Source organism: Anopheles coluzzii, chromosome 2 (genome assembly GCF_943734685.1).
Source record: "Anopheles coluzzii chromosome 2, AcolN3, whole genome shotgun sequence".
Lineage (NCBI taxonomy): Eukaryota > Metazoa > Arthropoda > Insecta > Diptera > Culicidae > Anopheles > Anopheles coluzzii.
In genome coordinates this window covers 51,119,744-51,406,900 of record NC_064670.1, presented here as the reverse complement: position 1 = coordinate 51,406,900, position 287,157 = coordinate 51,119,744, and the positions used below count along the sequence as shown (strand labels likewise).

Sequence of the window (287,157 nt, the reverse complement as noted above, 5' to 3'; positions counted from 1 at the left end):
ACGTTCCGGTGATTTATTGGTTATTTGCGATAAGAGCTTTTAGTAAGTTTATGCCAGGTGTATTAGCAAAGTAGGGATGGACGATGCGGCAATTTGGTGTGGCAATTTGCTGTAGTGAGGTAAAGCTTAAAAAAATAAAAAGAGCTGTTGTTATTGAGCATTCAAATTTACGGTCTTGCGTAGTAGTACTTCTGATTAGAGAGAGAGAGAGAGGGAGCAGTTTCCGTTTGTATCTATTAAAAGATTTTTATTCAATTAGTTGCAATAATTGCTAAACTTTCACTATAAAATGAAAAACTAACTGAAGCCATATATTTGTTCCAGATATAGAATATTATAATCTTATGGTAATTCGATTCTACTTAATCTCAAAATATACAGTGATATATTCATATCTTAACATTTATATTTCAGTTTTTTGAGTCTGCATTACTGGACATGCACTTCTAGACCTAAAAAGCGTCTGTTTAACAATAACAACAATTGATAACAATTTGTTGATAAGGGTAGGAAGACTGAAAGATTCACAGCCAAAGTAGTATGCGTCGATAAAACCTATTCAGAAGAACCTTTGGATTGCTTAGCTACTTTCAAAATAATGACATAGTTGATTGAACATTCAAGACAAGTTCATTATTGAACAGCTATTCTAGCTAAAGGCGAAATAATCGAGGGTTAAACGGCTGCGATAAAAACTGAAAAATAAGCCTGTCTATGTTAATCAATCGGATTGATTTTCCATACCTATTTGATAATTGCAGTCCCTTTCATTCGCCATAGTGTGTATTGTGATATGCATATAATCCTTGAACAAATTTGACAAAGGCATATTTTGCAAAACAAAAAATATCCACATAGTACCGAATAAATATACGCTATAGTTTTCCTTTTTGCCGCCTTCAAGGATAGTGATCATTGTTAGATTATTCAACCAGACTGCATCACTCCACGCCGACCTGTCCATGGCCTATGGACCGTGTATCGTCGCTACGTGCCATCCCGGACCGAATGTGATTTGTCTTGCTGCCCCTTGGACTAAGCCTAACGATTAGCTTGCTGGTCCTGCGGGTCAAACTTTCCTAACCGGAATGGTGGGTCAGAGTTCCCTGCTTACCAGACAGAGTACAGAGCGAAAACAACGGAATCGGAGAAATCGAGCAGAGAGCGTCATGACACCAGGGAGCATGAATGAACATTGCTCTCAGACGCCATAAATTATTTATGGATACGCTGCGCTAAATATTTATGCGTTTGCAGGTAGCGCCTTTGCTGTGCGCCCTTGTGATGCGTCGGTGTTTGTTAGTGGCCTTGCTGCCATTCGCTGGTAGTGTGAGGGTGGGCACTAAAAGGCTCGATAAAGATGAATTTATGTACCACCATCAATGCTGCTGGATGGACAGGGTTTGATTCGATTCGCTTTGATGAAGGTCGGTTTTTTTATCACCCGCTTCGTGAATCGTTGGTGTGCGTATTCGATTGCACTAATCTGGTTCTACTGACGGAAGGAAGGTGACGGGTATAGTTGATCTTCATAACAATGTTTGAATGTGCGAATGATAACTGGCCGAGACCGGTAGAAATAATTCCTTTAAATCTCCCCGTTTGAGTCCGTGCTCGCGCAACTCATGCGAATTGCGGTGAGTGACAGAGTGTGTTCTTGCAAACAGGGCAAGGTTATTGTCAAATGCTAAAGGTTGGGCAGCGATTCGGCTGATGGGGGGAGAATGGAGAAAATGTCGTCCTAATTTTGACGGCATACAAACATACTGCCGGAATGTTGACATTTGCTGGCGTATGAGGTAATGGTGACGGTTGATGCTGACGACAGCTTAGGCCAGAAAGTCGTGCATGTCAAACGATGACCATAATCCTTTGCATTGCGTGAAATGCTGTCATTGGAAATGGAAATATGGCTCGTTTGTGAACGTAGATTTGGCTTTCCGTTTGGTCCGGCGAAAACGGGATTTGCGTTTCAGATGTTTAGCAGTAGTGCTGAGAGCTCACTTGAAACACAAAATAACTTTTATAAGTATCTTAGAAACGGTTTGATCTTATATTAATTGAAAGCATTGTGGTGCAGATGCAAACCCAATGTTTTATGATACCTATCACGACAATCTATTCAGCTGACACACTAACTAAACAATGTACTAACCACAATGAACAAACCACGATAAACTTGATCATTCATTGTTTGCTGCACAAATCGCAGATAATCATCGCCGTTGTTTTACACCACATAGTCCGCACGCATGCACAAAATAAACACATACATGCTGTGTCAGTGCAATTGCACTGAAGGTGGAACGGCGCTGGTGCCGTAGTTCATTATCTACCAACTCATCACATGGGTATGAGTGTGGACTGGGTTCCACCGATCGCCCCCATTGCCTTGTCACCGTACATTCCATTTAACAATGCTGTAAGCCTGTCATCTGAACATGCACTTCCCTTTATTTGAAACCCGCTTAAAATTAACGCCAAACGCAGATTCGGTGCGTATCGCGGGTTGGTTGCCAGGGCTTACTCGCCTCAAACACTCGATTCATGCAAAGTCGACCCCACAAAACCCCAGGTATAATCGTATAATTCGTGCTAATCCCCGCATATAATTAGGATGAGCGAACCGGTGCGAAAAATGTACCGGTCATCGAAGCACATACAAAGCTATCATAAAAAAATCTACAAAAAGCAGCGGCAACGAAACAAGCCCGGGCGTTTGAAAATGGATGCCGGGCAAACCGAAACGTCCATGGCAATTTTGCGGATGACCAGTTATTTGGGTTCACTGAAAGTGACCGTTATTTACTAACGGTTTCCTGTTGCCGATGGCAAGACTATTGTTTAAACAGTGTGTTCAGGCTCGTAGGAAGAATGCTGTAAATGATTGAATAATTGGCGATTTGTCTACTAGAACAAATTTGATTGATGGAAAAAACCTACTGAGTGGTGTTCATAAAAGGGGATTGAACAAGCGCGTGTGTTAGTGGATAAGTTGTTGTAATAGAATATTAACATCAATAAACTAGCTTATTAAAAATAAAGTTAGTATATAGTATAGAGTAGTATTATAGAGATAGAGAAAATATAACGCTCATGCAAAATCTTATGCAAATTCCGCTTAACCATCATTCGATTAAGGGTCTCAGTGAAATCAGTGCCCCAAATGCTGTGACGTGGCTGTTTGGACGATGTATGGTGTAATTTACTCAAAACAAACAAAAAAGGCAGAATATGTAAATTGTTGAAGATGACGAGGTGCCTCCGCCATCTCTGCACTAGAATGCCACCGCCTGTCCCAGATCCTGTTCTGTAGACTAGCGCCCCTTGTTACAAATTTCGTCGGCAGCTACCAAGCTGGGCTTGTTGGAGGCAAATCCGCAACCGATCAAATTCTTAATTTTCGGCAGATCCTCTATAAGTGCCGAGAGCGACAGATCCCAGCGCACCACCTGTTCGTCTACTTCAAGGCGGCCTTCGACACCATAGACCGGAATGAGCCAAGGAACATCATGTAGCGGTACCACTTCCCTGGGAAGTTGATACGGCTGTTAGAGGCCACCATAAACGGGGTGCAGTGCAAGGTGAGAGTATCAAACTTGACGTCGGAATCGTTCGTATCTCACAGGGGTCTGAGGCAAGGTAACGGACTCTCCTGTCTGCTCTTTAACATCGCCCTGAAAGGTTTCATTCGAAGCGCGAGCCTAGACAACGACATCCGTGACACGATCCTCTACCGGTCTCTCCAATTCTTGGCTTCGAGGATGACATCGACATCATCGGCAGGACAACAGCGAAGGTGTGTGAGGCGTACACCCGACCCAAACGCGAAGCAGCAAGAATCGGATTGAGAATCAATGCGACGAAGACGAAGTACCTGCTTGGCGGAGACTCAGACCATCTGGGAAGCAGTGTATTAGTTGACGGTGACAATCTCGAGGTAATAAAGGAGTTTTGCTATCTTGGACGCTCGTTACTTCTCGGTCGTTGGCGTGCTGCATTTTTCTCAGATAGTGCTCGTCTGCACTCTTCGTCGAATCATTACTTTTTCTCTCTACGTAATAAGCGGCCGATCTTGTGTTCGGCTGCAGTGCTGATGGCTTGTTCCACTTCCACTTCTACCGGTCTGGGTTGAGCCTTGGGGTGGGCTGACTCCGGTGGTTGTTAACCGCGGAGAGTTTTTGGCGTAGCTTTACCATGACCAGGAAACGCCTATATACATCATAACGCCTATATACGTTATGACATCGATAATATCTGAGAAGTGCCTTCCGTTATTTAGAATGTGGTCGATTTAGGACTTTGAACCACCCTTGGGACTTTGAACCAACCTCTATGAACTATGGCGGCGTGTATGCTGGAAGAAGGTGCTGCGGATGGTCATGTGCTTGAAAGAGGCAAAGTTTATCAGCCTAAGGCCGTTGTCGTTTGTCAGTTGGTGGACGCTGAATCTTCTGATCGTTGGTTTATACACCTCCTTCTGTCCGACCTGAGCATTAAAGCCTCCGATGACGATCTTCACGTTTTGGGCTGCGGTCGTATTCTCTCTCCAGTTGCGTATAGAAGGCCTCATTTTCGTCATTGGTACGGACTGTGCACAGGTTGAAGAATCTGCCACGAATCAACAACCTGCACATCTTTTCGTTGACCGGCCAGCACCCGAACACCCTCTGTTACATGGCACCCAGCACCATGAACGCGCATCTCTCCACCGCCCTGGTAGATCGTACAGTTGCTTCCGTACTAGCGTGCCGTCTCGGCTTTACAGCATACCTCCTGGTATGTGCTACTATTTCGAAGCCGCGAGCCCAGACCTCATCGAGCGCAATTCAGGTATTTACATCTGATGAGAGGGTTGTGCAGTTCCATGTTCGGAGCTTCCAATCGTCAGTCATTTTTCTTTGTTTGGGTCTGAATCGTCAGCGCAGCCCTTCGGTAAGAGCCATACGCTGGGGGGAAGCCGTTCATGACATGGGGAACAAACGCTCCCAGGTAGAGTCATGAAGATCAATCATCTACCCCTACCTCTCAATTTAGCCATGCAACCCATCCGCCCAATGGGTTGGCTTTCCTTGTATACTCAAGCTTGGATAATTGAGAGACATGTTTCCGTTATGTACGACGAGGACGTACTGAGTATGAGTAGGAGGTGGAGTTACTATGTTAGCCTTCTAGAGGGTTCGGATCTACCCCGAGTATTGCTATAACATTGCTAACAGAATCGGGGTACATCAAAAGATTCTGATTTTGCACCATTGACGAAAATGAAACTGCTACTGAGAATATTTCAGTTTCATACCAGATTTACAACGAATTTCTAGGGTTAGAAATGATTCCAAATCCGAACCCTATCCTCGATCTAGTTGTTTATGATTCAGCTTGTCTTTTACTGAAGCTTAAATATTTTGTCAAGAAATGTTAAAAACTATTTGAAACGATGTTCTAATAGTTCTTTCAAATGTATTCAATGTACTAAAGCTGAATAGAATAGAAAAAAATGATGACAAAAATATGTTGAGCTTTCCTTTTGTTTGTACACCTTTTATTGTCCTGTTAATTTATTGTACATACAACTCGGGTGATGAGTTTTGCTCCACTGACAGGTTGAAATTTTAGCTTAATCACTCAGCAGTCGACACACTTTGCGACCAAAAGAACCAATTTCTACAAAAATGATAAAGGAATTCCACGTGAAGAGCCAAATAGATAAACCAAGAGTAAAAATGTGTGAATGTTCTATAAAACATATAAATAGTTATGAGAAACCACCTCAAACTTAAAAAAGCCGCATGAGGCTCGCGAACAGTACTTTTTTAATCGCTGTTCTAACTTAAACCATAAATGAATGAAGTAGAAATTGATAAAACACAACAATTTTGTAACAGTTTTTAGCATGTTTCCATTTGTATAATAGCACATTTCACAATCGTCCGTTTCTCTTAGCAAAATGTATATCCTCTTTCACACGCTAGTCAAATATAGTCATTATTTGGTTTAGCTAATGTTCGCTTCTAAATCAACACATTGTTTTCTTTGTTACATAACTAGTTAGTGTTTTTTCTGGCATACGCTTCGAACGGTTTGCACCTTCTAAATTGAGGTTTTTGCAGAGCATTGTTGAGGGTGAAGAATATGTAGTACGGGTGCTGGTGTCGACAGCGACTGTGGTTAGCAGGGTTTTGCGATTTCGCTGCAACAAGCACACCTGCATACCTTCAAACAAACGCCGAACGTTCAGTTGTACTTGTATGTGTGTGGTGATTTTTTTTTTGCTGTACACTTTCAAGCGGATTGCTTATTGCTTTGGGTCAAAGGATGCTGGTGTATGCGCGCTTTTCATGCTAAAAACCTGTGGACCCCCTTTTGTGCGGTTGGGATTGTGTTTTTCAGCATAAAATCACAGACCTAAGCGGGGAGTATCAGGTCCGGGCGCACGCTGTGCTGCGGGATCCACACTGATGTGGTTGTACGGGGTGAGAAAGAAAAACTGAACTGAATTGAAACGGCCTACCTAGAGCGGGTGTGGTGCAAACAAAACGAGGGAAGGAGAGAAAAGGCCAGTGGAAACAGTGGAACCACCAGCTGCGTTGTTGTTGCGCTGCTGATGCTGATGCTGAAAACTGCTGGTGCTGGAGAAGTGGTCAAATAAAACACATGCCGTAAATAAAATCCAACGCTAATTGGTTGTGTTGTTAACCTTATTATAATGTTCACGCTTTTGCGTCCTTCATTGCCTGCAGAATGTAGCCAGTGGAAAGCCACAGCCCTTCGGGACTGGCCCCCCTGCATATTGCTCAGTGTTTTTGCCCGGGAATGCATGAGATGCTCGTGCTCGTACAGCGTCCCAGCCGTACGCTTCCGGGCACGGTGCACCTTATCCGTCAGCATCGAATAGTTGAACAACCGTTTTCCACTGGTAGGAAAATTCTGCCAATGCACCGATGCATGGGATGTAGTTTCACTGCAACCGGATGCAGACTCGTCGAGCAAACGGGTTGAGTGCGATGGATGAAGGACGCCGAAAGTGCCAGCTCTGATTTTCGACCCATCAATATCCCTTCGTTTGCAGCATGGAATGTAGATGTGTGTGTGTGTGTGTGTGTAATGGTGGTGACAGTTGTTTCACAACAAAGCAGTATGCAATGGGATGGAGAGTGGCTGGGATCAGGTCGTTAAGGAGCGACGGATCGGAGCGGCACTGTTCCACCAATGCGGGTAGCACTATGTGTTGTGACATAAAATTCAATTTATATTAAATTTACCGCCGACAATCATCGCGACACTTACCACTGTCAGTGCACAGTGTCCCCTGCTGTAGTTCTCCCCCACCGTTGGCGTGGGCGTCGTTTCCTGTGCAAATATGTTTTTCGAACTGGTCCCGAGAGCACTAGTTTAGTGAGCTAATGGCCGTTAGCATACTACCAGCGAATGATGATGGAAATTCGGTTCCATTTACGAAATGTACTTACGGCGTAAGCTCGCGGTTAGATGTGCGTGAGTATGGGTATGGTATGTGGTATGTGTGCATATATGAGCTTAGCCTACAAAGGTATCGCGTGCGTGTGTGAGTGGGTGGAGATGCTTCAATCCATTTGCCCAATCCCGGCAGGTAATGGAGCTTGGCGGTGGCCTTATTGAGCAATCATGAATATTTTTGCACAAATAAAATGAATGGAATGGGTTAGCGGCGAGTTAAGTTAGGATGGGAGCAAAAACAGTGGAACGAATTTCGCAAATAAAAAAGGGCACAGGTGACAATTGAATGTGTAGCGCGGATGAAACGTGCCCGTAACCGGGAGTGAAACAAAGCGTATAATTTATAATGTGTTTTAGCAGGTTTGTAGAGAATTTGTTAGAATTTGATGCTGTTATTGTTACGTTTTTCCTTCGTCCAGTGAGGTGTTTTTGTTGTTGTTGTTTTAACGGGTGGCAAAGCCTCACGCTTGGTGGAATGTAGAATAAAGTTACTGAGTTGTTTTCATTGCGGAACATTTTGTGGGGGACATTGTGCTGCAATGAGAATTTTTGAGCTGAAGGCTGTTAAATTCTTTATTTTATTTCAAATATATATAAGTCCAAAATATATGTATCGAAAAATGACGCAATAGTCTTGAAAGAGTGAATGAAAGAAAATATGTTTGATTATTATATATTTGATTATTTGACTAGTATATAAATTGATATTTCATCTCAGACTAGATTTCAATAGTTGTTCACACATGAATTTGATATTTGTTTGCCAGTTTGAACAGGGCACACTTTTCTTAAATTTTAAACCATCGTTTTAAACAGTTTAAAATATTACTTTACTTAATATTGTTTATTAATAGAACATTTTCAATGGATTTATACTACACTACAAATAAAAAAAAACAAACAATTGTAAATATTTGTAAGACTGATTAAACTGAGATTTGACCACAAGGTGGTCCCTTGGTACAGTCATCAACTTGAACGACTCAATTACATGCCCGACATGGGTTCAAGCCGCAGACCGTTACTCCGTAGCAAGGACTGATGATCCTGCTACGTGTTACTGAATAAATTTCGCTGGTATGTCTGCTTAGGGCGCCAAATACAAGAAGGAACTATAGCTTAAAATTGCAAAATAGTTTGACACGTGCATCAATCCGACGCGTTTTTACAGCGATCACATATCAAATTCCATGCAAAAAAAAAACATAAAACAATCGGAAAATCCATCAATTCTTTTTCTTGCTGATTCTGTTGTTCGTAATTTTAGCCTAACTGGTACCCACAGCACGTAGATAGATGATTAATAGTTCAAAGACTAAAAATGGAATGTAATACATCATCCTTTGTTACCAGCTAGCAGTAGGTGTTTAGTTTCGCTTGCATAACATCCGCCGTTTTCCTTTATTTTGCGATTGAGAAAATAATACGTAGTTTTACATAGATTGTAGTGAAAATAATTGAGGTAACATGTATAAATAATCCAATCTAACAATTTCGATGTAACTTTATACAGCGTTTGATATTTACAGGCTTTTTTTCCTTAGTTTGTAACTACAAGATCGAACCGAATGAACTAAACTTAACGAACAAACTTCGTGTTTCTTTAATCACGTTCGTTTTAAACAAATTGCATTATTCATGTCGAAGTCTTATAGCACGACCTTGTAGTACAAATATAATAAGAAATATTTTTCCTACAATTATACAAAGAAGTTTATATCTAAATGGGCGAACTAAACTAAATATACGAATAACGATAGCATTTCACCCATTGTTTGGCATTTTAAACATACATTTTACAGTCAACTTAACAGCAAAAATACAAAAATTATGTCTGGATGAAGCTGAGAACAGCTTTGATATGTTTTACGGTTGTTGAGAATCAGAACGATTGTTCATATGTAGATTAAAAAAATCCTTGAAGCTTCAAATATAATGAACCTTAGAGCAACAATCAATTACTAAGCTTTCGAAAAAAAAGTCGTTCGAAAATGTTTAGCTATCAGTACATAACCTTGACTTGACTTGACTTGACTTGACTTGAATTGACAGAGAAAATACGATGGTCAAAATGTGTTCTGAAGCTCCTTTTAAAGGTTATATCACATGAACCCAAGCTTAGTCATTGCTTTGTGTTTTGCTGTAGATTTTCAGACTTTGAGATAAACGAGGGAAAACATATGGATAAAGTTTGATTAGATTGTTTAATGGTATTTGATCGGATTGGGCAAATGTATAACGTTTATATATTGTAACAGTTTTAAAATAAAGTCCTTGGATTGAATAGTTTTAATTTGAATAATTTTATAATTTCCAATAATGTTACTCCTGAATAAAAAATAATTTCCAATACGAAAAGTTACTAATTATTGTTTCCAGGGGGGATGGAGGGGGAGGAGGGAGGGAGGGAGAAACAAGATGGCAAGTTGCCATGATGGTTGGAGAAGAATCAAGTTTTGGACAAAACGTAACAAAAAAACTAACATAATGTAGTACCATGCCATTAGCAGGCCTTTTTTTTAACGCGTCCCCTGTTATTCATTTTATTTTATAATTATGCAAATATGCATCCTCCGCTTATTGCACAATATTGTGGTCGAATCGTGTGCAGGGCTTAGTGTTCACGCGCACGATGCACTATACTCTTTCTCTTTGTTGTGTTTCTCTCTCTCCCTCTCTCTTTAACTGTCTATTCTTCCTTTTCGCCTTCATGTTTTAAAAACATGCTCTCGTAATTTGATTCAGTTTAGCAAGCAAAATAAAGAAGAAAAAAAAAATCGGCCAACGATTTTGTGGAAAGCTAACGCACGAACGAGCGCTCAGCGAAGGAAATAGGCTTCGCTTTAGTTAGTTGGTGAGCCACTTTCGCATGTCAGTAGCAGTCATCAGGGTTAGTTGCATTGTTGGACCACCATCTTAAGAGGGAAGCACAAGCACACAAACTGCACCTCGCAACTCGCCTGGTGGCCGGACCATTACCATTTTCATCGCTCGGAAAAATGCCCGTGTACAGAGCATGTGCCGAGATGAAAACAGGGCCAAAATATGCAAGCATTGTAAAACAATACACCACGATGGTAGTGATGGCGCCTTTCGGTGCGGAAAATTGTGAAATTAAAACATGCATCAGTGTTTCAATCCTGCGCCAACGTTGCTGCCAGCTGTTCGCTGAGAGGAACCGTTTTGTCTTGCTCTTTTTTTTGGCTCCTGGTTGTAAAATGAAGCTTGTATGCTGATATGATGTGGTTTAGGAAATGCTGGCAGCAAAATCTGCTCAGCTACTAGAATTTCTTATAGTTTCGGGGCAGGTTGCTTCGTTATATCCCGCATTGAGAAAGCCACACCATTACGATCGGTGGCAAACGTTCATTGTGTACGGGTGAGCGCATTCACGTTTCTTGCGATTTCTTTAAATTGACCGTTGAACCGTTGTTGCAGAGCTTTTTGCGGTGGTGGATGTTTGGGACACTTGTAGATACAATATTAGGTCTAATTTTTCTCCCGCCTTGCTAGATATTCAAATCAATTTGTGTTTTTGTGAAAGGCATGCCTAGGACAAGCGATTGCAAATGAGATGCATTCTAGAAAGATTCTATTTTCTTCGCTTTTCCTTGAAGGACTATCGGCTTTTTGCCGATAGGATGCATTGAAAGTGGTGATGGGGGTAGATGAACGAGAGGGAATTGAATCCGAAGAGTATCACAAATGCACGAAAGATTCAGCATGCTAATTGTGCTTGATTATTCATAGGCTAGTGCTGTTGCAGTGAGCGCATGGCTTTACGCTTGCATGTGCAATAATTTAGAAGGGAATGCATAAACGTTGCATTGTAAACTGCAACTTTACTGTCAAAATGAATACAATTATAAATAAAACTGATTTGCGTTGAAGAAAGCAATTTCATAAAATTGTAAAACATCTGATACAGTTGTCTAAATTTTATAGACGGATTAAATAACGTATTTATAGTTCGGAAGGTATAATTACCGACTTCCAGATTATCATTTAATTGATAGCATTCCGCCCCTGTTGCTTAAAATTTCGGTTAACATGTCAGGGATTAAATTTTTGTGTGGATCAGTTGTTGACTGCACGAATCCTACAGGCCTCCAAGCCACCGTACCTTTGCAATCAAAATATCATCAGCGCATCGATTTGTCCCATCTCTTTCGTGTGTGCGCGCGAGATTCTTTTTACATTCATTGTATTGTATCGTGTCTACCTCAGCCCAATGTTTCGTAAATTTCGTTTCCACTTCTCATCTTGCGCGCAATGATGCCTTTCTCACTCAAATGAAGTTTAATGGAACAAATTGAATAAATGTTTACCCGCGAGCCACGCTGATGCACGGCGCGCTTGCCCCGCGCGAGGGCAGAGGAGAGCTGTGCGTTACTGTGCCGCGCCGTATATGTGTTCGCTCTCCATCGCGGCAAACGAAGCCCAATTTACATATCATGAATAAAATTGACTGGTTGGTTATATGGAAATCCTCTCGAATTTGTCCTTCTGCCTGCAATGCCGGTTACGGTTATGGGAGCAGGAGAACGGTAACGACGTAGCATCGCTGACGAAAAAGATCTTCCTCCATATCGCTCACACCGTGTGTTTCGTCAGGCATCGAGTGCTCGGGTGTTGTGTATCGCATTTACGCTGGTCTACGGTCCCGTGGATCTACGGCCGATACGAGCCCATGTCGTGAGCAAGAGCATCAGCAACACACTGTTATCCGCGCGCATATGATGAATAAATCGGGTCTAATGAAATAAAAACAACGCACTCGACGGCAAAAGCGTTTGTTTGTCTTTTCTGGCCGTGGTTGCGAATAAAAGGAAAACAAAGGAAAACTTTGCCGCTTTGTAAAACGGAAGCGCAAACAAATCTTTTCTTGTGCAGATAATTTCGTCGTGGAGTGCGGTATCGCATGAGCGAGATATTTTCACCTGCTATGCGATCGTTTGTGCATTTTTTTTCTCATATTGTTTAACCGTGTGTATTAGTGTATGATAAGCATTTTCATGTGGTGTTATTTGTAGGGTACGAAATAGTAGTATCGCACTTGACAATTGTTAGGTGAAATTACATGTTTAACAGTATGTAGTAATATTACATCATGCTTAAAGCACGTTCAATGAGAATGCGGTTATTTCAATCAGTTGCTTTATTTATCGTATAGCAAAGTGCAAAAAAATTGTTCATTGAAATATTGACGTTAAAATTATTTTTGAATCTCCCATGACAAACGTCATAAAAGATAATAAATACCTCGTTGCAGCCAAAACAGCAATTTCAATATAAATCCTATAAATATAACCAAAAGAATGCAAAGGTTAGCGACAACGGGACGATTCTCAGAATCTTTTAACTTTAATTGATGTTGTATGAAACATAAACCAGCAGTATCCATTGTTTAAAAAATGAAAATAATAATAGCTTGGATTTCAATTGTATTCCACTTATTCCTCCGAAGTGAGATATATAAGGCCTAGAATACCAATAAAACCTCATGTTAAATGTTACTATGTCTTTAAAAATACCCCTTTGAAGTGCTCTACCACTCGTTTACTGGTTATATATTGTTATCGTTCTTACAAAAAACACCAGCTTGGTTGACTAATGAAGCCGTCTCTGAAGGCTTGTTTGGCAATTATTGGCACTGCTCTTGATTTTCTTATTTTGAGCATGTTCCACGTAAGTCACTTGCAAACCTCGACAACAGTTATCAGGTAAAAGAGAAGAATGTAATGATTTATTGTCAATTCAAAGTTATGTCAAGGTTACCTTGAAATCCTGGTTCGGTTTCTCACAATTCAACTGAATCTGTGCAGTTAAATTTCTAGCATAGAATACAAAAAAATAGTGCAAAATCGAATCGAGAAGCAAACAACAATACACATACGCAAATAATGCGATTCAATTGAGCGGAAAATACGTTACATTTGCTGAGGAGCTATTAAATTGTTGCGAGCCATGGATGCCGAAAAGCAAGTAAAAATTCTGCAAAGAAGTACATCCTTTGCAGCTCCCTCTGCATGTGCACTGCAAGTGCAGGATGCCCGGTGCTTTAGCGAAGAGGAGTGTATGTTCTTCAGCCCCACTCGGCACGTCACGTGCTCTTGAGTTTAATTGGATAAAAATATTCAAGTGTCGTGCCTGCCGTTACGCTCTTCATCAGCACCACCGGTGGCAGATGGGGTTATGCAAAGTTGCTCGCTGCACGCGGATACGATACGGTTGCTGGGTGGGTGCAGAAGTGTACCAAGTGTATGTAGCAGTAGACGACGAGATGAGTGTGCTAACATTGCATCCATCATGCCGTTATGCTGAACCCCGAATGGTTCCTCGTTCTATTCCGCGAAGTCATCAGCACCACCCCGTTTGGTGGTGGGAACGAAAGCGTCCATGCATGCCTAACTTGCTCAGCAACGTTTGTTTCCCGGCTGGTGTATAGTGCATCCTTTTCAGCTCCCATTTCCCGGAAGTAGGCGCGTTTCGCGATACGTTTGACGCAGCAGTGATGCGTGGCGAATGAATTGGTGGAAGCGATTCGCGCACAATCACCGATCGAGATGCAGCCCGATGGCTGCATATAAAGGTGTCGTTTACAGGACAAAGAGCGCGTTCACACTCATTTATTAATTAACCTGAGCCGCAGTTCATAAATAATGCGTCTCCTTCAAGATGGCTTGAGACGAAACAGTACAACGGATCGTTCACATGCCCGTACCCACGTAAGAAAGCGTGGTGGTGTCTTCCATGCTGCGCTCGTCTAGGTGTGGTTTTTGTTTGGGGGTTAGCAGTGGCACGCACTGATTGCGGACACGCACGAGTGTGTTAAATGCCGGTCACGCAAATGGCCACACAATCGCAAATCAGTGATTTATTCCTCTCAATTGCACAGCACGCCGGGGTAAAGTGGCAAGAAGCGTGTATACAATACGGTAAATCAATTTTCTCACACACGACAGGCGACGTTTTAACCGTCCGACCGTGTTTGGTGCGCAATACTACCGTATTTATACCGCGGTGGTAGTGAACTATTAGCAGCAGTGCCATGCTGCTAATTGACCACAATTGAGAGAATGTTGTATGATTTTATGGTTATTGTGTTTTTTTTTTTTTTGTAGCATTAAACATAATTGTTTTATGATGGCCAATGCGACCTCTGCAGCAGACCACAGTTTTTGTATGTTTCGAGCTACAAAGGCGGCGCTTTAATTTCATGCATCGGATCCATTGGGCACAAAAAAGCAAACGAGAATGCAGAGATTTAAACAAGTGTGGTGCAAAGATAGTATTCTCAATAATGGCACGTCTTACGCTAAATTACTTATTGCTTGTCCAGTTCGTAATTCAATTTCGCTCGTTGTGCGCTTTACCTTCCTTTCAATGATATCCGTGTGGCGGTTACAAAAGCATTCAGCCGATGGCATGATAGTGGCATAGCTTAAATCTTCTGATTAGCACCGATAAATGACTATTTATGATACGGCGCGCATTGTCCATGTGTGGTTGAAGCGGATGTTTGACCCATACTGCGGGTGACATTGTAGGGTTACTATATTGGATTTGTAGGAGACTACTGTTGTCTCGTTAGAGACATTTATGATGCCAATCATGGAGTAAAGGGTCTGCTGTGTCTAGATTATTAAAGACCAAATTTCGAGGAAGTTTTGTCCCGAAGGCATTTACAATGATCCTGTAGGCATTGTTAAGAATTGTGTGAGATAATAGTTTTGTCTCTTTGCTGGATTAAGATAAATGTAAATCTTTGGTAAAATCGTTGCGGAAGTGTTTAATTGTTATTTAACTGAAATAATTGTCCGTAAACTGAAATAAATTCATGTTTTTCTTCTTGAAAGTATTCGTACAAACTTTTGCATACAATTGTTGAACGACATTTGCTTCTTTGGGGACATCCTTTTTCATCCACTGTAGGAAATGACCTTTGCCATTATTGGAGTTGGCTATCAGTAGCTTAAAATTTACCACTTGTTTGTCAGTAGCAAGTAATAGTTCATTGTTATTCCAATTTAGATGGACGATTTGAGTAAGATACTTTTTTTCATTCGATATTCTTTTCCTTACCGAAACATATATCAACGTCAAATATTTTTTTTTTCAAAAAAAAAATTGTTAGTGGAAATTTGAATAATTATCACTGAACATATTACAGCTAAGACAAATGAGCAAACAAAATAAAAAATTCTCGAAAGAATATTTTTAATGGTTGGTTGATATTCAACCATTTTCATTTTCCATGCAAACAGCGTATAATTTTTTTGTAGGTTTAAATAATAAAAAATGTTACGGTTCCTTACTGTTCCCCTCGCAGTCGAGCCTACGCATACTGAAATGATTAAATCGCTTTTGTGTGCGATACGAATTTTGCCGGTTATGAAAAATGGTAAATGTGTAAGTCAAATATAATTACAAACGTAAATAATGACAAAACAGCTCCATGTCGAACATTTTACACAATCCGTACACCAACACTTACCCTAGTCGTGTTCCTGGCAAAAGGCATAGCTCAGGGTAGGCGCTTTATCCGCAAGCAACAATCACAGGCGGGTTGAGTGAAATGGTTGGCCCGGGCCAGTATTAATTGCACAAAAGGTAAAAATTATGATGCTAGACTTTGTGCTGTCTGCTGTTCCGGAAGAGCAGAAAGTGTGAACCGTAGGGTTTCCCGGCCCTCTGGGACATTTCACCAACCGAGTGCCCTAAGCCTTAGGACCCCAAGCAAACCAACAGCTTACTGTCGTGGTTGCCCAACCGATGATGCCGAACCTTTGAGCCGCTTGTGAATAACGCAAGCGTCGCGCTCATGGGGAAAAGTTTTAAAATATAAATCATAGGAATAGATTAGGGAGTTTTCTCAATTATGTGCCCAAAGCTTCGGCAGATCGGCAGGCCATAAATTACTAGTGAGAATATCTTACAAACAGGCGAAGGCATACTCCCAGGGGGCAGCCCAAAAACCAGCTCGGGTTGAATATCCATTCAGAAAACGAGCACGCTTTGAGCTTCACGCTGGTGTAAAGTTTTCATTGTGTTTTAAGAAAATGTCATTGTTAACCGAAGCTATGCTTGATAGAGCTTATTTTAAACAAAATTTCGTACACTTGAGCTTATTAGTAAACCATTTAATGTGTATAGTTTTTTCAGAAAACTCATAATATAAATTTGTATGGAGTACATTATTGTTAATTGTTTGATCATATAGTGGAAATTAAAAAAAAACTTTCCAGAATACCCTTCTCATTATGTATTCATCACCAGAAACCCAATGTTATAGATTTAAGTCTGTTCAATCTGCTCTTAGTGTAGTTTTACTCTCGTGTTCTATTAAAAAAGACAGATAACAGTCTTTTTGGTTCTTTTTTCTAACGTCGTTTGATTCACTCAACGTGCGGGCTTCGCTTACGACGTTAGCTTTGAGTGGAATCGTGACATTCTGTGTAATTTTACCAGACAGCAATGTCAACTTCCAGGTGCCTGACGGTCGCCAGAAACGGTGCAATAGTGCTCTAGAGAGCGAGGAAAATATAGCTGCTAAGGGGAAAAGCTTTTGCTTTGACACCTCATCCTTTATTGCTGGAGAACGGGTGTCTGCGAGATTTCAAGCAGCAGTTGGTTTTCTCGTTTATGAAAGTTCTTTCATTTTGTTCTCGCTTCTACACACGACGCCCGCGGATCGGTTTACCGGTGTACAAATCCGTGTGTCTCTGTTGACCATTTTACTCACGTATTAAATTATCGTTAAACCCTATTAACCCACGGTTACCCCACGGAGTTGATTCGCTCGATGTTTTTACGACCGGCATTACAAACAATAAAATGCAGAATGGATGCCGTGAGATGGCTGTTGTTGTAATGAGTGTGTGTGTATTATATATTGCAGAAGGATTGATATTGAGTTTTCATAGTAAGATAATTTTGAAAACATGATACAAGTTTAGCATCATCGTAATGGGTTTGATAATGAAACTTAAAGTTGAATTTTATGGGATACATGTTGAACTTTTTTATTAAAATTTAAGCTAACTGTAATATTTTCATGTACCGTGCAATTGATATTAAACGACGCACGATAAACAATGCATGTTTAGTTAGAATCATTTATTTTTAATTTGGATATAAACCATCGAAAGATAGTATCCGTAGTTTTTGCTAGAGGACTAATGAATAAAGTTCTAATGTTCTCAATTTAAATTTCTCAGCTTTTCATTAATCCTTGATCAATTCTTCTTCTTCTTTATCTCAACAACCGCTGTCGGTCAAGGCCTGCCTGTACCCACTTGTGAAGTGAGTTTGGCTTTCAGTGACTTATTGTTACCATAGCAGGATAGTCAGTCCTACGTATGGGGGCACGGTCTATTCGGGACTTGAACCCATGACGGGCATGTTGTTAAGTCGTACGAGTTGACGACTGTACCACCAGACCGGCTTGATGAATTATAATTACGAATAAAACAGTACGGACAATGTTATTTCTACTACCGAGTGTTTTGCAACAAATTTGAGAATGTGTGTCTTAGTAAAGAGATTTGTCCTTTATTTGTCATTAATTTTACACAAAGTGTGTAGGAAAATAAATTGACTCGTCAAAAAAAAAAATACTCTGTTAAATGAAGTATAATTTTAAAGAGTTGATGAATGAATAGGACCATCAATTATTTAAAAAGCTAGCAGTTTTTCAGGAGTAAGTTGTATTTTCACCCTACAAAATTTCATACAGTTTGGCCATATTAACAGTGTAAATGGTGATAGCTGGTAAAGGTGAACATATTTAAAAAGCTGACATAAGTTTTTGGCTGTATTACATCAGCGTCAGTTAGCTAAACCTTAAGGCAACGAGCTAAACTCGTTGTTTATAAACGTTATTTTTAAACAGAAACATACAGTTACCCATCTGCACTAGACCATAGCGCCATTGTGGTCAGGGAAAAATGTTATCCGTATACCTTATATTATGTTTATTACACCCTTTGTATCGCAATTGCGCGATCATAAAAGATTCCAACATAGCCGTGAATTGTGGGCGCGCTGTTCAACATGGTTTTGCATGACCGATTTACGATTACATGGTGTTGCCACGACGTGCTGTCGCATTATCGGTGTTAATACAGTGCCCAATCTTCGAACCATTCTAGCGCTCGATTCCACCTCAACGCTGTGAACTTTTCACACACCACCGAAGGGCCAGATTTCGCATACCCCCTTTAGTGGGAATGGCGTTTCGGGCGCTTAAAATTGCATCGCAGCCACGGTGACGTTGATAACACGCTACACCATCGCCTCACCGTAATCACACATCCCGATTCGATCGAAGTCGGACGAAATGTAATTTGTGACAGAACGGACTACCCCGCCAGTACATGCTCATGGGTGGCTCGTGTTGCTGGAGCCTTACACGGATTTATAGTATGATAATTGCTACGGACTGGGATGCACGACGCTGTTGCAGATGGCGGTACACTACAGCATGCTTGTTCCAGCAGCGACGATCTACCCCAGCATTTTCGAGGTGTTCATCGTATTCTCTGGCGTCTCTTGCGTTGCATCCAATGATGCGCCCATTTCCATCCGGTAGCAGTGTGGCCGTATTTCGTTCACTTAAAACCATACGGGACCGTCGCTCACATACCCAAAGGGGAAGAAGCGTGAGTGTGTGTGAGTGTGCACCGGATATTTCTAATCAGTCGCCATATTCATTCGGTCGAATTTATTCCACCACTGGCCAGCGTTTGCCACTGTGATGGGAGATGCATATGTGAGCGCTTGGTCCGTGGGATGTGGATCCGTTTAATTCTGGAATGTTCTACCGTACTGGCTCCATTGAACGCACCATGCTGGGATGTAAGTGTAAAGTGTTATTAGTGCACTGGCGTCAAGGAGCATGCAACCCGGTTCACTGATGGTACAACGACACCAGTGCTGATGAAAGCTAGAACTGGGAAAGGAACCGATTTTTGGGGAACATATTAAATGTAATTTATCATGCATCCTACGCCTTGCCATGGTTGCAGAAGGTGCAAGCACGATGCGATGATTCAGTTGCAAAATTGGTTCCTTACTTAGTTGATACTGTAGTGCGCTGGTCGTATCTCACGCGACCATAGGCCGTGACTTTGTGACACTTTGTATTTTGGATTTGAAGGCTGACAAGACAGAGTTAATGTAAAAACGGAACATCGAGTTTTGTATGAAGACAAGAATTCAGTAAACATGTTTCGTTACTTTTAAAACAATACAAATTTACTTCGAGGTTGAATCTTCATTTTCTATGCAGCGCACGTATTTAGCTGAACTATAAACTTCACGCAGTAAAGAGCAATGGTTTGAAAATTTCTTATAGGCATAATTCATCAATAACGTAACTCCTTGTGAAACAAACTGTAACGTTAGAAGAAACCCTCCCGCCTCTAATAGCTTATTTTATTCAACAAAATCAGATTTTTTGTTATTTTATCTTTTTTTTACCTTTTTGCGATACATCCAAAATTATTAAAAAGAAACTAGTAAAATTATATTGTAATTTACATAAATAAAAGTTATCCCATATAGCAATAAAATTCATGAAGTAAATCAAGTAATCGGATCCTCTACGCCGTTGGCAATATTCTTGCATCATGATCATCAGAAGCGCATTTCATGTAGCCATCTTTCTGATCCTCCATAAATATGTCGATCTTTCAAGAAATGTTTCTTCAGCTTTAGGTCAATTTAATTATTCATTATCAATTTAATTATACTATTTCACACAACATGCGATGTCGAATATGTTACGCATGTCTTACAAATTAAGAATAAAATTGGTACTGTTTACAGAAGTTTTGGCTGCATTTTTTATGTATCCATAAAATTACGACCAATGTTGACCCCTTACGGTAGGCAATGTGCATGGCACAATTAGAATTAGGACAACTAGGGTAATTAGTACAGGATTAGATCGTAATTTTCAAATAAGAAGAATTAGAAGAACAGTGAATTTGATAAGGCATAAACATTATCACTTGAAACCTCGGCGAAACAACAAAAATTATTTACAACGATTGAGAAAGCGTCATCAACCAAGTTAATGATGATCATCTTCATCTCCGGTTTGTTTGAAAAGAATTACGTTTGCAATGAATTGGATTAGTATTACACCTGTTTCCAGTGTTACAGTTGAATCTCGTGCCATTTGCTTCGAATCACGTGCCTTTACAATCGAAAGTGTGCCACTGCGGTCGTCACATTAACGGAAAGCAACGTTAAAAATTCGATCGTGGGTTCAATCCTCGTATTAATCGGTCCCCTAGCAGTGACGAACTATTCGACAGTGTGATACATAAAAAGTAGTGAAATCCTATTTAAGCCGGCATAACGATGTGTCTAGAAGAATAATCTCGTTTATTTCTCATTTGTGTTCACTTGCTTCATATTTTCACATATAAGCAAAATTTTCAGCTAAAAGGCTCCTAAACATAAACAAATAAAAGATATTTTTTTAAGACGATCTTATCCAGAATCATTTAAAACATCAATCGTCCAACTTTTTGAGAAAATGGCTCATTTATAAAGACTACGCAACTTTGAACAATAAATATCAAAATTATAAGTATTATGACGATGTTTTACATTTTTTTAGATACCTTTTATGCCCACATGCGATCCTAGAACCAATTATTTCACATTTCATACAAATTTATGGTAAGGCGTAGTTTTTCATTCGTAGTTTTTCGAAATGGATTAACCTCGTTATGAGAAGTTCCACTTTACTACACTCATTATAACAAACAATTATAGAAAACATATATTCAGCTGTAAATTAACAATTTATTTAGTGGTATGTATTGCCGTATTTAGGTAGAGCAGTGCTCTAGAACCTTTTTAGGATCGCGGACCGCTTGGCTTTTTAAATACATTTGCCGCAGCGTGCATCTATTGAGGGTATACATTGTATAGACTTAGTTCAAAATTTTTCATCAAACATATGATTAAATCTTATTCTAGACGTGTCTATTGAAAATTTAATTTAATTTGTAGGGAAAAAATGTAGGATACGTAAAATAATGAGCTTTTATTTATTAAACATAAATTCTTTCGAGGCTCATGTCTGTTAACGCCACAAACCTCAGATTACAGATCCCTGCAGTAGAGCGTACTAAGGATAATTGTTGCTGTTTTATTTGAGCAGTATAAAGGCCTGGTATTTGCCGGTCTGGTGGTACAGTCTTCAACTCGTACAACTTAACAACATGCCCGTCAAGGGTTCAAGCCCCGAAAAGACCGTGTCCCCATACGTAGGACTGACTATTCTGCTATGGTAACAATAAGTCACTGAAAGCCAAGCTCACTTCACTAGTAGGTACAAGGCAGGCCTTGGCTGACAACAGTTGTTGTGCCAAAGAAAAAAAAGACTTAGTGAACATTATTCTGACCTCTTACTTCGGTTTAAACATAACGTTAGCAATGCAGAATTTAATTATATTAAATAATCTTGCAATTTTTAAATAAAAACTTAATACAGTACAAATACACAGTAATGTTGGTAATCAGTATGCTTGCATGCCTAATGATTGGAAGGAAGGTAGTAGTAAAGTATTTCAAGGATTTGTTTGTGAAACCCTACATTATATCTTTTTAGATTACAATGTATAGTTATATGCTATATGCTTTATTCATCTAACAATTGTATAAACCATTTATTTCAGTATCAATTCTTTAATAGAAGTCGATCGCGTTGGATTGACTGTTCTACATTACAATACTAGAAGATAGTATGGCCCCTAAAAATAAAAGTATAACTGCTACGAGCATTATTCCTTATTCTTAAATTACATTGTCTTTTTTGCACCTTTAATGTTAGTTTGAAATGATCTTTAAAATATGTATTATCGTATGTACTAGATCATGAATTTTAAAGTACGCTGTAAAAGTAGATAATGCTCAGTTTAGTAAAACCAAACATTACTTTTTACCACTTTGCGTTAAAGTACATAGTACATACAACTTTGTACATAGTACAATACTTATGGGATGTAAATTACTCCATAAAAAGCTTCTTCTTCTTCTTCTTCTTCTTATTTGGCGTAACGTTCTACGCGGACATGCCGGCCTATACAGGCTTTCGAGACTTAATTCATTACCACGCAGCCGGATTCTAGGCTTGAACCCATGACGGGCATGTTGTTAAATCGTTATCTAATCTATCTAAATCAGCGGTTTTCAACCGGTGAGGAATTCAAAATTTTGCTAAACACCATGGGTTGACACGCTCTCCCCCGCTCATTAACTTGTGAAGGGTGAATGAAAACCTACATCTATCCTACATGGGTGAATGTCTGCAAAAAGGTTGAAAACCATTGATCTTAATAAAAAGTTTATAGCAATGATAAAAAGCTTTAAACCAATGCAGTCTAATGAACCAAACAAAAATCAAATCATTTGAAAAAAATTAATAATACAAGTATCACCACCTGCTATTGATACAAATGCTACCGCCGGTTGTTGGAGGTTTAATATTAGATGCTTCTGTCAAGCAACCCAGTATTAATCAAACCTACAATTTGCTGGATCAATCATTAGCTGTCAGTTGAATGCATTAAAACATCTTAAATGAATCCTTGTTTTTGATTCCGAAGTCGTTTGAATTTGCTGACAGTGACAAGTCTAATCCTTGAATGAAAGAGATTAAAAGAAAGCATAGGATCGTTGTTTTAATGGCGTCCATGTGTTGGCTCGTGGTGGATGCGGATCGTTGCAAAATTGCTGTGATTAGAAACAGTCACGTATGTGAAGGCGGAAAATCGGTACGGTTTTAAAAATGTGTTACACCTTCCGTTGTTCCGTGTGGCAGCAGGAAAAATTCTTCACAAAACATGGTGTGCCGAACATGTGTGTGAAGTGTGCCCTTTAATGTTCATTTTCTACCTAGCCCGTGGGTGTTACAGCGACGAATTCTCAAAAGCGACGTGCCGCTGTTATTGTGTAACCAATTTACGGGGCGAGCGCTCTGAACACCTGCATCAGATGTTACTTGGTTAGCACGGTAGTCTGTTATGTGTGTCGAACCGTTTTGTTTTAACACGGTGCATTGGTGTACAGAAAGCTGCACATACATTGCGTTGCAAATGTTAAATTGGAGATACAGCGCTGAGCTTGGGGCGAATAATGGAGAATGTGAGAAATTGCTAGGATTATTTTGAAAATCATATCTAGTTATTTTAAATCAAGTTTTGGAGCATGTTCGGGATAGAAAAACTGTTAGATGAATAGAAAATATGCTCAATGTGTAAAAATTTTAAAAAGAATAACATAAACAGAATAAATTTTATGTTTACTTTTTTTACGATTAAAATAAACCATACGCTATGATTAAAGAATCATTTCAGCTTTATTTTGCTAGAGAACTCCACTCTCATCCTTGGGCAAGTGCTTCGAGTATTTTTGTACAAGCGCAACTTATCACGTTCATCGCCTCTTTTGGTTCACGCGATTGTGACGTGGACGGGGGGAGAGGTTTTTTGCTGTTGTCGTCACCATTTCCACCAAGGGTCACCGGATCTATCAGGAGGGAAAAATCAGTGCTCGGTACTACCGCACGGATAATTTATGACCCGCATTCATTAAACATGACACAAGCAATCAAATCCGATGTTTTCTGCACGACCGTGATGCTACGTACCGTTTTTGGGCGGTCTAAGGACGGGTCGGATCGTCAAGTGAGTGTGTAGGTGTGTATGTGTGTGTGTGGTTTCTTGCCCGCACAAGTCCGGTTAAATGGTTCTTGGGTATTTGAACCATGATACGGTGTTACGCATCGCGGCGACACCGCAGCGCGCGCGGTAGTGCTGGTGGCAATGTGCTCAGTGTAACAATGGTAGAAATTGCAAGGAAAAAAGGAAATCCTTTTGCCAGCCCTTCTGCCAGGAAAGCAGAACCGGAATACCGTGGTCTAACGCGGGCGTCAATGAATTAATGAGTGGTAGTCACGCTAACTCGACCAGCAAAGGGGGAAAACAGGTTGTGCATTGGTTGAAACGCGAGCACACTGTTCGTGCCGGCAGCAAACTCTAGACGTTGGAATGCTTGTATCGGTCGGTGGACGATTGCCACACTGGTCTCGAGAAAATGGCGGTCCCGCAGTCGCAGGAATGTGTGTTGCGACGGAAACGCGCTTTAAATGCATCGCTGGACGCATCTTGACTGATTGCTGGAGATGATGTTCGGTCCGTTCGCAAACCGCGTCTGGAATTGGGTCGGAAATGAATAAACGATCCCAAACGAAGACGACACTGACGCGCGCACGGTACGGTGGCGACGGTGATAAACGACCTCAATTTAAGTCTTCCGATGTAGAACTACGGTGACAATGCCGGTCGGAGGTGATCTTAACCGCTTCCACCCGCTCCCGCTTCGGGGCTGATGGCAGGAAATATTAATGAATTGCTAATTCCTGCTGGTCGTTCGTCGGGCGAAGTTAGGCGGGCGAACCCTCCGTACCGAGTCGGTTCCGTCCTGAAGTGCATATTTGACCTCTTTGGTTCGCGTATGCAACACTCAAACCAAACTGTTGCGCCGAATACCGCTCCGGACGGTTGGGCAGGTTCGCCGTAATTCGTCAAGCTTTTATATCCGCCCGTACCAGGGATGAGGAAAAAAGGACGCTCGATTAAGGACACAAGAATGCACCTTTTGTTCGCTACCATCATCCCGATCATGAGGCGATCGTTTGCGTTGGACTCTTTCCATGGGAATGTTAGATGCTGGCGGAGACAGAAACCCCGGAAGAAAAAGTGCGAGAGAGGAAAAGAGAAGAGTGCAAGAATAAACTGGGTAGCTCGGAGTGGCCATTGTGTTCTTTACCACTTGTTGACCAGTCTCATGCTTCCTCCCATCTGCTGGAACCATGATCATCATCTGTCGGACCATCATCAGCATCATCATGCTGCGCCACATAAGTGCACCGCCGGTTGGGCGAGGGACAACCGTCCGAATAGAGTAGAGGCGTCCCGCATGTGCGGTTGGTGTCCACTTGACCGCGTGTCGGTCGTTTCGTGCTCGTTTATTCACTCATTCATGGAATGATTTTATTAAGCTTAATTGAATAATTACATTCATTGTGCATGCGACGCACTGTGCGACACGAATCATGCCGTTACATACGACCATGTGTGTTTATGTGTGTGTGTGTGTGCGATGTGTCAAAGGAGCCAAATGTCCCCGACCTCGAGACCCTCTCAAAACCTCTCCAACCCTTATGCCCGCCTCCACCCAAAGAGACTGCACAACAGGCGAGCGGTAGTAAATCGAGTCGAATGAACTGGAATCATTGCCTCGCGTATGGGAGGAAACGCGCTAATAGGTAGAACGCAGGCACTATATCGTCATCATGCGCTGCAGCGCAATGCCGTCAAATGTGTCGAACAGTGGGTTAATGTGTGCGTGTGTGTGAGTGTGGGTGGAAAGGGCGTGGAGGATTCCAGTGGACGCGCGGTGTACTTTATCATGGTTTATCACAAGCTACTTGAGCTTTGATTTAATTACTGCGCACGCACGCCATCCTGGCATGACGTTTTCGAGCATCAAATGGACCGGAAGCTGGATTATGCTGCTGGTGGCAGTCGTTTGCCGGCGGATTGTCGGCAACGGGAATTGATCCGATTGACTTATTTCCTGTGCATTCGATGTCTTATGACTTTTTGGATGGGGCCGTTTTACAATTGGGATCAAGGTATAGGGGGGACAGGATGGCGTGTATGTGTGGGATGTTGTTTAGATTTATGTTGTTGTCGCCAATGTGTGGCCTCGCCAGCAGCTGTGGGTTGGTAGTAATCGAGTGAATTATTTGATATTTGGTAAATCGTTTCCAAATGAATGGCATATTCGATGTCATCAGGCAACGAGGAACAAGGCACTGATTTCTGGTGTTTTCGAGAGTATATTGTTGAATTTGTAGAGTTGATGAATGTTTGTAAAGTATTGAGGTTTAAAATTTAACATGTTTTAATCTAATAATAAAAAAGGAGGTATTTCAGGTATAGAATTACATTTTAAGTATTGAAAAAAACTGTGACGTATGCATTTTTCATCACCAACATTAACTTTTTTCTGAAATAATTACTATTTTTCCCACCCATTACTTTTAGTTCACACTGATTCACGAGGGAACCAATCAAATGAGTTGCTTTTAACATTACTTGAATTAACCATCAGCACCAATGTTCCTAACATTCCCTTGCGCGCAATCCTGCCACTAAACGTCTGCATTCACCATCAATTTCGCTATTCAAATGCAACGCATCGCTCAATGTGACAATTCACCATCCATCCATCCAATCCATCCAATCCGTTCACATTCCTTCACACGCCGGGCAGATTGTGTGCGTGTGTGTCTGTGAGTGTTTATTATGGCTGACCATCAATTACAGGAACATTTGGGCCAAACGAGTATCTGCGTAATTCATCAGATCGTTTACTACAATCATTCAATTTGCTTTCATTCCGCTTAGCGTGAAGGCGAAGGTATGCAATTTTATGTGTGTCAATTGTTGTTGGTACCGCGAGTTAGGTGTATTTTACGCGCAATGAATAATTTTTAAAGGTAATTTTAGCTAAAAATACTTGTGTTTCATCACATTAGAACACTATTATTCTGTTTACATACATTATACATTATAGTATATTATAATTTAAAAAAAAACATTTAAAAAACAGCTTAAAAGGTGCTAGATTCAACATTAAAAATTACAAGAAACTAAGAAAATCCGGTAAACGTGCCTAATGCAACAAAAATTTCTATTCTACCGGAATGCATGCAAAGTGAATTAATGCAGGCAACACTGTCGTTGTAGCGACGATAAGAGCAAACGGCCAAGATCAGTCAGTATTGGTGCGTAAAAGAATTAAAACTGTTTCCATCGGAGGGTCGGAACAGCGTTCAACCCATACAGCGAGAAGGTTGACCCCGGTCAAAAGATCCAGCATGGTCGTCGTTCATCACCATCACCAGCATCATCATCGGCAATAACGTGCCGCTGCAGGAGGGGGATGTCGTCCACTTTCCGCCAGCATGGCACATCTGTCAAGCTTCCGTTTTGTCCGGGCAATTTGGTACATTGGGTAGAGTGGCCGCGGGCTGGGTTTGGTGTTTGGGATCGGTACGCGCTATAAAAGTCCAATTGAGATGAAATCTACCAAACAGTATTCGTGTATCCGTCGTTCTAGACCAGTGGTCGGTGAGGTCTGGTAGGATCTGGTGATGTTTTCTGCTGAGGCTTTAAATGATTCATGCCGTTGTCGAAGTGTTTGCTTGGGCAGTGAAAACACGGCGTTAGAGTATTCAGTCCAGTGTTGCCAGTGTCACAGTGACTACGATCCTGGCCCAAGAGATACAGCCACGCTCGCTCGTGGCATCGTTTGTGGTGCTGTGCTGCGTACGCGTGATCAGCGATAAAGTGCAGCGAACGATCGAGTGCTCGGGTGGGCATACGAACGCAGCGTTATGGTGACTGGTACGCGAAGCGTTATCAGCTCGGTAGACGTGGTAGTTTGAATGATTGCTAGTACTGGCTCACACCAGCATCCAGGGTAGGCTTACGCCGATGGTTCAGATCGGGTCAGATCGCCGGCGAGTGATGAAATGCCGGAGAGAGGAAGTAGCAACAACTGAACTGTGTCCGGCTCAAGTTTGAGTCGATTTGGAATATATTTGAAGTGGTAAACGTTTTTGCAAAGAAAAAAGTGAAAATACAGTGAGAACAAGCGAAATTACAAGGCATATTTCATGGCATGTGTCGATAGAGAGTGTCTGTGTGTGTGTACCAGAAGGTTTGAAGTTGGCATAGCGATCGTGTTGTCCTTCGTCGTGCTCTCAGCCATATCGATAGCGTCAGCATCATCTTCGTCATCATCGTTCCCTTCCGTTCCAGCTGAATGGTAAAGACATGGTTAATGGTTTGGTCGATGATGATAAAACGAAGATAAATGAAAGCCGTTCCCATTGGTTGTCCAGCGCGATAGCATAGAGTGAAAGTGCAATCATCATTCAAGCACTTGATGAGCGCTGTACACGAGAAGGGAACCACAAGAAGTATCGGGCAGGCATAGTTGGGACGGCTGATAATAACATCCAGAGACAGCATACCAATCCCTGGAGGGGCCCTACCGGCGGTAGCCGAAGTTCGAAGCCAAAGGCCAGAAAAGTGATTGCAAGCAGCGGCATCTCCAGTCAGCGACCGATGTGGATGTGAAAATGCCCGAAACTGATAAGAATTCTTTACTAAGTACTAGTGCCGCAGGAGAGATTCTAACCCCTGCTGCCCAAGTGCTTATCGAAGAGTTCCGCTCTCTCAACTGAAGCGCAAATTGTATTCCTGTCGAGCATACCCCAGCGTGCTTGTCATCCCGTGCGTTCGTATTGAGGTAAAACGGGGCAAAAAAAAACCTAGTGCAAATAATCAGAACACTGTGAATTTGTTTCTGCCAAACTTACCAAACGTTCCGAATTCGTTCTCAATGGATCGATCGATTGAAGCCCGTTAGGGGTAGGGGAATTTTGGAATGCCTTTTTTTCTAGCCAGTTTACAATGCAATGGTAAGTTAGCCGAGCCGTTGAAAGTTCCTAGAGGACGCCCGAGGGAAAATGAGGTACATACAAAAAGACAAGTTGTCCTTACATTGTCAGAAAAGAATTCCTGAAAATCAATCCATCCGCTGGGCATTCAAAGCAGCAAATTGAATGAAGCAGCGAAGTGAAGCGGCCAACGGGATTCACAAATTCGTACTTAATCTCTTCCAGCAGCCAGTTTTTCTGTCGGCACGAAACGCAAACGGGCAATATAGCGATCCGCTTACGCGAAGGCACGCGGGCACTGAGAGTGAACTGATAAGCACGTCCGACTTACGGGCAAGCCGCGTGTACCAATGGCTCGATGGGACGGCGTCCCAAAGAACGGAGATGATAAGGTTGACAAGATTTTCTGCCATTGAAAATGTGTGACTTTTCTTATTTTAGTTTCATACACTTATTGCAGCGATTTTTTGATTTTCAGCTTAAAGGTTGGTGCTTCGCTTCCACATTGGTGATAACGAGTGTTGAAGGTTTTTCCGTTGCCGTATCGAACTGTGATTTTGGTTTTTGCCGTGGATTACCAGTCTCGGGTTCTTGCCGTGGCTGGCTCGTGTGTGAGGTTCGTTTCAGGTTCGGAGGGTTTTATTTGCTGTTGGTAAGCTAGATGAGGTTATTGAAATTTCTGACAGTACGAACTAGAGGAATTTAATTAAACATTTTTTCTGTATTTAGGCTCGACCTTTTCACTGTGGATGGAGGATATTCTTGTCTATTAAATTGTTTAGTATCCGAATATCATAATCGCCACACTGCATCGTTATAGGTAAGTGTATGGCAGAGATCATCAGGGGTGGTCAGATGCTTAGATTCGGTATTTATTTAGTTGCACCGCCCCTCTAAAGCCGAGGTCGTTAAGGTTCGCCAAGAACATCAATTTGGATACTCTGTACGACTGTATTGTTGTAAAAAGAGATTCTGTAGCAAAATTTGCTTCCATTCTTATACATTTATTGATATCGTTATAACAAAAAACCACGTCCTTTTTTGGGTGTAGCTAACATATTTCTTTTCGCTCTATGGAAGCTTTAAGGGAGGGCAAAAATTGTTCCACCAGCAGCTCACTATGCTCCTCACCCCACGCACCACTTTCAATATTGGAGGTGCAGTGATTGGACGTATTTTTTGATAGAGTCATATTTTGGCTTTACTTCGGTGTAACCATTTCATTCGTTGGGGTCTCGGGCGCTCGGGCGGGAGAAAACCATTGCATCCCACACCAAGCTCCATATGTACAAGGCAATCGCGTATTCCAGTGACGACCTGTGTGGCACGGCTTCGTGGTCCTTGGTGTTGGAGGCAGTCGTTTTCCTCGCCGTTGACCTTAACGACACCGACAATGGGTGTTTTTGCCATTGCATCGACCCGTTTTACGATCTCCCCTTGACGTTTCAACCCCTTGTTACGTGCCATCCTGTACCTGGGCTCTCCTGGGAAGCGCTTTACGATCGGACCTACACCTACGCCAGGGAAGGGTGAAACGAATTTGTAGAGCGTTGGGAGTATGAAAAAAGCGGACGTGAAGAAATTTAGCAGCTCATAGTCAATGCAATTCACGCCCGAAAATCTTCTGGTTCGTCGCATCTGGTTCCTTCATGCCAGGGTGTGGAACACTGCTGCAAATTTCTGCTTGATGCAATGGTCAGTGTACACGCTAATGCCTCGTAACGAGTTTACTGGAGTGCTTCTGAGCTTTGTTTTGCTAGTGCTTTTTCCTGCTTTGTTTCGTCGTTACAATAACAATGCTGCGATGGGTGCAAGGACAGTACAGGAACCCATATTATAATGGAAGGTAAATAGACGAAAGGAAATTGTACTCAAATGTTATTTTAAAATGATGCAATAGATGCATGCTATCAGCATAGGATTGCAGTTTTTTTCTGATTGGTTCCTCTTGTTGTTTGGCATCTAGAGATTGGCTAAATTAAGCTCGAAACGAAGCTTACATTATCTAAAAATCGAGAATGTTTTCTTGTATCTAGAATCTTATTTTTTGGTTTTTTTCCTGTTACACACATATTCAAAAATCACACTTTTCCGTACTGTTTGTGCATGTTTAGTAAAATTTTAAAATTTGTATAAATAAAGGGGAAAAATACGCATGAAGGCTTATTTTATTGTATCATAGCTTGTGTGATGTGGAGAGAAACAATAGTTTTAACAACCTCTTTTGGAGCGAAATTTCTTATAAGACATAGTAAGAAAAAGGACCAGTAGGATGCTCAATGTGCTGCTATAAGCCAAATTTATGATTTTAATATGTTATTTGTCGATCACTTCAATAAAATTATATTATCTAGTACATACTTAAATAATTTAAAAACGTGAGTAGTTGAAATGTACCCTAGAAAATAAAAAGTTATTTTTTTAATGCTTCGCTCACCGTTTTCCTTTGAATTGTATTTGGAATTTGACGATTTATGTTCATGAAACAATATTAATTCAGTGTCATAATTTAATTTTATTACTCTGAACCAAAAACTAGCATAACAAATATGTTAATGATAATGTAATAGCTTCGAATGTTTGCATGTTATTTTTCTCCATACAAATATCAGCAATGCTTTATTGTATTGTTTCCTTCATTCGCCCATTTATTCAGAAGGAACGGCTGCGGCTTGTATTGCTAGTACAATGTTTTGTATGTAGTAAATAATGAATATATGTTAAATGATTAACTATAACACAATGAACAAAACATTGCAACAGTGTTACGGATGTGATGTGAAATATTTCTGTCCGTTCCTTTGTCAATGCTCACATGAAATGTCGCTGATAATGAGGTAATTGAATGTAGAGCGTAATTGAAAACATCAACCACGTTCCAAATGTAATCGATTTGAATATTCATAGCCAAACGAAAATCGGCGTTTTCGTACCATTCATTTGAATAATCTGCTACATTCTAAACAAAATTACACTCGCCCCAAACCCCTGGTAGTAGACCGGTTATAACCGATTTATTTCTAAGTCAAAAATTTGCAACTTAATTTACGCTTCGGTTCGTGCAGGAGAGCTTCGGAAAAAATGACTTCTTCCTGTTGGGGTAGCGGCAAGGAGCTGAAATGATTGGGCACGGCTCGCATTTTTTTTCGAGCCAGCCGCCACCACGTCAAGAAAGTTTGCATGCTTCGCATAAAATCAACACCCTCCGGTTTGGCGAAAAATGTAATTAAATCATAAATCCGTGACGGTTTAATGTACACCTTCTCGCCTGTGCACTAATGAACACACATACCCTCCATCGCCCAGACACATCACCACCAGCGGTGGAAGAGGAACCGAACGTAAACACTTTTTACGTTCCGTTTATGCTACGCATCGTGTTCGTGTGCTGGGAGCTGGGAAGAAAACGCCTTGCCCATTAAAAGGCTGTGAGGAAATCGTTCAGCCTTAGGTTTTGTAAGCGGCGAGCAAATCATGCTGCACCCCAGTCTCGTACCCCGCTCATTCACGCACGCAGCTACTCTCAGCCAGTTCTTGAGGGTCGGTTACGTTCACCTAGCATTGCTTCCGGAAATCTTTCCGGCCGGAGCCGTGAGGTTGGCTCCGGTTGAAAACTTTGCCTTTGCCGCACGCGTAGCTACGTTCCCTCCATAGAAGGCAAAACGCCAGTTGCTTCCTTGCGTTTGCGGCCACATACAACATGCGCAAGAGACGCTTGTGTACATGCTGAAAATGTCCTGCGGCGTATGCAAACTACGGAAGTTGATAATTTTCTAAGCAACTTTGACTGTTATTTAATCACCGTATACGATTTTATTATTTCTTCACCATTGCCCCGACTCACATACCCATCCACAGTTCCGACTGATCATTACAAGGCCACATCCGGTTCCGCATGCCGATCCGTGCTTTGCCAGCGGGACGATTCGTATCACTAGGATGAGCAGACGGAAGTACGTGCGAATGAGCGAGCGTGAACGATCTTTTGAAGGTGTAAGGAAGTAGTTAGAGTTCCTCGGGAATGAAAACATTTGAAGCTGCTTCTATTGCTTCTGTATTTTAATGCATGGATTGATTCAAACACCGTTCACCGTTGGCACTTCCGTGAGATGTCCGGCTGCTTCGATCCTCACGCAAAAGACGAATTAATCACAAATGAACCTGATTCTCCGTATATACAAAATAATATGTAGTCGTGCCTCACACATGTCAGGAAAGAATGTGAAACATGATGGCAGTTGCTTTGGTACTGACCCTTCTATGGTTTATGATTGGTCAGTACGGATGACTACCAATCACGCCATCGATATCAGAGCTACAGTAGCGACGGTACGGACCAGCAACAGGAGGTAAATCAACGAGTGAAGTAAATATTGTATTTTTTCCTCTGCATAGCCAGCCCATAATCTATCAGCAATCTCCTTGAAAAGCATGGCAGTGGTTTGAGACAGCAACAAATTAGCATAAATAATTGTAGCCTATGCTTAGCTTCGTGACCAATATTTCCTTAGTAAGAGCATTGTGCATAGGTGAACTACAAACTGCCCATTCATTTGATGGATTGTGAGTTTATGTAAATCCAAAGATATGTGATTATTACACTACGAAGCTGGATTTTTAAAGCTGCTTATTACTCGTATGCTAGTATGCCAATGCAGCTTTAAAGCTATGTTGATGCATCACGCTGTGCAATTACTGCATTGTACTCTTTACTGGTGCATTTAATGTGCTTTTTTTAAAATGACCATTTTTATGCTTTAGGTATTGCGATAATTTCATTTACGAATTATATGGCAACAGCAAGTGAGATATACAACATGGTTTATTTTAAAAATGTGCAAAGGCTGCCTAAACAACTTTCTGCTAATGAAACAGGAACAAACCAATGAAACTCTTATTTGAACAGTTTTCGGTCTTCTGAACTCGTTAAATAATGCATGGTTTGATACCTAACTTTCCATGGAATGTGTTAGCATGTATAACAAAGCGTTTGTTTATTTTTGCTTGCATTTTTTGTAGTTTTGTTGTTGTTGTAGTTGACCATTCATAAAAAAGCTGGTAGTCAGAAAATGCCGGTACCCCATTCCTCAGTGGTGAAATTGAAAGAGGAATTTAATTAGTGCCCCGAACCCCGCAGTGTCTCGTTTGATGTTGCGCAAATTGTGTCATCATGGTTCAAGGTTGTACCACCGTACGAAACAAAAGAGCAGCAGTAGCGGAGGCAAAAATTTGGCGAAAGTACCTTTCACCTTCTTTTGACACTAATTACGCCTTGCACGCACGGTTCCATTGTCTAATGGCTGGTACGTGTGTGTATGTGTCGCTCGAAGGCGAGACTTACCACTTTAAATTTAATTTTCTTTCCTTTTTTGCCTTCTAGGAATCAATTGAAAGTTTTGCTGGGTTAAGGTGGATGCTTCATACCAGTAAAGGGAACCGAAGGCACATACGGAAGATAAAATGAGAGGAAAGTTTGAGCGAGATGAAAGAGTATCACAGCAGATAAACTAATTGCTTTTTTGAAGAGGTCCATACCATGCTGAAGGTATCCTTGTTGGTAGACAAGTATATACAGTTCTACAAAGGATTCAAAATATTTGTTAATTTCTCTGCTACGTAAATATGGCAATACAAAAACCATTTCCTGTGTGCAGGCATTTTTGTCTACTTTTTACCAAATCAATCTTTCTATAGGTCCACAGATTTTGCTTCAGGTGGCTCCACTGGTGGATTCCATTGTTTTCTTAGTTTGACAGACCAGACAATACCTCCTCTGGGTAAATGTGTGAGCGTTATAATGAAGGTCGGAGTGTGTTGTGTGGTTGTCGTTATCCGACTTTCATTGAATTGTGTATCGATGCTACCGTACTGCGCTCCTTTCGTAGGCATCTTTCTGACATTAGCACAATAGATCAAACGAAAAATGCAGTGAATGTAGTGGATGAATGCAACCTGAATGCCTCTGGTACAATTGCTTGGCCTGACTGCTCTCAGTATCACCTTTAAGTGACATTCATTGGTACGCGTTTGCACAGGACAGCCCATGAGTGGACAATAAAGACAGCTGGTGGAACTGCAGTACCGTCAGCAGTATCCGGAGGCTGCACAAGTCTGGTGGGATGTATTAAGCAATAGTTGAGTTTAGCAGGCGGTGCGTCCAATATTCTACAATGGTCTGTACGACGTTGCCCTTGAAGGACGGAGAAATACTGGCTGGAACGAGGTTTCATTGCCAGACAAACCTGCACTTCCTCCCAGCGAAGCCAAACGGTATCGTCTTTCTGTGCAATAGATCATGCTAGTTAATTTAATTCACTTCGCAAAGTGTGAACCCTCGATGATTCCCCCGGTTGGCTGCAGACAGAGACACTTTTCTGTGTTGTTTGTCTTTTATTGGAGGGTTTTACTTGAAGGGTTACGGTGTAGTTTATAGCTAAAAGTACATTAAACAGCAATTTGGCTTGTGCTAGCAGCGTTAGGTAGGTGCTGTCACGATTCTGTAATGAAAAAGTGGTGTGTCAGCAAAAGCGATTGTTCTAAATGCTTGATTTGCAATCAGTTGATGTTTATAATGGGCTATGAATGGCGACGTTGGGTTTTGTTTTGTATAAAATAAAACGTAAACAATCAGAGCAATGTTGACGATGTCATTTTACATCACTCGAACTCGCCCTTACCCGATCTTCTTTTGATTGTTCTCAAACTGTGCTTGTATCTTACCCGCATACGAGTGGTTAAAATTTTGTAGTCTTCATTTGGGTGATGTCACAGTCAATTGAGTGCCAGGGTGAGTCGGGTCAGCAGAAGTCAACCGACTTAGTGAATTTAACATTTAATTCGATTCGACTGTGAAGAAACAGAAGGAATGATTGAATGGCGGTTGTGGTTGTGTCGGGCACCGTTGCGAACGTTGTCTAACCTATTCTGAACTAATCAAACTGATCAGCTCGAACGGAGGAAATAATCATAAGAAAGTGTCACACAAGCAAATAAGATGGATGCCTTTCAACGCTCAACTGAAAGCACGAACAAGGGCCGAGCAACGATCAATCCGTTTCAATTGTGTCCATAGTGACTGTCATTGAGGATTCGCTTCCCAGTACGCTTTTAATGTTATCTACACTACCGAATCTAGACATTTATGAGAAGAATGTTGAAAAACAGAATATTCACTAATTGTTGTTGAAAGAAAGTGTTCACATCAATAGTTTGATTGGTAGTTCAAATTCAAGAGAAGATTATTAAAATGAATGATTAAGATACTTGCCAATCCTGACCTATGTAACAGAATTGATTGTTGGAGTATAACTTCTTTCTTCGTTTCGTTTCGTTATCGTTTCTAATATGAATTAAGTATATTTAGCACAGCACATTACTTCTTCTTCTTCTTCTTTGGCTCAACAACCGATGTCGGTCAAGGCCTGCCTGTACCCACTTGTGGGCTTGGCTTTCAGTGACTAATTGATTTCCCCCCATAGCGGGATAGTCAGTCCTACGTATGTATGGCGGCACGGTCCATTTGGGGATTGAACCCATGACGGGTATGTTCTTAAGTCGTACGAGTTGACGACTGTACTATGAGACCGGCTCACATTACTAGTAACTTTTAAAATATGTTTCAAATCATTCAATTTGTTTGCACGCATACTTCATTGTTAAAAAAACAACTTAAGCTTTAGCATTGCATAAATTTCGGTATGAATACGCTTAAGGAAATACTTACGAATAACAACGGTCGTACATTAATCAATTGAGCTACTCTTTCATGCTTTAAACATGATTATAAATTGTTCTTACAAATTCAATTAAAAATGCAAATAAGCCCTGCCGGACCGTTCTTTCTAAATAATCTTCTTCTTCTTTGGCTCAACAACCGTTGTCGGTCAAGGCCTGCCTGTACCACTAGTGGGATTTGGCTTTCAGTGACTAATTGATTTCCCCCCATAGCAGGATAGTCAATCCTACGTATGGCGGCACGGTCTATTTGGGGATCGAACCCATGACGGGCATGTTGTTAAGTCGTACGAGTTGACGACTGTACTACGAGACGGGTCTTTCTAAATAATAACATTTTTTTATTCCATACGACCATACGAAATTCGTATTCTGAGCAAAGTTAATACATTATACGATCTATTTTTAAAGGATTTCTGCATTTGAATTCGGTTTGTCAAGTGATTGATTGAGAAAATAATGGTACCTCAAAAAAGAATTTGAAATGATCTGAAGTTGTGAAACTTCAATGGAAGTTTTGTTTTCCCGAGTGGTCAAAAGTGAATTGCTCCATGGTAATTGGTTATTTTAAAATTATTTTCCCATTTTACTTTTGTGAGCAATTCGAGTGGTTTTGGTGTGTTTGTTTTGCACAATCAACTTGAAAGACAGTTCAAGATGGAAAAGTTGCCGTTCCCCAATCTGTTTCCAGCTGGCAACAGGTCGTACTATGTTGAATGTACTGTGATAAGCACGAAATGCTTAGGATTCGATGCGAGGACTCTTCCAAAATCGGCAGTTTGACGTTGCGTTGTGGCCGTAGGCAATGAAACACACTTCTCCTCTCTTCTCCTCATCCTTATCCGCCGTTGTGAAGACTAATCCTGGTCGGTATGACGATGGTACGACCTTAGACAGAGCTATCATCGCCTCTGACTGTGAGCTGTGCTGGGTATTGAGTTAAGGAGATTCCTCTCGAGTCGAGTAAGTGAAGCTACCCCGAGGCGTACAAACGATCCACTTGTATCGTCCGATGAAATTAAGCGTCATCTCAGGTCATGCCTGTTGGCAACAGCTATTAGAGGCTTTTCGAAGGATCGCACGGTGCATGACGGACATGGAGAGGGAAGCAATTGGAACCCCAGTCCGCTCAATCTTCGCGGTGACTGATGTTGATTTCGATTAAGGGAACGGCAATCTTTAGCTAAATGGATTAGTTCAAAATCAATTGCTCGTTATTTCGAACAAACTCGACGCGCTTCAGCGATCTGCTGAATCCGGGTGTCGGCAGCAGTTTTCCTTCGATACGAGTTGTTGATAATTTTTTAGAAAGGTGCAAAATGTGTTCTTCGCGATGCAATAGTTTGGCATCATGTGTGACGGTTTAATACATCCTGAAACTTTATTCATGATTCATATTTTTTCAAATAAATTTTCATACAATATAGGTGTTCCATTTCATTATATATTATTATTAAGCATAAAGAGATGACATTTTGCGATGGAAACATGTCTTATTATCAAAAATGTGTAAACTAAAAAGTCTAGTGAAACCGGGGTGTTCCGTACCATTGATCGATTCGTATCTCCTATTTAGCTCCGACATTCCAATCAATTTCCAAAGTGTGGAAAAGTGTCTCTAGTTTTCTTTTTTGTATGTTTTAACAAAACAGCTATCAACAATAATAAGAATAATAATGATAATAATACAAATAATATTAATAATAAAAATAGTAAAAATCATAAAACTCATAAAGGACTGCCCCCTGTGGTACATTTGTCGACTCGTGCGACTCAATAAAATGTCCGCCATGGGCTAAAGCCCAGAAAGAACAGCCCCCTTCTCCCAAAGGAATGACTATCCGGCTGCGTGGTACTGAATAAGTCTCGAAAGTCTGTATGTCGAAGGCCACATGTCTGCGTAGGAAGTTACGCCAAGTAGAATTATAATAATAATGCAAATATTGATAATTATAAAAATAACAAAAGGAGTGAAAAATAACATCAGTTACAATAAATATAAAAAAAACTTATACCGATTTTTATTATTGTTCATAAGAATAAAAAAATAATAATAAATTTATATCAATTAATTATTAAAGTTAAAGAAAAGTTTATTTTTCATCGTTATTTTGTTAAATAAATAATAGATAATAGTAAGGACTAAAGAATACGTATGCATTATGCCTTATTTGTTTTGGAAGCCTAAATAGCCGGGCATGGCTACATAGGTCGTTACATAAGAATCATTATAATATTAAAAGAATCCTACAGTATAAATAAATTGCACCGTCAAGGAACGATTAAAAAACGTTTCTGGGACTCACTCTATTCCGGGAAAATTATAATGTCTTCCAAAAAATTTGTAAGAAGAGCTCAATAATTAATTTTGAGGCTTAAAAACGCTTGTGTAAACGAATGTAAATTAACTCAATTTTATCAATTTTCATTCTAAGAAAAAAAAAACAAACATCATTGGTGAAATAATTGTTGGGTCAATAGCAGTGGTGCACTCGTACGACTTAAGAATATGCCTGTCTTGGGTGTAAGTACCGAGTGGAAACGGGCTCCATATACAGGGCTAACTCTCCTGCTATAAGTATAGCACACAAATAACTAAGTTTATTAGAGACTACGGCCAGCCCAAACTAACACAGGTTGTTACGTCACATAATAATAAGAAAGGAAGTTAAACGTTTAATAATTTATCAAACATAAACTGTGTTCATTTGTTACATCTGGTTTTTGTTTAATTATTTATAATTAAGAAACATTATAGTCATTAATTAACTAAAGACCACTGTATTCTTATTCCCAGGTGCCAAAAACAGAAGTAAAGAAAATGTTTTAGAAGCATCATGCTCATTGTACACAATTTTGCTCACTACTATTTCAACGACTGTACCATGGGACCCCTCGCGATTGTGATGCCTTTATTTCTGTTTTAAGCAACCGATTTTTTTTGACAAATCAGTCGCCAATACGCTTTGTCAGAATGCACTCGTTGCAAAGAGATATTTGATTTTATTCATTACTACTCTCATATTTGAATTAAACCATCAGTGAAAAGGATAACGGCAAAAAAATGGCACAGCAGAGCAAACATTTGTGTTACTTTGGCTGCTGGATATCAACTGTATGTATAATTCGCTTCCCTTCAAATGCACCCGTTGCATCTTGAATGTCAGATGATGTCCCTATTCTTTCATCCTCCATGGTCTTCATCGGCTTGTTGGCGGAAATGGAGCGTTCACGTCTTTCTCGATCTTGCTCGATAATTCATACAGTTTGGTTTAAATTGATTTCCCATCGAAGATAAACTTTCACTATCGAGTTTTTTTTTGTTATAGATTTTCTTTCACTCATTTTGCACCGACCAACCAGGGCGATGTGCTGGCTATCCTGTCCGAGGTTGCACTTTGACGTGGACGCAGAAGTGATAATCGGATTTTGCTTGCACCGGATATTGGAAAAGTTTTGATCCTAAGAAGATTATGATAATGAATTTTTCTAAAAAAGCCCGCAACGTGCAGAAACGAACCACTTTGTTCGAAAGATGTTTCAGAATTGGCTGACTAGTGCACGACGCCGCTTGGACAATAGTGCACCAAAGTAACTACAGAAAAAGTGGTATACCTGGATTTAAAAGTTAACCGTCTGGGATTTAGTGATGGGTTAAATAAGAAACGAGCAAAACCGAATTGGTATGGAAGGTGTGGAAATAAAAGTTCAATCATGCAGAACTGCAAAGTAGACATAGTACGATAATTTCCGGTGTGAAGTAGTGAGGATCATTAAGTTCGTTGCGATGTAGAATGATGATGTAGAAGATTAATTTATCGGATTTTTGAAGCACCTAAAAATAGTAATTATTTTATGCTTCGATTATACCGTTAAGCGAGCAACAACTTAAAAAAAACATTTACCAAAAGGAATATATCAAGGGAATGTTTATGTTTATCTTATGATGTTATGGTGTAAAATAAGAAAGAAAAATAATTTAAAAAAGTAAAAAGAACAGAAAATGTAAAAACAAACTACTTGATGTTGTTATGAACATATTCCTAACTGAGATTTGTTTGAAGACAACATACGTATTGCGTTATGGTAGGGGAAGGTATGTAAAGACGGGCACTGCGGGTAAGACGGACACTTCTCATAAATGCATCAAAATGGTAATTTTCGAAAAAATCTACAATGCAGCATCCTAACTTAAAGTTAAACAACACATTTGAGAAAATTTTTGGCATAATATATGCAAAATTGGTTAAATCCACGAAAAAAAAAATCAATCATATGCACCCTTGTGGATCTAATTTGACTACTACGGAGCTCTTTGACTACTCTTAAGCTCTACAACTGGTATTGTTTATATTTCCGGAAGTTTTATTTCATGTTTTCGTTTCGTAATCATTAATGAAAAAACTGGCGAAAGAACGAGAATGAAAGCAATACAAAATATTGTTTTCTGGTGGTTTAAACATCCTGACACCAGGGCGGGAAAGACGGACACTTTGTTGCGGGGTAAGATGGACACCGAATTTATTGATTTATTTTACTTCTTATATCAATAGGTGATGAATAGATTTCTCCAAATACCTTAAATAAGGGTATTCCGAAGCTATAAACCAATCAGCAACTAGAGAAAGTATTGAAATAAGTGAGAAATGAAACACCGGTCATAATAGTAGCCATTCTTAATGCTATTACTCGCTCGACGCTGATGAGGCGCTTCAAGAAATCCAATATCTTGTCACGACTTGGACAACTTTAAGCAATAAAAAGATGAGGCATTGATACGACATTGTTAAGGAATAGATGAAAAATTCTATGGGATTACAAATATCAAATGTTGAATTTTGACATGGTGGAAAATGGATTAAACTATTAACAAGTCCTTCAAAAAATACTGGGGGTCTTTTAGCGGAGTAATTTCCTTAAAGGAAGTTCTAGACTGTTGTTCTGTAAGCTGGAGCAACGTCAGCTGTAAGTGCGCGATATTTCAATAATGCTTTAGATCAGGGGCCTCCAAACTTTTCAGCTCGCGGGTCGCATTGCTTCAAACATAACTATGTTGAGGGCCTTTTGACGCTACCTTTAACTGATGAGTGAACGTTTAAATCTCGTTTTTATAATAAAATACCAATGATATATGTACAATTTCGTGTTACTAAAGCATGATTTTTGTCTAATAAAAGTAAAAAATACATTTTAATTTTAAAAATTCATAATAACGTAATATTTATATTAACTCTGGCAAAGTAATCGTGGGCCGCATTATAAGCTTTTGAGGGCCGCATGCGGCCCGCGGGCCGTAGTTTGGAGACCCCTGCTTTAGATGCTGCATTCTACGATATATTGCAAGCGCCGCTTACAATTCCTAAAACCAATTCCTAAAATGAATCGTTGTTGCAATAGGTCAAGAATTGGTTTATAAACGTACCAGGACGTGAAAAGCGATAAAATTTGTTGAAATACTGTAAAACTCTTCACTTTCCAACGTTTTCTACAGGTGTCTATCTTACTCTTCATTGTGTCCATCTTTCTCATATCAGGTGTCCGTCTTACCCGAACATTTTAACACTGAACGAAAAAAAACATGTTTTTCATTCATGAAAAAAAAACCCAAAAATTGATGGAAACTTAAAAATTTCAACACATTTTCTGATAAAACATGAGTGTAAGATATTATATGCACATTTTCATGGTCGTTGCACTTATATATCCCTAAATTTTTACCATTTCCCTTAACGTGTCCGTCTTTACCTACCTTTACCTATGCTTTCTGCAGGATCTTCATGTTAATTCATGTTTATGTTAATAAAACTTTAGATTATTTATTCATTAATTTGCCTCTTTTATCTTGTGGCGTTTACTAGTTTCAACGTACAATTTATACATTTAGTGAAAAAAAATCACACTCATACCACTAATTTAATATCTACGATGTACCCAACCAACCCACTTAGATTCTTCAGAAAAGCTTAAACAAAACTGAAAAGTCAGTATGCAAATGAAAGACTGCATCAGCAAAAGTTATTCCGAAAGCCGAAAGTGTTGTACCTGTTTTTCTGACCAGACTGTTTCTTCAAACCGCTATCGCCATGAAACACCCGTCGCTTCATCCCGCAGCTAACAGCGAACCTTAATCCTAAAACGCTCGAACCGGTAGCTGCGCGACCATCAGGAGGGCGAATCCGATTGTCCATCGTTAGCGTCGGTTGCATTTTGTGGTGCATTAGCTTTTAGCTTCTGCTGACATTCAATATCCAGGCTTCGGAGCCATCCGTATCTAAACGTAGCTGGAAGGACTGGCGGGGTTGTAGATCTAGATGTCAACATGATGTGGCGCTTCAGGAGGCAGCAAAATCCTAGCATGAGGAGAACAAAACATCGGAACAAAATTCGTGTGTACATTTCGCGGTGACACCGTTGAGGCGTCGACAGCTGGCTTCTGAGGTGGGAAGGGTTTTCATCCGGCAAATGGTGAGTACAGAGGGAGGGGAATGGGCATTGCAATCCCTGAACCTCTGCTTCGTGCGCGAAACCTCCGGGAGAAGAACACATTTATTTCCTTTAGTCGCCCTCAGAGGGAGGCATTAGCCTTTCATCAGCTGGCTGGCAAAGGTACTGGCTGACGGTTGCTCGATGCCTTTCGAGTAGTCTTGAAAAGCTTACCTCATTGCATTAGCAGAAGACTGGCTGCTGGGAGAGATGGAGTCGGCAACCGAGGCACGTTTCATGTTGCGTGTTATTCGTTTAGTCGCTCCGAAACGTTCGCGGTTCAGGGTTGGCAATGGGATTAAGGTTGACCGAGCGACTCGTACCGTTACGGTATGGATCGGGTGGCCAATCCGATGACATAAGAAAATCCCCTCTAATTGGTCACGCCGTCGACGGTAGCGTCCACGATTCAGATGAAGCATCTTTCTGCACTTCCTGCTCCCGAAACGCATCACAAATAGGTCCTCGGGTGGTCGCACTGGTAAGATTATCGTTATCGTTTGCGCGCAGCAAAACTTCCAAATTACTCCCTATTTTCATACCGTAATCGGTCTAACGATGTAGCGTCCTTTGCACTTTTGCTTTCCTCTGGCTAAAACCGAGTTCTGCCGACCTGAGTTATTACTTCACAGATCCTGAATTGCGAGCTGATGAGGAGTCGCGCATGGATGCTGTGTGTTGTGGTTGTGATGTAAACGTTTTCACTTGAAATCTCCGTATAGTCGGCGAGCTGTCTTCTCTACAACGCTCTGGTCACAACGGTGAAAGACGTAGACGAGTACGTTCATGCAAATTAGCAAGCAGCTGCACTGAGAGGCAGGCAATGTGAAAGAAGTACGGAAATATGAGACACATTTTTCAAAGCGAATACAAAAACTACTACCAAAAGGGGGCTAAGATTCAAAAGAAGAAGAAAAAAAAAGGTAGCAAGTATCTTGAATGAGTTGAAAATGTCTGCACGCTTAGTTAATGTGTGCTTAAATTAGGCGATGCTCCATCTCGTACCGTCTCGACTTTATTGTCCTCGAAGACGATAGTTAAGCTGATGAGGAAAAATATATTAGGCCACTCGAGGCGCAGCACGGATTATGAAAAGTCAGTCGTCCTCGGCTGTTGAGTGTCACATTGCAGCTTTTTTACCAAATCTGGAATTAACTAGGGCCGCTTAAGGTGTGGACTGTATTCAAATGTATATAAAGGCTACTTCTTGATGACTCGCACATGCAGGCAAGGATAATAAAGTATACGGAACCGCTTGATGTCGTTGGGTTGTTTTAAATACCTTCACGTACCTTGCCATACCTTGCCTAGGGATTGATGTAGGGGAGGAAACCATAGTTTATTTTCAAGTCACTATAAGTATCTTTCCACCTCGCCGGCAAATACTGGATTAAACAAATTGCTGGAAGAAAATTATACGCCTATTAAAAGAATCAACAACCGGACGGTGCAATTTCGATTAATTAAAAGAGGTCTTAGTTTAAGACGATGAAAGCTTTTAAGACTAATAGACAACGATTTTATTTTTGAAGGGGTTTATTTCGGTGAACATTACAAATCTTCAATCCACGATATTAAATTTATGTGTAGTTGTAACAGAAAATAAAACAGCGTTAGCCTACGATGTTATTACATTATTCAAAACTTACAAATATTTATTCGTTTTGTTTTTCCGTATCAGTAAATCAACAAGAATCGCTTAAAACCCTGATGGACCGTGCCCCCGACGTAAAACGGATTATCCTGCTATGGGTAATCAATAAGTCAGTGGAACTCAAGCCCACACGCATGCCTTGGTCGACAACGGTTGTTGTGCCAAAGAAGAAGAAGCAGAAGAAGTAAACAATAAGTGTAATCCCGTGTACTTTACAAACATTGCTTTTTTGGTTATGTTTTAATGGACGATTGCATTGTTTTAAAAGAAATCACAAGTTAAACAATAAACGATATAAAATAGATATTTTAGAAAGAAATACTAGCGCATTCCACATAGGCATGATATTTTTTTTTTGATTAAGCGTTGAAAGGACACCTCTTCTCGGGATCATCATACAGGGATAAGCATTTCCGGGTCTGTAGTTCATTTGGTTGATAAATATTCGATATCGAATAAATTTAAAAAGTAAAAAATCAACTCATAAAGGCAGGTTTGAAGACAAAGTTTGAAGCAAAAAAAAACGAATGAAATAATCAAAGAAACTTTCAATTTCTGTATTAAACAATTACAGGTTAAGCAGCCTAACTTACGTCACCATCCAATGTAAAGTGAAATTTAACAGGATTGTGAGTTGAAGAGTGAAATCATGTGCTTTCTATTTTGTAATTGTTTTAGTTTGGATGTTGTTTCAAATATTTGATTTAATTTTTCTTATTTTAACGTAATGATGATGATAATAAGTCCCCCCTTTAACTCCGTCGTTTGAAAGGGATGGAAGCATTTTTAAGATACAGGGTTTACCTAGCGGATCTGGCATTGTCAAAGCGTAATAGGTCTCCGTAAATACTTTTTCGGGCGAATTAAACCCTCAATTGGGCATTGTCATTTCTATTCGGGCCTTGTGAAATATGGAATCGAGCATAGTGCAGAATGAATGCAGCCTACTCTTGAAGGTGTCAAATCGGTAGCTCCGATGTGTTCCATTATATTACGTAGTATGCATGTTGTTTAACTTTGTATGTATTATTTTAAAATGTTCACCATAATTATATCATATAACAATATAACATTATATTATTATATTATTATATTATTTAGACGACATAAAACCATATTGCATTGTTTGAGGTCGACCTAAAGATTTGTAATGATATTTTTAATCCTTTTTATTTGTAGATTCGCTTAAATAGTCAATATTCTTACAGATTAGTCAAACCACAAGCAAAAAAGATTTTATACGGCTTAAATTCAAAAAATCCAGAGAACAATCGAGATTGTTCGCCAATCTACATATCACTCAACACTTAAGAGCTGCTTTAGTGCAGTGCAATGACCCAGAGGGTTGGGTGTGAATTCGTTGGACTTTCGAACAATAATTACTTGCTCTGTACCCATACAGCAAAAATTAATTAAAATTTGCTCAAATAATTGAATGTGTACCTCTGAGCATTAGTAAATGTGCGAATGGTTCTAACTATCAATCGTCATTCAGCAACTGCACTCGAAATCTTCCCGGTGAGCCACTTGTAACAAATGTGTTTTCCAGTTTAATTATCATATTCTTAGAAAATTGCGCTAAAAACTTTCTCAAACAAATTCCCGATGTTAGAAATGATTAATCTTCAGCTTCCGGTGACGCCCCGCAGCTGTCACGCGACAGGTTTAGCGTTCCGGTCGTACCAGCTGTCCCGAGTTTGCCCGGAAACTGCCCCATTCGCGTACAGAGGGGCACTGACTCGGCTTGTCACTCCCCGGGTGGCATTCATTTGGTGGGTGGATGGCGGTTGTGCCGAAGCTGGTTACGATTATGTAAAATAAATTCGTTCAACAACCTGAACCATTACAACAGACATACAGAGTGGGACGAAGAATGGGGGGCGGGGTCATGAGGCAGACCGTGGTTGGCTCATGGTGGTGTTCGAATTATTCATTACACAAAAATAATGAAGCAACATCTCGCGCGAGCGCGCCCGGGAACTAATTCTTTTCGGGCATGGGGTGGTTCTGCTGGTAACCAAACTTTGGAAATCCTTTCCGGACTTTCCAAACTTATGGCCAATGCTCAGCAGCCTGTGCGGAAGGAGCTCGTACCCGTAATCCTTATGGCGCCGTAAATCATGCGCAAACCTCTCACCAACCCATGGTGCAGGCGCGTGGGCTTGTAATGAAGAGGAGAAGAAAGATGCGTCACGCTGTGATTCGGTTTTTGATTGCTCCGATCCTTCTCTGCGGTAGCTTCCAGGTAAATGTTTCCGTTTTCACGTGAATCTCAATTAAAACGCCACCGGTGAAGGTGGTTCCCTCGATTGTACGCGGCTACGGATGGTTGGTCGTACAAGATGAGGCACAATTTTCTAACGGAAAACATTGGACATCAGATCGAGTCTTTGCGGGCAAGGGGAGTTGTGGAAAAACCTTAAAAAAAAAAAAAGAAACATTACCCTGCAATAGGTGATTAGAGTTGGGAAGCATAGCAATCAGACAAGTTTACAAGCTCCTGTAAAAAAGAGTACAAAAATGATAGCATTGCGCTTAAAAAGAACATTACTCTCGCAACATGAAGCAGTTAGAAGGGGCCTATATATTGGAATCTGTTGGGTACAAGTGGGAGACGTCGGAAAACATTTTCCAATCTAACGCTTGCTTCGGTCATTTTGAGTCTCGGACCCTTTTTGCGTGCGGTTGTACTACTACAAGCAACAAAAAAGGAACAAATGCAAAAAAGAAGAGAAAATAAAACAAGCATAAAAAAAGAAATACACAAACTTTGTGGACACTGGACTGAGTGCCGAAAGCTGGGAGAAAAAATGAAGATATAAGTGACGGTAATTAATTCCAACAAACTTGTCCCTTCTTATCTCTCGCCGGCAGACACACGCAACCCGATTCGAGGCGTCCCGTCCACCATCACACGGGGCGAATCGCTGCGGGTAAAGTTTGTTCCACAGGGAATACGCATCTCATCATAGGTTCGGTCAGCTATAGCCAGTTCTAGCCGCGGTTTGTCTTTTCTGCCTCCTCTGCTCTGTTCACGGGGCCATCCAACGAACCGTGCTGGTTTAACGCTTCGAGTTTGACCCTTCCTCATCACATGGTGCAGTAAGTCCGGAATACTTTTCTTTCGCCTTGTTTCCTTTGCTCACTTCCGTTGCTGTCATTCATCTACGTGCAGTCGCTTCTTAGCGTCTTTAGGTAAGCCTTTTACTTCGATTCATAGGATAATGATGAAGAGACGTAGAAATAATTAAGAACTTTTCCTTTCACTTCATATTTTCCGTCATTTCTTTTCTGTATGCATGGTGACTGGTGTGCTCTCTCTTTCTCTCTCTCTCTCTTTCCCTCTCTCTCTCTCTCTCTCTCTCGCTCTCTCTCTCTCTCTCGCTCTCTCTCTATCTCGTTGCGCGTGTGGTGAATGTTTCTTTCGCTGTCGTTTGAGAACATCTTCTCTTCTGTTCGTTTTGTTGTGTTTATGCCGATTGAGCAGAGTAACCTATCAGCACATCTCCATCCAGTGGGTCGTGGTAGCGTTGGTGATGGAAGTAAATCATAACATGGAATGAAAATTTTCTTCTATTGTTTCAGACCTGTAATTTCTTAGCTGGTGCAATAAATCAAACACAGCTTCTTCGTAGACACTGAAATGATATAATAAGTAAAATAAAGGTATTGTTTGCTTAGTTAAGATCAAACACCGCGAACGACAACCATGACAACGTTTAATTAGTGCGCAAACAGAACGGATTCCATTATGTTGCTTGCTGGCAGTGAAAGCGAATGGGGTTTTATGTCGATCCAGCAGTAACTGTACAAGGAAGAAAAAAAAATCATACCGTTTGATGACGCGTCTACAATATTGTATGATGGAATACTCCTTACATAATTTTGTTAAATAGACAATTTTAACGATATCAATTGAGAGTAATTTTTATAATGATATGTTTTAAAAATTACGCATAAAACCAATTAAAGCTGAAACAGTACAACGTTTAGACAATATTATCATTTTAGTCGATATTTATTGAGCCACAAAAGTTCATAAATTTAATTCACTGCAATAATTCATAAAACGACATTGTTAAAAAGCATTACTCACGTTTACTTGTAAAGTTCACGTTAAACATTGCTTGCGGTCGGTACAAAATATTGAAAGAATCATAATTGGGATTAGGGTACATTCCGAAAACCTGCTAATTTTCCTATGTAAATAAATTTTATGGCACTATTTGGAAATGTTCGTCAAAAAATATTGAACAATTTGGACAAGGGTATGCCAAACAGGATTTTCTATGTAATGGAAGGTACAGACAATATAAAAAAAAAATAATTAGAAAAGTTTATGAAATATAAGTAAAATCAGCAGCCGCTCGTAATTTCTACAATTTCGGTTTTAGAAATTATACGGTTTAAATAACGTTAATTAGTTATTTCAAAATATATAAATAATTAAATATGCGCTAAAATCATTTTTCACCATCACAAACGTTTGTTTACTTTTAAACGTTTGTTTGTTTATCAAAAACATCAAAAATTAGCTGAGGGTATGTAAACTAGGCACAGTGTAATAGCATCCCAAATTTTAATAGCATCGTAATACATTTTCGACTTTAGAGAAGATTTTTATCGTTACTATATTTCTGTTTAATTTTTTGTTCAAATGATTGAAACGAACAGCTATGTACAGTGTGCTGCAACAGTTCTGGCGACTATCCGCGTAGTCCGCATTGAAATTCAACCTCAGCAGAAAAAAATAATGAGGTTAAGAACTTTCAAGTTGTCGAGTACATTGGAATGCTCTTCTTTGTTTGGCCGTTGTTGTTTGTTGGTCCCGAGCGGTAGCATGCACCGAAGCAAAGTTCAGACACGACACCGCCAGGGAAATGCGTAAACAAGTCTCACTGCCTGTACTGATGGGAGAATTCAATACTATAAAAAAACACACAAAAAACTCTCGATACCTTAGCCTGAAAAAGGCTGCAAGATAGACGTGGGATGGTGTTAGAGAGAGAGAGAGAGAGAGAGAGAGAGAGAATGAGACCAGTGGATTGAAAGGTAAAGAGTGTTGAAGAGCTTTACACGAAAAGAAAGTCAGGAAAAAATGTAAAAAAATCTTCCGCCAAAAAACGAAAATTGGAGATCCTTATCGCTTTCTTGGAAATGTTTTCCGGGCATTTTGTTATTTTTGCCCAAGTTCTTCACCATACGCTCTGTTCTGCTTCGCTCTTCGTGGGTGTATGTGTGAGAGTGTTTTGGCCAAAGCAGTTGCTGCAAACTTAGAGGATATCAGAGGCGATTCCCGATACCATCGCTTCCCATATTGAGTTGCTATCGAAAGGTTGCTTTTTTCCTCAGCTGATGCTGGTCGCACATGGGCTGCCTGACTGCCTGTTTGCCAAACGGGAACTGGAGTGCGTGGCTGTTTGTCGGTGGCAGACACCTGGTGGTGATTGGGGCGATGTTTGATTCTGCGGTTTTACTGTGGTGGAGATGCTTTGGTTGCTCTTGATCATGTAGCTGCCGGCTGATAAGCCTTGGTGCTTCTTCTCTTCATTAGGTCCATCAGTGTTCGCGTCTTGTGAACCCCTTTTTATCGTCAGTCGCTAGCAAAATAGCTAAATTTCTTTGAATTTGATTGAGAAGGCTGGTGGCTCTGCAGTTTGATCGGCCTGACATGTTGACGCCAACGATGATGAGGATGATGTTGTGTCGGTTAGGTGATACATGGATTATTAAGTGGGTTATTGAAGGTAAAGCTTGCCATGGAATGCCATGTGTTGTTGGGTTGTTTAGCTAAAAAACCATGTTCAACCATGTTAGAAATTGTCGTTGTTTAGTTATCTATTTTTTCACAATCTGGCACATAGTAAAACCAAAGCTTTGGAACCTTTTAAAGACAAACGATATTTGTTTGCTATTTATGTTTTGAACATTCATTTCTGCACACTCCTGTCCATTGAAATTCCAACGCACCGAGAGCAGAACTCATTCATTCGCTGAGTCATTAGTGCCTTCAAATAATTCACGAAATGTAGAAGTCATTGTGGCTGACTGTGCCCAAAAAATTGCACTTTTGGCAGTTCGTTACCGCACCTTCCACAAAAAGGATGAGACAAACTGGCACCGTAATGGTTGAAAACAACATTTTCCTATGCGAAATAGCACCGGAAGGCTTATGAAAAATAATTAACACTTAATCACAAATACAATAATTACTACCATCATAAATCATCATTAATCACAAGAATCACATGCACTTGAGCGCAGGCACCGCGGCTAGGATGGCAGGACCATGCACACGAGGGAGGTTGGGCTATTTTTCCATCTGCCAATAAGACACCGGAACAGTTGTGTGAAACTGGTGGCGGTGGTTTGATGTAAGCCGGGTTGAATGGGATTCGTTAATCCATCCTTCCGGAATCGGCGAGAGAATTCGGCGATGACAGCGAAATCTACCATCGCTATATAAAAAAGGAACACCGGATAGGAAATTGGCCAGGGTCAGAGGGTACATTGTTTTTTTTCCTCCGTTTTACTCCAGCACATTGAAGCCGATACAGAGAGTGAAAAAATTGGCACCCTGTAATGTTTGTGTAGCTTTCCCGCGAGTTTTTACTTTTTGAGTCTCTGTGTGGAGTGTAAAAGCATCGAAACGTGTGTTACAATACATACGCTGGTCATTATTGGAAATAGTATGAAAAAGCCCGTCAGCATTAATGCGTCATCCGCTAATGAAGCCGCTTTATCCTTGATGGGATTGAGCAACGACTTATTTCCAAAGTCACCTTGCTTTTGCAATCTCACAATCTCTATTGATGTTTGGCGTGATTACGTTTCCGGTTGGATCTACTAGAGATGTAAAAAAGAAAATATTTCCTGATTCTCGAATCTGGCAGGTTAATATGTAAGTAGATAAACATTTCCATGACGCCTGACATAACGCCAACACACAAAGAAAAACCTCCCACGGTACACGATTTAAAATAGGATCAAAATTAATCATTCAGCTCTTCAGGCACACAAAGCATACCATGTTGTTTTACACAGTGCGTAACGGAAACTGTGATAATTGAATTTTAATGCAAAACACTAGCAGCCACAGTAATCCCCAAGTATCATTTTGTTGCCAATCAGTTTTCATTTGCAAACCTGAATTGCACAAAATTTAATAAAAGTACCCTAGATTCCCCCTGGCATGAAGTGAGAATTACAACAACAATGAAAAACAACACTTTATACAGGTATATATTACATATTACGTGTTGCCACTGTTCAAAAGTGGAGTTTCAATAATTGTCGTATATTTGTGTAAATATTTATTTTTGTGTATAAGCGTGTCTTCTATTAATATTTATATTTGACATAAAAAAAGATACACTCTGGCCTAGCAGATAACTTGCCGGGTTTGTAGATTTTGCGTATTGGATGGGAAAAAAAAACAAAAATACTTTGAAACAAAAAGTCTACAAAAAGTCTAAAAATTTACTGGAAACTGTGTGAATTGTGACTGTATTGAATGTTTTTAAGTTATTTAAATCAAGAAGATCCTTACAAAGTAAATAGCAAATTCTCGCAATGTTCCATGAATAGTGTGAATTTTTACATTCACATATATGATAAAACAGTTGCTAAAAGAAAATACTACAAAAGAAGTATTTAGTATGATGCAAAACACAGTTTATTACGAAATGACGATACAATTTCTAGAAAGATTACAAACTTTTTATGCTTCAGGCAGAGTGTCCTTGTTGAACCTTGATTCCTTAAAGCTGTGTACCCCATGCGGCCACTTAGTCCAATCTATGAATGATCCGCTGCTGAAATAATGTCATCATGCCAAAAACACCTCCGCTTGCAGTTTGTATTATTCAAACCCGAAAAATGTAAACAAACATCGATTTGTTCCAAGGATGTTGTTGCTCACTTAAGTAAAATTACACAAGTAATTTGTAAAGGAAAAAACCAGCCTCAATAGTTGTTTCATTGTTAATAAGTATTGTAGGATTTCGAGAAACTAATTATTTGCACTCAAATTTTTCATTGATTACACACAATTCTGGTATTATGATTATTGCCTTAAAATTCGACACTTTAACTTTAACCATCAATGGGGCCAATGTAAGGTTTTTATAGATTTGAGAGATGAGACTTTGGAAGAAAATTGACCAAATTTTACAAGGCGAATTTCTATTCATCTAGAGGCAGTAAAAAGTTAGTTTGAGAAACGATATAGTTAAAAATTGGAGAATAGAATGCATCATATTAAATTCATGATGCTACTTAATTGCATTATTAATTACTTATACACATATACAAGTAAAACTAGGATCAAAACATTATCAGAATAGCTCGAAACCGGAAATGCCGATGCTGTTCACCAAAACACACTAATGATGTCTTCATCGTCAGAGCAGCCCTCCGTTGCCGGCCATACATGTACCAGGTGTAGACACAGCGTGGTGTGGTGAGCACAGTTAAGCAGGACCAAGGCTGTGGATGCTTTGTTTATTTTGGGAACAATTATATTGCCATTTATTGCTCGTATCTTTCCCGACCCTCAAGGTCCGTGTGCGATGCCAGTTGACTGTGCTGACACTACTGGCTCGACGACGCGGCCATGTGTTTCATTTTTTTCTCATTTGTCGTACCTTGGCGCCTTTTTTGTTGGTTACTCGTACCTTTTCCTTATACTCGATTACGATGCTATGAGTGGGCTTCTGTTTTAACGGGTTTCAAAACATTTTTTTCATTTTTGCCGTTTTCAAGGTTTTGCCGTGCAGGACGGTCCTGTTTTTTGTCACCTTCCACAACAAAACTTGGATGATACAATTACCCCACCAGTTGTCTCGCATTCTTGATAATCCAGTCGTTTTGCTTCGGGCATTATTTTTTAAAGTTCCCACTGTTTGCGAGAGCAAAGTAGGGCAATCAAGCATTAAAGATTTATGAAATTCGCAGCATCGTTGGGATGAGAAAAGTGAGCCATACACTGACACACTCACTCACAGCAGGCACAGTCTTCTTGCCTACCATCTACTCGGCGTGGGTCACACCTGGGCCATTACGGGATTGGCGTTAATGTTTAAAGCTTTGTTTTAACTTTTCACCTAGCACAAGCAGCGGCCACGCATTTCAGGTTTGGCGCGGGGCGCTAGCATTTCAAAGGATACACGTTCCAAGAATCAGCCCGGGCACCGGTTGGCAGAAAAGCGCTATGAAACCAAGCGCGTGGAGATTTTCATAGTGCAGGGCCGCGAGTAGAGGAAGCGCTTGAGCTTTCAGCGGCAAGTCTTTTGAGTCAACAGACAAAATTATGAATAATGAAGGTAAACAGGACTGAATTAGCACGTTTTACATCCGGTCAGTACGTGGGAACGCGTGGGAATTTTGGGAAGTTCATAGTGGTATCGTTAGTAATGGAAGGTTCAAGTGATGGTAGAAATGTGTTATCTTGTGGAAAAAGCAACCTTAGTATTAAGGAAATATAATACAAAACTCCTTCCAAGACAGCGTATTCGAATAAGACGTTTTGTTGGTGCTAAAGTTCAGACCCAGAGGGCGCTACCCCACAAAGCTGCCAGTTGTGGTCTGGCGCCTCGTCAGACAACCCTTGACAGCCGGTGAGCCGACTAGGTTCTTCGCCCTGACCGGATAGCGCATGCCCGGCCGGTCACTCATGGCGGGCACGGCAGAAAGCCGAGAGTACCGTTTTCAACCAGCAGCCCCTGGTGATCCTGGTGAGCGCCCGGATATGCATATGAATCTCCAGAGAGAATGAAATTGAAGGAGCATTGGGCTGCCAAAACTGCTGCTCCCCAAAAGACGCTTCATTGCATTGGTCACTCAAGGGCAAGGACACACTCAGCGTAGAGCATAAGTACGGCCTGTGGCTCACGTTGCACTACATTGCGCCGTACGGGAGCATCGCTCTCGCGTTGGGCTGATTGGTGTGAGCGTGAGTGCTGCATTTTTCCTGCTCGCTGACTGGTACACCATGGTGCCTGTGCCTGGCCGCTCCGAACGTAAAATGTTTCCCGATGCCTTAGTTTCGGTGTGACGCCTTCGTTCGACAGACGTTGAGTCCGCGAAGCCTACGGTACGACGGTGCGACGACACAGCGCGTTCGAAGCCACTTCCTTTCCCGTTAGGGCGTGTGTGTGTGTGTAGTTCGGTCGGAGTTTAGTGGAACACAATAAGCGGAAGTCGGTCGCCCTTTGCTACCTTCCGTAGTGCGGGCGATGGGTGATTGTGCCAAGGGCCCGTGCCCCGCGAGATGAAGATGACGGTGCGCACAGCTGGCCGCGGGCGAGTGTTGACAGGTGCGGATGTGATCGGAAATCGCCGTCCCTGACCAGCCAGAAGCAGAAGTGTCATGTGGTAAGGCGAAAGTAGGATGTGGGTGCGTGTGCACTAGTGCGTTTGCGTGTAGTCGCAAGGTTAGACGTGCAGTTAGAAAAGTGAAATCGCAACCTCTCTGCTAATAAGTGCAAACGCAACTTTGTTGTAAGGTGAGTAAGTGGAACCCCTCTGTTACGTCGCAGAGGAAAGCGTGTGGTGTGTGGCAAAGCTGTCAGTCAAGTGTGTCCAGTGAGGTAGCGACCAACCTGACCCGCCTGGCATTAGGACGCACGGTCCGAAAACAGATACCAATCTGCAGTGCGTTCGTGCCGGTAACGGTAAGCTCACTGGTCGCGTAAATCGTTGCTTGCGGTGCGGTGTTAGCTTGTACAGGCGCTTCTGTTTGCAAAGCCAGCCTGGCGAGGGAAACGGCCCAACGCAACGACCCGTGTCTAGTGCATCTGGATTACTCAGCTGGTGCCAGGCTGGTGCAGAGTGGTCGTTCAGCAGACAGTCGTCGTTCGGTTGGCTTCTTCTCTCGCCATCGATGCGCGTCCATGATAGGCTAGTGATAGTCGCAGTGGTTAAGTCTGATGCAGCCGACCAGAAGCTACGCTGGAATAACCACTGCGGAAGGATGCAGGCTGGTGCTCTCGAGTGACCGTGCAGCCCTTGAATCCACTCAGTCGTACCCGTTATGGATTAAGCGGAAGGAAGGGTTGATGGCTATGGTTGATCTTACGGTTGAAGTGGAAGTGCCCGCGATGGATTATGTTGAAAGCAACATTAATTTATTATTGCTCCACCCGTACGCTGTTCCGCCGACGAAGCATGCAAAGGGATAATTGGACCCAAAGCTCGGCATCGTAGGGGGAGAAGCAGGTGGTGCCTCGGATGGAGTGGGATAAATCGTTTCACCAAAACAGCACCATTGAAAGTGTTCGTTCGATCGTGCGTAATGGAACTCGGTGGGGGAAAACGGGTGGAAAAATGCAACAACCACAAAAAATAAAAACATAATTCCTCGAGCCACGATATCCCTGGTGATATTGTAAAAGTTTGCATCATGTGTTAGTGTGTGAGGGGTGTTGCTTTTTTGCGGTGTGTTTCTTTATTTGTGGCAATATTCGACCATGGATCGTTTAGCGCAATCATCCCGGAATGCAACCACCAAGCCAGATCCAATAGACCCGTGCCTGAGTTTATGTAGGTGAGGGTTGGCGTTTTTTGTTGCTGTTAGTTCCTTGCTAAGTACGTCCTGCCCATGGTCAGCATTCCAACGCGGTTCGTATCGTTGGTGCGATGGAAACTCACCAGCCTTCACAAACCTTTCGTGGTGGGTCTGTCCGTGGCTAACAAGTGTATCAGTGTATCCGTGGGTATGGTTTATGCTAGCTTCGAGAACCGCTAGTTTGCAAGCAGTCCAGCCCATTGGTTGCCAGTGGGTTTTACAGTGAATAGAGATGCCAAAAAAAACGCAAAACATGTAGCGAAAACACACACAGCTTTTCATCATAACTTTATCATGGTGAAAGTTTATCGAGGCGAATGTTGCTGGGGCGCAAGAAGCCGAGGCAGAAATAAACCTAACCGTTTGTTGTTTTTCCATTTTATTTTTTGTTTCCAGCAACGGAATGTGGAAGTGAGTGTGCCTGCAGTTGGGGTGTTTGTGTTTATATGTTTGTGTCTATGAGTTTGATGTGCTTTTGGGTGAGAATGTGTGTGGGGGAAATATTGAAACGCGTGAGAGCAAAAATAGCTTAATCGAAAGAGTGAGAAGCGCACAGCATCTGGAAAGCGGATCAAAGGGATGGCAAGTGTTTTCAGCAAGTGTAAATGCGTGAAAAAATAGATAGATTTCATAGAAACGGAAACGAAACGGTTGTGTGCATTGCAAATGGGAGCCTGTTCGAAGTGCGAGGTACGAAACAAGAACGAGCGCTTAAATGACTCATCAAAAGAGGTAATAATTTGGGGAATGTGTCTTTTCAACAAGAATGCTGTAGAGGTTCATTTTAAATTTTATGATTTTGTTGTTATTTTCTGTATGTTAAAAAAACTGTAATAGAGGCTTAAAGTTTTCTTCTTGTACTGCATATTCTAAACTAAAAAGAGACAGCTGCGTTTCCTTTTTCTGTTGATACGTGAACCCATTCCAGGCTTTGCAGTATAACAACATTATGTCCCTCCAAGTGATGAAAACCACAAAAATACAACAGTGGTTAAGCGAGTTGGGAAGAGAGGGAGAGACTAAATGAATAAAAAAAATGGAAAAAGAGTAAAAGAAAGCAGTGCTGACCAAATTAAAGCTCGCGCCCTGTTTGCGTTTGCAGCTCGACCACGTGGTGAGATGAAACATGTTGCAACGGTGATGACAGGGTTTAATTAATTTTTAATTGTACATCGGAGTGTCGGTGTAGGAGCCACACGGGCAGCGGGGCTTTGATCCATTGCATACAGTGTGAGGCTTTTTTATCGGTACCAGTCCCTCATTGTCATAAAACATGCTTCCCAAAAAAGCCCCAACTGCAACAGTATGCTACAGCGGATGAGTTCGGAAGAACGGAAAACCAAAATACAAAAGCTGTCCTTGCTCTCGCATAAAAGCGAAACTAATCACACTCATGGTCGAGCTGCTTTTGATAGAGCGTGGGAAAGGGAGTGGTGCAGTAGGAAGAGAAAAATCACGTTCCCTCCCCCTAGCGCTGCTGCGACCATCAAGTGACATCGTGTGGGTGTAAAACAACGCAGCAAAAGTGATAAAAAGTTTGTCTCCATCAAATAACGCCTCCCTTCGCATCTCTTCGCCGTTTGCCGGTGGGGGAGGGCCACAAGCAAAGATAAAGTAATGCTTCAGCACCGGCAACAGCGAACGAACGGGGAGCGAAGGAAAACAACCGCCCAGGCACCCAACAAAACCAAAAGCCAGATGTGGAAAAACCGCGTGCGTTCTTGTCGCCGTTGTTTGCTGGTGTCCAGGAAACCGCGGGCGCCAAAAGAAAACGTGGCAAGAAAATGATGCTTTTAAAATTTACCGCCATCATTACATTCGGTGGTGCAGTGTTTTTGTTGTTTTTTTTTGTTCTTTCGCTTAGGTGCGCCCCTACTCGGTGATGGTGGCGTGCTTTTGCGAGATTGTTTCTGTTTAGCACCAGCAGCTCAAACACCAGTAGCCGCATCCCGCAAGTGAAGGGAAAAGTGTTCCTCTCCAAGGTAATGTGCGTTGATTTTTTGTTTGCCTTTGTAGTTAGTGAGGAATTTCGTTAGAGAAAAGCATCATCAAAAGCGCTTTCCATTTCCTGGCCCAACCCAAATGGATGCTTTGCTGGATACAAACACAAAAACGCACGAAGGAGAAGCGATCTCGCAGAGCGAGGAGCGAAAACTTTCCGGGCTGTCTTTCATAAAGCGCACGAAGCGTCTGTTCGCGGAACAACTGAGCGGTATTTTGGATGGGATGGTTTTCATTTAATTTCCTTCCTCCGAACACAGACCCTCCAACTTGATACGCTGCATGAAGCGGGAGGAATGGAACTGTGGCCAAGGCTAAGATATCCTAGCCGGCTGCCAGCCGTCGCCCAGTTACTGATCTGCACGGATGCCGGACTTGGAATTGGCCAGGTGGCTGTGGCAGGAGCAGTGTGGCGTGCCGTTTTCCCATTTGATTGGCACACTTTTTTGTGTACATTGTTTACGGGCTAAAGAAGGCACCAAAAGAGAGATACATGCGCCGAATGGCACAGGGCATTTTTCGGCTGCTTCATTTCTTTGGGGTGTTGGCGTTATTTTTTGCGCGCGAGATTGGTGTTTAGAGCGATGGACTGTTTGAACATTGCGCACGATACGTTGATGAAATGGAGCATGCCTTTCCGGTGAAGGTTCGTTAGATGAGGCGACAAAAATATGCACGCTTCACGTTGGTTGGGGATGTTTCTTTAAAGTTTGTTGAAAAGAGGAGGTATGGCTCGTCCTTTGTTTGGAGAGATACTTTTCTTCCCATCCTCTCAGTGGGCTTGCAAACATTACACTGAATGATGATATTTTATGCTGAAGCAGCACATCATTTTCGCAGAAATCGTTATCCCCTTGACGTTTTGTTGGCTACTTTTAGTCACTTTAAAATATTCACAATATCTGGTCGTTTATGTGCCGTACGGTCTTCTTCGGAGTTTCTTTGGCTCACCCTTGCTTAATCCTGCACTTCCGTTGATCAGCGCACATTGGCGTGTCTCGTGCGATGCCGGGCTGTATCTGATGACAGTGTCATAAACGACACGTCGTGTTGTGTTGTTGCTGCTAATAAGAAACCACAGCACAAAGTCGGGGAAACCGAAGCCTGTTTATCTTAACGAGCACTTTCTTGCACGATTGTATGCGCCGAGTTGTCACACAAGCTGTGGGGCCGTTCCTCACAAATTAAGCAAACCGTCTTCCGCTAAGACGACTTTGTTACCATTTCCACTCAGAAAAGTCTTCTTTGAGCCTTGCGAGGAGAGTAGGGCTGTTTACATTGGGGCATATTTTCTAATTATCTTCTCCCACCGGGGGTTGTCCCATACGCGAAAGCTCGTGTCCGGGGTTTTAGCATATCAACATCAAAACAGATTAAATGTAATGTTCGCAAGCGATAGAATGAGAGAACGTAGGAGAGTGACTCGTTCATTCTGAGAAGTACCGGTAGCAGGGATGGAAAGCGACCACATTCGTTAAGATAATGAATATGTTTCGTAAAAGACGCCAGAGGTTTTGTCGACAGGGGTGGAGAGAAAAGCTTCAGAATGCAAAAATGAAGACAGAACATTATGATGTTTTGTGTTCGTAGCTACTACATGTGAATGTTTTATTTATATCAATTGGTAGAGTTTATTAGATGATTTTGAGTATTGCTTTTGTCACACGATTTGAGTAACGCAATAATGCAGCAATAATTCTTTTGAATGATAATGCTAAGAGTTCATGTGAAATCGTAGTAAATTTAGCTGGCAAGAAATGATGTTCATTGAAGCAATATGCCCGTAATGCTCATGACATATTTGATCAATAACAATTACTGGGAAACCTGCTGGAAATATGTACACTAATATTTTGTACGAAATATAAGTAAAGACAATGATCGAAATAAACCAATTAGTCTCTTGGAAAGACATTGTTGCTTCAAAATTAATGTACAAACATAATGTTTTAAAACAATTCTATGAAGAAAAGGGTTTTCCGGAAGGATTTGATAACCTGGACTATTCACATGATTAATCAAAATGTTAGTGCTTCAATCCATAACGGACAGGCTTTTATGCATGGATTTGTCTGGAGTTGTCTTTAGAAATAATCATAATGTTTTCTGCCGATAGTCGAGTTTCTCTTGATATGCAACAATGCATCAACCAAGCTTAAGGCTGCATTTTGATTACGATTCACCTATGATTAAATTATGAAGTACCAAGAAAAACGGTATAATTTTTACAAAATAAGATTTTGATTTACACTTCATTATAAGATATCTTAAAAGTTTATGCCACTATCAGGCCTATTATTTTACTCAAATGACATTCGATTCCGTCGGAAGCACTCGAGTCGAATGGGAGAAAAATTGGTATCGTTTTCGCCATTCGAATCGATGAAGGTTTCGTCGACATTTTTGTTCTAGCATCTGTGTGTTTGACAGTTGGTCGAAGCAACCGGCGGTCGGAGTGAGTGTAAACAAACGGATTCAGCACTTCTTTAAAATCATTTTTTTCCATAATTTTGTTGGAAATGAGGTAAATATGAGTGATGAGAGTGTTGATAAACTTATGCTAAACATAATTAAACACGTAGACAGGGCTTAAATTCTTTGTGAGGTTAAATTTGCGCGTTTCCGATAGCTTGAGCTGTCAACAGAAAATCTCTCGAATGCACCTTCCTGTTCGAGCAATACGGTACCGATTTTTACTTCGTCGACTCGAATCTGCCGATGAGTTACTCGAAGCAAAACGTCGCTAGGAAAACGATACGAAAATGAACATAATGAACTTGCGAGTGGATCTTCTCGAATGCCGAACGCAATATAACAGGCCTGTATATGATATAAAATAGGTAACAACCATTTGTGCTGCTAAGGGAGTTCAAATTCACAATGATAGGGACATAAAGAGCAGATAACTTCAATCCATCGAAAACGGTTGTGTACTGTCTCAGATATTTCAATATGGTACAGTTATGGCAAAACTGACACCATGATTTTGGCTTCATGAAGAGAACTGGGGAACGTATAATTTGAACTTTATTATTTTAGACATATATATAGACGGAGTATAAAAATGAAGGGAGGATGAAAGGTCAACAGATTTGATATTAACGAAGATAATGCCCACTCTGAGCGTAGCCTAAAACATATTCCTTCTTTTGACAATGGCTCATTACTTGAAAACAGGCAGCGGACGGAGTAGTTGAAAGTAACACATTTGAAATTATCTGTATCATTTAAATGCAAATCATAGATTGGTTTGAAAAACAAAACAAAACATTAAGTAATAAAAACAATCATGTTGTAATTTATCAAAACTAATCAGCAATACTCATTCCACGTGCGACCATTTCTCTGCTCACAAAAACTTACCATTCGAAATGGCACACCTGCGACACAGTCCATCCACAAAGCGGCAATTCAATTGAAACGCTTGCTTTTTGCCTAGGCCTTATGAAACTACGTGCCTTTGCCCGGCGACGTACCACACGCCTAGCCTCAGCGGACCGAGACCAACAATGACGTCTAGAGTGGTTAACATTCATTTGATTTGATTTTCTACACTCATTTGCACCTCCGCTGCTACCATTTTCATAACTAGCGCGAGTGCCAGTTCTCGAGAACGGCAACGGAAGACCTGCTTGGGCTCCGTAATTAGTTCATTTCAATTTGACCCCTTTTGCTGTCGCGCCACCACGTACCTCTGGTCCTTTCAATCCATCCCAAACGACATCAGTGAAAACGAAAATGAGCAAAGAAAAAAAACACATCCCATTTGAACGTTTGCATCCTTAGCTTACCCGGTCGCTGGCCGGAGTAACCTGCGCTGGGCCATTCGAGGGGCCACGTGTATTTGGCAATTTTCTCACGTTTCACAGCCACTCGACACGGCACGGCATTGTGTGACGGTCCGCTTCGAACCGCCTGATAGACCGAGGGGGATAGCTGGAAGTTGTTACTTGCTCCCAAGAATCCTTAGAACCAATGCTTACAGTTCCCCTGCACGAGCGTCTCGTTCCGATGGCGGTGTTTGTATAATGGGCTAAAGTTTCTTAGCGTCACCTTTACCTCTCGGCAAATGGAACCTTTGGGAGGGAGGGCATCTCTTTTTCTCCTCACCAAAGTGTAGCACAAATAAGGTGCTGAATACATTGTAAGGCACGCCAAGGGGCTTGGCCAGGGTTTCGGTACGGGATGGAAATTAACGAAAACCGACACGACAACACATTCAAGTAATATTCAAATAAATTCCTAATTAAAGCAAAACGCGTTCCGGCATCGGACAAGCGTGTCGTATAAAGCGCTCGTCGACCACCAGCAGCTGCTCGTGGAAGTTCTCATTTCCCGGAAAAAACCAAACAACGGAAACGACGAAAGGCTTCTACGCAAAGGTTGCTGCTGTGTCGCTGTGTGGGTAGCAACTGAGTGGAGAGGAACAGCTAGAAGTTAAGCGACATCCGCACCAGCTTCGCCAACGGATCTAATTGTGCTGAGTGGTGTTCGGTAATGTTTTGCCGCAGAGTGCCATTTTTATTTCAATCAAGCCATCGTCCCAGATAGCGCCGGTTTTGGTGTCGGTGGCGCTCGATGCCCTCGCCCACTGTGCTTGGTTTTCGATGGGATGTGCTTTGGCATTCGGAGTGAAGATGATTCTTTGTAGCAGACAGTAGTCGCTCTGGCAAAGTGGTTCGACGAGCTTTTGTTTTGGTGTTTTTCGTTCGCCTTTGTCGGGCTGGGGCACGTAATGGGGCTTCGTGCAAATGAAAGCGCCGAAGACGGACGCTGCAGTGTCACTTGCTGGATGCTAGAGTACCGTGGGAAAAACGGCCGGCTCCTTCTTGTACGTCCATTTTGTTCGATAAATTTGGTTGGTAAGCAGGGTGGCAGGAGCTTCCATTGCCAGTGTGCGGATGGTTCTGCGAATAGAAATCCTTTCGCTTCGTGTCTGCTTCCTGTCTGTCTAGGTGCAGACGAAGAAAACGTGTCGGTGCCAGGATTTGAATGTCCGCCAGAAAGGAGTCGATGCAAAACGATACCGTGCCGGGGATCGCTTGGGCAGATTCACCACCGAGCATGGCTAGTTGGTGTGGTCTAGTTGAACGAATCTGTCGATTGGATGATCCATTCGATTCAGTGTGGAGCAGCAAACTCTTACCACGGGTAACTGCCACAATGTAGGAAAGGCGAGTGACACGATAAATCGAATTAATCGGTTCTGCTGAAGCTGATTCCATAGCACTGCACATTGTGCCCCGTCGCTTGAATACCGTTGACATTCTCTTTCACCCCGTTTCGATGGCATCAAATTGAGCACAGAGCGTTCTTAGAAGAATTTTGCAATTCGTATTCTACTGCCGTTGGTTCATACTGGTGAGTGGTGTTAAGGTTTGGGTTTCTGTCTTCCCGAAATCAATCAATATTCACCGTCATGCGTTGGTAATCCGGTGTAATTTTGTGTTTGTAAGCAGTTTGTCGTCGTGTTTCAAGTGCAATGTCGCTGCCCCATCGGCATTTAGGATTTTAATAGCCATTTTCCTGTGGAATTGAACAATTGAATTAATTCTACCAATAGCAGGAATCTTATGTATGGATTATAGAAAATAAAATTATACAGAAAGATTACAATTTTTTTAACTAGATACTGAGCTTTGTTTTAAGTTGTGTTTTATAATCATTTATTCATTGATAAAAACCATTTATCAGTTCATGAAATCGTGCTTATAATTAATAGTTTAACAATACTATAAATAATAACAGATAAAATTATTCGAAAAGGACATTTGGCCGCGTTTCAACATAAACACCTTTGCGGTTCAGTCGACCTATGCAAGCTAATACGCTTATTTATACTAAGTAACCTGATAGTCTGTCTTCCCTATCGGTAGGAAGGTCCACATGGAAATTGATCCCGTATGGCCTTGTAGGAGCTGGTGTATCTTTGCAATAGTACACCGTGCCGCCATAATATTTATTATTTCGAGACTGTTGAGTCCCGTACTTTCGAATTATTTTCCGTTGAGTTCGGTTGTGTTTGTCTATTCTGTTGAATAAGACTAAGTGAAGCAGATTTCAGTTGGTTTAACTATTAAGTCAAAGCACTGTATTTTGTGCAGTTTGTTTGAGACCACGATTTTGATGAAAGATGTGAAGTTCTGTCAAAAATATCCATAATTCTAACCTTTATTCTCTTATAAATTACAAAAATATAATTGATGCTGTAACGTTATGTTTAAATAATGATCTTCCTGTGTACTATACTAAATACCGACGTTTTATCAGTTCTCAGTATCAGTTAAATGAGAAAGCTCATTTACTTGGTAAAGATGTTGTATGTCAACATGACTTTATATTGACTTACAAATAATGTTTCATTATCCAGCACCAACACTAATATACAGTGTTTCCGGCTCACATGCAAATTAGGCAAAAGCCATACTCCCTTTCTACGATTTATTTTGATAGCCATACTTTTAGCTTCAATAAATATTTTCCTAGTGCATCTTAAACGACAGTAAAAAAAGTCATGTACGAAAACATTTACATGAGAATTTGCAACAACGCTCCCTTGGGAATGGGATAATCTGATCAAATGTATCGTAGCTTAATGCAAAAGAAAAGAAGTGCCCTAATTAGGCCAGCATAATTGATCTCATCTCGATGGATTTGAGATGCCATCAAAGCGAAACAATTTTCAAGTGGCTTCTTGAAGCATGCCCAAAAGTTGTCTGCTTTAGAGCGCTCTCCAAACTGGATAAGGAAACACTTCTCAAGAGCGCATGAGTTTATGTATGTGTGCTTGTGTTGAATGTTTTTCTATACGCGCACCATTTCCTCGAAAGCCGTAGCGCAACAGCGAGCAGATGCTGATAGCGATGCCCAAACACCTGGGCAGCTGTTTGGAGTGAGACAGAGAACACAAACAAACGAAAAAGTTTGTGCCGACTTCCCCTCCACCTGAAGCAAATGAGCTTCGGGGTGAGGGCAGTATAGCCCGGGCTAGGAAAATGGTGGAATGATAAGGAAGCATTATTTACGCTTAAAATTTCGACAAACAACTGTTGTTTTCTAATGACAGTACATACCGTTTAATTCCAGTCAATTGCTTTTCATTTAATTAGTGCGCCTCCTCATCCGAACATTCGGATGCTGACGAAAGATGTACGAGGTTGCGGCTTAGAGGCGGGTTGTGTTGACTTGCGAAAATTTCCACGTTCAATTGGTGCGAGCAAACGCTGTCGGAAATGTTGGATGTGGTATGGCAAAGCGCTCTAATGAATTCGGCAGCGTCAAAAGTTCGACTGCTTGACTTTATAAGACCGCGCACGGCACTACGATAATGAATCCGGCGTAAAGTAAAACCCCTTTTGTAGCACCGTGCGGTCATGAAAAATTAATACATGTCGCCCTGTATCGAGTGTGCCCGTTCGGCTATTAGCGCGTCAATTGTGTGCTAAGCTTCAACGAGGTGTGAAGTTGGGCGTGTTTAATCTTACACTTTAGGTAAATGTGATACCCGGCGCGTACTCTCGGTGTACGAAGCCGCCTTGGAAGCACCTTAATTATGTAAAACACTACTTTAAGAGCTTCCCGGGCATGAACCAGCCCCCGGGTACAAGGGAAGCCCAACAATTGTTCCTTTGCACTGGGAAGGGGAGCGTTGAAGTGATTGGAAAAGTTCCGGCAACTTTCTGGATCATTTTTACGGTTTTGTTGGATTTTTTTCCCCCATGCGGTCCGTGTCAATCGTTTGTTTTGCCGAAGCGGCTGACGGTTTGTATTCGCATCTGTCTGCATTCCCAGAGCGCCCGGGCGTATGGTTGAAACTCCCAAAATACGATTATAGAAATATAAAGCGACTCCGTTGAGCCTTTTGGGTACTTTCTTTTGTAATGTAACTCAGAAAAAAGAATGCTAAAAAAACTTTACACACACACACAGGCACACATGGCATCATGGCTTTCTCTGGCACACACTGTACGGTGAGTTTCGGATAGGAATAGCACACCCCATACGCGTATTGCTGGTGCTCATTCCGATAAAGAACGCACGCGTAAGAAAATGAAAAAAACATAACCGGTCTTTGACGGGATAGCCGTGCGTACGCCTTGCGCCGGAATCCCTTGCGAGATCCGGGCTCCATGCGAGCGAATCCATTTTCCAATTTTCCCCGGCTTACGGCCCGGCCTGTCCCAGGGCTGCGCAAACAAACATACAAAGTTATAATTTATATTTATCCGCTCGCTGTGTCGCTTTTCCAGCTTGCCGGTGTGCTGCTCAACCGCTACGCCAAAATGCGTACACACGTACACATGGGGCGCATTCAGAGGATGTGACCAGGCTCGCCGCTCCGGGGCCGCAGCCGGGTAGCGTGCTGGTAGGGCCGGGGAGGCAATGCTGGCAAAGCTGTTGACACAATCCAGCCAACGGGAGCGGCCCACCGGTTTGGAAGCTGCAGAATGGTGGGTTGCGAGTGGTGTGTTTGCCCAACGTGTGGTAGGCAAATCGTAGGACGTTACAGCTTTAACCGCCACCAGCCACCAGCCCGGGTCGGTTTGAACTCATTAAAAGAACGACACTGTTTTTGAAATTTTCCTTCTTGATTTGGCGGGGGTCTACTTGTCTTCACGTGCCGAGTTTTTCCCCTCGGTTGCCCCCGAAAACTGTGCTGCTGATCAAGATAAATATTTGTGGTGAAATTTCGGTCCACCGAAAAACTATCGCAACAGGGGGCAACCGGGAACCTTTGCGGTGTCAAATTGATTTATACCGAACGGGACCACGGACCATGGGTCGGCCTCGGGGGGAAATGGTGTTTTGGGGCTCAGCTCAGCTTCGGTTCTTGGGAGAAAGTTGTTTAATGATGCCGGTGTCGGTGCTGAATTAAGAAAGTCAACGAATGGCACGGCAGGACGCAAACGGTCGCAGTGGGCGAGGTACATGGGACGGCGCAACGGGTAGCAAAGCTTACTGCGGCAAATTAACGCTTCTTCCGGCAGGCTCCCCGGATCAAAGGCACCGAATTTATGTGTGGGGGTAGTTTTGAGGGTAGCGGCGTAATTCTTCGATTGCTATCGACGTTGCCCCATGGATTGCTTAAGAGGGTGATTGCTGCTCGGTTTCTTGTGAATCCGTCCTTTCCTGTTCGAAGGAGTATCATGAACAAGATTACACTCGAAATCTTGTAGATGCGTTGCAAAATGCTAATAATTTTCAGCAGAAATGATTACATTCGCTTGTGCTATGTTAACATTTCGTTCGAATCAAACAGTGGCGGCATGGTGAAGCACAAAAAGAAAGTTCGGATTAAATTGGATTTACACTATTCAATGGGGAAAAGATGCCTTTCCTTCCGAGATAGAGAGCTTTCTCATTTCGTTGCTAAGCTACATTGTTAAGTGAAATCGGCAAAGTCATCCCCAAAATAGGACCGTCTGTTGTGTTACATCACGGAAACTGCCGTTGTGAATGGTTTTGTTGTGAAAGAGACACTACTTGGAAAATGTTTCGAAATTTGTGTGTAATCCTGTGGGGCCGAAACAAAACAATAAAAAGTGCTAAAAAAACATCGCTTTTCAATCCCAGTACATTACATGGTACTTTGCAAAGAAAACAATTAGGTGAGCACTTTTTGCTATCGATGTTCGAACACAATCCCACCCAAGTCAGATGGAAAGTAAAGCTTTTAAAACAGTGAGTAGAAAAAAAAAGAAAAGCAAAAAAACTGGAGCAGCTTTGTTGTGTAATGAAATCATGTTCCACTCACCCAGTGAGTCTGTTCGCTGGCGTGTATATTGTTTCCCCTCTCTTACCAAGCGTTGAAACAATGGACTCATGCCATGCTCATGCGAAGGCTTTGCAATGGTTCGAAATTGTAAAGTAAAAAGTGTACCACTGATGTAACGCCCACTCTCACTAATGTTAGATCCTTTTTAATTAATTAAGATTAAGAGCATTGCTTTGCTATTTTTGTTAAGCTTTGTTTGAAGAAATTCTCTTTCGTCATCACGCCCGTAGGCTTATAGGGTTTGCGAATAGGTCTGTTCGGATGGGATCGGGCTTTTTTCGTCTTCGTTGTGCGGTCGTTGGTGTCTGTCTTTGGTTAACGTTTTTTACTAACTACACTAGCTACAACGAACAGTTGGCGAGTAAGAAATAAAAAGAACCATAATCAAAACATTACCAAAGCGTTACCATTTGCGTTGGTGAAGAAAAGTCAATACAGAATGCCAATTGCAAAATGGGTGAAATAACAAAAATATGAATGAAAAGGCAGCAACATACAGTAAAATGGATTAAAAACAATCGAATTTACCAGCAATGTTTTTTTTTGTTTATTTTCAAGTACTTTTTGTCTTTTTGTTAAAGCAAAGGCATGTTCCGGTTTTGCTAGAAATTTATCACACAGTATGTATGTGGCCGTTGCCTGAAGCAGCAATGCTTATCATTCTAACAAATGGAATCGTTGGCTGGTATCTGGTATTGCGTGCGGCCACAGCAAGATAGATGGCTTTATGGTAAAATGGTTGGCAGGGAGTGAGAGAAAAAATAAACGACCTGAAGTTTGAGGTTGACGAAAAAAAAACAAAGAAAAATGGGACTTTTTTCAACCTCACTGTCAACCGTGCTGGAAGTACAAACTGGCAGATGACATGCAGATGCCCAGCCGTTGGGCGTTTTCTGTCGCCAAAGGCGAGGATTGAGTGAGTCAACATATTTCCTGAAATTTGGGTTTTTTGTTGTTAAATATTTGTGCAATTTTCCTTTTCTTTTGTTGCTTGGGTTTGCATGGTCTCTGTATGTTTCTGTGCGCATGCATTATAATATCACCCCACGTCGAGGGTGACCTTTGGGGATTTTTTTTCTGGAGGAAAGCAAAAAGAAACACTTACTTCTGTATCGACCATAGCCGGCAGGTTGGCCTTCGTCAAATTCCCAGCATCAAAAAGCAATGGGTAGCAACTGGCAACTATGAAGGAGGCTACCGGGTGGGAAAAAAGTATCACCACCCACCGTGTTTTTAAGCCTAGTGCCTGTTCAGAACTGGACCTCTTTAGGATGGAATTGACAGCCAGAGTTAGGCACTATATTTCCAACGGTAGAAAGTCCAACAAACGGCAAGCAGTGTCGTTCGTTCGTGAGATGATTTGACGGAGCCTTGGTGACCGAGGGCAACGCATCTTCAGTCACCAAACGTATTTTTGCTTTCGTATGAATAATCCGCTTCGCAGCGATATCGTATTGCCGGTTTTTTAGAATACAAAAAAAAAGAAATAAACCTCTTTGGTTCAATGAATGGGTCGGTATTTTTTGTCAGGGATAGCATTAGAAGGCCACTCTCAAGAAGGATCGAAAATGGGTCAAACTACTCAACATCTCACACAAAGACCGCGGTAAGACACTGAAGGAGTGAAAGTAAACAAGGCAAGAGAACGTAGAGAAGGAGTAGCAAGCAAAATAGCAACTAAACAAACATTTTAAGACATAAAAAGCCAATCCGATTCCGTCTAGGGGATTGCGGGGCGAGTTTAGGGCATAGGGGAAAAAAGGAAAATAAACCCAACGGAGGACTTATTCATCCATCAATCATTTTGGGAATAAAATTGTCACTCGTCAGCGCTTGTCAGGTTGTACGTTTGATGTGAGCTTTACACTGGCCTACATATGAAACGTGTTTAAAGTAGTATCCACGTCTAATAGATGATATTTGGTTTAATTTCTATGATCTGTTTGCTAATCAAATGCTTGCACAATCTAAAATGTGTGGATATGAAAACGGTGCTTAGAAGCTCAATAAGTCTGAAAACTCTACCAAGTGTCTAAAAGTCTATCTGTTACTGCGGCTCCTATTTGTCTTCTTTGACGTGGAATTACACAATTGATTCGTTTTCTTTAGCAGTTTGAAGTGCTATCGTTGTGTAGCGATTTAAGTCTAAGCTATCGATTACATGTTCAGTTATTTTAGAAATATCGGTAAAACTCTGCTGTATCTTATTCATATTTCAAGATTAATGCGTAGCTATGACAATAATGTAAGTCGATTGTTTCAAACAGTTATATAATGTACAGTAGCGGCCACCTAAAGTCGGACACCTTATATTTTCTCCTCGTATCTGACATTGCGGCACCCTAGACAGTTCCCTATCCCGCTTATCGGACAACTTTCTTCACAAGTCTTTGAGGCCACTCTTTAGCTATGCACATGCATAAACTTAAACCGATAACTTTACGTAGCGTGCCAATATTGGATCTTGAAAAAAAAAAACTGGATCTTGGATTTTTAGAACGGTAATGATTAAGACTTCGTGCCATAAGCGCTCATGCATCCCCATAACGTTTTACATACCCTAACAAGTTCAACGGGTTCAACAACCTGCACTACATTTTCAGCATCAAAACTAATGTTTTTGTTTTATTTATGCATAAATTCTAAATCAAAAATAAGATTTTTAGGATGCCTTGACCGTTTGTCTTAACCTTTGAACAAAATGTGACTTCCTTACTAGCGTAAAGCCTGTCGTTATAGATTTGTTACAACCGATAGCTTTGACGCGGTCTTCTACCATTCTGTTTTGTTGTCTTATCGATTGATTATGTTCACGTTGTCTTAAGCTCGATGTCTCAAACATGAAACATTATTTTTTGTATGAATCAACCGCAAAAACGGATACTTTAGAAAACTTCTCCACATGGTTGTATCCGAATATGTTTTTAATGTTCATTTGTTTTTGTCTGTTACCTATATTAATTAAGATCTTATGTAAAAAAGCCGACAAAACTGACTGTATAACTTTATTCCTGATACTTTTTATGAAAATCAATAATACCTTCTTCAAAATTATAAATGAAGACCGTCCGATTTTCAGTGGACCGCATACATTTCATACCTATTTTTTATGAGTGATGTTCCTAAATTTTTACAGAAATATGTTTGATTTTTTACAAGTACAGACGTAAAGAATGTCCTCAAAGACGTGTGAAGCAGATAACAAAACTATTATTCCTAAATCGCAATATGCTTTCCAACCAGGATTTTCTACAATTCATCAACTGGACATGCTAAAGAGTGACATAGTTGCTAATAGAAATAAAAAAAAATCAACCGGATTAGTATTACTAGATTCTAGAAAAGGCGTTCGATACGATCTGGCATAATGCTTTAATTTATAAACTTATTCATTTTCAATTTTCAAAACATATTATTCACACTATACATAGTTTTATATCACACAGAAGAAATGAGGTTCATATATTTAACCAATTCTCTGAATCACACACCCCAATAGCAGGAGTTCCACAAGGCAGTGTGCTTTCGCCTATCCTATTTAATATATACCTATCTGATCTACCTAAAATGAAAAACTGTAATCAATATTTGTATGCAGATGATGTTGCAATACATGGTAAAAACGCCAAAACAATAATTAAAACTCTAATTTCAGCTCTTAAAATCTGCTCAAATTACTGTAAAAAGTGGACACTAAAAATTAATGAAAACAAATCAGAAGCTATATTTTTCACCCGTTTCACTAGAGTTAATAAAATTCCAAACAATCTACTCCAAATAGAAAATTCGGATATACCGTGGAAGAATAATATAAAGTATCTGGACCTGACACTGGATAAACGTCTAACTTTCAAACAACACATACCAAACACCACCATAAAGAGTGAAAAATTATTCCATTCTACCTACTGTATCTTAAACAGGAAATAATAACTTAACTTTAAAAACAAAATTATGCTCTTTATTGCTTTGATTAGACTAATTATGATCTATGGCGCTCCAGTCTGGATAAATTGCGCGAAAACACACAAAAAAGACTCCAAATAATTTTAATAAATAACTAAAACAATATTAAATGACCCACCATGGCATTTAGTTCACACAAGCTGTAATATGAGTACAATCGAACAATATCTAACTCAATTGAACTATAGCTATATTAGCAGGAACTTATCGAACTATATCAATCAACTTTTATTATGAACATGAATACAATAACATCCCCCTTCTTCATACTATCCTTCCCTATTGCTGTCTAACATTTGGAATTCTTATTATCAATGAAAAGTTACGATAAGATTAAACAAAAAAGATAATCTGCACAGTATTGGCATAATTCTAAGTTAGGTTACATCTAGAATCTAGAATGTAGTTATCATATTTATTTTTGCTTCTGAGATAGGTTTTTGCTTAACCAAGTTTTCCCACTCAATGCTTCCAAATGCCTCTCAGGTAACTGAAACGTTTAAATCGACCAGCTTACATACAAATTAAGTATTAAGAGGAAAGACGAGATCGAACCCATTACGAATACTCACTTTTTACTGCGTAAAAAGCAAAACTCTTCTTCAAAAATATCTACTACTACTACTACTTCTACTACTACTACTACTACTACTACTACTACTACTACTACTACTACTATTACTACTAAAGACGTGTGAAGAAAGTTGTTCGATTAGCGGTTTAGGGAACTGTCTAGGGTGCCGCAAAATCAGATAAAAGGTTAGGTGAGGTGTCTGACTGTAGGTGGCCGCCACTGTATATTATCATCTTTAACATCTTTAACATGCTGTTTTACCACTGATTTCGCATGATTTTGTTGGAGTGTCTTTTTAAGTATTACCTAAAGACTATCACTTTAATGATTCTTGGTTTCTTTTTGTGTGTTCTTATAATGTATTTTATGTATTTATTTCATAATACAATCAATATTGATCTACTCTATTGTTACAGTCATTCAACTGATTGATTGATTGAACACTCGCAAAACTCACAGCACATAAAAATTTTTGTCTGTTCAGTTATGATTTATCCAGTGCACATATTTGAACAAGTAACCCGTTGTCTAAAATTGCTTGCAAAAAAGTCCCCATGAATACCATTCATTTGAAAACTGTATCAATTATCTAGAAAATGTGTAAAGTTTTAAAACATTCCATCGTATTCCGATCGGATATTTGTTTACTTTGATGTATACATCCGATACATCCGATATAATCACGTATTGTAGGGAATACATTTCAAATCTATTTTTCCAGGAGTACACAATGTCATGAGTAATTAAAAAGGTTTAAGAAAAAAAAGTGGTACACCATTACAATAGTATGTAAGTGTCATTTAGTATTACGAACCCCAAGTAGTTGAAAAACCAATGCGAACAGTTTGTATTACCTTTGCACTTCACGAACAAATTTCCCACCGTATTACATGTATTGATCGTCGCCATCGCCCAAAAGCATAAAATCCGGGGTGGCTTCCTTAATTCGCAAACCACTACATCTCCTTCAAAATAGAACAGCTTCAAACACTGTTCCATTTTCTTTGAGACAGGTCGAGCTACACGACAGGGCGACAGTTCGGTACGGTAATGAAAAGAAAGAAAATCCAACAGCTCTATTCACAAAGTGCACACAGAGCCATATGCACTGGTGCATCCACATATACACTGTTCACATAGCTACCTACATGCATGTGTTCTTTGACAGAAAAAAAAGCCCAGGTTGAATGTATAGCAAATCTCGGAAAAGCTCCCTGCGCTAGCTGCAGCGCCCCGTGACAGCCACAGCACGACTCAATCCGGCACAATGCAATCCTCTCAATGGAAGCACAAATTCTGACATAAATCTTTGGCGTATCCGTTCGCTGTGGCACTTAGAGCGCTTTTTCCTTTTGCGGGTGTTCTTTTTTTGCATTTTGGTTCATATTGCTTCAACTCAATGCTCATCACTGCTCATCGTCAAGCGACTGACGTTGCAGCTGGGCACGACGGTGAGCAGCAATGAGGATGTGCAGCTTTTGCCGAACCGCAGGACACAATCCGGCGTCGGTACACCCTTCGCCGCCAGATAGCAATGATTCGCTCGCTACATGTTGCACCGCGTATTTGTTTTTATTTTGAAATGCACGTTGTTAGCGACGTACGGCATTGTGCTCATTTTTGTACAGGTCCCTCTACCCTCACGGCAGCGTGCGCGCCGAGTGGCCGCAAGGCGAAACCGCGGAATTTTCTGTCCCCATCAGCCATCGGCGTCGCTGCTGCTGCTGCTCGGCTTTCAATAGCGAACGTTTCATTAAACCGGGACCAGCACGGTTCGCAACCGGTGTGTTTTCGCCGATGATGCTTGAGAAGACTTGGTAGATGGAGGTCTTGTTATCACGTTAAGCCTTTCATATGGTCGATGGCAGTGCGCAGAACGTGAAAGAGGAAACACACCTGCATCACAGCGGCCGGTGCGAGCTTACCTTCATTCGACATCGACGATGACAAAACGATGCTTCGAGGTGCTTTGCTGGAGATGATGTAGAGTTGCAACAAGCAGAGAGACAAAAAAGTAGCACAGCACCTTAATGCATCAAAATCTGCAACATTCATCTATCGAGTAGGTTTGTGCGTGGATGGCGTGTGTTCTCGTTTGGGTGTCCTGTGTTTTTCAACCCATTCCTGCTCACAAGATTTGATTCCTTGCCACCACCGTCCCGCTGTGCGCTAGTTTCACATTTCGACCAACCCGTTCAAGCTGGTTTGGTGGCTCCGCGCTCCCAGTTTCGGCTTCGGATGGTGGTCAAAGTTTTTGGCTTTCTTGCGCAACCGCCACCAGCCACCACACTCGTTAAGATTGGTTCCCGGGCGCAACCAATAGCCCGCAACCCGCGCACATTGGCCACAAGCTTTGATGGCTGGAAATGAAATGGCAACCGCCACCATAGTTGAGTTGCGTTTTAATCAACGATTTGCTTCAGAAAAGCTTCCAGTCGTTTGCGACGACTCTTGGCTCGACGGTAAAACGCACACAAACATTAACACACAAGCTTGTATTCCAGGAACTGGCATGGCAAGAGGGAGATCTGTCGTCCGTGAACGGCACTAAACTGAACCGTTTTTCCGATGATGCAGCTGGGTTTTAGCAGCACGCGCGACATCACTTCCGCTGGGATACGCTACGATGATTTCGATTTCGGTTCGATGTTTGTCATGTTTGACGGTCAGTATGCGGCGGTGTCGTTTTTTTTCTTCTTTCTCTTCTTTCACTTCACTATGCAAAACGGTCTCGCGGGCAACAATTCGTTTGATTGAAATCTAAGGCCGGAATCGAAAACCACAAATCCTTCATCGCAATGTATTTGGCTGCAATGCGAGCTTTTCGCTCCCTCTAGTTCTGCCTCTGTGTATGCCTTGCTTGTATTTCAGTATCCATTATCGGGTGGTGATTGTGGTTGTTCGTAATTGAATCTAATCATTTATGACAGTTTGTGGTGCTTCGAGGGACTGATGTCATATTATTGAGACATCTGTGCAGTTTTCATTCCACCCCAAGACCGTTGGTGAATGAAAAGTCGGTATACTAAACAGTTTAATTTATCTGAAATACTCATACCATCATTATTGTGTAACAAATGATTGAAATTGAAATGAAAATTAACAAATGACAATTTCAAAATGAAATTATTTAACTCATGCTTTTAACAATGTATGCTGTTTATTAGTCAAACTTTATCCATATCCGATGTTTCAAAAGATTTTTGAAATTGAAAAAAGGTCTATTATTTGTTAAACACTATGTTTTCAAAAATGCTCTGTTTTTATAATTCGAATATATTTAAACTAACTGACACTTAAAAACGGACGTTATGTCTTTTCTATTTTGATTATTTGTCAGGTTTTTTATTCACTTTTAAGGTATGTTTCAAATTCGGAAAAAAAATATTACGCATTTTGTTGTTTGTATAGCTGCTAACTAGTTTCTGAGTTTTTGAACATGATGAAGATAACTCTCAAACAACCCAGGAATCACTGGTTTTCCTTGTACGAAGATTGCTACAAAAATATTACTTTTTATTTCAAAACAATGCAAAGAAAGAGAGAGAGAGAGAGAAAAATAAGAACATCCACCACGTTGGTGTGCATGAAAAATGGCAGATAAAAGAGCCAAATATTGCAATGGACGAGCTTAGCGATCATTTGTGCGAAGAGTATAGGTGGGCTAGGGAAAGGAAGTACAAACAAAACGCGAGTTTCCTTACCTCGGTACGTGAGGGTGCATTGTGCGCTGGCCACCACTGTTTGTCGATGTGCTTCCCGCGGGATAACAAACGGGTGGCAAAGCGGCGGAGGTGTAGAAAATGAAGCAGCACAGCAACAAAAAGCCGAAAACAACATTCACTCCATGTTGCCTACTAATCGCGTGCTTCGCTGGGCCCATGGACGCTGGTTGGTATTTCGTTTGTGATTGAGTTGGTGTTTATTGTTATTCACCCACTATGGAGAGGATGCCTCGGATACGAGTAAAAAAAAAAAAAACAAAACAAAACGCAAAAAGTCCAGGCTTGTGGGTGGGCAGGTAAACTGTAATTTTTGCACCATTCAGTACAATGCCACAATGGAGCGGCACACGGCATGTTTGCCTGGTGGTGTTATATTTTTCACACCAATCGCTGCTTAGCCAACGAGCTAGGGAGTGTTGCGCGATTTGTAATCATTACCATTATTACCGATTGCGGAAACGTACCTTTTGTGACGCTTAACACGATAGTTATTTATCCGGCCAGGCATGGTTTACTTAATCGTAAAATGGTTCCCGTTTTTGGTACGCTCTTTGTTTGCCGTGTACCATGGGGGCGTTTGCTAAAAAAGGTTATAAAAGCAGCGAATGGCGATGCAGCGTTAGGATCAGGACACTTTACGTGGTCGTGTCGTGGTTTGCGTGTTGGTTTGAATGAAGTTTCAACTCGTGAAAATGGTTTTGTTTGAATGGTGAAATAGATTAACCCACGCTTGACATTGTTACAATTTGTTGGATTGGAACGAGAATCACATTCCCCTTCGTTGTAATGCTTCTACCCACCAACAGTTTTTCATTTATTTTTTGTGCTGCATTTTTAAATAATAAATTATCATCGTTATTTTAGTGTAAAATAATTGAACAAACCTTTTTAGTGCGATTTACAATGTCATGGGTTAATTTAACTGCTATTTGAAATTTATTTTAGGAGTTAATTATTAAACATAATTTAAACCAAAAGCGATTTGATAAAAGCTTGTAAAAATTTGGTGAGCAAAATTTTATGATTTGTTACTAGTTTTTTATGAATAAAATTTGGATCTTTAGGATAGAATACTGATAAGTTTATAAGTCCAAATAAATGTCAACAGTTACTGCCTAATCACGGAACTCGAATGAAAAGTCGAACGTAAAGTTAAACAGAAAATTGAACATTTTGACCATACAGACTTAATATTTTTATTTTTTTGCTGGTTGGATTGGGAAACATTTTCTAAAGGCGAACAAACTTTTATTGATTCCAAATGAATGGTGTTGTTCCAATATTTTGCCTTTCGAGTCGTAGCCAGCTGTTCCATTTGACTGGTGTTCGAGTCCCATAATCAAGCTGATAGTGTTTTAAATATTATCGTGGGCTACCGTAATTGTTTTGCGTCCAAAACATGGACGAGTTGACCGCATGCCCGTCATGGGTTCAAGACTCGAATGGACCGAGCCTTCATACTGACTTCATACTGACTATCCTGCTATGGGTAAATCAATAAGATACTAATATCCAAGACCTCTAGTGGTTCAAGCAGGCCTTGCTCTAGTGGTTCAGACCGGGTGTTGTGCCAAAGAAGAAGAAGGTATATCGTGAAGCTATCAGTATGTATCCTTTAGTTTGCTTTACATTTTAAATTATGTTCATAGTCCTAATTTTTTTTTACATGTGATTTATATATTTTTGTTAAAACATGCATTAAATCCCTTATTTTTGTGCATAATTTTATTTGTGTGCATAATTAGTTACCCGCCTTGATAGACAAAGCTTTTACCCAACAAAATAAATTATAACACTTGTTTAAATGAAAATATAGAATCTCATTAAGTATAACTGTTTTCTCACTTACAGATTATGGTGCTTCAACATGCGACGACATTTAATCATTGAATATTGCATTAGCTTACCATTGAAAGACGTAATGAAAAGCATCATGTTCAACGCAGTTCGCAGAAATACAGCGACCCTAGTAATGCTAGTAACAGCATTGCATACAACAGCAATAAAATGGAATGGAAATGGAGTTGAAGGTTAACGTTAAATCTGAAAAATAATATTCTTAACAGAAATCTCGAGTGATTGAAAGTAACGTTTAAAAAAAGTCTGTTTTGCATTTGTTACTTGAAAACGTTTGAACATATAAGAGCTAATCAACTTCACAATAGACTTCTGTGACTAAGCAACAGAAATGGTTGTGACAAAACAGGCTGATCATACTCGTGCCATCAGGCACCGTTGGCAAGCTGGCGAAGAGTGATTTGAAAATCGTGTGAATGTCTACCAAAGTGTGCTGGCTGATGAGAAAGTTTGGTTCGATTCAGTGAGTTTAAGCAAAGTTCAGTGCATTCGACGTGGAGGATGGAAGAGAGTGTGTTTTTTTCATCGAAAACTTTCACTACGACAAAAAGTATCACACAGTACCATGCTACTTCCGGGCTGTTCAAACCTTGCCGTATTGGTGAATTGAAGTGTGCAGGGCACTTTTTGCGCGCGGCTATTTTAGGTTATTTTTTTTATAGGTTTGCCTTTCTTTTGAAGTGATGTGTAATGTTACGGGTGCTTCTTGGTGTTGCAAGAAAGCAGCGGAAGGTTGAGCCGGTGATACCGCTTCGGTTCAAAGTTATAAATTAGCTTCCATCCGGGCAAGTTGATCGATGAATTTGTGGCACAGCAGTGGAGCTTTTGCTAGAGAGTAAGCACCCGGTTACAACAGCTGCAGCATCGAAATTACGTTTCATGTGCGACGGGGTGTCTGCAAAAGAGCGCAGAGCGAGTGCAAAAGAGAGTCTGGCAAGATTGTCGACAAACGGGGAGAAAACATTTCCTAAAAGCATTTTGAGGTACAACTTTTATGCGGCAGGTAACGAATGCTGGAGTTCAAACAGCTGTGACGTAACGGCACCATCTGCTTTAGATAAGCAGCCTCAGCAACACAAGTTGCAGCAGTCACAAAAAAGAATTCACCCCGCACACTCACACGGCATGGTTTGCACAGTTCCGAGTGCAGGACAAAGTTGAGGCAAAAGGAAACGAAAATAAACTTATACGGTTGTCATTATGGAGTCCTCAGCGTTGCTTCAGTTAGGTGGACTGTTGCTATTGTTCATCGTCCAGTACACTGCAAGTGTAAAAGATGGTAAGTAGTTATAATTAAGCATTAGTAAATAATTATGCTGACCAAAAACAAAAACCACACAATTTTAATCTTTGAATCTGTTGGAAAACCCATACCCATGCCAATGTTTGTCATGAGCGAATATTTTCATCTATTATGAATGTTTTAATGTTTGTATGTATGTAGCTATATATGGATGTAAATGAATGAGTTGTTCATTACATACATTATCAACGGCAAAGCAGCTCCATTGAGATTAGTGACTTATGGAAGCCTTGAGATAAAAGTACTGAAAATAATTATCTGTATTAATGCGGTAGTGTTTAAAAGCTAAACCGTAGTACTAGAGATATGCGCAAGTATCATAATTCACGTACACATATATGTATGCTAAACGATATGAATTATGTAATGTTCTGGCACGGTACAGCGAGTACTCGAATAGTAAAGTGAAGGCATCATGCACTGTACACTCTACAGAAAGAATGATTTAAGCCTGACCTTCAAGGTTGTAAATAACATACACCAGGCGTCTCCATAATCCTTGTTAACCTTAGTATAATGTACTAGGCGTCTCCATTATCAATATTAAACCTTAGTAAAATTCATTAAGCGTTTCCATAATTTAAAGCAGATCCGGATTATTAATTTGCATTGTATACTGTTACTCATATCGCTTAGTGGTTCAATACTAAGCATGGATTATTGATACTTGTAGGGAGATTTTATGTGATTAGACAAAATAAGAAGAACTGGTCATCGTTATTTTACATACTAGCTGGCCCGACAAACTAAATCATTCCAAAAAAACTAAAATATTCCATTATTGCTTTGTTACTTGGGATTGTTGTATCGTGCCCGTATCCCCTCAGGATCCGATCATCGAGTGTAAACCGCCAGGCACATCACACCAAGTGTCAAAGTGCCGTATACAACACAATAACAATCCTGCTCTTTGTATGGGAGTTAGAAAATCATTATTAAATTAAGTTTAGTGTAACATCTGGACGATTTTTTAATCTTAAAATCTATTCTCATACCACCATAAGGTGTGTGCGAAGTTTCGTTGAAAATGATCCAGCCGTTTCGGAGGTTGCTCGCAACAAACACCGTGACACGAGATTTTTATATATATATAGATATAACCATATCTTTATTTCACCGTTGGACAGCCACTACAAGTGTGGCACCTTTGATGAAAGCTTGTTGGTTTTTGCACGATGAAGAAGCCTGCAAACGTTGAATCAAACTGTTTTTTTCTTATTATGTAATATTTTCCATTCATTTTTTGAAGATTAAAAAAAACATAATTTAAAACTGAGAAAATGGTGTCATGAATTACGAGATTTAATATGTTATGTGAACAGGAAAAAACTGTTTGCATTAGCTGTTTTAGTGATAAGAAAAAATACCAGATGTTCATCATTTTCACCTAGTTCAAAAGGGATGAGCATTTTATTGCAATACCGAAATTTTGACGATTATGCAGCAGAACTTATTTTCTTATTTCGTGCTGTTTTAGCGAGATCTTAGAAATGTGGCCACGAATCTACTATATTTTGATTGCTGCGTATAAGCAACCATGAATTTAATCCTACTAGTATCAGAAGTTACAAAACTAAACGATAAAATCACTTATAATAATTTTTGATTGAGTTGAAACAAAATAAAAAATAATAATTTTGACCAAACGCATCCCATAATATGCAGTTTTCTTAAACGTGACACTGTAGAACTTTCTGTTTACTTGATGTTAAAATGAAAATTCCTTTAAACTACAAACAGATGAAATTTATCAGCTAAATCTATGCGCCCGTACCAAAAATTGAACGCGTAAAAGATTGAGAATGTGATAAATAAGTTACTGTCAATATGTCACGATGAGGAAATGCACAATGAGAGAAAGAGAGAGAAGGCTGATATTATTACCAAACCGAACTGCTCTGCCGGAAGCCAAGCTAGCGTGGAGGCCAAAATGAATGGTAAATTATGACGAAGCGCCTTTATAAAAATGGCTTCCGTTTTGGTCCATTGCTTTATTAATTTATGGCTACGGTGGATGAACTTTTGTAGCCCGCTCAAGAATGGCGAGCCATAGCCCACCCAAGCCTCGGCACTCACGAGTGGTAGTGGGAGGGATTGTAGAGGGAGCCAAAGTAGTAATTTCATGGATTTAACTGGTGTGTCAGTGTGCTCGTTGAATGTTCGCAGGGTGACAGCAGACAGCAGCCCTGGAATGCCGTTGACTTGAGCCGCGCTTCTTCGCGTGCGCTCAAATCGATCGACCGAAGAGGAAGAAACGACGCAATGAAGCACCCTCGAAAATACAGTCCAAATGGTGGGTACATAAAATTGTAACGATAACAATTTGGGCTCGACTTATTTCGATTATAGGGCATCGTTGCAGCAGTCGTGCCATCGCGCCGAGTTCCATCGGGTGGGAGGATATGGATCACGACCTCTTGTCAGTGGCGTGATTTCCCTGAGCTTAGCGGGTGCATGTAGGGGGTGTATGGTTGATGATGATGGAAAATCAAATGGCTGGTCGCCCGTTAAATTTCAAGCAAGCAGTTGTCGGAGGAATTGCTTCGACGAAGAAGTTTCGTTGGGAATGGAAACGGCAAGCGGGTGAGTGTCGCAAATTTGGCAACATTTCGTGGTTTATGGTACATCAAGCGGAGTGATATTTGAAAACGTGAGCCTGAGGCTACCAGAGGGAGAGTAATTGAGATGGAAAGCGTATATCATGTTTAGGTTATGCTATGGCAAGCCTCACAAATGGAACGTACAATAAAAACAGACATAAGAAATCCATGTTACAAACATGCAAGCAAACATTGCATGGTTTGTTAGGCAAGGATAAAATCAACCTTCACCATCTAGTTTCAGACGATGCCTTTCATTCACATCGCAAAGCAATCCTTTACGTACCTTCTGCTCATGACATCTACCACGAATTGCTTTCAATTTACTTTATAATTCCACGAATCCGACGTCGGTTGTACTTTTCTAAATCAACTGTAAACGATTGATTTGACGTAACTCAAACAGTTCATGGAGTTTCGTCGGGCCTTACGACGATGTAAAGTAGACTAGTGCTGGTGCTCTTGTTGCCAACGTGCTTAGTAATTTATTGGACAGGCTTTTGCTCATCCGGATTAAAAGCACGCAGTTGACGCATTCGTTCGATATGAAGTTCCATCGTTTTCTATCAAATTTGCCTCATACAGTGCTCCTAACGGCACTGAAACTGCTAGAAAATGTCAAACCGAAATCTTCTTCACGTGTCGAGCGTTTCGGTAGCCGAGCGTATGATCCAGCTTCGGAACCATCCAGCTTGCATCCAGCGATAGCAGAGAACCATTTTGCCACACATGCATGTTTTATCATAAATCAATTTATTTGTATGAAAAGTTTTAATCTCATAATCTGATGATGGATGGAGCTAGTCTTGTCCTTCGTGTGTGTGTGCGCGCATGTGTGTTTGTGTGTATCCGTACTTGTGCCGGAGACATTACAAACCAATCCCTCTTTACTAGCGCTGCTAGTAAAAGAGGCAAGATTATTGATGCATTTCCAAGCAGACTAAGTGGTTTCCATCTCCACTCCCAAAGCTACTGGATTTCGTTTCGCAAAGGCCAAGTGAGGCCTTCGAAGAAGTAGTGCCACACGAGAGCGGGTTGAAATATTACATCGAAGCCAAACATCCTTCAAAGTGGAATCGGAACCGCAACAAAGGGCAAAACTATTTTCCCATCCCAGGACATAGGAATAGGAGGGACTTATACGCTCCTGAGCCTGCTGCTTCTCGTATCGATTTTGTGGCAATAACAATCCCATAGCATCAAGGATAAGGCGTCCGGATGGTGCGAGTTTGCTGACACCATTGAACTAACTTCCTTTTGATAGAATTTACGATTTCCTTCCAGTACAGCCGGCGCTCTGTGTTGTTTTTTTTTGGTTGCTGTTTTAGAGCAAAGCTGTGTTAAATTTCCGAGCAAACATGCAATTCCAGAAGGTGTCAAATTCATTTAAAATAGATGGTAGAAGAATGCCGTGCTTTGATATTTGATGAACCCATTTACCATGGTACTTTTAGTGTTTTTGGTGCGTGTCGAGATATCTTCAATGAATTGAGACACACTTCAGAAATGGACTCGTAGTGGTGAATTTATTGCATGCATGATTGTTGACCATGGAAATAGTTTCACCTTTGGTAGAAGGATGGAGTTTATCAGATTCTCTAAGTCTCGGGATATGGTGTAACATTGGGCGTTGGTTGTATGCTGAATAGTTAATTTTCTTGTAATGTTGCTTTATCCATGGTTTGATTCATGTCGTCATGTTGGAGTGCTTTCTCATGTAATTAGTTTTGGTCTTGAGTGCGTAGTGATGTACTTATTGTTTAGCTTGGTTTCGGGCAACGCACGGTTTGGTTGAGAGTTTCAAACACTACACGGATAGTCGAACAACGAGTTAAATTTAACTTAAAAAATAAGTATTGACTATTGCGCTAAACAACAATTTATCCAATCGATAAACTGAAATATTGTGATTGTAAGTAGTTTTACTGTCACTGGCATACATATCGAAAGAGCCAACTTTTCCAAATGTGTATAGGGTTACTACACTACTCACACTCGTACAAAGTAGAGCTCACCACATGCCCGTAGATGTGAAGCAAGTAATTGAAAGTGGACTGATTGTTCGGTACGACATGCTGTATGCAATTCATTCCTGCCAGACACATATTGATTATACGAATTCATTTACGTGCAATTTGCATTTCTTTTGTCCAGACGCTCCCCAGCTCACCGACACTCATTCAATTTAGTTCGGTGTTTTGATGCCGCTTGCCGCTTGGAATGCTGTCGACTGCATTTATCGGTACGCTTGAATGGGTGCATGTGTACTTCTATGTAGCTGGGAAGAGAAAGAGATTGTTAGGTTTATATAAAAAAATACGAACAACAATGACGGCGAAGGACGATAGTGTTTGAATTGTGGTACACATTGCAAGGGTGTTTTATAACACGTCTGTGTATGAAAAGGAGCAGCTAGGAACTGAAAAAGTCCTTATTGTTACATAGATAAATGTTGAAAAAATTAAGTTGGAAAAATATTCATGTTGTACATATATTTTTCATATTGCACATAAATAAAATAATCTTTATTTTATCATTATATCTTGAAAGTGAAAATAATTTAAACAAATGTTCATTAAACAAAAAAAATACTATACCATCATCTATTCTTGATAGATTAGGCATAAAACATAGCTTTGCAGCAAAGTAAAAATCAGACTGATTTACTAACTTATTCAGAATTTGTTACGACCGTCGCAGCATCATAAACTGTTCACACAATTTAAGTCCGTAATGTGTCAAAACACAGGCCAAAGTATGTTCGTTAACCAATCTTGTTCCACTGCCGCCGCCACTAAAATTCATTCTTAAGCATAAAACATCGCTATCGAGCGAACCGCAAGGAAAGTTATACGCTTATTTATTCAGTTTATGCTGTTTCTGATTTGATTGTGTCTGTGTCGTGTCCCGCACTTCCGAGGCTCGCTTCTATCCCGGCCAAAGATGTGTGATTTAGTGTGGAGCTTAATGAAGGCAAAAGGAAAACTTTTCGCTCCGCCTCAGCCCAAGCCCGATCCCGATACTGTCAAAACTGCGTGCGCCAAACCCAACTGACCGTTTCCCGTCAGTTCGTCCTCCGTTTTAATCAGTGAAAGTTCGAGGGGTACCGAAAAGCAAATGGAACAAGCGAAGGAGTTGACTAGGCGGCAAACAGTCGTTGCGGTGGATCTTTCCTGTCTAGATTTGCTGTTGTTCAATTCAATTCCGTCACTTCATCCAGGCCCGTCATTCGTACCGCGCCACCAGCGCCGCTCGCTGACAGTTGGCTTAGTCAAACATTCGTTTTAATCTGCAATTAGCTTCACTTTCGGCAACCGACGACTCCATGTCGGCCGGAGCAGGCTGGGAACGTTTACGAGGAGCAGCACTGGTGTGCTTCATGTTTGTGCAGGAAGTGGTACAGGAAGCGAAATCGGAAGCCTTTGGTTTCCGTAGAGAAACTTTGTGCAGCAACCCAAACCGTCTGCGGGCGGATGAGGATTCGGGCGCGAGAAAATGATGGTACCCAACAAACCATCATTGTGGAAGTGAAAATTGGTACTTTTAAAGAATGCTGAAGTGTGAAAATGCTATACTTCTTTCCCTATCCCGTATCAGCACATTCTGTTGCAAAATGTATGTACACAATGTCGAGGTAAGACAGCATTGCTTCAAAAATTTACATAATTGGGAAGTAATGCAGTTGAATGATGTATTTATTCTGGAAAAACTTTCTTTACAATGCTAAATTAACTACCAATTGTTAGCATTTTAGAGCAGAGCCGTAGTATCTATAATCAGCAACTGTATCATTTGTATATAACATGCCGATAGTAAGCCAAATCTCGAATGGATGCAATCAACAAATTAATAACCAAATCCAAAGAGTCTTATGCTGACCTACTCTGACCACAACTATTCACCAATAGCATTTATTTGAAAACAAATTTTTCGTTACATATTTCAAGGTTCTAAATGTCGTGGAACATTGTTTCGGACAATACTTACCTTCAATCTTAGCTTTAGCCAACAAAAATATCTGAATCGAAAAACAGAGGCTAAAACTGACCGTACCTAATGAATGACGCTTAATTTGTCCCGGAAGCTTCTACAAATACCATCGTAGGTAGTAGTTTTCACCGTGCTGATTTAATTAGAAGCCGCCCCGTTTCGTACTGCTTCGATCCAATCCAGTTTGGTTCTATCAGGCATTTCGCCACCACCGACGTACCCGGATCGCGCCGGACGAGCATTAAACCGCAGGCAATTAGGGCAAACTTTTCGTCGCATATCTCGCGTCGACAGTGTCGGTCCGGGCGATGGCGATCCGCCCGTTGGTCCGGGGAAGATCATTCATCTTTGCCCCGGCGCGACTTTCTCGGCTCGGTGTAATCCATCATGGGGCGCTCTTGCCTCCACTAACCCACGAGCCGAGCAGTGCGGGAGTGTCAAACGTTGCGTTGACGGACATACCCAATCTCACCGCTGAGCGCCGGCAAACGAGGAACCTCATTACGTTAATTACACCCGAAGAACTGTTACCGGTCCGGTGGTGTGGGGGTTTTGGCCGACCATTCCAGCGACGTACCGGACACGGGTACGTTGAAATGTTCATCACCATCAATCATATTTCGTAATTCTGTCACAAGCTCCAACACTCTGCCCGGACCACTACCAGCGGTGACACGCGCACGCACGCACGCACGCACTCCCCGTACCTTTACTGTCAGTGAAATCAGGCCAGGTCAGAGTCGCGATCGCTTGTTGCGTCTATCAGCAAAAAGTGACACACAGCGAGACAAGGAAAGGTAAAGGCGACACAGCAACAGGAAATGCCAAAACAAAATCCCATCGGTTTCGGACATCGTACTTGCAACGGGATCCTGGCCAACGCCGAAACCTTCGTCAAAAGTCATCTGACATTATCTTGTTGGGGCGTAGGTATGAGATCGAAACGATAGCGACCTCCTTGGTGCAGTTGGACGGGGAACACGGAAACACAGACACATTTGCATAGGGAAAAGTTTGCCTGTATATTGTACACCCCCAATTGTACGTCGCGGTCGTAGCAGAGCAGCAAAAATCGGACACAATTGCTAGCCATTTCTTCAGAGGGGGAAGACATTTGAGAACGACTTTACTCCCCCGAGAGCTGGACGATGGCGTAACGACCATTTATGTACCTTCTCTACTCAACAACAAAAAAAGGTCTCTCTTTCGCTGTCATAAAGCATCACACAACTAGCAGAGAAAGAAAAAGCACATCAACCATCAACCGGAACCCGGCCCGTTTGCCATAAACATTGTTCAAAAACCCAGGGTCTTATCACGAAAACTCTCCAACAGTTGAGGGACGAAGCTTGAGGTTGGACGAGCCAAATTTATGCACTCAAGTCTTGCCTCCCAGTTGAACGAGCTTTCGGGAGCTGGAAAATTTGAAAAATTCAACCCCCATTTCCTGCCTGCAGCCCATCCCAATTGGCATACCTTTTTTAACGAGCCTTCTCCGAGGGCTGACCAACCATTTCCGCTCGGCCCGACCTCCGGGGCCCAGAGAGCCATTTGCCAAGGGGCTCACAATTATACGGCATAATAAACTAAACAATGCTATGCAAATTTCTACAAATTCAATTAAAACAACGGCTTCATAATGCATGAAGTGAGAGGAGGACTAGGAGGGAAACGAGAGTGTCCCTTCATGTTGCCAGAGTGACGAAGGACGAGCTGGACACAAAGGGAAAGTAGCTATCATTCCCGGCCGAGGCTTCCGCCCGCTTCTTCGGGACGCTCTCTGTCCGCTCTCCTTGTAGCAAGAGTCGAATGTTGCTACGAGACAGCATCTCGTTTTGCAACTACACCCAGTCCAAGAGTTTGCCGCTGGGATGAAGTGTTCCAGTGCCGAGTGTGCTCTGATCAAACTTCTGGCCCTGGACCGGTGCCGGCTCGATACGGTTGCTGTTGTTTGCAGTCTGCAAAACGTTCTCTCGCCCGAGAGCAAATGCAGAGGAAAAAAAGATTTAAATATTTTAGCATAACATTTGAATACACAAACGTTTGCACCATCGAACATGAGCGTCGGTGTCCAATCGTGCCCGCTTGGGGTCCCCCGGCGTAGGTGCCGCTCCCTCGTCTGGGCTGAGGAGGAAGATGTTAAGCTTCCTAAATTTGTTTCCAGCAAGATTGGAATCGGGAGGTCAGGGCTGCCCCTCGTCATCTACAGTGACTTGCGCACAGATCAGCTTTACCGGGCCAACCGGGACCAGCCGGCTAGACGAGTTGCATTGGAATCATTGTTCCACAATGCCGCCCGCTAGGGAAAGTGCGCTCGCTGTGCAGAAGTGAGCCTGCGATTCACTTTTCGACACTTTGCCACGCTGCACCGAGAACCGTGCGCTGTTGCCGCTCGGAGTGCATCCGAAAATAGTAATAATGTATTCGTTATTCAGGGCGGAAAATGTTCTGCTCATACACCCGGCGGCTCTCCAGCACCCCGAGGTTTTGGCCCAGTTTGTGCCCAATGTTTTTGTGCCAGAGTGCGCTGGGGATGGAGGCTTGCGCCGACAGCACGACACAACACTGCGGTCGGTTTGCAATGGAGCTGGTGCGGTGATGCATAATCCTGTAGCGGGGAGGAAAAGACGTATGGCTTCACGGGATCGCTCGCACGGAGGGTCGTGTTCCTTTTGCACAAAACGATTCCAAAAACAAGGGGGCCCCGGCGTCGACTGCCAGAAGATACGCCTGCAACCAATCCTGTCAACTTCCTGACAATTTCCCATTTCCGGTGGGTAACCGCTCAGGACCTCGGCTTTTCAAATGGCATCGGCCCAGCGCAACCAGGGCACCCGAATGGGGACGGCAAATGCTCGGCTCGGCGCTGCTGAAAATGGTTCGTTCCTTCTCGCATATTCTCCACGATTGCATTATGAAAGCAATAGTTTAGTTTCAATTTCCATTTCACAGACGTAAGTGTACGGCTGGGAGCGATTCTGACGAGAAAGTGTACTGCACGTTCCGGACGTATTGATTTGAACTAATACGGAGCATACACACACAGCCTCATAAACACACCCAGTGAACTATAAAGTGGCCTTTCAAACAAGTCGTGATTGAATGCTTTTATATTTCCTGTGTGACTTTGCAGTAAGTCAAAGGAATGAGAAGTTAATGTCAACACAAAGTTATCTATGTTTCTGCTTAATTTCATTCCAATCTCCACGTTTACCCAGAAACCCCTTGTGATAGCATATCGATTCTCAAGAATGGGCTTGCATCTTATTTTATAAACAGGTGGTCTGATTGTTTGTAATTAAATTCTGATAACGTTGCAACAAAGAAGAACGGTCGTCTATTTTTCCAGATCAATGGCCAAATTATATCACTATTTACACATACAAACAAATGGAAGAAGTCCAGAAAGTCCTTCGGAGAAAGAAAACATGCTCCTGTCCACATTCCGTAACATCGCTCAGGTTTCCATTGCTAAGAATTCCGGGTATGATGTTTTGGTGGACTGCAGGATGTGTTCTGGTTAGGTCTTCTCGGAATGCAAAATATTTATTGTAAGCATTTTGAACATAGCTCAACAAAACTCTCGAAATCGACGTCTTTTAGTATGATTGGCATTACAAGTATGCTGCAATTAGTAAGAATCGAAGGGTAGAGTACATTATTGAAAGTGTGCTGAAAACCAGTCGTGTTTATTTGTGATTGTATCAGAACAGAAACACAAATTGATATACCAAATCGTTCGTCCAATCCACTAGTTTAAATATGAATAAAGCAATAAGAAATATATCATTTGAATGAATTATAAGGATAAGGGAATATGGCACTTAAAAGACTAAATAAGACTTATAATTCTGATATCTAAAGAAAAAAACTGACATCCAAAGCTATAAAACACTGAGACTGAAAACACTGAACACTATATAATCCCCAAACGGATAAAACGCGTGTGAATTTAAGAATCGAATTTAATCCAAAAGAACACAACTCAAATGAACTTCAGAAACTGTGAAACAGGGCCGATTATTTGAGTTCAAATCGAAACATGAATATGAGAAGGCTAAATATGTCATAGGAATTAAGCTAAGGAGTTTGTATACTACCTCATATCCTTTAAGATGGTTTAAGACTGTCTGGGATGAGCAAAAACCTCGAAAACGAGGAGATAATTGATATGATCAAACCTCGAAACGAAGTACCTGGTAATTGTATTACAATGTTAGGTCGATATGAAAATACGTCTTTTAAATACCAGAAATAGAATACAGTGGAACCCCTCACAACCTTCATCTCTTATAACGAGTTTTTCGCGTAGCGAGCAAATCTAAATGCTCTACAAATACCCTTCTTAACGAGTAAAACCTCGCATAACGAGCAATTTTACTTTTATTTCCGACATGAAATCGTGATCATTTCGAGAGTTTCAATACTAAAAATCGTTAAATATCATTCTATTTCTAAAAGAGGCAGATTTAAGTATGGAGAAAAAGTGTAAGGCAGGTGACACATTAACACGCACTGCCAGTCCAAAACTCATAAAGTCATAAAAAAATCTAAAAAAACCGGGGTGGGCCATGGTCACTTCAGAGAGTTTTACTGCGCTTATCGACAGGCGGAGTAAATGACGTATTGTCACAAGTTTAATTGCTTCATTTTCTTCCTTCTTATTTTACAATATTGGAGGCTCTGGTCGGCTTCGGTCGTGTGTTTCACATATGTGAGGTGTATCTACTTGCTGATAAAGGCGAGAATTTTGATATTAATAATTGATCAATGCATTATTGTTGCCATTTGGAGGTATTTGGAGGTATGGTTGTGATGCATATAGTCTCTATATACTTACACTTTACTTGGTTTGGAACCAATTTTTTCACTTTTCATACAAATTGTATGACAAAGAGCCTCCCGCTTAACGATAATCTTCTTCTTCTTCTTCTTTGGCTCAAAAACCGTTGTCGGTCAAGGCCTGCCTTGTACCACTACTTGTGGGGTTGGCTTTAAGTTACTTATGGATAACTCCCCCCCCCATAGCAGGATACTCAGTCCTACGTGTGGCGGCACGGTCCATTTGGGGCTTGAACCCATGATGGACATGTTGTTAAGTCGTACGAGTTGACGACTGTACTATGAGACCGGCCGACGACCGGCATAACGATAATATATTTAATAAATTGCATGAACACACCTGAATCAAGATATCTAACGAGAAAGGAAGAAAGTAAAGCAAAAGAAAGGAGTATACGGAAAATAGTGATCCAGCCCATACGACTGCAGTAGCAGAACGTGAATTGACCATATACATATATGGTCAACATCTCAAAAATCATCTTTTTGTATGATTATTTTAATATAAATGGACCTCAACAACCTGATAGCAAGTCATTATTGTGGTCTGAATTCATTCTTTCATGTCTGTTATTTTAACATTTCAAAGTGTACTAAAAATGTAGCAACATGTTAGGAGTTTAAGTTAGGATAAACTTAAGGATTAATATTTAGACAAAATTTGGTTGTAGTTTTGTTTAACTCATATATTAACTCTTTTTTTTATTCTTCTCTAATTGAATCTTGAAAAAAGTACTAAATATTGTTTCAATGAAAAATTATTACTGTTTTAAACAAACCAAAACACCCAAACTACTTCAACTCAAAGTCCAAAGGACTAAAAGTGCTGAAAAGGTAAGATAATCAAAAAAACAATTTCTTTGGATAACGATAAAACATAGCTTCTATGCAGAAGCGATGACGATTTACAGCCGGGAGCAAATACAAAATTCTTGTTTTTTCTTCTCTTACGCAGTCGACCGATAATGCCTTCTTCGGATTCTACTCTTTGTCTTTTAAAATTTCTCGGACAAACTGAATCAGGTTACGGGAAGAGTTTAAAAGGAAAAAGTCAAATGAAGAATTTTCATTCCCTATTACTCGGGTGTCGAGCAAAAAAAACAATATTTAGGTAGATAACGGTTTTGCATGGCTGAAGTCCTGTTTTTCGTCCTTCTCACCCTTTCCCTACCCGTAAAGTAAACAAACCGGACAGCTTGCACCTCCGACTCGCGTTCAGCATCATCACCACCATCTTTCCTCATTGGATACAGGATGGCCAGAAAGAAAAGCAGAACGCCTAAGCATCACACACACAAACACATACATACACACTAACACGGAATTTTACTGTCCCTAGCTTCCTTGCCTATCCGGATTTCGAGGTAACATTATACACATCGATGGTCTTTACTTTGTTCTTCCATTATGCTGCTCTTTCGGGGCAACCGACCATACCGTTGGGACAATCTTTTTCACTGCCTTTCGTTTGCTTTGCACTGAAGCGTAGCGTCGACAGGGCGAGGCCGTACTGTGCGTTGAACGAGGTAGCAGATGGGGTCGGGTGGTTTTTCTGTGGCGACGTGAGAACGTGAGGTTGGGGAAGATGAAGAAAAACAGGAAAAATTCCCAAAAGACGCCAACGGCGGTGAAGGGTGCCATCGAGCCGAAAAGCCGAACCTGCGATGCGCTGGGTGGTAGGATGGTAGGTCGTTCGGAACATTTTGATAACTCAGCCCCACGGATGGAGACGCCCGGTAGCCCGTGAAGAAAAGTTTGAAGAACATGCCGGCCTGACCGAGAAATGGGCACCAAATGAGCTCCTTGCCAACTCGGCTCGGATCGTTTACAAAAAAAACAAGAAGAAAAGAAGAATTTTGAAGAGCGCAGAGATGAAAATGCGTCGCCATTAACTGGCGGAAAACAAGAAAAGCATCGAGCATATTTTCGGTGGGAAATTGGGTCTCGCGTTTCCAAGCTTCAAGGAAAGGCATCGATAGAGCAAGGGAAGATGAGAAGAGAAAAGCTGCAGAGCGGGTGCGAAAGAAAACATCATAACTGTGAGCTGGAAACTGAGCTGCGAGTCTTTGAAGACATAGGAGTGATGGAGTTTTCGTGCTCTCATTGTGGAAGGTCTTAACTTACCGTAGAAGATCGGTAACTAGATGATAGACTTTCCTAGAATAACGCTTGAAAGCACCGCAAACACTGTAGATGTGGTACATAGACAGAACGCGTTTGTAATGTTTGGAGCATCTAGAGGTAATCGATAATAGTGTGAATTCAATCTATTAAAGTGTTTGTGATCGAAACAGGGGCATCAAAAACAAGAATGATAAAGATGACTGAAATGAAAAGCAATGTTTCCTTAGAAAAGGAGTACATCAATCATTGTTTCGTTTGTCAAGCAGTATATTGAAAAGCAGTACTCAAGTTATTTCGATCGTTGTTAATGATGCTTTGTGCAGATGTTCCTTGTATATGAGTATTGGATGTTTCATACCACGCAGCACCCTTTTAAATAATTCATGATTTTTGAAATTATGACATAGCACAAACTTTATAAAACGAACGACTCCTATTACCGATTATTAAATCTGGAGTTTCTTGTTATCTCATCAGAACTCAGATGATAAACGTAAGATAAATCACAGCGTAAAACAAGTTGCAATCATGCCATCATTTGTTATATCATGGTTTGAATTGATTGAAACTGAAATTATCAACAAACAAACAATTGTAGTCAAGAAAATGAACTCCAACGTGAACTTTTCAAAACAAATGAACACACGAAATTCATCAACTCGTCGTCGAGATGACTCGATTATAAGAATAGAATACGCCTCAATAACTGGCTTCGTTAGTTCTCGTAATAGGTATGAAAAGGTTGCATTAACTTGCAATTGACAAACATTTAGAAGGGTCAAACTCAATAAATTGAGCAAATAACAATCTAAAATTCTACTATGACATTCTGGAAAAGCAAAACGATATTGGATTCAGAGCAATGAGGCTGGTGGAAATGTTTTTCGGTATGTGGTTTAATCGGATGACCTGGCAAATTTTTATATGGACAGATAGTATCGGACGACGAAATTGTTGCCATTTTTTATCAGCCCAGGACTCATTTTTTATCATTTTTACATTTTTGATTAATACAATGTTATAGTTGCGTACTTATGGTTATCGTGCATTTTGATGCTAAATACACTTCATTGGTTAACTTATTAAAAAACAAACTTTAATTTGTACGTTTCTTTGATTGCTTTAAATCTACAGACAATGCACAACATTGTCAATCTCATTCAACCAAAGCAATACAATCCGATGGTTCGTGGCGATGCCACATCGATGCGAGCAGTGAACTGCTCAACCCGCACCATTTCTTACGGACGCAAAATGGATTAGCATAACTGAGGCTTAGCCGACGGTTCCAATGAAACAAATCGCTTGAGTTGTTTTATACCATTATCATACTTAGCGCACTCCCATTTGTCTAACCGTCGCTGAGCGTCGGCACAGGTTTCGCTGCTCATCCCCGATACATAGCAACCTTTGAACCGAATCCATTTCCTAAGTCCACGCATCGTCGCGGTGGGTAGGCGGGCGAGGAAGGCCCAGAAGTTTGGTGCTTCCCGCAGGGCGCACTCTGAAATTCATCATAATTGGATTACTCTAATCGAGTTTAAATTAACGACCTGCGTTGCCGCTGTGAAGCACGGGCCAAGTCAGATTTAATTATGGCTACGTGAGCAAAAGGAATAAAATGAAACCGAGGCGACAAAAGTACGAACAAATTCGGGCGAAAGAAGCCCCGTCAGCCGCCAGCAACCGAGGGCGTTGGTGGTCACTGCTTCTTGGGACAAAAATCGAGAAAATTGCTTTATAACGACCTTCACCCTCAGTGTGGTAAGTCTAGTGCGATACGGTGCAGCGGGTGGGAGCTTAACAGGGAGACGTTCGGGCAGAAACGAACGGAACAATGGTTCCGAATCGGTCAATCATGAAAATTGTTGAGATTTGAAGAAAGCTATGCAACCTTTTGCACAAATGCTCATGGTAAAATGAACAACTGAACCCGGTGGTAACGGTTGCCGTGGATACATTGCTCAGGAGGCTTCTTCTCTTGTTATGCTATATGAATTTTCCAAAAATAATTCATTACAGCTTCAAGTGAGGTATTGCATTGAAAGCACACTTGAACAAATCACAATTTTCTACCGTTTTTCCCCTGAGTGGTTACCATCTTCCGAGATTCCTCTAGTCACTGTCAATGTGGCAAGCTTCCAAGGGACGCTGCTGTACGGTGCAAAGGTATCAATTTAAATTAGGTTTTGGTCAACGACACTCAAAACCCACTTGTCATACGTGACAACTTTCTGCAAACAATAGGTATTGCCTGCACGTGATAAAAATTGCCTTATAGGACAGCAAATAAAGAAAAAGGTCGATGTGTGTGCTTTGTGGTGAGAAAGTAATCTGGTGCGTGCTGAAAGTCGAAACAAAAACGTACGACCAACTCATTCGCTTTCCCCTCCTTACCTTCCCTGTTTTCCCTTCCATTCACACATGCATACACACACACGGCCCACACAGGTCGTCGGTCTTTCTACACGGCCCTGCAAAATCAAGCGGCCAATAAATTTTGCAGTCTTTTCGATAATGTTCAAGTACGTTATTTATGAGTTTTATTAGACCGTGCCCAATATATCAGTATGTTTTCTCGGCCTAGCTGGGTATCAAGCTGTGTCGCATTGTTGGAGCTTCGATCGAGAAGTCATTCCGAGTGGCATACCAGCAGCGATATAAAGAAAGGAACGAAAAAACACCGGAAACACACTACACATTCACAGAAATACACACACACATGTATGGTAGAGTGCGATATTGCGTGCGCTTAGAAGCTCAAGTGAGCGAGGCAATTAATTTATGTCTAGTTTTGCTCATCTTCATCACACGAACAGGCACGACCGGCAAGTGGTTAATGTTTTATGGTAACTTTTTACGCTCATGATATTTTTGGCAGGACACCCAGCGGGGCAAAGTGATTTGTGCGTGTGTGTGTATGTATGCACGGGTGCCTGTACACTCCATTGAGCAGGCGGAAAAGTTTTGACGGAGCATCGGAGGCGGTTCGGAGGTCCTGCTACGCACGGTTAAATGATTTATAGCATCTCTCGTGCCAAAGCAGACTGCTTCCGGGACAGGAATGAAATATGCTTCCGGTATTAGTGCATATCATTTTGGAGCTACATTATCAAAGCACAACCACAGTGTCACCTCACTAACTGGTTCATCGAAACGCAATTTTGTGGCAGAAATGTAGAAAAAAAGATTGAACTCGTCTTCGGTTGGCAGTGGTGAAAGAAAAAGTCCCTTCAATTTCCCATTTTCCAGCGACGCATGTGGCTTTCACAATAAACATGCATGTGCGTTTGAATGATTGTTTACGATATGGCGAGTGAGAAGATGAATATTTACCGCGAATGAATCATCATCTCGCTTTACAGTCCTTTTTATGGCATCTCTGTAAGTGTATGCGTAGCAAAAAAAGAAAGAAAGATCTTCATATTCAATTGATTGTTTCTGAACAAGATTCTCATGATTGAGAACGGCGGTCGTTTTAGAATGTAATATGTGGTATCTTTTGCTCGTCATTAAATTAACGACCCTCATATTGTACCCATTATCAGGTTATTGAAGAGTTCGGCTATAAACAAACATGCTTTAGGACATTGTGGAGGTTTATGATTATTTTTTTTACATCAAACGTATTTTCAGTTACTGTGAGACCGCTGCTATTGCAAATAGAAATTGAATTTTATAGCCAAAGTAACTTAGCAACTGAGTTACATCTTTTCCCTATAATTGACAGTTGTCCTTCGTTCCTAGGGTACGCTGGAACGTGGTCCGGTGGTAAAAGCGTGCTCGTTGGCAAGGGCCCGTTGCCTTCACCTTGCTTGATAAATACGGGGTTTTCCCAAGACGGATCGAAGCAACTGTCCAGTCTTGTTGTGTTGCTGTGAGCAACAGCGGTAAGGGACGTTTGTTTCCGGTTGGAAATCGAATTTCGACCATCCATCGGCCAAGGGCTGCCAGTGGACACAAGGAACACGGGATGGCTGTGAATAAAAATCACAAACACAAGGAAACACCGGAACATCCTCGAGTGGTTTGGAACGGTTTCATGCACATACAACCAAACCCGCACACACACACACACACACACACACACACACACACACACACACACACACACACACACACATAGCCACTTTGTATTTGGCACGGGCGGGCAAAAAACCCCAGGAGTCAACCAAGCGCAGAAAATACGAGCACCACGAACAGTCCGACGAAACGGTGTGGCTGTAAACACATAAAAATAATCCACTTCCAGCTGCACGGTTTTGAGCACAAACGTGTGAGAGAAGACACCCGGTCCGGTATGGTCGGGCATGGGCAAGTGGCCGAGGAAAGGAGGCATTTTATTTCGTTACGAAACGGAAACACTCTTCCGAACCTGCACCGAGCATCGGGGCGCAATCTCTTACCAGCCGCACCGGTCCTCCGGCCCTTGGACGACCGCAACCCAACCGCTTGAGCACTTCCGGTATTCCGGCCCAGTTGCGGCGTGCTTCCGTTTCCGCCAGAAACCGGTAGCTCCGGCCAACGGACGATTCTTGCGGCTCTCTGCACTCCGGTTCATTGTTAAATATGGTCGCTTGTTAGCGGAAAGAACACCGATATAATTGAATCAAATTTGATAACATCTCTTTGCCCATCTCGCCGGCGCAAGCACTGCGAACACTTGACCCACTCGCTGTGCAGCGTACTTTTTACTGCCCTCGCCCTCTCCCCTGCTTTAAATCTCAGGCACCTTGATACACTGGACGACCGCGCCCCTCATCAACGCTGTCCGTCCAAGGGGGGGCGTAGTGGCCTGTCGGAAATAATGGTGCTTCAAAACATGCGCCTGAAGCAGGCACTGAGGCTGAAGCATGGATTTTGGGGCATGTGCTTGTAGATTTATGGGTTTCCTCGGAAAGAGCGGGGGGATTGAAATTGAATTTACTCTTCTGCTCACTTACACGCCAAGTGATCTACTCGAAAGTGAAAGCCATACGATTTGCTACGCCTTCCTCTCATAACATGCCGATGGAGAAGGGAAAAAAAGAACCCTCTGTCGGCAAACGATGTGTAATGACCTCCGCAGAACCGTACGTACCGTGCGCCGGATCGCGAACCGTTTAGTGCGTCTGCACAGTGGTACCGGGAGACGTACTGTGGCAAAAGGTAGGGAAAATACGGCTCACCTTCCTCTCCCGCTCTCGGTAAGCTGATAAAAATCATAAGCGAAGGATGTACGTTGCTTGCCTTCGAGGCCGCCCACAATCGAATCGGAAACACGATAGCAATCAACAAGCATAAAACTAATAAAAATCATAAAGAAACATAATCCCGGGTGAGTTCGGACGAACAAGCGAGGAAAATTGAATTTACCTCCCCCCCCCCCCATTTTTTGGTTCCGGGCCCTTGCGGAGCTGGTTACAGTTTGCGGGCAGATTAAAGAGGTTATGAATGTGTGTGTGTGTGTGTGTGTGTTTTTTTTGCCCCCGCTCACATCCAACAAATACATTTCGAATATTATTTCACCCGGCAGGGAGCAGAGGTAGGGAATGCGCCAAACAGCGCCAAAACGATGAAATCCAACTCGCCGAAGAACGTGGCCCTACCTGATGCCATTCTTTTCTCCCTCATATAAAACTTCACCTAATAGCAAAGCATGCTGGCCGGTGATTCATTTCCCTTTCTCCCTGTGTGTGTGTGTATTTTGTTGTATTGTTTCGTTACTGCGAACGATGCTGCGTCCATTGTCGAAATCGATTTGTTGTAATTGAATTTCTTTTCAATTGGCCGCCAACAAAGTGTCCCCCTTCTCCCCCTCTTCTCGTTGCTGCTGGAGTCCAGGAAAGCACGGAGAAGACGCGTTTGCTTTTTGCTGGCTAATTCTAGCGAATACGAACCGATTGTTTGCAGCGTTCGCCCTTCCCGTTGGCGTACTCCGTTTTGTAAAGATTAATTACCAGATAACTGGTAGCTGAGGGAGTTCGGAGTTTGTTGCTTCTTTTTACGTGACAAAATCGGTGCTTTCGGTAGATTTTTTTGGTCCTTTTCATTACTACGGTTGGTAACGTGCATGTGTCCGGATGGGTGTACGTGTGTGTAAATGGTACGTTGCATGCCGTCAAATTAATTAGTGACCGGAAGGAAAAGCGGCAGGGAATGTGGAAATGGTGGCGCTTCGAAACAAAAATGTCACTCAACATGATAAAAGACCAATGTTCTGCTGTCAATTAGCGGTTGCGAGGCTCGTGCCAGATGATGGTTCATTTGCAAACGACAAGCATGTAAACTTCACGAATGAATGTGTGAGTTCTTTTATTTCCACTACCCCTGTGCAACTCTCCTCACATTAGCTCACTTGTCGCTCGGAGTTGCTTGGCAACCGTCTTGAGCCCCATTCATCTCAATTAGACGCTGAATTAATGCTTTGACAGAAAGTTTAGCTCTCGGGGTTTGCAATTTGTATTTATAATGATTTATTAAGACAAATAGCATCACCAGACCAGAGCAAAAAGGTTTAAGAAAATTGTGGCGCAACATTGCGTTTGGCTGCGTCATCTTGTGCCTGTGGCTCATAACAAACATGTGCTGCTTCGTACATAAATCAAAGTTTATCAATTGATTGCGGTCTGCCCAAGTTTGGGATGGAAAATCTGTACACGTACGCACAGGGATAGGAGAAAGGTTCATTAACCTTCTAGGACGTTTCATTCTTCCTTCTCTCTATCAATCTCTCACACTCTCTCTCTTTTTCTCTCTATTACTTGGACACTCACACAAACACACATTCAGTGCAGGTTTTGCTCGTAACTTTTCTCATCTAAGGTCCCCCAATACCGGTCGCCTGTCCACTTGCTCGCGCCCGTGCAACCATGCGCTACGCCGCTTCCCGTACACGAAACAGGTCATGTCCGTTTTATTCGCTCCATCCCTCGATGATAAACTCCATGCAAAGTTTATACGCGAAGGGAAAGCAGTCGGCGACTGAGCAACATTTTGCAACTTTGCGCCGTGCTTGACCCGTACCCGTACTTTACGAGTTTGACCTTCCCGCAAACGTGCGCACCCACCGGGGAGGGGTATAGGAAGGGACGGTAAAGTCGGCGACGGTGATCTCGCATCAAAGTTTCGTATTTTCCATTGCCAGCAGAAACTTTCGGTCGCCTTCCAGCCGTTGATTGTAGCTGTTCGGCCTGAAGCAGAGCGCTACGTACGTTTCGAAGAAGGATGCAGAGTGAGCGAATGGTGGCAAGGGCTGCTTTTAACATATTTATGAGATGTGATGAACAATAAAAATCTCAAAAACAGAAGTTTCGTTTTTTTGTGATCGTTTCGTCTCTTTGCTGTTTGTATACGGGGCTGAGATTCGGGAGGGCTGCATTGAAAGAGCTAATCCTAGAACGGAGCAAAGGCAGCCAGCGGAACCAGGGCGGGTGTGTCTCATTTCCTGAACCGCTCGGCTGGAAGTCCTGCGGGAGGCTTTATTTTCAGCTCCTTTTCGATTCACTTCCGTCAGATAGAGTGGACTGAAGCGCACAAGAACGAAAGAAACCAGTCTCAATCTTTCCTATTAGCACCATCATCAATGGCGGAATGAGCACCGTCACTTGACGAGACCTTGGGTGCACTTCGTCCCGGGAGAGATAGAGAGACAAGGAGCGAATCGATGCAACGCTCCGTTTTACACCTTCGTTGTTCCCCGATTCCCTGGGGATTTGTGTATTACGAGTGAACTGTTCCCTGCTGGTGTTGTAGAATAGAACGAAAAGAGGCACCCTGCGCAAAATGGTAACCTGCAGTGAACGGGGAAGATGCATACAGCATACTGTAGAAAGGTGGAAATTACCACTTGTGCCACTCGAACGGTCTGGCCCACGAGGTTTTGCTTAGCCGACGAATCCATCATCAGGCACGGTCGTTGTTGGCGATATCGATTGCAAAAAGCCCGTGGGCCGCATGCAAGGGTGAACATGGTTTTACATGGCTACCGTGAGCCAGCGAAGCGCTGGCCCGATTCGATTGGTACTATTTGTGCTGGAAAATAGCGTCCCAGGGAGCGATGGCCAGAGTTCCTGGGATGTAGGCGAGAATTGGGGCAGGTTGTTCGTGACTTTCGCGAAACTGGAACTCGAGCACGAACTAACTTTTCTCGATACCGACCGATGTCTCCCTAGTTTAGGTGAACAAAGGGGAGGCACTGACAAGGCCAAGGAAGGAGATGAAATTATTCAAATATTTTATAGCTTTTTCTTCCGGAGTTTTTGCCGCGCTCCGCGTACGGCTCGGCACTTCCCCTTATCGGCGCTGCTCATCTTTTCATTGGATTTGCAGTGGCCTCAATGTTCGACGCTTTCCTTTCTTGTTTGCTTGCTTGCTTGCTGCCCCTGAGAGCGTGGTGGGATGAAGGGAGGAAGGCTCGTCGTTGTGTCGTCATCTGCTGCTTTCGTCTTATCGACCGTGCACAAGTGGTGTGCAATAGGGGAGCCGAATACTTGCACATTAGCATATTTTTCTCACACGACCCAACAGTCCGCTGGAATGTTCTGAGTTGGCCTGTTTTTTCCGTGAGTGACTGCAAAGAGAAGCACACGGACACGGAAGTGGGTGCAATATTGGCAATGTTTCGATCGCCTTGGCACGAGGCGCCGATGGACGCTGGTAATAACGCCAAGTAGAGCTGCAGTAACTAAGTGTGACATGATTTCCCGGCTTTTTTTGGTCTTTTCAAACACTGTTGGCTCTTTGCTTGTACTGTGGTGGATAGTTTTTGAGCGGTTTAACCCACAAGTGCATTACGTTCGTGTGCATACACTCTCCCCGGGCAAACATTTGCCATCATCGTGATACGAAATGGGTTTGAGTGGTGGCCAAGTGCTTTTTGTCTGAGAGTTGGGTTTTATTTTTCCGCGCCTTCATATTAGTCAAGAGATAACAAATTATGGAATTACATCCATTGTAGCTTTTGGCACGGTCTGCCAACCAGTGAATTGTGATAAAAGGGGCATGATCGGGATATAAGTGATTATTGAAACTACTCGTAAATTAAATAATGCATTTACTTTTTTATGAATTTAATTATAAATAGTAAATTTAACTACTCGAAGCTTACTTTGGGTTTATTTTTTTGTTCTTAAATAAAAGTTACCGCAAATGATTTGTTGTCCTATTAGTAAGTGAGGTTATTGACTTTATCGTCATAATAGATTTAATCATACTTTTATTATCGAGTAAAGTTATTCAAAATATTTTGACCTTTTCGTACTTCTTTACATTTTAAACATTTTCACATAAACAATAGCATAACTCCTTTTGAATTATTTACTTGTTTTCAGTTGTGTCATATTGAGATTATGATCAATAACATAAGAATAAGAAATAATAATTAAAATAGGAATTGTAATAAAGAACTTTGTAACATTATTATACGACACGATGAGAAATATCTACAAATTGTTTGATTTGTTTTTATTACCTAAAAATAAGGTAAAACCTTCAACTGTCTCTACTCCTACGCCCAACAGCAAGATCGAGAAAGATACATTTAAATGTTTCCAAATTTTTACCAAAAATTTGTTTAAAATTGGCGTTGCTAGTCCTGTACATTGTATCACTAATCCAGACACCAAACATATTGCTCGTTCAGCAACAATCCACTGACGTTCGGTTTACCGTCCGAGGGCTGGCAATGATAACACCAAAACGTGACACTAACCAAACGCAAACCTTTCGCTTGCATCGATCGAACATGTAAACTAATGTAAGCATAGGCCTACACAGCCAGAAGGATGGTTGGTTCCATGTTTTGCAATAATAATGGCTTTGCAAAACTAGAACGGAGTGCAATGGTATGGAAACAAAGAGTGAATACTGGCTTAAAAGGCATCCACCACTAAAAAACACCAACATTCTGCGATAAATACGACCAAACAAAAGCCCCAATACACACTAGAAACATAAAAGAAAAAAAAAACAAAAAGATGCAAATAAAACTCGCAAACACAACACGAAACAGCCGCACTTATAAATTCTAATACTGAACCGAATTATGTCCGATTCCGTTCGGGTCACTTCGCGCATCGGATACGCTATTCTGGCGGCAGCACCGTTTCCAGGGTGTTTGCACCCAAAACAGCACCCGACCTGGTAAAGCTGACATTTCCCAGTTTGCTGCGCTATTGAAGGGGGGCAGAGAGTGGGCAAAATATGTTTTTAAGTTATTTTATGCTACACATAAAACAATACAACGCAGCGCTTGTAGCCCGTGGAAGCGTAAACGCTGGCACTGGGGCCGGAAATTGCCCACCATAGCCGGTGACCATGGGTACGTGGAGACACGCGGTGTGGAACGGTATCCATACACAGTCCTTAGCTACTGTGCTGTGCGGGACGGTTTAACATGGTGCTTCACGGTACGTCATATTCCAGGCAGTATTGCTGCAACACCCTGAACGAGCGAACTTCATTTGCAGGTGATTTTTGTTTCATTTTCCGATCCCGAAGCTCGATTCCGGCGCGTGGACATTGACTCGAAAGCGTAACGCCAATGGAGCGCGTAGCCAGAGGCCATATTTCAATGCACACGGACTGGATCCGGTATGGGCAGGCTGACGGACGGGTGAGTCCGGAGGCTGCAATCGATCGAAACGTCAGCTTTTGCGATTCTGTCGAGTAGAAAGAACGCTTCAGTTGATTTTACATTTCAACGAAAATGCTATGCCCTGGAGGTTATTGAAGTGGGTAGCATAAATATGGACAGGTTGCCATTAGACAATCGTTCTGTGCTACGACCTAGCCCTGATGGTCTGCAGAATTATTAAATGGATCTACCATTGGTCGCAAAAGCTGTGTCACGGATCTAGGAGTGCTCCTTGACGAAAAGTTGAGCTTCCACGACCAGCTAGAGCACGTTGTCACTAAGGGTAACCAATTGATCGGCTTACTAAAACAAATAGCACGAGACATCACTGACCCGATTTGCATCAAGACGCTATACTGTGCTTTGGTGCGACCAGTGTTAGAATACGTTTCTGTAGTATGGTGGCCTACAGCTGCTCGTCCCCTAGCTCGTTTAGAGTCGATCCAGCGCAAATTCACGCGGTTCGCTTTGCGCTCCTGGAGTGTCCAACTTGACTATGAGGGACGCTGTGCGTTGCTTGGCATCGAGACGCTGAAGCAGCGGAACTGCAACGCTCAGAGGCTGTTTGTCGCGGGACTTCTTGACAATCGGATCGACTCGCCCGCGCTTCTTTCGAGGCTCAACATGTATGTCCCGCCGAGATCGCTCCGAGCTAGATCGCTACTTGACGTGGAGGAACGCCGCACTCGCTTTGGCTCCTCTGATCCGTTTATTCGTATGTGCCGTGAGTTTAATGTCATTTGTGATCGTCATCAACCTGACATGTCGCGCACCGCATTGTTGAATAGTATTCGTGTCGTGCGACCTTTTACATGTTAATTATGTTACTTAAGACTAAGCGTGACAAATGAATGACCGTAATGTGACTATGTTATAATGAATTAATGTAAATGAATTCGCTTCAAGTGGGCCACTTGCGGTCCGTTGAATTTTAATAAATAAATAACAAATAACAAATTATGCAGTTTAGAAATAACTTCCCAAGCATTTAGTATGTGTGTTTGGAAATATGTAGATTATGTGGAAAACATATGTTTTACTTATAATGATTTCAATAAAATGTGCAGCTCTTCTATAATTTAATGCATATGTTGCTCTACACATCTTTTTGTAACAATAATTTTCCCCGATAAACCCAAAGTACTGCAGCAATTCTCGATCATTTATGCATTCAAAATGCCGTTTTGAGCCAGTGCACTTCATAATAACGATTTCCAGGATCTCTAATTCAATACGGATCTCGTATCGATGCAAATGTTCTGACTAACCCGTCCTGCTTTTTCGACGAGCCACTGCGTGCACTTTATTATGCGTGCATTATTTCATAATTTATCGTTCCATTCTCTTGAACCCAAACCCTCTATTTCGATATGGAAGCCGGACCACACGGGGCGTTGCAGGAGAAAAGTGCATTCTTCTGCCCCTGATCCGATCAAAGTGTGGACTCGGGATGCGGTCTACCGGAAATGTCAACGTCGACAACCTACCGAAGCTCGAATGTAAACAAGCATTGGCGCAATAAGTCAAACGAGTTCTCCGGAGACGCACCCGGGAGAACTGGATCCGCTACTATCCGCCGTGCCCCGAAAGGGATCCAAATACTGCCGTGTTCGAAATGGTCTCCGGACGACGTTCCGGTTGACCTGACAATGTTTTCCGAGCCTCATTTCCCCTCGTCGGTCGTCCCGTTGCACTCACCCGGTGTCCCGGCACCCCGGCGAGCTTGCCTCATTTAGTTGGTGCGCTTGAATGGTTCGACAAATGATGATGATTTCGGCTTTAGCACCTAATTTCCATCGAAATATTTGGCAAATGGACCCGTCCCTCTTTCCTTCCACCGCGAGGTTCCTGCCAAGGGGCTACCGCCGTGTCTCTTCCCTGTGCCGTGTCGTGAAAACCGTATGCTAATAGGAAAGCACGAAAATAGCGTCCCGACTGATCAGTTCCCGAGCTATCTTGTTCTGGTCTTTTTCGTACACAGATCGAAAGTTGTTCGGCATCCCATACACACACACACATAAGCTCGTGCGCACATGCAAAGAATCCGCACACACACCAACGCACTCTCCCGGCAACACACCGGGTTCCGGGTCATGCTAATGGAGCGGAAACAAGAGCTCTGACTTCCGCTCCGAAGTGATTGTACAAACAATCGATACTGAAAAGCGGCTGAGTCAGCTGAGGTTGCTTTGGGTGACTGAGAGAGGAAGAGGGAGGAAGAGAGAGGGAACGAGAGAGAGGCAGTCGTCCGGGGATACAAGCAAAGATGAACATTTGGGCCGTTGCTGGGCGTTTGAGCCGTAAATGGTGATGAAAATTTTACTTTTTTGGCAGCATCCTACTCCGGGACAGCTATTGTTTTAGGTTGCTCTGGAAGTTTGCAGCGCTGGAAAAAGAAACCCCGTGCAATGAAGATCCTTTGGACGGATTTGTTTCCATTCTAGCCCATGAAATCTTTATTTTGTTGTGCTTAATAGATACAAATGCTGGATAGTGTTGTATTACGTAAAAACTGTAATAATTTATTGTGACGATTCAATGGCAAATGTGAATCGGTTTTTTTTCGAAAGGGGATGTTGAGAATTTTGGGCAATCAATGTAGTGTCACTCTCAAGTGAAGTGTTTCATGGTGATGGCATCTCATAAGTCCGAATTCTGTGCTTTCGTCTGAAAGAACAGTTTTTTTTACGGTCTCAAGAGCTGGCAAAACAATCAACACCACCTCCCGTGCTTTCAAATAAACCAAAACAGCTTCGCCATTGTTCCAGTGGCGCCTTGTTCGATGCGATACAAGTCATCTGCCTGCCTGATTGGAGTATTTCTCTTTCATGCCAATTCAATGCGCCTTCCATTTGCTCCGACCGGGTGTGAACAGAAATGAAAAAGAAAGAAGAAACGCTCCTTTCATAACGATGATTTTGGTGCTCATTTGTTCCGACAGTTCCGGCAGCGCTTGCTATCCTTGGCGTGCGTGCTAAAGGCCAACCGGTAGTGGACCGAGAAGAAGGAAGCGATAAGAGCCCGGTCGTAGCAAATTATTATCAACTCGGTTGGAAAACTTTGGGAAAATCGATGGAACCACCTTAATCAGTACGCACAGCATGGAGAACGGCTGGCGGACCAGCGGCACTACTGCAGCACGGGATGGTGAGGGGGCCATATTCCACCCCAGCGAGACTTTCCCAGCCAAACTCCTGGATTGCGAATGAAAAGGACAGGCGAACAACCGGTAGGCAAACCATTAAGCGGCAAGATGTATGTTTATGCCCGCTGTGAACGTGATGTTCCCGGCACTTTCGTGGCTGCGTGGTCTATTGGCCGGTTGACCAGCCGGAAAGCGTGAGATAAGCGCCCGGTCGGGCTATACTATCCACGGGCTATTAGGACGCAAACGCTGACGGGTTTGGTCATTGCCGAGCAGGAAGCGACGCCATAGAATCGCTGCAAATTTAGTCGATGGGAAAATCAGGGAATCGAGAAAGAAAAGCGAGAAAAAACCAGTCTCGGACAGACAAATGAAAGGAAGGCTCGTTCCAACGCGCTGCTGTTGACGTTATGACATTGTCCTGGCCCTGGGGATCCCGCCATCAGGATCGTGCCCTGTTGCGTCAGCCATTTTCCGGTTCACCCACTCAGACGGGCTGAGATTGTTGGGGGCGTTTTTGTATGTGTGTGTGTGTTAGTGTGCGCATTAAACGATAATCCTTCGGTAGGGTAAGACTCGTACCATAATTTCTTACTTCGTGCTGCTGGTCCTCTAGCTTCGCTCGCGTGTTTATGGAGTGACGATAGAATGTAAAATACATTCCGGGGACAGGACAGGAACATCGGAACCTCCATCCAGTATGGGGGAGGCCTGAGAAACTGCTGCGAAAAAGGGGTGCAAAAGCCAAAAGCGAAAGGCAGTGTGCGAAAACTGATTTCGAAATATTTATGCCCAGACGGTTTGGGCAATAAATTGTACAGCACGGTACCGTCATTTCCAATTCGCCTCCTCTCCCCCCTGCCGGCCCTCCTCCAAGACCCCTTTCCAGCCGGGCCACATTTGTCGATTTTATGTTTGCTGTCTCGGGCACGCTTCACGCCTTGCCCTTAGCGTTTGGCCCATGGTTGTGAAGTTTGTGTTTCAATTTGTTACCGTTTTGCTTCTTGCATTCCGGTTACCAATTTTTTGGCTCACCCACCTCCCCGATTTAACCAAGATTGGCGGGTAGCTTATGTGCAAATAAAAGCGTGAGGTTTTAGGGTGAAAGCTTGACGGGTGGTGGTGTTCCGCTCATTCCCTGCTCCAGCCCATCATCAGCGCCGTGGTTTAGCGTGGTGTACCGATTTCAAATTCACCTTTGGCTGGGCTTGTGTGTGTGTGTGTGTGTGTTTTAACGCCGTTTTTCTTTTTTAATATTAATGAAAAGTGGCACACACCAAACACGCTCAACGGTCTTGCTCGCACTCGCAACTCATTGCCGGCACATTCCGCACCCATTGGGCAAATTGTGAAAGAGGGAAGGCACGTGAATTGGGTCAATAGCAAATTCGCACAAATGAGAATATATTGATCTGGGGCAACAATAAAAGGTTATTTATTGGTAGCGATCGCACCGTTACCCACCCGTCCTTCGTGCAACTCTTATTCGGTTGCCAAATTTATATATCTGTACGTGTGTGTGTGTGTGTGTGCGTATGTGTGTGCCAGCGAGAAGAGCCGGATGTGCTTTTGGTTTCCTGCCCCTGTGACTGCTGTGCCCCGTATGGCACAGTTAGATATGGGGTACGTTCATACGCTCACAATTGGCACGACTTTGTTAAACTTCAGTAGGAAAGGATTCATGGAATGTTGGGTGCACGGGTCCGGGATAGCCAACACTCAGTGGCAAACTGTTCGCGTTTCTCAGCAGCTCGTTGATTTGGGTATGATGCATGAGTCTCGGTAATGGATGAATGGAGGTATTTCGTTTTATATTTTTTTTTTTTGGTTCCTCGAATGTTAAACAAAAAATATAACCGTATCGATATTGCCATAAGTGTAACGAGGTGTTCATAATCTTGCTGCCAAATTGTCTGAAAAATTGAGTGTGTTTCGTTCGCCGCACCGCGTTCCCGTTATCGCATTTCACGTGCACATTTTATCTAGCGATGAGTTATGATGGTAGAATAAACTTTACAAAATAGCATTTTGGTGTTCGTTTTTGGCTGCGCGTATTCGTTTACGATGAATGTTCTGTTGTTTTTTTTTATATATGTGTGTGGGCGTGTGTGAGTTCACTCCATAATTCTCTGTCAAATGCAATCGTTATGCGGGAGCTCGTGTGAAATTTGAGAACCATTTGCAGTGAGCAGTGAACGAGAATTACTTTGATGTTAGCGCGTGTAGTTCATCGAATTCCGCGGTGTACCGTATTTAGAACGGTTTAGTATTAATGGAATGAAAATATATGGGTTGAAAATACGCTTCAGCAAATGGATTGGGATAATAACTTTATATGAAAAAAAGAAAACAATACGTAAAAGAGTGCAGTTATGGTTCCTCGGTTTATATTAGTCTGGAATTTAAAAAGCAACAAATTTGCTATGGGTTTAATTGTTTGAGTTATAAGTAGGGTTCTGTCTGACCTTTCTGTAAAGTCTCATTTGATTGTGATACTAGTAGTGCTCTAATTGCAATTCAACAATTTGTAATCATCCTTTGAACGCTCTCATTCGAAAACAACACATTTCCAGACCTCTAGTTTATAGATTCTGTAAGTCATATTTTCGTGTTTCAAGGAATCATTTTATTTAAACGATGCATAACGTTATTATCTGTCAGCTTATTGCATCGTTGCTTATGAAGATAGTTATTTCAATCGAAAATCCAAGTAGTTTGAATAATCCAATTGTATATGTACACAAAGTGATTCGTTTGCGATGACATGATAGCCTTTACTGCTTGTTTGCTTTTTATAACTCGAGAGCTTTTCAGTATTTGTTCTCTGCTGAATATTCGTTTCGATCATCACATTCAATCCGCAATCTGAAACCGAACAACAATAGCACACGCACGTGCAAGCTTGTATTACTTATGCAAAGAGCAAAACTATGTTAGACAAATTTCATTCCAAACCTCCCCGGCGCGACACTACAGACCCTTTAACCTTGCCGAGTGCAAAATGGTAAACTGTTCATTGTGGCACACCTAACGCGAGAAGAAAAACTGAATATTAACGAGCAATAAACCAATCTCTGACACCAAACATCATTCATCAAACATTCCGTTCGAATCAAGTGGGATAAACCAGGGGGGAAAAACTAAACGTATCCAGGGGCATAGTATTGGGAGGGAGCGTTGCGCACGTGTCTCACTTTGCGTGCCAACGGCGCCACGTACAATGTGGAGCGTGAGCAAAACCAACAGACAGGTGTGATATTTGTCATCCGGTTGGAATCAATTTATTATTTAGCCTTTGCACAAACCGTCCCGGCTGGGTTGGATCGTGCTAAGGCATTGCGGCGTGAGCGTGTGGTAGCTCCCAACTGGGCGGTGGCCTATCACAGCAGGTCACATGCCAGTGGCCACTCAGCTGTGACTGGGATGGGAATTGCGCTGGAAAGGCTGTTTTGGGATATGCGACAGAGTTGAACGGCTTCACCGGCGTTGGAAATGAACACGACGAGCCACACAGTGTCAAATGATATCGTTGAAGGACAACGGAGCCGAACGTAGCCATTGGGTGTTTCTGGTGGACAAGGGAGAAGTATACAGAATTTAACATTTAACACAGCGCAAACCGTCTCCCTTGTTATACCCGTGTGGTGTTCTGAACGTAGTTCATCATTTTGCAGTTCCTGTGTTTCCGTGCTCCCGTCTTTCCTTGCCGGTTGAAGCCAAGACAACGTCTTTCAGCCCGAAGACGGAGATTAGAAATTCAAAGGCAAGTTGGCCTTCTCAGGCAAGATTTTCTCTAGCGCCTGTCACGGAGCCGCTGGTGCAATGATGCTGTGTATTTCAGTGGCACGGTGGTATTGGGGGAAGGGTGAGAAAGTATTTGATAAGAAGATATATGGTTTCTTCGAAGGCCCATCGGGACCATCCTTGGCTCCTGCTAGCACGATACGCTGTAGACCCCGTCGTATGGAAACATCCGTCATTCCTGGATGGGAGCTGGGGTGTTGTGGCATGTTCGTCACTGTGGTTCAGCATCATCATAATCATCATTCAGGTTCATCAGGCATCGGAGTGACGTCAAAGACACGCGGACAACTTTCTCTTCAGCGAAACCTACCACCGGTGCTGAGGCAGCATTATTTAGAATAGCAGCGGGCAGATGGGATGGGGATTGGAATGAAACTTCGCCAACCGAGCGGAACCAGCACCAAACGATGTAGGCACTGTGGCTCCTCGCACGATGATTGGAGCCTCGGGTTCCTACTTTAACGCGTCATCTGGATGAAGTAAATTTCCTTTCCTTTAATTAATCTTTTATCTAAATTTATTCATCAACATGTACACGCCGACGTTTCGAGGACAGTGCCTTGCCACGTTTTATTCATACATCCTGTGGAAACCAATGCCGCGTGAGGCAGGGATAATGGCGTGAAGGCAGATCAGGCTGGCACAGAAATGCTTACCCCGCTTGCGAGACGTACATTATGAGACATTTACACAGACAATCGAGAAGTTTGTGTGTCGCGGCTCGTTCGTTTGCTAATATTGCTACCGGCAATCTAATGCATGTAAGCTAGAGCTAGATGTAAAGAGACGGTGAAAGAGCTAGGGATAGAGAGTGGGTAGATAAAATGGCAGATAAGTGTCGTTAAGTGAATGGAGGAAAAACGGTACGCTGATTGCTGAAGAATTCGAAAAATACGGGAACATAGTGATGAAAATGGTAAGGACCAACAAAGATGGTATGCAATCCGATCAGTCAGCGGGTCGTTTTGTCAGTATCGTGGTTGTGAGACATTGTGTGTTTATTTGTAAGCAACTCGAACACGATTTGAACAGTTAGTATTAAACGTTCTTAAAGACATCTGCAGCAATTTCAATTGACAATCACTTTTTAAAGAGATCACTTGTATTTTTAATGTTATGTGCTTTTGACATAACGAAAATCATTCTATAGACGTTGCTTTGGGAAACGTTAAAATAATATAAGTTTGAATTGATTGACATCATTTGTTGTGAGATGACTGCAGCATGTTCAATTGGAATGTGGATGTTGTGGACAGACCGCTGCCTCATCCTGAGGGCTCACTGTTGACAGCAAGGCTGTCATCCTGTGACGTCCTCAGTGAGGATCGCGGCGCGAGCAGGACCAGTCGTCCTCTCCCCGCATTGTGTGTGTGCGTTTCTATACATATCCATATTTATTATATAACGACACCAAAGAGTTGTAAATACATATTCTGTTTGTGCCGTACACCACCGTGTTTACGTTTCATTTGTGCGGACACAACAGTGGCGACGAGGATGGGATCCTCCTCGCGTAGGGGGGGATCCTACAAAGGACCGACGCAGCACGGAGGTCACCATCGCGGTTCCACCATCGCGCAACCGCCATCGCGCAGGATGGGCACGCTCGGGGCTTGCGCGAAGCCCTGAAGGGATCCTCACTCCGCTGCAGCACCATACCGGACAAGGCGAGGGGACATTCCGCTTTGGATCGTCGTCACACGGCATCACCGCCGCCCGCTGCAGCGTTATCGGGGACACACTGGTGCAGCATTGGCGTCGCGGCACCACAGCCGCCCTTCTGCACCAGCATCATCGCGGAGCCCGATAAGGCACAGTGCTGAGGCATTTCGGCTGCCCCCTGTGGACCTTCATCGCCGGCGCTCCAGCTGCACAGGTGCATCTCGACGGCGACACCACTGTCGCCCCTGTGCAGCACCATCAATGTGTCCCGAGTGCACAGTCGTCGTGCGCGGCATCACGGTCGCCCGCTGTGCACTCGCATCGTCATCATCATCACCATCATCCTGCGCGCCCTGCACAGCAGTTCACCGGCAGCGACATCACGGTCGCCCCTGTGCAGTGGTACCGGCTGAGCGGTCCAAGCGCGCGCGGCACCACGGCCGCCCCCTGCTCAGCCGCACATCGACGCCCCAACGGCCACAGCATCCGGAGAGCTGCCTCATCAGCATCATCGGCGTCCGGAGCAACAACAACAACACCAACAGCAACACCAACAACAACAACACCGCAGCGGCTGCAACGGAACGAGCGAGCGCAGCACATCGGCTGCCCCCTGTTGCAGCCCGCAACGCTCATCCCGTCGAGCGTTAGGCACGGAGGCCGGTCAACACTCTCCCCTCCCCCCGTTTTACACAGCGCCACTTGAGCCGTACGCTTGCCTATCCGGTTTTAAGTACATTAAAACTGCTGCGTTGGCTTAAGCCGTACCGGCTTAATTAAAACGGGGAGATGTTGTGGACAGACCGCTGCCTCATCCTGAGGGCTCACTGTTGACAGCAAGGCTGTCATCCTGTGACGTCCTCAGTGAGGATCGCGGCGCGAGCAGGACCAGTCGTCCTCTCCCCGCATTGTGTGTGTGCGTTTCTATACATATCCATATTTATTATATAACGACACCAAAGAGTTGTAAATACATATTCTGTTTGTGCCGTACACCACCGTGTTTACGTTTCATTTGTGCGGACACAACAGTGGATAACATACGCTGTAACTTGAAATACCTACAATAAATGTAAGAGCTCAGCATCTTTGCTTATAGCGACCGTAACCCATCACAAAATATGCGTCTTCAAAAACGGCAAAAGTAAAGTATTACGCTGTGTTGTGTATTTGATCTAAGGCAGCTAAAAAATGAAAACCATTAAGGTATATAAAGTTGCTTTGTTAATTTATTTTCATTAGTGCCATTGTAGACAATAATCACATATTTTACGACAGCCATGTTAAGAGTCTCTTTATGACATATTTTATGTTACTGTAATAAATGATAATACATCTTACATCTCTTTCCTTGGATTAGTTAATAGAACACATGACAGCATTTCTGAATTTGTTGTGCCACCACTTACAGCTTACACAACTTTCATCTGGTTGTTTATTTGCACTGATCAAATGTTAATTCCTCAAGTATTGGTTTTTTGCTTTTGCTCACATAAGTTTGTAATTTATACTGTGCTTTCCAAAAATCTCCATTGATATTAAGTACCAAACTGCAATCTACCAACCAAGGTACATCTATGCGACCAACAACACTATAAAACACAATTTTACAACCTCTGGTGTGAACAAATGTTGTGAACGATGTTGTTGTTTAACGTGACCTCCATATATTGCCTCCTTCCGATACAATTTTGGAAATAAACTGTGCCCTCTAAAGTATGCTCATTGAAGAGATCGTTTCCCTTTTTTCACAGAAACGCTGGTTTAGAATAAGGTTAAGCCTCCTCAACGCTAACCGTGCACACTGAGGGTTTTCAATGCACCGGGGAAACTTTGCCTTTCTATAAGTTGCTGCTACTGAGGACCACCGCAGAAGATGCTCTAGCAGTAGATAGTGAGCCTGTATTTTTGAATACTGATAGAAAACTATCGCCTTACACCACGTCAGGACGCAAAGATTGCCTGTTCTTTCAACTCTTTGGTGGAGCTTCATCATCGTTCTGTGGATGTTTGAAAAGATGAAATATGGCTGTTTTTAAGATGTAAGGAGAGGAAAGTTTTCCGTGCGCACAGGGCGAGCATTTGGTTGGGCGAAGGATATCTTGCAGGGGTATAGAAGTTCTTTTCTAGACGAAAGATAACCAAAGGAAGAGAAGCCTTAGTTTCAATTGCCGGATAATGAATGTGAGAAATGAGATATTTTTCCAGGAAATCACATCCCATAGCAAGAGACAGCGGACGGTGTAACGGAGATTGCAAATGCCACCGTGGGCGTCTCAGTATTTTTATTGGTTAAGGTTAAAGCCGCTTCTTCTAGTTTTGGGGAGGATGTTAAAGTTGCCCGGCATGGCGGAATTATGCAGGTTGTTGTCCTTTGTTTTGCACATCATTCGTAACAAATGAGATAAAATCAACTACTAGTAAGGCTAACGTTTCTAGAAGATAAGACCAGCAAATGCTCCGCTTGAGGAGATATGATTTATCTTCGAGATACATGTAGATTTATAGGCCATGCAGTCGTCTCTTATAAAAGTTTCTATTTCAATCGTATTCGTTTCGATTCTTGCGGCCAGTAGTGTTACAGAGCGGCTATTTCATCATGCCTGTTGTGAACAGCGTCTGATTACACATAGAAAGCCTGACAAAACCTCTTTACGCTCGCGACTGTTGTAGGGTTTTCTTGATGGCTAACCAGGATAGGGCATAGGGCTAAGGTGCCCACCATTTGTAACCGGGGTTTACGATGGTGGTGAGGAGAGACGATATAAATAAAGCCGAAGGATGCGCCTGCGGCCTCTTAAAACCACACTAAATCAAAGGGAAGAAATAAAACTAATTTTGTGATTTTCCCCAGCAGAAATACCTACATTTTTCTCCATTCCTGAAGTGGCTTTCGCTACAATGCCTAAATCCAGCTTTGACAATATGACAGAAAACAACCCAACAAAAGGATGTAAAGAGATTAAGCAAAAGAACAAACAGCAAATTTATATAAAAAGCCAAAGCTTCAAGTCGTCGAATTGGAGCGTGTTTTGATTTGCTGTCTCTTCAATATAAAATGCTTCCAATCAACGTTTTTGATGAAAAGTCAAGAAAGAGTTATAACTCGTTGCTGCTTTTTCACCGAACCTTGTGTCAATGCGAACGATTTGACTTGGCCTCGCTTGTTCATCTTCGTAGCGTAATGGAGAAAGAAAAGCTTTTTCTATCCATAAATTATGCAACGCCATGTGGGTTACAAAAATGGCCTCCATATATCGCATTCATGGAAGGTGGCAGAGAACGGTTAAAAAGCATTCATACACATACCCATCGTTGGAGCGATTCAAGCTCACAGAAAAGCTTTCAGTCATGTGGCCCGTTTGCTGTGTGTAGTGTGGTGTAAGCAAAGTGCTAGAGACGGACGAGCCGCCTCGATGCTGCTACGATCGATATCTTCCATAGTAATATTTTGGGGTGTTGCTTGCCGGTAGGAGAATTTACGAACCGTTACGAGGTGTGTAGCTTTTCTGGCTCACGATCAAAGCTTCAGCCCGCGAAAGAGACGGGTGTAGACAGTTAGTTTTTGCCACCGACGGCGTACGATACGGATCCACAGTCACAGGCATACAAACTTCGCGATTGATTATGCGATCCGTACGTATATTCGGCACGACATGCGACTGCCTTTGACAGATGAGCCAGCTTTTGGAGAAGTGTTTGTGTCAGTTGAAATTTGGATAAGTGCAAGTCGTGCGATGAAGAATTGGTAGAAAAGGGAATCCCGTTCCGATCAGGTCGTGACAGCTTGCATGACGGATAAAGCACTCCCTCCACCTTTCACCCTTCGCCTACATCCCAGCAACAACAACATCCTCCCAATGGAACTCATAATTGATCAACGATGGAGACGGATGGTTGTTTACGAATGCGATTATTTTGACGTGCTGGCGTTTGTTGCTGTTATTGTGCCGATTGAGCGATAAAGGTGGTTTGAGTAGAGTTGATGAATTATGTTATGTTATGTTATGTTGTATTATTTTCCACTCGATACGTACTTTTGCCTGGCTTGTTATTGCAGGTGAGTGAGCCTTAAAAAAATAACAGAAACAATATGGCACAAGTGATACAATGTATGCACGATGTTTCGGTGATTTTTTTTCATGATTCGATGCTGAATGTGACATACATGGCAAATGATTTATGGGGCGCGGAAGAAATAAACATCACGTTATATTGTTCGGATTATTATTCGTACTTGAACAAGAGAATGATCCAGTATCGAAACGTTTCAATAAAATTATGTTACAGCTGGGCTCTGATATTATCACCCTGGTGTGTCGTGGGTGATAGACATGTTAATGTTGGCTGTGGGTGATAAACATGTTTGTTTCATTTTGGATTCATCAGGAATAGCCAGATGGAGTGTTGAAAGTGAATTTAATTACCCCTTCTTTTACTTACATTTCCCCATTTAGGTAATGATTTACTTAAACTAAGTTACACTACCATTTCCTAGTTAAAATATTAACTCCATTAGAAAGATAGTGGCGAGGCTACGAAGAACAAAGCTATCAATATTTATTGTTGATCTATTTTGTATGGCATTTGCTAAAATCAACTTTCAAAAAGAATAAAAAAAAAAAACACTTATCATTTATAAATTATTCAAAATTAATTTCGTCTCAAAAATTTGATCAAATTCGTCCTTCCCAAAAAAAAAAAAAAACAAATGCATTTTCTCGGTATTATTATTGCATGAACTACACTATTATTTTGTAATGAATATAAATAATTTATGTTTTAGTTTAAAATTTTAAACATCTTTCGTCAAAGATTTTCAGTTTTATTTCCGAACTAATTAATCAGCTCACAAACGATGAACTGTTTGCTTTGTTCACAATGTGTTTGAGTTCAAGACAAAAGTTTCATTCCGTTAAGCGTAACTACGAATATTTTGTATTCTCCATTCATTAAATTATCGATTACCCAAATTGTGATGACTGCTTAGCTCGAGATGGGATTGATTTTAATTATTAAGATAATTTTTTTCGAAGATATCAACTTTGTGGACAAATTCATATAGCGAATAAAGTGTTCAAATTATTTCATTCAAAATAAATTTTCGAAGGATTGTAATGAATAAAATATTCCATTTTTTTATTAATTATTGGTATAAGTTATTGGTCGTGGATGTACGAACTCTTGAAAACAAATAAACAGTCTAATGATTTAGCAAAAAATAAGGATGGCACACAAATTAAAAAGATTTTTGTTCTTGTGAATCGTTAAGAAAACATTAATAAAACGATGTACAATGCTTCACGTTAACGAAGGTATTGTGCGTATAAATCAACCATAATTTAAAAAAAGCTTATCAAAAACAAAAAATGAACACTCAACCATCATACCTTATGCAGGTTTTGCAAGTAACAGAGTGCGGTGATTATGCTTTGATGAATCTGAAACGAAGGAATTATCTGCAAATAAATCAGCGCACCGTGTTTACCGGCAGGATCATGTTTTCCACGAAGCAGGTAATCACATTCTTGCAACTTAAAAACAGAATTGAGCAAACTGCTACCCATAATACAGCCAGCAGCTCTAACGCTCGGTCTGGCCTTATTAGTGTGGCGAATACAAAAAAGAAAAAAAAAAACAAAACAAGAATACAACAACCTCACATGTGCACGCTCACCTGCCAAACGATGCCGATGATGAAACCGAATCCAAAAAGGTGGTGGCTTCGTAGTGGTTGCACTGCTTAACGCTACACTGATAGCATCGGTAGCCACCGCCACCGGTGTTTACACTGATGAACACACAACCGGGCCATCCGATTCAGGGATGCCAGTCTGTTTGTGTGTGTGTGTGCATGTTCCCTACGAAATGTGTAGCACGTTTTATGACACCTAGCAAAGGTGTGCATGCGCTCGTGTGGGGTTTCGCTGAAGGAAAAGCCTGCGAAAGAAAAGCAACTCACCAGCATCCAGCAAGAATATCTGCACAGTGGTTCACATCCTTTTTTGCGTTCTTTTTTCGAGAAAAGTTGTTTGTGCAACGGGTGGGGAATCGTCTGGGATCGTCTGTTGGGAGGTTTTATCCCCATCGGCTTTGCTTATTGAATCGGTTGCGTACCGACAAGCCGGCAACAGCGAAGGCAAGGGACACTTTATACCCGCACCTCACCCCATTCCCCAGCATCAACAGGCAATTTATGTGTTTTCGTTTGTTTGATAAAAATCAACCAGGGCCGGAGTAAACAGAAGCCGTGCACACCGGCGCACCATAATCAAGGATGCGGTTCACAGCGGGAACTGGAATGAGAAGAGAAAGAAACTACCAGCGAGCGTTGCGAAACGGATTGGGAAAATATTTTCCCAGCATATAAGCATGATGATAAAATCGATCGCTTTTCATCACCTTGTACGGCGAGCATGTCCGGTTTGGAATGTTGTTTTGAGCGTCCTCCGGATGGTAAAATGTGTACCTTCGCCCTGCCCCTGTCCTGCATCCCATTCCGTCAGAATTCACTGCAGGGCGTTATACAAGCACATCCTGCGCGCGATGAATGACATAGAACAGTTCATTGCACACATACCCACAAACACACCATGGCAGTGTGACAGATTCCACTGTTCACCAACTATTTCAGCGCAATGACGTACTTTGACAGTAGTGGTGGTAGTGCGGATGATGGTTATGGTAAATTTTCTGAAGCTTGTCCTACTATTCAACGCTTATGATGGGACGCTTCAGACGGTTCCGAGCGTAAACCGCAAGTGTGCCGCATACCGTGTTCTCATGCCACACTAGCAACATATTTCTTTTCAATAAGTTAACGACACCATTCTTCACCGTTGCAGTCAACGAACTGCTGCACGGAGGTGGGGTGAAACTCGGGCTGGAATGGCTGGCGGCAAAAGCGTATCACCCACACGGTAATGTTGCCCACAGCTGCAGAACACAAAAGGAGTGTCGCGGTTTTATCCATCCTTTAATGAGAAAAGAAACACTTGAGGCGATGCTTGGTGCGCCGGGTGATGTCGTTTGCTTACCGGTGATTGTGATTGTGTGCCATTGATAACGATCTAAAACCGCACACACATACAGGGTGGTCGGTCTCTTTCATGACGGTCAGGTAGTGCCAGCCAGCGTCGCTCCCGTCGCTGGATGAACGTTAGTGGGTGCCTTCATGCTGGGTGCAGTCCTTTTTTGTGCGTCGCGTTGTTTTGCTCCTTAAAGCTTTTATACATCCTTTCGTCTCCATCCGAGGATGCGGCAAAATGGGTGTGCTTCGATGGGACATAAAACCACTCTCCGTTCCAGCCAGGTGGAGAATCATGAAAGGTGGTAAGCACTCTGTTTTCTGCATGGCAGTTGCCGTGCGGTCTACCTCAAGCACTCGACAATGTCCAGGCGAAGCTTTGCTTCTTGCATTCTTCGCACACTTCCTTCGCGAAGGCGACTGAGAAATACATAAGCTCTTCTTGCACTGCCCCGTTTTCCGTCAACCGCAGGATCACGGCCGTGCTCGGGGCGTCGGAACATAAACGTAAAGCCAAAGCACAAATAAATTATCCACACAAGATGAATACGTAATATCTTAATCTTCATCATATTATGTGCTCCGTAAGGGCTTTTCCATCAAGCGAAGGTTTGTTTTTTTTTTGCCATCCTGTTCTTTCATCAACGGTGGTCCCTTCGGTGACGGCTGATGGTGTTTGGTGCGGGTCAAACCCCGGCTATATGCATGTTATCGTGCTGTCTTCTATTTCTGGTCTTTCGATGGATGGCACATAAGGCTCTAGCTACCGCAAATGCCGTTCGACACGCGGAACCAACGTATCCCCGGATGCTCGGTTTTATGGACGTCAAGCCTTTTATGTGCGTGATTGTGTCATTCAGTTCGGGAGGCAGCTCACCGGAAGGCCTAGCAACAAACGACTGACGGATGTGGAGGCATTTTCATCACGATTCTCTGTTCCGTTCGCCGGGTCGCTGTGTTGGTTCGTCATCTTTGGTAGCAGAAATGTTACTTTCCTAACATATCAATATGAAATGAAGCTGCTGTTTCGGTTACTGTGATACATTTCAATATATTTTTATCAGTATTGTTTAACCATTATTAAATCAGTTAGATGCTTTAAATAAAAGCAATAATTTTCAACCCAAAAGGAAGTTTGCGAGTTTAGAAAGTTATGTAAAAGTCCTTCATTGACGAGTAATACATAAAAAACAAACACTTTTTTGGTTTTCTAACAACTTTGCGATACATATTCACTGAAACTGTGCCCAACAATGTTTTCCCTTTACGAACAAGCCATAAGAAAGTTAAAAAATGACAAATTGACAACCAACTCTGCTTTTATCATTAGCCACGGACAACCTAACAATAGCTAAATGATCGGCTATTTCAACATTACTATCAGATTTTGGGACACAAAACCTCTTACGTGACGTAAATTGTGTAAGAGCCAGCAGAGCAGCTGCCACCGCCATAACGAACCTCCTCCGCACCAAAATGACACTTCTAATCAGTGTCCCGATGAGGCATGAAGCTCGAAACTTTTCCCATACACATAACACCCTTCAACATCACACTGGTTAGCTTCTTGTAGGCCTATTTTTATTCCCCACAGCTTTTGAAAGTAGTGTCCTTAATAGGGCAAGAGATGATACTGTTCCTTTTTTGTGTGTTGTGCTGCTTGTCCAAGTTTTCACGAACAGAGCAGACCAATCAGCAACGCTCATCACACTGCTCCCGAGGTGAATCAGGCCATAGCTAAAATGGATGGCCGGCGATGGTTTTTGCTGGTGTACACAATCGCTTAACTTTGTCACTCACCGCACACAACAGTTTTGCTGACGCTTTCGATAGCATCTACTGCCCGAGTGAATGGTTGCCGCAGTAGCCGGACACTTCAAATTACGCATGACTGACAAGCCGTTACATGCAAACAAAAAGGTAGAGTGAATGATGAAAAAACCTTCACAAACACGGTGTTTTGAAACATTTTGATACCACACGAAGGAGTAAAATTTGCAGCAAATAGAATCATTCAAACTTATCAGATGTGTGAAGCTAAGAGCTTTCGTTCTACATGCTGCTTCATGTAGGGTAATAACATTATGAATATGCACATCATGTACTTGTGGTAGCGAAAAGAGCATGTTTAGCAGTGGTGTATTTACGTTTAAAATAAACACATTCCACTAAACTAACTTATCGCTCTGAAACTGTCAGAGAGCAATTTAAAAATATAGACCATAACTGGAACAATTTCTGATGAAGTATAACGTTAAGTTATTAAAATTTCTAAAGCCGCATATCGCGGAAAATGATGCTTTTGGCTATAGAAATAAATCTTCTTAAAACAATTTTATGCAATAAAACTGTACATAAATCAATGAAAATGGACAAGAGACTTATAGAATCACAAACATTTTCCTTTGAAGCTCAGATTCACAAATCCAACAAACGCTCAACATTAATTCTACCGTATCATACCGACCAAACCACCACCCATCATTGTAAGCGAGAGTTGCAGGTGTGTACCAGGTTTTAGGCTGTCGGCTTATTGTGCAGGATGATTTAATTCCCTTTCATGTCTTTCGGTGTGGCACACCTAAACCGACTGGCTCAAGTGGCCGTTCGTGATTGGGTAGAACAAACGAAGGATGCTCATCACGAGACAAAAGGAACGCTTGAGGCGTGTTTGTCATGTACGCGTTCAGCATGATGAAGTAGAAAATTGAGAACACCAATTTAAACATGTAGAAACTATATTAAGCTTTGGACAATTGTTTGTTTGTTTCTCAAAATCAATAAGTAAAACAAATAATACTTGTCGATATCGATAATAATTGTAACAACAATTTGATTTTCAGTCACTTTGTGTCTTTTAGATACAATATCAATAGAGTTAAAAGCTTACCCATCTTTTAACAGACTAATAGGACGCTGTCGAAACAAAGCTTTCATAGAGCACACACTCATTGCGTCATACTATACGTACCATATCGCAAATGATCCCATAAACGAAGTGCTAATTAATTTAATTAGATCAACCCCCACTTTCCGTACCCATTACCTTTCCGTACGGGCAGTTGCTCTTCGATCTGCTGGTAAACCCAAAAACCATACACTGCATTCACTGCAGCATCGCACGGCATAGCGGATCGATAGAAACAACACAGCAAAGTTAGACTAAATAATGCATACGTCAGCATAAAGGCCGGAAATTTTGGCAGGAAGACATTTCCATTTAATTAATTTTGATTCTGATCTTTGATGGTGTCGCTGCCATCGAACATCAAAAGCCAGTACGATAGCGAGAATGTACTCTTTGTTCAGCTGAGGATGATAATGGCGTAGCGTTAGCAGAGAGAAGCGCGAAACAAAATGTACATTTCAAAATTGAACTGAGGTAAAAAACTTATTGCACTCATCCTGAAACATTTCAGCAAAGCAAAGGTTTCACAATATTGTTTAAATATTGTCGAAAAGAAAAGTTGTCATTGTTACACATTTTTCTTTCTTTATTTCTTTCTTTATTTCTTTCTTTTGACAACAGCAAGCTCCCAACATCCCCGCGGAGTTATTTTGATTTTCTCTCTGACCATTATATTGATTTTCGTAAACTGAGCCAATGTAAACCGAGTGCTTGAAATCAAAATCTTATTTTAACGAGGTAAATGCATAACTAGGCATGCGATGTGCTATTGAGACGATGTTTTGTATACAATCGTAGCGAGCAAGCACTGAGCACACGTTCAGTAAGGACTGCGAACGTATATTTCACATTGAATCGATACGTTACTTCTACTCGCATAAAAAGTTGTTTTCTTGTTTAGCTCAGAGACTTAAGATCCATTTTTTCATATTGTTTTTCATTTAAACTGAGAATGATTTCTTTATATCCTATTTTTTGTTCGGATTCATGGCGCCAACACGTGTCTCAGCCAATTTATTTGTTTCAATTCCATATTGGTTTCTTTCATAAAAGCTTTACAATCTCCGCAAATGATGCACAGAAAGTAAAACCATTGTAAATGTCTATGAAATTTCAAACAAATAGAATTGAGTGGTACTGTCTCAAAATTAAAAAAAAATGTACGACTTATTTAAAATCGACAAATTACCCGACAGTTGATAAAAAAGAAAAGCGTTTTATGACATCTGTTTGAGTCTAAATTCTAAAATTCACAATATTCATTTAAAAAAGGCTAGTTTTAGATGACTCAACTCTGAAATATCGTGGAAAAAAAGATTTAGCAAACATATTGCCGAAAAATTGTTCCATTACTACATAAAGCTGCAAAGGCTTTTGCCTTGTTTAAATATTCCCAATTCAACGAAGGTTCTGAACTGCGTAGTAGCATTTTTTGCAATCCATCTTGTATTTTGTTGTTTGAACCGATATCAAATCCATCGATTCTGGGAAATCCCATTACATTGGTGACGAATCGGTAAGGGAGGAGCAGGAGCTGATAAAATATTTGTAGACAAAAATCAAATATAGTTTTTTCATCCAGTTCTAGGAAAAAACATACCTTTTGGGGGATCAGTCTCTGTTCAGATTAGATTCCCCGCACAATGAAACGCTCGTTTTCCATAAGAAAAACCTTCCATTTTTCCCCATTGCAAAACAGCATCAAACAATCCAACCGCTCTCCCGTCACTTTTACACCCTGTCCAACACTGATTGATATTCTGACGTCAGACGTTGGCACAGGTTTCAGGGCCGGCATAAATGTTGCTACCAGTGAGCGACATGGTTCGTTAGCTACGTTATCCCAGCCTCGAATATTCCGCACCTGCTCGTATCCTCGGGGGTGGGCGCAGTAGGACACAGCAGGGCAGGGCAGTTCAGCAGTTTCATATTATTTCGTACCGTTTCGAGCCGGACCCGAGGGACCGATTGGATTCGCAAGGGAACCTTTTAAAATTGGCCTAATTATATTTTAATTGGATCGTATTATTTTTCGGTTTCAAAGTTTCTCGGGCTTCTGTGAAAACCTGCCCGTTTCAATTCCGGTTGAAAAGTTTCGTTCGATTCGGTGTAAAAACGATGACAACCTATTCGAATCGATGTGAACCACATCCACCGGGGGCAAGCGGGCTGATTATGATGGAGGGTGTGTATACAATCAAACAAAAAAGTCACACTGACCACCAAACCGACGCTATCCCCAGGGTAGCATGGCTGGCAAAGCCTTCGGTCAAGGTAAGGAGATGGAATGAAAACAGCAAGCGACATTACAATCTTGATGGACGTTACAGCATTAAATGGAGGGGGGCAAAAACGCTTTCTGCTCGTCTCAAACAAACCAGAAATGGAAAAACGGAATCAAAGAACCAATCAAATCGAGGAATACAAGTTTAATTGACCTTACCGGCGGGAGGGCGGCAGCTGGGCAGCGGACGAACGGATGAACCCGGCGCTGTGCGGTTCGCTTCAAACGATTTGTGTCCTCAATTTCACAGCATCTTAACTGGAGCGCCTTCCCCGTAGGTTAAGCCGTGTAGCCGCAACATCGCACCGGCTATCGATTGAAATATAGCCGGTTCTGTTCTGGGGTTTTCGGAAAGGTTGGAAAATGGCTGGATAACTCACAATACGTGTACCCCGGGATGCTTTGGATGAGGTAAAGCGAAGTCAAACGGTTAAAAGGGATGGAATGAACTTCAAACGAAAATTGGGAAAAAGGATCGGTCAGCTTAAGCCGGGCAACCGAGCTGCCCACAACGGTGACGGCAATCTTTTGATTGCGGTCAATTGGTTAATCGGTAGTGTTTTGGAGTATTTTTCCAAGTTTGGTCAGTTATTGTGGGTGGTCGCTTTTATTTTATACCATTTATGTAATAATTGATCGATTAGATTAGATGCGGACAAACAAAACGAAGCGATTGTTTTAATCAACTGGATTATTAGTTCTTACTTTCCTAAACCAATCAACAGTAACAGTTGATATTGTGAAACGTTTTATGCTAGATAACGCCTTATATTACCAGCGGTATGCACAACATTTTAAATTAATTATTTTTAAACATACATATTTTATAACATTAACCACATTTCTATCCCTCATTGGTCGAAAGTAGAAATAATTGTGACATTATATTCACTTTGAAAAAGATGTCAGTTCCATTTTTCGGTATCCATTTTCCTGATAAAAAGTGCATCCGGTCCAATGAACCGATAAAATGATGCCTTAATATTATCGGGCCTGCATACCATACCAAGACACCGAGAATGAGCTACAAATAAAGAAGCAATCGTACAACCACAGCCAAAACTTAATGTGAAACCTTCGCAAAATCACAACTGCACAAGATTAGTTTCCGTTGTTGTGCTACGGACGACAGCTCACTACACGTTTTGGCTTCTCTACAAGCCTAAGCTCTGTACAGCAGTGTCGGAGTTTAGCTACCGAGGAAAAGCCAAGAGAAGCGCGATTACTGTTAGCAAAGCAAGCTATAGCGGAACCCTCTGTCGAGTAATCCGGTCGCAACTGGCGGTATCCTTCGGTCGGTGATCCGTTTCATACCATCACGAGCGCCAGATTATCATTTCGTTCCATTAGATTTGCCGCGCAACGATCATCAAACGTCCCACAATGTGCTCACGAGTGAGTGCACGCGCGGTTACGCCGCTTTGGTCTATCGTTCACCATTAACGACAGCACCGATTGTCTTTCGATGGTTTGGTTGATTTCGATGCTTCTGGATGGCGGTGCCGGTTGATTGTCGACAATGCGGCTGACGCCACGTTCCACCTGTCTCGTCTGTCGCTCCATGAGATTATTTGCTAAATCAATAACATTGGTCCCTGTTTTGCTCGCGGGCTGTTGCCGCTGTATCTCGCACTGTTCGAAGGAGTGCTCAGTGTTTGGTTGTGAATGTCTCGTTTGAAGTGAACCAAAAAAAAAAAAAAAACGGCGAAAAGGAAGTAAATGCGCCACAATGTCTTGCCGCTTGGTAGCATTTAAGGCATGGAGGAAAAAATCAGTTCCTTTCTACAGAGCAAAGAATCGGATTCAACGTTTGGGAAATAATAATCGTAATCTTATTTGTAATTTGTCTACCACGCTTCACATCAAGCAGGAGAGCCGAAAGATGTTCGAAAAAGAAAGACAGAAATAAAGTGAAATAAACGAATGAAAGGCAACATTTCTTCCTGCCCGTATGTTTGAGGTGCCGGAAAGAATCTTTTCCTCGCGCTTTTTCCTGACGCGCCTTACATCTCCGCCCACAGCAGCGGCAGCAGCAGCTTATTGTTGGTAATATTATTGAACAGACGATAAGACGTTTCATTGGAAACGTGTCACGCTGGGTGTAGCACAAAGGAAGATTTTTCCGTTCATTACCGATTTAGAGCAGATGTTTGCAACTTAGCAACGATGATTGCTTTCGCTTTAATTTTTTTTTTTGAAAATATGTTAAAAAGTCTTTATGAGAGTCAAATATTGTCAGACCATCAATTGAATAGGCACCTTTTGCCCGAAGCATTGAGAAAGTTGGAAAATATTTTTTACCTTCATCACATAGGGCAATTTCAATTCACAGCTCATTATAAAGTGCATCCCAAAACGCATCGATCATTTCAGCGCAGCCAAACGAGCCGTTTTGAGCGTTTTGAATGAACCCCAGTGACACTGCTTACCGATGCTAACCTGCAAGAGTTATCTGGACCGAGGTCGTTGATAATACTCGAACGTTTGTGGTGATAATTTTCATTAGTGACAGTCACCGGAAAGCCATCACGTGAATCGATGATGCGACTTCAGCTACGTGCCGTGTGTATAATACACGGTGTGAAAAAGCCAATTGAATATCCAAAATGAGCATCACACGTGGGTGTATGTGTATGTCTGTCTGTGTGTAAGCAATGGAGGGTAACCTCAGCCTGAAGAGGGGATAATAAATGAAAAGCATTATGTCCTCGCCTCACCCTCTGTACTGCCATATTCACATTCCCGACCTGTCACAGAGAAAAAGCGTAATGACATAAATTAGATTTGTCTCGATGGCATGATTTCGGTGTTATCGTCATTTATTTGACATTTTAAATGCAAATCATCTCTGACAATTGTTCGTGTGCGAACTAGCCTTCGTTGGCTGGTTTTCCTTGTTTGCTGATGTTTAAGTCAAAAGACAAATAGGCATGCGTCAATTTCAGCAGTGAAATGAAATTAATGCTTTGGATAAGTTGAAAGGATATTTCATCTTAAAACGTTTGAAAACACATTTCAAACGAGAAAAACAGGCCAAAAAATACTAACACAGCTACGACTGCAACGCAAGTAGCTAACAAAATATCTCAAAATATTATGTTCTTTTTTTAATTGATTGAGCAAAACTGTAAATCATAGCTCGCTGGAAGTACACTCTCGGCTAATTATCTCTTACCCCTTCCAACCGGAACATCTGATCAAATTTGGTAGGACTGACTAAAAAGAATTCAATAATATCAAATAAATGATACAGATTAGTATAATATCACGCACGTACAATATATTATATGATTGTATACTATAAGTTTAACAAAATGCTGGAAATCTTCAATTTTACATTTTCGCGTTAGAGCCTGGCAAGAAACATACAAACTTAACCGCTTTTATTTTAATACTAGCCAAATAGATGCGGGTCGGCAATGTTTTCCATGCATAAATCACCCATCAGCATATCAATCTTTTTTTTTTATATTTAACTACCGGTAATGCTGGGTCAGGTTTGACAAGTAAATTGTTTTACACCATCACACACTGGCCGCGTTTCATGTATACATCTGGTACCACCACATCGCTTCTGGTCAACCGGATTCGTTTAAATGAACCAAATTGCAGGCTGCTCTTTGTATCTTTTTCATTTCTTACCGCTACCCACAAGCACTCTGAAAGAAATCTGCTCCGTCATCTGTCGTGTGTTAGCAGGCGTCGTAAAAATAACTGTAATTTCAGTAATATCCTTTGATTGTGCATGCCGGATTTTTCCCATCGTAAACCAGCAACTTGAACCGCGCCAGATGGATTACTATTTGGAACTGACGGTCAAAACTTGTCCCTTGCGATGCGAGTGTGTGGCAAAAGATCAGCTTTCCTTTGCGAGAAGCGGACGAATGTGGAGTAAAAAGTGTGCCTCTGCAAAAACTTGATGAAGCAAACACGAACCGAAAGCCTTCTTTTATTGTGCTGATGACGTCAGCATAACTAAACATATGATTCGACAAAACCGTCCCTCCATTTATGCATTCATCCATCCAAACTGTCCATTTGGGGTTATTTTTCTTTCCCGCTTAAGCAAACCCCCTATCCTTCTGGTTAGCTGCTGGGCTTACCATCCGGCTGGCCGACTCTATCGATCATACACGACCGGAGCCTTACTGGTCCAAGCGGTACATACGTTTACAGCGGACCTTCAGCCCTAGAAGTGAGCCGAGTGGGATAAATTTGTTATATCGCTATTGCTACGCACCTACCCGGGGTTTGTTTTATCGCCGCTTAGTTTCACATTTCCATACCCGAATGCGATCATCTTTTTTTTTCCTTCGTGCCTATCCAGCCCATAGATATTTTGTTTTGTACCAATCGGCGACTGTACACCAATTGATGAAACTCAATCATTTGCAACAGAGGTATCCATTACGCCGAGGGACAATCTAACCCAACGAAAAACTGGCTCCCCATATTTTTACCACAGCTCCCATCAATGGACACAATTTCCGGCCTTTCAAGCGCCGTCTCTTTGATGACTTCATGAATTGTTACCGATTCGCTCAACTGTAGAAATGAGCGATTGGGAATCCCGGTTTTCATATCGATATTCAAATCGCGATTCCCTATCGGTGAAGGCCGGCAGGAAATGGGAATGATATTTTTAATGAAAAACAACACACCAATTTCACTGGCTGGCCATCTACAATGTGCACAAAAGCGTTGGCACGGGAAAACTGAAACACCAGCCATGGATCGCAAACAACAATCATGGTTGATTTTGTACAAAACGGACCGTGTAATAGATGATTGGTTTTTCTTTCTTCTTCAAAGAGTATGAATGTTTTATAGTGGGTTTTATTTTATTTTTGGGGGTTACGGTTGGCGATTCGCGACATTACAAAGAACCATTTGTTCTCGTACTCAGCAATAGCGTAAAAAACAAGTATTTCATTATCATTTCCCTTTAATTGAAAGGTATTTTTCTGAAGCTCTATTAATTCAGCTGAAGCTCACAATTCTTATTTACCATGTTTTTGTTTGTTCTTTTACAAGGTGTTGATTGAATGATGGAAAATAACAACAATAATTGCTGTATGTTGCGAATTGGAGTACTTTTTCCAAGAATAATAATGTTTATGATTTTGTATGTGTGTAAACATAAGATAGATTGTATGTTAAATGTGAACTAACTAAGTTCTACTAGGCCTATATGTTAAAAAAAATTCTTTATATCTATGAAGGAATTGGAATGGCTTAAAATTATGACATCACATTTAAAGGGTAAAGAAACAATGCTATTTTGTTGAATTGAAAGCATTTTGGTCCAAGATACTCAGTTGTGTATTGAATTAGCTTTATTCGGGTGAAAAAAATATTCTTCGCAGCAAAAAGCGTTTACCTCACAACATTTAAAAAAATAAGTTTCAAAATAAAAAAAAGAATTTATTTTAATAAACTAGGGAAACGAGAAACGTCCTACAAATAAGTTAATGTAACGTTGCCACTAAATAATATGTTTTTTTATTATGTGTTGATGATGCTTACTTTTTGGGTACAATATTAAATTTATCTGTAAATCTCTGACTAACAGTTTAACCATGTATAATATTGAGAATGTAGCATTCTGTCCAAAACTTCACAACAAACCTGTTTAACATAATTATGCGTGGTTCGTCAAACCCCTACGTTGTTTTATTAATTAAAAGTAGCGTATTTTATTCTACAATTGTCACAACACGGTTTTAAACAAACGTAGCTATTCTTGATAATGTCATTATTTACTTAATATTCATTAAACATCAAACAAAAGAAAAGCTTCTAATTGTATCCTTAATTCATTCCCCACAAACAACACATCAAGATGGACAATGGTTAAGCAGGCGGCTTAATTTGAGCTATCCCCTGTAACTTTCTGCTATTTCCTGTAACCTATCACCTCAGCAAAAGTTTTAATCGTTATAGACAAAAAATGTTCATTATATAAATTCGAATTAATAAATTGTAAGTGAATTTTCGATTCTCTAATTTACATGAGTTTGTACGCTATTCTCATCCCACATAGGATTCAAGTACTTACAACTTATCTCAACAAACACTGTTTGTGACTAGACCTGGCTGAAATGAATTTTGTACATCTAAATTCCACGAATCATCATTCACAAAATCGTTTGGCAGCCATCATACCGTAATCGTGCTGGTGGCCAGAACCACGAAATTAGCCCTCACAATTTAATCTCAAACAGTGTCCGTGACGAACTCTAACCACTTTGCAAACAATCGCCACCTCCCAAATCGGCCATGGCCTACAAGCTCAAAAGGGTAAAATTCAGTCAATTTCCTCTATTTTCATGTTTTGAAAAAATAAAAAACGAAAACCTTTCCACCGATTTCATTGTATGGGTTGGTTATATAGTCAAGAGATTGGTTAAAAAAAAGGACAGGTAACACGTTCAAAATTCGAAGCTCGACCACGACGGACGCTCCGGTTAACATGGCACGGGTCGCTGGTGTGGCCCCACTATGTTAACTGAGCTCAAGCCGATGTTATCCCGGTTACAAGCGAGCCTCGACGTGACGCAGCACAGGATCACCGTTACGGTTCGGGCCCGGGCTTGGAGCCTGTTTTTATCAACGCGATGAATTCAAGTCGTTGGTTAGCTTCCGTGCCAGCACGGGATAAGCCGAGTAACTAGGATCACGTTTACGTGGTGGGTTATGGGTACCGATGTGTGTGCGTTGTTCCATTTTTCCACCAGCGGGGATTGTTTGCCTCGTTCAGAATCCTTTCGTCTTTATGCAGCACCCAATGGACCTTTTTTGCGTGCTCAATACTGTGTGCTTCGTCTCATTGAAAGGTACTGCTGGGCCAGTCCCGGGTCCATTTTCATGATTTCAAACACACGCACAGAGATGCTGTACCGAGGTGTGTGAGAGACGTGGTCGGGCAACAGGAAACCGATCCCGCGACATACCGACAGCGTTCGGGGACGATTTGTGGCACTAAACGATGGCTGAGACTAAACTGAGACGGACTTCATCAGTTGGGAAGTTTGTGTATGTGTGTGTGTATGTGTTTTTTTTCACTAGTCTCTGCTGCCGATGTGTTATTTGCAGCTTTCCCGTATCCCATTGCGGACATTCGACTCGTCGTCGTTTCGGGATGCTGCATCCTGAATATTCATTTGAGTTTTGTTGTATGAATCTTTTATCTTCGCCACTACCATTACTTCCTGAATGACCTGCAGTGGCATGATTGGGTATCCAATCGTCGATATTGGAGGGCATTGAAGAGTATAAAAACCGCCAGAACGAACACATCACGCGCTCACATTCGGGTGGAGGAAGCCCAACAAAAAATATAAAGGATAAACCGTTCCCGTCAAAATGGGGACGACTTCGAAGTGGAACAACAATCGAATGTAATATGCATAAAGCACGCCCACGTTTTGGGAAAAAGAACCCCAGACGCACAGAAGCGTGCTGAAAAGGACACACGCACACACACATAAACGGCCATACAGAACATACAAAATAAAAAATGAACATTTCATGCTCGGCGCCAGCGGTGCCGTTCATTTCCGACAGCCTCCCATGCGGATATATTGGCAAACAGTTGACAAAAATATTGACATAAATCCTGGACACGCTCTGCAGTGCCGCCGTCAGTGCTACTAGCACACGCTGGTTGTCAAGCTGAATTGACATGTTTCACTCCCTAGCTAACGTGTGTCCCTCTTTCTGGTTTCAATTTCTTTTGCAGTTCCTGTCGTGGCGATGGAGGCGCTGGTTGGCGAAACAATCTATCTCCCGTGCAACGTCAGCACACACGAGCCGGGTGACAATGTCGTACTGGTGCTCTGGTATCGGGAAGATAAAGGATCGCCCATATACAGGTAAGCCGATTACGGACTACAGTCGCAAAACAATACTGAAACACGTGTACCACTATGGTGGGGTAAGAAACGTTAATTTAAAAATAAAAGCAAATAAATGTACAAACTTCAGAGGAACGGTTTCGACTGTACAACTATGCGGCTGAACAAAAACGCAACGTTCATGATTTCTATAATTTACATTTACATTCCAATTTAAACTACATTATAAGTCAAACTAAATCATTTATTAATTTTGTATGATTGCCAAAAAGCTACAACGAGAATGGTAACTATGCTAATTTAAACAAAAATATTTTTAGGAATGGTTTTACATGTACTGCACCAATAAGATAATAATATCATAATCAGAAACACTCATATGAAAAGTGCATATGAATGTATTGTGTTAAACTTTGTTTTAGCGTTTGAAAATTATCCTTCAATAAGCATAATCCGTATGAATGATTAAATAATAAATCCTGTGTTTAAACTCTGCACATAAATTTCGCCGAGTATGAATTTTATTGTTCAAAACAGCCCCTCCTTTACATGAGGGGGATAACTTTTTAACATTTAAATTTGTTCATAACATTACTCAACATCTGTCTGTAATGTCAAACAACCTTAAAAACATATTTATGAGGCAACAAGTGTTTTTTTACTTCTGTATATAATGTTAAGCCGGTCTCGTGATACAGTGAACGTGAACGTGACGTGAACGACGTAACAACATGCCCGTCACGGTTTCAAGCCTCGAATGGACCATGCCCCCATACGTAAGATTGATCATCCTGCTATGTGTAATCAGTAAGTCACTAACCTACAACGGTTGTTGTGCCAAAGAAGAGGAGGAAGAAGAAGTATAGAATGTTGTCGGATTATCTGACATAATACGGATGTTAAAGAGAATTAGGCCGACCAGATGAAGTTGATGAAACAACGGGACACATATAAAAAATACGGGACATCGTATATTTTTAAAAATTCAGCAAACATTTCTTTTATTTTTGTTTTTGTTACAAACTATTAGGATACATTAAAATTATGCCAAATTACGATCAATACATTGATCAACAAACGGGAATATACTACACAATTTTTGCAAATTACACGAAGCTAAGTATCGATGCTCTCTTTTGCATAAGCAAAAATCAAAATCAAAGAAATTTTCAATGTTAACCGATTGTGATTTTATTTTCACATCGGCACTGAAAAACATACCAGAATCATAAATGATATTGATCGTTATGCGAGATTTTATTTCTTTAAAGAGGTATTTGCGGAGCATTTAGATTTGCTCGTTTTACGAAAAACTAAAGGGTACTCGTTATGAAGGGCACCACTATTTATGAAATCATAGCATAGTCCTTATTTTATTTATTTTCTTTTCTTTTGTTTTTTCTTTTATTTATTGTTACGGCCATTGATGAATGAATTTTTCTTAAACTTAACTTTTGTAGGCAACGTACAGAGTTTTACAGCCCAATAAACAACCCTCCACATGCACAATACAATACAAGTCATTCCTTCTGAATAAAAAGAAGAACTCTTTACCTGTTTTATGAATATACTTCAATTTATATGAACAAAACTTGTCACGTATGGTGTAGATGTCACGCATATTAACAAAATGCTACTATACTGAAGCTTTCTTTATGCTTTGATGTTTATTACATCTAATAAACAAACCATTGAGAAATGTGTCAACTTTGTCAAAAGTTGTTTGTTGTATGTATTTTTTTCTTCAACAAGAAATTTCTCGTGACAGCATTTAAAATTTACACATTAATAACCCTGTAACTATAAAATGCATATGATAAAAAGTGTCTTTTGAATATCGATAGATAGTTTGTTCAACAAAAATCAATTAGGAACACGCATATTAGTAATATTTCCTTCGGAATAGATCACAACTGCGTCAAATAAACGTTTTTGTTCGGATGTTTTCATTAACGTCAGTTTTTTCGCGTTTTTTGTCAACATTTGTCAACTTCATTACCTCGTGTCTTCAGGTTACGGTATGAGCCGCACTCCCCATGTAAAGACCTGACTATACAGCTAAGGGTATTTAATAAGCCACTGAAAGCCAAGTTTGTAAAAGGATTAACCAACTCTAGAACAAACATCCCTTCCATAGAAAACTTCACCTATCTACTTATTTAACAAATTTGTGGTTAAATACCTTATTAATATTAACATCTTGCAATCATTTTAAAAGTTTTTAATTTTAAGTTACTCTTATGCAAATAAGCCTAGCGTAATTAATTAAATTAATTAGAATGTTTGCAACAACCTTACATCACGAGATGACAGTCAATAATTAAAACAACACAAAAATTTCCAAAATTACGCTGCTAGGAGAATTTGAAAATGGTCGTTGTTTATTTAATCCCAATAAGAAAAAGGACCCACCAACGGATCAGTGCAAACAAACACAGAAAGCGTAAATCATATTGTTTCTACCGATTGTCAACCCAACTTCGATCCAACACTACGCACCCAGCATTCCGAAAACGGTCGGTGGACAAACAATTCCAAATAAGCGCAATAGTAGATGACATTGCGCATCATCGGCTGCGGGTGACGACAATGTTTCTCGCTATACTTCAATTTCGCAACACTTCAATCAATTCTTCATCAATTATGTAGATCATGTTTCCTGGGTTGGTTTGCTGTCCTTTCGCGGCCGGCCAGCAATCTCAACTCCTTGGGTGGGGAAAGGTCGTGACGATATGCCGTGATGAGTTTGCCTCTCGTTCGTGAGGATTTTTTTTCTTAAGGTGTGAATAAATAATTCATCTTCGGTGTACTGTTCTTTTTTACGAGAGTCTGAAGTGTCGGTCCGTGTTTGGTGGTCTTACCTTAGGATCGTAAGGAAGTTTCCGCTCCCACGAGGACACACGGTACTTTGTAGGTGGACGATAGAAGGCAGCGCGCACACAGCATCACAGTTTTTGATTGAGATTTGTCTTGAAATACAGCAAACTGTGCGTTAGAAGCAAGGAACGCTGAGTGGTGCTTGATTTTATTTTTAGCAACTGTGTGATGGAAGATGACAATCTCTTGAAATTGTATGAATTCAAAGAAAATGATTTTAGTTTTTGGAAAAGCTTACTGTTTTTGAAATTGCCTGACGATTGTGTTCGGTGGTTTCATCGGTCAGTGAAATAAGCTTTTTTCGATATATAGATATCATATATATATATATATATATATATATATATATATATATATATATATATATATATATATATATATATATATATATATATATATATATATATATACATATATCTTCAACACAACGTCTATCAATCGTGTCTCCCGACGTTCTATTATTTTTATGTCATGAAGGATATTTGATTAATGATTGTTTAATTTTAATTTCATTGCAGTGCTGATACACGTGGACGGGAAGTGGGATCGGCGAAACGCTGGTCGGACGACTCCATGTTTGGTGATCGAGCCTACTTCCAGTTCGAAAAGGAACCGGGTGAACTGGCGGTGCAAAATGTACGCGAAACCGACAGCGGCATGTATCGATGTCGTGTGGATTTTATCGTAGCACAGACTAGAAACAGTGTTGTAAATCTCACAATTATAGGTAAGCGAATACTAACGCATAACTTCTTCGACATAAAGAAAATATTCTTGTAAGGTTGTCTTTGCTTTTGATTAATGAGAAATCATTGGAGTGAGATTGTTTTATTTTAGTAACATTTAATTTTAAGAGCCACTGAGTAGAGTAATTGCAGTGCCGGTCCCATGGTAAAATCGACAATTAGCACGACTTAACAACATGCCCGTCATGGGTACAAACTTTGTATTGCGTTCTCAAACGTAGGACTGACTCACCTGCTACTAAATATATAAATCAATTATAGTCACTGATGGTTGCTCTTCAATAGTAAGAATAATTACAGCCACTCAGTAATAATTGGCATAATAATCTGTTACTATTCTTCATATAACCAGAATTCCTTAACGTTTGGTCATTGAAATGCTATTGCAGAAATAATACAACTCCCCTCTTTAAAGCATTCAACATCTTTTACGCCAATGCATTAGCTCTACTCTCGAGTTATCAATCACTTGACTGTGAAAAAGTATTCCCCAAGCCGTTGCCTCGACCTTCGATCCCTTCTGCGTCACTTATCATCACCATTAGCGTTGCGCGAATCCGTGCTCGGCTATAGTCGTTTGGGGAAAAGGCTTACCAACAGCCACAACGCTTTATCGCCGATTCCACTGAACGGTGTAATGATTAAATATAAATCAGAATCAATAGCTTTGCTTGTACTTCGTAGCATTAAAACCACGCCCGATTCGCCTTTTACGCTCCACCGGGGACCAATTCGATATGCTGGTAGTACATAAAGGTCAGCTTGATGATTCTTTACGTACTAGCTTACACCGTCCCGTCCGGATATTAAACATCCAAGTATACTTCAATGCAATAGAAATATAGTTCCTTTTTGGTTTCCTCCACCCGCACCAGTGCTTCATTTGGCGGTAGTATCAAACAAAGGCTTTAAAAGCATCATCGTCGTGAGTCTGTCGTTAAAGAGAAACTACAGCGAATCGTAGTAGAGTGTACGTAATACAGTCCTACGTAACGCTCGGGAAGGTAGTGACATATCTTTACGAGCATGAGAGTGTTCAGGACCGAACGGAATCATTGAGGTCGTTATCAAAAACTCGTCTCGAGTGCTCGATCTGTTCCGTGTCTAGCAAAAAAAAAAAGAAACACAATCAAAGATAGACCAATCATAATCGGGACCGTTCGCAGGTCCGTTCAAACATACATGACATGGCATGGCAGGTCACAAAACTTCCCAAATTGACATCTTGACGACCGAATGCCACTCGATTCGCTGCTCCGGATGGATTAGTGTCGTCAAGATTGCTCGTAAGCGAGTACCGAAGGAGGACCGTTGTGTCACAGTTCATCAGTTCGCACGCTGTGGGCGACCTTATTTGGGCTTGTTTGAGTTGTATCGAGTATCGAGGAGAAAAAGACCAACAAAGAGAATAATGTGATCCATCGGAATGGAAAGCTGAATGAAGGGAGAAGGAGAACAACCTATGTCGATATAACAGCCATGCTAGTTATCAGTCCGCGCAAAGGAGCAACTTTATGAAATTCCCATGCTACTATGAGGACAGTTTGCTTGTTCGCTCCCATGTGGAATGTTGTGTGCTTTAACAGAGGGGTACGGTTGAAGGATGAGGAGTGTGTGTGTGGGTCTGATAGAGGGGGGGGGGGAGGGGGGTTATACTGACAACGACTCGTTATGCACACTTCCTCCTAACCAAGCATCTGTTCTAGTGGGATAATAAATTGATATTTGTGTACAAACCACGCACCTTGAGACGATACCGCGACAGGGGACAGATTTTTCCAGCCGATAGCAAATAAATGTAACACATTTGACAAGAGTTCACAAAGAGGCTTTTATCGACACGCACGACGGACATGACTTAAACAACACATGTAGTTAGAGGGTGAAAAATGTAACAGCAAAGCATGCAGCTTGCCAATCACTGCTACAAGGCTTTCGGTCCATGTCGAACCGAATTTCCTGATCCGCTACGAAAGCATAGAAAATGCCATGCAATGCTAAACGTTACAGATGAAATCTCCACGGTTCACACGCTCACATAGACACGAAACATAACTGGCATGGTTGGAATTACATCAAAATAATATTACTCACACATGGCAGGAATCATTTGAAGCTTTATTAAATCGTTCGTAATCTAATTTGCCGTACATGGGCAAGCCACACGGTATGTCAGGGAGAATGTGGTTTGAGCCTTTATGTGGCTGTAATAAATTGATTCACGGTAGCATCTGTATAACGAGACAAGGTGTCATTTTAATTTAAAATCACAACAAATGGAGGCAATTTGAAAATTGTGCATTTTAACATAACTTGATGTTTATTCAACAAATTAGAATTGTGTGGCTTGATCATCCACGGAATTGTGATTAATAACGGGTGTTGAGTTCACTTTTTGCTATTTAATTGGATGACTATATCATGACAGCCTGGAAAAAGGATTGGATTCCTGTTTAGAAAGATTGAAAAAAACTATGTTTTAAAAATATTCTATATTAATATATCACCAAATAAAAATTTGAGCTGAAAAACTGGGTTTCATTTTTTGATTGAATCCCTACCTTTTATTAGGAAATAGATTGAGAAAAAATAAAAGATGCACAACGGTTTTGATTTTGATCACTGATAGAGTTACTGTAACAATTCTTGGAATAAAAACGTTCAAATTTTCTCACAGGAGTCCGATTGCTGACAAAATCTAGGCAAACCAAATTCAATAACAAAACGTCAAGTATGCTGTTAGCGAAAATCAAATCACAACATACTACCAGCAGTAAAGTGCTGCGCCAATCCCCTTAGTACGCATTAAACCGCTCGAATATCGATTCTTGAATGGCGGTGTCTTGGGAACACTCATAAAATCGTATATTTATCTAGGGATGCATTTTGCGACATTTGCTTACCCAGAGCCATCGCAACACATTGTAAGGGCGAAATTCTTGTTGCAAAAAAGTGTTCTCAACATCCAGCAGAATGGGGGAGTGTGATGTTGTGAGTGAAAAGTTGATGGAATAAAAATAACCTAAACCGTTTACAAACATACCCCTTACGATGGGAAGCAATCTGCTCTGCCGGCAGCCCAAACCCCTCCACACTCACTGAGGGGTGGTGAAGTATCCTTGAAGCCAGTGGTTTAACCAGTCATCGAGTTGCCGCGTAAATGTCGTAGGTGTGGCAGAAGCCTCAAGAAGACAAGTTTGTCGGGCGTCCCGGGCACACTGCACTGTAGGCGGATCGGTACTTGCCATCTGGTCTTAGATAACCTTTTAAAGTGGAAATTTATAACGTAATAATGTGAGTTTTGTTATTTTCCCCCATTCGTCCGCCCCTTCCATGCGTAGCGTTACGCCAGTCGAACGGAAGAAAAGCCGTCGTCGTAGTCGCAGGGAATTGGACGGGTTTGTCGTCCTCGGTCGCTTCTTGGGGGATTTCTGCTAGCTGGTTTTGATTTTATTAAACGGACCTCCTCGTTTCAGCTTGCCTGTGTCGCTGTACCGGGGCTTGTGCACGCTGTTCCATTACATACGGCCACAAGAAGTCATCAAGTGTTCGTTCGCTGCGGCGTAACGATCCATGTACCGTAAAGTAGTGAGTTTTATTTACTCTTTTTAGAGTCTTTTCGAACTCTTGCCCGGATGAGATTTCACGAGCGTAGAGCGTTTCGTCACGAGGTGTTGAGTTTGACGATTGACCGATGACTTTTTATCGCTCTATTAAAGGGCGTTTGTTTTGTCATAATTTGATGTTGGTTTCGATTGGAGGCAATGGGTTTGGGCAAAAGAGCAATGAAAACGATAAAGTTGTTAAATTGTCCTCTTTCAAACAACATAGTGCAACACAAATCATAAAAAAATGAATTTCAATTTCAATTTGCTCAGACAGTGCACTTCCCCGCTAGCAGAGTAATTGAGCTGATAATTGCATTTTTGCACAGCAAAAGAAACGATTTTATGCTAAAGTTTTGCTCTCCATTATGCCTCTGACTTTTCCCTCCGGGGCAGTACTAATGTTCCTTGTGTAGGTTTTGTTTTCACACCGCTGTTGTCTCTAGTGAAGACAAACTGTACAAAACTGTAATCAGAGCCGGTGAATGGCGAAGCAAAAGTTTCACCCAGCCGGCCTCGGTCTGCTGCTGTATTGCTCCTGCTGGAATAATTCTGTCGAACGACTCATTCCCCGGTAAATGAGCCCTAGCCCCACCCGGGACCCGCTGAGCAAGCGTAAATATGAAGGGCGAAAGCAAGCGGAATGAGTTTGTCGCATGACTGCCAGTGACTGCAAATCCGGTGGTGGACGCGCAGGGACTCACCACTCGAGTACGAGGCACAGTAACAATCGTTGGGCGGGGCTGCTGTTTGCTATCCCGTCGCATTATTCCTGGCCGTTTGGCTTATAGCACTGTCAAGCTGTTTGTCGTCCAGCTGACCCACGCCCCGTGGAACGGTCTCGAGAAGAGTAACCGTGGCCGGGTGCACTAATCGTTGTGACCTCAAACTTTTCTACTAACGAGATCTGACCGATTCATTTCCGTTGTTGCATTTCTCAACTACCTCCCACTTACGTCTGTTTGTGCTTGTTAGCTGGGGCGCCCAACCACACCCAGCTCGCCCGGTCCTCACAATCGATCTTTTTGCTCTTGCACTCGTGCGACAAACCGTTCAACCAGCCATCATCTGCAATCATTCGAGAGGTGATTGGGAACAGAGCGCGCTGCAAATAATCATCTCATTCAACAGATCGATTTATGTTAAATTGATTATTTTCCCATCCGTTCCGGGGCTCCGTACGACCCCGGAGCGACCTCGTTCGCTGCTCTTGTGCGACCCGGGCCATCAAATACGGATGCAGCAAGGATAGTAATGGAACAAGAAATGGTCGCTTTGGCCATCATCTCCCCGGCAAACAATCGTGCAAAAGTGAATGAGCCGTGGCAGGACCAGGGTACGGAGAGCGTAACCGTCTAGGACGGTCCGGTAGTGACTTCCATTGTGAAAACGATTTGTTTTTCCTGTTCTTCGTGCTTATCTCATTGGTTTTTTCCTTATTTCCTCTTGCTACCGGTGGCGGTGGGTCGACCTAATGGAAGGAAAACATTGAACCGCTGGCAGGATTGATTGATCCGGTATTGAGGAAAACTTAGTTCCTTCCAGCCCGTTACTCTCCTTTCCCCACGGTCCTATGCAAGCCTCATTCACAACAAAACAAACTCACAGACATCAAGAGCAGGCAATGTTAAGATCACCTCTTTCCGGCTGATTGAACGCAAGAAACAGGGCTCGTTTCCCCAGCACCAGCGTCTCGAGCGATTGTTTGTCAACGATTGCACCCTAGCTGACTTCTTTTTTTTTGCAAGAAGCCTTACACAGCTGGTGGAACAGAGAAAGCAAGGGTTTACTAAACAAAATCCGAGCAACGAAAGAAGAGCATTCCCTTCTTCATTTTCTATCGGAACGAAACGGAAGCCAGGCACATTCCATCGATTGACCCTCACCAGGCACCGCCAGTTAGTAGGCGCCGACGAGGAAATGGAAGAAACATAAAACGTGTATCCCAAATGGATGGTCACACTACACCGTGCTCCACCCCCCAGCCCACCTGACTAATCCTAGGTAGCGTACGAGACCGTTCCGAGATCAACGGTCAAACGCATGTTTCTCGGCATGTTTTGTTAGCAAATCCGGGGTTTCTTTTTCCTCCGAAAGCACTTTGAAATAGATTCTGGCATCAAATCGGACGTGATAAATGTTATCTTCAGTTGTTTGTTGCAAAATGTACGGAGGAGCAGTGGATTCTATTGAGAGTTTGCTAGAGAAGATGAAACTTGTGGAGCAAACATAGAAGCAAAGTAAAATGTCATGTTTGTTTCTTGGAAACTATCGCGAACATGAAAAGAGGAAAAAGTTAGAGAAGAAAATGGTGCAGGTTTGGTAAACTTTAACATATTGCATTTGTCGTGAAATTGTTTCGGTTGCTTCTCGATGCTTAAATTATCGATGAGTTGCATTTGTGGCTATATTGTTTCCGTATTGCTCTAACCAGCAGCTCTAAGCAATAGGCCGTTGCAAGACATTTGGGTTAGCAAAGGCATGAAGTGATAAGCTCGTAAGTTATGAATAAGATAAAATCTATTGCTATTGCATATGGACAAGCTTTACACACGGTTGCTTTCATTGAAACGATTCACCAACTGATACAATCTTTCTACAAACAATTCAAGCTGTTTGCTGAATGTTTTTAATGCTATACAGACAAGCTTGTCAAAACAAGCTTTCTTTTCTCAACTAACAGTACCAAAGGCAAACTATTTCTGTACATTGTAAGAAACTCTTGAGGCGAATAAATAAATGCCATAGCGGAAATGTACCAAACATGTACACACCGATTCCACAACCAAACAGCGGACACAAACTTTTAATACGTGGATCGCAACAACTACTTCCAACGACTCTCTTTCTCTCTGCCTTCCCGATACTCTTCCTTTCTTTGCTTTGTGATTTGAACACAGTCTGTGGCATAAGCTGTTACCATATCCAGATGCATTTGTCAACCTTCACGCACGGAAAAGTCCCTGAGAAAAATACCGCGCAGCCCAACCGGAATCGAACACTTGCGACGGTGGCGAACGGTCGGAAAGATGCTTGTTAAATTTTTTCTATTGGAAAATCGCCTTTTTCCTGCACACAACAGCAGCAGCTGTCTCATACCGCCTCTGGTCCCTTCTCCGAAAGCGAAAAGTATTATTCTACCGACGGGTGCCGGAAAGAAAGGTTTCGAATGTCGCGCATAGGAGACGAGAAGTTATGGAAAACTTTCTTCCATGTTGCATAATTTTCAATATCCTATTCACACAAGGTTCATGGTTGAGCCACGACCCTTTTCCCTTTCCATTGGCACCATCGCCATCCATCCCGTAGACTAACAGTCCCGCTTGCTTTCCATGCCCATACCGCAAGGGGCAGGATGGGGACAGGATCTTGAAAACCACAATAAATATCTCGAGAGTTGGAGTGTCTCGGTATAATGGTGCCATCGTGCTGATGCTGACGTCCTTGGCACGATCTTGAGCGCGTACGCTCGGTTTGGCGAAAATGCCTTCATCCTCAGCGCTGGCATCCGCTGGCACGATGGAAAGCCGCGAGGTGCGACGCGATGGTTGTCGCGCACGGAATGGAAAAACCGGAGCAAAATAAGTAAAAACATTTCCCCACCGCGAACGCTCAAAGAAGCGGCGTTGCGCGATCACCGATAGAAATGTATAACTTTTATGGCGCATAACTTTGGTGTATTGAAAAACGCATCGCATTTCGGCTGGGAACCAAGTTTCAGCTGCCTCCCACCTGCCTACCCATCGTCACGCGTTGAGTGTACGCTTTGCGGTGGTCGACCGACGGACGTGCCCGTATCGGACGGGAAATGAAATCGAACTTTTATGCCTTTCCACGAGGCCATTATTTCTCCATCTTCACCGGCTCGTCTCGCGCCGACGGTCCCGCAGAGGGAGGGCGAGGATTCCCTCGCGCGCCAGCAGCATCAACAGCAAAAAAGCTGCTTTTTTGCGTTCGATTGCTTCTCACGATGACGCATTTATGATCTTACCGACCTTTTATAATGTCGCTGCTAGTCAAGTGTGAATGCGCGACGAAACGTAGCGAAGGCTCACCCGCAAGACCGGTGAAGATTAGATTTCACGCGGTACAGAGCCGTTGTTGTATGCCTGGCTGCGGGATGTGCGAGGCAGTGCTGTTAGGCAGACTGGGAGGACTGGGAAAAATCCTTCCTTGGCTGTGCGGCAAAGCTACCATGAGCGCCATCGTGCGCCATTTGAGTGAAAGTGACAATAACGATGCCATTTTTATGAGCTCCTCCCATCGGGCGGTGTAATTGATGCGAAGCGATACGAGCGCCATATCATCGCACAATGTTATCAGTCGATGAAGACCTTTTGCTCCATGTGGGTCGTATACTGTTGACGAGAAATTTTAATTTCGTTATGAAAGTCGAAGATGAAAGGAAGCGTTTTCTGTTTATCTGTGGAGAGGGATAGCAGCATATTGGTTCGGTTGAAGCGTATAAATTAAAGTTCATTTTAAAATAATTAAATTGTATACTAGAATTCGAATTTACAGGGATTGCTTCAGCAAAAAATCATGAACAATGTGTAGCAAAAAACAGAATAAAACATTCGTTTATTATTTTCATATGAAGTGGTTAACACAGGAACGATATTTGAGGAGACCAGCATAAAAGCATGTTAAAACATAACGGTACTGTATTGTGTTTCCATTATCCGTGTTTGTACTGAATGCAATATGAGCTGCACGAGTCGTGTCAAGCTCAATGACGCCGCTTGACCATTTGTTTGCCAAAAGATCGCATTTATTTATTATTGATTTTTATTCCTTTATTGATTCGAGCAATCAATATTAACGGGTATCAACGACAGGGTATTAAAATAGCATCTGTAGTAATCAAGCTGAGCTTTAAGGTATTTATTTATTGTGCAGATCGTCGCTTTCGCTTTTTCTGCTCGTTTTTGCCGCTTTTGGAGAATGTGAGTTACGAGCCTGAATGTTTTGAGTTCTTTTAAATTCGTGTAATGGTTTATAATTAATATGAGCGCTATTCTTAATGAGTATTAATCTTTCGTAGTGGCAGTGACTTTCAAGAGAAAAACTGATGATGTATGTTACTGGCATTCTTCTTTAGCTTATACTCCAGACGCGAAGTCACTAAAATTAACCTGGACACTTTCAGACTGATCGATTTTTAAGGCCGACAAACGAACATTGACGTATGTTTTGATAGGATACGCCTGACCATGACAGGATGCGGGACCCCTTGCTTTGATGTTCGCCGTAAAGGTAGTCGTTAAAATCTAAATGTTTCCAACGGTAGTCGAAAAATGACCCGTACAAACCCGAGACACGCTAGCAAAACCTCGGGCCCAAAACAGTGCGCACCGCAAAAGCACGTCCGAAGCGAAACGTCAAATGAAATGGAACGAAATAAACATAAAAACACGACAGGGATGACGCTTGGCAGGTTCCCCCGTCCAGCAATGGTTGCAAATGGTGGAAAACGAACAATATAAAAGCAACCAGCAGAGCACGAGATAGCACCAAACGATGCTGGGGGATAGATTCGGGCGGTATTCAAATTCGACCTGCTCATCAGTGGTTGCCATTTTGCCACGGGATGGATTGAGGCAGGATGTTTCCTATGACTGGAATACCACATACCCACACATACAAACACCCGAAAATCACAAACCAAACTGCCACACACATACAACCATATCCGGTCGGTTGAAATCCAGTGAAATGCTGCCGGAAATATAGCTGACCGTGGCCAAAACAGATCGTCAAACGCATCATCGATAGGCAGCAAAAGAGAGAGAGAAGGGAAAAGCTGTTTGATCCTTCCTTATGGCTACCGTTTGTCATTCATTCCGTTCTCATTTCCGGGGTTTGATAAGGCGCGTAGTGTGAGCGTGTCGTAAAAAGTGCTATCGCAACCATGGAAACGTGGCTGGCAAATGATAAAATCCTTCCGCCCAATCGAACCAAGCGCTTTGTGTAGCGCTCGTGATTTGAAGAGCCACTTCAAGGTGATACTTCGAATGAGCCTAGAAGGCTGAAATCATCATCGCGGGATAATTTGTGTCCTCAAAATGGGAACCGCTCCGTGGAAGTTCAAATATATGTTTCACATAAACTATGTGCAAATCAAGAACGATTTGTAACAAATGTATCAGCTTTCAAGGTACCTCTGTTTGGAAACTTGTTCAAATTGTTCAAATAAACCGCAACCATTTCTGTTTCTACTTGCTACCGGTACGGTTCGTTGAATGTTTAATTTATAGCAGTGTGGAGTTCGCAAATGTTTAAAACCAATTTTCCATCTCGGGTTCTACTGTTTGACTAGTCCAGGAAGAACAGAACGATCGAATTCCATCCATGCAATGCTTTCGCAAACGATGTTAGATAAATTGCACCGCTTTTAGTGCAATCGAACTGTCGTGGAAGAAAAGGAATGAAAACCCCTTGCGCAGAGAGCTCACGCTACAGTCCGTGCTACATTAATCTTGACCGCGTTCTACCACAGTTCACACCGCGGTCGAACCCTATCCCATATCGGCCACCAAACTCGAAACCGGATATCGGAAAACAGCTGGTGGAGGTTAATGTTTGCCCACTTTCTTACCTGTGCTTCATGAGCCCCTAAATTTGCCAATGAAGAACGAAGTACCACTGGCCCACCGAGAAAGGGACGCTACATTCACCATTCCATTTGCAGCTGTGTTAAATTATCGGTAGCAAAAATATTAAGCGACTGCAATTGCCGTTACGGGAAGCTCGAATCCGGTGGGGCGTCCAGGCACCAAAGACATCGACCCAGGGTGGAATGGTTGCACTTTAAGAAATGGAATGAAAAGGCGAGACATTTCCCCCAATGGAAGGAAGTCGAAGTGCAAGGAGCATGCGGTGGAAGCACGATGCAAGAATTATTGCTCAGCAAACTTACTTACGGAACTGTGCGCTTGTTCGCTGTGCTGTTTCACCTTATTCCTGGGGTTTGTTCCAGGGTCCGAGGGCTGCGGGTGGAATGGTACAGTATTATTTTCGGCTCAGTGCACCCAGGCTGTGGTTTTTGTTTCGCAATGCCGTGTAAGCGTCCATGGTTTCGAGACGGTAAAACTGAATCGGCAATTAGAATTCGAGCAGATTGGTAAGCTATGCTTGCTAGAGTGTGTGGCCAAAAGCAGGACGGAAATAGTAGGTAAAAAAAACAGCTAGCGAACCAAGCAACACCGAAGCCTTTCGTTCGGGGCACGAGAAAACATCTGCTTTTGCTTGCTTTAATTCGCTTCGCTTTCTTTGTTTGCGCTTCGCCCGCCCAATGCCAACCGGCTGCAGGCGGATTCGGTGAAATCTTGGCGCTAATTCTCTCCCTTAGAAGCATTTTATTCATTCACCATTCTTAGCTCCCCCTCCCCCTCCACCGTCCCTGGACTCCTTCGTCCTGCCTGAGAGGCTGAGAGGTATCGAGAGTTTTCCGTTTGTGCCTTTCACGTCTCGCTTGGCTGACTGTTGGCTACACCGTTAAGTGGAATCCTTGTGCCCACTGGTTTCTGCCTCGCGCCCTCGCACAGGTTCGCCTGGCTCGATTTCATCCCCGCACTGGCGCTTCCAATCCATAAAGCCTGTGGGCAACCACTGCCTGGTGCTGCTGCAGCTCACGTGAAAGGGGCCGTTAATGCTTTCTGGTGCTGGCACTGGGCGCTGGGAAGGCTCGGGCCACTCTTTCCCGCCAGCTTGGCCGTAAGGAAGGCTGCCAGCCATTGAGAAAGGTTCTCGTCCTACGCTTTGCCACGTTCTTACAAGCGGGATGGGCCGGGTGTGGCAGCCATTCAGCTTAGCAAAACCGAACAATCAACGTTTTCTTCTTAGCTTCGCGTGGAAAAACCACAAAAGCCGCCCACTGGGTGGGTTGGGAAGAAGGGGAAATGGGCAAGGAAAGGGAGGATGAGCGTAATCGTAATACTGCACTCTTTGGCAAACCGGAATCGGGACCGAGTGGGATGGTGTGAAAGGGACGAGGAACAGAGGGATGGGAAGTTAAGTAAAAACCACCGCCACGGGACTCGGTGAGAGATCTGGGCGAAAGGTTTATTTTTGCACAAGAGATTTATTCACTTTGCTCTAATGTGTGTTTAATGCCTGCTTCTGCGTCAGCTTCCGTCGGTGCTCTTCCATTTGCGGAATGTTCTCGAGACACACACACACACACATACCTTGCCCGTGCGTTCGTTAAAGTTGAAAGATACATTCCACCCCGTGAACTCCATTTCCTGGACAGTTTCGTGCACTGAGAAATGATTTACGAGCATACAAGTTTCCAAGTGATTTTGCAAACAAAAAATCGCACATTCAAGTGTTGATGGGTTTCTTTTCAAAACTATTCTGTATATTGTTGATCGCAAAGATGATTAGCGTCTGCCTAAAACAACGTGTTTCGTTTAACTCAATTGTATTTTGTGCTCATTTTGCACCGCACACCGCTCCCATGTGCCACTCGTTAAATAATTCTATTGACATTCATAACCCGTCGAGCGAACTCACCTCGAATAGCTCGAACAACAAACTAAAGCACTCTTTAACGTCAAATATCCTGCTTTTGTTGTGAATGGCAACGGCAACAAAAAGAAATGATGAAAAAACATCGAAGGATCATCATCAGTGTATACTGTCAGTGCGGATCGCACCAAAAGTTGAACCCACCGGGATGGAACCACCGCACACTCTAGCTCGCTAAATTCCGCATTCGGGGAAAAGGATTGGTGGGAAAATTAACCACCCATCGTCTACTGCTGCTGCCTTTGCTGATTCTCGCGTCACCAAAAATGGCCCGAAAGTCCTTTCTCTTCTAGCCGATTTCGTCGCTGTCACTAATCCGTTCGTTAGTTCCAGGCGCTAAGCGATGCGAGTGATGCTCCGGGTAGGCCGAAAAAACGCTGATGGAAAGCTTTTCGGTTGGGGAGTTTCCCCTTTGCGTGGCCCCGGTGCCATTCCCGCGCCGCTCGGCCAACTCGCCAAGCTGTAAATTAATTATGTTTAAATGGTTTAAGCAGGGAATAATGATGGGAGATTTGGACAAACAACGCAACCATTAGGCCGTCGTTGACCGGCAACCGGATTGGACCGCCGAGCCCGGGATGGATCGTTTTTGCGCCCCTCTCCTTTGGGCCCCGTACCTCATTTCCCGGGTATCTCTGCATTTTCCCGCATGATTTTTTTTTTCATTCATGTTGCCTAAGTACCCAAAGAACAGTAGCTAGCAGGAAGGGAAAAAAACACAGAGAAGGCCTAAAGGAGCAGAGAAGCTGTACGCATCAACCCGGCCGGCCGATGGGTGGATAATTGCTTTCCCGGAGGTGCGTCGGTTGTCAATGTGAGCTCGATGACTGATGAGCTTTTGTGGTGAGGGAAGCAGAGGAGAAGCAGGAAAGGAAACAGCGGTCGACATTTGGTGGGGCAACGGTGAGAGCAGATTATGTAAACGGAAAGCAGCTTTGAAGCGGCTCTGTCAGAGATGAAATAAGTTATTTAACAATCGAAAGTATAATCCTTATGGTAAACGCTCGCCTAAACGGAATGGGGTGCGTTAGAATGCCATGTTTTAGCTTCTAATTCTAAGAAGAAAACATCTTTTTTGCGTAGTCTGTTATTTATTTTCATTAAGAAGATTAACCCCGGGCAAAACTAAGCGTGCAGTGATGGGTTTGGTTGAGTTATGATTGTTCCGACGATGGAAAATCGATAGCGTTAGAGCTGGGGACCGAAAACTGGGGCTTTGGTAAATTAGTGCACAAGCTTACGGGGTACGTTTTATTCCCAGAACGGAGCATTATGGATGAGACAAAAGTTAATGGACGAACGAGTGGTACAAAGAATATTTTATGGATTATTTGCACACCGAGCTTATGCTGCTTACACCATGCCACCGGTGTATTCTTTCATTTGTTGGCAAGCCAATACACGGCAAGCCATCAGCATTATGGACAGAAAGCCAGCTGCCGGGAAACTAAATGCCGTGCACATTGCAACCCAACCGATAATCCGCTTGCGGGTAGCACCGAGAATTTTATAGAGTGAGCAAATGCACTCCCGTCCGTGCTTGGTATTTTATTTTAGCATTTCCATTCAGGGTGGAAATAAGAATTTGCCTCGCTTTAAAATTTACCCCTAACAATGCAGCATTAGTACATTTTTGTCCTCCGTTGTCTCCGGGGCGGCCGTGGAGTGAGTGTACGGTCCAATTGCCGGCCCGCTATTCCGCCCTATAAATGGCAGTTGCCGGATGATGAGTGGTTGTAACGGATAGTTCCGTTTTTACACACACTTTCCCTTATTTCTTTCCTGTCTGTTTGAGTATCATCCTTCTTGGCAAACAATTTCCACAGCTGTACTGCATGTACATCCCCGGGGCACATTCGAGCTCGGGAAGCCACGCCACCCAGCAGCAGCAGCAGCAGCAGCAGTAGGAACACTGTGCATCCAGTTTCGACAAGGGAAGCAATGCCAAACGCCACAGCAACGGCCATTAAACTGTATTTGTTTTACTTTTGCTTCAATTCCCGCTCCCCACTGCCTACCAAACCAAGGCCACTGACCTGGATTCCCCTTAGGTTAGGCAGGCTCCAGAATCAGCGCGCATTTCCCGGTCGCCTGGATCTTCAACGAGTCCATATTTCATCCCACATACACACGACGCTGCTCGGTTACTACTGCTCCCCATCTACATGGCTTCATTTTTTACAGTGAAAATTAGCCACGAGGGAGTGCTTTGATATTCAACGACTCACTCGCGACCGCTTTCCATTCCACGGCGAGTCTTATGGGAAGGAGGGGTAAAGCAGGAGGCCGCACCTCAGCTCATCCAACCATGTGGTGTGCTTCCCGCGAATAAAATATGAAATATGTAGAACAATAGTCGGATTCTCTGTTTCTGCGCATTCCAAATTCCGCAAACTGCAAAAAGGGGAAGCAGACCTTAGGCAGGCGGTAACACCGAGTGTTCCAAAATATGGATGGCTCATGCATTATGCGTGGCTGAGTGTGTATGTGTGTGTGTGTGTGTGTGAGAGAGAATATGCGTGCGTTTGTGTGTGTGTGTCTGTTGTTTTTTACTTTCCCTCTCTCGCTCTCTCTGTGGACTTTCACATTCACACGTGGGTTGTCCGTTGCATGGAGCCCGCAGTTTCCCCGGGCGCTAACCGACCGAAAAGAATTGTGCTAACTCGTTGAAAACACAACTCAATGGTTCCAGTACACATTCTCCATTTTGGGTTCGGTATGTGAAAACTGTCCTTTCGCTCATGCATATGATTGCTGCCGTGTGACGGTCTCCTAACAGTGGCTTCATTCCCTTGATGGGCATTTTTCTCATTTATGTGCTATATTTTGCCATTTTTTATTGGCAATTTTACTGGGCTATTTTATTAAGTTTTTGATTTTGGTTCTGTTTTTGGTTTGTTTGCTTTACGAGCGAGTTAGCTGCGTTTATGTTGAGTTCTATTCGTAACGCACCACGACGCTTAGATTCGTGTGAAAAGATTTTTTCAATCAAAAAACCGTATTGTACGAATTTTTTCATAGGGGGTGATGGGTTTGTGACAAAAAAAAAAATGATCCGCGGAAAAATGATTTTGGCATCATACGAAAGGTATTTTATTGGAATTTCATTAACTTATATAGAGAATCAATAAAATGTTGGTATACAAATGAATGCAATGACTTATCCTTCGATACCTTCGAACATTCAGAATTGGATGCTGAAGCCTAAAAAGAAGTTAAAAACTAAAAGGTAGTGTGTAAGCACCAGTGAAGATTATTGGCGAATTTTTGATGCTGTCCGAAATTCGTTCGTTATACAACACGAAGCTTGAAACTGTCCGGAGTATGAATCAAAATATCGTTGCAATTTTATGACACTTTGCAAAGTTTTTGCAGTGAAATTCTTCATCTTCTTCTTCTTCTTTGGCACAACAACCGTTGTCGGTCAATGGCTGCCTGTTCCCACTGGTGAAGTGAGCTTGGCTTTCAGTGACTTATTGTTAGCATAGCAGAATATTCAGTCCTACGTATGGGAGCACGGGCTATTTGGGGCTTGAACCCATGACGGGCATGTTGTTAAGTCGTACGAGTTGACGACTGTACCACCAGACCGGCCCAAGTGAAATTCTAGGAAATCCTTAATTATTTTTCAAATGTAGAGGGTTTGCTCTAGAAAAGTGGATTATGCAGAAGTCAATGATCAAGTGCCTAAGCTTTAAATATTTCTATGCCTATACTTTAAATATTCCTATGTTTATGCTTTTAATATTAAATATATATGAATGCGACTCTAGAATATGAAATTGATTTTGAATTCAAAATATGAAATTGATTTTGAATTTTAACATTTTGCAGTTATAGCAGGTGTACAAAAGACAAGAATACCCGTATGTTATGCACTCTATCGGCCTTAGCACCATTTTTCGATCGAAAAAATTCGATAGGCGCTCACGTAAAACTGACAGTATAACTATTTCTTTCATACTCCTGCATGAAGTCGATTCCCATCGAGTTCAGTACTTAGTGTAGGCAAACCATTTTTTAAAATATTTAATAAATGATTTTTTATCACCCAAAATATTGAAAAAGAACCAGAACAATTACCAACTTGCTTTTACATAACGTTTTTCAAAACCATTAACCTTAATTTATGGCATTTTTCTGATATTCGAAAATTTCCGCAGCTCAATGAGTTGCGGATTTTTCGCCATACAAAGCGGAACGATCGAATTTTTGTAGCATAGTTAATTTGGTCGTGAGTGTCATGGTATACCAGTTTTCAAAAAGACCAGTAAAATGAACACCTTGGCGGCGAAATGAGTGTCAAAAGACACCAAAATGACAGCCGGATCGATCGAATTTTTTCGATCGAAAAATTGTGCTGAGGCCGTATGTGTTGTGTCTCATTGTTATATAGTACTGCACACTATGTAGTAATTTTTATGAGCATTTATTTTGCAAATTCCAAATATTTATTTTGCAAATTGCAAATATTATTCAAATAGCATAGTTGGTCGTGGTAATCAGGGTCAACGAATATTGTTTTTTTTTGTGTAATTTTTGTAAATGTATTTGCAAAAAGTCTGTATTATACCATAAAACTATGGTTAAAGTATTCGGCTATTCAGTATGCTGAGAACATATAAATCATGGTAAGGGAAAAACGCATACCCATTTTTTTATTTCGGGGGTATTTTAAGGTTTCAATTGTATTATGATTGAATGGAAACGATGTGGTAAGCGTTATTAAATTTGGAAAATGATTTAATATTTTTTATAGTTGACTGTCATTTTGTATGTCTCGATTTTGATAAGATTCATATGTTTATTGTCTAACATATGAATCATTGAAAAAGCAGTCAAATACAGTGAGGCGATCATCATTAGCTCCCGAAATCTTTCCAAAATCGTGTATAGTTATCACAAAGCTTTATATGATCAAAATCTCTTTATGCTACCGTATCATTTATTGAAACATTATTCATCATACTACAGAGCACTCGAATTTAAAAACTGGGCGCGTTAAAACTGTAAAAAATGCCAACATTATTCTTTGCGACGGATTTGCTTCTTCAAGACATATTTTAATTTCCACTGTACGATATGATTGCTTAAACTATTGGTCTTTTGAATTGAATCGTTAGCAAGCACAGCACGCTAGTTTAGTTTTATTTGAGGTAGTAGATGGTAAACTCACCGCTTGAGTAGCAGTGCAGAATGTAACGTAATTCACTTGTAACACCAGGAAGAACGAGCACCTCCGATTGAATTAAGCACAGCATTGAGCTGTTCTTTAAGAGTGGCTTAAATGTGCCGCCCCAAGATTCACTGCAGTGCATAATTAAGCGACTGCTGCTTAACGGCAGTCAAAAGACTCTTTCGTGAGTGTCAATTTCGTGTTTTAATTTTCGTTGCCATTGGTGGACTTCTCCCCGTCATCATGGATGGCTCGCTCGTCAGCAACCATTGCGCACCCTTCATTATGCTCCGTTGCCTTTGGTTGCCAAGTACTGTTCGGGTCAAGAGCTTGCGAGAGTTGTTCCGTTTTTTTGTGTGTGCCCTGGCTCATCCTCTATCAACCAGGTGAGTGAGGGTGTGTGTGTGCTACCAAGATGGTACCGCAAGCAAGTAAAACCAACCAGCTGCCTTTAGCGTGTTTCACAACAGCAACGACGAAGGCAAGGCACGCTGGCAGAAACGTAATTAAACTGCAGATCATTAAAATTAGTGCACAAGAAAATGAGACTGCACTAGTAGCCCCTTGCAGACGACACAACCGTTTGGCAAAGTTTACCAGAACACTGGTGTGTGGGGAAGGCGATGGTGAGGTAGTTGGCACGGAGGCACGCGAAAAGGCAAACCGAGTCGCTCGGCGGCGAAGGGCAAGTTTTTCAAGATTTTCCATTAAGTATACATCCTGTTCTAGCACGAAACCGGGAGCGCTTCGGGAGCGTGTGCTAAGTGTGATGAACCTGGGAGAGGCCACGGGCTGTAGTGCTAGCAGGGAAAGCGTGAATTTCCAGTGCAATCGCTTCCTGCCGACCGAATCCAGGAAATGATTCGGTTCGCGCGTGTACAGGAACAAGTTTTATTATATCAGAAATTTTATTACTTTTCTGGTGCTAACTTTCTTTACATTTTCTTCTTTTTCTTTCTTCCGTCTCTACCTCTCTCTCTCTATCTCTGTCTTTCTCTCTCTCTCTCTCTCTGTCTCTTTCTCTCGGTCTCGCTTTCCCTTTCTTTCATCGAAACGCACTGCCCGGAACCGTTGATTACTTGTAGTCCCCCCGGAGCGGATGGTGATACGTGATCAGCTCGGCATGGAGCGCACGACGGTGGCTGGACCGTACAGCGAAGGGGACAACATCAAGCTGCGCTGTGACGTGTACGGTGGGCGACCAACACCAACCGTGACCTGGTACCGGGACGGCGTGGCAATGGTGGCCGACACCAAGTACATGCCACTCGGGAAGCACCTTCGCAGCGAGATTGCGCTCGGGCCACTCACCCGCCAGGACCTGCACACCAAGCTCGTCTGCCGGGCGAGTAACCATGCCCGGGCGAATCCGGTGGAGCAGTCCGTCCAGATCGATATGAATTGTGAGTTTGTTGGCGTTTGGTGGGTTTAAGTGGTTGTCTTCACTAAATGATTTTTTTCTATTCTGTTCAACTTGTTTGCTCAATTGCTTTCCGACCTGGTGTCCAGTTGCTCCACTAAACATAAGACTGATCGGCGCCCATCAGCCCTTGTCGGCCGGCCGAAGATATGACCTTCTGTGCCAAAGTGCTGGTTCACGGCCAGCAGCTTCCATCACCTGGTTTTTGGACGGTGTGCGGCTGGACAAAAGCAAAGAAACCGTAAGTAAACCGTGTAGACGCACACGTGGTCTACCACATATCTGTACCAGAACACTTGCGAGCTAACCCGCTTTGTTTCCGACACCCGCAACGGTGACATTTTGACCACGGTTCGCAACATTTCCCCGTGGCAGACGTCGGCCGACGGCAACCAAACCACAAGCACACTGTCCATCGTGCTGAACCGAACCGATGCGGGCAAATATTTGTCGTGCAAGGCGTACAACACGTACGTGCAGTCGGACGCCCTCGAGGATGGCTGGCAGCTGGACATTCAGTGTAAGTATGCACCTCAGCAAGGGGAACCGCAACCGTTCGGCGCTAACGCCGTTCGATATCACTTGCAGACGTTCCGGACGCGTCCGTCAGACTCGGCAGCTCCCTGGATCCGGACGCGATCCGGGAGGGTACCGACGTTTACTTCGACTGCATCGTCAAGGCTCACCCGGCCGTCTACAAGGTCGAATGGAAGCACAATGTAAGTGTCCAGTTTTCACAGACGGCAGGTTTTTTGTTGTTGTGCGGTGCATTTCATGTTGAATTATTTTGCCTTTCTTCTCTCGGCCAATTTACCAACAACGGAAATGCAGAACAAAACGCTAACACGCAACATATCGCAGGGTGTCATCGTTAGCAAGCACTCGCTCGTTCTGCAGGGCGTCTCTCGAACCACGGCCGGCAACTACACCTGCGTCGGCTTCAACGCCGAGGGCGAAGGCAGCAGTCCCACGTTCGAGCTCAATGTGATGTGTAAGTGAATAATTGAATTTTTCATTTTCCACCCGGTTGACGAGAGAGAAAGTGTGGGACCAGCGGGCCAGTCCCACTGGTGCTAGAACAAAGGGGTATGCGGGGATGAGTTTTGCCATGCTGTCACGTTTCGTTTCTTGCGCTCGCTTTGCAGATGCACCGACCTGTGCACCCAACCAGCCGCGGGTGTACGGTGTAGCCAAACAGGAGAATGCCGAGATACGCTGCGTCGTCGACGCTAATCCACCGGATGTGGAGTTCAAGTGGACGTTTAATAATTCAGCCGAAAGCATCGACGTACAGGCGAGCCACATTTCAAGACTAGGTAATGTATGCCAAATTGAGAGCGGAGATTTGATTTGTACCTAGAATCCTTTTGCCTAGTCCTCTTTGTTGAACTCCTCCCCGAGATCAGCGGGCAGGTTGTAACTGTGCAAAGCGATAAAGTACCAGAAAGTGCCCTGATATCATCGGAGCAACGGGTTCAGCGTTCGTGTTCAACTCGTTCTCCGGTTTTCGGGTTCATTTTAATTCCAGTTGGCTGCATAACTTTCACTAACTCGCTTGTTTCTTTCTTTGTTGTTTTTTTTTTTGTTTTTTGTTCTGGCAATATCTTCTCTGCCTTTGCGTTTGTCGTGCTGGCAAATAAATGATGAACCCCCGGGGCCACCTGCCACCGTTGCAACACACACTCTCGCAGGCACATCATCGATCGTATCGTACACGCCAATGACCGAGCTGGACTACGGTACGCTGCTCTGCTCGGCGACCAACAAGATCGGCAAGCAACGACAGCCGTGCGTTTTCCACATCATTGCTGCAGGTGAGTTTTCCAACCGAATCGTTACCGAGAACGAGACGATGAACTCCGCATCGGATCTGGGATGGAGATTACTCTAGGTTGGATGTCGTACGAGTTTTTTTTTCTCCTTTGCTCCAATAACTCTCACTCGTTTGCTCGATTCCAAGCGTTTTTGTGCAAGCGGTCTGTTCGGTGCAAGTTTGATGAGATTTTTTCACCTGGCTGAAAGATTTGTTTCAAGCTGGACATGTTTTCAATTCGCTGAACGGATACTTTGGGTCTGGCAGCTTATTGTTCTTCTTTTAGTCGAATATGAATGTTTGTGATGGCTTAATAATAGATTCTGGAATTACGGCACCATTCAGCAACAACTCTTAGATTCAACTTATGCATTCATTCGATTTTGTAAATTAAATTAGTTTCAACAAGTTCGCTCAGGGTTGATTTGCTGCCAACATGCTGCTGGAATATTCTTATCAACTTTCCTGTGTGGGGCAAACTGATATCGGTACGCCTAGACTGATACCGTAAGCGAGCACATTTCTGTACTGTTCTTCCTTAATCAGGAATTTATAATGAAATCTCATAACCTCATCGACCTTCCGTCATGCTTCAATCGATTGGGTGAGTTTTCAGAGCAGCTCACGGAAGCATATTTACAGCATCGTCCTCTTCTCCAACCCGTGGGTGGAAGATAATCCAATCGCACTCGCTGCAGGGAAGTAAATTTTTAAATCAACCGATTGCCTCCCAAACACCCCAAACCAAACACCCTTGAACGAAACTATGTACGAGCTTGGAATATCAGGAAAAGACTGGTTGTTTCATACGCCCAGATCAAAACCCAAACCCGATGCACAGCTTTTCCAGTCATGGAGAAAAGGAGAGAAAAAAAAACATATTTCCACAGATCCAGTCCTGTGAAAGGCAAGCATCCATTAGCTTGTTTTAGTATTACTTGTTTAGCAGTGTTTCCTATGTGACTAGCCCATACCATCCAAACGAGATGGTGGATGAGTAAGGTTCTATATTAAATCCATGGAAATGCTTCGTCTAATCAAGAGGAATAGCAAAATGAGTTGTTTTAAGCTGATTCGGGGTTGAACGGGGAGTTTATTATTTTCAAATCTGTTTTCTAGGTTTATTGGATTTTGTTCGTTTATACAAGCTGGCAACGATGGTTTAGACATTGTTGGAATATTTCTATCTATTTCTTAGCATTAGTCAACCATCAACTGTTATCGTTCCGCCGCAGCTTATACACTACACAACGAACGTGTGTTCGTTTACCGTATCAGTGCTAAAACATTTCCGTGCACAAACAACACGTTTGATTAGCATATTTATTGCGAAACGGTCTGCACACTACCTACTGATAGCATTAATCAGCTGTTAGAAAATCTAATGATGCACATCAAAGAGCGAGCAACGAGAAACGGAATGCAAAATTTAATTATACTAACAAAAAAGGCGAACGGAGCTAGAGATTCAAACCAGCGAGCCTCAGTGAAACGTTTCGATCAAATTGAGCAATTGGGCGGTAACCGGTACACCGGTGATATTAGTGTGCTTGTGCCGGTGCCGGCGTTCGCTGAAGCCTTCCTGGAGGGATTTCATTAAGAATATTCTTCGAATAAATTTCTTTCACCGCCATCGTTGGGTTCGTTCGGTGCACCGAACAGTAAAACGGCACAAAGAAAATCAATTTTACTTATCACTCCGTTCGACAGAGCAGCGCAAATCATGCTTGATTGGGTGCCTCCGTCTTTCGTTAATGAATGAATATTTGGTTCTATTTTTCGGGGCTCTTTGATTGGTGAACTAAATTGAAAATGTACCGTGTCAGGTTATTTGTTTTAATTCAACGGTAAACGGTCAAATGGTAAAGGGAGTAATTATTTGATAAATGTTCCTGAGGCAAACCGATGTCTGCTAGCAGTGGGATGTTCGAAAGGCGAAATGGTGAAAGGAAAGCCATTCAACAACCTCTCTGGTAAAGCCTTCCGTTCAATTGTTCCAAAACACATTCGGAAGCGCAGTAAAAATTAACGAGCATAATCCAGGCTCATCTTTTGTCAAGCAAATTGTTTTGCTACACTTGGCTCCAGCCATTGTGAGGTGAGTGGTGCGCTATAAAGGTTTATTATTTCATTGGTCCCGTTTATATCTGCAAAGATCCCTGGGCGGATGTCGAGGAAATGAGGCTAGTGCCCCATGGGTGCTAGCCAAAGAAGAGATTAAATATTAAATAATACGCTTAAAGAACAAAAGGATACGGAGGACGGCAACGCTCCAAGCACACCTCTTTGCGCTGGATCAACAAAAAATAAATCTTTCTTCTTACATCCTGTCCCTGAATTTGGCTCCAGAATGTTTTATTGCACCGAAAACCATGGACCCAAGCGGACCACAGTAAAAGGTTTGCAATTGTGTGTTTATGTGCGGCAGGACATGCGTTCGTGGAAAGAAGGTTTCCGTACCACACCGATCCCTGGGAAGGATAGTTACACACCCACTCGAAGAACGATATGAACATGTATCCAGCAGTCAAAAGATGCAAATGATGTTTTCTGGTTTAAAATTAAAATATCCCTTCACGGCACCACAAACGCACAGACGGCTTGGGGGGACGCAGTAAAGGCGCTTACGGCGCTGTATTTCAACCACCTGGCCAGATGCTGGTAGATCCAAAGCGTCGGTTTCTCTGTACCTTTATTACCAGGTTGAAGCCGTAGTAGCCACATGGCTGATAGCTGATGAGTGGAAGAGCTTCGAACATCATCGTCGTGTCCGGTGCGGTGAACCCAAACGTTGGTCAAAGATGGTGTCCAAAGGGTAACAAGGTAGCACGGTAGCACGGAACAAGGGCAGCATTGCTTGCAACGGGTGGCTTTTGTGTTTTGTGTCGGTTGCGTACCATGAGAAACAAAAGAATCATCGACCTGTGAAGGAGAGGCAGCAAAAAAGGGATACACCTGTCTGCATTTTGTGGCTGTGCGAAACGCCGCCCTGCTGAAGGAAGAGGATCGCAACATGGCTCATTCTTCTATAATGCTCCTGTGGCTTTGCTCGAAGACAATAGCACAAAAAGTGGGTAAAAGTGTTGTGCGAAAGGTCGCCTTTAAAATTTTCCGGAATTTGTGGGAACATAAAAGAATGGGGGATGATACACAGCCAGCAAGGTAATGGAATGAACGTACAGCGAGTGAAGATAGTATGTAGATGTTTGAGCTGGGAATTAGTACCTTGTTGTGCAATTTTGTTGTTGTTGTTGATTATTCTCTTTCGTCTGGGATACGATGATATGCTGAGGTGTATGCAGTTAATCTTGTAGAAAAAAGTAGAATGCAATATAAAACGGATTCAAAGTTCCGAATAGGATAACTAAATTATATGTTTATGACAATCTAATTAGAATACACATCATCAACTAGTAATGCAAGGACCTTGAAATCAATTACTGAAACACTTATTTGTATTGTTAAAAGAAATGGACTGCCTGAAAAGAAAAGCTTTGGAGTGAATATAAATGCAAATACCTATCGCAAATAGATTGGTTTAGTTCCGTTTGAAATTTATTTTCGTTTCGTTTGAAGCATGTAATTCGTTTCGTTTGGAAGCACTACGAAAAATAATAAAAATGCTACAATACAAAAAAAATTCATACAATTATAAATGCTCTGATGAAATAGTTAAAACTTGACTGATATTTCATATTTATTTGATTTAATATATTTGAAATATCGTATTCGTATCGTATCGCATTTCATATTTCATGTATTCTTTACAATTTTGATTTTATATGTAGTACCAAAAAAAATTGAAATCAGTGGATCAGAATTAAAATTAGAGAGTATAAACGTCCATGGTTAATAAACTTATCCAATTTCACAAAATACCTCACAAACTAAACAACAAAAGTCCAAATCATTCCTCCAATCCAACATCAGTTTGGCAAGCAGTGAATTTATTTTTTTTACAAGACAATCATCAACCCATTTACGAATGTAACTGCTTGCGAACAGAATGCAGAGCATACATGTGCTATCAACATGAAGAATTCTCCATTGCTCTATTTGCCAGCTCAAAACGTTGAGTTAATGATGGTGCACCTTGCGGTCATCATACCGTTGTGATTAGCTGGGCAAAGTACCGCATTTAAATGGATCGGGCAAAGTAGCCTGACACACTGTAAACCTTACGTCCTGAGTGTACCGCTAGCACCAACAACGGGAGCTTCGGGACAAACAAACATTTAAGCAAACCACCAAATTTCACGTAGCTGCTCTGGCTGCTGAGCTTCAGCTTAATTCAACAATGTGAAGCAAAGGAACACCAATCTTGGCAAACTGCGAATAAACAGAGGCGGCAGCAGCAGCAGCATCGTCAGCACTATTATGTTTTTGTGGTGACTTTGGCAAATTTTCAAAGAGACCGGTTCATTTCGAGGTTTGTTTGTGGTCTTTTAGAAAGGTGCAGAGAAGCAAAACGACTGCGAACGGTAGAGAAAGAAAAATAGTAAGCAAGGAAGATCTGAAAGGTTTAAAGGAGTAAATGGGAATGCCGAGAGTGCACCGATCTCGCATTCCTTTTCCATCCCAGTATGTGCTGCTGGGGAAGTGGCTCCTTTTGCCGCTGAAGTTTTTTGAAGTTTTATGTTAGTTTGTTTGTGTTGGAAGTTGTTGTTTGGCACCAGCACGTTGGGGGACCACTCGTACTGGCAATGGGCCGCTTTCCGTAGCTTGGCTTCATCTGGAGCATCCCTTGCCTGTCGTAATGCAAGTACAACTTTCCCGCACCGGCATTCGTGGAAAACATTTTGGCAGGGGGTAGGTAACCAGTGCGGGCTCACACAATTCCCCAACACGGCAAGTAAGTGTCGAGTACCATTGGCAGCTATTTAGGAATCACTTTTCATCAGCATCGACCGCTTGTGGCGAATTCTGCAGCTGCATTTGTGTGGCAGCAGAGGGCATGGCGGCTCGGCGTTTGAGGTGTTTGAGAGTTAATCTTATTTTTGCTTCTTCTACGAAACGAAAATACAAAAGTGCACGGACGATGGATCGGCACCGTAAACTCTTCGCGCACCACGCCGCACATTTACTGTCACATTCGTCTTGATGCAGGTTTGGCGGTGGAGCTAACAAACAACCAATTACTGCTTCTTCTCGGGCAAAAAAGGAAAGAAATGCTTTCCCAACGTAACAGACGATGGTATGGCAGGATGTTTTCCTTTCTTCATTTTTACAGCACTGCTGTGCTGCTGATTCTATTACGCTCACAAAGAAAAATCATTTCATCACCTGGCTGGTTTATCGAACGCTGATCGTCAGCTGTGCAGCAGTAGCATCAACGAAGGAACGAACGTCTAATTGGAAGTGCACTTTTTATGAGCACTAGCTCGGATGGATGTATGGGCGTCCATTTTTATTCTACTGGCTGAGCTTCCCACGTGCACTGGACAAGCAATACGTTCCAATTTAGCACGTGGAGCGCACCCGTTCGCTATGAGTCGTAAGGCCATTGAAGTTCGGAATTGGGCTTCTATGGTCGATGCACCACAGCGCTCGGATGATACCTTCCATTGCAACGGGCGCTTTTTCCCACTCTCATTCTCTTGATCTCTCTCTCTCTCTCTCTCTCTCTCTCTCTCTCTCTCTTTCTTTCTCTCACTGTAGGTCGCCCAGATCAAGTGCACAACTGCACTGTAGCGAACGTGTCCATGACGTCGCTCGCCGTGCGTTGCTACGAAGGGTTCAACGGTGGGTTAGCTCAATCTTTCTTTCTCGAGCTACGCGACAGCCATTCGCAGGAGATGCGCTTCAACAATACATCACCCGTACCTCGGTTTACCGTACCGAACCTGCATCCAAGCGCCGTCTACCAGCTGGCCGTGTACGCCTTCAACTCCAAGGGTCGATCGGAACCGTACGTAATGAGTGCCGCCACCCAGCGACTGCCCGAGAAGCAAATGAAGGACTCTGAAAAGGGTAAGTTTCAATGCCGAGCCCATCCCAGTACCCCAACATGGAGCGTCACATCTTGCAGGATCACTTATCACCCCTCTCTCCGCGTTTGGTTCGTTTTGATTGCAGTGGAGCGGCCACGATCTCCACTCCCCCTTACGCCAACCCTGTCCATTGCGATCGGGCTGGCTGCGGCTGTGCTTATTGGCAGCTGTGCCATTGTGTTGGCGCTCAAGTTTCCGTGCGGCGCGAGTGGCCGGCGGAACAAGGAAACGGCTCAGGGAACCACCGTACGGACGTCGTCACCCGGACCGAGCGACAAGAGTGTCGCCAGCAAGGAGTACGATGGCAACGAGAGCGACGAGAAGAACCCGGACGTTATTCCGGACACTATCGATTCGGACGATCAGGTAAGGAAGAGCTCGGGAAGGATGTAATTATTTGTGCCATGTGTGCGATGCATAATTTGGTAGCTCTCGCAAAGTCACAACAACACTAGAGCATCCAGTGTCTCCATTAGAGGCTACTCTATGTACCTGAAATACTTTATTGCTTTACTGATGTAACAATTATCTTCGATGAAGAATAGTTAAACCCGTTGGGCTAATTCCACTATGAATATGCACTCAAATTAATGCACGTAATGCTAATGTCCCTGCGTCCAACTTATCCAACTTATCTTCTCTTAGATGGAGTACATTAAGCGAAGGCAACACATATCGACCATTGACACAAACAGCCCGAGCAGGTTGCTGCTGACGACAACTGCCCCGAACCAAACCTTCATCGGTTCGTCGATGGCGGCCGCTCTGCATGCAAACCACTCCTCCACCCTTGGGTACTGCACGCTCCGCAACGGCACCCCGCAGGCATCGAACTCCATCACGAACGTGTCGATGTGCCACATGCCCTCGACCTTCACGACGGCCTCACACACCACCTGCACCCTACCCCGGCATCCGGTGACGGCTGGCACTGGTGCAGTAGGCCCGGGCCCGCTCACCCCGAACGCACACCACTGGCCGTCGTACGGTGGAACGATTGCTGGCGTCCGCAACATTACCGCCATCTCCGTGACCAGCAACCAGGGATCGCCGGCACCTCCCCCACCATCGGCCATCGCGATGCAGCACCTCGGCCCGACGGCCCGGACGCGAGTGTGCATCGGTCTGCCCGAGGACGAAGTGTCCGCCGATACGCCCCTCATGATGAAACGCGAAAGCACCGTATGACTATAGGAGTCTCACAGGGTCGGTGATACGGCCCTGTGAGAGTTTGCCGCGGTGTCTCCGTTCCTCACGCGAAGGGGTAGTAAGTTCGGGAAGGTGTAGCTTCCAGCATTTCGACCGTGATGGCACCGGCAGAGTCAATCTAACTGTGCGGTCCAGCGGCTTTGCTTCCAATGGAAGCCATCACTACCGCACTGGACTGGACGGGTGCTGAAGAAGAGAGCGGGTGAAAGACCAAACGTCAGCTGCCACCAGAATCCCAGCTGCTATGGCACACCGACACAGCTGTTGTGCTTTTGTTCGTTTGGCGTTCATTAAAACCGTTGTATCATTTTGTGATATGAATACGCTGTGAATAGTAGTCGTGTCCTTGCTGTGAGCAGATCAATGAGGGGGTAAGTATAGTGGCGTTGAGATTGTTGGTCCCGGGCGGTGCAGCAGACCAAAAGTCACACAAAAAAGTAACAATCCAGCACAGGTAAGGGAAGTATAGTCACAGTTCCATCTGCACCTGCAATAGGGAGTGAGAAAGAGAGACACAAATGGCCAAAGGGATACAGAAAAAAAAAAAAACATTAGTGAGCTTTTTTCCAATGCAACTGAGTGCAATCGACCTACGATTTGGTTCTGTAAATAGATGTAAATAGTCAAACTCAAGCTCAAGTCACTATAGGAAGAGAAATATGTCACATTACGCATCTCCTCACCTGCAGCAGATTCATCTCAATAGTGAAAAATTATTAAATCGTTTTTGAGCAAATAACACGATGCAACTAGAGGTGATCTGTACCAACGTAAGCGAAAGATGATCATAAAAGCAAGCAACTTTGAACTAACTTTAGACACATACATCACAAAACGAAATTAAACAGTACACAAAAGGAAACCCCCTGTATGCTATTAAGCAAATTAGACCCAACTCAACATACTAGCTAGCGAATAATAAAGCCCCAAACTCAGTCAAATCTAACTCGAGCTCCCCGTTCCCGAGAGCTGCCAGGCAAGGGAATCGATTGTCAACGTGAAGGAACACTACCTAGTAGGATGGGACACAGGCATGAAGCTACGATGTGAGCGCATTGCACCAAACCACACACCTCCGATTGTGCCACCCATGCGAGTGGTTATCTATTTTTTTTCTCCAGCGATCTTACCATGTTCGATAAATTGGATAAGCACGTCTCTAGGTGGCTCGTCCTATGGGGGAAATGCTTGCCCGAATCGGTACACGTTGCTGCTGGCGGTGTGCTGCTTACCGACGAGCACCTTGCTTATCACAGTGGCTGTACTTTGGCTATATCTTGATAACAACGGGAAATGGGAGGAACGAAAGACGCTTCGGTAGTCTTTCCGTTGCATAACGACGACGACACACCAGTACACAGTGCATACCGGTGCGCCAGAACGACGGAGTGATTGATGACGTTAAAAATGGCATTTTTTGCTGCTGTTGTTGTTGTTGTTGCTATATATCTCCCTTGTACTATTGGAAAAGACTTCGATGTAAGGCCAATGTCGGAAGCCACTATCTTGCGGGTGTAATATGAAGCTCGTTTTAGCTCGAACTTCCCTGCCCGTTACAGCTGTCAACACAATCGATGATGGATGTTTTCTTCTTTTTTTTTGCTTCTTCCACCGTTTTACCGAGCTGGGTTGTGCTGGATGGGGAAATTGGATTTTCACCTACGGAATACAGTGTATTGATGGTATAATTTTTTGTAATTTATTCGCTTTCAACAGTTGTAGCTTTTATGCAACGGTATTTTTTATTATTTGCTTTTTAAAGTATTAGATTATAAGGAAAACATGAAATGTCAAAATTTTTGCTCTTGTGGTTTCCATAACAGTACGAAACGTCATTTTCCTACGTTGTTCTATAACACTAATTTTTCCTCATTCGAGTAAACTTCTCGGCCACTCAAGGACACTCCAAATGTAGTATAATTATTTTTTAAATTGAAATTGCTAAATATTGCTGCAAACCAGTGATCGCCATGTACAGCAATAGCACGTCACAGAAATATATACCACGATCAAATGCAGGCACACATCTCATAATCAGCTCATCTGCCTTCGGCGTTCGCAGTAGGTCCTGGGAAGGAAGCGTACGAGTTTGATTTGGTTTAAAATTGAATGTCACAGGACTGTAAATATGTAAAATTACCTGCAAACACAACCAACCAAACCAGATAGAGCAAAAAAAAAAAATCACAAGTTAGTCGATTGATCAAAATCAAAGGAAAAATCGCCTCCGCACATTGCGAGCACAGTGAGGGAAAACAAACAAATCAAAAGTTAGATTCTTTATCTAGATATTAATATCAATACGCGAGGTCTAAAGGGCTGGGCATAAAATGACAGGACACTGGATCTGTGGACTCACTTCACACGGTGGAAATGGGGAGTGTATGGAGAACTGAGCAAAATGTCCTACTATAAGTATTATCGATCGATTAGTTACAAAATGGAAACAAAACACTGCAGCATGTTAAGGTTGATAAGCGGTGTTGAAATCCGGTCGAGTCGTTTTGAGAATGTTTGAAAATATGAAAACGAATCTTGAGCTCAGCACTCGCAGCTGTACGGTGCGAAGGTGCAAGGGAAATTATGATTATGAATTGCAGTTGTAAATAAAATAGATAAATTTATAAAACATGAATTCGTGGTCACTTTTCTGTATTTATCCAGTGTTAAAATTTGATGACATTTTTTTCTTGTTTTAATTAACAAATTACTACGCAACATCGGAAACGTCATTCAAGCGTTCAAATTTGCGATAATGTCCAGCATCGCAAACAATGCATTTGCGGAAAGAACTCCAAAGCTATAGATGTTGTTCGGTGAAACAACATTAATACTATCCACTTATTATCTTCCAGAGCAAATGCGAAATGAAAAAGCAAAATAATATATCCGGTCCGCCAGTAAACCGTTAAAGCCTTAAATTAAATAAATTAATTTCAATAAATGGATAAAATCACACGTTGTGCGCTGCTCGCAATATCGAGCAATATCGACGTATGTGCGCACGTGTGTATGGGAACTTTTCTCGTTCGACCCAAAATGATTTATTTATGTTGAGTGTTTCTTCACTGCGGTGAAATAAAGCGGCGGCAACGTGGGTTGCACGGAAATGGTGAGCGTAAACAGGAAAACGGAAATGCAAGCACCCCGAACACCCCGACGCAAACAATGTCACGATGAATGGCAATTCCAAAGGTGAGCCGTATTAGCATGTGTATGTGTGAGATGGTGGGAAATGAAAATTAACAAAAAATGCTCTCAATTGAAAAAAGCTGAACAAAACTGAGCTAACGAGTGTGACCCAAAACCCTCAAATGAGACAAATTGAGTACGTCGAACAATAGGTAAAGCATTCGGCTCAATTCACCGAACAAAGAAAACAACAACAGCCGGCGTAAGCCGCATCTATGTGAAAATTGATCAAAGGCTCGATCGGTGAGTATAATTGTTATTGATTGAGGTGCGAGAAGAACAATATGTCTAAATTTATGTCGCTATCATGAAGTGAAATGATTGCTAGATTTGTTTTGTTAGTTTTTCACGAAACTCTTTTTATGTACCACGATGTCATATTTTAGTGAACCGTACAAAATATATAACATACAAAATAACAAAAGTTAAATATTTCAACAAAACCTTATCCAATTTTCTCCCAGTCGCCAGTTTTAACTCATTTCTTAAATGATGGCTCCTTTCATTAAAAACACATCAACATCAAAAACACTTCAAAAGTTCTTTTTATATTGATAATGAATTCCACAATGGTTCGGTGATAAAAAATGAAGCCAAATTTTATATTCATATCAGCGCAATTGATGGTCTGTTCTGTGATCGGAAACATGTTGCTTTTCATTCACTTTTCCTTCCTGTACAATTACACCACGAATGAAATAATACCACGCCTCATCACTGAACGCACATTTGCACACAAAAAAAAACGGTTGGCTCATTGATTTTCTGTTTTTGTTGTAAAGCTGTGCGTTACCTTTTGTCTGATACTTTTTAACCCCTTTCTGCACGGCACAGCGAACAGAAACTTTGAACGTTAATGACATATTAATTCAAAAGGCACACGCGACCCATCGGAGGCCGAAATGAAAACAGCCCCAATGAAAAATGAAACGTGTAAAATCGAATTTCATTTAATTAGTCGTATTTACGAAAAACACTTTGCCAAAAAGGTGGGTTTCAGAAGATTGTTAAAAAGGGGTTCTTTGTGTGGGGTTGCAGAATGAGGCAAAACGCCGTTGCTCGGTAGCAAACAAAAAGATTGAATTTCTTTTACAAAAGCACTACGCTTGCAAAAGAAAAAAACCAGCGTAATGTGGGTAAAATATTGCCCAAGTTTCAACTTTTCAATTTAAATTGATTTTTTTTTGTTTCATTAGGAAACTAGTTATGCTGAAATTCCAGGCTTAATCAAGATAAATAGATACTCACCATGGCATAACGGGTGTTTTGGAATTTATTTGACATTCATTTTAAAATTTATAGAAAGGTAACGTGGCTATTGCAAAACTAAAGTAAGCAATTGCAAAAACTTCAATCCTATAAAAAATTACAAAACCCTTCTCATTTTCAATCGTTCTACTATTATGCATTACTTTTTCACTCTGTAGTGAAACAAGCATTGACAGTGAGGTGTTGTAAGTTCGATATAACTTGGGTAATTTTTTGTATTTTGTATTTTTTGTTAAAAAGGTACGAAATCCGTGCATGAGGCAATAAATAAAAACATTTTGCCTCAATCGTAAATTTTTAACAAATGTGTGAAGAAAGCAAGTTGTAATTCAACTGTTTAAAAACTTAAAACTATCGCTTTCTAAAAGATTATTTTGCATAGTGGTGTTTTGATTTGCATAAATGTTCCACATTTCAGCATCAAAATTTTACACTATTGTCTTGCTTTTGTCAAACTTATCTACATTCCATCCTAACGGAGAGCAATATCATCACCACAAAATACTTCAAACACAAGACCAGACATCATACTCCACATTTTGTGCAATACAATTTAGGAGTAAAATTAAAATGCTGGTCACAAATAAAACGATAGGCGTGTCTCTTTGTCTTCGCGAATGAACTGTCCACCCTGATTGTGAGCCTTTTTTCATCGAATTTTTCACCTTCATTATAGCGACCTTTTTCTTTTGTAACAGATTGTGATTTCAGATTACGTTTCCGGTTTGCGTTGTGCTGCCGTTATTGGTGTTGGTTGCGCATCACCTGCTATCACGGTTACATGATGGTTATCGTTGGACATATTCTTCTCCTTTTCACATAGAAAACAACAGCAACAGCAAACATGATCCCAGACATAAACGAGAATCACATTTTTAATGAAGATTTCTGCACCGTAAAATAAAATACGACAGAAGCAATTGGCGACATGAATTGGGCGAATTATAAACCTAAACAGCATTAGCAACCGGCAGCAACAAGCTGAGGTTGCAGATTGTATTGTGTTCAATTGTGACGCATTGGACGGATTACTTTTTATTCTACCTGGGCTGTTTGGACGCTTCGATTGCGATCGGCCATCTGTTTTGTGTAGTGTGTTTCGATTTCGCAAATTTCATTATTCTATCATCATCCACCGGTCGTACGGTACGGCAGTTCCGGTTCTATTTTGACGAGAGCAATCTATTGGCTAAGCTTAGCGGTGGAAATTTTCGTTGTGTTACTTTTTTCGTATTTTTTCTTTTACGAATTCGATTTTTATTTCTCGTTACCTAAACAAACGCCCGGTTTTGTAGGATTGTCAAACCAAAATTCAGACGCTTTTTGTTTCGTTTCCGGCGACGCTCAGTTTGAGGGGGAGGGTGCGTTTGTTTAATTTTCGTCCGGACCAATTCGTCTCATTCGTTTGGTTCAATAAATCTGTCACCCCTGATTGATTTATTGCTCGGCACATCCCGAAGTGTGTAACGTTCGAGTGACAAACCAAAGGCAACTGGCAATGGGTTTTGATGAAAACCATTATAAAAACAAAACGAAGCTAAATTAATGCATTGCCCAATGGGCTGACACGGCACGGAGAGCGTAAAGATTGTATAAAATGCAGTTGTGAAATGTACAGTTTTTTTTTCTTCTGCGAGCATACACATGGGCTTCATCTAAAGGTGGTGTTTCTTTATTCATTTCAAACTTTGACGGAATGAAACGGCGTTGATAATAATTCAATATTCCTACAACTTATTGTTTTTCGTACAACAATGTTCAAAAACTATGACGCATCAGTAACGGGGAAACTAGATCAACTATGTTTCTGTAAGGACTATGTTTTGCTTCCTTTTCCGTTTTTTCTACTATTTTATTGTTATCTCTTGCACCTCGTAAACTGTTTACGACAAAGCATGATTTTCTTCATGCAGACCAGGACAACAATCATCAAGCACCATTAAAAGAACCTTTTTTAAGGTGTTATTCCTTTCTCTGGGTTAAGTGCAATCCAGCAGCGCAGGTCAGTCGGTGGGGCGGGCGATGATGCTTGACAAGATAATGGTAGAAGCAGAATTGCATAAACGACCTCAAAATGTACCACAGCAAGGGATACTCCTCTAAGCAGTACTGACGTCAAGATGGGTTCAGTAGAAAACAAAAAAATCCACTCCTTTCTCAACACAATAGGAGAGGGAAGGCGAATGAGGGAAAAAGAGAGAGATACAGAGAGTGTGAGAGAGAGAGGCACACACACACACACACACACACACACACACACACATTTTTAAAAAGAGTGAAAGAGAGCTCTCAGGACAAAATAAAAAAAAAGTTAAAATGTTCGTCCTTGCTATAAGGCGATAGAAGTGGAGCAAATCCTCCCGATAGATGTGCATGTACCAGGATAGGTGGTTCCACCCTTAACTCCCATTTCTGGCTACCGTGAAAGCTAAACCAAAACAAATGAAAAACGTGGAATCACAGGGGGGAAAGCCTTTTTGAAAGTGGGTGTGATGAGGGAAAACCAGCGAAAGAATGAAAAAAAAACCTCTAACGACTGAGGATTACGAAAACTAAAAATGTCACCTTCGGTTTGCTCTTTCATCGTTGGAACTGCCGGAGCCTCTCGATGGTCTCGATGATCCTGGAAGACGATGTTGGCGCCGACCAGCCTCAAACTGGCACGCTTTTTTTTGTCTACCCTTCGCAGGACAGCTCTGATGTGACTGCTTATAATGCCGATTGTACTGATGCTCGAGTTTTGCGTTTTGCAGAACGCCTGCCTCAGTCCCTGGGAGTGCCTTTCTACTGGCACGACAGAAGCCACTCGCTGGTGGTCGTTGCGGTGAGTCCGATCCTTGACACAACGCTTGCCACAATGCACAGCCAGTCCAGTGCTGGTGAAAGTGTGGGCTGGGTTGGGAGTTGAAACCATTTCTTGGGTTTGAGACCGACTTGGCCGTGACTTACGTGGCTTTCGTTTTTCAGCTCTCGCCCCGGGAGAGATCACATCGGTGTCAGCACACATCGGAGACGGAGACGGCACATAAGCCTCAAGAAGCACGGCTTATTCTCACTCCATCGCTGGGCACCTATCTCGGCCTCGGGCCGGGTTGAACTGGTTCGGTCTGGTGGGTAGCTTTGAAGGCAAGCACATACAAAAATCCTGCATACAGCCAAGATTCGCTTTCATCTCTGCTTCAGCCACCTCACCATCGCCACCGCCTCCGCTTCAGGTAAATCTTTCCGTCAAACCCCGATGGAAAACTCGGCAACTGGAGTCTTTTCGCACTTCAGTGTGGTGTTTTATCTTTTCAATTTTCCTTCCACCGATTGTATCCCGGCCCGGGCTTATGGCAGCGGGATTCACTTTCCGGACCCACCCTGGCTTGGCTTTTCTGCCAAAGCTTGGGGGGAATTTCGAATTATCCTCATTTCATTTCTCTCCTCCACGGACGCACTCCTCTGCTCTGTTTGACTTTCCCTGCGTACGAGGTGTCCTTGAAACACATACACACGTGCATACGCAGCCGTAACAGCAAAGCAAAAAAAAGCACCATGATCCTGTTTGCCTACATTTCTTTTACTTGTTCTTTAATTTTGTCTCACCCCGCTGGTACGCTCTGTTCCTGTCTATTCTTTCTACGTGTGGATAGGCGCCAAGTTTGCGATTGTCGACCACAATCGCCGGTCGTGTCAGTTAGCATGGTTAGGATCGCTGGGTGGCGTTGGTGGCGGTGGTTTAAACTTTATGGCTTAATCTTATGTGCTACCCTGCATGGGATCGTTCACAAGCTGGTGCTGTCGGTCCTCATTACCACCATGTACGGTCGACGTTCGGCAATTGTTGGTATGTGTTTTTACGTCAAGCAAAAAAAAAGATAGATGTTCAGCATACCGTAGACACCAATTCTTGGCAAAATGTTTAGTGTTTTGCGGTCAACGTTACTACTTACATTACGTATGAATAATCATGCATTATTGAGGGAAGTCACACCTAGAATCTGATAGCAAATTTAATCGAACACGTGTTAGTATTATTTAAAATATTGCACTGACAGAGCATTTCAGGTATTGTGTTTATTATGTATTTCGGAATGGTTATGTATTTCGATCTAAATTGCTCAAATGGAAGATTGTTTAAAGATGATATCGTTATAAATAAGTTTTAGCTCTTTTGCCTAAGGAAGTTAATGGTGACAATGGGCCCCTTTCATTTCAGAGGTATTTGACGAATTTTTACATGTAAGAGGTATTACAATATCAAAAGCACCACCGTACTACCCGCAATAAAATGGACAAGCTGAGAAGGGATTCAGGACAGTTAATGAAATGATAAAAAGATACATGGGAAAGTGAAACATCTAACTCTCGTAAGAAAAATAAATAGGGTTTCAACAATCTATAGAAACTCTCCGTGAAATGTCACGCAGGTTAGTCCCTCATCAATACTTTAAAATAATGTGTTTCAGACCATAATAAATAATATAAATCCTAGTAGGATTAATCTACTAGACTAAAACTGATACCTAAAAAATCTCATGGTCGTGATATGATACTTAAAGAGAATGAACATGTAAGACATATTCAATTTGAGAAGGGAAAAAGGAATCATTTTAGGGAAATAATACTATGGACCACAGTAACAATTTATTTTAAAAAACAGTACTTTAAGCTGGTTAACATGCATACAAACATATAAATGTATATTCCAATTATACATTAACATGTTAAGAGGGGAGAATGTAGTATTAAAGGATCATAAGTGTAAAGTAAGATTAAGAATTAGACTTAAGTATAAACGAAGGATTGACTGCAATAGTATGTGTAAGAAGTGTAACATGCGGACGAGTAAACGCGCAGCCTTTTGGTTACAAGGAAATATACAGCTAAAGAGAACAGTTCACAATTCAGCTTTCACAATGTTATTGTGTATTTCGGCTTGCTTATTCTTTCTTGGCACAGCAATTGTTGTCGACCAAAGTTTGCCTGAACCACTAGTGAGCTTGGCTTTCAGTATCTTATTTATTACCGATAGCTTGAACCAAAGGCGGATTTATCCATCTCGGGGCCCTAAGCGGGGGATAAAGTTGGGCCCCTGGTTTCCTTAAAAGTCCAGACAATAATATCGCATTTTTTAAATATCTTGTTACGAACACCAAATATGTTATCCTGATTTCGTTAGGGATTAATTTTCTTCTGTCGTTTTTTATGGCAGTTAGTTCAGTATTTTAATAGCACCTATCTGCTTCTTCATTGGCATAACAACCATTGTCGGTCAAGGCCTGCCTGTACCCAGTAGTGAAGTGAGCTTGATTTTCAGTGACTTTTGTTACCGTTGCAGGATAGTCAGTATTACGTATGAGGGCACGGTCTATTCGGGACTTGAACCCATGACGGGCATGTTGTTACGTCGTACGAGTTGATGACTGTACCACCAGACCGGTCCAAATAGCATCTATAGTCTTAGTGTAATCAAGCTAACATATTTTGCATATTTTTAGGATGTGCATCCTCGTTGGTTCCGGTAGTGCAAAAATCAAAACTATATTCAAATACTAGCTATACTAGTGTTACTAGTGTTTGGTATAAGGAAGCATTTCATTCTCTGTAGTAGTTTTTCAACACAAGTACGCATTAGGTCGTTTTTCTAAGCTAAGTGTCTTTTATATTGAAATGAATCAATGAACAATGAAATGATAAACTGTAGTTATCAAAACTCCAGACTTTCCGAATTTCAGTACAGATCTAGGTATATCTAGATAAAGGCATATCGGGAAAACCAAACAAAAAAAAATCTGAATTGTACTCATTTATACTTTTGTATTTTTAGCGCAGAGTTTGCAATACATTTGTTTGCTCATTCATGTACATGAGCTGTGAAAGCCACTATACAAAGCTTATGTGATTTCCTGTTTCACAGATAGGATTATAGGAAAATCCGCCACTGGCTTGAACCCATGTTGGGTATGTTGTTAAGTCGTTCGTGTAGATGACTGTACCACGAGCCCGATTTGCTTATTAATGGTTGATAAATACAGGGTTATCAGCCATAGTCGGCTTTTAACATTTTGACATATTGTACGCATAACTCAAGGTGTATGGATATTAGGAGGTGAAGTGCTTCAGAGCAAATTGACATTTCGCGACTTGACATAACAATACTGGGGGCTCCGGTATTAAAATCGGCGAGGGCTGGAGGGGGGTATGGAAAATTGTATGCGATTTGACATAACAATACTCAATGATGGCGCCCGGAAAACGCGCTAACAATTCACCTCCTTCATAAACACACCTTGGCATAACTGAGCAGGATACTCATGTATCTAGGCAACGGCAACTATCGTTCCTCTTCGATCGAGTTTGGGAAAGTGGCTGAGTATTGACATGTTCAGTGAGTTGTTGATTTGTTCGACCACATAATTAGCCGCGTTCACACACGTTATTCTGTTCAAGGTGTCTAAATAGACTTCAGGTGGGTCCTTAGCACTGTTTTTAGTATTCATGATGGATGGAGATTTCTATGGAGATAGATAGATAGTGTCGTAATTGTAATTGTAATTGTTTATTGTATTAAGTGATTGGCCAAACAAGCGGCCTTATCACTGAATTAAAACTAAAACTTAAATAACTAACGCAGTGTACAATGACAAGACGGATCAACAGAATCTAGTAGGTAGGTGCCAGTCAAATAAAAAGTAACGCTGATTAAACTTACGGGCCATCGCAGTCATTGGGTCGTTCTCGCTGTATGCACGTCTTGTAAAGTCAGTTCTTATTAGTCTGTAGTTACGGAACACTCTAGGAGGGACATTTATGTTGACTCTAGCCAGTAGTTCTGGCGAATCTATCTCACCGACAATAAGTTTGGACAAAAACGTACATTGGGCATTATCACGTCTCCTAGCAAGTGTGTCCAGACCAAACAACAAACAACGAGTATGATACGATGGACGAGGGGTTACATTACGCCACGGAGTGAAGTGTAGGACAATACGAGTAACTCTCTTTTGGACAGCTTCTATTCTATTGGACCAAACACTAGAGAATGGACACCAAACTGTAGAACTAAACTCGAGGATGGAACGAACATAGGACTTATACAGAGTTAACAGGCAGTGTGGGTCATTGAGTTCTCTCGAATGTCGACGAATAAATCCTAGCATTTTGTTAGCTTTGTCTAAAATATCACAGTAATGTTGTCGGAAATCTAGTTTGCGATCCAGGGTGACTCCTAAATCCCTGACCGTATTGCACCGCGGTAGTTGTGTCCCTGATATGCTATAGATATATCTTATCGGACTAGCTATTCTAAAGAAAGACATTGACGTACACTTATCAACAGAAATTAGCAGGTCGTTATTGATACACCAGTCAGAGAAAACATCAATCGATCTTTGCAGAGAAAGAGAGTCGGAAGTGTTACGTACGATACGAAACAGCCTAACATCATCCGCATAAAGCAGACAATCTGCTTCCGTAATGGCCAGTGTGACGTCGTTAATAAAAAGCGAGAACAGCAGTGGTCCCAAGTTGCTGCCCTGAGGGACGCCAGATGAACTCTCGAAAACGTTAGAGGAGACACCATCGATTTGTACGTAGTAGCTACGTTCAGAGATATAGGACCTGAACCAATTCACCAGCGGAGTAGAGAGACCGATCCGGGCGAGCTTAGCCAACAGCAAGCGATGGTTCACACGATCAAACGCAGCCTTAAGATCAGTGTATACTGCATCCATCTGAGCTCCGGAAGTAAAGGCTGCGTGGCAGTTGGAGACGAATTCCACCAGGTTTGTGGTAACACTGCGTCGAGGAAAGAAACCATGCTGGCGTGTAGAAATATAAGAACGACAGTGATACATTAGCGAGTTTTGTATGACGATCTCAAACACCTTGGCACAAGAAGGCAAGGTGGTTATACCGCGGTAGTTCTCAGCAGAGTTTTTATCCCCTTTTTTGTACACCGGAAACATCACAGAGGATTTCCAGGCTGTGGGTACAGTACTTTGTGCAAAAGAGAGTTGGTAGATTTGAGACAGAGGCTCTGCTAAAAATTCGCGGCATTTGGCAAGGATTGCCGTAGGAATACCATCGGGTCCAGGGTTGTATGAGGTTTTGACCTGCTGCAGAGCACGTAGTACAGTATCTACCGAGATAATAATATCGCGTACATCAATGTCAACAACATCACGGGGCACATTATTTAAAGCTGCTTCTAATGATAAGCTTGCATCATCCGTAGTAAAGCAGTCCTTGAAACGATCAGCAAATAAGTTGCACATGCCTTCCTTACTGCTTGTGGAGACGTTGTTATATGTGAGAACATCGGGGAGCGAGCTGTTACCGCGTTTTGATTCAACATACCTCCAGAATCGTGTTGGGTGTCTGATGAGCGAGAATTTCACTCGAATGAGATAACGAGTATGAAGTTGTCTGTTATAGCTTCTATATACATTATGGGCAGCAATGAACCTTAATTTGGAGTGTAGTGAGTAAGGGTTACTTAATTCTGCTAGAAAATATCTGTCAAACATACATTTTCATTAGGGCAGGGGAAGTGTTGCCACCGACAAACCGACGTGACACTGGAGTTACAAAAGTGTCTCACACGAAAGTACTGTCATTTACCAGAGAGGCGATCACTTCTGTCAAAGTAAGCTCTGTTCACTGCTGCTTCGATGTAAACAACTTTTCTAAATACAAATTGCGAAGGAAGTGTGAGGCACGATTTTGCGAGAATTATTGGACAAAACACCCAGGAAAATCATTTTATAAGCTTCCAAATCAATGCAAAAGATGTGAGAAGTACATAAAACAATACGCATTGGAAATTGTGAAGAAAAACAAAAAGGGGATTTAGCAGTTTCTTTTCTGTGTCAGTGTAGTAAGCGAATCATTATAGAGATGGCGCTAGTGTTTAACGTATTTTCATTTTAAATAAGGAGACAACTTTTGAAGCTCATTTTGTTCGAAGTGTCACGTCGGTTTGTTAGTGGTGTTGCAGCCTGTGGCGAATCTTTTTCGAGCAATCATTTTGACATATAATTTTTATTTGCTTACAATCTTTTGACAGGTACATATAAATATCGTGTTTTTCGTGTTTTAACCAAGGTCCATAAATTACTCCAGGTCGGTCCGTCCAGTGTACTTTGACATATTTTGATTTGACAGCTTGGGGATCCAAAGTTTCTTAGTAACTCATACAAAATCCATAGCAACCCTGACTCCCCTCCTTATAATAATTTGTAAGCTTGTCGGAGCCGTACTCTATAGCCGTCAGCCAGTCTCATTTCTCCAGTGCCTACTTTGTTTGTAACTCAAATCATAATGACTGTAAAAATTGCCAGCAAAATGCCCAAAATGGGCAACATAAAATTAATAATACAGTGAACCCTCTCTTATTTGAGAGGCGATGGGACTGTCGAATAAGAGGGGTTTTCAAATTACAGAGGTGGAAAGTGAATGAAAGGTCCATCCAAACAAGAAAGAGACAGAACATTTAGTATGCAGCCTTAACTGTTGCTATAGGAAACTGCGAACAGGATTGCCAATTTGAGCATACATCATTCAATAACCATGGCAACACCATACACAAATAAGAGGGACACAGATTTCAGAGGTTTTTTAAACTAGAGGAACAAAAATGTACTGGAAATCAAGGGACTGTGCAAAATGTTCAAATAAGAGAGGTTTTTCAAATTGGAGAGGTGTCAAATAAGAGAGGGTTCACTGTATAAGTATTTTACAACACAAATCTTTAGAAAGTGAGAGTGTAAAATTGTTTTAAACATTTTTGTCTACCTATTGGCATTAATTAAAACATTTACCGACCCGTATTCGCGTTTCCGAAAATAGGAGCAAAGCCTGCCGAAAATAGGACCAAACTGCCGAAAATAAGAACAAAATCAATGTTTACATTTTCATGAATATCGCTAGAAAATGCATTTAAAACGGCAAATAAAAAATAGCACAACATAATACGATAGTTTATCGTCCATAATAATGTCACATTCAAGAAAAATAATAAAGATTGTAAGTGTAGCTGTTTAAGTGAAACTGCTGCACTAACCTGCAACAAACAGCAACAAACATCGCGTGCGGTAATCAGGCATATTGAAATTTCCCCTCCAAAGGAGGCAACAAACCGCATCTCTAGTAAATGTACATCACACAGATTCAATTTGCGCACAGATATAATAAAATTGATTAAGAACCTAAGTTCAAAAATATAGCAAATACAAATAATGATACAGAACAAGTCAGAAAATACTGTTCATATAATCATGTTTAGTGTAAAAGTATGGAGTTCTGGCCATTAACTGATAGCGTTGTTGATAGTGAACTATTTTGTTAATTTGTATGATTATGATATTCGCACCATCCATGTTTGCACAATATGTTAACATTCTTTATCACTATATCCCGTACTTTGTTCGAGAGGTATCAAGGCACATAAAGAATGCAAAAGAACTTATCGTATCAGTTGCAAGGGACATGCCTCCATGCTTTCTAAGGCATCCCTCAGGGACACCAGGGAATGGAAGCTGACTTATCTACAATCTGTATCGAACGTGCCTTGGGCCACTAGCATATTTGCACGGAGTGGATGAGTAAGCTACGAAACGCTTCTCACTATGACTAGATGAATAGATATTCATCTCAAGAGACTGACGAATGTAACTACAATACTGCTAGATCGAAGCAATTTACTAGTTGTACGGTGGAGTTATTCTTTGGAATGGAAAGAAAACTGGCCATTATTTGAAAATGAACTGAAATGAAACGCTCTTTTTTGTGAAACATTGTGGGAATAATGCCTTTTGAATATGTCCATATTCTGAATCTATTCCACAGCAGCTTGCAAATGGCACGAATAATATGATTCGTTATTCGAATTATGTTTCATAAGCCATTTTCTGTGCCACACCACCGTGTAGAAAGTGGTCGAAGTAATAGCCAATAAATCATAGCTACATTCCCAGGAGACGTCTTCCATCAACCGCTCATATGAACTACTTTTTTCGATACCCCTTTTCCGCCACAATCCGGCGCATTGTGTCCACCTGACCGACTGCACCGTCAATGTGTCGCGCAAACAAACAAAAAAATACACACACACACACTCAGCAGCAAACAACGCAGGAATTGCTGCTGTGGTACACATAAATTTGCTGCGGGAAATGCGACGGAAGCTGAAAAGTTATGCACCTTCAGGGCGGCGCATACGCTGTCGAGCGCATTGAACCGACCAGCATGCAAGCCAAACTCCTTCCTTTCCAACCTGTAGTAACTGCTGCGAGCCATGGTCGAGCGCGTTCTACACCATTGCTCGTGAAACTCGTTGCACAAGCATAGCTGGCGTGTACGAGCTGGCCATACAGGCTGGGTGGTTGCGAATGGTCGACCACGGATTTGTGCCGGGCTGAGTGGGAAACTTTTTCAATTTGCTCTCTCAATCTTCGATACATCCAATCGAACTTTATTATATCGATGTCTCTAGCGATATGTAAATCATGCGTAATTTGACGTTTCGTGAAGGAGCGTGATGAAATCGGGTCACATGTTCCTTCGCGTGCGGGACAGTTATGCAGTGGTATTTAGTAAGAGAGATAGAGAAAGAGAGAGAGAGAGAGAGAGAGAGAGAAGAAGAGCGAAGAGTGGACTGTATTAGAAGTTGAATGTCATTGCTTCTTCTACTGCTACTGGCAAATATTGCCAACGATAAATGAGCGAGCGGATAGAGTTTCTGCCACGATGAGTTTTGATGAAAAATCCCAGGAAATTAATTGTTCTGCGGGAATACACGAACACCAAGCATTATTAGTTTCCTTTCAATTCTAGTTTTAACTATCGCTAAATGTTACATTGCGGCACACATGAAGCGATCTGGTGCGTGTAGCCAATTAGGACAAGCAACGATTTCGTAGAAGCTAGAAATTGAAAAAAATATAGGAAATTTTTGTTTCTAAATCTGCATGTCATCGATTCCATTTCAACGATTACACTTCATATTCACAATTCAGTTTTGGATTAATTATGATCAGTTTGATGATGGTTGTCGTAAAACAATAATGAAATGTTTCAAGTGACTTTCAAATACTGATAACGTCAAAGCAATTTTGCAATAATGCTCCATTTTACGTTTCATTAGGGTCTAAACCAAACTTAGCAAAATATCATAACCAAACGTACTGTATCGAGTGTATGGCAAAACACACACTCTCAGCATTTCATATAGGGCAACCGCAACATTAATCTACGCCAACGAGCACCATAAAAGGCGTTTTCGGCAGTAGTTCCTCATCGTTTGACGAGGCTTCCCGGGTTTTTGGAACAACATTTCGCTTATCGTGCAGCGCAACGAGGTACGATAAGCGGATGGGAAAGATGAACTTTATCGATGTCATCATAAAGTTCGTTAATAACCACTGACAGTTCGGCACTGATAAAACGCGCTAACGATGTACGATCCGAAATGGCCGGATTTGCACTCGCACTCTTCTGGAACGCATCCCATCGCTGTGCTTTCGAGCGTTCGATGACACGGTTTACAACTCTGGCTGTTGTGTTGAGTGCTCTTCTGTTGTCCCATCGCTCCTTCCCTACCTAATCGGAGAAGAAGCCACTTGCCACTGCCAATTTGTTCGCCGATGGGAACGATGTCACTATTTATTTGAAAAAAAAGGGCAGAAACGGAAAAGATTGAAACGATCGTGTCCTTGTGTTGGATTCTGATGAGCGTGTGTTTCTTTTGCCCTTCTGTTCTCGTGATTCACACACACACACACACTTACACGTGTGCACACTCCTCGTACGAAGCATAAATATTCAAAGTTTCCTCAATAGGAAAAACATTTATTTGCGTTTCTTAATTGGTTTCTGCGCGCGCGAAAATGGCACCCGAGCTGGTGAGGAGGCGAACGCCAAGCAATAGACCATCAGCCACAAATACAACAACACAATGGCAGAATGAAGAAACAAAGTAAAAACAACGGCGGGTAAATGAGCAAATAAACAGCGAACCATCCGGATGCGGCCGTTTGGGTGGTTTGTTTGGTTGAAGCAGCATTTTATTTCCACCGTTTCATTACCATTCGCACCCCATTCCGCGGGCGAATGAGTCGGTTTCTTGGTGGAATTTTTTCCCCTCCATTTTTTTTGTTTGGTTCCGCTCCAGTATCAATGGAATGAGCTGCCCTTGGTGTGGTGCCGTTCCTAGGGAACAATAGCGCACTGGTGCCATCGCAGGATTTTTCCTATCTATGGTCATAAAAGTAGGATTAAGCATCGTTACGCTGCATTGTGATTATTTGGGTGAGTTTTTCGTAGTTTGATGCGCAAAAAGTTTGGTTTAGTTGTTCGCCTCACAATAGAACGAAACAGTAGAAAAAGTTTGGGGAATTAAAACGCACGAAAGGTTAGCTGTAAGAGGGGGAACGGTTGTATGATGGATTCATAGAAGAAAACAAACATTTTGTTTGATAGTTTGTTATAACACATACTTAGCAAGAAAAGTGAGCGAGACTTTTTGTTTTTCTTGTTGTGTTCTGTTGTGTGTACATTTGCTGCAAAATGTCCTTTGATCTCGATTGCGGGTTGAAATTTTAAACTGAATTCTTTTCTCTTACCTCCACCTCCAAGTGTAGCGAAGCGAATATGCCGATTGCTTTTAGCACCATCTTTCTTCTTCTGTCAACTTAAGTTTGCTAACAAACAAACAAAAAATCACCCTAGTCAGTGGTGCGCTTTCTTCAAAGTGCAACAAACACGCAAACGTAATGGTCACCAGTGTAGTTTTTTTTCCTGTTCGTTCGTCTTTTTGCGTTAAATTAATTCTCAAATTCATTAAAATGTAATTAACAAACTGCACAACAACCACCAGCATATTACGCTTCGTGTTTGCACGCTTAATTCGGTATAATTAAGAATCCTTCATGGCGATGCTTTCGGTTGCGAACGAAAGTGTGAAATATCTTCCCTCGCTGCGCCCTTCAACGAGGCCAGCTATCGAACCATTTATTTCTGTTTTTATTACTCTCGTTCGTCCTTTCAGTCTGACACCGTAGGGTTTCTATCAAATGGGGAAATAGTTACAGCTCGCAATGTGCTTTTTACGTTACTTTGTTTGGTGCGCTTTTTTTACCCAACCGATCACATCACTTTCAGAAACGCATTTATTTTGCAGATGAGGTAAAAGCTTCAGCATAAACAGCAGCTACGTTAGCGACGTTTTCTTGAAAACTTTCCAAACAGGTCATGGTGCAGAGTAGGTTGTTTAATGTAACCTGCACCTTGCGCTGCCAACGCAGGTCATCTTTGTCGGAAGCGTTAGAATCTTCCGAAGCGCAAGTGTAATTAAAAGAAGCAATGCAAATGCCGGAGGAAATGAAAAAGTTTTTGCTTCGGATAAAACTTAATACGCTCACGGATCATAGCTCCGGTGCTGTAAAAGTGTACTGCGTTGCGTAACAATTGTCATCAAATTGGGTTTGCTATGTGAACTTACTATCATTTTTGTGTTTTTATGGTAGTTAGTTTATTCATCAAGTGCGGAGTTTAACAAAACAAAAAAGTTCACGTATAAAAATATAGCTGGAAAGCATAGGAGAAAACTCATCTCCTTCCTGATAATTTGAATGAACAGATTTGTTTTTACAAACAAACACATTTTTAATTAACCCACCGTTCTCTGGAAAAATGCTTCGTTCATCGCAAACCGTACAAAATTTTCCTTGCAAATTAGAAGTATTCTAATTAATTGTGCAGCATTCTCGTAAGTTTGATTCGCTTGCTGATGTTTCCACTTCAACACCTTTCTCTCCTTCCATATTTATCCATCTTTCCTACTCACTCGCTCCTTGAACCCACACTTTGTTTGATAAGCTTACTAAACCGTTGCAGAAAAAGGGAACACACACTGTGGGTCGGTTTAAAAGCCAACACAGCAATGCAATTCCCCGGCAGTCCCCTAAAGAATGAAAGCTACACGAAACGCACCGAAGCCGTACAAGATGCTTGCTGCATTCCGATCCGCTCGAAACACAAAGTATCTGCGCCTCAATCCTTCTGCACAGGTTGGTGGCATTGTTTTAGGAGGGGAAACAATTAAAAAGAAAACTACGTAATTAATTTAGCTAGAAAATTGCATTCTCTCCCTGCAGCGCCACACGCTTTCCCGCTCCAAGCATTTGTTAGCAGGCAGTGCATTTAGGCTACGATTGTGGAAAGATTTACGCAACACCACTCGCTCGCTAAAGTTCTAAGTTTATTTCCCATTTGTTTTCCCCCGTCGCGTCCGTTCCGTTCCGTCCCTCGCAGTGCCATACAAGTCCTATCAACCGTGTAACATGGGCCCCGGGCCGGGGAACCCACAATCACGGCGTAAACGAAACGCGCGAGCAACTTATGCATCAACAACCAACGAAGAAACGCGCCCGCTACTACTGCCACCGTACCAGCATGGTCAGAAAACGATTTTTTCTCGCTTTGGTACGATTTCCCGCACCCGATACGGTGCAATGGTGGGCCATTCAAATGCTTAGCCAGTGCTTTGCGCCTTGTGAAAGATGAAAGGGGCGCTGGTCCCGTGCCTGGTGCAAGGGCATCCCGGTGGAAAAGGATTGATGCTGATTGCATAAATTGTATTGTTCGCTGCTTCAACGCTTCGGGTCGTAGTGGAAATCTCACTTCGCGCAACGTGCTGAAAATTATTCTACCAACAAACGAAGGAAACGGCTACGCTTTTGCCGCGTAAAACCCATCCCGGTACGACGCTTCTCGCGGGTAGGGAGGGAACTATTTTTGCTCTCTAGATTTTAACGCATGGAGTGTCGCACGGGTGCTGGGGTGTGGTGGTGAATTTAATTAACACTACCTTTCATTTCTCATTTCAATATTTTTCCGTTTACAGGTTCAACTTGTGGTGCACCGGCAGAAAGGTGAAGAGTTATGGCGTTGTGCTTCCTGCAGCTTCCGCATAGCATATTGAGGTTACAGCTTTAGCCTTATAGTTTGGGCAGGAAAGGGTAGAGAGGAGAACTAAAACCCTATATGCCTGTAACAAGTATCGGCGCAGTACGCAATCTTTCAACTGGTTGTTTGAAGTTTTAGATACACAGAAAAAATAAAAAAAATAAACAAGTATAACATAAAATAAAATAAGAAAAGGCATCCATTTAAAATGCGATTGGAAACTAATTGTACTCCGTGTCCTCTCCCAAGTCATTGGGAATAGTTAATGAATAAACATCTTGTGAACAGATGTTCAGAATATTAAACATATAATTGCGCAATTCTTACACATGGTTTGGTACTTTTCTTGTATTCTTTATAACAATGCAAATAAATTAGTTCCTTTTAATGGAAAAAATCCATGCTTTGGAAGCGTAAGGATAATAGAAATTTGGATAATGGTTGTGCGATGATTTATTGACTAAAAAAATCTCCCGATAGCACATAAACGACCATAATGGATGGTGGCCAGAGCATGATCAATTACTTTGAAGTATTTATTACAGTATGGGGAAACTACGTGTGCTACCGGCCATAATGTTATCTTATTCGTTTTTGTTATTGTAAAGACAAACACGTATAAATTATAAAAGCGACGATGGTCTAAAACAATTGAACGTTTTTCGTTGTAGCGTAAGAGAACAAATTAAATAAACGAAAATTAAAAAAAAAATATTAAAAAAATTCAGGCACACTTATTCAATCATTCAGTTCACTAATTGAAATGTTTCGTAGTAAGAATGAAGTAGTTTAAAGAAATTTTAAAGTTGCAACAAAGTAAATTATCATTCATATGTACCTCATTTCATTTAACTTCAGAAATCTTTCTCGATGTAAAATTGTATGGTATTGTGCGTGATTGTATTGCATATTTGAAGAATTATTGCATATTTAATAGCATTAAGTCAGTCAAAATAAATTCGAACATTTTGCAGTGGATATCTACCTAAAGCATGGAAATGAAACGAGATCCTCTCCAATATGCTGCACCGAGGAGTAACAGTCGTAAGCACTATTTGCATGTGGCAGTGACAGCTTTCACCGATACGTCACAGAATGTGCAGTAAATTCAAACCTCACTCTTGCTGCTTCCGTAAGACTCGTATCGCAAGCCCCTTCAACACTGTACACTGTGCTGGGTCGGCATGATCGTGAAGGACACGTTAAGCTTGAATCCTGCAGCTCAAAATGATAAATTGCTCTAGCGAGATTAAGAATGTGTGAAATTAGATATACATCGTGAGCGTTTCGTGGAAGCTATGCTGAGAGTGTTAGAAAAAAAGAGAGCACGCGGATGAAACTTGAACCGCGTACCGCGCACAGAGGGTCTCGTGAGCTTCCATCAAAACCGCGTACATTTGCCACACTTACTTTGACTCCCGACCCCCTGGTTGGTGGAAACTGGAGTGGATAGGCAAGGTCGCTTCCTGTTTCCGATTGCCACCATACGTAAGCTGGGAAACGAAAATCCGTGTTGTCGGTGGGTATCGCTGTTCACGCCCTCGACACATTTTTTCCCTCTCCAAGCTGCTCCTAATACCTTGCTAGGACCATTGCAGAAGCGGTAGCCATCGGGTGTTACCTAGCATGGACAGGGTTCATGTGAGAAAGATCGGTTAGCAGCAGTTGTTTCGCGTGATGCATACGCTTGGTGTTATCCGGGCACAAGCCAGTGCTTCCGTGAACGGGTCGAGGTCTGTGCACGGACGGCGAAAGTATGCTTAACCCGTGAAAATGCATACATCTGTGTCTATGGCGGTGCTGTTGCCCTTGACGGAAACAACAAGCACAAAAAAAACGAAATTATTCCCAACCGAAGCGCGAATGCAAATGATGCCAAGTGCATGTGCGCAGCTAAAGAAGATAAAGTGTTTGGAAAAGCGAATAGATTGAAGCTGCCAGCGTGGTGAATAGATGCATTTTTTTATACTGCGTTTGTTACCAGCTTGTTCGTGCTGTTGTTCCGTTGCCGCACATTAGTTCTCACTAGATGCTTCTGTGCACATATTGAGAAGCTGAGCACCCGGACAGGCAGAAACAATAACCCCCACACGCTTGGAGTAATGAGTCACGCATAACAAACAACATACCATTTATTGTCTTTTTATCGCAAAAACAATATATTATACATCACAATGATGGTTTGATACATAATTGTAATACATTTAGCCGAAAAAGACGAAGAGTGTTTACCTTATATCATTGAAATATAAAATGTACAATATAATAAAACAATCCACGATTTAAAATTCCGTTGCACTTAATGAATCTAAAAGCTTCATATTTATACAAAACATGTTGCATCCGCCGAGCTGCACACCATTCACTTGCGCACATGAGGATCAGAGCCTAAAAACCTGTAACTTGCAACACTCCATTGCTCCATCCTATACTACAAGGTTGAAATTGGTTCCCGTGAACAAAGTCTAGTATATTTATCTGCCAAGATATTTGCTCTGAGCAAATCAAATGCACTGTATTTGGCTGTCAGGAAAGTATGTTTGCGCGGGTTTTGATGTGCGTATGTTCAGGGAGTGCAGATACGGAGATCTAAAGGAACAAATATGTTCAACATGTTACCCTGAAAAGCGTCGACAGCTTCCATCGATCCTCTTCGATTGTACGAATGGCTTTTGCTACCATTTCTGTCGTCTCCCGTTTGGTTCCACTTTGCTTCCGACAGTTTCCCGCTTTGACCCTACTAAAATTTCTACACTCCTTTCATGCACGCCCATTGCACGTCTGTTTGGCTTAACATACTGTGATGTGGGTTATGGAATTTCCTAGTTTTGCAAATTCCACTCCCCGAGTACTACCCCGACCCACCCCATTACGAATCCTTATCACGGCAAGATGCCAGAGTTGAAGCTGTAAGAAGGCAAGCAAATTCTTCGCTACGATGGTTTCCTTTTACAGTTTCCATTACCTGCGAAACGGGTAAATACGGGACGGGAAATTTACTCTATCTCATCCAACTATCGTCACTAGGCGCGCACATTGCCTCCCACTGCCGATGGGAGCACGGCTTTCTGCTACCCTCCGTTCGTCCGGCCGTCTTGGGAAAGCATTCTTTCGAAGAAAGCACACCTGCCGTATCCAGCTGCCAGATGCTTGCATCTCTTGTATCATGTTTTCCTTTTTGGAGTTCCCGAAGAATGAGGGAAGTTTGGCGGTAACCTAGCGGCGCTGATACCACAGCTTCCCCACTATACATAAAGGATTGTACAATTTGCTCGTCTTCAGGAGACAATAAGCGAACGAGCTACAACGTACCCTGCATGCACATACTTTGCCAGGAACCGTGCTGCTCTCTCACCATCCCTGTAGCCGTATATATGGCCTTAATTCAACAGTGAGCTACTTCATCATACGGTACAATGCTGGCCCGGTAACGCATTGTTGAGAAAAAGGGTGCATGAAAAACAGACGCATCATCGTGCCCCAGCCAAACAAAGAAGCAGATGTAATCTGAGTGAAGTGAGGTTACGGCGCCGGATGAGCGGACATTCAGAGCGTAGGGGATGAAGCTTTTCGAAAAACGGTACTCGCCTACGCACCGCACTTCGAGGTTGCCACTAAGAAAAATGCCAAATCAGAGCGTTAACCCTCAGAAAGTGGCAACAGGGTGGTGCACCGACTGATGAACCGGAGCGCGACACCAGCTTGCTGAGTCGCGGCAGTTATTGTTATACGAGGTGTACTATTTGTGCACCATCAGTAGCACAATTAAAAGGACGGTAGAAAGCAACTACCTTTGCGCCCTTACCTGGCTCTTGCAAAGAAAGCTTTCAAAGTGCTTTTTCGTGAATCCTTTTTTTCCTATTCTTTCACACTCAACCACTTTATATCAAATGGAAGAGATGGGGTTCTTCGTATCAGCCTTGCGGCATCCGGCTGCTATTTTGAAGCTTCATCCCCTGTTTCTGTCGTTTGTAGTTAGCGCGCTAAAATATTACGCCTGCATATGGCTTAATTCTCACACAAACAAAGCAGCGAGACCCAACAATCGCTACCATCCATGTTGGCGGTAATGTTTGCTTAGAAGCGTGCTGGGCTGCACCTTCGAAGCGAAGCTCCACATTGCTCTGGGAGGTCTGGTTTCCCGACAGCATGTGAAGGTGGTAAGGGTATTCTTGTACATGTTTTGTTGTTATTCCAGAGATCACAACGGATATAATGGGAATGTGGTGGAATTTACACCCATCCACCGCCGAACTCGTCAGTTGCAGTAGCTGCCAGTTACTTTAAGCTTTCAGAATACGTTGCAGTGCAAATAATAATACTTTGCGAGATTATTCGTATATCTTCAGGTGGCCTTTTTCATTGATTTGATTGCCCCAACATCATCGCAATAGAGCATTTTTACATATTATTAAACGATCATGTAAATGTTATCATGTGCATCAAAATATGCGCCTGTATAGCTTAACAGCACGAAAACTTAAAACAATACTCTGGAAGTGTACATGCCTGTTGGAAGGAAAATATTGTTTGGTTATCAATTTACCCGATACATCACTCTTCTCATCATTGTACAGCCTTATCCTATTTCAATGGATTAATGCTAGTTTTACGTAACTCGCTAGATTTCGGATCGGCAGCTTGTTCCTCTTTCTAAGAATGCTGCTATAAAAATGCATCTATTCTCCTTCTACGAACAGCTCTTGTGACGACGAGCCGGCAAAAAAAAACTCTCGCGCGGGTCTAGCCCGCTCACATCACAAGACGATGCTCTAGCGGGAGCAGCTGGGAGTTTCGTTACATTCTCGCCACATGATGCCGTACCATTCCAGGCAATCACGGGAAGACAACGGGGCTCTCTGCTTGCGGCCGAGACTGCTCCGTGGATGCTAATATATTCAAATTTAAAATAATGTGCTTCATTATAAATTTTTATGATTATGTCTGTTGGGATATATTTTCAACCGTAAATTTGAATAATTACAAAAGTCGTCTTTGTTGCGGGCCCGCACGATGCCTTACGCCCACCGCACATGGGTGCGCTTTTGCTACTTGTTCGTCGCTGGGCGTGCTGCGTACGGCTTACAGTCCAGACCAGGCGCCTCCATCTGTTATCTATTTTGGCAGGATGGTTTTTATAGCATCACGCGATTTAATTTTAACTCTTTTCAGAGCCACCATCCCGGCACGGCATTCACGCTGCACGCGTAACATGTGGAAGCGTGTGCTTATCCGCTGGAGCACCGTTGAAGGATCGTTCGCAGTCGATGTCCCTTAATGACTAGATTATGGCAAACAGCTACGTGATTTGACTGCAGGAGCATGTGAGAGCTTTTTCCGATCGTGATTCACCGGGCGATTGTGCGATTACCGGTTAGCTTCGGAGAAGCAAAAAAAAAACATGAGAATGAAAGGACGAAACAGGGACAATGGCATGCATTCGAAAGCGTTCACAACACCAATCATTAGCTCGGCGACATCACTTTATTTCGACACCAACCAGCGCACGCACGCGACCGATTCCCCAATGCCGTGGAGGAAATGGTCTTTTAATGGCATTTACGAGCGATAAGAGATTTGATTCAGAATTAGCTTACAAACGCGACAAAATCTGCACAACACGATTGAGCCCAGTGCACGCAAGCGTGTTTGTTTTTGATTCGTTTAGAAGAACAATTCGAGTGAAAAGAATGCAAAACAAACATAAAATGCACCTCTTACGTACATTTCTACAGTAGAGAACAATCTGAAAATTAAAAAAAGACTATTGCCAGCATACTAACAAAACAAACACATCAATTAATGTAGTCTGCTTACATTCTAATATAAAAGACTTTTTTAAATTATTTTCATACTGTTTCTATTAGCCACTATTGGCCTTAGTTAAATAGTTATTATGGGCTTAATTAGTTATAACAGCATCCATTTCAAAAGAGGCTCTGTTTAAAAAGGTTCTGTCAATAGCCTGATCCCTACGATACATACTCTGCTCGTTCCAAAGACATAATCCTAATTCAATTTTTACATTTTGTAGATGAATTTTATTTCTCATAGGAGCCTTTTCTTTTTTAATTACTTTTGCAATGATACTCACGTCGAAATCATTAAAACATGAATTTATAATATCATCCCCGGAAACTTTATTGTTCGATTTTGGTATCTGTGTGCTACTAATAACCACACTGCGTATTATTTTAAAATATTTTAGATTTTGTTTTTAAAGAGATTAATGCTTCACACTAACTATAGACACATAACGGCTTAATAAAGCGATTATGTATTTTGGTGCATTTGAAACATTTTTAACAGTTTATCGATTTTTAAAATAAGTACTCGTGAGACAATCATCTGAACACCTGGCATGGGTTGTACGCTGGGTGATTATTCCACTAATAAATCTCACACAAAACCATTAAACATCACACCAACTAAGTGCACCAAATGTTCGTCTGTTATGCTTTACGATTCGCCATTCGTTCGTTGCTCTTGCGGGAATGATTACAGTCCGCGTTAAATACTCAAAATTCGTGTGAGCACCAAGTTGAAATAATAGCCCATATATTGTTCTTTTTATTTCCCCTTGAGATTCAATTTGCAACGTGTGTTTTGCTTGGATATATTCAGACTCAGACAGTGCAAAAATTGCTGGATTCGTGCGATCGAAAGTCATAAGTATAGTCACCTGCGTCGAAGGAAAATGAGAGGACCTCTCATGTGTTTTGATTTGCACTGCACCCCTGCTTCATAAAGGAACGCGCTGTTGCTTAATGGAGCACCGAGCGCTCAATGAACAATGTATAACGGATAAAATATTCCACCAAGTCACAAATCATACGCACACACACACACACGAGCTTCAGACAGGACCGAACGTTCGGCCATAAATCAAACATCTAATATGTATCTGCTTCAGCCATCCGTTTTCTGGAACGCCTCCGTGTACCCGAATTTTAACCTCTCTGTGTAATATCGCAAAAATTTATGACCTATGCGAAAAAGCAGCGAAACACAACGATGAGGCAGTAGGATGAGCTGTGTTTGATAATTATTTTTATTCCACTATATAAAAAAGATATAATAGAAAAGCTTCATTTTTTACCAACACCGGATGATTAGGGTTTGTGTTACAACATTTGCCTTTAGCTTAGGTGTATTCCTACAAAAATCATTTCGGATCTCAACACGTAGTAGAGCACTGCCTTAATCATCGTTAACGGTGAAACATGACCCTTGTCGACCGGTTTTGTCGTGTAAAGGACATTTTTAAACATCACGCAGATGCACACGACTAACAAATGGAACGCTCTCCAACCATTGCCTTCGTATATGCCGCAAAATCGCTTTGTAACGAAGCTAACCAAAATTGGTAGTGCTTTGCTCTTTGGTCAATAAATACCGCATTGATTACAGCCTCGAGCAGTACAGCACAAGTGAAACCACAGCATGACAATATGCCCAATACGAAATCAACAAACACACCACTTGCATACCGGACACAGGTCATGATGATCAGGAGAGAAGATAGTGAGAGGGATTTTCCCGAGGACACACGCAACCACAGTACTATCTCGGCCAGTTGCGCTAGGCCTCGGTATCGCGTGGTGTGCGGAACCGGAACAGCGGAGCAGCGACACAAACATAATGCATGATATTTTATTGCAGTAGTTGTAAATTATTTTTGATTCCTATCAGGTATGCCTTTAAAATTATGTTCCACTCGATATAAACTGCCCAAGATCGGACCCGTTGGCCGTGTCGCTGTTTTGTGTGCCCGGGAGAGGACGCTTATGTTGCGTAGTACTCTGCACTAAAGTCATTTACTGCCCTGCTCCTTTTAAATCGGTCGCAGTGTCTACGCGTTCGACCATAGGAAACACCGCAAGGTAATGGAATGGAACTAAACGGCAAAAACGTCGACGCAAAAAGCGGCCCTGAACAAAATCACGGGGAGCGAGCGGACGCAGCACTAGAAAGAAAAGGAAAAAAATCACAGCTCCAACTCTGGGCCTTCCAGGAAGAGATCCAAGAAGAGGTCATCGTGATGGCAAATTTTATGGATTGCGGACTGCTTTCTGGTGCGCTGTGGAAGTTCAGCCTCCCGGGCACGAGATGGGCACTGCAGTACTGATAGACAACGAGCCAGTTAGATGATGCGTTGTTGTCGAGATGTTGTCCCTGTGCCGTGTTGTTTCTCTGCATCGGTCCCTTAATCAGTCCCATCCTGCACGGCGAAGCGACTCAAACACTTACAAAACTTTGACTGCTTTACAAAGGCAGTCCTTCTCCAAAGCGTGATAAACCCATTTGCAGAGTGGTAGTTAAAAGTGCTCGCGTTCGGAGTCACTTCCGTGAGCTACCGATCCATCGGCTCAAGACGCAAGCAAGATGGGCACAAACACGAGAGGAAAACACGAGAAAACATAACTCGCTACGGAAGATGCGTCCAGTGCCCCGTTTACAGCGGAGAAGCATGGGAAGGATTACAAAGGACATGCTCACTCACGTCGTAAAATATGTATAAATTTTCACTTTGTTTGCCATCGCTCTTATCCGTTTCGGTTCTCGTCCGGTACAGCCGGTAGTTCGCTTTACAACGGTAGAAAGAAAAGGCGTTTCAGCTCTTCATCTTCTGCTGCCGGCAGAGTTGAACTGTTTGGAGTGGCTCTGCCCACACTCTGGCCCTAACGTCACCATTCCCTTGGCGGATGTCCGGCGATGTTACGTGATGCTCCAGCACCTTACGCGGACGAACATGGCTGTACGAACAAACTGTACGAATGAGAAAGGTATCCTTAAGACTCCCAAACCGTTACAGTTTTATCGTGGGTCCAAGACTTGCGCTCCTACAGCAAACCCGGTCATTGTGTGTGTGTGTATATAAGTGGGTGTGTGTGAGGTAGGAGAAAATTAATTTCCCTGCTCGCACACGCCAAGATCGGCAGCGACGGATAAGAACGGATTGCTGCGGGCATCTTTGTCGTGACTTCTTCGGCGCAGGTAGTAGTCGGTACTGGTTGTTTCTTCGGCACTGATCCTATTGCAACGGCAGTACACTCTCTCTCACATGTATACTCACACACACACACACACCTAAACACAAGTATTCATATGCCGGTTTTCAAGGAAACTAACTATCCTCCAAAGCTATTCCTCCGGCCTCCTCCGTCCCATTCGTTCCAAAGGACGGTATGATTCGCTTGCTCTTGGAGTGGTTCATTTTCCGCTCGGAGGACCACTGCATGGCAAATGGTTTAAAGACCACGGTTACTAAGCATCGGTTCGGTGTCTTTCTGTGGCAATTTTGGAAAGTGGCAAATTTTAACGACACTTTCCGACCATCGATCCACTTTACCTCGTGTTCTTCCACAGTGCAAGGCGATCATTTTCTTGTGCAAACAATACGGACACAGTTTTGTTGCAATGAACGCGGAATTAACGCATCCCAGCAGTGCAGTGTGTTGCAATGCCGACGTCTAATAGCACCCAGGGCTAAAGCTTACGATTTACCGTAAGTGTATACTGGGAATGTAAATAGCCTTTCACGGTTTGATGCTCACGTCTGGCACAAAGTTTCGACATGGCTTTTCTCTTGGCTTAAAGCACACAGTCACACTCACACACACACACACACATACACACACTATGCACAAACACTCATACTGATGCACTGCCGTAAGCACGGCAAACAAAACACCCAACCGAAACTCAGCAAGAAGTGCGCGAGTAATGGCTTGCGCGATGCAGCTTTACTTTGACCACTTCCACGAATGAATTGCTCCTGCTGTCGGCTCCCATTTCGATTAATGTGTGCGTTTGTTTGTCTGCGGTGCGCACCAAGAAGTGCCAGAGAATAATTAGCAAATCCTTAACCCTCTGCTTTGCGGCAGTCGCAAACAAAATGAAACTAATTTTCATAAACTACACCCAAGCAAACATAGCCGATGGATTTCGTTGGTTTTGGATGCAGTAGTAGGAGCAGTTCTGAAGAAGTTCCCTTTGACTTCGTCGTACCTTCCGTTACAAGAACCTTACAGCTCGTTGAACGCTACTCTACGAAGATACCAGTTGCTTTTCGATCGAAATGCTGAGATGCTTCAAAACAAGCGTTTTCATGCTATATTTTTTCGTATTCGAGAATTCTGAGTGCAGCTCTTCACTGTTGCTCTACACGATGTAACATCAATTGTGTGCGACACGAATATCACGCTGAATCGATAAAAACACACGTTCCAAGTACAGCTTTCCATCAACCTTGTGCTCAAAAGCTTCAAACTTCAAAAGCAGATACAAAGACTGAGACTGTTATTGGACATCCAATTCAGTTTTCAGTCGAATAAAATCAGCGTTGCAACAATTGAGGATAAAAAATGTGCTCTTACAAAACACTTCATATTTTTGTAAAAATCGGGACAAAACTGTTATCACTGGGTTCTTTCCACTCCATTGGAGTACAAAAATGCAGGGAAGACCAACAGCATGCATTCACTCAAAACATGTAAAGCATACAATGTGTAGTTTTTATTTATTTTATTGATTTTCAGTACTCTTACACGATACTAGTTACGATACTGAGAAAAAAACTTGTCACGTTGCGCATGTTGCAAAGTCGTGCGAGTTGATGACTGTCCAACGGGACCGCATGCCCAAGAACATCTGCATAGTTCAATTAAACATAGACGCACCTACCTAAACTTAAATGGATTAAAATGTGAAATATTCATGTTAAATGTATATAATCTTCAAAAGTTTCTAAATGAGACATACCAACAATCTAGCTACTGTGTGAAACATCTGCATATAATTTTGTTTGAAGATAATTGTTACGACGGCGAACGGATCTGTGGGCCACGCGAAGGATGCGGCCTTGTAAATCAAACCCGCTCGGGTAACAGCGATCTTCTCAACCGTTCAACACCAATAATAAACCTTCCCGCTAGTTGCTCTCTCAAGTAATTTGAGGAGCCTATGCCGCAGAAGGGGGTGAAGAGGGATGAGAGATTTCTTTCTTGATCCGAATATGCAAAATTGCCAAAATTGCAAAAAAGACGAGGTTTCTAAGAGTTGCAAAATCCGAATGGTTTGTTTATTAAAAGTTTGGTCCCTTTTATACCCCCGGAAGCCCATACAATTTTTAGGGTGTTAGTTTATCCTTTCCGAGGATAATAGTACATAAGTGTACGTACGCGTGAGTGCCGCATGTTAGTGTATGTGACGCATTTTTATTCCGCTTTTACACGTAGCGTTCCCGGTTTCTAGATTAAGGTGATCGCGCACCACGCGAATTTACAATTTGATACGTCCGTTACGAATTTAATAATTGCGAACGTAACAATAATATTCTATCAAATGGTGGATGTTTCGAGCAGTTTTAACATAATGTTAAGGTAATAACAAAGGATACAGTGCTGCAAATGCAACGAGCAAATAGAGGGAAAACAAGAATTATGTAACTTTTCGTACGAATACCAACTGGTCGTGAGAAAGTAATTCAGCGGTCAAAATTGTTTTAAAATCATACTTTATTCAAACGCGAACTAATGATCAAACCGAAATTAAAGAGCGCATAAAGACTTTAAATAACTTACTACAAAATGTACACATAAGAATTGATCACAGACACATCGCATTTTCGTATTTTCACGCAATAGATCTTGTTGGGACTGTTTGATAGGAGAGTGCCCAACGACCTGTCATAAACAGGAGGCATCCGAAGATAGCCAGAAAATCCCGAACCAATACGAACCAAACTGATCAGGACAGGGATAAAAAGGAGCGGTAGGGCAAGATTCGGGGCTCTTGAACCAATTAGCGGAAAAAACGACTAATATTTTAGCGCGTTTCACGTAATTAGAACAGTGCAATTTAGAACAGTGACAAGTGATATCATGGAAGAAAAAATGAAGGGCTATAAACACTTGCATTTTATAATGAGCATAAATAGAAATGTAATTTTATTAGTTTAACATAGGGGCCCTTTTCGTTTTAAGTTCGTAGGCAGAATTTTCAGCCTGTCAGCTGTTTGCATTGTATAACAGTTTTCGAGCAGCTATCCTAGTGGGTATAATATGAATGTGGACTTGTCCCAAGGTGTATGAATTAACGCTGATTTTTATCTCTTCTGTTTCTGAATGAAGATTTTGTGTATTCGTCAAGCCTCCAGAAAGCTTGTTTGAACAAAAGTTTTCACCCATCCTGCCAAAAAGTGAAATTTAAATTTGGTTATAAAAAACATGCTATGAGACCACCAGAACTACATACACTTTGATTCTGTATTCTATCACCGGATCTATTTAATGCACCTTGGGATGAATGTATACATCACCTTGTTTTGCCATTTTGTCGAGGTGGTACTCAAATCTAATTCTAGCTTTGAGAATAATCTAGACTGAAAATTGCTGGCTAGTTTTCTGTGTAGTTTTGAATGGAGTGTTTACATGATTTCAGCCTCCAACTGTCAAACTCCATACAAAAAGCTGACTAAAATCGTGAAGGGTCCCATAGCTGGAAATTTCAATTATTCGTTGAAGAATAATTCGTCCCTATTTATAAATATATGAACTTTTTTTTGTCTAATCATGCTAAAAATCGCTCCAATGTATTTAGAAGGAACTCGAAAAGGGAACAAGCAAAACGGCAATGTTAATATTTAATTCATATATTGAAAAAAATTTAAATTTGTAAGATTGCTTTGCTAAACTTTCACAAAAGTTTATTTACGAGAAGATAACAACATTTTGAGAATTATATTTATTTCCTAATTGGTTTAATTATTGTACTATAATAGTTTAAGCAATTTGTTTATTTGTTTATTTAGCAATGTACATGCTTTTGCTGAAACATCGTATTTGATGCTTCTCAATAATTACAAAATATTTTAAACGCGTAAATTTTGTCAATAATGCCGGTAGCTTTTAGCTGCTCCAAGAAGAGCAACACTACTTTCAACAAAGCTTCTTTGAAGGTGATACTACCCTGTGCTTACTGATCCGAATTACAATCTCCGTAAAGAATGACACTGTCACTTGACAACGAATCGAATTTTCACTGTCAGCAGCGCTCATCATTAAAGTGAATTATTTTTCGAACAATCTTCTGCAATATCCGTTATCAAAGCGGATCAGTAGCACGGTGGTAACAGTAGTGATGGTAAAAGAGGGGGTTCCAACAATTGCTACTACCTCATCACCATGGTGAGCCAAACCAGCGGCATGAAAGAAAACCACAGCAACCGAGAACCCGGCAAAAAAGAGGTTCATGATGTCAAAGGATCTGACGAAAACTAATCATCAAATGAAACCACGTCCTCCTTTCTACTTCCCAAACTGCGATAGAATGGGTTGGTGGGGAAAAGTGAGGACGACGAGTTCTTTTAACTGGATGTTGTTTTCCGGGCTACCCACCGACACTCGGTGATCACCTTTAACCGTAATGCCGTTGCTGTAGGAGTTCGCACTAAAAGCGTATCATGACACTCACCATCTAATACAAACTTCCTCCCACCAAACCAACAGAGTGTCGCTGTGTGTGTGTGAACATCCCACATTTTGAAGCTCCTTACGAGCTTGCGCTGAGGCTCATCTTGATGCGGTGACAAAGCACATACCGGCATCCCATTTCCGGTTCGGCTCTTAATGTCGTGAAGCATACTATTGGTTAGAGCGATGTAATGTGAGCCTCCCGAAACCCTCATTTTCATGGCGTTATGTCTTCTTGTTTTTTTTCCTCCCATCGCCGGTACAAAGACCAGCCCATTCTATCGCAATCACAAACAATGTCTTGCCGTCTGTCAGTGCTGCTCCGCCTTGCCACTCAGTTCGCGCATTGGCATGCCAGTTGACGTTAGACGAAAACAACAACAACAACGACGACGACAACAACAACCAACTCTTGCACAGGGAGAGCGACAATGGGTTGTCGTGCGGGGCAGCGACAACAAACGGGCAGCAAAAAGGGTCCCGCCGACTTGATAATTTGCTAACCCGTACGAGCGAACATTTGCGAGAAGGTGAAGCAACAAATTCACAGCAGTTTATGAGCATATGGGCGTGTGGACCGAGGATCCTTAAGATGCTCTAGCAGCTGAAGGTCGAGATAGAAAAAGTATTATAGTACATAGTATATTGTATGGGTATATAAAAGCATCTTTGTTTGTTAATGGTGAAACGTAAAAGGTTGTCTAGAGTTTCGGGAAAAAGAACACAAATCACAACGCTTGACATGGCGTTTTAGGTTGTGGGGTGCTCAATAACGTCTTTCTTCTTTTTAATATGAAATCTACGGTAGAGAATGCCTTACATTACTCTCTAGTCATGAGGGTTAAACAAAACAATAATATTAATGATTTATGTAAGCGAAGAAACATTTACATTTCTTTCCCTTTAGCATGTAATCATATTTTCATCATTATCGTAAAAGTCAAGTTAATTAAATGATGCAGCTTGTTAGCATTCAACAGTTTCAAGTCACTTGAACTTTCCCCACACAATCGCTCAAGCAATGAGTGTGTAACACCATTTGCATAGAACTGAAACGGGGAAAAACACCTTCCCATCGTACTGTACACCGAAAATCGCTCAATTGCAATCATTCACAAGACCGTTCTTAACGATGTGATTCTTTTTTAAGATTCTACAGCAGTTTAACTTAATTTTAGACGCTTTCCTCATTGCATTGGTTGGCAGTGAAATGGCGCTGAGGGTATGGTTTGTACTTGCCTGTTCACATCCTGCCACCCAGCAACACTAATATTCGGGGTTATCGGGTTTTATTGGGTTTTTTTTCGATCCCGAAACCACAGACATGCCATTTAATGAATCTTTTATGTTTTTTTATTGTTCCTTTTCGTAGCAAAACCTTGCACGCGGCTATCGAATAAAAGGTTGTAGGTGGGTCGGCTGCTTTCCTTCGAATTTCACAATTGTATCGCTAGCACTGGGATGATTCGGAATGTTCATTTTATGCATTATCTTGGTTCATCGTACGGTTGCTCATTTCACATTCCAAATGTGTTTATTTTGGCTTTTTTATGGACGATGCAAACATTTTTGTTTAAGTTGCTCCTTTCAATTGGTTAATTATAGCAGTGTATCATATTTAAAGCAGCATATTTCTTCGAATGCTTCGAGAATGTGTTAATCGTCCAATTTATCATTTTAAAATTATATCAAAGATATTATCTATTCTTATAAAAAAAAAACCTGTATTCATATCACTATTATACATACAAATCAAATTTAAGCATAGAGTTTATGAAAACGATATAGAAATTCGTTTCTAAATCTATTTAAAAACCTTATAAATAGATAAAACTAATCATGGTTGTATTATTTGTTTGCATATTTTAACAAAATTTTGAAATACTTTTGCTCTATCTAAACTTTTTATTTTTTTTTACATAATTAAGAGACACGTTGATTAAGAACAGTTTTATTAATACTTATACAGGATACATCACACAGTAAGTGTATTTATTTTTCTTTTTTAGACTTTTCCAACCACTGATTATTTTATGGGTTCGTGTTTTAGCGCCATATTTAGTGAATACATCGAAGCGAAAGATGTGTTACGTGTGTCATGTTTTCGCTTGCAGCACAACCGTACCACAGAGGTCAGCCAGTTCACGATTATCCACAAGCATTTAATGGCGAGTAAACATGCAAATGTACTCATCCTTTAATTTAGTTTCGTTCACGTATCCTGTTTATTGGACGGTGTTTTATGAAATCAACAAACAAACTTCAAAAGAAATATTTTCATTCGGCATCTGTTTGACGACAAAAGTGTGTTAATGACTCAGAAAAAGCAATTTTGTCCGTGATTATTGTTAAGAAAGAGAGCGAGTGTCCCAAATGAGTGAATGGGGGGGGGGGGGGGGATTTGTAATAATAAATGGCAACAAAATGTACACCAAAGCTCTCCTTTCATTACTGATTGATCAGAAATGGTAACAAAAATGCATGAATGGAGTTAGAGAAAGATTTTGTTTGTAAACTAAGGTTTAATGAAAATAGTGGCTTAAAATAAGAACAAAAGTAAAAGTTTTGAATACTTGGAACGCAAGAACAGTTATCTTTTAAGAAATATTGTTGATAAAGGTGTAATGATTTTGAACTACCTCTAAATAAAGCCATGCCGTATAAAACATCTTCTTTTTTGACATTTAACTGAGTTCGAGTGATTATCGAATTATATTGTATTACATAATGTCTTCAAATAATAAAAAAAATCATACTCATGCTGGATAGGGTTTTCCCTCAGTATACCTGGATTGTGCCACTATCGCTACGGGATACTACATAACTAATTAAATGTTTCACCGGTCATCGTTGGTCTCCCATCAAGTTTGTTTGTAACTGATTGGTTCACCAGCTTTTCTTTCTTCCCTGTTTATGGTACTCATTTTCACAACACAGCCAAAGCAGCAAACCGTAAGTGCCAGCACACCGTCGTTTCCATCCTTCCGTACACTTCCGATTTTATATGCTTGGCCACGAAAATCGACAGGGTGCCGGTTCATAAAAGGGTTCCTCAAGGCGTCCGGTGAGTATACCAGACTTTCCCACGCATTTATAGTTTGTTTGCTCATTCTTCGTAACGCGTCTCTTTTTTCTGCCCCGTGCAAAAGGTTTCCCACAGGAATATAAACAAGTATTGAACTATATTTCCCAAAAGGGGCTGTGCTTTGATACCAATATCAACACATTTTTCTTGTCATTCTGTTTCACTCTGCTGTGTATCCGAAGCAAATGATATTTTTTGCTCTCTCGTTTATTTGCCCTTTTCATTTACTTCCCATTCCCAAACTCCACGTGTTGTCACAACAATTATCTCCACTCTTTTTCCTGCACAAAACTGCACCGTTTGCTGCTGTTGTCGGATCGTCCTTGCTTTTCATTCATGCCTTGCCGATGACAAATGACGACCGCAAAATACCGTTTTATTAATTTTCTGTAGAGCAGAATATAACAAAAAAGATCAACGTACCCTAGCTTGTTATTTCTTTTTGGAATACTTAACCCAAGAAACAGGGATAGCTACCTAAACAAACGTGAAATAAAGGTGAAATAAACAGCATGGAAACAGTGGGTTAATGTCGGTCACGAACCTCAGCGAAAGATGCTGAACGTCATTCCATAGTCGTTGCGATGCGGATGTTGTTTGTGTGTGACTATTTATGTACGATTGTTCCCTTCTCGTGCTGTGAAAGTTCCCACTCAAATATCTCTTTTCCGCCAGCTACATGCCCCGGGAGTGTTTTCAAGGGAAGATTCTGCTTGACCGACGATCTCCGTCACGTAGCTGTGTTTTGGGTTTTGTTTCAAAATGAAAACCCTTCGACCTGGTTTCATGCTTTCTCGCGCCCATCTTCCATTTGTTTTGGGTTAAATATGATATCTAATGGTGTATTGTGTTGCTGTGTAGTAAACAGGGTAAGAGGCGAGCAGCAAAAGCCAACCTTCTCTCAGCCTCTCGTAGCTTCCCTCAGCTTGACTTGACTGATAGGCTCAATTCATCTCGATGCAAATGTGACAGCTGAGCAACGGAAATCACCAGTTTTACCGTCACTTTATGCTATTCATTATCTCCCTCGATGGTGAATGGTTTTCTACCCGAAACGTGAGTCAGTTATCGGTTTTTGTTTTCCGTTTCTGGGTTGGTTGTTGTGTTCAGCTTATGCATCACGCGCAGAAAATCGATAAAAATTATTATTCAGCAAAAGGAATGTAATTTTATGGCACAAGTTTTCACCGAAACATATTTTACAGTATGATAGTATAATACCAAATTTCTTGTGTATTTTTGAGGAGAACTACAGCTATTGTAAACGAACAATGTATGTTTTGTTATCGTATCTTAATATATTTTTCTGTTCATTGAAGTAACATGATGTAATACAGGGTTTTCCTAGTCAGTTTCGAAAACAAACGTTGTTATTCACCGCGTGCAAGATTTTAATTCCACCATCATAATTTTAATTTTTACCGCATGATTTTCAACACGTCTCAAGATGGATTGAGTTTGACAGTTTTTTGTTATGTGTTGAAAATCATGTGTAAAAACTTAAATTTCATTGTAAAGCAAATCAAATAGTCAAATAGTGTGACAGCTGTTGAAAAACTTGTTGAAAACGATGAATAATTATGTGCACATTCGAAAGTGACTTGGAAACCCTTGTAATGATGCACAGCTCTGTTAATTTGGACTTTAAAGTGCAATAAGTGTATCAAAATAAACGTAGCCCAAGCAAGAATTGGAATTAAAATTTTAAACTTTAGAATCTTTAAAAAGCGACAAAAAATTGATAATTCTGTTTTTCCTGCAGCACCAAAAGGAAAATTTCTGATTTTATTCAAATCAAAATCCACCACCAATCTATTTTGAAACTCCAAACCCCACAAACCTCTGAAATCCACAGACAGAAGTAACTTTTCCTTCTCAATCGCACGACCGAGTTGTCCTGTTGCTGTCCATCCGCCTGTCCGCTCGTTGCGAGCACTGTGTGTGCTCAGTCATGGAACAAGCGCCAACGCAACGCTCTACCAACGCACTCGATGCTCAAGGCGGAGAGGAGGAGTGAAGGAAAGTGAATTGGCAAAAAATAAACATTACTCTGCACATACATACACATTCCGTGGACGGGTGGTTTACGGGGAAGTCAGTACGGTTAGCAACTCAGTTCTTTGGCGAACGATGAATGCTATGTTATGCTTCTGTTGAAAATTTCATTTCACGCTTCAAGTCAACTTATTCATCTCGGCTTCTGGATGATGTGTATGGTGGAACATCTCCTTTACCTCTTGCCAGGGCCTTGACTCCTGTGAATTTTACAGTGCGTGAGAAGGACAGGCTTTAAATTTACCTGCTTTAAGAGCAACACACATCTTGGCAGTGCTCATTCTTTGTTTAACAATAACTCCCTATGTAACCAACGGCCTCAATAATAGCCCCTTCAATGGTTCCAGTCAGCAAACTGAAACTTCAGTCTATGTTAATGGAAATCATCTTCAATCAGTTTATAGTTTTAACTGCTTAATTCACATGACAGTTCCATATAACAACAAATTCGCCAACTGCGTACAAACAATTATGTATCTTAAAATCATTTTATTTCTCTTTTTTTAATTTGAATTCGTTAAACCTTTAGGTAATTTACCCGAGAGAGATCCGAGCCGTTTTTTGTTGCGGTATTTATTTTGTTCTCTGCAATAAGTTATTTATGTTAATTATTTAAGTATTAATAAATTAGAGGCTTTTCAAACGTACTTGTAATAGAATTCTTTACGTTTACTTTTTCTTACGATAAACACTCCATCATTTTCTAAAACGCGTGTACTGTTTCAAGGGATAAAATATTTTTTGGTGAGGTACAAAAACATTTGGGCCGGTCTGGTGGTACAGTCGTCAACTCGAACGACTCAATAACATGCCCGTCATGGGTTCAAGCTTCGAATAGACCGTGCTCCCATACGTAGGACTGACTATCCTGCTATGGTAACAAAAAGTCACTGAAAGCCAAGCCCACTTCTCTAGTGGGTACAGGCAGGCCTTGACCGGCAGCAGTTGTTGTGCCAAAAGAAGAAAAAGAAGACAAAAACATTATTTTATTTCTTATTGGCAAAATACTTCTGTGAGGAGCTGTTGAAGCTAACGAAAAGAAGTAAACCGTATAAGGGGCGTCACTCGGACTGAGTGAAACTGGGAAGGAAGGAAGAAGCACGGCACTGCTTATTGTTGCGACAATTTTTTATTTAATTTGTAACCGATTGCTGGAGATGCACTGATTGATTCTGATAAGCTCGCGCTTCGAGCACCTGGATTTCGTTCGTGCCTTTATTGTTTCTACTAATTCTACTACTCCACTTCCAAGCAAAACAAGAAAGGTGCTAAAGAGAATCATTGAGTGTCAGTGAATCATTGAGATACAAAGCTGAGTGAATCATTGAGATACAAAGCTGAGCGGTAAACAAAATCTGTCATAAGGATGTGACGCGGCGCTTAAAGTGTTAAGGATGGTGTGTTATTTTCAAAGTTTTGCATAAAAAGGTTTATGATACTAAAAGATTTATTAAAAAATGCAGTTGGATATTTCCAACCAAACAAAAGAAAGTTGAAATCCCAAAATAATACCAAAGTTCGTTAAATTGTTGTTTTAAATATTTAAACCAAATGAATACACACATAACTGCGATTTATGAATCACCAAAACTGAAATTATTCTCTCCTTGCTCAGAATCCGCTACGATCGTTCCCCAGAGTTGTATGAACTAGCAGTCATACAAAACAAATCATATAGTACAAAACCACATAATGATACTGACCATTTTGAAAAAAACCATGTCTTTTATTTTCTAAAAATTGTAAAATAATAATTCTAATGGTCTAACGGTTAGAGCAGCGCATGGTCAAGGTCACGATGCTATAAATTTGGTATCAGAAATGCTCTCCAAACAAAGCAAACAGCTAAAATTCACGTAAAACGTTCAAGAATGAATCTTGAATCTTTAACATTCCGCTCACATATCCTAGAATCGACATTCTCCAGGCTCAAACTTATCACTCAAGGGTCAAAAACGTACCATCAACGCCGCCTTGTTGATCCAGTTTGTTTAGCCTTTTCTTCTTTGTCCTTTGGGGACGCACGACACGGATTCGGTAGTTAGCGCTTCCGGTCACTTTTGGGTCAGGGCACGTTTACGCGTCTATTCTATCATTCTAGGAAAAATGGTTCTTCTTTCCGAAAAAAATGAACCATCTGAACGGAACGACCCGAACCTGAACGTGTCATGATTAGCCTCCATAGGCGCTGTGATATCTTAGGCGCCATGCAACACAAATAGTCACAATTCACATTTCCCTCAATGCCACCATCAGCTGTGCGAAACCTCAGCGGGAAGCCTGTCAGTGTAAGGCAAAAAGAAGAGACAGAAGTCGGAAGGAAGCGAATCATGACGGTCGAGGTAACAGTAACGGACGCCGCAGTGAACGAAACCCAGCGAGTGTCCGTTCCGCCAGAGTGGAAGACAATTAGTACAACGAGCATTTCAAATAAATGAGCCTTTAACGAAGCAAGTCAAGTGGGAGCACACCAGGTTCAACACCTCCAACAATGCCCCCGTCCGCACGAACATCCGGCTTTTGTACGTTCGGGAGAAACCGGTCCGAAAGTGTGATGCAGATAGCGATGGACGATTTACACTGCCTAATTTCTTCCCGTTTTGACGAGCTGCTAGCATCACCATCACGCTCGGGACCGGGCCGGACAAATCTGTAACCGGATAGTGCAACGCACCGCACACGAAGAGCGTCGTTTCGTGTCCCACACATTGTACAAAAAATAGACCGAAGCCATCCATCTCAGGACTTTCGGGCCCAGTAACAGACCCAATTTGGTGGTGAATGTCTGCACGGAGCAAACTGGAACACTGTCACTGGATGATGACTTTTGTTTGCGACTTGTGCCTGAATGTGACAACAGCAAAAGCTCACTGTCACTGTCCATCCTGTGTTCTACTAGCTCCCGTTCTGTCGTATTGGTAGGTTCAGCTCCAATCTCAACCACATTGGTATCGAGATTGACGGATCTAATTTTCTGGTAGAAATTAAAATAAATTGATGCCCTGGGTGGGTGGCCAGATGTGGTACGGACAATAATGGCGAACGATGTGCAGGATGAATTTGCTCGTCTACAGTAATGTTATCTGCATCAAATTATAATTTGAATTGAATTGATGGGTGTTCGAGGGGTGCGAGATTTAAACAAACAAATATCAGATAGTATGACCATTCTATTGAATAAATTGTCACAACAACTTGTTTCTTTGTTCTTAAAATATTTTCCAACATTCACTTTCTACAAGAACTGAAATATATACCACCGAAACGTGTTTTTGAAAGAATGAACAGGAACTGGCGTATACCTTTAAAAGATAATAACAAATTGTTTTTTTAACTTTATGTTCTTATTAAGGGTGTTGTGTCTATTATGGATTATTTTTTACGTGTAGTAAGGCCTGTTATTTTTGTCTATAAAATTTAACTCTTTAGTTCATCTTGTACTTACGTTTTTGACCATTACAACTGTGATTTCGTTCAGTAGATGGATTGGTTTTCAGGTTACCGCGATGCTATCTGCTAGTGGCTTAACTGCTCGTTGAGTAATTCATCAAAGTACTGAGCCCACCGCCTTACGATCTCTGGCTGGTTACTAACGATATCTCCATCCTTATTGCGACATCGGGATAGCATTACTTCAGGTATAACGTTGTTTCGGTGACCTGCTATCGCTTGGTAAAACAATGGTCCGTAAACCTCTCTAATCTGCTCGACTACTCGTATGTCCTTCCAGATGTGTTTCTTGGTGCGGTGAACTCTGTTTTTTTTTTTTCGCGTCTGACTCGTGTATATTTCTCTGCGGCTACCCGCGTCCCATGTCGTTGCATTGCTCGGTATGCATTGTTCTTACGTTCAGTCACTCGTCTGCATTTTTCGTCAAGCCAGCCAAACTTGTACCCGATTCAGATTCAATTTACAGAGTCAAAAGTTAAGAATACACGATAAAAAATGGAGTTTGTCAACGGCAGCGTTCAGCGGTGTATCACCAACATTGTTAACTACACGCATTTATTAATCTCTGTGCATGATTACGAAAAATACTACGCGCCTCCATCAGATCTCATCGTGTCAATTTTCGATCTAGTTTCCAAAGTGCACTGCGTTTATCACCGCTCGAGAAATATTTTCAAAATCGCAGCTATCACAAATTTTGGAAAACTGTTTAAAACCATTTCATCAGCGGTAAATAATCTGTTTGATTTTTTAAATGGGGAAGACGATCAGGTTCAGAAAGTTTTGCAGGGCGAACAAAGCCAACGAATAATCCACGATCATCGTAACAAACGGACGGCAATGCATTTATTTCCTCATGTGCTCAGTATAAAATAAGAATAAAAATATATATATTACGCTGCTTCAAGTGATCAAATAACGATCATAAACGATACCTGAAGAAAAATAATAAACTCCAAACCTTTTTCCACAACTCGAGTACGCAAGGTTCGGAAAGATATTATAATAATTTACCATATGAAATTTAATTGTAAAAAGATGAAAAAAAAATCATATTCATTGTCTGATTAAACATTCTATATAATTTCAACAGAAATTGTACGCTGGCCTTCCAATTTTATCTTTTCCGTATACTGATTTCTCCTTAATCTCGTCTTGTTGATAGCAAGTGCTTTTTTTAAAGATCGTTTCTTTATCGTCCCAAACACCCATAACCGTTGAACACAGATGCCTAACCCGCTCTGCAACACACTCTGCCATGCATAAGTGTAATTGTTTGCGCTCGGCACATGTCACCCAACGGGGCTTTTGTCGGATATCGTTAACTCATATTCATACCGTGACATTTCTCAATCTCTCTTTCTGAAATGCTCACACACTCCTTTATGCGAACGCCTGTACTCGATTGTGACCGATCTCAGGTGTGCATGGGTTGTGCAAAGAAAAATCATCTGAAAAACTTTTTGGTTTTCTTTTCTTGCTTTCTTATTTTCCCTTTTGAGCTTTTTTCACAGTTGAAAAGAGAACAGCGCTCCCAGTGATGGGTAAAGAAATGTGTTTTCGTTTCGTTAACTTTCACCCTGCGTTCTTCCGTCACGTCCACACACAAACACAGACTTACGTACTTCCGTAAGGGTTCCCTACAGTTTTGGTGTACATGTGAACACACTGTGACATTCGTAATGATAGGAGAAATGATAAATTATTCACAGTGGCAATTTTTTTCAATTGAACTTCTACCAAACGCACCTGATGCCGACAAAACAGGAACGGAAATTGTTCGCAAGCAACCTATCGGAAAAAAAGCTACCAAAGGCTGGTTTAAGAAGTCCTCCGAGGGTAGGTTACGTTCTTTTTTCGGGTTGATTTGGAAGGAATTGACAATTTCCTTCAAATTCTTCAACCACGAGAGGTGAAGGGTAGCAAAGTTTGGTAACGGGTAGGACGGCATGATTGACGCAGTCGGTACGTCGGTAGGCACGTGGTATGATTGGTATGCTAAACAGGAGCGCTTGATTTGCCATTTAAATTGATATGACATTCACACTACTGACCGGGTGATGCGTTACACCGGAGTACAAGGTCGTTGTGTACTCGCGTGCACTGTGTGACTAGCGAAAGTGTTTTCCAACAAAGTGTTTGTCTCAAATGAATGAAATTTAAAGATGAGTACTCTCAGTTAGGAATGTATATAACATTTGGTTTTGGTTATTGTTCCTGAATGTTTTTTACTATGTAAATGTAATGATTTTTTTTTTTTGAAAACAAGCCATAATTCGGGAGCACAACACAGCAGAGAACGTGAAAAAAAACAAAATACGCTAAATGGCTGGTGAAATATTTAACCTGACTTCAAAGCAAAGTTTCTCCGCAGGGAAATATAATATCACCTCGAAAACATGCTTCTTTACAAAGAAAACATCTTGAAACTCACTTGCCTGCGATGCTCTCCTTCCCATTGACGAACTCAGTAAACAGCATTCCAGCGATGGATTAAAGCTATTTATAACGAGCACTCGTTCGGGTGTATTATACTTTTTCCAAACCATGTTTTCGATAAACCGCGTAAACAATGTTGACATTTTAAAATGCAATAAAACTACAAACAGTGTTGCTAGTGGTCTAAATCGAAAACACAATTATGTAAAATTTGTTTGTCGAAATTTCTCGCCTTTATGGAAAAATATCGAAAAAAACGACTTTATCATACGCGCATATTGCAATGCGTTCGAAGTAAGCTACGTACAAGTAAACGACTTCGAACTTAAACTTATAACAAATTTGCCAGCCTTTTCACTGTTTGTTGATGAAAATACAGCACAACTAGTTTCCCATATAAAAGTTAAACATGAAATAACTTGTGCCTGTATCACAAAATTAATGCCAATCACTTTCAAAGATGTATCATTCGTACATACAACTGGAAAATACAAGTTCACTAAATGAAAGGTGCTTGATTGCACAAAATACTTTTGCTTGCTCAGAGGAATAGTAAATTGATGTCTGGAAGCTTTGAGAAACAAGAGTCTTCCGTGTTGAAATGTTGGAAACGCTCTTGTGCAAAGGGTACGTTTAGAGCAGAGTTCCATCGAACATCGAGACGGTTATAAAATTAATTGCCACTTTCAATAGTTGGGTTTCCTCCAGCAATCTCATTCCATCAGGCTGGCCTTACAAGCAAATGAAAAAAAAAATTGAAATATAAATATTGTGTTGTTCATTTTCAATTACAACCAGCTCCAACTGGAGAAAGTTGAATTAAAAACAAAAATACCACAAGTTCTGATAACAACCTCAGGTTACTGCTTATTCGATTTCAACTATTTATTTCCAAAAAAATTTTATTATTTCCAATTAAATATCAATTGAAATTTAATGGATTGAAAAACGATACAATTTGATTCTAAAATACGATGAGATTCCAATAATAAGTGCTCCTATTTACCATAATAGATCTTGAAGGTCTTTCGATACATTTAAATCAATCTCACATTTTCCAGCTCTGAAAATTCCTTCATTGCTTGTTGATCCATAAAGCAGCGCGACACACAATTCTTACTATTCGCTTACCCTTACACACTTTTATTTGGGGTTTCACACAGAAGGATCGCTATCCTACCCATAAGTTTGTTCTGCCAGAAAATGAAAACTAGTTTTCCGGATCAAACACCACATCTACAGCGACCGGTACGGGTCGTGGGTTCAGTATATACTGACAGAAATCTTCAACCATTCTGCCAAACCGTTTGGAATGAGTTTTTCCAGTAGTCTACTGTACCACCGTCCGTATTCTTCATCCGCACGGTCCACCGGAGAGCGACTGGTAAGTTACAGATCAGCCCTCTAGATCCTATGAAAGTCCTAGGTAACCAAATACCGCTGTAGATTGCTTACAGGCGAACCCATTTTAATATTTCAACGCTCTTAGAAATTTATGGCTCGAGAAACCATTTTCGAAAAGCCTTCAAAAGTCCCAGGTTACCCTTTGAAACAACCTTCAGCAGCTTTTGGTGACAGCGAACGGTAACAACACTACTACGACGGGAAAAACAGCCAGAGGAACGACAAAGGTGGGAGAAAAATAATTCCACCCCAAAAACAGTGAAACCGTCCACACCCGCATTCCTTCGGTTCGGCATTAGATCTTTGTTTCAACATCCCTTCTAGGCAGGGCAAGGTATACGTTTCAACTAGTGAGTGCGTTTGAGTGAGTGTGGTTGTTTTTTCGCTATTTCCTATGTTTGGCTCAACTGTTTGATCCCACCATATAAAACATCCAGAGAAAAATGTGTACGGAAACGGACACGGTTGGCGGATTTGCGGGGACTTAAATTGCAATTTTTTCACTTGGCAACTCACGCTACAAAGTCTTAAAGGCTTACGTTAAGCAAATTACGAAAGCTTAAAGTACACATACACTTTAAGCCACATGTGCTATAAATCGTCCCTTAATAAGTATAATATTGATAAAAATCGAATGAAACACACACAATTTTGCTAATCGCAGAGAGCAAAGTGATATAGAGATAAGCGGATCTGAAGACATTTTCTAGTTTACATTATTACTGAGATAATTTACGCAATAAACGAAACCCAAATCCTTACTTTGGGGAATATAATAAAGGAATAAAGACAACACTGAAACGTTTTATCATAGTTTTAGGACTATCATGAGAAACATTTTATGCTTGCCATTAAACCGACTGCAACTACAAAAAACAGCGAAAATATGTCTGTATGAAAAATAACTCCTTCTCCAAACTGGCAAAACAAAATGGAAGAGCAAACTAACTAAAACACAAAATGCTTCAAATAAATTTTAAAACTTTCCTACCTTGTTGCAAAAACTAATGCACAATTTAGGTCAACACTACCATCATTTGCTGTACGACGCTTTTTTTTCCCAAAAACTCGACTTTCCATTCTGGTTTTCCTCACGCAAAGCCATCAATTGCTCTCGTTCATTTGTTTTCCTCTTCAAAGCCTCGTTCTCTACCGTTTTTGTTGTGCGTTTTTCTCTCATCTGGTCGGCGAGCAAAATTGCCCTCAAAAGTGTTGCCCCGACCGTCCACCATCCCAGCGAGACTCAGCACCTTTCATTTTCCTCCACACTATCTTGCGACAACAGTGCTGAATTGACCGACCGTATGCACTTTTGCAGCACTTTAGCTTTTCGCATGACGATGATCCGTTGGCGCCCTGTAAGTGGTAATTGCACCCTTCAACACGATAGTTTTCCCACACCCAGCGCGAATATAAACGATGGTGCGCGAGTTAATGTTTTCCTTCCCCGGTTTTGGTTTTCTTGTCCCGTACTGTTCGTGCACCCGCTCAAACACGCGTACCGTGCTTGCTGGTGGTGCCATTCAATAAACACTTTGGCGCACTCTTCGTTGCGTTGCTTGGTGTCCAGCTCGACACCAGTTCGTTCGAGGTGTTTAAAGCTATCTTTCTCTCTTTTTTCTCTTGCTATTTCTCTCTCTCTCTCATACACACACTCGCGGTCACTCACCAAAGGCTATGAGATGTTGTTTGCTGTGCCGCGTGTGAATTTATTGGTGACGTTGTTCAGGTTAGCGTGCGTACTGCAAACAGGCCATCGGACCATGGCAAACGATGGTGCAAACTATGCCTTTTGCTGAGGATGCATCTTTGAGCACCGCTTGATGACATTAGCGTGGTATATTGTTGCTAAACGTTGAAAATCGCAGTGCGTGGGAAAAAGTATATATGTATGAAACGAAACTGCTGTTGTGCCTTCTTCAGGCTAATTGAATCAATGCTGCTTAATGTGAAATAAATTAATACAAAATACTATTGCTATATTTATCACGGTTGTATTTTGTATAAGCTACTTGAGTTTACTTTCACTTCTTTTGTCAATAATATACGCATAATACGTAGAAAGTACCAATCTTGTGCGGGGCACATATTCACAATGAGGAACCTATGGGACAGGCAGCTACAAAAAAGCTCGACCATTAGTTGTTTTAACATTTAAATTTAATATAATTTCTGATTCCTTGATAGTTTGTAAAGTTTCCTTGATTCAAACCCATGTTTGAATGTATAATTACGGGGTATTAATCGGGGGTTTTAGAATAAATTTTAACATGACTTGATAACATGAACTTATAATCGAAAACATATTTTATGAATCATCAATTCTTCATCAATTTTATTATGTGTTCTACCCTCTTATAAAACGATTAACCATCACCCAGCACAAACACTATGTTAGCACTGCTTAAATAACAGTTTTGACTTCCTAAAGTGCGATTACACTTATAGGGAAAGGTACCCTTCAATGCGACACGGTACCGATGATCAATAAACCTTCAACAAGTTCTCATTTCCTGGTAATACCGATAACAAGCCATAATTCAATATGCATATACCTGAGAACCGCAAAATCATATTTCATCTTCAATTCAATTGGAAACCTATTCAAATGGAACGAGTGCCACGGTCTGTTGGCGCTTCGGAGGATGAATACTCGCCTGCTCGATCCACGAAAAGGTTTTGCTCCCAGGAAAAGGCAAAACTGGAGGTGGAGATTGAACCGCTCGGTGGGTGTAAAGCGAAACGTAGCGAAAAGCTCTTTGTATACGGAACGTGGTTCCCACATTGTTACCATCAGCATTCCTCCCCTCCCCCTTGCGGCGGTTTGTGCAAGGATGGAAATTGGAAAATTTGGGGTTTAAACTTTGACACAGTACACAAAAACGAAAAGCAAAGGAAATAGCGAATCCGATCAACTACCATCTCCCTGCCTCCACCATCGCTCGCAGCTCTGTCAATGGTTTGAACGCGGTCGGTAATGCGAACACATCCCAAACTCATCATCACCCACGGTCTTTGCTAACTGGTTAGGTCCAATTTGCTCTCGGCAAGCAAAATATATAAAAAAAAACTCCTACTACCCTTGGTCGATCACGATCTAGCACAACAACAAGCGATCGCTCAGCGAATTGTTTCTGATGGTTTGCCGCAGGGCAGAAATATTATAAGCATCATTTTATGGTATATAATATGTTTAAACCAATGAGTAGAGCATTTGCAACCCTTTCCGTATGCTGCGGGTAACAGTGTTGAAAGTTGCCACCAGTTAGATCCGTATTTCAGTATTTAAATTAAACAGATACCTGTGTAATGGAATTTCAGAATTGGTAATGGTGTGTTGTGGAGTGAGCAGGTATGGTTTGCTTGATGAAAAGTCTGCTGCCCTTGTATGAAACACACAAACGTCGTTTTGGTTTGCAAACGAACTATAAAAATGATAAAAATAATAACTTACTTTGCAAACTTTCCATCATAACCATGTATCTTTGCCATCATAACAGTGTTATTCGAATAACGATTCTTTTAAATGATAAAGAAGCTAAATGAGATAAATATACACAGAGTAAGACGAAATTTTATACTGAACATTTGTCAACAAGGTCAAAATATATTCAAAGCTTGACGTTTCAGTACATGTGCAAACAAGATTCTGGAGTTTTCATGGAGTTTTAATTGATAATATTTTACGGCATCGAAAATCATTTCAATTTGTAAAAACAGGGACCTCATGTCATTCAATAATATAATATTGAATATATTCAATATATTCAATATAAACTTGTTACCGGATCTTTAGACGCCCCGTCAATTCTGAGTAAATTGAACTTTCAGGCCCCCAGTAGAATGTTAAGAACCAGGACATTATTTAACATAGAATTCAGATCGACTAATTTTGGATCAAACGATCCTTTATTAAAAATGTTAAGTGCTTATAACTCGCTAGGAAACAATGTCGACTTGAACTCAAACTTAAACAATTTACGGACCTTTTTACATAGCTTAATATGACGCTTCCACAGTTTATGTTGTTTTTTTATTATTTTTATTTGGTTGATTGACAGTTAAACTTGTTATGTTTTTTGATGCGTTTTTGTTAGCACTGTTCTTTAGCATTAACTATAGAAATAAGTATGTTATGTAAGCTTATGCCAGCTGGATAACTTTCGGAAAGAACAAAAAAAAATATATATATAAGATATATTTCCAATATAATTCTGCCAAAAAATCAAGCCTTTCATTTAAGCAAAACTAATAGCAACAAAGTTTTTAATTGTATGTCTGGAAAAGTTTTTTTTAATAAATATTTCAAAACAGACGATTTATTTTTACACAGAAACATGTTTCCCAAAATGGAAACAATATGTTTTTCTCCAGTTTTCATTCCTATACCGACTCTCTACTCAGTTTGCCCACGTTGCACCCGTTTACAGTGCGATTTTTCTCCTAGCAAACGGGAGGCGGGAAAGTTGAGAAAGCACTTAACTCACTTGTGAATAATGCATTTTAAATTCCATGCACTTTTCAATCCCCGCGCATGGATGTTGCCGATAGAGCTGCTGGCGACAACGGTTCCGCCTGCAAACAACAACCAGTCCGACACATTTTTGTCAGTGATGATTTCCTACCCTTGGTGGTGCCAACAGGGCGACTCCGCTTCCTTTCATTGTGCTGTTGGTTCCCTGCCCATGGGTTGGGATTGAGCGGGCGTTATGTTCCTTCACACAAATCGTTTATCTTTTGTCAGAGAGAATAGTCCGAGATTGTGCTTCCCCGTGTAGCAAATAGCCCAAAAAAAAGAACTGATGAAAGAACACCCATAAGCTTCTCGCAGTATCATGTTTAGCCAGCACAACGAACGGGAGAGAGTGGCGAATAAAAAAAACACATGATTTGTAAAATAAAAGACACACATACACACATGCTGGCGGTATTCGCTGCACTTTTTACGTTACGGGGCAGGGTGCAATGTTATTTTCGCTCGTTCACAGCTTGCCGGGTTGGAACTTCTTACCCGAATCTTGAGCGAACAGATAATCTACTTGCAGCTTTCCGAAACGTTTGCCCGCGATCTTTTGCACAGTGCCAGTGCAGCACTAAACTTATCCCCGCATTATGACGTGTCGTGCATTGGCAAATACCGCCTCAAACCCGTTGGTGAACGTCAAAGAACCAGTAGAAAGAGACGAGCGAATGTTTTTCTTCGTCCGTACGAGTTGTGGAAACTTTTCTGCCAATCTTTCAACTCCAAACCGAAAGCAGTGTAAGCGGGTCGAACGAAATCACATACAGCGACAATCGTATCCCACCGCCTGTACGGCATTTACTTTGCGTAGATTGGATAAAATAATGAAAAAATTCCAACCACTTCTTGTTTGTGTTGCTTGGCTTTGCTTTTGGAGTTTTGGACAAATCACGCTGCCGAACGAAATGTCATGAATGTACGCGGACGAGTGCACCGCGACGGATCGTTTAAAAAAGAGTTGAAGTTTTTACCATGGATGTTTACTTTTCCTGACATGCTGTGTTTCACATATCAGAGACATTATCGATTTATGTTATTAAAACTGTTTGCTTAAATGTGCATTATTGAATTATAAGTTACTTTACCAGCTTAATAATATTCTGATATTGTTCAAGGTGCTTTCAAAACAAAACAAAAATTACCTGATTATGTACAATACAACACATTTGACTAGTTCAGTAAAACTATTTTGGAATGGATTCTTTCAACTGTAAAATGTTAATATTGATTATTTTACAGTTTGAGTTAAATGTTCTTAAAGCCACTCACTACTGCATTTGTTTTTTTTTTATTATTTTTAGTCGCTTATAATGTCTCTATTAAGTATTAATGTTAAAATTTTATTTATCTGTAAACTATAATGGTTTTACGCTTAGTTTAAAGTAAGTATGATATGTATGCTGCAGATGTGCTTATGTATGAATAACATTCAAAAACATAAAACGCCTTTTTGAATTCTCTTGAAAGAATATGTTTTTTTTTAATATCCTAAATTTATCTATTTGACGAATAAATTTCAAGCATTTGTCATTTGTCATATTGCAAATCAGTTATAGGTATCATAACAAATCATTTACCGCTGTATGATATTTTAATTAAACTTGAAATTAAATTGCTAGAAAGGTGTTTTCATTTTTTTATTTAACGTTTATTCAATAAACTCGTACGTAAAAGTGTTGAAGTGAAAGCACAGGAGTAAAAGATACAATACAATTTAAAACTTTAATGAAATTAAACTACTAATCAATCATTTCAATCAATTATGTGTGTGACACATGTTATTTGGATGCAAACACGGGAAATAAATCATTTCGCTTAGTTCCATTTCATCATAAAATTGATCTGTAGCCACTGTACTTCATGTCAGACTCCGTTTGCCAACCACTAAGAGGTGGGTTTATGTGTAGAGAACATTCTTTTTTGGTTCGCAAACGACCGCATCGTACGTACACTTACATTAACCATGCTAAAACAAGCGGTATGGGAACCTCCCACCAATGCGCTATAAATTTTTCTACCACAACTAGCCACCACGAACAGTAAACGAAATGCCAGGACAAAACCACGCACAGCATCACTGCTCAGTAAAACCGTCACCTATGGAACGCCTTCAACCATTCACCGGGAACAAACGGGCAAACCGGCGCCCGTTCGTTCGTTCGTTCGTTGCAGTAAATAGATAAATTAGCATTCACACCACATTTGATGCGATAGTGAATATCTCGCTCACTAGCCACTGGAACCGCATTAACATCGATCAGGTACGTCCTGCGGATGTCTGTCAGGAGCAATGTACTTACACTTACCGGGCCCCAGCAGCTATTGCAGCGTCGATGGTGCTATCATGTTCGTGGCGCTTACATCGAATCGATGCTTAATCCCTGTAATTCGTTCTCAGTACAAGCAATGCTGGAAAAGGTTCAATTCTAACATATCCTTTCGACAACACTTTGAGCCGATAGATTTCTTTCAAATGCCTTGTTTTATTCAATATTAATGTAAGTTCGATCGAAATTTATTTTGTTTGGTTAATTCAAACAAAAAACATAGAGATTTACGAACAAAGGTTGTTGACAAATTGTACAGATATATTTTGTGCATAAAACAAAACAAATTATGCATAATATGAACATCTTCTCCCGCGAAAAATTGTTCACCACTGTGACCATGAGCCACCTCTGGTAATGGAAAGTATTGATTTGAACTTGTTTACGCTTGCCTGTTTTCGAATGTCCGAACGTCAGGGAGGTCAGCAGGAAAAAGACAAATGTCCGGCTATTTCTTGTTCACCGAAGATACTCCTGCTCTTATGCCACGGTCAACCGACCAAAGTGAATAGAAACGGTAGAAACCCAACGGCAACCAGGCCATAACCGCAGCCGCTAAACTGCCCAGGGCAATGCTTGCACCAGCTCCCAGCAGTGACTGCAACCGCTCTGTGCATCGGTATACATAATCGGACTATTTATAATAATTGGCTCGGCCCGAACCGCCTAACACATCTAACAGCATCACGCACTGCACACCGAAGGACGAGCAAAACCCTTCCAAACAATGTTGAGCGATGTGGAGTGCCGTGCGGTATGTGCGATAGTATGTGCGACAGTGTGTGCACGCGCTTAGCGGGTCCATTGCACCAGCAAAACACACACTAAATAAACAATCGAGAGGCTAACCGTGGCAGAGAAATGGTTTGTTGGTCGGTTAGCTATTGTTTATGGGGATTGGTTTTTAGATGCGGGATTTGCAAAAGGAAGGCAGATAGGGTGTGCAGTCGCAGTATACTCAGATCGATACCAGCATGGTGGCATGTGTAATCGATTGTTTAAGCACCACACGATAGTGGGGTCATGAATTCGGCACAACAATACATGTTCAAGTCGGGATGTCGATAAAGAGCAAAGTTATGGAAAACCATGCTCGGAAGCGTCGCTTTCGCTGTACCTGTTCCTAATTTTACAAACTGCCCATTGGAATTAAATTTTAATTTCATCTACGCTGGGTATGATTTGAAAAAGGGTACAATTATGTTAGATGTTTTAAATGTTATAAGTTTGGTAAAATTTGAGCATTTTGTTTATTTATTATTTATTTATTAATGAGATTAAGTTTTCAATTGAATCTTATTTGAAAGTATTTTTTTCTTGAATAACAGAAGACTGATCTATGTTGTTGAGTTCAAATTAAACATTGTTCAAGTCGCTTTACTCAAACGCAAAAATATCAGTTGTAGCCTGCAATATATTTCATGATGTATTTTCTCTAGTCCACGGAATGCTTTGCTGTAAGCATATGTTGCTATTGATAGAACGCTTCAAATCATATAATTGTGTAGGATGTCTTTAATCATTTGCTCGCACCGTTTGTGCTAACTATATATAAAGCACTTGGCCAACTTTTCTACCAAATGGCAATAAATTTGGCATCAACTACCAACTGCTGCCTGGCGAACGGCGAACTATAACTTAATTCCACACCGTTTCCCATCACTAGCGCGCCGAACCGCCAACAAGCAAACCAAATGTAGTAAATTTTGCTAGCCCAACTTTACAATCGATGCCCGTAAAATCATTTTGTTCCTGGTTGCTGATCTTTGAATCGATTTTACGAAAGACTAACTTCTAGCAAAGCAACACAATTGAGAACAAGAATCTTACATTCTTAAAGAAGTAGCTCAGATTGCAAAACGATGTAAATACTTGCCCATCGTGTAGCAAAGCTACACAGATTTTTGGTCAACTACCTACTCAAACTCACACACGCACGCCATTAACACATGCTCAACATCTGCTTTTACTTTACTATAAGTAGCACAGAGCTGCACACCAGCCCGGTAACGTAATGAATGGTAATTAAATTTAAAACTCAACCGAAAAGGGTACCAACTGTTCTGCTGACATTTTTCGGCCTAGCTTCCCTTACTCGCTGTACGGCAGCAAATAAGTGTCACTTCTCTGTGTCCCAACCTCATGACCATCATTGCAACTACTTCCATCAAACAAATTGTGGAACATGCTCCAACAGTGAATCAACGGTATTTGTGAAGCAGGCAGATGGAGACCGCTTATATTTGGCGGTAAAATTCAGTGAAAAGATATCTTTCCAAGCCTGAGGCAAAAATGTATGTAAATGTTCTAAAACTAGCACTTCCGGTACATGTGTACCATCTACCATGGACCTGTGGTACTGTTACTCGCTGGCCTTTCTGGGTTCTTATTGGCATTGCAGGAAATACATAGCAGATGCATGTAGCTGAAAATGCGGCCACCAACTCACACACACGTGCACACGTTCACATGAAATTGGCTTCCTTAACTTCATTCAATGTAATTTGGTTTACTTTACGGATAATTAAATAACGTTTGCAGGGAATAATAACTCTTCGCCGGTGCAGGTTTTGCTTCTTTCCCTGGCTGGGCGAACGCAGACCAGAGCTGGTAAATTGAAGTTTTATAGAAAAACGTTGTTGGAAAGAAACACTTCTTCATATGGAGCGTTGTGCATCAACTCAATTGTTTTTCCATTTATTCAGCACACTCTGCACTCTGATTTGGGATTCTCCATGAAGTAGTCTCCACTCGCATAATGGTCTGTATGTATTTTCACAATCAAATTTGTTTCGTTTTGTTTGCCAACCATTGCATGCACATTACATTTACGAAATTACTTTTGCGAACTGGTACGTTGAATTAGTGCTTACCCCACACAGTAGAGCGAAACTGCACACACACCATCAAAGCAAATCTTCATCCATTTGAATCCGTTCGTCCAGTCCTTCCTGCACGAGCACGAGGAAGTTGCACGAATGTTGCACAACCGCCGAACAGCCGCCTACATCGTCCGTGAGCCACTTTACGATCCATTAACCACATTCAACGCCACTGCCACACGCCACACTAACGCGCCTTATGATTTATGCCGACTGCTGCTGTTGCTGAGGTACATTATCGTAAAAAAAATCTCCCGGATTAGGATCATTACCGAGCCGAAAGGGCAACGGGCCCATACGACCGGAGAGGGACCATTTGAATCTGACCATACTCCGGGGCGGATAAGAGATTCGTTTTCCCGGCCCCTCGACCAGCATTCACGCTCACCTCACACCGACGAGTTCACGTCAGCTCACGCGGTCCGACACACATATTAACTGTTAACGCACATCATAATTGAGACATTCTAAACCATATCCAATATCCTGTCCTGGTTTTGAAGAAGCTATCGACCACCTTCGCTGCCCCAATCTACGCTCGAGCATCCGTTTTTATTGGCCTTACGGCAGTCGTAAAATTACCACCAACATTACACCTAGCCTGCGCACGGTCGGCAGAAGAGTTATGAGCTGCGGAATGGTCGCAAGCCTTTGCCGAGCCCGATGGCAAAGAATAATCCCATACAAAGTGAAGGACAACTTTCCGGTTGCCATCGTTTTCTCGCACAGGCATTATTCACCGGCCGCTCTGTGCCGGGCATTGCAGGCCATTCGGTGTCATTAGCAAACATGCCAAAGGGCAGCGAAATATAACCTGCCGCCACACTTCTCTGCGCTTTGAGGGTTTCAACTTCTCAGGTAACATTGTCTGTTTCAAAGCGTCGTGTAGGCAGGTGTATGCGTGTTGTGTATTTATAGTCGACCCTGCTTGTCCTTTTAGCACGTCATTTATTAATGTACATTATCATAATCATTATCATCATCGTCATCTTCATCATCTGCACAGAATTGTTGCAGCATACCGATTGATCATTTTACACATGTGTCAAATGTTTATGTTGTGTAGCATCATTGCGTCTACATGTAATCCGTATTGGAGTAGACAATATAACACAACACAAAATTACAAAATTTATCATTTTTGGAAACCGCGATAAACGCTATTATTGTAAAAAGGGTATTGTGCAAACATTAGTACGCTTGTAACGACTGCAAATTACGTTTTACGATTAAGGCAAAAACAGGCGCATCCTGCTCTACAAAAGTTTCGCGATTCTCGGGGCCCCAACGTCTATCCTTCAGGGGTCATAGTCAACTTTTATACATGCTGCATACTATAGACTATCAATCTACGGATACCCTTCATCGACGGGAACCCTGGTGGCCACCTAGTTCGCCTTCCGTTAGATCCGCCGCTATTTTCCGCCACCCCCACTAATAGTCTATTTTATTTAACGCATTTTTAGCGACCTCATAAGTGGTATAAAATTAATTGAGAATCACTGACACTTTTTTTAACAAAATATTTCGATGACTTTTTTTTCAAGCAATCCAAATTATGTTCCATTTGACGAAAAGTAAGAATTTCGCAATCCATATATATATACATAGTACGAATTATTCAAAATTTCCATTTTCCTAATCTAAAATATGAAATGTCTCTCAAAACATAAAAGAGCGATAGAAAAATAGGTAGATAAAGAGAGAGTAAAAAGGTAGATAAGTTATTTTATTTCATTTTTTATTTTTATTTTTTATCTGAATATTACCTAACATTTTAATACTGAATTTTGCATATATTATTAAACGGGTTCTTTTCACGCATTAATTATAACTAAAATGATAAAAATTTAAAGCCCTCATGACACACCCTATTGCATACCAGAATAATGTATTACCCTATGCCAGCATGTTAACACTTTAACTTATAGTGTATGGTGTTGTGCTTGTAAAGTGCACTTAAAACAATCGAGAGCAAAAGTCAATTGTAGCTATCCGAATGGTATCGGTATCAATATTCAATCGTTTATTACATATTATACACCGACGATACAGCACAAAAAAAAAGTAAAAAAAAAAAACAGTTCAGTCTCCGATACTAATGAGCCAAGAGTGCTGTTTTCATTGTTGAGTGGAACAATATTAAACAGAGTATTTGCCCCATTTTTAAATTAATGTATTAAATGTGCAATTTTAATTCAATTATGCGTAAAAATAATCAAAGCTCCGATTAAAATTGTCATTAAAAACATTAATTGAATTAACAACATTTGTTACGTTTAATTTCTTTGCCATACCGGAATTTGTTACATTCAATTGCTACTCATGTTGATTCACTTTTCGATTAATTATATAAGCCTCTATTCAACAATCATCGTGTCAAATGAGTTAAAAATAATATAAAAATATTCTTGTTCTTATTGATATTCATCCATCAGGTCACTTTTGCACCTAACGTTTAAGCGGTTTCTGGCAAATGTGACTAGCAAATGGACGGTTCCCTCTGGACTAAAGTTCAACAGCAACAGCAAAGCAAATCATTAATAAAACATTTACGAATCATACAGTCACGCACAGTGACGCACACGTACACGTACCTAGGAGCCATCTCTTCAATAATATATCTTTTCTAGAAAAATGACCGACTGGCCTACGGAAAGACTTCGGGCCAATCGACCAGGATAGCTGTCGAGAGCGAAGGACAAAGATCGACGAGTTGGAGGGAAAAATGCGTCCGTTTTAATTACTATCAAAGTCCAACCGGAAGGAGATTTATCAAACCACACCACTAGGCCACAACTACACCCTTCCAGTCGCAATCTCGATTAGCTTCGAATGCTGCCATTTTTCATTTCACTTTCTTAACAAGAAACAGGCTAGTCCAGCGTGGACGTTGATCGTTTCTTCAGAAAGCAACAAACACATCCACTTTAGACTATCTTCGCTTCGGTTGTAGGACGTTTACTGTGCACGACCAAGAGGTTAGAGGTGTGTAAACTCATCCTTATACGTTCATATACGGCTGCAGCTCATCGGCTCGCATGTACACCAGCACATACCAGCCTCTCAGCTCCGGGCCAGTACCAGGTGAATGTAGCAGCAACATTCCCCAAATGCCCGGCCCCGAATGCCCAAATGCTCCGTGACATTTGTAACGTACTCATGTGGTCGTTCCGTTACGTCTACGTCTACGGTCGGTGTGGTTGAATGAGCGAGAGAAGCACCGACGGGCGAGTGTCTGTCGATTTGGGAAACCAGACTCACTTGTGTAGAAAATAAATGGTAGTGACACACTATGCTAGCCACAGTAGATAACCTTAATTAGAATGATGTGGTGAACTGGCCGAGATTCCTGGATACGCTCTACGACCTCACAGCTATCATTCTACCGGTCACCGTTCACTTCCATCGTTTGCCTGCAGCTGACCGATGCTAACAATCATTAGACATTCGCCGTTGGAAGCCTTCCACCGCATAATGTGTATGCTCAGCTCATGTTGGAAACACACACATTCTGACCCACTAGTAATAGTTTTCCTACGGCTCGCTCAATTATAGCTGTGATTTACGATGCAATGTGTAACATATGTGTAGTAAACAGTATAAAAATAATCAAAAATAGAAGTAGATTTGTTAGATTTACTTTGATTTATTTATATAAAATACTGAAATCTCAATGCTTAGATTAAAAAATTTTAATTTTCCTTGCGATCAACATATTTTGAAAACACCGAGCAGCTTGGATGTAACTGATATAATGTTAACGGTAAGTAAATCAAAGCAAATGTTTGATTTTCCCTTTTTTATTTCTTAGCTAATCTTCTTCATTAGCTCCATAACCATAGTCGGCCTAACCCAGTCGTTGCCAATACTGGGCTTCACTGTGTGACTTAATAGGTTTACTCATACCTGGATAGTCAGTTTTACATATGGGACTTTGACCTATGACGGATTTATTCTTCAATCGATACTACTTGGTAACTGTACCACGAAATCATCTTGATATCATTGCAATAAAAACACTTAATTTCATACTAATTACACTATTTCATACATACAAAATCTTGTTATAAGAGCTCAAAGACTTTTGGTATAAAAATGAATGAATCTAATCAACATTATTTTCTTTTAAGTTGTATTGGTAAGCTAAGCCAAATTAAATGCCTCATTTAATTACAGCCACTAATAATCTACCGTTGAGCTTGAAAAACTACGAAAAGCTGTTATATTAGTCATGTTTTCCTTTTACTTTTATACCTATACAAGATTCCTTAACTCAACTTATACCTTTTTCCTGCTGATGGAAGGATGACAGGACGCTGATGGCAGCTGCTCTTGATTTGATTGTAAAGTTTAACTATAAACAGGAGCATATCTTCGTTCGAGTTGACATTAAAACTATACAACGTACTCCAATCTGACGATCAGTTTTCGAGTAATGTACATCAGCACATGGTTAACTAATTATTCACTGAGTGTGATCGCTTCAATATAACAATTTAAAAAAAATATCTGAAAACATGTAAATTCACCGGTCATAAAGAAATGGAATTGCTGAGCAATTAACAACATATAGTCTATTTTTGGGCCATCTAAAATGCTTTCAAACTGTTTATCTTGCTCTTAAGCCACGCGAATACACCACAGAAGTATTTCGTGTATTTTGCTACCATTACTTTAAATGTATTTTGTAAAAAAACACATACCCAAATTCATTGCATCCATAACACACTCCTCGCGCCTGAAACAGGAACTCCATCAATTACGCTCCAATATATCGATGCATTGTAAACAAAGTTGTTCGTCGTGCAATAAGATCAACAAAAAAAAGGAAACACTTCTTTTGGTACTTCTACTGTATGCATTCAGTGTTACTGTCACTATTTAAAAAAAAATGCACAGCCACACGTACACAAAAAAGGTATGTCCGATAAAACCACCAAATAGGGGATAAGCTCAACGGAAATGGCCAAGCTTGTACGTCACTCGCAAAACGGTACCAAATTTGCTTGCTGCTGGAAGGTTTTGCATACAAAGGGCACGGACCTTCCCCCTCTCTTTCTTTCTCTCTCTCTCTCTCTCTCTATCTCTTACTTTCTCTCTCGCTCTCTTGCTCTCTTCTCTTTCTCCTCCCTCATGCTATTCTCGCTCCGCAAATGCAATGGATGTAGCCGGTGTGTGCGAAAAGTTATCGAAAATTCACAACGTGGTGGCCAGTTCGTGACGCTCTTGTTCACCACTTTCCCGGGCTAAACGGGGGACCAGCTACGAATACAACCGATGTTGCTGATGATGATGATGTCGATGGCTGGTGACGATGACGCTCTCCCGGGACCAAATTTATGTAAAGGGAATTTATTTTGGAAGCGTGTTATTAGCTTTGCATAAATCAATGTAAAATAAATAAATGCGATGTTTATCTTTATTATTGCATAAATTTCTTTCAAATTGACTTTTTCGCTTGAATGTGCTGCATGGGACTACGTTGATGGGTACAGCGGTTCCAGTGGAGTTGCAGTTTTATCGAGCCACAAAAAGCGAATACACCATTACCAATGGTTTGCAGAGGACCTTGTTTTTCCCTTTTGTGCAAGGCAGCGGCTGTGTATGTATTACTTTTAAATTTAGAATCATTTGGGATACTTCTGTGCTGTCACGTCATGCACAAAATGTACAAAGCTTGTTCTAATTGATTTATCATCGCTAGGGAGTAATTACTCTTAAATGAATCAATTGTACTCGGTTCGCTTGTAACGCAGCGAGTGATGAAGTTGTCTTAAGCTTTACGTCAAACACCAGGCGTCTCCATTGGACAGGGGAAACTTATCAACATCAACAGGAAAAGGCATAATTAGATAAAACTCGCAGTCATTTCTCTTTCTTCTTGCGCTGCACTTGTCACATTTTGATTTCTATTTTAAACTAATTTATTTACGAACTCGAATGCGTAGAGTTGTACTACTGCGATAATGATATGTGCCATTTCCATGGATAAACTAGTAAAATTTCTCGAGCTGGCAATACAAATTTCCTGGCATATGTTTATCTAGCAACCACATTCCTACCTTTCATAGTTGATTCTGATTCGTGTTCCGTAGCTCAACTCTGACCGGGCACGGTGATTACCTTGGTATTAGATTACCTTTACCACAGTGTTTCTGGCTGCTGGCACACCCGGCTGTCATTCTGTATGGGAAAAGTGTGCTGGTGGTACGTATTTGAAAGCTACCCAACTTTGCCTGCATTTCTCCACCCCCGCCATGCACATGGTTTTCATTCATAGGTAATCAAATTGCTATACAAATAGAATCATTTTCCCATTTTTGGCTTCCAATCTGCTGCCGTACTGCCTCTACTACCGCTACTGCTGCAAATGACGATGCCCTACCATTACTGCAGCAGTGCATTCGCATAAATCTCTGCGATGTTTATGGTAATTGTGCTAGGACTAATTGGTTACAATTTAGATTTAATTAGCCAAAATGAAATGATTATCAGCAAGCCATCGGCGGCTGGAAGCGTGGAAGTCATATGTATGTAATTAATGTAATTTTCGCATATTTTTGTATCATTGACACACGAAACATGCGCGTTAGTTCCATTGATTCAGTTTAGCCATGTGGAGTTGATTTAAATTTTCAACCTGATTTACTAAATCTACAGTAGAATTATAGAACTGGCTTTGTTTTATTATAAATCGGGTTTTATTATAAATAAATATTATAAATCTTTGTGTCGGTATGTGTGTTTTGAAACAATATATATTTAAATCACACGAAAAAATATGCTGTTTAATGTTTTAGGTGACAATTTTTATGAGCTTTAATGATTAAAAAACAAATAAATTTTGGAGTTTTTAACAAAACCTTTTTACTGATTAAAATAATTTCACAATTCCAAGTAATTTACAAAACACCAAATTACATGCCAGCTTCAACGGAATCTTTTCGCGGTATATGGATTAAAATAGTTGATTGAATATCTTTTTATACTATAAACTCATTACTCTTTTGTTTCGAGGAACTGATTTCATTAGTTAGCATACATCCGTGTTTCACTAGTAGTGATATAGCTGGCTTGATCTCCCATCAAACACTTTAAAATTGCCTGGAAAATGCCTTATCGCATAAGCTGCTTATGCTTCGTAACAGTAATAAAACACTGGACCTGAATGAGCTGGAAATAATGTAACTCGTAACATTAATACAAATTTTATTACTTCAATTGAATTCATCCGCTGGATATATTTCTCAGAAAATGCCTTTCGCGTTCGAAACCTTTCGACGAGATATTCGATATTCTTTTCCATCCGACCCATTTCCAAGGCCAGCCCATTGAACTGCCAATATTGATGTCCGAAATTTTTTTCGTGTGAATGCAAAAGTCCATGATCACGAAAGGTTATCAGGAAAAATACGCACACTAAAGAATCTTGCCAGATGGCGCATCCAGCTCCGCTGTTTTCGCACAGCACCTATTCCACGTCAAAAAAACGGGACGCGAGTTAAAATTCTGCCACAAATATTCGTCTGTTACACACACAAACATATTCACACACATATTCACACATACATGCATGCGTACAGGCACATGCGTTTTGTTTGATATTTTCCACAATTAATTAATTACTCCGGAATATTTCACTGCAGGTGGTGCACCCCAAATGATGGTGGCGGTCGTTTGCCGCCTATCGCGATGCCCAAACCAGACCCGAACCCCACCCCACATTCGACCTCCGCCTGAACTCGGCGTGAAATCCATCCCGTTAGCCACTTCGGTGCTGATCACTTTTCATCACAGCGTCCGTCGCGCAAATGCGGGTAGAACACTGTGCTTTTCACTTCCAATTAAAACACTTCTTTTCGCAGGAAAATAGCATATGCGGTGACGCGAACGGAGCGTGCGGGATACGGATCACCATTTATCGTGGCACCAAACACAATCGGTTGTGCAAACATATTCGCGGCAGTGATTTATTTTTTCTCCCACGGTCGATATGCGATCACAATAAAACCGGATGCTTTTAACATAATGGTTTGGTTTTAGAAATCGATACAATAGTTTGTTGCACTCGATCTGGATTTATTCTAGCGTGGTTGGCTAACTAAAAGCCTTTTTTGTTGAATTATAGCTAACATTTATTTAATTTGTTACATCACTACAGATGAAGCGGTGCGCCTGAAGGAATGCCTGCCACTTCGACGGACTGAGTTGCCTATACCGTGCCAATCATTCCAACAGTCGGACGGAAGCGGCTACAAGAATCGGCCGGTTAAATAGCCACACTAATCTTTACCCATCCAGCGCCTGCCAAACGGCAAATGAACACGTAAACTATCCACAATAATGACGTTGTTAGTACATCATCATTCAACTTTTTCCATCAACGCCAACTTCCAGCCCAACCATCGTGCTGCTGCACGCGCTTCACTCCGCTGGAACGCTACCGTCCCGTAAGAAGCTGCAACTTTTCTGTAATCCTCTCACCATTACCATCAACCGTGGCAGGCACGAGGAGCTGGTTGACGACTTTTAGCCTGCCTGCCTGCCTGTCTGGCTGCACACCATTTCCTAGTTTCTCGGCATCGCCACCAACATTGAACGGTGGTGAAGTTTTTCCCGTTTACGACACTTACGACGCGCAAAGTTGCAGCCGGTAAACCATCTAGCAATTTCACTTGCCCTCACTGCCCCCATCGGCTGGCGAGGCCAACAAGCCTTTTGGCAAATTTTCCACCATTTAATGAAGATTCGGTTTGTTGGTATCGGGGTTTTTTTTCATGTTGACTTGTAACACAGTGACTCCGGGCAGATGATGCGCTTTCACCTCGGGCAGGAAATTGTCCGTACGGCAGTCAGTCAGAAGGTCAAAGTATTACTCCATAATGAGACGCGTTGGCTTTGCGCTGTCGTGAATTAGGCATGATGATTAATGACAAATGGATAATTATTTTGTCAAGAAAGTGGCAACCAAGCGAATCATATCTGTTCGGAAACATGCGACGACTAGCTGTCCGAGTTGGTGTCATGCAGGAAACGCTGAAGGAGAGCTGCTTTATGTTGCCGGATGGGAATATAATTGCTCACTGGATTTGTAAGAACATGGAAGCTTTTTGTGTTCTAAGAAATGTACCTTGTTTTATTAGAAACATAGATTATTAGTCAGCAATTTGCGTAGTCTTTAAAATCATCTATTTTATTCAGAGAATGATCCATAATACTCAAAACATTCTTCTGATGTTGGTTTATACCTGGTATTGATCATACTCATCCGTAACACAGAACCAATTACTGTTGCTATTCTTTTCCTATTGTTAACCCTACTCATGTTCTAGGTACAGTCGAACCTTACTGGTTGAACTTTGATTACCTACCAACTATTGAATATGTGCTTTTTAGTTACTACGGTTTTCCGCGCAAAACACAACAAATGTTTCTCAATTGGAGTCGACTTTTTTTTGTATTTTTTGCAAGAGCTAGGTTTTGCATACAAAGCCAAGTTTTTAATTAAACTGTCAGCCAACTATTGAGCATTCAACTAAAAAGCATTGAATTATTGAATTATTACTGTATGCTCGAAGTGAAACCAATTTGGTTGTAATAGTCGGCTACCTGTGCTTCCCTATTTTAGACAATGCACTGCCTGATATAATTATATCACTTAATATCTAATGAAATGCATCTCAAATATCATACACATACAGCTAGGCAAAAGCCAAATTAATTACACATGCTGCACACACATTGCTTTTAATAACCTTGTGTTTACTGTTATTATGTAGGTACATTTTGAAGTGCTGCTGACTGCAGTAGGGAAAGGTAGGTAAAGACGGACATGTCAAGGAAAATGTTAAAAATAAATACAACGACCATGAATATTTTTCTCTAGTTCAAGGTTGGTTTATATTTTCCGAATACCTTTATTTAAGGTATTTGATGAGATCTGTTCATCTCCAATTAACATAAGCCAAATAAATCAACAAATGCGGTGTCCGCCTTTCCCTCTTTGGTGTTAGGATGCATACACCACCAGAAAATAAGATTTTTTATTGCTTTCATTCTCGTTCTTCCACCTTTCCGGACTGGTGATGATGATCCGGACTAGTGATGGTGATGATCATTCATGTAATAAAACTTAATAAAATATAAACAAAAATCTGTTATGCCATATGTTAACAAGCATAACAAGCATATGTTATGCCAAAAAAGATTTCACTTTACTTTCAGTTTGGATGCTGCATTGTTGAATTATTCGATAGTTACTTTTATCATGTGTCTATGAGAAGTGCCCAGTTTACCCGCAGTGTCCGTCTAACCTTCCTTCCCCTACATAATCTTACATTACAAAATAATTTTAAAAATATCCCTGCAAAACAATGACATGGTTTAATATAATTAACAATGCAAAAAAATAGAAAAATTGCAACTTTGCAAACCGATTGTAATTTGAATAAATTTGCTGCTAATTAATATAAACAGTAAAACAAATAACATAAAACTACCAACAAAATTAGAACAGTATGAAAAAAAAATGTATAAAAATAACATGGCACCTTTAATCTTTAAAAAAATGCTTTTCATTATCATTTAAAAGTAAAGATAGTCGCATTTCACAACACGTAAAAGCGGTTCACTGTCGAATTGCTTAGAGGAATCATGATTCCAAGCCAGTGCACTAAGCGGAAAATGTATACTTCAACCCACCACGAGCCGTCTGTTGCAATCAAACCTTCGTCATTTTGATGCTGCTGGCCTTGCAAACAGACCGGGGCGCTGCAAACTGCAAGCCTGGATCACCACCCCAAATACAACGAACCTGTATGTGAGGCTAATTTCGCGTCGAAATAGCTCACCCAAAAACCAATACTCTACTCAACCACCCGTCATTCGGGGAAAAGCATGCAAATGCACCCGCTTGAGCCGCTAGTCGGCTCAAATCGACATTCAAATTCGACGCTTGGCCAACAAATAGCGACCATTAAGCATACACGGGGTGTGCCGCCGGTGCGTCGAAATTGCTCTACAATCCTACTATTGCGGCTTTACGAACCCCTTTCGCTGCATCTTCATTACATACATCAAAACGTCAGTTTGGATTGCTTAGGCTACGTACGACTACGGTACAGCTGACATTGGCAGACGCATTTGGTTCGTATCTGTCATACTGTGCAACTACGATCGACTCTTCAGCAGCAGCAGCATGTTGCTTAACCTCGGCCTATCAAACGTAGGCTGTATTTCATCGGGCATCAATAAAGGAAATACCGTTGATTGTTGTTTGCAAATGCTCCGTGTTCAAGTGTACTTCTCTGAGTATGGGTTTACGTGTGCCTCTTTTCCTCATAAACAGTAAGCCAGGGTAAAACGTGTTGTTCTGATTGGTGTTGTATGTCAACATTTTCAAAATTCTCTTTAAAACGAAGCAGTTGTACACAATATTATTATATTTTAATAAATATATCTAAAAATGTGCAGTTATTTTATAACTTAATAATAATAATTGGAAATCAAACTTTAGATGTGTCAATCAATTACTAGATACGTTGAGAATGGCTAAAAATATCACGATAAGGCCTTAATGTACTCTAACATAATCGTTCCAACCGTCTCGGACGGTGGATTAGCACAATCAAACTCATCGAGAACACATTTCAAGGATAAAATCAAATCATCAACCCATCGCCCACCAAGCCATACGGGAATCGGTCCCACTTTCCTCATACATACTGAAAACTGACAACCAAACACACCATTCGATGCGAACCAATTCTCGGAGCTGATACGTGACGCCATACACTTCACATGCTCTCAGTCGTTCCGTGTTCCGTGTTCTCAAAAGAGCAGGCCATGTTTGTTCCTGTTTACTTCGCCAGCTTCTGCAATGTCCAAACACCATGCAGTTGGAATCAATACGCCTGGCTGTCTGTGTGTATGTGCGATTCATTCGATGGAAAACAACAAACTTCTTCGGGAAAAACCTCTCTCCTTTCTAGTCCGAGTGCATCTCGATTTCAAATCGTTGCATCGTTCGGGTCAAACCCCTCCCCTCACAACTCCAGAGGGTTCTCACTCGTACAGCTAACAAGCAGCTTCTCGCATTCGGACTTGGAATGATAAATGGGCGTTCAAACATCATAAAGTAATTGTCCGCAGTGTCAACCATTAAGCCTCTTTGTTCCGCAATCGAGGAGCTTGCACAAGAAAACTTTACCATCCCTGTGGGGGCAAATTGGGGGAGGGAGTAATTTAGATCCAGTCCCACGAGGCAGCGTATAGCGTACTGGTCCCACTGGCACAGCACGGTCCCGGAAGACATTGCCTGCCAAACGCAAAAACCCGCACACGTGTGTACCTTTCTGCATCGAATTTACACGGCAAATTAGCATGCGGTGTCTTCCGGGGTGTCCGCAGTCCGATTCCATAAATTAGCCGTCCCAGCCCTTTCCGGCCATACCGGGGCCGGTTCAATATTGGAAGCATCGAGAGCACTTGGGTAAACTTCTTGCATTCATTGCACACCAGAGTCCACATTGCACAATGTTTGCCGGCTGCCGATGGCAGCAGTAGTACCGTTGCCCTTCGGGGAGATGATGTCACAATCATTAATCCTTCGATGTGTCGTGGGAGAATTACTTCATGCCATCATAAGACATTCCGATCGTTATGATAGCATTACAGTTTTTACATTCACCGTACGATGTGTAATCGCTACGCTGCCCGTACGGAAATAAATGATCCATCTAGAGCTTGTTTCGTTCCATTCCGCAAAGCCTGTCTTACACGTTCAGATAATAGCAAGAATTTCAAGGAACATGCGAGGACGTCTTCAAGAAAATGCACATGCAAGCCAAAAGAGGGTAGGACAAATTAGAAACAGCTTTTCCTCGTAGTCCAACAAGAGCCTAGCAAGGTAAAACTTGTTATCAAGATAAATTAGTGCGGTCCAGTAGCAAAATTCCAACTAACCCATGTTCCCACCCATTCCTCACAGTTCCATGCAATTCCCAGGGGCAACAAAAAGTTTTCAAGAATTTATATAATTCTTTGGTGGTTAGTAGAAATGAAATAATTTGTGCTATCCTCTTTTTCTCAGATGAAACTATGCCAAAACGCACAAACACATGTCCACTTTCCTATACGCAACTAAACACATTAATCAGTAGCTTCTATAAGTGACCTTTCAAACGGGCCGTTTTTTTACAGAGAGAGCCAGAGAGATGCTTCATCATAAAGCCAAATCTTAGACGCCACCCCAGCACGGAGACAATCGGAAAGTGTTCAAAGAGTCATTACCATTTTGGATAAACTTGTTCCGGCCACAGAAATACTCTCGATGCCTCTCAAGGGACTTTCCTCCTTCCGGGAACCAGGCCTCTCCAGTTGGTGCTGGAAAGCGATCATCATCATCATCGTCATACGGCCATCTTGTGCTCGTCGAGTGCACACACTACACTAATGACACGCTCGGTTTACCAGCATGGTCAAATAGTCATCACGAAGGCAGAATGAAGAAGATCCGCCGCATCCCCCGGTCCCCGTTAGCTTCATCGAGCACATCCAAAACCGATGAGAAAACTTGGATAGAACCATCAGGCAAAATGCTACAAAACCACGCAAGCGGTACGGGGCACACCAGCCGAAAGGGAAAAAGTGTTAGCTAAAGCTCACATATGCCATTTAAATACCATTTCCTGCTCCAGCAGCCTATTATTCTGGGCTTTCCATGCGACCACACCCCGGTCGAATTTGTCCCCATAGAGCAGAAGCTCTGGCGTTGAACGCCATGAGCAAATATACACACACGTAGACGCATCCCCACGGACAAGGTCGTATATTAAACAGAGTTTCGAAGAATGAACACGAGTGCAGGAGTTTGACCAAACCAGCAGGCAAAAAAGCTCCCAGGAAGCTCGAAGAAATTTTCCAATCAATTGTTGCGGAATAATGTTTCAATATCTTCTAACGTCATGTATGCTTAAGTGCGATCAAATAGAGAAACCATAATTGCAACGAACCCTGCCCTGCTGGCTTGTGTGTCGCTTCGAGTCTTCAAACAGGTTGGCCGAAGCGTACGGATTCCGCATCCGCACAGCCGTGATGCGAAAGGATCACTTTCGGCACGCTCTTGTGGGTTGAAACTGTTACGCCACTGACTGCAAAGGCGAATCATGCGAGAAATCGAAGTCCTTCCTGTTGGATGGTACGCAGCACAGGCATTCGAATCGAAACCCGATTGTCTGAGCGACCTTCCGATACCGATGCGTATCGTTAGGGATGCGTGGAAATTGGGCCGGCGAAATCGAACCCGGCAGCCATCTCGTCGGTCCTCGGTGGCAAGAAGTAACTTATATCGTCATCATAACGATGTAGTCAACCAAATCACTCCCACGTACTCCCTCTTTCTTGCGGTCAAGAGGAACGGTATTTGACGTAACGGTGCTGACCTAGGGCATGTTTTAGATCCCTTTACCAGGTGTAGGGAAGTATGCTATTGGTGTGTTGGTATTAAAGTATGGATCGCACTGATCAAAGAAAGGCCTTTGGTTGTAATTCATTGCAGAAGAAAATAAAGATAATGTTAGTCTACAAATGATTGTTTGATTGAAGCTATTTATATAATTGATATAAGATTCAACACAATTTAGACTTTGACATTTTTTCTTAAAGATCTTTCTAAATATTTTTAACACTTAACAACTTCTTCTTCTTCTATTTGGCATAACGTCCTACGCGGACATGCCGGCCTATACAGGCTTCCGAGACTTTATTCATTACCACGCAGCCGGATAGTCAATCCTTGCTACGGGGAAACGATCCATTCTAGGTTTGAACCCATGATGGACATGTTAGTGAGTCGTACGTCAACTAGGACTGTACTACGGCACCTTAACAACTTATAGCTTTTGTAACTGTATAACTTAATAGGCATTTTATACACTTTCCATAATTTGTTTGCTTATTTGAATAAGACTTGGAGCTGTTTTAAAATCTTAAGAGTATGTTACTTTGCTTATATTTTCCCCCGTTTTAGAGAAGCTTTTTGGCCTAATAAGGGTACTAACCTTAGAACTGTAAAACTTTCGGAATATCTTATTGACATTTTATAGAAAACCAGTTAAACAAACAAACAAACAAAATATTATCTTCGACCATTTTCCACTTTTTGTACATAGAATACATACATAAAATCTCAGTCTAAATTAATGTAAATCTATGTAAAAAAACCAATATTTTCGTCCCAATATCGTTCCATGAAGTGTGGAAAACTGTATAGATGAGTAAAAAATTCTACTGTTACGAGTCCAAATATTAAGCAGTATGCAAACATGTCATAAGCAAAGAAAAACATTTTATATTTTGTTTGTCTTTAAATAATTTCATACAGGTTTGTTAAAACTTTTGACATGGTAAACCTTAAAAAAACCCAATAAAATTTCAAGTGTAATTAATGTATACATTTAACGACCAGAGTGACGAAATGCCGACAAGAGTGATGAAATATGGTTGTGTATTTTTAACTATATTATAGCAATGACAGCAAAAAAAGATAGGAACACGATAATACATAATTGTAGTATTTATGTTTCAAAAACTGAAAAAAAACTCGTTTTCATAGATCAACTTGTGATGATTTCATACGTATTTTGTTAAAATTTAATCCATCACGTATCTCGATGAGGAGGAATGAAAGCTTTTCTAAAACCATTTACACTTGCATCACTTGCATGATTGACTGCGTGTCAAAAGTGCTTAACCTAAATCAACCGACAGCAAACACATTTTTATTTTACCCGAATCTGCATATACTTTCCCCCGTAATCAAACAGACCCGAAAATTAATTAGACGTATGCATTTTTTTTCTTTTTTGTATTTTTACTTTTACCCAAGCGTACTTTTACCATTCCTCGTTGCGCCGGTTTACGGTCCAAATCCGCGAGCCACTATTTAGATCGCAGCTAGCTCGCTTACCAACACCCATCCACACCAACCTTCACCTAGCTTCAAAACTCCCAGATATTGTTCTCTCTTATTAAACATGGAACTCAACTAAATCTCATCATCGGCCGCAGAAGTTTGGCGAAAGTTTGCTGCATTTTACCCTCGCCAGCGGTAGTGCGCCAGAGTCGGCTCATTGAAACCGTACCAAATCCGATGAGGAAATGTAACATTCTCCATGCCCAACGGCCAGTTCTAACTGGTGAACAAATGCTCGTGTTTGCTTGAAACAATGAACAATGGAAGCTGTGGAAATGCAGCAAATTTTAATCCTACCGCCAGAGCCGCTATTTTGCGCCATTCGTACTATCGGTGCAGTCGTGTACGTGCAGCTGACTCTTCTTCTTCTTCTACACACTTGACCACGACACTCGTGGACGTACCCATACGATCATTGTATGCAACAGACGACTTTTGTGCACCATCCGTTTGGTAGAAAAGAAGCGTCCGCATATCGTGCAATGGAATCATAATTCCAAAAACCAAAATCTACCGACAAGAGCTCACCCGTTCCGTGCAGAAGTGAGTTTCGTTACAAATTATACACTTTTCGCGCGCATGTTTTTCGGCTGCCACTTCCATCCTTTGCTCCATCTGCCGTTTAGATAGAATTGAATTTAAATTTCGTAATATATACCGAACTGGTTTTCCATTACTCCTTGGTCACGATGGAGGACACTACCGCTACCGGCGGCAATTTGGCTGAATTGGCATGGTGTACTAGCGTACCGGCCACATGCACCAATGCGCTGCTGCCTAGCCATATCGTTTCGCTTTTTGGCCAATACCGCAGAAGCCAGCTGATGGTAGATTTGTGAAATGGACCCGATTTATGAGCGTTTTGATGGAGAAAGTCTGGTCGTTTGAATACGGCCAGCCGGGACACACAATGGAAAAGTAATAACCTCGAAAGGAGGAAATACTCACCGACACATACACGTGCGCGGTTTGCCTAAATTCGAAACAGCTTACGTTGGAGGCAAACTGCACGGTAGGATTGTTTTATATTCCAAGCCATACCATATTAACGTTGGCATTCTGCCAAGCTGGAAATAAACTTACTGTGCACCACGCAATAAGGCGTGTGATTGTAAAGTTTTGATATTTAAACGCATTTGAACAAAGAGTTGAATACGCTAGGTACCTCGTGCTTCGCAGAATGAACCATCAAAAGTGTTCTATATTAAAATAGTCAGAATGATTCTTAGCAAATCTGATTCTTATAGGCTCATGGAATCAAACAAAATACACTTACATACGACACCGCAACGCAATAATTACCGAATGTGTGAAAGTTTAATTGCAATTGTTTTTACAAGTATAACAGGTTGGCTGATAAGTCCCCGGTCTGACACATAGATGGCGCCGCTAGTATTAAATGCATATTTTTTATATAGTACCAACCTTCAAATGATTCGTGTCAAAATTTGACGTCTGTATGTCAATTAGTTTGTGAGACAGAGCGTCTTTTGTCAAGCAACTTTTGTTATTTTGTTGTTCCACCAAGACAACGCACCGTGCCACAAGTCATTGAGAACGATGGCAAAAATTCATGAATTGGGCTTCGAATTGCTTCCCCACCCACCGTATTCTCCAGATCTGGCCCCCAGCGACTTTTTCTTGTTCTCAGGATCCTCAAAAGGATGCTCGCAGGGAAAAAATTTGGCTGCAATGAAGAGGTGGTCGCCGAAACTGAGGCCTATTTTGAGGCAAAACCGAAGGAGTACTACCAAAATGGTATCAAAAAATTGGAAGGTCGTTATAATCGTTGTGTCGCTCTTCAAGGGAACTATGTTGAATAATAAAAACGAATTTAGACAAAAAAAATGTGTTTTTCTTCGTTAGACCGGGGACTTATCAGCCAACCTGTTACATATTTGCAAACTATCAAAATATTTAAAGGCTATTTAATCATACAATCGAAAAATCAATTTTCCAAAATACCTTCAATGCTACTTCTAATTGCCTATTTGATTGAAACTTGTATTTGAATGTTTTCAAATGAGCCAAAACTAGAACTATTTTTCTGCTTCTTTGGCAACCGGACAGTTTGTCGTTCCCATGGGACGAATGTCTAACAATAACACATACATTGCATGAGTTACTGCTTCCACTAAAACTGTTTATAAAGTTCAAAGACTTTGAGAATTGAATATATAGCAGTATTTCGTTTAAATTCTCATACATTTGTAATACGTTTGATTTTGGATACGGTTGTCATGTAATTAGTTGAGCGTACATATGACACAATTGATCGTACGTACATGTCGCGGTAGGTCAGTGTTTCGCTGACATGTATCGAGGTAGAATTACACTTTGTTCGAAGCGGACATTTTGACACTAGATCGTCCATGCGATCATGGAAACCTGGAAGGGGTTTCCCTTACTGGAATCGTTGGAGTTTAGAAGCCTTACCTTGGGTAGGGGGACAAAACTAAACTCTTGAAATAAGTTGGATGGCAAAGTTTTAGGAAGCGCAACGTCCTATCTTGGCAGTCCGAACGATCGGACTTACCTAACTTGCCATGATCGGAATTGGTTTTATTTATACTCAAAATCAATGTTATTGTTATTGAAAAAAAAAATAAATTGAATCGTTGTGTGCCTGTGCTGCGGTTTTACTGTATTGCGAAAGGATGGATGTTTTCGTCGCTGAGCTTGTAAGTTGCTATGCGTTCTCGGTTCACCTAGTATGCCTGCAGTAACGCCTGATTTGCTTATTACGCGTGTTTCGGGTGTTTTCAATAAGTGTGTCACAATTGTTTTTAAATGAACGGTGTGGCCTGACCTCTTCCGGTTGTGTTTTTATGGTATGATCTGATTTGCTAAGTGTGTTATAATGAATGTGTTGCAATGGTGTGATTTGGCTTTCCGAACTGTGTTACAATGAGTCTATAGCTGATAGTGTGATTTATAATAAGTTCTGTTTAGCAGATATGCTACACACTTCTTCATTATTTTTACAATTCTCTCTGCTTTCATTTTTTAATTTAATATCCCCTTTTGCTCTTAATTTCCTCCCCCACCATATTTGATCTTGGCTTAAGTTGTTGATGGTCTTGGTAATCTATAAAGCTAGTAGATCTTATTATTTTAACCATTCTCTCTCGCTCTTGTTGGCGTGCTCACGATGGAGCACGTATTCTCCAGGATACTCGATCCCTGACTACAGCCTCCCATCCATGAAGACATCCGATCTCCGACAGGTCTCGATTCACTTGATCCAGCCACCGTGCTCACTGTGCTACGCTGCGCCTTGTGCCAATCTGGGGATCGCTGGCGAACACCTTCTTGGTGGGACATGAGTCTGGCATCCTCATGACATGCCCTAGCCATCGTATCCTGCCAGCTTTCGCCACCGTGAAGATGCTCGGTTCGTCGTACAGCTCACAAAGCTCGTGATTCATCCTTCTCCTCCACGCACCTTGCTCGAACACACCAAAGCCAAAGCTGGTCCGGAGGATGCGTCGCTCAAACACGCCCAAAGCGTTGGCATCTTCCACACGAATGGTTCAAGGCTCTTGTGCCTAGAGGACCACCCGGCGAATTTCGTTCGGTCTCGGAGGCTTCTAAATCGCGGCAGATGGTGAAGCCCATAGTATGCACGATTCCCCTGTACAACACGCCTTCAAATTTCGCTGCAGAAAGCATTACTACCTCGAGATTGTCGCCGTCAACTAATACAGTGCTTCCCAGATGGTTGGGGTCCCCGGCAAGTACCTACTTTCGTTTTCGTCGCATTGATTCTTAAACCAATTCTTGCTGCTTCGCGTTTGAGTCGGGTGTACGCCTCACACACCTTAGCTGTTGTCATGCCGATGATGTCGAAGTCATCCACGACTCCAAGAAATTGGAGCGACCGGTTGAAGAAAAGATGATACATTCAACAGGCTCATCGAAAATATTAGCCGAACATACATCTAATAGATATCAAATTGTAAACACTGAGCCTTTTGTAGGAATCACAAAACGTATTACGGGAGGAAAATACATATTCAGCATTTTTACACAACAGGGTATTGTTTGTGTTTATTTATTTAAGGAAAAGTAACGGAAATTACAAGATCCAACGGAAGAAAAAAGGATAGGAGGCGGTCCCGTGGTACAGTCGCCAACTCGAACGATTCAATAACATGCCCGTCATGGGTTCAAGCCTAGAATGGACCGTCCCCCCGTAGCAAGGATTGACTATTCCCGGCTGCGTGGTAATGAATTAAGTATCGAAAGCCTGTATAGGCTGGCATGTTCGCGTAAGACGTTACGCCAAATAGAAGAACGGAAGAAAAAATCAATCAAGTCACTAAGCTGAATAGTTTCGTTGTTCGTAAACGTTATTTATTTATACGATATTCAATGTCAAACTGAAAAATATCCTCTGCTATATTAAGGGCTTTGCAGCCGTTTCGTCAAGCATAATCAGAATTGAGATTCAAAAGCCTCCCGTTGCAGTGCGATCAGATTGGATTTGTTTTTACAATATAAAATGATTGGGGATCGACAAAACTCAGATAATAAGCTGAGACCATGGCAAAGAACTAATTAGAAGTGATAATAGATAATGCATTGAATTTTACGACATTCATGTACTCATTTACGCTCAGTTTTGTATTAAAAAGTCTAAAAATACCACCAAAAATTACAAAATTACAAGCAACAAACATTTACGTTCGAATCATCCTCTAGTTTTGTTGATCACCTTTTTTTCTATTGAATTTTTAAATGCAATGTAATTAATGGATCGACATTTTTAAATGTCATGACATTGTGCTACTGGTGATAAGACAAAACCATAAGAATAAAGGAATATGGTCTTTGAGCAATAACTAAAACTCATGTAGCAACTGGTAATGGTGCTTTTATGCTGACGAACAGGTGGGTAGGATGTTATATTCAAACCCTCCTTCATTCTAAAGCACTCAAATTAAAAACAGTATCTGCAAAGACAATTTGGTTCTATTTGTTCTCCGAGTTTACGATTGTATCCCGAGCAAGAATGGGACTCTCATCATCATCTTCATTTTCAATTAAATCTATTAGATATGATGCATGAATTATAGTTTAACAGCATAACTTCAACCTCATACAATCACACAATGCACAGTAGCAAATTCCCGTCGGAGCACATTCTGCTCGTAAATAACTTCTATTCATTACTGCAGGTGGTGCATCGAGCAGCAGGAAAGAAAACACCGAGTAACCCGAGCGTGTACGACCCCTGTAAGCAAAATTATTCCCGGTTTGCAATAAACGTACATCAATATTTGTTGAAAGCCAACGCTAAAACTGTACGATGCCATTAAATTAATTGCACTAACGAACGAACCGTACGCGGTGATATGTGAAACATACTCATTGGCCCCGGCTCATATCGTGTTCGTGAGTGAAATCCACACTTTTTCATTACAACCGGGAGTGTTTGTAAAACAACCCGGGACAGAAATAAAACTCAAATCGCTTCCATTTGCGACGCGATAACGCCTGGCCTGCCATGCCATAGGGATTAGCGGTGGTGCGAGCTTTGACCTCTAGCGGGGAACGTGTCACGTCCCCGAAACTGGTACCAGCTGTAACAGTCAAGTGGAAGATGAAAAAACAAGCCACATTTGCCCTGTTTTCGTACAAATTAATTTCCGATTTGCCATAAACCGGTACAGAGGGTCGCATAATATTGGCGATGCAATATATCGAATCGAATATGACATATTTCCCACACCCGTACTCCGGTAACATCAGCTCCCATTAGAGCCACCTCAAAATGGAAACCTGTTTTCAAAGACGGTTTACGTCCTGCTCGGTTGTGCTGGTTCGAACGGTATGCTTTCGGCACAGCTAGCTTCTGATGCATATCATCGGAAAAAGCTGCAATCATTGTGCTTTCGGTGCCCCTTTTCCTCCAGCGTTGCTGCAACTTTGCTAACTTGCCTCCGATAGAGCATGCATTAAATAAAATTATTATTTACCAGCTAGTGCAACTACACACGCAGCTCGAAACGGATGTGCTGCTCGGGTGCTCTGCCCTCGGTCCATGCTTGACTGCCCTTGTGCATGTTCATAACACGATGACACGATGGTAAGCTTCGTAGGTAAGTCAAAGACCGGATGGCAAGTAGAGGCAAGCGGAATTTACTCTACCCGGCCCGAGGCCCAACGCCAGAAGGAACCGATCGCAGTGCAGCGAACATTCCCGAGGAACTCACTTAACCGTATCACACACACACACAGTGAGGCTGAAGTTGTGCCTTTATGAAGCGGCAAAGAGGCACTGTCTGCCTGTGCTACTACTTTGTTCTAGCTTGGTAGGGCGAACAGGCAAGTCAAATGTACGCCCCGGGTAAGCCTGCAAGAATCGAAGGAAAAAGGTCACAAAATAATAAATATGCCTTACTGTGTTTCTGCTAGTGCTGCTGTTGCTGATGTTAGTATTGCTGTAGCAACAACCCGTCCGATGAGTCTGTAGGTACATGTTTGTGTGTACACAGTGCGAGCAGCGTAGGAAAATTGTGCAACTGCTCGCGCACTGCTACTAAAACAATATGAAAATGCACCACTTTACCACGCAACCCACTGTACTACGTCTCTTCCGTGGGTAAAAATTATTGCCATTTGGTAAATATGATACATTAGTTGCTTCTTTTGCACCGCTCCGACAACTCGTCCCTTTCTCATTCGGAAACAATCAACCCAGCTACATACTGAGCCAGCAATGGCAACGGTACGGTGGATTACACAGCCTCACAGTGTTTGTTTTCTAGGAAAGACAAAATAATAACAGTAACGAAAATAGAAACCCAAGGATACTCACAAACCCGTGGTTCGTGGAACCATTATTAATATTTCGAGTGGCTCATTTACTAGGAAAAGAATACAAATAGTGGCCGCGACCCAACAGGGTAGTTTTTTAGCAGAATCTGTAACAGTTTTGTTACGTATCATGCTCTCGCGTTCATGTAAGGTCTATTTATAGTTTATTCAAAGCTTAGAGAATATGCAAATATATGCATTTCAGTGCAATATATATAGCTTTATAGAAACTGAACTATATATAACTATATAACTTCGATTTTATGTTTAAAAATTGTATGTTTCTTACAGAGTCTTTCGTGATTTTTGTCCTTTATTGAGATTATTTGAAGGTTCCAATTGATTTAAATGACTTAGTCTGGCAGTTTATCGGCTAATTAAAAATTATTTAAAATGTTTTCCCCAAGTCATTCCCAATTTTTTTTCATACACCAAAATATATCAATTTCGTTTATAAACAAACTAGTAAATTGTAGAATGGTCCTTGTGCACGTTGTTTATTTATGTATTATTTCAATATTAATTATTTTTATATTTATTACTCGACAAAAACGCGCTACGCATTTCGGCGATTGCAATGGAACGATCCTAGCTCTCTACCGCCCTACGAGTCACGTTGCTTACTTCTCGGGTTGGAGACATTTGCGATCAGGAGAACAAATGTGCAAGCGCTGTTTATTGCTGGAGTGCTACATGGCAACATTAATGCGCCAGTAATTATCATAAACTTGAAAAAAAGCGTCCATAGGCATACAACACGGTTCCACGGGGGGCGGTTCCGTGGTACAGTCGTCAACTCGAACGACTCAATGGCATGCCCGTCATGAGTTCATGGATTCATACCTGAAATGGTCCGTTCCTCAAGGATTGACTATCTTATCCGGCAGCGTAGTAATGAACGCTGTTATTGCACGAAGACTTATTTCTTTCGATGAACGAACTCATACGCGAAGCACTTATAGACGGATAAAGTTCAACACGTTGTATTCGAAATTAAAACATACCTTCGCTTATCTCCATTCGCGTTGAGAACAATATTATAAGAGAGCGATCGATTCGTTGATCGATCGCTTTATAGAAGCTTCTCGCGGGAAGCAGGATAACGCACTCTCATTTTGCCACTTACTGAAAAATAACGTGTCGGTCCTTGATTGGTCGAGCTGGTGAGTAAACGCATTCTCCTATAACGTATGCGGGAGAAACGAGTGCGATATTTCTCACGTCGACGTGTCGGAGTCGCCATCAGGATTAACAGTTCGATTTGACCGTTTATTGCGACAACAAACCGCAATTTAGCTAAACAGCATACTGATCTTTCGGATCAACAACGGGAATGTCTCGCGTCATGAACAGCCTGTTGGAACATTTCTACTTTCACGAGAATATCAATGTATTTAGGGAGCGTCTGCGCTTTATTCAATATCTAGTACAGGCGGTCCCCGGTACACGGTATACACGATACCTCCAATACACGGATTCGGAGATACGTGGTTTTCCAAATTTGACAGTTCTTTGAGCAAATTGTACTGATTTGACACATCCATTGTGAAATGCCAAATAATTTACGTATTGATCGCATGTAAAATACCATTTCAAAAGATTTAAAACTGTTCAATTCAGTAGAATCATTTCAAATAATTAATTTGGTGGCTAAAACCACCCCATACTTGCAAAATTACACGAAGATTTTGGCGGAAAATTACGAGTTTCGACATACGTGGAAATTCGAGATACGCGGTATTTTGCAGCCGTTTTCGGTCCCCATTAACCGTGTAATAAATAAATAAAACTGAATAAATAAAAAATAAATAAATCAATCAATAAGTAAATAAATAAGTAAATAAATAAATAAATAAACAAATAACTTATACATGATTGTTATAAAACGAAGAACAAATATTGATTAGGTTGGAATCTGCTTAGAAAACAATCTGTGTTCGAAGGATTGTAGCGAGATGTTAAAGGCGAATAGCGAATAAACCTCATTGAGATATCTATATATGAATGTTAACGGGTCACTTGATCTATAATTGGCGGACCGGCGAGGGATCGCAAGCAGTGGACGTGAGCGTAGTAGTGTCCCCGTTGGGGCAGATATGTCGAGTTACTGAAATAGTATTGATCAGTCAATACTTCCATTTAGCAACCCTGCTACGAATAGTTGCTTGGCAATTCGCTGGTGAAGGCCGAGAAGCATATGACGATCCTCACACAGCATATACCTATCAGGTTCCCATGGAAGTAGAGAAATAGCATAACGTGAGAGTAAACGCTGTATGGATTCTGGTCTTACTGACAGGCTTCCAATCCACGCTGGCATACTCGAGCACTGGTTTACAAAGATCGTGACAAGTAGTGGATCCAGATCACTGCCCTGGGGTACACCAGATATCCCGATGAATGAGAGGCGAAATAAAGAAATAAATAAATTCTGTCGAATCTTTGCAGCCATCCCATGCCGTCCAAGCCGTCTGGAACCGTCGACTAGTTCTGGACAACTCCGGACTAGTGTTGGGAATTCCGTTTATTTTAACGGAAAGGAACGGAACGGAACAATTTCATTTTTGAAAAGGAACGAAAAGTGCACCTTGGGTGCAACAGAACCAATAAGGGTGGGGGGGGGGGGGGGTGCTAAAACGACAAACTATCAACCGGTGAAGATAAGGGGGGGGGGGATGAGGGAGTGTTTGTTACAGGATATACAAAGGTATTTCTTCAATCTGAAATCAAATCTGGCACTAAATATAGGTGGGTTCAACCTACAACCTACTAGTTGTATCAGCGGATTTCAAGTGCTTTTGTGAGACCGTCTTTATTGAACATCCCGATCAAACATGCTTGTTGCGAAATGAAAACCAACGCGGTGTAAATTCTTTGCCGAAACGATTTATTTTTCTACGTTTGCCAAAAAATTAGTCTTCGATTCCCGCTTTTGGTTTAGAGGCCTTCTCCGTGTCCTGTCGCCCCTTTTTATCCTTTCCTTGCCGAACCGAACGCGATCGGTTGAAACCCGAACCGATATCTCACATATTTAAAAACGCGCGTTTACGACAGGTCGTTGGGTACCTTGCGAAAAGGTTCCAACATTGTCCCCCCAAGTGTACCACAGTTGATCTTTCGCTAGCTTCGACTGGGGCTTCACTTTCTTATCGAACCTGTCAGATTAGCGCGTGTCGTTTGTTTACATTCGCTACCTCGTGTTAAAGTGGTCTCACGCAGCATTTATGAACAGTTTTCTTACCGTGCTTATCCTTTGCGCTTCGAAAGATGCTATCCCGAGCCCTATACTGTTTTTTGGAACCGTTCATATGTGCGAATGATTTCTGCAACGCGAGGTTATTATGTGGACCTTTTTGGCGGAGTCGGCAACTGCTACAGCGCGTTCGCCCCGGGAGATTGAACCATCGCTTATTTAGCAGTTCAAATTGCATCACCGGCCCATCCTCCTGCGGCGTTCCCTCCTGTTTACTAGAACTGTTTACTTGGAACCTTACAACAGCAAAATAGGATGGTTCCAACGACCTGTCGACATATGCGTTAGGAATTGGTGAGAGAGGAAAAGAGATGGGAAAAAGAGAGAATTTTGTTAAGGAAATAGGCTGAAAAGACTCGCAAGATTAGCCAGAGCGTTATTTACAAACGAACTGGCGGAATAAAAAGACATATTTTTTGGCAACAGCTAAAGTACAACAAAAAGGCTTTAACGTGTTCGGCATTAAATTATTTTTCCGCTTCGTTTTTTAACAATGCTTTTACTACCAAGTATTATTTTAAATACTGATTTTTTGTGTAACAACCATTGTCGGTCAAAGCTTTCCGGTACCACTAATAAGATTGGCTTACTTACTTACTTATCCGGCGCTACAACCGCTTTGTGGTCTTGGCCTGATTCAGGAGGATCCGAAACCGTTCACGGTCTCGCGCCTTCGTCTGCCAGTCCGTTATCCCTTAATGGCGGACGCCTCCACGCCATCTTGCCACCTTAATTTGGGCCTACCACGCCTCCTCTGTCCTTGCGGACGGTCCAAAAAGACTTTACGGGCTGGGTCGTCCGTTTCCATGCGTACAACATGGCCAGCCCACCGGAGCCTGGCGAGCTTGATACGCTGTACGACAGTGAGGTCGCCGTACATCTCGTATAGCTCGTCATTATAGCGGCTCCTCCATTGTCCTTCCACACATACGGGACCAAGTATCTTTCTGAGCATCTTCCTCTCGAACGCGACTAAGAGGGTTTCGTCCGATTTGGACAGTGTCCATGTCTCAGAGGCGTATGTGAGTACCAGTACTATATAGGTGCTATATAGTCCCAGCTTCGTCCGTTGCCACAGGATCTTTGAAGTGAACTGATTTCGTAGGCTGTAGAATGACCGGTGGGCAGCCAGCATTCTTGCACGCAACTCAGCTACCCATTCTATTGTCGTTGCTGACCTTTGACCCGAATTTTGGGACGAGTTCAAAAGTGCGTTCACCTATCTATACGTCACGCCTACGTAAATTTGGATTTGTTGTTGGTAGGGCCGCTATTGTTACCTCCATCAGTTTGGTCTTTGCCCCGTTTATCTGCAATCCGAGGTTCTCTGTCGCCTGCTCGATTCTTCGGTAGGCTTCAGCTACATAGGAGAGCCGCAGACCAATGATGTCTATATTATCTGCGTATGCCAGGATCTGGGTCGACTAGAAGATGGTTCCCGTGGTCTCCACCCTCGAGTCGCGGGTGGCCCCCTCTAGCGCCAGGTTGAATAGGAGACAGCCCGTCCCCCTGGCGCAGACCCTTGGTAGTAGTAAAAAGCCCTGAGAGTTTTCCATCCACCTTTACCTGACGTGAAGTGATGTTGGTCATAGTCATTCTAACTAGCCTTATCAGTTTGACCGGGACTCCAAATGAGTTCATAGCGTCATACAATTTTACCCCGGCGATGATATCATATACGGCTTTGAAGTCAATGAAGAGATGGTATGTGTCGTTTCTGTATTCAGCAATCTTCTCCAATATCTGCCGAATGGTGAAGGTCTTGTCGGTAAAACGCAAATCTATACTAAAACAAAAAATTACGTAAGTAGTTTCACAGCTGTACAAATAACACGCGTTTGAATGTGCTGGCCCTAAAACTATTATAACTGCTGGTTAACAACAACTCATACGTTTCTATTCATATTTTGCTTTATTTTCATATAGTCTTCACTAATAGAACATACTTGACTGTTCAATTGTGCATGATTTTGCCAAATATAGTTAATTCTTCGGGTCGTTTCAATGAAATGTGAATACCCGATCCAAACTCGCTGAACCAATGGTTCGGAATCACGTATGTTTTCTTGCACCTTCTGATCATTCGGGTCGACCCGAGATCGTTGATCGGCGGATTTTGATTCCGTCTTCGATCTAGAGCAGGGGTCTCCAAACTACGGCCCGCGGGCCGCATGCGGCCCTCAAGCGCCTTTAATGCGGCCCGCGAGGACTGGGTTAAGGTTAAATTAAATAGCTTTCTTTTCTAACAGATTATTTTCTTTACTTCTGAAAGATGAAAATCAAGATTCAATAAAAGAAAGCTGCAGAAATTTGATATATTTCAATAATATTTTCTTATTAAAACGAGATTTGAACTTCCACTCATTCTAAAGGTAGCGTCAAAATGGCCCTCAGCAAGATTGATTGTGAAGCAATGCGGACCGCGAACTGGAAAGTTTGGAGACCCCTGATCTAGAGCATCTGCTACTCCCACGGGTCGGAATTTGTAATGTACTCTCTGGAATGCACGACTCCAATTCGAGACCGGATCTGTCATTGTTAGTACGATTCCGACACCTCCAAACTCTTAACCACTAGTTCAACCCACAGTTTCCGGCCTCGACACTGACCGACTCTCGTCATCTCCGGTCGATTCCGACTCCCAACGACTTCGACTCTGGATGACTCCGACTCCGGACGACTTCAGACGACTCCAGATCTGGACGACTCCGACCAGCTTCGAACGATTGGCTTCGGTCGTGAAATGAATCGTATGATCCACCACCATGATACTATGGATCGCGATATCAGCTCCTTCCGAACTTGAACATGACTAGCGTGTCAAAAACATCTTTAAGCTAGTCTTTCAAACACAATGAGATTAATGCAAACGCTCTCTATACCTGGATGAAGTATCAGATGAAGAATTGTATACAAACATTAATCAGACTTTCAACTAAAAGTAAGAAAATAGAATTGTTGAATATACCGTCCAATGATCCGTTTTTTCTTTTATACACCAAACACAAGAAGGCGCCCATTTGCAGTAAACAAACCCTTTATTGAATGATACTGTTCCACCCATCAGTTCTTTCCACAAGGCAAGCTCCTAGTGATAGTGCGCGAATAAGCGAATAGCCTCCTCACGCACCCATGGCACACCGATACTGGAACGTTATGCTCCGAAACAAACGCCCTTGCTGGTATTGCTTTCCTGTTCACAGAATCTCGTCAAGATATAGCGTCTCGTAATATAAGCTTTTTCGTTTGTTTGCTCTATCCTTCCTGTTCAATTGATCCCACTTTACTCGTTAACCATGTTCACCACGCGCTTCGTTTAACAGTATATGCTGCCGTACTTCAGGCTTCACTCCTTCGCTAGTACTCTGATCGCTTCACACTCCCATGTCTTTAACAATGAATTGCTATCGTTTGCGTTAATTTTATTGTTCACTGATCCATATTTAAAGCGTTTTGTGATAAAGCTTGACTGATCGCCTGCTTATAATAAGTCAACTACCGAACAACTAGAGTGTCCCTTCCTACCGTGGGAGGTGCGATATTACCGCGGCGTGCTCTTCCTACCCCCCCCCCCCCCCCCCCCCCCGTTGCGCTTTCCTACCGATGAGTGAGAAGAATATGTTAAATGATCTCATCGGGAGATACGACAGTGCATGATTAATGCTTACAGATGTGTCCACATGGTTCATTACGGTTGATATATCATTGAATATGAGCGTGTATGCTACTTGTCTTGCTGTAATTACTGTTCTACTAGTAACGTTTCATATTGCAATATAGACCACAACACGGCCCCATCACACATCCACTGGCGCATCGTGCTCATTGCCACATATTTTTGTGCCCTTCCGCCCTGATTTAGTGCCTCGCCGCTTTCACGACACCGAAAGTAAAACGCTGACGAGCGCAACAAAACGTTTTTGAAGGGAAATGAAAAATGTAAAACTAAACTATCTCTATCATCTCCACACTCTGGACTTGCTGGACTAGAATAATGAGTTCGGCACAATTGCTGATTATTTGACTCTGCTGTCAGTTGTATACCGTCCCTATGGTGCTGTTTTTTTTTTTAATTAGTCGTCTTTTGCGAAGCATCAAGTGTATAGCTTTCCCTCATTCCCCGTATAGAAGGCCACAACATTGAACCAACACGCTGTATTCCATGAAAGTCTTTTTTAGAGTTTAACCACGCTTCATTGCCCATATGCAGCGTACTAGCACTCATCACAAGCATTACTTTAGCAGTTCCCATATCAAAAAGCACATTGTCACAATCAAAAAACCGTCAATTTGTGATGTACTCCTTCCCTACTCCAAGCACGGGCAACTTGCTGCATTGAATGTGCTTATCTACCGATTATTACCCTTTTGTTTTTTTATTAATCATGTTTCACACAAGATTCGATCATAAATGAGACTCTTTTTTTACTGTGAGTTACGCTGCTTTGAATCGTCTCTATTGGTGCCCCTTAATTGCACTCCAGTTGCTTGCTGTCACAAATCACGGCCAAACACATCAAACAAAGCTAATCAGATGAAGCATGTTAAAATGGGATCAATATGGCAAATCATTAATTATATATCGTTTGATTACAATTTTTACTGTCTCTACAAAGCGTAAAGGGAGGGTTTGCGCAAAATTATCTATAATTAAAAATTGACAACAGTGCCACTTGGCACAAGTGCAACGCGATTGTCGCTTTCAAGCTGACGCTGACAAATAAACATTCGGGCAGATGTCCACAGTTAAAAAATAGGAAAGATTTTAAAATATAATAACCTACACGCTTACTGCTGTTCATTACACGAGTTACAGTTGTGCTGGTGGGTGGGTAAGTAATATAATGTATAAATAAGTTAAGCCGATAAAGTCACTAGACTCGACGCGGATCGTACTACTGATATAAGCATATCTAAATGTATATATATATATATATATATATATATATATATATATATATATATATATATATATATATATATGAAGAACACACACGTTTCAAAGAAATACCAAACATACAACATACTTCATAATTCGTTGCCAAAAGTTGTCTCACAAAATTTGTAGACCAAAAAGGTATAATAAATAGTTGCCAGAGGAGTGCGAGAAAAATTGCTTACAAACACTTCCATCGTCATAGTCAAACGTAAAATATAATCCCTTCGCAAACACGCTACACTCGGACGATAGCCCGTTCTACGATTATCATTGTGCGTACCCAGTTTTGTTTTTACTCTATTCTGGCACTGTGATCGTGTCTGTTACTGATGTTTGTTTTGTAAATTATTAACAATAGTAGTAAAAAATGATTGTATAGGTCGCGTCGAAACCAACGCTACACACATCCATCACATTTCCACCACGCTGCCATTGTAAAGCGAGCAGGGGAACTATGTAAATGTGTGTCCAAACACCCTACCAAGCTCAGTTCTCCACGCTCCTATCACAAACTAATATCAAAACGCTTATTCTATTTCATTTCTGCTCTGCTGCACCTGGTGCTTGTAAAATTTGGTTGTAGAAAATGTCAAAACAATAAAAATAAACTACTCATCTCGAAAAAATAAAATAAACTCAACGTAACGGATAGAATCAGAACAGCCGAGGCCCTTTTTCCCCTGGACGCACAGGACGCACACATTTTAACGTATCCTTTCCTGCGCGTCACCGATCTCATCGACACCGAACGCGTATAGTCATTTGAAGCGATCGAAATGTTCCAGCAGCTTCTGGCAAACGGTAACACTGAAGGTAGTACTTAGCGCCTTGCAGATTGTGTCCGTGTTTTCGAGCTTGCGGACCACCTGTCCACTACCGGCTGCCGTTCGTCCCTGCCCAAACAGCTCGCCGGTCAGCAACGGATTGCCATTGTTGTTGTTGAACTTGTCCAGCAGCTTACGTTCTAGGGCAAGCACCTCCGTATCGATCGTGCCGCCGCCTCCACCGCCACTGGTCGCCGATGCACCGCGCGGTGGCGACGTGAGCAGATTGTTCAGATTGTTAAAGTACAGTACAGACGCCAGCTGCACCAGATAGCAGTCGAGATTGCGCATAAAAAACTCCTCCAGCACGTTCACGTTCAAGTTGTGCCGGATGAAGAACATGAAGAGTTCGTAAATGAAGTACTTGATGTTGCCCATCTCCATCGGGATGATGTTGGAGTCTTTCGTGAAGTACTCGAAGATTTTGACCATGTTTTGCGTGTGGCACGCAATCGTGGCAGCCGAAGCGGATGACGACAGCGACGACGAACGCATCTCCAGTATCAACCGGAACGCTTCCACGTAATCGTAGTTCAGCATCATCATGCGAATGTGATACTCCGTACCGCGTTTTGTCAGCTCCAGCACGTCGTCCTGACTATACAGCCCGTGAAAGATGTACAGACAGTAGTGGATGAAATCATTGCCCAGCAAGTGTCGCTCGTTGAACAGACGCGACGAGTCCGCGGAACGATCCGTTCCACCGTTCGCTCTTCCGCCTTCGCATTCTCCTACAATGCCGGCCTCTTCATCGTCATCCTCATCGTCTTCCTCTTCATCGTCCTCCTCGTCGTCTATTGCCAGTGATGTCGGTGAGGTGGCGTACGATACGGATTGCAACGAAGACATCGTGCTGTTGGCGTGCTGCTGCTGCTGCTGCTGCTGCTGCTGCAACAACAACCGTCCCTCGCCCAACGAATCCGGCAAGTCTCCGACCACATCATCCACCTCCTCTGCATTGCTGACGTCGTTTAGGCTTGAGCTTATTGTCGAAATACTATTGCTAATCAGCTTCTCCAGCGCACTCTTCAACACGAACGTGCGTCTGAACTTGGGCATCGATTTCAAGAACCGCAGCGACTCATCATATCCTAGCCCATCGTTTGTCGGCAGCTTCACCTCGTACGGAGCCTCGATGAACTGGGAGCTGTCCGGGATGCGCACAACACGGTTCGAGATAGGCAACCGCACCAGCTTGCCCGGTATTCCGGAACGATCGAGGTTAATCTCTTTGGCACACTGGCCCATATTGTTGTTACCCCAAGCCTTCACGACATGATCTTTCGTCATAATCAGCGTAAAGTCGGCCCCACACTCGACATGCTCCACATTGTCCACCGTCTCCAAGCGGGTAGGAATCAGCACCTCATTACGACCACCCTCGCGACCCAGCTGACGTTCGATGTTCTTGCCCCAGGTGTAGATGGACCCATCCTCCGTTACGATTGCAAAATGGTACAGACCGCTGGAAATCTAAGATAACGAAACAAACATTAATGTATCTGCCATACCGTACAGGGTTTGCTTTAATGCTCTTACCTTTACAATTCTTCCTTCAACCAAAGATGTGTCGACAAACAATGGGAAAAGATGCTCCATTGCGTCGTCGCCACCACTGTTGGTTGTTGCTTTTTCGTCCGCTTCATTTCCCGCCTGTAGCTTTTCGTTGCCTGCCGGTCCATCATCGGTAATCTTGATCTCCGGAATAATAATACTGGCATCCGTTGATTGTCCTGCAGCAGATTCTTCATCCGACGGGTCGCTCGTGTTCGTTTGCCTTTCCGTGTCTTCTTGTTTACTCGACTCTTCGCCCGTTGTCGTCTCGGTTTCGTCCTTGTCCGTTTCTTCAGTCGATTGCGGTGTCTTTGTTTCGCTTGGGGACGATTCCGCTGCGCTAGTGGTATGTTCTGTGCCGTTGTATTTCGATCCCGATCGCAGGATCGAGCTGAACTTGGAGTAACTACCGCCCTTACCGGTGTTGGAAGATTTTGCCCGTTTTCTTGCCTGCGTAGCTAAGCGCAATGCTTGCGGCGAAGATCCCCAGGTGTACAATTTGTTCGAAGTAGTCAAAACCAGCTGCAACGAAACGCTAATGCATGTACCAATATGTTTTATCATCTATAGAGGATGACGGATTCTTACGTTCACAAACAGTTTCGTATTGATAACGCATATCTCTTCGTCTAGATGCACCTTGCGGGGAACAAGCGAGATCAGGAACGATTTCCCATTGCGAGTATCAACGGTAACGCCGAACGGATCTTCCTGTCCCAATCCTAGCTGACCGTAGTGATTGGAACCGAACACGTACAGGCTGCTGTGGGTTTCGTGCTCTCCCCGGCACAGCACCATGGTATGTGCATGACCCAGCGCAATTTGTAGTATTTTCTATGAAGATAATTCGTTGCGAATTGTACATGGCGTCAAAACAAGCTCTTTTGTTAATATAATGATTTACCTTATTCCTGAAAAATTCCACAATCTTTGGTTTGTTGCAATCATTCACCGTTCCATGACCGAGCTGTCCAAACACGCCCCAGCTGCAGGAATATCGGAAGGCTTATTAACGCTGCAACCAATCGTTGTTACTCACTACCTACCCCCAAGTGTACAACAGCCCATTTGCCACCACCGCATTGTGATACTGGCCGGCAGCAAAGTGGGTGGTGCTCTTTCCATCCAACGTCTTTACTAGCATCGGTTGCAGGGCGTTGATAACGTGATTCCCGATTCCTAGCTGACCCAGATTGTTGGCGCCCATTGAATAAAGCTGACGAAAGAAAACATAAACCTTACTTAGCTCATTCCACCAACCGTCTTATTTCATCTCACTTACCCCATTGCTGGTGAGAAACAGCGTATGCAATCGACCACACTGAACAGCCAACACGTCGAGCTCAATCTGACGCAGAAAGCTTACGGCCGGTGGTTGGCCATTTGCTCCAATGGCGTCCCCTTGCAGTGCGGTTCGACTCAGCGCACAGTTTACACCGTTCGAGCCCCAAATGTATGCCGTATGGCTAACGACAGCGGCCGCATGAAAGAACCCAGTCGCAATAGGAGAAAACCGTGCCAGGCGCATCTCGATCGCGCGCTCCTCATGGTGTACGCGCACATGCTTCAGGGCGTTCAGAAACGAGCCGTCGTGGTGCATCTTCAGCTGCTGGGCCCGAACCGATACGGCCAGAAACGTTTCAATCAACGCTTTGCAGAAGAACAGCAATGGACGGCCGGATGGTTCCTTGGCGGTGCTTTCATGGTTCGACAGCCGGTGCATCAGCGGCCGATACACGGGATGAAACGGGTTCAGCTGGCGGATCAGTCGCTCCAGCACGTTGATGTCGAACACGTCCAGATTTTTACGTATCAGCTGCAGGTAGTTCATCGTGTAGTCTCGCAGGTAGATGAGACACTCCATAAACAGTTCGTTCGACAGGTTGTACACGAACGCGTTCGTTTCGGCCGGCGTTGCTGCCTGCGTTTCGGCGACCGTTTGTTCCCACGTGCCTACGAGACAGCTGAACACATCGAGACAGGTGCCGCGCGTCATCGCCAACAGTACGGCGGTAGAGTAGAGCTTCCCGTGGGCAAGCATGATGCAGGCCAAGCTCGTGTGATACTTGCTGTTCGTAACGATGTAGTTCCACAGCGGGATGTAGTTTTTGTCCACCGTGCAGCGCTCACACAGCGTAAGAAACATCAAGTTCGATAGGTGAAACTGGTCCGCCGGGGAAATCTGCACGTCCAGCATCACGTCGTCGTTGTCGTACGAGAAATCACTGCATTGTGCGCCAGTGTTGATAGGTTTGAGCGTCGTCCGTGAGTTCAGCTAAAAAGGGAAAGAAAGATGCATAGGCGGTTTGAATTGACACTAAACATCCCACGCGGGGAAGCTCATCTTACGTTCATCAGCGAATCGTACACAACGTTCCCCAGGTGTGCCTCATCGACCAGCTGCCGCATGACGTCGTGCATCAGGAACTGACTGTTGATGATGTGCGAGTTGCGCAACGCCATTGCGGACAGCTTCATCAGAGCTTTACTCTCGTTTGCCAGCGCTAACTTCAGTGCCGTCTTCATCGGCGACAGTCTCGCCACGTTGTACGTCATGAGCGCCTCCGAAATGCGCTTCCTTTGCAACAGCACGTCCCCGGCGTATTCGATACAGCTCGCCAGCGGCAGCCCAAACGTGGCGCAAAAATCTTCGCACGCCGCCCAAATGCACTTGTGGGCCATATTTAGGAACAGATTCTTGCCACAGTCTGCCAGCTCAACCGAATACAGATTGCGATCGGTTACGATCACGGCCTGGTCGAACTCGATGCTGGGAAACTCTTCCGCCATGACCTGCTGCTCGGACATGTCCAGTTTGCGCTCCATGCGCAATCCCCGCTGAATGCGCAGATAGTTTGAAACGGCCGACTTTTGAAAGATCGATCGTCCATCGTTCGTTTCCCCTGCGCTTGACTGTGGTTGTTCCGGTGGATCGGTATAGGGCGCTGCGTCCACCGTCCCGTCCTCCTTCCGACTGGCAGGGGACACACGATGTATGTCGAGCACTCGCTCATCCGGAAAGTGAAAAACTCCCAGCAGCGAATGCTCGTTGAAATCACAATCGTCGCCCATCTTCATTGCGGCTATTTTACTGCTGACCACACTGACCGTATTCGGTACGCCCGACTCAGTTGTGCTGCTGCTAGTAGTGTCATCCACCGAGCTATTTCCATCCACTTTCGACTCCAAAGGCTCTTCCGGTGGGTCACCGGTCGGTTCTTGCTCCTCCTCCTGCACGCTATGCAGCACGTACAGCACGTTCTTCGTCAGTAGCGTCGTATGGCACTGCTTTGGCAGCTTGTAGATGTGCAACGGTATCAAGCTAATGTCCATACTGTGCACCGACAGCGTGTCCGAGTAGGAGTGCAGTGCGCTGAGCAAATACTTTCCATCCAAATGCTGCACCACAAAGTACGGACCGGCCGGTGTCGTTAGAATCTCCGGGTACATGCCCGGTAGCTCCATTACCGCCAGATTTGCCGCCTGCTCCTTGTACTTTTCACGTTCCTTCGCACGGATTCGGCTTTCCGAAAGCTTCAGCTTGAGCGTGCCGATTTTCTTCGCACCGAGATCACGCAACGACAGTAATCGCGCTTTGGCCGCAGGGAACAGCTTCGGCAGGGCGCCCTGCTGCTGTTCCGCTTTATCATTACCGTCGGTGGCGGTTTCGTTCTCTACCTTCTCGAAATCATCCCCCGAAGGTGGTTCCGAGCTGTTGGGGCTTGAATCGTTACTGTCCGCGTCGTTGTTCGGTTGCGAGCCGGCGCCTTGCTGCCGCTGCTGACTTCCGCTTGCCGTTTCACCCTCCTTGGGTAGTGAAAGTACAATCTGCCAATCTTCTATCGGAACGGAGCCGCTTTCACTGCCCGTGCCATCGGACGAGAGAGATTTGAGCAGCTCGGACTTGAGGTCCTGCACGGAGGTGGGAGTGATGGCGCCAGGAAAGGTGTACTTGATAGACTTTTGCTCCAGAAGTAGCTTCCATTGCTCTTTGGTAGATGTATTGATCATTAGGCTGATCGTTTCCATACTATTGTCCTGACAGATGATCAGCTTCTCGATCGATCCTCGCTCACAGTTCGTATCGCCGAGAAACGAACAGTTCGGCATGAGTCCTGAAAGATAACAGAGTTGTTGAGACACTTTGTGTAAAGCAGAGCTGTTTTATATACGCCTCGGAACCGTCCTCATTTACCTACGACACATATCGATCCATCCGAATAGCCCAGAATGGCTCGCGGTTCATTTGCAAGCGTTTTCCACCAGCTGCAGCACGTTGGATACGGACAGGACAACGATACCGTCGACTCCAAGCTGGAGCTGATGGAAATCGTTTCCTGTGGCGTAGACGCCTTCGATGTAGCGTCCCCGGGTATGCTACCACTCTCCTTCAGCTGGCACCCGTCGGCAAAGAAATCTTCGATCGTTTGCATCGCAATCGGGGTGTCGGTACCGGTGGCCGATATGCTGCGATTCGCATTCTCCTCGGCCCGTGCCCGCTCCAGCTGCTCCAGGAACAGCTTCCGGTAGATACTGTTAAGGGAAAAGATTTCATCGATCTTGTGTGTCGTGTACGTGGAGCTCGACTTTTTGATGGTCGGTGCGTCAAAGATGAGATTCGGTTCGGACGACGATGGGCTGCCTCCGCTGGCCGTCCCCGCACCCTTGAGGCTAGCCTCGGAAGCAACCGACGAACGGTGCGACGATCTGCCCGTCTGTGGATGATTGTTGTGCGAATTGTTGGGACATGTTTGAGGGTTTGGGCACTCGTGCGGCCCAATGAACGGAACGATGAAGGACGTAATCTCGGGAGCGCGTTTGCCATCTTCGTACGATTTATCACAAATTGCTAGCGCCGGCACGATGTGCAGCGTGTTGTCATAACCTGCGACGGGAGAGGGTGTGGGTCAAACAGTTGAGCGCTTTCAGTGATAAGAAAGAGCATGCTTACAAAACACCAACAAACGGGAGCCTTCATTGTCGAAACACACGTCCTGAATTTTCTTCTGATTCTCGGCGAACCAGCACAGCAGCATCAGGTGAACCTCGCCATGGTGGTCGATGTACCGGAACAGTATCTGATCATTCTGGCGCACGAGACACAACAGCTGATACTCCTTGTCGATTCGAATGCTAGCCGAGAGTTTTGCATTCACGTTCGTGATCAGTGTCGATAGCCGGAGCACATCCCAATCTTTTAGCGAAGCCATTAAATAATTTTCCGTATCGAAGGGACAGGAAAAACACTGTTGTTTTTTTCTTTCCTTTCAGGCCTGAAAAACCATCTGACAGCACTTGTATTTTGACGTTTTGCTGGATGGTTTTGACGTTTCGACTTTTTTGCGATGTTTTCAGACGATTTGGCCTTGAAGGCAGGGATCTTCATCCACAAGTAAAGTGTTACTTAAAAAAATGGGTCAATAATCAAACGTAGATTGTGGGTAAACATATAATTGCAGTCAACTTAACATTAAAATATAATTTGATATTTGGCACATTCATGATTTACCAAGCCTGGTATTCACAAAAATATTTGCCACATGCAGGACAATAAAAACATCAAAACTCAATCTTCAAACGATGATATATTTCAAGTAGCGCCATCTAATAGTCAAACTGTGTACTACGCCCTGTGTTTGAAATTCAAGTTTTCGGTTATTATTCGGACTGTTTGTCGTTTTGATTTATCATTAACAGTATTTGAACGTATTATCCATTCAGAACTAATTAAAACAAACCAAAATGACTTCCTTACTAATCCCATAAAAACATTCAAGACGTAAACGGAAACGGGACTGCCATTTATTTCGAAAGCGATATTAATTTCACACGCTCATCAAGGCATTCAAAGAAGACGAATGCTACTATAATCGCCACATGTTGGATAGAATCCAAATTTTTTGTGAGTTCCGTTTTAAGATTGAAGATTCTACTTCAGTTTCAGTGTGCACATTGCAGTCAAAGGCGACGGACTCTCCTGTCGGCTCTTCAATATCACCCTGGAAGGCGTCATTCGATTTTTTTTATCGGTTTTTCCAATTTTTTGGCTTCGCGGATGACATCGCCATTATCGGCGAAGGTGTGTGAGGCGTACACCCGACTCAAGCGCGAAGCAGCAAGAATTAGATTGAGAATCAACGCGACGAAGACGAAGTACCTGTCTGCCGGAGACCTAGACTAGCTGGGAAGCAGTGTATTAGTTTTCGGCGACAGTCTGGAGGTGGAAAAGGAATTCTGCTATCTTGGAACAGTGTTACTTCGGACAACGACATCAGTAGCGTAATGCAGAGACGCATTGTGTAGAAGAATTTTTTATACTATGGGCTTCACCGACTGCTGAGATCCAGAAGACTTCGAGCCGCACGAAATTCGACCGACCAAGGGTCATATTCCTAAGTACAGCCTTGGACCATTCAACAGCGACACACCCTCCGAATGGAGCGTGAAGGAAAAAGATAAACCGCGGACCGAGTATCCTGACGGTGGCGAAGGCTGGCAGGATTTGCACCAGTCATCGGGTATGTTATGAGGATGCCAGACTCATGCCCCACTAAGAAGGTGTTCGATAGCAATCCCCAGTTCAGCGCAGTGTAGTATAGTGAGCACGATAGCTGGAGCATGTGAAGCGAGACCTGTCGGATATTGGGTGTCTACATGGATGGGTGGCAGTACATGGATGGGATGCAAAATATTATTTTGATTTTGTGTATTGTTATTATTACTAGTATAACGAAAAAAACGGATTTATGGTCGTATAATAACTATAAAGACACTTTGAAAAAGTGGGGATTTGCCTGTACTAAAAACTAGGATAAATAATGTAATCATAACCTGATAATTCATTAAATGTTATTTTATTTTAATTAATTTCTTCAGTTATTAAATTCATTAGCCTGCCATTAAGGCTTGTGCCTATTAGTGAAGTGCTGTACAGAGCGCACCCTCGACTCCGATCCGACTCCAACTATTGTTAGTCCGATTCCGACTCCGGCAAAATGGAACCAATAGATCCGACCAAAGGCGGAGTCGTCCGGAGTTACCCGGAGTCGTTCGGAGTCGTACGGAATCGGAGTTCGTCGGAGTCAACCAGAGCCGTGTGGTTTAATGCGCTTGCGATCAGACATTTCATTTCGTTGTGTTTTTTTGTCTTTCACTTTGCGCGTGCACTTCCTACACAAGTCGACCTTGGCCGACTCCAGATGACTCCGGATGACTCCGTCTGCAGCTTCTGGATTCTGGATGACTCCAGACGACTCCGGACGACTCCAGACGACTCCAGACAACTCCGAACGACTCCAATTCCGGGTGATTCCAAACGACTCCAGACGACTCCGAACGACTCCGGACGACTCCGGACGACTCCGGGCGACTCCGGACGATTTCGGACGATTCCGAACGACTCTGGATTAGTGTTGGCCGTTCCGGTCCGAACCTAGTAAAAAAGTTCCGTTCTTTATGCAGGCCGTTCCGTTCCGATCCTTTATACAAAATCGTTCCGTTCCGTTCATTCCGTTCTTTCCGTTCATTCCGTTCCGTTCCGTTCATTCCGTTCATTCCGTTCATTCCGTTCCGTTCATTTCGTTCTTTCCGTTCATTCCGTTCCGTTCAATTCGTTCTTTCCGTTCGCTCCGTTCCGTTCCGGTCTTCAATATTGTTAGCAAGGTGCTATCGTTCGTCCGTTCCGTTCTTTGAAAAAAACCGGCTTTGTCCGGCTGTTGCTTGCTGCATGCAAGATAACTGTTCACTCTTTCTCGCACACAGTATGTGTTGCTTGTGCACACTCCCATGCTCACAGGAATATTCATCGCACTTCGTCGCGTATCGTTTATAAAAATCGGTGATAAGCGAAATCAAAAATGGAATTGCATTTGGTATTATGGTGCAATTTGTAACATCTATTATACTTTTTGTTATAATTTTGCTTGTCTTAACTAGACAAAAAACTATTATAAAATTTAAATTTGTACTTATATGGCAGAACGGGTTGGAAAAGATGTATTATAATATGCGAGTATGAACAACGAAAAATAAAATGTATTTATTTTTTATGTCACGATATCCACTTGATCTTGGCACTCGGCATGATTCCAATATTTGGCCATTCGATTCGAAGCATTCTGTTCCATTCGACAACCGTTTGAGTGCCGTGATCTTGTAAACGATTTGTGTGGAAAACTATTTGTTTTAAATAGTAAGTGAAATTAAAATAATTAGTCAATCTCGTGATACAATCGTCAACTCGTAGCACTCAATAACATCGGCATGGGTAAAAGCCTCGAATGGATCGTGCCCCCATACGCTGGGATGATTATCCTGCTATGGGCATTTAATAAGTTACTGATAGCCAAGCGTATTAGTGGTACAGGAAGGCTTTGACCGAAAATGGTCGTCGCATCTAAAAAGTTTAAAAAATGCTAGATAATAAATGCATGTTTTATATTAGCACAGCTGGTACAGCTTACTGGGCATAGGTTGAAACAACCCATCTAGATTTGGTGTGAGATATGATTTCAGATTGAAGAAACGCCTTTTCGTATCCTGGATAATAAGTATCCCCCCCCCCCCTCCCGGATGACAGTTTGGCTACTAAGCTTTGGGTCGGTTCTTTTGCACCCCAGGTTCTCGTTCCGTTCTTTTTGAAAAATGAACTAGTTCCGTTCCGTTCCTTTTTTTTAACGAAATTCCCAACACTACTCTGGATATTGCAGCGCGGACCTACCTCCGGAGTCGATTCCGAATTTATCGGAGTCGGATCGGAATCGACTCCGGATTTTTGCCAACTTTACCCATCACATATGTGCCTTAAACCTAAAAGACAACAACAATAATAATAATGTAATAACAACGCCAAGAATAAAAATGTTATTAAATACAAAGAGAAAATCGTTTACTTGAAAATTAAAAGGAAGCAAAGAAATTTTTAAAAATATTTACGAAGAAGAGTGATAAGCTAAACACGAAAGCGCTGATAATCGATAGTAGTATTTCATACAAGCATACTCGAGTCATTTCGTTTATAGAACTACAAATTTAACTTTTCCCTTGTATTATTTCATACATACCAAATTCAACATCTGCTTCCAAAAAAAACCAGGCCATGTTCGGCCTATTACTTCACAGTCAAATAAACTTGTCAGCCATCCAGCCAAGTGACAGCGATTAAGCATAATTAAAATTTTCGGCACCATTTAGGTTTGTCAACATTTCCAGTGTCTTACTCCTGGATGAGGCCTGTTTGTCACGATGTGTTTGTGTGTGTGTATGAATGGTTTGAGCATGCTACGAGGAATAGGCGTTTCGATGAGAGTCGTCGCACGCCGGCATCGTATGATAAATACTGGCAATGTGTGTGGCCTAATTAGTGCGAGATGCATTTTTACTGTTTCCGCTCCGTTCACTGCTTCATTTGTCACAATTAGAACCGACACAGCACTAATCGAGCGAACTGGAATGTATTTTTATGGGTAAAAACAGGGTAAGTTTCAGCGAGCTGTTCAAGGTGTTGCGTGAGTATTTGGGAGCTTTGTTGTTTAGTTTAAATACAAATCAAAGCGGTGAGTTTAATAATTAATTCATAATTTCATAAATTCACAAATTTTTGCAATTTTCTTTTATTAAATTCAACATTTGCACATTAAACGCCGAACGAAACATAAAATCCCTTTAACAACAATATCGGCTGAGCTAACTAGAGCTGTGGTGAACGATTGGCAAATGGTGGGAAAATTTAATCGAAACGCGGAAGAAGCCTGTCATGAGCATTGTACAACGCCTTATAAAACACAACCCTCAACGACAGACAGACAAACCACGAGGACAGTGTGCTGGGAGGTGGTAAACCTCGTTTACAACCGTAACACCCAAACGCCGTAAGATCGTAAGATCGCGAACCTGCAACGATCCTGGCTGCAAAGTAAAACGCCCAAAACCAAGACGGAAGGGGAGAGGGGGCAGGAAGGAAATATCTCGATTCATAATTTATGAAACCGATCGGTTAGCCAAAGGCCCTCTGGCCGTCCGAGCGTGGTAGTTGCAGTTAAGAGGTGCCTAAAGGTCAAGCAATTAATGCAACGATCGGTCAAATCCGTGTGAACTTTCCATCCTCGTGGTTTGGTCTGGTCTGCCAAAGAGGGAAAGGCGAAAATTATCATGACGATTCCACAACTGTTGGTACGATTGGAGCTGACCGATGTTCGATGTTAGGGAATCAACATCAATTATGTTTTGCTTAAGAAAGAATGGTGTTTATGCTTCTATGAATTTCGGTACGAGACACAGATGCAGAGAGGAGTTACCTAGAATGCAGTACAAAACAAGCATGAATTTTGCGATGAAGCATCATTGCCAATCTAACCATAGAGCAACATCCTACCGACGTTCAAAAGGTGCATAAAGCGATGGCAAAAACGCATGGCACAAAGAGATGGCAGCAGCAGCAACATAAGGGACACCGGTAATGGTTGCGCTCAACCCCCCCTCCTCCCCCACCCATGCCGCTGAAATGAAACGATCGCGCGTGTGCATGCTGTCGTGTAGTTGCATTAAATGGCAAGTGCCGATTGGCGCAAAAAAGGAAGCATCAACAGTGAAGTAAGCAAGAGCAGGAAGCAAGGAAAGGGAAGCAAATCTTCGCAAGAAAACCAGAACAGAACTACAGTCGCCGGGCGCTACTCTACCACAAACCGGACACCCGGTCTGCACTCCGGAATGCCGAAAAGATGGAAGACAGCGAAGCGAAACGCACCAGACAAGGAGCAAAGCATAATAATGCAACATCATTACGCTGATGCATTGCGCATTGGTTGGCTCGAGGTCGTTCTGTTCGTTTCGGACGACCGGCCTTCGCGACGGCACTGACCCCGTACCACCTTGTCTTCCACCTTGTACGAAAGATGAAAATGGGCAGCCAGACAAAATGGAAAACGCATTTTCTACCTTGCCCTCTACCCCACTGTCTCCCGGTGTGACGGAGCGCCCGAGAGAAGCCTTGTTGGAAAGATGCCATATGCATGTCTGCCAGCAACGTCAGCCAAATGGAACGTGTGTCGGAGTCAAGAGGCTGGATCACGGGTCCACAGTAAGCGTCGCTACGCAGGCCTGTGCTTGAACAGGATGCCCTCCGGTGGGAGGTGTATTAAGGTAATAAAGTAAAAAAAAAAGACAAAGGGAAAAATCGAATACATCCTGCCAGCGTCGCACTCCACTTACATAAACGCACACACTGACACACACTCACGACCCAATCTGCTTTGCCTACACCTGCCCCCGGGGGGCGAAAATGAGCGCATCGATAATGTAGCTTGAAATATCGATATTGATTCAGCACGTCTTTTGCAGTCGTTTTTGGCTGGCGCATTCGGGCTGGACGCACCATCCATCCTTTCCAATCGTGAGGAGGCTGTTGTTTCCTGTTCCTACCTTCCCTCCCCATTCTATCCCTTCTGACCGGGATGCGCGGGATGGATAGTAAGTAATTATTTAATTTCAAGGTACATCATCATAATGTTGTGATCGCAAGTAGAGCTGTATGTGCTCGGGGGCTCCCCCGAATATGGCTGCGAGTAGTAGTATGCCCATAAACGAACCGAACCTAATCAAACGGACGCAATCGAAGCGAACGCTTGTCCCGCTGGATTGTTGCGGTTTGTTCGTGGGGTTTGTTGTGTACGCTTTAAAAGGTGCAACGTACGCGTGGTCATTATGTTTTTTATTTTGTATTTTTCTAGCTTGGGTTCTTTCAAGGACAAATTCAATTCAATTAAGCCGTGCTCTGCTGCCCGCCAAGATGAAACCTATTTATTGATTAGAACTGGACAGTGGAGAGTCAATTAGAAAACATGATTATAAAGGTGCTGATGACATGTTTGTCGTTAATGTGTCACATGTGTTAATATGCCTAATTTGTATCATAACCAGGGTGCCTACCAGCTACGTTAAGAAAATTTCGAACCATTGTCAAAACCTGCTAATTTTTCAATAAGTATATAATTATACGAATGTCCTTTCTTAAACTTGATGTTCTTCAAGATACTTGAGGTATCTTGCTTTTAAGGGGCATTGATTTGATTTCACTGATTTTGCCGATGAGGAGCAAGAAGTTTGTAAATTATTAAGTTATTTGTTAAGATTTTTAACAGGATGCGGGTAAATTGGAAGAGATTTAAAAAAAGAAGGGTTGCCTGCTGAGTGATGATCGTTATATTGGGATATATTTCCAATCGGATAGTTCTCCCACATCAACCACTGACATAATGATTGCATAGATCTTCTTCTTCTTTTGACTCAACAACCGTTGTCGGTCAAGGCCTGCCTTTACCACTTGTGGGCTTGGCTTTCAGTGACATATTAAATTCCTCCCACTAGCAGGATAGTAAGTCCTACGTATGGCGGCACGGTCTATTTGGGGCTTGAACCCATGGCGGGCATGTTGTAAAGTCGTACGATTGCATAGATCATTAGATAAAAAAAAATGAAGCCAACAAAAACTTGTGAGCCTGGCGGCTGGGTATACTACATAAAAGTCTAATTTGGGATTAATATTTTCAATCATGTTTGTCTACAGGGAAAATATTTATCCATATTCTTGAATTTGTTATCATCCAGGTTAACTGATAAGCTAACAGATGCTAATTATTTAGTTATTCATATGATATGATCAACTAGAAACGATCGTAGGCACTTAGAGAATAAGCGGTCAAAACTTATGGCATGGTTGCTGTAAAATATAGTGATGAAAAACTGAATTATTACCGTATTTCAGCGTGTATGACCTAATTTTAGGTAAAAAATCATCAAAATTAAATAAAGGGGTCATTATACACGGGTAGTAGCTTTCCGATTAAACCTGAGACATTAAACTCGATTACTAACAAAGATAGGCATGTGTATAGGTATCCACAAAGATAATACTAGAAAAAGGTAGGAGTGTAGCCATGGACACGATAAGGAAAAGGAAAGAGGTTTGGAAGCAATTGATCTCAATAGTTCTTTGAATTGTTGGTCCAATTTCCAACTGATTGTCAATGCTCCCAATATGCCAATTGATTTCCATTGTTTGTACTAGAAAAAACATGTACTTACTACTTGCTTGTACTAGAAAAAACAAAAATCTGAAACAAATTGGTAATATGGACAAAGTTGTTTTGTTGTTTGTGAATTTTGTTTAATCAAAAGTAATTAACACTTTTATTCAAAAATATTGAGTAATGCATCAGGGAGTCGTTATTCACGCTAAAATACGGTATTTTATCAGTAAACATGATACGTTTGATAGTAAACAGTACATGAAAGTTGATACAGTGATCATGATAGTTCTGTTTTGATTCCAGCTCTAGGTAGGTTTGCGAACTAAACTGTTTTAGATATTAAATCTTATCATTTATCCAGATTTAACTGAAACGGACTCATAACACGTTTATCTAATGATCTACAATTTATAAACGTTTTTTAAATAATGTAGTTTAATATTATTTACAAAAGGATTAGATTGGCAAAGAGAAGCTATCAACGTTTAAAACAAAAGTAATAATGTGTTATTCGACTCAATTCAAAGTTTTCGGAGATATCGTTTATAAGGAATATAAGATCAGCCAAATAGAAGAAGATCAGTAAAGTAACAAGCTAATTATTAATTAAATATTTTATGCATTTTCATTTAGTTTTTCTTTGTGTTTTTTAATTGAATTTAAGTTATTTAAAATTATATAAACAAACGCATTAACTTCTTGCAGAAAATGGATCATTAAACAATGGATTATAATTGATCTTTGTTGCAACATTGTACGTTTATTTCTTCAGCTATATGCTGAAAATCGTGGTTACTGCATGCACTCAAACGTAAATTTCCTCCCTATTTCCGTAACACTGCCGCGAATTAACGTCGATAAAAAAAAATAATGGTACAACCCAAACCCATTTGCCTAGCTTTCGCCTCCTTTACCTATAATCACTCTCCTTAACAAGAATCATGTACAGGCCATTACGTCTTTAATCGTAGCTTTTTAATATTTTGCCATTTACAAGTTGATCAAGCTGCAAAGGTGTAAGAAATAAGGTACCATTTCCCTTCCGCGTTCGTGCGTGCATTTCGCACGGATCGGATCGGTGGAAGGGAACTGCAATAAGCAGCATATACGTTCCTCCCATGCGCTCGCGGTTGTGATATGCAATATTGTATCTTGTACGTTACTAGCGGGAAAAGCAATAAAGAAAGCAAAAACACCGACACGAAAACTTCTTCGATCGAATTCAGCTCATAATATCGGTAAGGGGCCGGCACATTTTGGGGGCTGGACGGGTGATTAAGTTCGCGCCCAACCAACCTCTGGGCGAACGAATGGCGAACAGTGTTATATGCTGCCTGGTGCGAACAACAGATTGTGCGAAAAAATGGTGGTGGTGCGAAAAAGACGTCTCACGGGGTCGATCGGTGATCGTCAAGCAAGGATTTATAATCCTTGTCCACCCTGTTCCTCCTACCTCTTTCCATTTATACACCTTTACAAACAGTGACGCTGCTGCTTCAAATAGAGGTCCTTTTTCGCGAAGGAGAGCAAAGAAAATAGATTTAAAACAAGCTGCCCCTTTAACGGTCGCGAACTTGCGCAAATTTCCCTCTCCTCGCAAGGCTCCAACGTACAGAGAGAACGTACGGGAGAAGTGAATTTTCATACCTGCTAAAGTGTTTGTATGAAATATGTTTCCCTATCGTTTCTGTAGCGGAAATCGTGAGACTACACTTTGTCTTGCGAAGCAATAAAAATAATAACAATTCTGCTCAACTTTGCCTTGGTCGGTGCCGGTTACGCCCACCGCCATACCCGGGTTGGTGTGGGATGGTTATGGACCGGCCGACCGATCGAGACAGGCAAAAATGGCCAGATACAGGCCGCGCGAATGCAAAAACTTCCACCCAAGCCGCACGACACTGTTATGGGGGCGCTATGGGCTATTGGGCAGGCAGGCAGGACTTGCATTCGCGCGCTACGCTTCTGGGACTACTTTTCCCACTTTTCGTATGGGGCCAAATTCAATGCCACCATCCCCTTCTCCACCATCATCTGAAACTTTTTCCTCCCCTCGGGGCGTACCGTGCGGCTCCGTGTGGTTATGCTCCTTGGCTCGGCTCTCTATCGACACGATACGGTTCCGCCCCCATCGTTAAGGAAACATCCCGTCCAGATCGGTACGCTGGTCGGCCCCGGTACACGAGCGGACAGGCGGAAAGGTGCGCTAAAATAATGCAAAATCTTGTGCCCTGCCATTATGGGGATGCCCCAGGATCGTACGGTTCATCTCGGGTGTCGTTATGGGTATGGATATGGTGCAGTATCCACAGATGCGAGGCTGTGTTTTTGTTGTTCTTGCTGCTTCGCTTTCGATTATGCTTTTGATTGGGTGCTGTGTGTGAATTTGCTGCACCGAAAAACAAAAAGGAAAACCACAGCGTGAAGAAAACAAGAGCCAAACATTATCGAACCCAATAAAACGATCATTGAACTGCAATCGAATGCGCGCGCGCGCGGTTTGGGGCCGGCCGGGCAGCGAATCCGGTTGACTTGTACAAGGCGATCCTGTTGCCCTTGCGTTTTTATGTTGATGCGTATGCGTCCCGATTCCCACGAGGCATGATGCATATTTTTGTGAAAGATGTTGGAATTCTTATGTTCTTGTGTACTGTCGCCGCTCGAACGACAAACTTTCCTTGGAGGGATAATTTTTGCTTGCACTAGCTTATCTTTATTTTCGAATAATCTGTTACCAAACTTATCACACGCTAGTTATCGTGTACGCTAAAGAGAACCTTTTTGTCGAGATTTGTTTTGTCCAACACCAAATTTACTGATTTATTTTACCCCTTTAAACTCCTTTGTATGTCCTTTATTCAACCGAACTTTTTAATCAAAGTAGTTTAGGTTTGTGTATGTTACAAATTAATTCCTTTCCTTTTTCCATTGTTTCCTCGTGTTTTAGTCCACTTTATTTGTTTCTCCCCACTTGTTGCACATTCTTGGCATACATGGTGATTGCTTTTCATCACGAAACCGAAGAACGATGCATCTGTGAAGCGCTCCTTTAGAAAAATAAATACATTTTACGCGCGTCCGTTGTTCGATCATCAACGCAAGATCATCGAACAATATGGGCGGAGTTGCTGGGATCTCGTTACCTCCTGATTATTATATGTGTGTTGTCCTCTTGGGCGCACTACATAAATAGCCTTTCGAACGAGGAACTCTCTGCAAAAATGATGCTTGTTTGATCAAGATTGACGTGTGCACATCAAGGTCAAAACGACGCTGCACGTCAAAAGCTTAGGCAAATGGCAAATAAAGTTTAATCGAACATTGTGTGAAAAAATAAGTATGTATTGGTTGTTTAATATTGAACAATTTTTATCAGCAATTTTTTTCATTCTTGTTTTAAATCAGAAAAATTTAATTTTATATTTTGTCAAATTCTCTAAATATCAAAAGTGACTCATACAAAGGAGCAATAGCCTTTATGCAAATGATTTTCAAACGCTTACATTATAAGCAGTGGTAGAGCATTAAACAAGGAAATGAGTTAAAATGCTACAACCTACTCACCCCAGCCGAACAGACGTAATGTCCACCAATTAGCTGCTCAATAAATCAATTTTATTGCTCATTGATAGTGCCCACCAGCCCCACGAACGGCCGTCAAAGGTTAAATAAAGCCCTCTGCCCATCCCTCATCAAACCCGTCGGCCGTGGGAGGAGGATTGAGGTTAAACGATCCGTGATGTTATTTTTTGTAGCCGGCAGAATCGAGCAGTTTCGAGTTTCACCTTTTTTCATTGTTTGAGGACGATAAGAAACCAAAGATGTATCATTCGCACATTATTGCACATAATGGGTAGTCCGGATGTTTTTTTTTTTTAATTTCATTTTCAAGATTCTTTTTAATATTTTGTTTAATTAACCCTTTTGAAGATGAGCCTTAGGGGACTCATTGATGTGCGCATTATCCTGCAGGCAAAATGAGTAATGAACCATATTGATAGTGGGTAAAAGGTGTGTCAAAAAGAGATTGGGCTTGCATTTAAAGCTATAAGTGGTAAAAAGTGTGCATTAAATGATAAAATATGTATTAATTTTACTTATAAACGCTCAAAAGCAATCAAAACATGCAACATATTATACACGGTAATTAAATAAAAGCATTTTACTGCTAAAGGCGCTAACAAAACAAGGCAATTGACAAACAATTCTGTAAAATTTAGCATATTTTAGGAATAAATTCCTTAGCTCCCTTATTAATGCAGCAACTTTACGCATAATGTACTATAAAAACAAACCACATACAAATGAAAAGACATTAAATTAACGAATGAGGTAAACTGAACGCAAACATACCAAGAGAGACTCTCACTCATACCCAACACACACACAAACACATGCACACAAATGTAAACCGGGAATGGGTAAAATCCACATGATTTTTGCTGCTCGTTAAATGGCTATCAGAGGTGTAATAAAAATTAAAAGTACGGAAAATTATACTTTTTATCTATGCACCGTTTCGCAAACGAATCGGTGGGACGAAATGGAAACATTGACAGGGAGAAGCGCGGCTTGACATCCCGCCTGGTAGGAGCAAGCAGGTGGAGCATTATGAGCCGACCCTCCCACTGATTCGATGCTTTTTTATCCCTCCAAACCTGGCAAGAACAAAGTGAAAGAGTAAGAAGAAACCCTTCCCGGGGCTTGTTGGTTGGTCGCAGTAGGAAACTTTGTCCGGCACTTAATTTCATTGTTCGTGGGTCATATTTTATGCGAACGGGTCTCTGGCTTTAGCTTAAATGCATTTGGAAATGATAATCCACCACCATCGCGGCTTTCCCCAGCGCGATGTGCCTTCACATCGTAAATGAGAGTTTTTTTTTATAATTGTTGAAAAAGAAGAAAGACAAATGAAATAAACTCGATTTTTACGAGCAAAAAAATCCAAAATCTCCTTCTTTTTTTGAGGATTCAAAATAATTATCTGATAATGTTCGCTGCTAATTATATGCCAGTACGAATGGCTGCATATCCCTTTCCCTGTCGTTTGATTTAGGTAAAAGTAAACAACAACCAAACTCACACAACATTGTGCCGGTTGTTAATCTTTCCTAGAATGTTGTGCCAAATCCTTCCCCCAGCAGTGTACAATCTTTAGCTTTGATTTACTTCTCGGTAAGAATTGCTTCCCTTAGCTTGTTCCTATTAAGGCCGTAAGTTTTATGCATCCACAAGCGAAGTTTGTTCCTAGAGCGATGTGCTTCATAAATCCATGGTGCGCAATAAACAGGATTACGATACACATTTGCCTCTTTGCCCTTTCTCACCCAACGTCGTCTGCCGCTAATTTCCACTAATACCGCGCATTAATGCGCACTGCACAGCCGTCCCAGAAAACGATGGCTCAGCGACGTGCAGCTCAAAGGCTAAGTAGAGCAGCGCGTGTAACCAAAATCGCAAGATGAGCAATGAAAGATGCAAAAGGGCAAATCGAACAACAACCAAAGGAACCCAAAAAAAGAAGGAAAACGATGTGACGTTACTCTCCGCCAAGCACCCGTTGCTCGAACGGCCAGTGTTCCCGGGTGTCCATGGGTGAGCAGTCACGTGGCGCTGGTTTATTTGCACAATGGGAAGCAACTTAACACACAGTCACTTGTGCTTCGGAGGGCGACGATCGTGAGTCCGTGTCATCGAAACCGGAAAGTCATCAGCGAAGGCAGTGTCTGGCAAACGCTGTGTCGGTGACTTCCTTTTCCCTGCCTGCCTGCCTGCCTGCCGCGACGCATCAAAATCGGATTTATTTTACATATGTTTCGAATATCCTCGTGGGAGTGTTTAGGTTATTTATCCACACCACTGCATTGGACGCAGAGGGGAAGGGATAAGACCGGAGGAGGGAGAAAATCGAATGACTCGAGCCTCGGACAGGCAGGGCGCACTTTCGCCCCTTTCGCTTAGGGGAGGAAGATTTATGATCCCGTCGGTAGTCGGTAGCGCACATCAACGAAGGGAGGGAAATATATCTCGGTTGCCCGATTTTCCCCCGTTCCGTCCCGCCGTATCGCAAAGATACGCATCGAGGGTTCGTGTTTTGCTCTGCTTGCTGGCTGATACATCCAGCCCTGAGTGTTTATCATTTCTTCTAGCCTGTACGGGGGAAGTGTGCACGGGGAAGTTAAGTTAACAGGGACGACTCCGTCCCTGCCGCTCGTTCGAGGTTTGGTATTGTTGGACAATTTGGACGACGTGCAAAGCGCGGCACTGGGGTAAACATGCACAAGGAAGCTGCCGTTCGACTGCAAATCCTCATTCGTTATACTTGGACGGGGAGGCTCCTCGCCTCTTCTCAACAAAAGGAAGGAAAAACTCACACGCATATCACTGCGTTGCGTCATAATCGGTTAGCAATGATTTTTCCGCCACCGTATTTTTCCTCTCCATTCAGATCGGAATGATGGAACTAATGGTGGGGGTGGGGGTGCTGCTGCTGCTACTTAGAAATTTAAAAGTCACCCTCGGAAAAACACGCCACACGAAATGGAAGAAGAAAGGAGAAAACAGCTCACGACCACCTAGCTGAAATTGGAAAAACCAACCCAGAACGCTGGTAGTTAACAGGATGATGGATTCGTATTAGGTTAATGTTGGTTATTTTGTTCGCCACGGGGATTGGTTGGTTTTTCGTGTTTTAGTTTTTGTTCGTTTTTTTAATTTTGAAGGGACAGGCGTAGTGGGAAAATGTTTCAAGTAATTTCTGATCGAATTAAAACAAATGAGAAGGGTTGTCAAATGGCGAAGGGCGAGATCTACTAATCCTGTTAATAATGTGTTTAATATTAATTATTCACACTTCATTATGCACGCAGTTGATCGAGTATTATATTTTTATCAGTATCTAGTGGCATGATTTTGAGCGTTTTTAAGTAAACACGATCCACGATATTATTTCGAGGTATGAGGGAAGTTTATGAAAATTCACGAACGTTATGTAAAATATATTATTACAAAACAATAGAAAACAGGATTTGCTGTTTTTTTTTAACTAAAAAAGTGTTTGTAAGTAAATAAAAAAATAATAATTCTAATTCAAATTAAATTTCAACCTACTGAATAATGTTAAGCAACATCGAATGTTAACTAAAGTTTCCGCTTGCACAATACTTATAAATCTAACAAGCTTTTCTAGATTTACAAGTTTAAGTAAGACACTATACTCAAGAGCAAGTAGCTATGTTTAAAAATGATAACATAACATACTTAACATAAATAAAATCTGTGGAAACATTCAAAAATAAACATGTAACAGCCACAAAACTACAATAACAAGTAATAATGAGGCAACAACAGATTTATGAAACAGAAAATCTAAAATGATGCTTACGAGTCGTTATGTTTGGATTCGCATTTTTTTATACGTCAAAGTATAAACATGAATGTATAAAGATATTTTTTTACCATTACTTCAATGACAGCCGGACGTCAAATGGTTTCTATTAGCAAGCAATTATAAAACACATGATCACATCGCAATATATCATCAAAGATCATGCAATTTGGTGTTACAACAAGTTATTCCATAATGTCGGAGTTTGCTGCATAAATTCAAACAGAGCTTTTAGAATTTGAATAGCACAAGCATACAGAACCATGCAGACAGAACAATTTTTATCAGTAGTTTGCCCACTTTATTGGTACGAAAAGGGTCAGCCATTTTTGTGTTGCTAGCAAGATAGAAATAAAGGACCTGTCACGCTAACTTGTCAATGAAAAATTAGATTCAACATATCAACAAAATACATCTATTCCATAACTGCCGGGTGGGTGGTGGACAACCATTCTTGAAATAGGTGGATTTACACGAAAACACACAGATTACACATTTATATGCAAGGATCTGGAAGCGAATGGTAACTGGCCATTCCTGCAGACACATGTAGTCACACGCACACACACACATACACATTCATACATACGCTCAACACCATGCAAACTATGGAAAGTAGTGCTGTAGGAAGTGCAGAGATGTCCACACTTTACTGTATTTGTATTTCTATAATATGTGTTTTAATCTAACGAGCTGATAACATGTAAAACATGTTTGCACATTATGTTATCTGATTAATATGCGGTTCTTTTCTTTTCGCCTTCTCGCCATGCTGTTGCTAGTGCTGCTGCTGCTGCTGGTGTTGATTTTCTTCTCTTGTTTTTAGTCCACGTTCCCTTCGCTGCTTTCGGTCTCCCGTGCACCAGTTTGCCTCTCGGTCTCTCGCTCACCTCGCTTCTTGTTTATTTTTTTTTGTTGCGAGACCAATTTTTAATGCTGCTTTCCTTCTTGGCTTATACCGTCGGGCTTTGCGGTCTGTTTGCTGCGCCACATCGTCCTGACTTTATTCAACAGCAGCACCCTTGCACCCTTCGCATCACGCGCGTGCACAAAACCGTCTCGCAATGCCCCCCATCCCGATTTTCATCAGCACTTTTGCACCAACATAACCGCGCTCCTATCAAAAATCCCATCAACTCGGTGCTCGATGCCGTTGCAGAATGCTGCGTTCTCTGCCCTCGACGCACCGCGCCACACGTGGGGCCGGGTATCGTTCTTGCAATTTTTGTCATCGTTCACCACCAGCACCACCACCAACACCAGTCGAAGCACCGGCCATCGGTGGCGTTTGGCGGTGACGACGGCGGGGCTACACAGTACGCGCAAACAACAACCGCCAGGTAGAAGGAGGGCAAAAAAATCCCCACACGGCCGCAATCGAATCGCAGCAAAAATGCAACCGAGTTATGGGGAGCTTGCATTTTTGTCGCTTTCTCGCGCTTGCCAAAAGGTGCAATGCATTTGCAACATTTTAGTTCCCCTCCGGGTTCGCGTTTCTGCAACCCATCTCGATCGTTCTGCTTAGCGATGATGATGATGATGACGATGATGGTGGTGGTGATGACGATCGTTTCGTTAACGTGCAGCTGGAGGCCGCATAATAGTAAACAGTGAGCGTCGTTCAGCACGGCGCGTCGTCGTACAACAGCGGTGCAAATGGCGTGATGGTGAACTTGCACCACTGACTGCATTTCTTTTCGCTGCCCTGCCCCGTGCACAACTCCTTGTATAGTGCTTGTATCTTGGCATCGTTCTACACGGTACACATACGTGGCGTGGCGTGTTGCCCATTGCCACACTGCTGCAGCCGAGTGCAATGGGAAGGACCGTAGGATAGGTAGGCAACGACTAAAAGGGTTAGATTAGGAAATCCAGGAACAAGCGGAACGCAAAGAGCCTGCGGACTGCCCTCGACGGGGTAGGGACTGCATTATCGTTGCAGTTTTGCATCCAAAACCAATTTTTTTGGCGCGCCTTGGTAGAGAAAGAGAGAGAGAGAGTTGGAACGTGCGACGACATCATGGGCACACACATGAAATATGTAATGAAAGGTAACTTTTTTTCTTCTACAAGTTACCGTATTTCACCCACGGTAAATGTAAGGGAAAAAGTGCATATGCTATCCATAAAATAAAAGTGGAAATGGTTTCGTGGCAATGGAAAGGGAGCGTACACCTTGCAAGCTTGGCTGCAGGTTGTTTAAATGGAATGCAGTTTTGTTTGGCTCGATGCATGATGGGCTCATTGTTGGTCAAAATCGTTTGCAAATGGTTTGTGTAGTGTTATTTTTTATAAAATGCACTTGCAAAGCGTCTGTTGCAGTACAGGAACAACCCTGCATTTCAACATTTTTTTTTATCTAAAACCAGATAAATAATTTGAAATTATATCCACAAGCTATAACATACTTTTCGCTTGCTTACATACTTTACCCACAATGGTGTAAGACCACCGCCGCGAATCCAATTACTAATGCAATACGGCACACATTTATGAAGCTGCTGCCGCTGTAGGAAAATACACCTCCAGTGAGCCGTTCACACAGGAATTATGTATTCACCTGCAATACCGCGGCATTCGTTAGACGCGCATGATGGGTAGTCATTATTTTGACACTAATATTATGATGCACTATCGGCACAAACTGGAATAGGTGTTGCATGAGATATTGGATGTGTTTATTACCTGAACGTGGTGTTTGGTAAAGATGTTTTTTCTTCTGATTGATAGCTCAAGCGTAAAAACCACTGTGAGCACTTATGAGTTGTATGAAAATACTCACATCTAAAGTAAGTTACAAATGTAAAAACACACGCTTGACCTCATAAAACCCGGAACGCACCGCCATACATCACCATGCGCATGAATATTCCAAATATGAAACACCGCCGATAAGAACGATGCTGCCTATCAGATCTATTACACGGTTGACACCGAAAGGTTTCGTAGCGTCGCAGCGGGTGAAGCATAGAATTGAGCATTACATTATCCGATATAAACTCATTTTCCAGCCAGCGAGGAATGGAAGAGCAAAGAGCTACAAACTAATTTGGCAAGGCTTCCAGTCTGCGGTTTGTGGACTCGGAAACCCGGAGTAGAAACCGGGTGGTTGTACAGGAAGCACCACCTTGGCATCGGGTGCGAACACTGGGGAAACGATCTACTCTGCCACCGCCCTCGAAAGAAATAATAATAATTAATAATTTAAATATGTACACATGGGCAAATAATTCATAGGCCATTTTGTTGTGCTCGAGATCTAGAAATCTAGAAACAAATAAATCTCACTAAAATATGCATATTGAGATTTATTGTGCGAGATTTCGGCCCCGTTTCGGGTTGGCTACAATGTGTGATCTGTGTGGCAGTATACGTGTGTGTGTATGTGCGTGGATGTGTACGTGTGACGAGGAAAGCCACAGGACACACGATACGAGATATTTCTGTGCTTCCTTATAACCAAACGGTGCTGCAGCGTTGCCGAGCAAACGAGCTGTGGCGGAGAGCTAATAATATCGACTCAGCCCGATGCACGCTTCCTAAACAAGTGCATTCGTTTGCTTCACCCACCTTCTGCATTTCTCACCTTCCTCCTTCGATGAACTGGTCAACTAATATAAGATTTTTGGCATTGCAGCAACACTCGTGAGCTCGTCGTCAGCCCAGTTTGTAAAGTCCGCACGACGACATTGCCTCTAGCGTATCTTTTGATTTTAAATTAATTGTTTAATAAATATTCAACACCAGTAAATGGGAGGTTGAGCTGTATTCACCCGCGCTCGACATGCATTCACAGACCAAACATTGGGAATAGCAATTTTCGTACGTACTTTGCAAATTTATATGCAAATCAACTCGTTCCTGGTCCGGAGCAAAGGGCTGCAAATGGGCTTTCGTGGTGGGTATCAGGAACGCAGCATGATCTAGTTTGGTACAGCAATAGTTGTACGACGCAAACGACATACGAAGAAGTTCCAAATAAGCCAAACAGGATGATCCCGATACCACAAGGCTATCGTATCGAATCATCGTTACAATTTGTGTGGTCGAAAAATGCTTTTGGTGTATGCTGTGGTACAGTTTCTCCTATCCATTAGAGGCTATTAGGTGGGCTTCATTGAGGCAGATGTAATCCACAGATTTTGAGAAATAATTTTCGCTAGTGCAGGATACGTTCAGATGAAAACGTAAGTAAGAAATACGTCTCTTTTGAGAATAGATTTTCAAATTTTGGGTTGTAATTGAATTCCCCTTGTTTATAATTGTAATTGAAATGTTTCTTTGCAATGTTACATGTTCTAGAAAAGCATTCATCATTATCTGAAGCAAATTTAAGCCATATCAAATTTAATTAACGAATAAAGCTTTAAACTTCCCTTATGTGGAATGTAGAAAGTATTTGATGAAGACATTGCTACGAAACAATAACCAAATAAAACCGAAATACCTACCCGTGCATTTTTCATACTCTCTAATCCCACTCACGCAATCCATCTCATACAGATGGTTTGGTTTATAGCGATGAAAAGGAAGGAAAAGCGAACAAATTCCGCAATCCAATGCTTGAAAACGGAAAGAAATGCAAACGAGCCATGCTTCTAGCTTACACTCCCTCGTTGCTCCTCTTTATCATGCAAATTAATGTCGTTAAAAATGCGTTGCTTTATAACGGCGCCACGGCCACGGCTAAACAAAGGTTCTTCTTATAATGAACAAAAGATGGCTGGAACAAGATGGCAGCCGAACGAGTGACACGAAATTTTTCGGTAGTCCTTGAGCGCTGAAGAGCGATGGAAACCCTCGTAAGCCTCAGCCTCAGCCCCACCGTATGCGCTGAAAGGGTGGTAGAAAGCACCCGAAAGCTCTCCAGCGGTGAAAGAGGTCACCCATGCCATCGGTATGGCCTTATAATATGCGTCCCGTAAAATCGGAACAATAAAAGTGAGCATTAAAAATTTTATTACGATTTTAATGCCAGTGCGATTTCATGATAAACATGGATTCCTGGTGGTGTGTCGTTGCCCCGAGCACTGTGCCATGGGCCGCGAGAAGCAGCTGGTTGCTTGTTAGTTCAGTGGTGTAAGCATCGGAAGATTTAATAGTTTTGGCGTTGGCGAAAGGGCAGCGTTTCCGGTTTGTTGAATATTGAGGTAATTTTTTTGTTAGCAAGGGAGTCGATTTGATCTGTTATTTTGGTGGGCGCTCAGTATGGTTTATAATCGAGTTAGAACTCGGTAGAGTGCTTGATGGGGCAATAAATTAAATTAATGAGCTAAAATAGAAGAGTTTTGACGTGTTTGTGTATTTTGATAAGAAAATATAATACTTTAAATTAAAACCGTTTAACTAGACGATTTTATATTTAATATAAGTCTAAGTTAAGAAAGCTCTGTACTTATTTCTGTGGATTACAATGTAGTTTGCGGCAGAGAATTTCAAAGGAAAACATCACGTTACACACTTTTTCCGGTTGTTATATTTTTTATTTAAATGCTGCTGTCTGCTGCTTGAAAACGGAAAGAAATGCAAACGAGCCATGCTTCTAGCTTACACTCCCTCGTTGCTCTTTCCACCCCTTACATGTTAACTAAATATTTCGAACCATCCAAGTAACTTCATAAAAACTTCTGTACGCCCCGTTACTTTAACAATCAGATCGTTCTCAATTCAAAGTATTAAATTTCACTTCACTTGGCTAAAAAAACTGAACGAAGCCACGTCGGAAGCTGCCAACCAACATGAGTGTCGGGTTTTGATGCTACAAATTAGACGCAAGTGCGTGTGTATGCCTCTATTCATCGACACTACTCAACCACCGTTCTATGGCATCTTGCACACGTCGGAAGGACTTCGGGATCGCACGCTGCAATCCAATCGTTTTCTTCCCAACTCCCCAACGCTATAGAGCGTTGCGTTTTCCACCCAAAAGGGTGAGGGTGAGTGTGAAGTCACTGTTGTACAATATCCGGCACCAAGTCCGTGAGCCATGCCACGTCGCGGCATTTAACTTGAAGCGCCTCACAAAGGCCGAAGAATAAATGGTTCTAATTTTATTTCCTGTCGCCGGATCATCCCAGGCCCGGTGGCGTCCGAATGGGTGTAAAGCCGCTCAAAGCGTGGTCACGTGTGGCAAACACATTTTTGAACCGCGGCACGTGGCGACTGTTTTGTGATGGAGTTACTTGCAACTGTCGCGAGTGTGCGAAGGTGTGATAGGATAAGAGCAACAATAGAACTAACAGGATTGTGAATGGGGAGGAGAGGTTTTTTTTTCTAAGGACATCTCTTGGAATAGCAATAGTTCAAGTTTCTTGTGATGATGCTTGAATTTTAGGTTTGAATCGATTGATCACGTTTTAAGATTTTATTGATTTTTATCGATAAATTGAAGACAGCGGACAAATTAAAAAATGTGAGTTACTTAATCAAAATCAATCAGACAAAACATGTATCTAATTCATTAAATTATAATGCTATGCGTAAACATAAACTATATTTTTGTTACAATCTTTTTCAATTTTTTTTTCTACAAATACAGGAAACCTGAAAAAGTTGATTCGACAGCAAACACATTTATTACTTTTGATTTGATAGAACATTTATTGAAGACTTTTTTTTTAAAGATAATTATAATTATTATAATTAAGCAATTGTCATACTACTACGAAAATTGAAAAGTACATTAAATGCTATAAGCCATAGCCATATCGAATAAAACTATTCTTAAAACAAAAGACAATCGATTAATAAACACTAAACTAATACAAAAGATTATACAACCGGTAACTCTATCCTACTACTGTGTTTTATCACACATTTTATCATGTGGATCGTAGACTAGAGGCACAATTCCTAAAAACTAAACATTGAAAAAGGCGTGTATTGCGTTTTTTAAATTTAAATTTTATTATAGAAAATTTTCCATCTCCGCCTTCAACCGCTAATACAGCAATTTGTTACCAGCACCACAACAGCAATAATCAAACCATCGCTCGTGTATCACTATGATGGGACGGATCAAAGGGAAAGGCAAGCGGATGGTTCGTACCTTGAAACACCCCTTTTCGTACAATAAATATTACATGAAATGTATAAATTTTATTTTTATCTCCCCACAATAAATACTGCATTTTTTAGCGTGCAGGGACAACAATTTATGGGCATCGGTGCAGAATCCCATGTTCGTGTATCCTACCCAGGAGCGGCATTTTTTGTTGTTCTAGAAAAGCAATGCTATGGAAGGAATACACGGCAACTGTACAGTACTGATGTGGTTCATGATGAACGATTTAACTCTGTTACGAAGTGATTTTTTTTGAGTAAATAAGCGTTGTGTTTATTTGACTGTTGTAGAATAATTTTAATGCTGAAACTGTTCAAAATTTGTTGTAAAAAAACATACACTAACATACAAAAGCGTACATAACACAAATACCTACACCTACAGTACATGAGGATCACTAAATCTCTTCACCTACAAAAGGATTTTGAACTAAAAGAAGGCAAAAACACATGCACTCGTATCTTCGATCACCACAAATCCTTACTTAGGCAACCAAAGCCGATGTTATCAACGTTGTTAGGTTTGCTTATTTTCCTCTCAAACTGTCACTGTAAAAGCACCCATCGGAAAGATGACACCGTTGCCGCCACGCCATAAAAGAATACCGAAGCAGTTTCGTCAGCGTCCTGCTGCATGCACCAAATCGCTCTACATGCGAAGAAAACACTTTCTTTCTTTTCCGAGTTCGGGTTGCAGCGATCGCGCTTCCCAGTATCCTACCGCACGAAATGGCGAATGTGTTTTCGCCCCTACACTAATCATTCCAAACAAACAGAAGGGCGATGTGCTTGCGATGCATTTCTCTTTGCTCCATATCGGCAACCCGCTATCTAAATCCTCCCCAGGGCTCGGGCAAGATCGGGAGATACGATTGAGAGTCCTTGGCCGAAAGCGAAGCACCCAAATGACAAACAACAGGCTAGACACGGCAACACCTCAATCACCTTTCGATGCCTTTCAATGGGCGCTGGTGGGACCAGCCCGTTCGGCGAAGGTTACTCGAAGCAACTATAAACCCGAGCGGTCCGAGTTCCTTGAACATAAAAAAGTCTTTCTTAAGGATATCCCGAAGAAATGAAAGGCGTCTGCAAATCTCAAATTACCACCGCATAGCACACATTCACACACAAACACACACACCCACCAAGCGAGTCATTCGAGTCAGCATCATCATCACTAGTCCTTAATGCGGCGGCAACACGCCTTCACGTTGGATAGAAGTTGGAGCGACTTCTTTGTGCTGTTGTTGTCGTGGACAAAGAGAAAGTATCTTTGTGCTTGTGATTTTTTCTTCAACTCACTTAACCCTTACTTCGTTACAGTTTGATGTACAGTGATGTTTGATGAAACGGAAAACGAAAAATACGTCCAAGATGCAGATTCATCTGAATGGATGCAATAGAAGCTGTGTTTGCTCGAAAGGTGTTTTCTAAATAACGACACACGAAAAATATGTTCTCCGTGAGCCCTCGAAGATCCTTTCCGTGGTGCTCCTTTATGTGTCACCAAAAAGCGACACGAGATCGAGAAGCATGATGTTCGTATCCTTTTGCATTGGTCCTTCTTATATGCAGGCAGCGGCAAGGAAAGGAAATCCAAAGTCTTTCCAGGTCGTTTCTCATCTTTCTTATTTTGCACCCTGTCCCCGGAGAACAATTAATCGTCTTACGCGAGCTTAAGCCATTGTCCCCGAAGCCACCCGAAGCCGGCGGTCCAGCAAGCATTGGGCGGGTAACGGGATCGTTTTCTATTGTTCGTTTCAAGTACCTCAGCAGCGGATAAGCGCACTAATAGTACTCGAGAAAAACAATAGTGCACACACTTGAGAGTGTATACACCTATTCGCCCCTCGACCCAGATTTCTCTAACCAAAGTCGGTATGGGACCGCACGCAAAAGCAGTCTTCATTTGGTTCTGACCCTTCGCTCTGTGTGTCTCTCTCTGTGCGCCGGAGAGTTTTGAGGCCTTCCGGGATGGTTCGTTCGTCGGTGTTCTCCTACCGAAAGGTGCAACACAAGTATCAATTTGAGCCACAATGAGCAAATCTGATAATCACCGAAAACAAATCTTTGTTTGTATTGTTCCGATCTGAATGGAGTGATAATGGATTGGAGTGTTGTTATCGTTGTCAACCTTTTCTTCCGTGTCGTATCGTGTCCGTGGTACGTGTTAGAAAAGTTTAGCTTTGTTTTACTTTCGACTAGCAGTACTAGAAAGTAAGCAGTTAGTAAAATTAAATAAAATTATGTATAAAATAGGCTGTTGTTGTATGTAGTTTATTTAAAAAAACATAAAAAACATCAATGAAATAATGTTATAAACTAGTAAATAATAAAAAATGAATAAAAATAGTTCAACCATTTCATACAACATTTCCTTGAAATGATTATGATAACCAATTAGTAGAACTTTTTTGCACAGTTTTGAAATTCCGTGAAACATTATAAATAAAAGATACATTTAAGGAAGCGTTCCTAAGCCATATTGTTTACTAACTAATTTGTATGTTTTTAAATTTACCATGAAATGTACAAACAAACCATACTTATCATCAAAAAGTTATATATGAACAGATAAAATAAAACTTATTTTTAGAATAGCATCATATGTGCAACAAATAAGATAGGCTTCATGTATATTTTTTTGTAAATCATTGAACAAAATAAAAATAGATATTTTACTAAACATTTGTCATTTAAATTCACACACAATATCATTCATTTATACACATCAGCCAAAGGAAAAGAGCGAAATGTTCTATCCTTTAGCTACCATTATAATCGGTGGCAATTTGAGGAAAGAAAGAAAGAGTTCACCATAAGAGGATTGCCTTAGAGCTTTTCTTTTGTTGAACCCTTTAAACCATTCTCAGACAGAGTGTAGACGCCAGATTATCTGTGAACTGTGTTTTGAAATGAAAGATGTGAGACTTTTCCTACTGTGGATGTACAAATGAAATGAACTATTTTTTAAATGAAATGATTGCTATATTTATCATATGCTATGTACCTCGTTTTTTCATCTGAAACAAACAAATCATCTTTCGGTCATATCCCACAAGACTCATGTATAAACTCAGTTTCCTCTTTTGATTTTTGTTTGTTTTTTTCTGTAACATTATATTCATTAAGCTTTAATGTAATTTAATTTTAAATAATCAATGAGAAAAAAACAGTTAAAACTACTCATAAGTAGAGAATCCAACTGCACAACTGTGATGCGCAATATCATCTTTCATCTTACTTCGTTACCACCCAAAGGCAAAATGTGTGTGAAAATACAACACCACTAACCAAGGATATCGGGCGTAACCGGAAGACTAACACTACCGGTAATCAAAACCAATGCCAGATTCACTCATTACAAATGAAAATCTCTCACTAGTTTACCTTGCTCTACCTCTGAACAGCTCCGCATGCATTCAAAGCCCAACCCTATCACACTAATGGACCATCCCGACACTGTCCGTCGAATGGTACCTTTGATGTTTTTGAATGCGAAATTTAATACATTACACGCTTTGTCGCGTTTATCGCCTTGATCTCATTTCCTTCGACTGCTTAAAGCAAGAGAGATCATTTACGACACCATTTGCGCTGACGTGTGACAGAGGAAGCTCCAGATGCTCTGCATGAATGGGTTGAGCTGATGCGATCTAGAAACATCACCATTCTAATTTGGGTGAAAGCTTTGCATTTGTATTGGAGTCGTATGTGCATGTTTTTAGTCTGCTTTTGTGACTGGAAAAAAGGTGTTGATTTGAGAAATGAATCCGATTGCCTTTTTAAAATAATTTCTTCTAATTGTGGTGTTCTAAAGAATTCTTCATTTCATTTAAAACGAATAACCATAACTCATTCCATCTCCATGGATTTTTCACAAATTGGTCTACAATCTGTCACACAAAGTGGCAATTAAAGGAAAATAACATTGCATCACCAACAATTTCATCAAATCTGTTAACATCTAATTTTGGGAAGTCGTTTACACTAGCACTTGGCGTCTAACAATTCGAAAAGGGTCATCACGGACCCAAACATCACCCGAACTAAACACTCACAGCTTCCGCAAACAGCGCCGATCGAACCGGGCGCAGTCAATGTGAAACATATGAACCGCAAATAATAATAAAATAATTGTCCCTCATTGGCCACCGCATGGTAGTGCACTGGATGGAAAGGGATGAGACAATTGTCTGGGGTAAAGTGCAACGCTTGAACGCCTGCCACGGGTACGGGCTGAGTGTACGTATGTGTGTGTAAGCGGTTAGGGAGTTTCAAAAAGCAGTGCATCCGGTATTCGATAGCAGACCACCCGCCAGGATGACACCACACTGCACCTCGGGGATTCGATCTAAATCTGTCGACAATGGAGGAGAACAAGTGTTTCTGTGCGGAAGAAAACTCTCACCGTATGGTGACAAAAGCGGAAGGGGAATGGGAATTGTTTGCGGTGGGCGACAGTAGTTCCGAAATTCCGGTTTGCACTTGGCACTGGGTAGGTTTATTTAATTGTTAGGGGTGATGAGTTTTATTCGATTCTATTTGCTACGCAATGTGGCCATGATGTAAAGATGGGTTTCAGGGAAATTGCCCAATTCTAGCACAGCGGGTGGCACTGAAATTGAGCAATAACAAACAAATGGTATGATTTTGGTTCCAATTTTCAAACAACCGATCGAAATCTGGTTTGAAAAGAATGACGGAAGTGCATTGACTTTGGAGATATCAAGGCAATTAAACTGTTGATATGTTGAAACTGATTCAATGGAATTTGATAAGCAGCACTAACACAGACGCTAAGAAATTTTTTCTTGGTAATTCAATATTTTTGAGAAGAATTTGTGCATACAGTGGAACTCCGCATAACTACTTTAATCCGTACCAATGAGTCACTCGTTATGCGGGAGATTCTTGTCCACATAATTTATATGAAAAGTGGAAACACTAGATTCAGGACCGTAAATGTGCTGGAACAAATGTATATAACCATAAATAAATGAAAAAGGTCTTCTTAGCACTAAGATGTGGATTAATACTAGAGTGGAAAGATATGTGTACTTCACTATAGCCTTGTCATTATTAATATAATAATGAATTAATATTAATTTAATTTCTTAGTTATCAAATAATAATTATTTTTAGAATTTTCTTTAATATTTCCCAAAATTGACAAGTTCAATCGTTTTGTACACGTGAAATTTTGGATAAAATCAAAATGTCCAAAAATGTCACTAATATTATAAATACCTTTACACTTTTTCATAACCATCACATTTTACCCCGTAAACAGTATTTTCAAATGTCCAAATGAAACAATGCCATAAGAAATGTCCAATACGTACAATTTGCCATTTGAACTGGCTTCAATAATTAATAGCACATAAAAATGTAGTAAATTACAATTTAATAAACATAAAAGCAATAAAGTATTTACTGGAATAAAAAACGGCTACTGTTAACTTTTGTAAGTCATATACTTAATAATGAAACGGTCAATTATTTCCCTTCGTGAATCTATAAATTAACGCAACTAGATACCAACATTATGTTAAATATTATTTGTTATGTAGAATGCAGTGCAAAAGTGATCGAAAATTTAAAAAAATAACATTTGTAATATTATTTGAATGGTAACATGTGATATACTTTTTTATACACATTATACACATGCGATACACATCACCTGTCAGAAGGCAAGATTTCCATATTTGACAACATAATCATAATTACCTTAATTCACAAACACAGAACGCACGAAAAACTGTGAACGTGTGAAAAAGTGTTCCAACTGTTCAATTCCGATCATTCTGCTAAAAAAATCTGCAAGAGGCACAAAATAACGATCACCCGATCGTAGGATGCTTTCGAAATGGTAACATTCCTCAAAGTGCTGAATTCAACGCACAAATTGTTCTCTAAACCATAAATAAAGACACTATCGACAAACGAGCCGCCCAGAAAAGGTGCCTCCAAACCATTTGGGACATGTGATCGAGCAAAAGCTGCACATTTCGGTTACCTTCCACAAACCCCGAAAGGACCAGATAAAGATGCAATCATTAACACCGACGACGTAGGAGCACGTCGATCGCACAGATGAAGATAGGCGAGCTGTTACTTTTGTTCGGCTTTTGGGTCCAACCGAAATGCTGTCACATTGCTGTTGAATGCCGAAAATTTTTTCATTCCTTTCGCACAATATACATAGGACAATTTTCTGCTTTCAATGTGGTTAGATAGCGAGCCACCAGGCGTGTGTATGCGGTGTTATTGATCCTTTGAATTTTGGTTCACGGTTTGGAATGCGTTTGTATGCGCTGTGAGCTCATTTGGTCGAAAGCAGCTTTGGTTACTGATTTA

At 41.8% G+C, this 287,157-nt stretch overlaps 2 protein-coding genes across 4 annotated transcripts; one reads left to right on the top strand and one right to left on the bottom strand.

The window, feature by feature from the left end:
* The first annotated feature begins 54,836 nt into the window (after positions 1–54,836).
* LOC120949810 (neural cell adhesion molecule 1) lies at positions 54,837–166,536 on the top strand. 3 transcript variants are annotated; one of them, XM_040367340.2, is made up of 15 exons: positions 54,837–55,283; positions 56,872–57,207; positions 78,368–79,652; positions 132,419–132,551; positions 135,929–136,137; positions 154,555–154,872; positions 154,979–155,130; positions 155,265–155,409; positions 155,478–155,608; positions 155,721–155,880; positions 156,035–156,205; positions 156,581–156,703; positions 162,361–162,672; positions 162,778–163,058; positions 163,338–166,536. In XM_040367340.2, the coding sequence occupies exons 3-15, from the start codon at positions 79,574–79,576 to the stop codon at positions 163,878–163,880; spliced, it is 2,757 nt and encodes a 918-aa protein (XP_040223274.1). In that variant the 5' UTR covers positions 54,837–55,283; positions 56,872–57,207; positions 78,368–79,573; the 3' UTR covers positions 163,881–166,536. The 3 variants fall into 3 exon arrangements, with proteins under 3 accessions (XP_040223274.1, XP_040223273.1, XP_040223275.1); XM_040367339.2 differs by having other exon boundaries at positions 54,837–55,414; XM_040367341.2 differs by having other exon boundaries at positions 54,944–55,002.
* An 82,483-nt stretch (positions 166,537–249,019) lies between these two features.
* LOC120949064 (uncharacterized) lies at positions 249,020–258,618 on the bottom strand. Its single transcript, XM_040366035.2, has 9 exons — positions 258,272–258,618; positions 257,516–258,205; positions 255,670–257,435; positions 254,603–255,595; positions 254,367–254,536; positions 254,225–254,306; positions 253,909–254,154; positions 253,306–253,842; positions 249,020–253,239 (listed from the first exon to the last, which is right to left on the bottom strand). Exons 1-9 carry the CDS (start codon positions 258,528–258,530, stop codon positions 251,701–251,703), a joined length of 6,282 nt encoding a protein of 2,093 aa, XP_040221969.2. The 5' UTR covers positions 258,531–258,618; the 3' UTR covers positions 249,020–251,700.
* Positions 258,619–287,157: the final 28,539 nt, after the last annotated feature.

Bases quoted from the DNA above. Each gene is read 5' to 3' on its own strand.
- LOC120949810 (XM_040367340.2), top strand. From the start codon at position 79,574: ATGGAGTCCTCAGCGTTGCTTCAGTTAGGTGGACTGTTGCTATTGTTC. The intron at 155,131-155,264 runs GTAAGTAAACCG...TCCCCGTGGCAG, and splicing joins TGGACAAAAGCAAAGAAACC to ACGTCGGCCGACGGCAACCA. The intron at 156,704-162,360 runs GTGAGTTTTCCA...CTCTCACTGTAG, and splicing joins TTTCCACATCATTGCTGCAG to GTCGCCCAGATCAAGTGCAC.
- LOC120949064 (XM_040366035.2), bottom strand. From the start codon at position 258,530: ATGGCTTCGCTAAAAGATTGGGATGTGCTCCGGCTATCGACACTGATC. The intron at 255,596-255,669 runs GTAAGATGAGCT...TTCCCTTTTTAG, and splicing joins TGTACGATTCGCTGATGAAC to CTGAACTCACGGACGACGCT. The intron at 254,155-254,224 runs GTAAATCATTAT...TTATCTTCATAG, and splicing joins TGGAATTTTTCAGGAATAAG to AAAATACTACAAATTGCGCT.